This window comes from Peromyscus californicus, unplaced genomic scaffold (genome assembly GCF_007827085.1).
Source record: "Peromyscus californicus insignis strain IS unplaced genomic scaffold, ASM782708v3 Scaffold_12__1_contigs__length_115047231, whole genome shotgun sequence".
NCBI lineage: Eukaryota > Metazoa > Chordata > Mammalia > Rodentia > Cricetidae > Peromyscus > Peromyscus californicus.
In genome coordinates, this window is record NW_026294413.1 from 47,865,513 (window position 1) to 48,153,870 (window position 288,358).

The window sequence follows — 288,358 nt, forward strand, 5'->3', positions numbered from 1 at the left end:
TCTGCTCTGGACAAATGTCTAGGAAAGAAAACTAAATCAGTTCTTGTTGACATGTATTTATTGAGCCTACACAATGTGCAAAACACTGATCTGAGAATACAAAAATAAGATATGACCTTCAACTCCACAGTCCAGTGGGACAGACAATGTGCAGAAACAGCCAGAATGCTGTGTGGTGAGCACGTGTCAGAGGCATGTACGTGTACTGACTGCGATCACAAGGGTTGCCTGGGCACGAGCTGAGAAGAAAGGGCCACAGTGGATGCCAGTGGGTGCTGTTGGGGGTGTAGGCACACCGAGGAGTGAAAGAGACCAGCTGGAAAGGAAGGTCCAGTGCAGGGGGACAGCCTGCAGAGCTGAGTGATGGCGAACAAGCTGGAGTCAGCAATGATGCAGAGGAGCCAGCCCGGACTAGGAAAAGGAGGCCCGGCAAGCCGGCTCTTTGAGTAAAGTGCCTGTTAGTTAAGCATTCAAACCTGAGTTTGAAGGGCAGGGATACACATCTGTAACCCAGCCCCGGGAGTAAGATGGAGACTGGCAGATCCTAGAGCAGCGGTTCTCCACCTGTGGGTCACGATCCCTTTGGGGGTCACATATCAGATATCCTGCATATCAGATATTTACCTTATGATTCGTAACAGTAAAAAAATTACAGGTACGAAACAAAATAATTTTGTGGTTGGGGGTCATCACAACATGAGGAACTGTATTAAATGGTCACAGCATTAGGAAGGTTGAGACCCACTGCTATGAGGCTTTCTGGGTAGCCAGCCAGCATATGGTGAGCTCTAGGCTCTGAGAGACCCTGTCTTAAAAACATAAGGTTGGGGCTGGAGAGACGGCTCAGCAGTTAAGAGCACTTGCTGCACGCCGGTCATAGTGGCGTATGCCTTTAATCCCAGCACTCGGGAGGCAGAGGCAGGCAGATCTCTGTGAGTTCGAGGCCAGCCTGGGCTACCAAGTGAGTTCCAGCATAGGCTCCAAAGCTACATAGAGAAACCCTGTCTCGAGTCTCGAAAAACCATTAAAAAAAAAAAAAGCACTTGCTGCTTTTACAGAGGACTTGCGGTTGGTTCCCAGCACTGAAATTAGACAGCTCATGACCACCTTACCTGTAAGTCCAACTGCTGGGGTTCTGACCCACATGGGGGTGGCAGAAGAAAAATGCCTGTGAGGGCATGTGCAGTGTAAATTCCAGGCTAGGCAGGGAAGAGGAGGCCTAGAGGGGACAACAGACTAGGAGAGACACTACCTAGGAGAGCTAATCTTTTTAATTGTTTTAATTACCATATATTAATCGTATACAGTGATGAATTTCATTATGACAGTTTCATCCATGTATATAATACAATTTGATCCTCACCCCTTCCCCCTCTCGCCCCCGCCACAGCTCCTTCCTGTTGACCTATTTCCTCTTCCCAACCAGGCACCTCCACTTTTTTTTTCTTTTTGGTGACATGATATCTGATATTCGACCCCTGTGAAAGGGTCATTCTACCCCCAAAGGGGTTGAGAACCACTGCATTAGTGGCTGATGGTATGAGATAGAAAATAGGGCCTAGTTTCTACTAGGAAGTAGGTCACTGGAGAGGTATTTTTAGGAGAGAGGTGCTAAGTCATACCCTAACTTCTTCCTGTATTCCTCCCTCTGTGCTTCCTGTCCTTCACGAGGTGAGAAGTGCCTTGGTCATGTGCTTTCACCATGAGGCTCAGGCCAAGAGCATGGGGCGACTGACCAACGACTGAGGCCTGAAGCCACGAGTCAAATCAGTCTCCGCTTCTTTAGCTTGTTTCTGTCGGGGTGCTTTGTCGGCACACAAGTTCATCACGTTAGACAGGGGGAAAAAATTGAAAAGTTCTGATCACGCATTTCCTTGCTCAGACAGACAAGCCGATGCTCTTTGGACCTGTCACTAATGGCTGACCCCACCTTGTGGTGATATTTTATTTGTACTGAAATGTGATATTACATTTGTATGTTAATAAATAAAGTTTGCCTGAAGATCAGAGGTCATAGTCAGCCATAAACAGAAGTCAGGCGATGGTAGCACGCGCCCTTAATCCAATCACATGGCAGGCAGAGTCCCTGTGTGTTCAAGGACACCGCCAAGCATGGTGACACACATCTTTAATTCCAGTACCAACCATAGAGACCTGGAGGTCTGTATAGACAGGCAGTGATGAGGAAGAGATGTGGCTGGGCTTAGAGCCAATGAGAAGGCAGAACAGGAAGGCAATAAAAGCGCAGGTTAGACAGGAAGAGGAGCTCTTGGGAAGCTAAGGTTAGTTGGCGGCTATTGCTCTGGTCTCTATGGCTTTCACCCCTGTATTTGGCTCTGTGTTTCTTATTTAATAAGACTGTTTAGAAATTCATCTACACCATCACCTCCTCGTCTGTCCTTCACCAGTTGCTGCTCTCCCTCTGCATCTACGCATGCTCGAGTCTCTCCCATTTAAAAACCGAATGACAGCAACAGTGAACTCCTTCAAGGACAAGGTCAAGACAGAACTAAAGCTCATCTGTCACAGGAAGTTCCGAAACAGATGCAATACAAGGGCGGCATTTCAAATCCGTGGGAGGAGAAGCCATTTTCTCCATAAAGGGTGTCGGCGCTGCTCGATAGGCAGGTGGGGAAATAGGTTGATAGCTGTCTTGCAAAATAAATAAAAATAAATTCCAGGAATATTAAATATTTGTCATGTAGAAAGCAAAGCCATAGAAGTTCTGGAAGAAAAAAAAAAGAGAGATTTTTTTTCATTTTATGTACATACACTTTATATAAAATGAGGTGGTTTTGTTGTCATGGAGTTACAAGGATTTTCTAAGAATAGCATAATATCCAGAACTTCTAACTAAAAACTGATAAACTGGTCTAAGTGAATACTTACTACTCATAGCACAGACAAAAAGCTCAATTCCCTTTGAATAAGAATAAAATTATAAAAAAAAACATTAAAAAAATTTGACCAGAACAAAATTAACTATCCCTGGGTGACTGGGAAAAGAATACAAACACAAAACACATAGAAACAGAAGAATTCTTAAAAATATGAGAAGAAACAAATTTACTCATAAAGAAGAGAAGTGCAGATTAAATACACTTTGGAGCCAGGGGGATGGCACGTAACTGTGACTCTAGCACTCAGGAACCTGAGGCAGGAGGATCACCCCAAGCTTTAAGGTAGCCTGATCTGCATCATAAGTTCCAGGTCAGCCAGGACTGCATCGCCAGACCCTGTCTCAAAATGATAGTAATAGTAAAATAACAACTGTGAAGGTCTAGACTTGACTTTACAGGCTCCATCTTAGGGACGGGCCCACCATCTCAGACCACCTGCTGTACCCAGTTCCAGGAAGGACCTCAGGAATTGCCATGACAACTGATATAGAGCAGTATCCTCCAGCAGACATCCTGTCTGGTTTATGGCCCTTGAAGATATCTAGATAATCCTGCTGAGCAGTCCAGATAATCCTGTTCAGTGGGTTGTAGTTCCCTGCCAAAAGTCTAAACCAATGGTTTCAAATGTAGTTTCGTGCCCAAAGTCTAGACCAATAGTTTCAAAAAAATCACCTTGCCCCATATTTCTTCTACCCAATTCCAAGTTGCCAATTCCCGGCTTGTGGTTTTTCCCTGTAAAAACTCCCTACACCTGGGCTAGTTGCCACCGCCATATTTCTTTCCATCTGCTGTGCGGTGGCCCAGGTTGAACCTGAATAAAAGGAGCCTTATGTGCTTGCATCAGAAACTGGCTTCTTGGTGGTCTCTGGGGGTTTCACGAAATAAGTACAAGACAACAACAACAGCAATAACAATAATAACAACAGCAACAGGATTCAGGACCCTGCTCCTGGAAAGGCAGACACAGCACAGTGCTTCTGTAGTAGCCTTGTGCTCTGCCTTACTCGGCTCCTTGGGCTGACACTGCCCTGCCTTCCTTCCTGCTCCCATCAGCCTCCAGCCAGTGGTCCTCGCTGAGTACCAACACCTTAAGTTGCAGAATTCTGATGGAGAAATATTTGCAGTCAGTGTAGAAATCGCAAAACAATCTGTGACCGTTGAGTTCTTGTTGGAAGATCATCTGAGAAGGATGATAAAGGAAAGGTCACTCCAGGGTGTGCTGGTCACTAGGATGGCCCTCCTGACTCCTCCCAAGGAGAGTGAGGGCAAAGGACTCAAAGTGGACTAAGGACACTTTCCAGCTTGTTCCGGCTGCAAACAACTTAGACACCAAAGGGTGACTTCGTGTTCCAAGACTTCCCTCTACAGTGAAGGAGGAAATTCTTGAGGAGACTCACAGAACATTCAGTGTCAAAAAAAAATGTCTGCTGTGGGGCCATCGAAATGACTCAGCAGGTAAAAGTATTTGCTGTCCCAGCCTGATGACCTGGGTTTGATGCCCAGAACCCACAAAATGGAAGGAGAGGACCAACTCCCAAAATTTGTCATCTGACCTTCAGGTACACAGTGGCACAAGCAGCCCCACACACTACTTAATTAATTTAAAATGTGTGAAAATATCATATAAGAAATTAAACATCATATTGAAAAATGCGTGTGCATTCATAAGTGCACATGTGTGTATGTATGTATGTATGTATGTATACTTATTTATACACACATTCTCAAGAGGACAAAGACCTGGTAGTCAAAAGGAAGCAGTAGGCTGAAAAGCAGTGTGGCCTCGAACTCAGCACAGTAGCAGTGTAAAAACTGTTCCCATTGTTAGCAGCACTGCCCTGTGGGTACCTGTGGAGATCAGACAGGCATAGACAGATGCAACCAGCCTTTGCATTAGCATAGCGCTGTCCTCTTTACATAAGCAGTTTGAGTGCATTCCAAGACACACCAGCTTGCTTCAGGGATTCCATCTCTGCCTCTAGCGTGCTGGGCTGGGGTGACAGGTGGGCCACCATGTACACCCAGTTCAGGTCCTATCACCTACATAAACCCTGGATGGACATGGTGACCCAGCTGTAACCCAAGCACTCTACAGGCAGAGATGGGATCTCTGAAGCAAGCCAGCTACCTAGACTAGCCAAATTGATGAACCCTCAATTCAAGTGAAGATCTTGCCTAAATATATAAGGTAGAGAGTGGCTAAGGAAAGCACCCACATACACGTGTATCCACATACATGTAAGCATGCATAACGTGCACACACCACACACACCTACGAAAGATGCCCGCACAAAAGAAATCCCTAAACTGTTAGCTGATGAAGACTGTAGTTTCATAAGACTTTAATAATGTTAAAATAAAACCAGACCTGCTTCCGTGTGCACCCCGATGGTGCTAATAAAATAGCCGCCATTAAGGATTTCAGTGAGCTTTGAGAGGCTGAATCAGCATCGCACAGCTCACTACAGTGTGCTTGGAACGTGCGTCCCTTCCTGAAGCTCCCATTCTCTCAATTTGCTCCCTCTTCCCTAGCTTCGTGTCTGTAGGATGATGTTTTTGGTAGCAAGAGGCAAGATGCCCAGTCAAAAGAGAAAAGGCTATTGGAGAACCCTGGATTGTGTCAGAGGTTGCAGAGAGTGTGTGAGCCCCAGAGCTGAGGAAGGCAAGGCTTTATCTGGGTGTCTGGAGCCACTGGAGCAGTCTGGAGACCCCTTTATCCTACCTCTGAATCCCTCTGAGCGGCCACTGGTCTCACTCCCCGCAGGCTGACCTACTCTACTTGGTAGGAAACTGGGCCGTTAACTCTGAGCTTTGCGTCCTTTTTGTCAGCCACACCGAGAAGACTGGCCATTCTTGCTCTTTCAGTCTGGAAACTCTTAAGGCTACAGCGGGGCCTCAGTTCTCTTTCTGTTAGCAGGCCGTGTCAGAACCTCATAACCCACCCTGCATCTCTGGTTCATGGCACCCTCTACTCGATGAAGTGTGGGTGCTCTGGGGAGTCCTTGGAAAGCATGGCGGGTAAGTGTGTCCTGAAGTTACCTCCACACACCTCCTGTTCTAGCTTCCCAGGGTCTTTGAACTGAACCTGCTTGGCAACAATACCTATAAAAACAGACCCCAGAGGCACGTTGAAACTGGTGTAAGAGGGCTAGATGGCTGCTGTAGGAGACACAAAATCCATCTCCCGGGGCTCACTTACACAGCCACCTGACAGGCCAAGAAGGACTTCGTGTTTTGTGGGTGAACAGACAACAAGAACAAAGGTGTACCTTTCTGGGAGCAAGTGAAGTGAGATTCTAGAAGTAGGACTCCACAGGTGACTGGATCCCGAGATGTTGGGCACTAACTGTACCCCTTCAGAGGGTCTATGGAATACTCCTTTCTTGAGGACAGAGCAATCAAAACATTCCCCTCCCTGACCCCCAGGCCAAAATGAGTGCTGCAGCTATGTACTACAATGAAGAAGTCTAATCGCCTCATAATGTCAATACTAACTCCCCAGGAAGACTCGGGCTCTGCTGAGGTCAGCCACCCACCCATTCCTGGACAATCCAACTGAGGGAGTAGAGGAGGCATTTTAGTTCTTGTTGGTGTCTGGGTCCCAGCAGGCTGGTCTGAGGGAGGCTGCCACTCTTACCAGGGACTGGGTGATGGATGCCAGATGCTCAGTAAAGTTATAGTAAGGAAGAAGGCAAGGATGGACAATGGAGGAAGACCATTTTCCCCGCTCAGTCCTGTCGGTTTTCAGGAGTCCTTCTCTAGATGAGGGAAAGCTGGAAGTGTTAGAGTTACCACAAGGGGGCTCTTGGATTCCACGTAGGCTATCTGTACCAAGAAGAGCCAAATCCAACTCTGAATCTTTACCTGGGCTGCTACCTTCAAACAGATGCTTGCTTGAGTGAGCCAAGGGAGCTGATTTGAAATGGAGATGATGGGAGAGATGAGTGCAAGCAGGCAGCCACACTGTTCAGCACAGAGATGGATGGTGACTTTGGAGGAAATCTGATCAGAGTCCAGCTCCGGACAGCATCCCAGCCCTGCCCCACAGCCACACATCCAAACAACGATGTATCGGTCCCTCACTGCAGACAGCCTTCTCCTCTAGTTAGTTCAGCAAAATACCCAGGCTCATAACACCGGGTTATCAGTCCACCTGCAGTATTGTTCCCCTCTGAGTCTGCTGCTCTTTCTAGGTAGACTCAGCTGTCATAAATATTATTACCATCTCTCCCCCCCGCCCGCCGCCCGCCCCCCCCTCCCCGCCCCCTGCTCCTGCCAAGAGGTCGCTAAAACTTTCATCCCAGACCTTTGGACCCTAGATATCTGTGTAGGCAGGCAAGGAAGAAAAAAAAAAAACCCTTTTAAATTTCAAATACGTGTCTAACTCCTGTGAGGGACCAGGAAACGTAACCATGGAAACAGGAGCATGAGGGTAACCATGGAAACCCATTTAAACCAGCTGGGCCATTACCGTCTAGAATCTGGTGGGCTCTGGATGCTTTAAGGACAACTAGCCGTGGTTAAGATGGTCAAGTGATATCAATTGTTCATGTCAGTGCTTTGTAGGCACATATTATAAGTACTGTCTGGATGCTGCCAGTATTTTAAAATGTTAGGAAGAAAACCTTTCATAGAACTTCCTCTGCTTTATCAATTCCTTCCTTCCTTCCTTTCTTTCTTCCTTCCTCCCTCCTCTCTCCATCCCTCCCTCCCTCCCCCCTCTCTCTCTCTCTCTGTCTCTCTCTCTGTCTGTCTCTCTCTCTCTCTGTCTCTCTGTCTCTCTGTCTCTCTCTCTCTCTCTCTCTCTCTCTCTCTCGTGTGTGCGTGCGTGCATGCGTGTGTGTGTGTGTGTGTGTGTGTGTGTGTGTGTGTGTGTGTGTGTGTGTTTTGAGGGTCTCACATAGCCCAGCCTGGCTTTGAATTTGCTGTGTAGCCAAGGATCTCCTTGAGCTCCTGATCCTACTGCCGATGCCTCCTGAGGCTGAAATTGCAGACCTGTGCCACCACACCACACCCAGATTGCTACACTGCTTGTTTTATTTTATTGAGAAAAGAGTCCCACTAACGTATCCCTGACTGGCCTGGAACTCACTGTATAGACCAGGCTGGCCTGGAACTCACAGATATCTCCCTGCCTTTGCCTACCAAATACTAGGATTATATGTGTGCACCATCACACCTGGCTGGTTTTTTGTTTTGTTTTAGACAGGGTCTCCTGTATCCCAGACTGACTTGCAATTTACTGTCTCACTATGTAGCCCAGGAAGACATTTAACTTCTGATTCTTCTGCTTTTAGCTCCCAAATGCTGGGATTACAGTCATGGGCAACCACACCAGTTTATGTAGTGCTGGGGATCATGCTGACCACCATCTTGAGCCCTCTGCACCAATTTCTCTAAGATTCTTCAGTCCTTCTCCCCTGCCTTCTGGCCATCACTTTGTCATCCTTCATTCATTCAGTGGACACATGCCAATCACTTTATCCTGTTCAACACTCCATATTCGGGTCACAGATAATAAAGATTCTGTCTCACCAGGTTCATTGCGGAAGAGGCAGATCTTTCAAGAAAGGATTCATTTAGCAAAAGAGTTTGTCACCAGAATGACCGAATTTGGGTTTGTTCTTCCAGTAACTGACATACGCTTTGAACAAGGCTTTCCTGTGGTTTTGTTGATCTATTTTTGATGGTGTTTTGCAGTGTGTGTGGACATGCTGAACGTGGGTCCTTGCACATGGTAGACACATGTTATGACCATGGAGCCACACCCTCAGCTGCTTCCCCCGTTCCCATTTTGTGAAGGAAGTTTCACTCTCGCCTTGTCACAGCTGCACTTTGCAAAGCTGGATCCTTCCATACATCCCTCTCTTCCCTTTTCTTTGTGCATACAGTAAAGTACCCTTACCCCTGCCACAGCTTCAAAGGCCTGGTGGACGGTTTGGCTTGAGAACTGCTATGGGATGAGTTTTGTGCCTCAGTGGAGTTAAAAGGCAGAGTACAGAGTCAAAACGCTGCTGATTGCCGCTTCTCACTGTGCCCCTGAAGGCAGGTTACTGACCCTCTCTAAAGGGTCATTCTGCACATTTCCCCATGCCCCCACACCTACAAGGGGAACACAAAACCCATCTCTTTGGATTATTCAGGGCTAACTCCACACAGTGTGAAGATTTAGACTGCCACAGTTTGTCTCCACCCTTATCTGTACCTCAGCCATCCCCTTCCATGTCCTCAGCCCTCTCTCCCCTTTCATTTAACCCCTAGTCAAAGCTTCAGCCATGCTGCTAGAACCCTGTAGACGCACTGATAATGACTGAGATGGTTAATCTTGACCCAAATTGATAGGATTAGAATCACCATGGAAACAAACTTCTGGGTTTATCTGTGAGGGAGTATCTAGATTAGGTTAACTGAGGTGAGAAGACCCACCCTATGGAAGCTATCATCCTATCAGAAAGGAGTCCAGACTGAACAGAAAGAAAAAAGCAAGCCAAGCACCAGCATTCATCTGTCTCTGCTTCCTGACTGGATGTCTCTGCTTCCTGACTGGGTGTCTCTGCTTCCTGACTGGATGTCTCTGCTTCCTGACCGGACATCTCTGCTACCTGACCGGATGTCTCTGCTGCCTGACTAGATATCTCTGCTTCCTGACTGGGTGTCTCTGCTTCCTGACTGGGTGTCTCTGCTTCCTGACTGGATGTCTCTGCTACCTGACTGTGTGTCTCTGCTTCCTGACTGGGTGTCTCTGCTTCCTGACTGGATATCTCTGCTTCCTGACTGGATATCTCTGCTTCCTGACTGGGTGTCTCTGCTTCCTGACTGAGTGTCTCTGCTACCTGACCGGATATCTCTGCTTCCTGACCGGATGTCTCTGCTGCCCGACTAGATATCTCTGCTTCCAGACTTGGTGTCTCTGCTTCCTGACTGGGTGTCTCTGCTTCCTGACTGGATGTCTCTGCTTCCTGACTGGGTGTCTCTGCTTCCTGACTGGATGTCTCTGCTTCCTGACTGGGTGTCTCTGCTTCCTGACTGGGTGTCTCTGCTTCCTGACTGGGTGTCTCTGCTTCCTGACTGGATGTCTCTGCTTCCTGACTGGATGTCTCTGCTTCCTGACTGGATGTCTCTGCTTCCTGACTGGGTGTCTCTGCTTCCTGACTGGATGTCTCTGCTTCCTGACTGGATGCAATGTGACCAGCGGCCTAGTGCTCCTTCTGCCATGGACTGTGCCTTCCAACTTTGGACCCGACTAAAACATTCCTTCTTAAGTTCCTTTCCTCAGGCATTTGTCTCAGCAATGAGGGAAGTAACGAAGTGAATGGTGATGGGGAGGGTGTGCCAACCATACTTGTTGTGTAGGGCTTGTTCTACACCAGGCCGTGCCCTAACCATCTCACAGAATTCTCACCACAACTCAGTGAAGATGGTTATTATCTCCCCTGTATCATTGAGGAAATGAAAGTTCATCACCTTCGGGTAAACCACGGCCATAAACTACAGGACGGAAGGAAGAGAAACTGAGCCCCAGCCGTGTCTTCCAAGTCCACTGTCAACCACTGTGCACTTGTCACCTTCTTCCAAGCGACAACGTTCTTAGTTCACGACAAATACCACCCAATGACATGAACTATTATTCCAGGGTCTCCTGCTCAACTCCTACATCCACATAACACAGCCAGAGGTCGCCTTAGAAGAGAGTTTCAATCAAGCACTTGTACAGACGAGATTGGCTTGTGTAAATGACTGTGAAAGATAGTCTTGATTGCTAATTGATGCAGGAGGGACCAGCCCACTATGGGCAGCATCATTCCCTAGGCAGTTGGTCCTGAGCTGCCTTAGCTAAGCATGAGTTGGAGTGTGTGAGCCAGGAAGCAGCATTCTCCCCATGATTTCTGCTTCTAGTTGCTGCTCGAGTTCCTGCCCCAACTTCCCTCAATGTTGTACTATGACCTGGAAGTATAAAGCAATAAACTCTTCCATATTCTAAGTTGACTTTGGTGAGAGTGTTTTACTAAATGAAACTAGAGCAGTCTCTGCACAGAGAGGCAGAGAGGTCCAACACCAATACACAAGGGTGAGGGAAAGGACCACAAAGACTTGAGTTCAATCCTCAGAACCCATGTAAAAAGCCGAGCCTAGACCCTCTGGCTCTGGCATATAGTCCCAGTGTGGAGATAGGGAGACTCCCTAGGGCTCTCCAGTCAGCCAGCCTAACCTACTTGGCACATTCCAGGCCAATGAAAGACCTTGTCTGAAAAGTTAAGTGGATGGCATTCCTGAGGAACAACACCCAGGTTTGTCCTCTGGCCTCCACGCACATGCACACACTGCCTAGGACAGAAGGACATTTCAAAAGGCCAAGGGAAGTGTGTGGGTGGCTCTTAGAGAGGGTGAACAGAAGGGAGTGAGTTCCTCAGTCAATTTCCCAGTGGCAATGTTTGGTCTGGCTTTTGAGAGGACTAATGGGCTATTCAAGAGCAGAAGAGAGAGTTCCACAGCGAGGCAGCGGTATAAACAGAAGTACACAGGGCCTGAAGCGGAGCTACCTAGGAAACCATTGATTTTTATTTTTCCCCCAGGGCACAGATATCAACAGCTGAGCCACAGCCCAGCACTCCACCTGTGTGACTAAGGAATCCTGCTTCTGGCTAGTTGATGAGTGGCCCTGAATGGCTGGAGCCTGGGATGAGGGCTGGGAAGTGAAGGAGGCCGGTGACGAATGTCAACTAATGTCACTACTCAAATGAGAGGAGGAGAAAGCAGATTTCACTTAGTCTACCACAGCCGGCCCTCTCTGCCCTGCCCACACAACGGCCGAAGTAGCTGCCAGCTGCTACAGTCACTTACAACTGTCCATGAAGGTGATGGACACTCACATGCCTTGCTCAGGTAGCCCACCTTGCCCTTGGCTTCTCTTCCTAGGCTCGTGAGGATTACAATTTTCAGCAATTTATCCCCCCCCCCCCCAGAGTGCAGGAGTTCGAATCCAAGGCCTCACCCTTGGATTGGTCTGTTGCTGAACTACATCCAAGTGAAGATTGTGGTTTTTATAACATCCATGGGGACCATGAAGAATTGGGGTCCTTGTGAACCTGGTTAGTCCCTTCCCCTCACCTGCTTGTTCCCTGACATCAGCCTTAACCGGTTGGCCCCACCCAGTGTCACTCTCTGGGAGGTCTGTGACTCTGGATGAACCAACCTGAGGTCTCTTCCCAGTGCAGATTCTCCAGCACTACGGCCAGCTCTTCATCTAAGTGCTCGTTTTTCCTTGTACCTCACTAGTACCTGGGAAGGCTTTGAACCGCTAAACCTCAGAGACTCCCTCTGCCCAATCAAGATGAAATGATATAAACCGGAGTGACTGAAAGGCTAGGAGGCCACGGGCCACCGATTAGCACAGAGAGAAACCGGTCCTGTGAAGCATGACGGGCAGCCAAGTGTGACTGTGATGGCCCAGGGTGGCGCTGAGCGCAGCCTGATCCAGTTTCCCTCACATATTTATAGACTGCAAGACACAGCTCACAGCCGCTTCCTTCTTCTCTCCACCATTCCACGTTTGAGAGCATCTCCGTTGACACTCGTGGGTTCTAAATACACAGAAGCGGCTCTGTCGGAATTAAAGAATAAAGGAATTCATCAGAAGTGATGACAGGGTCAGGGGCAGAGTGGAGCCAGGGACACCCCCAGGCCCTGAGCTCCGCAGCCGGGAGTAGCCCATGACAAGCTCTTAGGAGCTCTACTGTTGCCATGGGCACCGGACCCAGGTTCTATCAACCTGACTCTGAAGGTGGCCACAGTCAAAGCCATCCCAAACACCCAAATAACATCCCAAATGGGCTCAGCACAGCGCTTGATTCTTCCAAACACCTGCTTGTGCTCACAGTCATGATTCGTGTGTGTGTGTGTGTGTGTGTGTGTGTGTGTATTGTATGCCCTTGCTTCTGTTCAAAGGTGGCCGTGAAAGCAAGGATCTTGGACTTTCTGTCTCTAGGATGACGACAGCAGACTGTGTTCAGACAGAGAAGATTCCAAGGTCACATGGTTAGGGCGAGGAGCATGCTCTCCCTCTGCCCGTGCCCAGATTGTTGTCTTACCCCAGTTGTCCCTCTGTGTCATCAGGCATTGGTTCCAGGATCCCCCTGGGGTTTCCCAGAGCCAGTGTCCATGTCACTTATATAAAATGATGTGTTGTTTACATATAATCTACATACAGCCTCCCATATACCTTAAACCATTTTAATTTTACTTATAATACCTAGTACCAGAAAAATGCTAGGTAAATACATGTCATACTGTAATGTTCAGAGAACATTGACACCGTAATTAACGTGTTTGGTACAGATGTGATTTTTTTTTTTTCTGAGCAATTTCTGCCTGAGGTATAAAGCATCTGTGGATATGAAATTCCTGTGTATAGTCAGGCAGGGGTGGTACATGCCTTTAATCCCGGCACCCAGGAGGCAGAGGCTAGTGGGATCCATGAGTTCGGGGCCAACCTGATCTACAGAATGAGCTTCAGGACAGCCAGGGCTACACAGAGAAACCGTTTCAAAAAAAACAACACACACACACACACACACACACACACACACACACACACACACACCACACACACACACACACACACACACACACACACACCACACACACACACACACACACACACACACACACACACACACACACACACACACACACGAGAGACAGACAGAGACAGAGGCAGAAACTCCTGTTAGGTCTCAAAGAAACCCAGGACAAATGGCGGAGGTGCCTATTAACATATCAAGCAGAAGCAGGCCTCCACTTCTCACTGCAAGACTAGTACCTGTTACAGAGTACTGGCTCCTCACAGCACTTCCCACCCCCATCCCCTACCCTAACCCTCTCCAGGCCCTCGGCTTCTCTTTTCCCTATATAACTCAGCCATTCTGGCAACGTGCTTTCTTGGTCCTCTCTTGGTTCTTGGTTCTCGGCTTTCTCTTGGTCCTCTTTCTAGTCTCTCTTCTCTTTCTCGCTCTCCCCCCCCTACCTCCTCTGCTGGCCATGTTCAATCTGGACTCTTCTAGCTGCCTCTGTCTGTTCTCTCCCTCGCATCTACAGTTAAAACCTTCTCAGCCACACCTAGGCTCCGTCATGTCCTCATCTTCACTCACTATGTATAAAGTGCCAACTGTGTATAGTGACACTTGCATAGTCATCCTAGCTTAGTGGTTAGATTACCAGAAAAAATAGAAGTGCAAAACACCAAGGTACAGTTGAATTTCAGATAAACAATGGTTTTTCAAAATATAAACATATCAATGCACTGTTGCAGCATACACAAAAAGTTATGTATTGTTTATTTAAAATTCAAATGTGATTCATTACCCTGTATCTTGTCTGAAAAATCCTCCATAAGGGTATGTGTGTGTGTATATATGTGTTTATTATTTTTATTTGTTTTGTCTCATGTAGCTCAGGCTGGCCTGGAACTCACTATGTAGCAGAGGATGACCTTGAACTCATCTTTCTGCCTCCACTGGGTGACAGGAGTTCTGGAGCTACAGGGGAGCAGAGCCATACCCAGCTTCCGTGTTGCTGGAGATCAAACCTAGAGCTTGACACATGTTAAGCAAGTACTCTACCAACTAAGCTCCATCCCAGGCCCATTATGGCCTTTCTCTCTTCTATACTTCCCTAGTGTACATTGTCCCGGGTCCTGTTTCCTGCACGTGTTAGAGATGTTCACATGCAAGATCTAGCTAGATTCCTGCTAGCAGCCAGGATCTCTGGTCCTGCGTTTGATGCCCTAACCTCAAGCTTATCCAGCCATTCCGTTTTCTCCCACACCACATTTCCATCTCCACCAGTCAGGAGCATGCCTAGAGCCATCCAAGGTAAAGGCTGTGTCCTCGAAAAAGCCAAGGAGAGCAGCACATTAAAATTTAAAAACCGATTATCCAGATGTGTTAGGAAAAGGGAGAGTAAGCAGCGCAAAAAGATTTGATGAATTTTTTTTTATACAGGGCTCTCCAAATTCTCCAGTTTGCTATGACTCACACTTCCCAGGGCTCGCACAGGAGATCAAACGACAAAGTAATGAGACTGATTTTCATGTGTGTTATATGGAAACGAGGCTCCGGTGACTCAAGAGTTTCTGCTGCTCTCGGCTCCAACATCCCAGGTCAGCTCCATTACCTGGTTGATTGCTGGTCTTTTCTTTGAGTGCAAAACAGCAAACAATTTACAAAGCGCCCATCTCGATATTTTATAGGCAAAAAGCGACAGGGCTGTTTCCTCGGGTTTTCTTACGATCGTAAATGACACAAAGGAGACACACAGTTATGCCAAGTCCTCATTACGTGACACACACAAAGACTTATTCACCCAAGCCTTACGTGAGGAATAATTAGGCCTTCCCAAACCAGCTTCAGCTTTCTCTTGGCTGCTGGAGAAACCGCAGTAGGATATTTCCAAGTCATAAAAAATAATTGGTGTCTTTCAGAGTTGGTGCACACGGTGGAATGGATTTCATTAGTCAGCCCCAAGTCTTTGGAAGGATTGTTGATGTAGATTTCTAACTTCTGAGGAGATTCCTCAGGCACACCCCTATCCCTCCCCTCTTGGGTCCTTTGAGCGCTGTTTTTCTTCCTTCATCTTGTCACTTCCCTCAGCTCAAAACTTTGCCCTCAAGAAAAAGTTAATTCTGTGAACCTTGACTACCCACCCTCCATAACCAGATTACGGGTCCTTCCTTCCTGCTCTGAGGGTGCATTCCATCATTCTTAGATTTATGAGGATGTGATTGTGGGGTTGGGTGACTGATGCCATCTATCTTTCCTCTTCCCTAACGATGGAAGTTTGATCTGGGTACATGACGAATCAGAGATCACATTTCCCAGCTTTCCTTGCAGTTAAATGATCCAGATGAGGCCCCATCCATAGCCAGAAGAGATCTCTTATGTTCTATGACATTTGCCTGAACCTGAGATAATAGACAAGAGGCTCATGGTGTTGAAAAGCCATGGTTATGGTGGTCCAGAGCTGGGTGATGAGGAGAGCCTGGGTTCCGATCAGCATTCCTTTAATACTGACTTCTTTGCTCAGCACAAATGCAGTACAATGGCTTAAACAAAAGTAGTATAATTCCTTTTGAAATTCACAGTCTGGATAATGAATAAGGGACAGTTTGGTGGCGGGAGGATGCTGCTCCCTTTTTCCCCTCTGCACTGCCATCCCTTCAGGAGTTTGTCCATTACATTTACTTTGCAGGATGCTGTGGGTGGGGGGGAATAGAAAAATGAGAAGGTATTTTCTTTGTGTGTGTGTGTGACGGAGTTTCTCTGTACAGTTCTGGCTATCTGAGAAATCACTCTGTAGACCAGGCTGGCCTCCAACTCGCAAAGATCTGCCTGCCTCTACCTCCTGAGTGCTAGAATTAAAGGCGTGGGCTATCATCGACAGGTTCCTTTTGGTCTAAGGACTACTCTCAGGGATTAAGCGTATTCCGTTGTCCAGATTCCAGTCAGAGGACACCATTTAGCTGCAAGGGAGGCTGGGAAACATGGTCTCTGATTGTTCTGCACCCAGCTTGAAATTGTGCTGTTGGAAAAGAAAGACAGGTAGACGTTGATAGACCATGACCAAGAGGCTCCATCCTTCCTGGAGATCAATCCTGCCAGGAATACGTGTCCAAGACAGTGCAAACAACAGAGCCTTGATCTGAAGAAGTGAGCTGGGTTTCGTTTTTGTTTTGGGGGGATTCTTTTTTTTTTCATTGTAAAGTTAATTATTTTTATTTAAAATAGTGTGTGGGGGGGTGTGCACGAGTGTGTGCACACATGTGGAATGTCTGTGCCAGTGGAGGCCAGAAGAGGGCATTGGATGCTCTGGAGCTAATGCTACCTGATGTGGGTACAAAGAACCAAATTCTGGTCCTCTGCAAGAGCAATATGCACTCTTAACCGTGGAGCCATCTCTCCAGCCCTTGTTTTTGGTTTTTTGGTTTTTTGGGTTTTTTTTTTTGGTTTTTCGAGACAGGGTTTCTCTGTGTAGCTTTGCGCCTTTCCTGGATCTCGCTCTGTAGACCAGGCTAGCCTCGAACTCACAAAGATCCTCCTGGCTCTGCCTCCCAAGTGCTGGGATTAAAGGCGTTTTTGTTTCTAACGTAACGTTTTAACATTGTTTTGGCAGCTGTGCTATAATCCAGTAGCAGAATCGAGTCTTTACACAATGGCGTGGATGGAACTCAGGACTTCAGGCATGCAAGGCAAGCGCTCTATGTTAGCTGAGATCATGTTATTTTACATGGATGCATGCCGTCTGCACTTGCTGTTGGGGTACAACACTTCCTGTTCCCCTTTTCCTTCATCTTCCTCCTGCCAGCAGCAGCCATCTCCCCACTAACCCCAATGAGTGGCACCAGCCAAGGGCTCTTTCAAGTTTTCCTCCATACTCACAAAATTATGTCTATGGGTTTGAAAGGTCGTTTAACCATTTTGGTTTTGGTGGTTTCTTGGCCTTTACAAAAGTGAAACATCATACACATTTAAATACATGTTCTCATGCCTTGCCTTTCTCACTTAATAATACTTCATGGAATGTTCTCCAAGTCAATTGGTTTCGATTTAATCTGTTCTTTTTAATGGATGGGTAATAATTTGTGGTGATGATGTATCACGAAGTATTCAGCCAGGGGCTTTGTTTCACAATGAACCCTGCCTTAAAAGCATCTATGTACATGTGTCTATGTGAATTAATGACTTTATTTCCTGGGGACAGATTCCCAGGAGTAAGTTTGCTGGGACGAAAGTCACATGAATTTTTAATTTTAATAAATATTATCCCTGAAGCTATCCATTTTTCTCTCTTTCCTACCACATCTTTTCCCTATTTCAGTTGCTGTAATTAAAAGGCTAAAATGTTTTAGATCAAATTTCATGAGCTTTTGTTGATCTGTAAAAACATGATAAATTATCACGTTGTAAGAAGTTGGCGTTGTTTTCAAAGGCTCAGCTGGAAGAAGCCCTTTCTGCAAGTGACCAAATAAAGATTATAACCGCAGGTGTGAAAGATGACACAGATTTTCCCAGTTTCTGACTTTAATCAAGATGTATGTTTTAAAAACACCCCAGAACTCTAGCAACTGAATATCAGCAGCAGCAAGTTACATAACCCTCTGCCAATGTTTCCCAGGCAAGTCATTACATGAGATCCTGCATTTCTTGGGCATACTCTGTCCCAAAATCCCATGCTGAGGACACTTCACTCATTTTACAATGTCTCTAAAGCCACTGCCATTGGTAGGTACTGCACTGGATGGTGAGCAGAAGGCCAGTGAATAAGATCTACAAGGTCCCTCTCACAGAGCTGGCCTTCTGGATGAAGGGGAAAATATTAAACAGCTAATTACACATGTATTTGCATGATACTTGTTTATTGTGCTGGAAATCGAACTCAGGGCCTTGGACACATGCTCTTCTATTAAGGTATACCTCCATCCCACAATCATATATTTTTGTTGTGCTAACCTATTCATAACATAACAGCTACTTTCTTTGCGGTTTTATGTACATAATGCTGATAAACCCGAGGACACTGTGCTAAGTGAAATAAGCTAGTTACAACAGCAAATGTTGTAAGATTCCATTTATATGTTACCTAGAGGGCTTGAATTCAGAGACAGAAAGCAAAATGGTACTTGCCAAGAGGTAAGTAAGGAGGGAGGACTGGAGAGTTTTATTATGGGTATGGATGTTCAGTTTTGTAGACCAGAAAAGTCTGGAGATGGAGAAATAGACCGTGGTGGTGGTTTCACAGTGTGCTGGCTAGTTTTATGTCAACTTGACATGAGCTAAAGTCATCAAAGAGGAGGGAACCTCAATTGAGAAAATGCCTCCATAAGACTGGACTGTAGGCAAGCCTGTAGGGCATTTTCTTGATTAGTGATTGATGGGGGAGGGACTAAACATTGTGCAACGGGGCACCTCTAGGGTGGTGGTCCTGGGTACAACCAGGCTGAGCAAGCCACGCTCAATAAGAAAGCAGGCTGAGCAAGCCATGAGAAGCAAACCTGTAAGCAGTACTCCTTCAAGGCCTCTGTATCAGCTCCTGCCTCCAGGTTCCTGCCCTGTTTGAGTTCCTGTCCTGACTTCCTTCAACAATGAACAGTGCTGTGGAAGTGTAAGCCAAATAAACACTTTCTTCCCCAAGTTGCTTTTGATCATGGTGTCTCATCACCGAAATAGTAACCCTAACTAAGACACACTAATAATATGAATGTCCTGGATGCCATTGAACTATTCACATAAAAATGTTGAAGAAGAGGCTGGGGAGATGGTTCAGTGGTTAGGAGCATTTGTTGCTCTTTCAGAGGACCTGGGTTCAATTCTCAGCATCCAAATGGCACCTCACAACCATCTCTAACTCCAGTTCCAGGATATCTGATACACTCTTCTGGCCTCCATGGGGGCTGCACAGATGTACCTGCATGCAAAACACCAATACACATAGGATTAAAAAAAATCTTTTTTAATCTTATAGAAGAAGGAACAACAGCCATGTCTCATTTGTAATATTTCTAGCCCCTGATAATTCTATGTCTTCTCCCAAAATTTTTCTCACCATTGTTTCACCACTTGAAAAACTTGCCTATCCAATCCTGCAGGAACCCTAGGTTCCCAATCATTAACATTGTTGCGATGCTCAAAGGTCCTTGTGGAGACATTGTTTTTTTCTTGGTACTTTGTATTAAGAACCACTGGATCACTGAACTTGATGTTGTATTTACTTATCTATATCTGTATAAAATAATGATTATAAATGTTTGTTTAAAAAGGTGAAGTGCTGGCCGGGCGGTGGTGGCACACGCCTTTAATCCCAGCACTTGGGTGGCAGAGGCCGGCGGATCTCTGTGAGTTCGAGGCCAGCCTGGGCTACCAAGTGAGTTCCAGGAAAGGTGCAAAGCTACACAGAGAAACCCTGTCTCGAAAAACCAAAAAAAAAAAAAAAAAAAAAAAAAGGTGAAGTGCAAAATGTGAATTTAACAAGAAGTTGTAGATTTTCAACACTGTTCACAAAGTCCTTTGTTACAAATAAATATTAATGCTTCAAAAAAAAGAACCACTGAATTATTTATCCTTTAACATTTCCCATACATTATGCCTTTGGATGATTGTATTCCTTTCTTAAAAACATGGCTTACCCTGTTGAAATACACAACGTGGCCCTCAGATTCTGGTTATTTACACATTTTAAGAATACTTTAAGACATCATCTTTTTTTCTTTAAGAAATTTTTTATTCATTCCACATACCAACCACAGATTCCCCCCATCCCTCCTCCCACTTCCCCTCCAGCCTTCCCCCCCAGCTCACCTCCCATCCCTCCTCAGCTGTAAGACATCATCTTGATGTCTGCAGCGTATTTGCTAACCCTCTGAGCATTATCCACAGACATGTCAACTTATAAACCTTTATCTTTCATAATGATCATAATCAGCCCTAACACTCCATCTTTCTCCATAAAAATCTATTGTGTTTCAAGAAAAATAAAAAAAGGAAAATGTTTACTCACATCACTGATTACCCCATTTTTACCCAGGACAAGCACTTGCTCTATTTTTTTCCATTTGGACCAGCAACTCTGACTTCCAGATGGGACTCCTGGGGGTTCTAAGAGCATTTGTCACTAAAACGGGCTTTGTGCTTTTACAAGAAAAATAAGTCTCAATTAAAGGCACAAATTTCCCCCAGTTACAACAGGCAAGAAATTTAGTGATTAATTTTTCAGTTCTTACTAATGATTTTTTTCAGTTGTTGTAATTATAGTAAATTTTTATTGAAGTACGAGTAAATTCTAATTTAACTATTTGACATCTAGTTTCTGAGCCTCAGACTTCTGTGTTTGATTACCTGCTGATATTGCCTGAAAACATAGCTTGTTACAAGTGTCTTAAAGTTGCCCAAAACTGAATTCTTGGTGCATATATTTCTAGGAACTGAATCTCCCAGACTTGGAATTTCTAGACCCAAACTGAATTCTGTTGTTGTTGTTGTATGAAACATGGTTTCACTCTGTGTCCCACGGTAGCCTCAAACTCACAGCAATCCTCCTGGCTCAGCCTCCTAAGTGCTAGGATTGTAGGTGGGAGGCATCTTACCTGGCTCCAAAATGGAATTCATGATCTTTTTCTGTAAATCTGCTTTACCATCTCCCATATACATAAATACCCACCCAAACACACACACCACACACGCACATATGTACACACAAATACACACTTATACACACACAGATACACACTCGTATACACACACATACATACTCATACACACATATACACACAAATACATACACACACACAAACTAACACTTGTTGTGTTACCATTTGCCGATAGTCGGCTCTCATCGTCTCTCTCATCATCATGGACAGAAAATGAACAATTATTTAACATTGTCAAATACTCAACGTTCAGATTTTATCAACAGAATCTGAATCATAAAGTCTAGATTTTAAAGTATTTTAACAGACAGATTCTCAAATAACACTCTCTTTATTACTCAATACTATTTATTTATTAGAAAACTGAATTATTTATCCTTTAACATTTCCCATATATTATGCCTTTGGATGATTGTATTCCTTTCTTAAAAATATGGCTTACCCTGTTGAAATACACAACGTGGCCCTCAGATTCTGGTTATTTACACATTATTTCAGGACCTCATGTCTGCAAATAACAAGAGCAAACTGAAACCAGCTGTCTTAGTTTGAGTTTCTATAAAAACAAATTACTATAGTCTGGGTGGTTTAAATAAGACACATCTATTCTCACCGTTTGGGAGTCTTGGAAGTCCATAACCAAGGCCCTGACAGATTACTACCTAGTGAGGACACTTCCTCGTTTGTAGAGAAGAGAAAGCAAGCCTTGCCCTGCCTCTTTCATGAGGGGACTAATCCTCCATGACCCCTCCAAAGGATCCTACTAATACTACCACGTCTACAAGTGCCATCACCACATGAATCTAGGGACAGAAGTGTTCCGTGCACAACACCAGCCTCCACAGGAAGATGGTCCTTTTGAAGGCGGCCTCATGGAGTGGATTCACTTTAACCTACGTGGCAGAGTTCAGACACTCGGTGTGGTCTCTCCGTGCTAAGACTGCATAAAATTGAGTTGTGTAAGAATGTAACCGGCTGGATTATTTTGCAGTAAACATTTTAATATGTAAGCAAAATTGTGAACTCAAACAATGATAAAAAGTGTCATGGTGGGATGCTTAGTCTTCATTGACATCTTGACTGGATTTAGAAGCACCATGGGCACACATCTCTGTGTGTGAAAGAATTTCCAAAAATGTTGAAGCTAAGAGTGAAGACGTACCTTGAATGTGACCAGCAACACCCAGAGGGGTCTATCCTGAATGAAAAGGAGGAGGCAAGCTGAGCACCGGTCTCCATCCTTCTCTGCTTTCTGATTATAGACAGTGAGCACCTGCATCTGCCTCCCTTTCTACGCCATGATGGACTGCTCATACCAGCATTCCCACAGACACATTCATAATATGCTTTGCTGCACAATGAAAGTTAAGGTGTAATTTTGTTTTTCCTTTTCTTTTCTTTTCCGTTTTGTTTTGGGGGTATTTTTGTTTGTTTGTTTGTTTGTTTTGTTTTGTTTTTTGAGACAGGGTTTCTCTGTATAGCTTTGGATGCTTTCTTGGAACTCACTCTGTAGCCCAGGCTGGCCTCGAACTCACAGAGATCCTCCTGGCTCTGCCTCCCGAGTTCTGGGACTAAAGGCGTGCGCCACCACTGCCCGGATTAAGTTTTTCTTTTCTTTTCTTTTTTTCTTTTTTTTTTTGGTATTTCAAGACAGGGTTTCTATGTGTAACAGCCCTGACTGTCCTAGAACTTGCTTTGTAGACCAGACTGGCCTGGAACTCATAGAGAACTGCCTGCCTTTGCCTCCCAAATTCTGGGATTAAAGGTGTGTGCCACCACTACCAGCTATAACTTGGTTTTTAATTCCATTATGACAGTTAAAATGTCACTAGGTTTGTCAGGTCCGTTACAGTTTTTAGTCTTTATTTTCTGAGACAGAGTCCTATGTAGCCCAGGCTGGCCTTGAACTCATACCATGTAGCCAAGGATGACTTTGAGCTCCTGTCCTGCCTCTATCTTTTAACTCCTAGGATTACAGGGATATACCATGACATCCAGTTTCAATTTCATCATAGTTTTATGGAGCCTTGGTATAGGTGGTCCTTGTGCGGCACGTGATCAGATAGGAAGTATCAAAGGACAGAGTCATAGGGAGAGACAGATGAGTCAACAAACATTTCTGGAGTGTGTGTGTGTGTGTGTGTGTGTGTGTGTGCAGTAACTCAACCCAAGGCTTCATGTATAACAAACAAGCACACTACCACTGAACGACACTCCCAGACCTATTTTTGGGTATTTTAAAGACATCTCTAGAAACTGATACAACATATAAGCAAAAACAAAGTAAGATTATTTAAAAATGTATTGAACTCACGTTGTCTGTAGATGCTTTCTAGACATTCAGCACATCGCAGTGAATGGAACAGGTGGGATCCCTATTGGGAACTAAGGTTGTAACTCAGTAGGAAAATGTTCTCTCTCATCTGTGAAGTCTTGGGTTTGACCCCTAGCCCTGGAGAAAGACACCTTATTTTCCAAACATGTAGAGACAGAAGCAGGTTTGAGGTTTCATAGGATTGGAGTCTAACAGAAATTAACGGTACAGAAGCACAGGGGTTGTTTGGGGGGATGATGAAAATTTCTAAATACGATCAAAATTGAGCAATTCTTCTCCTTTACCAAAATTAAAAGAGCCCACATTTTAATGGGGGGAATAAGCAATAAACATTAAGCGAAATGCATGCTATGGACAATAAATAATGCTACAGAGGAAACCCGTCAGGGTGGAGCAGGCAGGAAAGCTGGGCTGAGGAGGTGTCATTTGAAGGACATTTGGAAGCAACCGAGTGAGCTTCATGGAGCTGTCTCAGGGAGAGTGTTCTAAGCAGAAAAATCAGAAAACAAACAAACAGGCTAAAACCTAGCACTGAGAACAAATGAGCTTAGGACATCACAAAACAAATAGGCCAAGAAAGAAACCAATAAAAAATAAAGGCAGAAATTAAACAGAACACTGACAATAATTACACATTAGGGACTTAGCAATGAAACCACAGCTTTAACAAAAATCTTTTCATTTTAAAGATCTGGCAAAACAAATCAAGAATACAATAGACCGAAAGGGACAAGGGCAAGGAGCAAAGGAACAGAGGAGCAGGAAAGAAAAGGGGCAGCCACAGCGGGGCTTCAGGGTGGGGACTAAGCAACAGTGTGACAAGCTACATAAACACACACACACATATACACACACACAAACACATACACACACACACACACACACACTCCTGAGTTAAGACTTCTAAGCAATGAGAGCTGAGGTTGCACAGCCTCCACACACATCTGCGCGCACAGCCACACAAATATTGTGCCTGCACACATACACAGGAACATGCACACATGTTCACACACAAAGACTCTCGGTTTATCCAGGTGCATTGACTGGGAAGTCTACACAGGAAAAGTGACAGGGCTAGAAAAAAGGATAAAAATGAGCATCATAAATGCGAAGGCTGCCGCCTTGGTGAGCCACTGCGCTGTGCGTACTGAGATCCCCAAACGGAGGGGTTGACAGGGTCAGAGGGGGAAAGGATTTCTATGCCAGACCTCTGAACTTCATTATGAAAATAAGGTTTGAAAACGGAGCATTCTGGACCCAGGAGTTGTCACAAAACCATGCATGGTTTAGACAACTCAGCCCTTCAGCAATGTGGAGAAAACTCCGGTGCTGTCAATCATGTCAAACTCCGGAACCAGTAGCACTTGATGATGGAAATTGTTTTTGAATTTATTGTACTCTCCAATTTCATTTGGATTTATTGGCAAACGTTTCTTGGAGAAATGAGAGAAGTTGTTGAGCAATCATTGCCCTTGGCTAGTAAATGTGCAGCTGAGTCCCAGAATCCCCCTGGCCACCTACCGCACAGAAGGTAAACAATGCTCCTTGGACTCTCAGCATACCAAAGGCATCATAAATAGAGTCTACAGAGAAGGCTCAATGCACCTCCTGGGGAGTCAGCCCATTGCCAGTCCAATGCCATTGGTCACCCATGGTGAACAGTTACGAACAAGCCAAGCTCCAAGCAAGAAGGTCTAAGGAAGCTGTACTCACCTGTAAATGCCAGGAATTCATGCTGATTGGTTTATCAAAGTCTCTCACTTGCTCATCTCTATGCACTTACATCATCTACCAATACCTGCTTTCAGGAATCGACTTTTGATGAGCCGGTAACACACACTCAGTACTTACTATGCTCAGGAGAACTCCTCTTAGGCCCGATTCAACTTTAGCTAAGGCAACAATTCACTGCAGACCATTGTTGGAGCAGAATTTCATTTAAGTAAATGAAGCACAGTGAAATGAAGCTTGTGAAAGAAAAAATAACCAGAGCAAGAACAGCACGTTCACGGTAGATATTAAGAATTGAGTAATTCGGGGGCAAGTTCACAAGGCCTCAACCTAGACAAAGAACCACAGGCAGCTAAGGAATGTCGAGAGCAAGAGAAAGAGTCTTCTCAAGGGAAGAGCACACCAATTCGGTTATCCAACACAAAATAGTCAGACCTCAAAATGTACATATGTAACATTACAAAGACTGAGCAGGTTGTATTGAGGAATACACACACACACACACACACACACACACACACACACACGCATGTAAAAACAATTAATGAAAAAAGAAACCAAGAATTTAAAGGGAGGTTCAATGGAAGGTTTGGAGGGAGGAAGGGGGGGGGGGATGGAAAATAATGTAATTTCATTATAATCTCAAAACTAAAAACATTATTTTAAAAAAATATTAGGCAGTTATCTGGCTGGAGGTTGTAGCTCAGTGGTACAGAGTTTCCCAGTGTGCAAGGCTTCAGCCCCCAGCATCACCCTCCCTAAATGATAAGGAGGCAGTTCCGATCCTTTGTGTCCAGCTTTGGCCTTCCTGCACATGGAAGACCAGAGCACACCTCTTCCGCTCCCTATCCTGTGCTGTGTCCTCCCATCGTAGGCAGAAGGGCAGTTTATGTCCCGTTATATAGTGAGGAGTGTAGAAGACTGAACAATGTAATAAACTGTGGCTTCTCTGCTTTCCTCGCTGTTTAAAGACCCAATGAGAAGCATTTGGAATCCACGTCTAAACTGTAGAGAGAAGGCCGCTTCTACCACAGCCTTGCCTAAAGCCCGCTGCTCGCCCTAGGATTTAGGGGGAAGCCCAGAGTTTGTGGGTACCTTACAGAGGCTCCCAGGTATGTCGCACGCTGAGGTGTGTCTGTCTCTCAGCCACTTCTCCTTCAGCTCCAGCCTCCGCTGTTCTGGATTACCCACAGCCACCAGCTTTCACTCATGCATGTCTCTCTACTTGCCCCTGACTTCCCCACTTCCTGTCACGCTTATCTAACACCTCACCCTCAAAGCCTCCTGGGCAACTCATTGTGGTGGTATTGTGTTCCCCAAAATATTGTGTACCCTAATAAACGTATCTGGGGTCAAAGAACAGAACAGCCACTAGATACAGAGGCTAGAAAATGGTGGCACTCACACCTTTAATCCTAGCATTCCAGAGGCAGAAATCCCTCTGGATCTCTGTGAGTTCAAGGCCACACTGGAAACAGCCAGGCATGGTGACTCATGCCTTTAGTCCCAGGGAGTGATGGCAGAAAGCAGAAAGGTATATAAGCATGAAAACCAGGAACTAGAAGCTTTTGGCTAGTCAAGCAGTCAGGCTTCCGAGCAGCAGTTCAGCTGAGATCCATTTGGATGAGGACTCAGAAGCTTCCAGTCGGAGGAAACAGGATCAGCTGAGGAACTGGCGAGGCGAGGTTGGATGTGGCTTGTTCTGCTTCTCTGATCTTTCAGCGTTCACCCCAATACCTGGCTCTGGGTTTGATTTTATTAATAAGACCCTTTAAGATTCGTGCATGCTTCACCTAGGATGGTGAAGCAGCAGCGCATCTTGGATATTCTGGAAAGGATAGTCCTATTGTGACTAGTTGTTGTATTATGTTGTTGATGTTACATTTGCATCACTGGCCAAAATAACTTCGGGAAAGCTGCCTTCAACTGAGAGTCTCAGAGGGACTCTTGTCAGAAAAGGCAGGCTGAGGACCAGGACCAGGGCATGAGTAATCCTCCAAGCTTGCTCCTAGTGACCCAGTTCCTCTAACCAGACCCCACCTGCCGGAAGGGCTTCTCAGCCTTCCAAATAGTACCATCAGCTGGGGACTCAACTTAAAACATGCCCGCGGGACATTTCTAAGTAGAACCATTGACAGTTGCCCTGTACAATGTATAGAGTCTACTGGAATTAGTGGCCACCAACCACTAGATAAATGTCTCCAGTCACTGCCCTCAGTTCCCCTGGAAGCAGAACTGTACCACCTGAGAAGTGGTACTCTAAGGTACACCGAGAATGGTACTCTAAGGTACCATTCACAGTGGGGCCAGTTGCGTTCCATGTGCGGTCAGGTGCTCACAAACCACAGAATAAGGCGAAGCAGTTTTATTTGCTAATATGGGGGCTGGTCTTGCTTTCAACCTACCAATCACATCGCACGAGAAAATGCTGCATCTGGCCCCTGAGAATTGTCTCATTCTCTCTGCTTTCAAATCGCTCATTGCATGAAATCTGAAGAATGTCCTCTAAAATTTCGTTTCCTCGTGTTCGTTCCTGACTCGAACCTGCTCTCGAAAGCTGTTCCCTTTTGAGTAAATACGGGTTGGCTTCTGAGCACAAACGTATCTGCAGGGGCTGTTTTGGTTGGCATCTCAGGGGAAGTGGGGACTTAACGAAGCTGTATATTTATAAGGTTGCAGATTCAAATCCTGGGCAGTGGGCCAGGAGGAGGACGACGTATTCCTGACTATCTCGATTCTTTTTAGCTTACTGTCAAAGCAGTGGGTATTGTCTGTGTATTGTTTTTGATTCAATACCTTTCAAAGGGCATTTGAAAATTTCCCCGAATATTTATCCAAAGAACCCAGCAACAATAATGCCTGGACAACAGCCTCCCAAAACTTTTTTGGGGCTTTTCTTTGGGGGTGGGGTTCAAGACAGGGTTTCACTGTGTAGCCTTGGCTGTCCCAGAACTAGTGTGTTTATGGACCAGGCTGGCTTCGAGCTCACAGAGATCTGCTTGTCTCTGCCTCCCAAGTTCTGGGATTAAAGGTGTGCACTACCACCACCCAGCCCTTTTCTGGCTTTTCAAATTTCTCCTCTTTGCCCAGATTTGGAGCTGAAAAGAGCTGGGGAGACGAGCCTAGATGGGCTTCCCTCCACCTCCTTCTCTGCCTCTTGTTAGACTCTCATGGGCTTGGCTTCCCTTTACTTGCTTTCCTGGAAGGGACTCCCCTGTATATGACCTCTGAACCCTCCAGAGTACAGTCTCTGTTACTCTTCCCAAAGCCACTGGGAAAGGAGGCTTCAGAGAAAGGTCCAGGCTTGTTGATGCGATGCCATTTGTTTTAAGGTTTATTTAGAGTGTTCTGCCTACCTGGATGCCTGCAGGCTAGAAGAGGGCACCAGATCTCATTACGGATGGTTGCTGGGAATTGAACCCAGGTCCTCTGGAAAAGCAGTCAGCGCTCTTAACCTCTGAGCCATCTCTCCAACCCCGAGATGTCATTTTTATCAGCTAACATTTAGTCATCTTTTTTCCTTGTTTGAGTCCCTAGGACAGGACTGTGCTTGCCTTTTGGATCCGACACCCACAGCACTTGGCAAGTTGAGGCATCCTGAATTACCAGGAGTGCGGCAGTTTGGAATAACAGACACCTACTCTGTTACCGTTTTCATGGAGTCCAGGCATGGCAACACAGGGTCCTCTGCCCAGACCTCACAGATCTGTAATCAAGGGGACAAGCCAAAGAACAGGGACTTATTTGAGGCCCAAGTTGCTTACAAGGTTGTTGACAGAATTCTTTTTTTTTTTTCCTCCTCCAGATAAAAGAGCTTGCTTCAAGGCCAGCAGGAGAACTGATGCTTCCAAAACTCTCATTGGTTGGCATATTCAATCTGCATTCCAGGATAGCTGTGATAACACATTTGTAGATCACAAGATATCACAATGTCAACAACATGTCACCTTTGAATGAATTTCTACCGAGTATCATTTCCCTTTGATAAACTCAAAGCTCAACTGATTGAAGCTACTGAACCTTTCCTGTGATAGCCAACCTAATCACAGAAATGGCACCCACAGTTTTATACTTCCTGCCCACATCCAAAGGGCCATAGGTGAGCTTACAAAGGTCTGAGTCACTGGGGGTCATCTTAGAGTTCTGCCTACTGCTAGTATGGTGCACTCACTCAATGCACACCCACATGCATGCGCGCGCGCGCACACACACACACACACACACACACACACACACACACACACACACACATACACCTTTGTTCAATGTGTCTGTGAACTGGGACATTTGTATTACACTCTCTACCACCAGGCTCAGGGAACATCATAGAACTGTAAGGGCCTGAGGTCAGGGAGGATTGGGGTGAAACAGTGTCTCCTGGACAGGACAAGACACTACACTCCTGAGCTCACAGGAGCTGTTGGTGCCTGCACAGACCTGCACAAGACCAAGTCAGCCAACATTCCAGCATGGGTTTGGAAGGAGCACATAAGCCCTCACTCGTAGCTAAGGGGCTATTAACAGTTGACAGCTGCTAGAGGGAAGGAGCATAGATTTTCTTTAGGGATGTTTTCTGGTAGGTTGGCTATGCCCCACAACCATAAGTATATGGGTAACACTGATTGGACTCAGTGGGTTATGAAAAAAAAAAAAAAGGACATGAAGTTTGGAAGGGGTTGGGTAGAATCCAGGAGAACTTGGAGGAGAGAAGTGGAGAGTGAATATGATCAAAATAAAACTTTTATATGCATGTGTAAAATAATCAGAGAATAAATTAAAATATTCAATCATGTTTGTTCAATGATTAAGTGAGAACCAGGATGAAAAATATGCATCTCATCTGTCCCCACAGGGCCTCTGTGGCATAGGTGGTATCATTTTAATTAACAGAGAGAGACATTCAATCTCAGAACAGAAATTAATTCTCCTTTGTTCAAAGAGATAGAGACTGTAGGATGATGCTCCAGATGCAGTCCTCAGCCCTTTATCCAAGAAGATGCTCCTTCTTAAAACTCAGTCTGCCAAGGCAGCCTGTAAGTGCCATAATAGCTTCAGCCACTCGGCTTCCCAGCCAAGCTACAGGCAGCTGTGAGATGGAGGAGGAGCCCACAGCCTGCTCCCTTTCTGTCCTTCCTTGGTGGGACTCCTGGGTGCTGGGCTGTCCCACAGGACTCTGGGACCAGTCCTGGGTATGTACCTCAGGCTTCTGTGCCCTGAGCACTGAGGGAGTGCAAGGATTGTGGTGCTCCTGGCCAGGGCTTTTGCCTTACAGCCCACCCCTAGAGCAGTTCTGCTATGGTTGAATTGTGTGGGAGGCAGTGATAATAATTCACAAGTATTAAAAAGTAAAAATCTCAGCAATCCTTATGTGAGGTTTCAGGGACCATTTAGACAGTAGTTTTGCACGTGTGAAAAAATAATTTGTGGGAGGAAAAAGCAGCAGACTGATGCTGGGGTCCTTGTGAAGTCCCATGAAACACCACCAGCCGTGTATGCAATCAACAAGAGCGTTTATTTAAAATATCGTATTGGGGTCTAACCATCTGACAGAGTGGCAAATGGTGACCCTGAGAGAAACTCGCAGGTGCCTTTTAAACAGGGTTAGGGACATCCCAGGGAGGAGAGCTTAGTCTGGGGGCTGATTGGTGGGTTTAAACAAGAAGTCCTAGTAGGTGGCTGTAGTGGTGGTTAGGGACTTTCCAGAAGCAGGGTAGGGAAAGCTATCTTGAGCCAGAAGAAGGCTGTGGGGCACCTGCTGATTGGTTGCCCCTGATTGTGGATCCCTCCAACACCCCCCCCCCAACCCCAGAACTGCTTGCTCAGCTCCAGTCAACTCCAGTAAACCAAAACTAAGGCCTGGTCCCTGGCAGGGCTACTAGGAACCTGTCATGGCCCTGGTCTGGCTCCCAGGCCCTCTCAACTGGGCTGCTTCTGTCTGTTTTCCGCCTACGTTTCCCCACGCCCCGGCTCCATCTTCAATGTGTCTGGCACACAGTGGCTGCCTTGTCCTCTCTGTCTCCTGACCTCTCCTAGTTACTCCTAATCTTTAAAAGGCAATACTCTGCTCATCTGCCTTTGTGTTGACATTTAGATTTTTATTCCTTTTTACTTTTTTATTGGTGTTTTGCCTGTATGTATGTCTGTGTGAGGGTGTTGGATCCTGGAGTTACAGACAGTTGTGAGCTGCCATGTGGGTACTGGCGAATTGAGCCTGGGTCCTCTGGAAGAGCAGTCAGTGCTCTTAACCACTGAGCCATCTCTCCAGCCCCGACAATTTGATTTTTTTTAAAGGTTTACTTTTATTTTCATTTGTGTGTGTGTGTGTGTGTGTGTGTGTGTGTGTGTGTGTGTGTGTGTACCACATGTGTGCAGGTACCAGAGGAGACCATAAGAAGATGCCAGATCCCTTGGAGCTGGAGTTACAGGTGGCTATGAGCCTCCAGATGTAGATTCTGGGAATTGAACTTGGAACCTCTGGAAGCACAGTACATGCTCTGAACCTCTGAGCCATCGCTCCAGCGACGTTTTGATTTTTATCACTCCAAATTATCTATTAAAGTCCCCTCCATTATAGCATAATATGCATAATGTCAGTCATCTCCTCCACAGCTTCACAGCGTGCTAGGCATAAATCCAAGGTGGGAGATATTTGTTTGTCTATGTTCATAACCCACTTTAGGCCTTAATTGCAGTGAAGCAATAAGAGAAAAATATGAACACATTCATCTTGTGGCTGGTGTCTTCGTCATCTGCTCCATGTCGACTTTCCCCGTTGAAATGAAGTCATTTCTCCTCATCCCCTGCTGTTCCTCTGTCTTCCGAGAGAATCCAAAACAAGTTGTCTGGAACCTTATGAATATACAGCTCATTCTGTCCCAATTCCATCCGTCTCTTGAGCCGTGGGACAACAAAATCATTGAGCTATTTTTGCGCCAAGAGACATAAAATTTTCAGAGGAACTTTTGATACATCCTACAAAGAAACCTAACTGCTTTTAGAATAAGATCAGGTCGAATGGCAGAGTTCTCCAGCGTTTATCTAAATTGCCCCCAAAGAAGCTGGTACTCACTAACAACATTTGGCAAAAGAGCATGTACTATCCACCCCACTCCCACCCTCACTCCTCCTCCACCACCACCACCAGCACCACCCCGTTGTATGATATTTTGCGTGTGTTCTGACGAATAAAGCTTGCTGGGAGATCAGCGAGCGGAGCTAGCCACTAGTTAACCACAGAGGTCAGGCGGTGGTGGCACACACCGTTGATCCCAACACATGGGAGGCTCAAGCCTTGAATCCCAGCACCGTCGGGAGGTGGAGACAGGAATATAAAGTGGGTGGAGACAGGCTGTCACGCCCATTCAGTTTGAGGATTCATAGAGACAGGATTGCCCATTCAGGCTGAGATTTCCTAGAGGTAAGAAGTCTCTCATGGCTGGCTGTCCTGCTTCTCAGATTCTTCAGCTTTCACCATAATATCTGACTCTGGGTTTTTATTGTTAGACTCATTAGAATTGTGTTTCACAGCCCCCCCCCCCCACACACACACTCCACCCTCAGCAATCACTGCATCCCATGAACCTCTCTTCCAGGACATAATGATTAGTACTAAACCAGGGAGGAGCCAGTGAAATGGTTCAGTGGTTAAAGACACTTGCTGCCAAGCCAAAAATCTGGGTTCAATTCCTGGGACCCAAATCCTGCAAGTTGTCCTCTGACCTCCACGCTTGTGCCGATTTATGCACACGTTCGCTCCCCACATGAATAATTATGGTAATATTTTTAAAAATTAGTAAATAAAAAAGTACAACTAAAATCGTAGCACTGGCCCTCTCCTTCAAATCTCCTTCCATCCCCTGATCCTTGCTTACAGGATGATGTGAGGTTAAAAAAAGATTCAGGTTTGCTCCCTACACAGGACCCAGAGCGGGACTTCCAATGAGACTCCTTACTCATCAGTGGCAGCTCCTTCCCCTTCCTGGCTCTCCCGACTCATCTTCACACTGTTGGAACAGCTCATGAAGGCTGTACAGCTGCCTTCCTGGGAGGAAGGCCAGGATTCATCATCTCACGGAACCTCTAATCAGAGGTTAAGTTAAATACACACGGGAGGCATGGCTGACACACAGACTGGAATTCCACAAACGGTAGAAAACAGTGCGTTCCTTCTGGATCCTCTTCCTTCAGCTGTGACTGGGATCCCTCTAGGCTCAGTGGCCTCAGCTCCCAGAGCTTTCCTGCTAGAGTCCCTACTCCACCTTCCAACTCCTGCTTCTCCGTTCTGTCCCAGGACTTACCCAGTGAAATAACAACCCTGTCCTTCCTGGGCTATTCTGGTGTGGAGGGCTTATCCCAACAAAGCTGGCACTGATGGCAGGTGCGGGAACCTTTAGGAAGTGAGAACTCCTTTGTGGGAAGTTGTTAGCTCATTGAACGTCATGTTTCTGAAGGGAATAGTAAGACCCTGGCCACGTCCTCTTCTCTTTGCTTCCCAGCTAATGGGAAGTCAGCAACTTCCTCCACCACATGTCACTCACTTCCACCAAGACCAGAACAATGGATCTTCGATAAAGGCCCCAAAGCAACAGGCCAAACTGACCAAAGATTGAAACTTCCCAAACTGTAGTAGGCCCCCCAGACCTTAGCACAACCAATGTCACGAGAGTATTATTCAGGCCATAAAACTCAACACATAGACAGCACCACCTGCCAAAACAAGACAAAGACCTAATCCAGCAAAGTCCATGATTCTGGGAAAGTCTCTAAATGTACCAACCTTGCTTTTTGGCTTCTACAGTTCCTCTTCTGGCTAACTGTTTTTTGTTAACTAAAGTATGTCAATCCATGGTATAGACTTTGTGCTTAAAAGCTTATCCTGAGAAAGGTGTGGGGCTATATTGGGATCCAGAACACCCAGTGTGGTCCTCGGCCAGCTAATAAGGACTTTTTGTTGGTTTAAACCCATGTCTGAGTAGTCTTCTCTCATTGATACCCTGCAACAAAACTGTACACCTAAAGAAACCTTTCCTCTTTTTAAGTTGGTTGACTCAAGTATTTTGTTCCAGCAATGAAAGGCTAGCATGTCTAACCCTTTCCAGGTGGTAATTACCCCTAGCCCAAGCTGCTCACCCATGGATTTCACTGAAAAATGGTTCTTGAATTGATAAGTCAAGGGAAAACACTTTTGTCCATCACCTGAAATAAATCAAAATTTTTATTTAAAAAATTGTTTTTTGTTTTTTGAGAGAGGGTCTTTTTTACGTAGCTCTGGCTGGCCTGGAATTCACTATATAGACCAGGCTGTCTTGGAACTCACAGAGATCTGCCTGCCTATGCCTCCCAAGTGCTGGGACTAAAGGTATGTGCCACCCTGCCCTGACATAAACATTTTTAAAATCACAAGACTGAGATGCTGCCTAACTGCTGATAGGCATATGTATCAGAACAATCTGTTAGAAAGGGGGTTTCTGAGTTTCTGTTAGCATTTAAATATGTTTCCTCTTAGACCTGGAAATCAGTCTAGGGAGACAGTTCCTGGAAAGATCTTCCCAAAGTGCTAACAGATATGCATACAAAGTGCTGGAGTGCTAGCAAAATACTGAGAGGTGACCGGCAATAAATCAGCACGTGGTTAGGTCATAACACACAAGAAACAGTGCAGGCCTTGCAAGGAATGCTGGGAAAATACACTGCCTGGCCGGACAGACTCTTGAGTGTCACCTGAAACCGAGTTCTAAGTTCTATCACCCCACAGTCAAACATATAAATAGCATAATATTCTACTGGAAGCCAGTGTAGACCTGACCTGATGAACTCCCATCACTTAAGATGATAAGGACAGAATTTTACCCCAAACCACAATCTTGACAGAATCCACTGATCTCAAAAACCATTTTATTTACTGAAGTAGAATAAGGTAGAAAAGACTGATTATTAGATACTGATTTATTGATTTCCTTAAAGCACTGTTTGTACCGCTTGTTGCCAAGCATGGCTTCACCTTACTACCTGGATCAGAAGACCTGGAGAAATAGCTGAAGCAATAAGTCGTTGCCCATAGCAACCTCATCACAAAAGCTTACACCTACCAACTGTAACACATACCTTTGAAAAACAAAAGCCCCCAAGCTAACTGCCAGGTATGCTTCTGGAAAAAGCCCTGCTGACTTGTTGTTCTTGCACCTTATGGTTTTAGAGTATGAAATGAGAGTGTGAAGTGGACGGGAGTTATCTTGGGTTCCGTCCACCTTTCCTCTCTTCCATGTTCACTGGTGTCAGAGTGCTGTTTCCAGAGAGATTCCCACAACATTACTCTCTGCTTGGTAACTGGGCAAACGTTCTAATTCCTCTCCAGAGAGCGTGCTGGATATAAAAGAAGGGGTGTGGTTTGGGAGAGAGCTTGGTACTGGGGAAGTGGAGTTTGGCCTCCTGACTGGACCTTGTGTGCAGGTTGATTCTGGAGTGTGTGGGTGTGCCATCCTAATCTCTTGTTACCACGCCCTAACCCATCTCATACACACTGCACTCTGAATGCAGCCCGAGCGATATTTCCAAAATTGCAAATCTAATCACATTTTTCCGTTTGTCTAGCAAACATCCAGAATGCTTTGCGTGTGGCTCCCCATCACATCCTGGACAACTGCACCGCCATCAGGGCACAGTCCTGCCCTGGGTTCCTTGAGTGGGGAAGGCTTTTAGACCCGACAAACACCTGTGTGCTCCTCCCTTTATTAATTACTATTATTTCTTCAGATCCAGCCCCCAGGGTCCTCTTGTGTTATCTCCTCAGTGTTTCCACTCTTCCAATCGTGACCACAACACTCTCTGGAAAGCCCCCATTCAGAGTTGGCAGGATGGCTCAATAGGTAAAGACTTTTGACACGAAGTCTTACGACCTCAGTGTAATCCTCGGGACCCGCATGGTAGAAGGAGAGAACCCATTCCCATGTGTTATCCTCAGTCGTCATACCTGTTTCGGGGCACATACATGGTGGCTCACAATACACTCTAAAGTAAATAAATGTGTGTAAAAAACAAAGCTTTTGGAGCTGGAAAGATGGCTCAGTCATTAGAAGTATTTACCGCTATTGCAGAGAACCCAGGTTCCAACCCCAGCACCTACAAGACAGCTCATACTCACCTATAACTCCATTCCAGGAGATCCGGGGCCCTCTTCCGACCTCTGTGGGCTCCTACATGCATGTAATGCACATTCATACATGCAGGCACACACACACACACACACACACACATACACACACGTATATAAAATAAATAATAATTTAAATATAAGCATAATAATTTAAATTGTGTAATTATTTTAATTCTTTAAATTACATAATTATAATTTAAATTACATTATAAATAAATATAAAATGATTTAAATATAAATATAATAATTTATGAAAAAGCCCTTACCCAATTGTAGGTTTAAGTGTCTTTGTGACACATATAATAGGGAAACAGACACTTGGCAAATATTAGTTTCTTTCTCCTTTTCAGCTAATCACTTAGGTTTAGATATCAGGCTAGCTGCTCCCTGAGGGAATGTTTGTTATCTTGCCAGCAATTTTCCACAGTGCAGTAATAACAATAATTTAAAATTCAAGTTGATAAAGCAGTTAGAAAATCTTGGCTAAAATGAGTCAGTGCCCCCAAAGCCTAGTCACATAAGATTGCAATGTTGTTATTGGTTTCGGGGGTGAGGGGAGGGGCTGCCAGGACAAATTGCCCTAAACTTAGGTGGCCAAAATAAATTATTCTCTTACAGTTCCAGAGGCCGTAAATCCTAAATCTCTGAAGTCTTTAAGAGAGGGTCCTTTCTTGCCTCCTCCTAACATCGGGGGGGGGGGGGGGGTGGAGGGGTGGAGGGCTGAAGGGGTGGGGGGGGTGGAGGGTGGGGGAGCTGTTGACAGTGTTCTGTGTTTCTCTTGCTCAAAGACACAGCACTACAATCTACTTCAGTATTGTGTCTAAGGTTCCCTCTTCTAAAAACACCAGTCTTGGGGCTGGAGAGAAGACTCAGCAGTTAAAAGCCCTGGCTCTCTTCCAGAGGACCCAGGTTCAATTCCCAGCACCCACATGGCAACTCATCACTATTTGTAACTCCAGTTCCAGGGGATCCAGTGCCCCCTTCTGGCCTCCTTAGGCACCAGGCACGTACATGTGGCACACAGACATACCTGCAGGCAAAGCACTCAGACACATAAAATGAAAAAAGGAATAAAAGACACCAGTCTTTGACTGAGGTTTCATCCCACCAGCCTGACATTATTTTAGCCTAACTAATGATGTAAAGTTCTTATTTCCAAAATAAGGTAATAGCCTGTCCTAGTCCCGCATGCTAAGGGCTCTGGCTCCTGCCATGAGAATGACCTCTGACCCACTGGGACCTCCATCAGATGTTTCTTCTTGACATAATTTCAATGTCAGTGTTGGACTGGTGATACCAGCCGCCTAATGTACTGTTTCTTTCCCTGCATCACAAATGACTCTTTGGGATAAACAGCCAGTTGCAAATTTCAGATTCTATGTCAAACCCTGGTTTGGAAAATTTAATTGGAAAAGAAAATATCTGGAACAATTAAAGAGATGGACTGTGGACTGAGTTTGGATCTAGAATGCCCCCAGAGGCCCATGTGTTAAAAGCTTGGTCCCTGTGGTGTGGCTATTCTAGGTTGTCCACTTGACTGCACCTGGAATTAACTAGAACCATTTGAAGTGGGAAGACCTGGTTTTAATCTGGATCTTTTGGGATAGGAAGATCCACCTTTAATCTCCACCACATCTTTTGGTGACAGAGACATACAGGACATGGAAGAAGGAATCTCTCTCTCTCTCTCTCTCTCTCTCTCTCTCTCTCTCTCTGCTTGCTCTCACTCTTGCTGGCAAGTCCATTGCTTCACTGGCATTAGAACCCACTTCTTTGGGATTCTGGCATACACTGAAGACCAGCTGAGACATCTAGCCTCATGGACTACACAACTACTGGATTCTTGGACCTTCCGTTGGTAGACAGCCATTGTTGGACTAGTTGGATCACAGCCTGTAAGCCACTCTAATAAATCTCCTTTCTATATCTATACATAGATTCATCCTGTCAGTTCTGTTCCTCTAGAGACCCTAATACAGTCCCTGAGGGTTGGCACTACTGTGAAGTGGTAAAACCTTTAGGAATGGTGCTTATGGGTAGTGTTCCCATCATTGGGGATATGCCCTTGACAGGATTGTGAAGCCCTGGTCCACTCCTCCTCTTTTGTTTCCTGGCCTTTCAGAGAGTGATTTAGCTCCACCATGCACCCACACCACAGGCTCAAAGCAATACATCACCAACCACAGGCTGAAACCTCTAAAACAATATACCCAAATAAACATTTTCTCAGTATAAATTGACTGCGGTTATTTGTTATAGTGACAGAAACTAATGAATACAGCATTAGAGAATTATTAACTTTAAGGTGATTACGTGCTGTGGAATAATGATTTTGTACACTGGTTTAATAAAACGCTGATTGGCCAGTAGCCAGGCAGGAGGTTTAGGTGGGATAAGCAGATAAGGAGAATTCTGGGAAGAGGAAGGCTGAGTCAGGAGATGACAGCACGCCATCTAGGGAGCAGCATATAATGGCACACAGGTAAAGCCACAGGACATGTAGCAACACATAGATCAACAGAAATGGGCTGAGTTTAAATGTAAGAGCTAGTCAGTGGTAGGCCTGAGCTAATGACTGAGCAGTTTTAATTAATATAAGCCTCTGTGTGTTTACTTGGGTCTGAGTGGCTGCAGACCGGGTGGGACATGGGAAAACTTCAGCTACAATTATGTCACTTTTTAAGATGATTATTTTAACCATTCAGGAAAAGGTTTAAAAATTTAGCAGGACAAGTACTGGAGAGATGGCTCAGTGGTTAAGAACACTGGCTGTTCTTCCAGAGATCCTGAGTTCAATTCCCAGCAACCACATGGGGGCTCACAATCATCTATAATAAGATCTGATGCCCTCTTCCAGCACACAGGTATACATGCAGAGCACTCATACATAAAATATAAATAAGTAAAATTAAAAAAAATTAGCAGGACAAACTAAAAAAAAGCAATATTTCTGAACAGTGTTTTCTAGTTCTGAAGATTCAAATTGTTAATAATTTTTTATGATGAAGGTGTTGGAAGACACAATATTTACCTATAAGTATGCCTGCTTCTCTATTGTTGGGATTCTTCACAAAAGAAGTGAAATACACATACTTCTGTTTTAATTTATCTTGTTTTTATTTTTGTGTAAGTGTGTGTGTGTGTGTGTGTGTGTGTGTGTGTGCGCGCGCGCGTGCATGCGCGGGCATGTGTATGTATGTGCACACAGGTGCCACTAGAGGCCAGAAGAGAGTCAGATCCCTGGGAGCTGGAGTTATAGCCACATGACATGGGCAATGGTAACTAAACCTGGGTCCTCTGCAAGAGCAGGAAGTGCTCTTAAACCCCATGTCACCTCTCGGGCCTGAAACACGCTTCTTCTGTACTACTTGATTTGATTATGTATCTACATATAGACATACTACATATATGTTTAAACTACATATGTATATATGTATATGTGTATATGTATTTACATAAGTGCTTGGACAGTTTACTGCTGATAGAGTATAGGTAGGTAGGTAGATAGATAGATATAGAGATAATAGAGAAATAGATTAATGGTAGATAGAGGATAAAGCAAGTGTGGTAAGATGTTAGCATTTGGAAACTACGGGCAAATAGCACATAATAGTTCCTTGTACTGTTACTGTAACTTCCCATTCAAAAAGCAGTTTCCTCTGACCCCAAAGCCCTTCCCCGTCCCCTGAAGAGATTAAGAAAGTGGTTTCCTCAGTTTGCAAAATGGAAATAAATAAAATGCCTGTCTCTAGGCCCTGTGGTGATCAAACAAGATCACGCAGGGAAAGGGCTCACAATGTTACAAGATAAAAACTATGTTGGCCAGGTTGTACATTATTGAAAGTCACTAGTTTAAGTAGGAGGTCATCTATTAGAGACCATAAGGAATTCACAGATCTGCATGGCAAAGACATGCCTCAAAATCTGCACTCACAAACAAAACCAAACTGTGCCAACTAAGGAAGGGACCTACAAAATAGCAGCTCTCTGTGCTGCGCTGCTGTGGCCAGGCTGCTTCTCCCCTCCTCTGCAGCCTCTTTCCACAGTCCTCATGTCAAACCAAAGTTCCACATGAGTTCGTCTAAGAAGGGAAGCTTAATGTGCCTCTCACACCCAAACAGGGAGTAGGCTTTGGCCAGGGGAAGTGGTTGGATGGTGATGGAGTCATAGCCCACAGTTTCTAAGTCATAGCCCAGTTTCTAAGCTGCTTCTCAGACTTAAATTCCAAACAGAAAAAAAAATCTCTACTTGATATAAAACAAATGTCTTCTGTAGGAACAACAACTATCCCCATCTCCCTAAAATGGAAAGCCCAAAGTCACAGGAGTCCCTGTGTCCGTGCCTGCGTCTGGTGGCTGTTTATTCCTCTTCTAGATTAGTCATATCTTATCTTGACATCTTGCAACCTGTGGCCTAAATTAAAATCTAGCCAAAAGCTACCACATAAAACATGTGGAGGTGGGAGTGGGAGGGAAGGAGGGTAGAGAGAGGGGAGAAATATATACCCAACAGATGGAAGCGACAGATGAAGATATTGGTGGAATGTTTATCAGCCAAGAGTCAGAGCAATGCTTTGACAGAGGCAAGGTCAAAGCTACACATTAACAGCATAGACTTTCTAGAATGTAACAATGAATCAGAAGTGTTACAAAATGCTTCAGTTATAATCAACTTTGGCTGTGGATTTAACAGTTACAGTTCTGAACAGCCTTGGCTCCCGAGTCGGCCTGTGGTCATCCTAACTGCAAGTTAATGTTACTAAACTACTCAATTGTCACTATTCAGTGCAAAGGAGCAGCAAGAGCCAGTGGCGAGGCTGTCACCGCCGAAGCATTGAGCTTTCCTTTTCCAACTGTAGAAGACTCAAGCAAAGGTTTGTTTCCAGCTCCCGGTCTTGAAAGCCAGTAGATCATGATAATGCAATTTCACCAAAGCCGTCTCACAAATGGAAGTGCTGTGAACTGCCTGTAAGTGCGTTCTGCATAGTTCCAGAAGCTGACTCGAGGCTCTTACAGTGATTTGTGCTCCTCTGTTTCTAACAAATTACTATGCACTTGCAGCTTCCCATACTCAGTTGACAAAACTTTGTCTTTAAGTCTTAGACAAATAAATCTTGGGGCAGTACAATCAACCCATTTGATTAGTAAGAGGGAAAATGTTTTGGATATTTCTTGTTTTCTCTACCATGTTCCGTTCTTCATATATTTCCTGTCCTCTATAACACAGGAGTCATAAATGATGCCTGTGCTCCATGTGACTTGGGAGGGTTGTCTTTTCTCTCTCTCACTCAGAAAGGTTTGAATAACCGTGTGGCAGGACAGCGTGACCTTGCAGCAAAGACTGGAGAGAGAGCACCTTGAGAGTTGGGGCTTCACAGAGGAGTCTGCACAGAGTGAACAGGAGCAGAAGTCAGGCCCAAGCTCCCCACAAACACCATTTGTTCTTGGATTCTTCCCCCTAGTTGCCTTTCATCCTGCCCCAAATAAATCGTTCTCTACAGCCGCCAATGCTGTCATCATTTTCTGGGGTTCTTTCTTTTGTGCATGCGTGTGCATGGTGTGTGTGTGTGTGTGTGTGTGTGTGTGTGTGTGTGTGTGTGTGTGTGTGTATGTATGTGTGTGTCTATGTGTGTGTATGTATGCTTGTGTCTATGTGTGTGTGTCTATGTGTGTGTGTGTCTATGTGTACATGTGTGTTGGGAGTGGGAGTGGTGTGGGGGTGTCTTTGTTTTCTGAACCCATGTTTTCCCCTTATTTGTGTGTTACTAGACAATTTTGGAGCAAATTCTCCAAAACCTTCCTGGGAAAGTGTGCTTATGAGGTAGATTTTGAAGATCTTATGTGGTTGAAACATAATTTCATCACTAAATCATCATTGATAATAAGGGTGGAGCTAGATTTCCAGGTGGGAAGCTGTGTCTACAGAATATTGAAAGCAATGGTCTGTTATTTTCTGCCTCCAATGCAGTTGTTACAAACTAAAATAACATTTTTTTAAAACTCATCCTTTATTTGTGGCCTGTTCCTCGGCCCTTGCCCTTCCCCAGAATCTCAGCATTTACTCGCAGTAGATTTCTTTCTGTATTTATTGTGCTAGGAAAACTGACAAGAGTAATAAAGCTGCCCAGAGCTGTCTCTTGAATCCCCTCTGTTCTGTTTGTTTAGGTCTCTATCTTCACGCAGGAAGCCCGAGTCAACTGCACAGCAATCCTCAGTTGTCCAGGCACACCACGGAGTGAGTCAATAGAAGCCTCGGTGGCTTCTTCTGCTGGCAATAAAAAGATGTAACAGTGATCAGATTTTCCCTTCCACCAAAACAAACACAACCCAGAGGAACAACAAAACCAGAGACAGCTGTGAAAGGATGGTGTTTAGACCTTCAGCGAGGGGAGCACTAGACAATCCCTGAGCACAGGGACAAATGAGAGATGCTCTACCAATGGGCCAGCTGGCTGGGGTTGGTACTGGTTGCAGGGCACACACTCAATACTAAAAAAAAAAAATCACTTTATTCATACAAGCTGCAATCAGCATAAGAAATAAGTGTCAAAGTATATTCAAGACCTTTATATCAAAAAAATGGAAAGAGAGGGGCCGGGCGGTGGTGGCGCACGCCTTTAATCCCAGCACTCCGGGAGGCAGAGCCAGGCGGATCTCTGTGAGTTCGAGGCCAGCCTGGGCTACCAAGTGAGTTCCAGGAAAGGCACAAAACTACACAGAGAAACCTTGTCTCGAAAAACCAAAAAAAAAAAAAAAAAAATGGAAAGAGAAAGGCACAAATAAGTAAAAAGATACATTCTGTTCATTGCTTGGAATGCTCAGTATTATCAGGAAAGCAATTCCTTAAAAATTAGTGCATAACAGGCACCAAAACTACACAGAGAAACCATGTCTCGAAAAATCAAAAAAAAAAATTAATGCATAAAGTCGATGTAACTCTAATCTAAAATCTAAGCAGGGTGGGGTTTTTTGTATTTTTGTTTGTGTTTTTGCAGAAATTAACAAGCTATTTCTAAGAGTCATATGAACTATGAAGAATCTAAATTGTTAGAAATAATTTTACAAGAGAGTAAAGTTGGGAGACATTCATTGATCTTAAGCCTTATACTAGTTATCTTATAATGAGAAAAAAGTAAACATGTTTGTCAATGGGACAGACAGGTGGTATATTGGCTATATACGTCATATGTGAGTTTTGGATACTCACTTGTAGAATTATTTTAAGATGTGTTATATTTGTTCATGCTGTGGAACATTTGCTTTAATGATGCAAAGTTGTGTTACATTCTTTTATGTTGCATTTGTTTAACTCTGTGAAGCTGTGATACTTTGCCTATCTAAAACACCTGATAGTCTAATAAAGAACTGAACGGCCAATAGTGAGACAGGAGAAAGGACAGTTGGTGCTGGCAGACAGAGAGGATAAATAGAAGAAGAAATCTGGGAGGAAAAGAAGGAGCAAGAGAACAAGGAGAGGAGGATGCTAGGGGCCAGCCACCCAGCCACCCAGCCACCCAGCCACCCAGCCATCCAGCCATCCAGCCATCCAGCTACATTGCCAGCCATGGAGTAAGAGTGAAAGTAAGATATACAGATGTAAGAAAAGGAAAAAGCCCAGAGGCAAAAGGTGGATGGGGTCGGGCGGTGGTGGCACACGCCTTTAATCCCAGTACTCGGGAGGCAGAGCCAGGCAGATCTCTGTGAGTTCGAGGCCAGCCTGGGCTACCAAGTGAGTTCCAGGAAAGGCGCAAAGCTACACAGAGAAACCCTGTCTCGAAAAACCAAAAAAAAAAAAAAAAAAAAAAAAAAAAGGTGGATGGGATAAAATTTTAAGAAAAGCTGGCAAGAAACAAGCCAAGCTAAAGCCAGGCATTTATAATTAAGAATAAGCCTCCATGTGTGATTTATTTGGGAGCTGGGTAGCGCCCCCCCCCAAAAGAGTAAAGAGCAAAAACAACCAACAACACTCACTCACTTCTGCCCCTTGTAGAATCAGATGTCCCAAATGAAGAGCTTCTCCTCCATAAAGGAAGGGAGGGAAACAAAGCTGAGCTGGCAGGGCAGGTTGGGACACAAGGTAGTTACCTTTGTGGTCACTAGGTGGTTTGGTGACAGATTTGTTTGTATGCTTGTTTTTTTTTTTTTTTTTTTTTTTTTAATTTCAGGCCTGTGGAGATGGCTTGGTTGGTAAACTCTTTACCTTCAAAGCATAAGGACAGAACTCAGTCTCCAGAATCCATGTCAAAAAACATGGGCTTGTGTGCTTGTAATCCTAGCACTGGGGAGGCAGACATAGGTGGATCTTGGGACTCACCAACCAGCATCTCCTACCTGGAAAGCTCCAGGTTCAATGAGAGGCCATGTTTCAAAAAAAGGTGTGTGTGTGTGTGTGTGTGTGTGTGTGTGTGTGTGTGTGTGTGTGTGTGTGAGAGAGAGAGAGAGAGAGAGAGAGAGAGACAGAGAGAGAGAGAGAGAGAGAGAGAGAGAGAGAGAGAGAGAGAGAGAGAGAACAGACAGCACATAAGGAGGACACACAAGGTTGTCCTCTGGCCTCCACATACATGTTGACAATGCTCACATACGCCACAAACATGCAAACACACACACACTCTCACAGTTGCAAGATATTCCAGCCTGCTCACCTCTGCACCCCACCTTCCTCCATAACTTATTTCTAGCAAATCACTTACCTTCTGTGGGTCTCTGTGGCCACAACTGTCAGATACTTACCCATAAACTGCTACCTTATTTCATGTTAACTGAACATTGGTTATCTTTAAGAGAGTTGGGTGCTCAGGCTTAAGTATGGTACCCACTGTTGCAGTCACAAGAGATCACATGACTATTTCTGTTCCCTGAGGTGTAAGCAAAGTCTGCTGGAGACCTCTAGATACATGCTTATTTTCCCAATAAGGATACGACAAGTGAGCTGGGGCAGAACTCAGTTAGACAAGCTCTTGCCTAGGATGCTTGGGACTGGGTTTGATCTCTATCACAGCATACATTGGACACAGTAGTGCATGCTTGAAATTCCAATTCTTAAGAGGAAACAGAAGGATTGGAAGGTCAAGAACATGCTTGACTAAATAGTGAGTTTGTAGCTGGCTTAGAGTACATGAGAGCCTGTCGCCCAAAAAAAAAAAAAAAAAAAAAAGAAAAGAAAAGAAGAGAGACTGCACAGGCTTCCCTTTCACTTACTGCTTCTTCAATGCAGATGCAATATATGGTACAGAGATCCACTTGTGACCATATCTGAAAAGGGGTCAAGACCCACATGTAAGGGAACAACTTCTGAGTAGAAAGACAGTCTTGTGCATATCTGAACTAATGTCATAGATCATGTTCTACTGCAGCCAAAGCAGTGCATACTGAAGCCTCTGCTTGTTCTATTGCATTATTTGCAGTTGAAGACATCTCTAATTGATGCAGGCCTCCTTCTGCACGCACTGAAACTGTCCCCAATCCTTTCTCTGCTCTCTGCTTCCCAGCCACCATGACAGCCTCTGCCACAGGCTTTTCCTGCCAGGGGGGTATGGCTCCATCACAGGCCCAGGGTCTGTGAAGCCTGGGACTCTGGGCTGAGAGTTCTGAAACTGTGAACCAAGATAAACAATCCCTCTCAGTTGGTTATGTCAGGTATCCCATTACGGTGATGAGAAAAGTCAGACAATATCCCAGGCTATAAAGTGAGATTGGGTTTCAAAAGAAAGATAACCACCAACAGAAAGCAGAGGAAATGGACGTGGACTCTGCAGTTTTGGGTGCAGTTTCAAAGGCATGACCCCTATGACCTACTTCTTCCAGCTAAGCTTCTGATGTTTCTACCAACTCCCAAAGTAGCATCAATAGGCAGGGAGCAAAGGTTCAACATAGGTGCCCATGGAGGACATTTTGTGTTCAAACCATAACACCTAAGATGGTCTCAGACTCATGTGCAAGACTCCAGCTCGACACCCAAGATCTGAGAACTTTGGACATGTGTCCCCATACCCAACCAGGCTTATCCTCTTCCATAACCAGCTTCTAAAATGACACTGGACTCTTTCTTCGCATGCCATTTCCTCTGCTATCCTCTTTGTGTCTCTCTATATATGTGGAACCCTTCCAGTGGGGATTTGGAAGAAGAAAAAGAAATAAATATGCACATTTAACTGGCAATCCTTCAATTGTCTCCCTGTTTCTAGTCTGGGCTACCTGGTCCCCTTTTAAGTGTACAGAACGTTTGTAAAGTGCACATTACCATGGTGCTCCTCCCCTTAAATGTGATTTTGTTACAAAAGGGGAACAGCACGGACTCCCCAGGAATTGAAAGAGATCTTCTTTCCATGGGATGGATGTGATCAAGGAAAGAAGAGCTAATTACCTCACCACTCACCATGTCCCTGGGGATTCCGTGGTGCAGGGGTCATCAAGGCTAACACGTGTGTACTGTAGTGTAATGAGTCTTGCTCTGTCCCACCAGTCAGCTCCCAAATAACGACACAGAGACTTTTTATTAATTATGAAAGCTTGGCCTTACCTTAGGCTTGTTTCTAACTGGCTCTTATAACTTAAATTAACCCATTTCTATTCATCTATGTGCTGCCAAGAGGCTCCTGGCTTTTACCTCTCCTCCTGCATGTCCTGCTTCCTCTGTGTCTGGCTGGTGACTCACCCTTTCTTCTTCCCTGCATCCTCTCTCTTCCCAGAAGTCCTGCCTAGCTATTGGCCGTTCAGATTTTTATTACACCAATCACAGCACTACATCTCCACAGTGTACAGATACCCCACAACAGTGTGGCTCTGTGTATCCTGCCTGTGAAAGGAGAATTAACAAGTGTTGTTTGAGGCTGGAGAGATGGCTCAATAGGACCCGAGTTCAGGACCCCAGCACCCATGTAGAAGCCAGCCTTGGAGGCATGGATCTATGAACTAGGTAGAGAGGCAGGGACCAGGACAGAGACGGATCCCAGGAACTTGCTGGCCAGGCAGCTTAGACCAAAAAGAGTTCAGTGAGAGAGACTGTCTCAAAAAATGAAATGAAGTTATTGAGGAAGACAGCCAGATGCCAACCTCTGGCCTCCCGTGCATCTATATAGGTATACACACACACACACACACACACACACACACACACACACACACACACACACACACACACAGCAGGGGCAGTGGGTATCAGTGTGTCCTCTCCCTAGCTGGCAGGTAGCTGCCTTCTCAGGGTGCCTTCTAGGAAAGACCTAAAGCAAGGCTCCTTCCTCTCCTTATGAAAACACTAGTCTCAGCTGGGCGGTGGTGGCACGCACGCCTTTAATTCCAGCACTCGGGAGGCAGAGGCAGGCGGATCTCCGTGAGTTTAAGGCCAGCCTGGTCTACAAAGTGAGTTCCAGGAAAGGTTCAAAGCTACACAGAGAAACCCTGTCTCAAAGAGAAAAGAAGAAGAAGAAGAAGAAGAAGAAGAAGAAGAAGAAGAAGAAGAAGAAGAAGAAGAAGAAGAAGAAGAAGAAGAAGAAGGAAGAAGAAGAAGAAGAAGAAGAAGAAGAAGAAGAAGAAGAAGAAGAAGAAGAAGAAGAAGAAGAAGAAGAAGAAAGAAAGAAAACACTAGTTTCATCTCTCGTCATGGTCTCACCCTCATGACCTCATCATCTAAATCTACTTCCCGCAGTCTCACCTCCAAACACGTTCTACTGGAGTATATGGAACCTCAACATACGGATTATGGGGTTGGTTGGACACCAACATTCAGTGGTAACTGCTAGAAGGGTCTATAGACAATAGACAACAGAAGGGACAGTCTGCCGTTCACAGGGAGGTTGGCTGGGGCTCTTGTATTCATTCACAGATCCATTTCTCTCCCTACTCATCCACCTTCCTTCTCAATCCTTCCAGGAGGGCTGATCCTCGGAGACCCTTTAACAAGTGTACCAGTTGCTAGATTCCTTAAAGTCTGTCCCCTGGAGGAGTCAGATCAGAAACAATGCCAGCCACCACCTTGCAGCTTAGAAGTCGCTTTTGACAGCTGCTTTCATTATCTTATTTAATCCTGTGAGCACCATGGGAAGGCACTGCTATTTTTTGCTTTTAGGATAAGAAAACAGGATTTGAGAGGATGTTTGCTCAGAGCCGTTCAGCTTGTTAGATGTAGTGATGTCATATTATGAAAGCATCTCTTGCATTCAAAGAGACTGGAACTTTTGCTGAACCTCACAGTCAGAGTTAGTAACACCTTGAGGTCAAAGGTCATGCTAGCCCACTCTCTGCCTGTTCATTTAATCTGCCTTTAAGAGAACAATGCCTAACAGAGAGAGAGAGAGAGAGAGAGAGAGAGAGAGAGAGAGAGAGAGAGAGAGAGATGGAGGGAGGGAGGGAGGGAGGGAGGGAGGGAGGGAGGGAGAGAGAGAGAGAGAGAGAGAGAGAGAGAGAGAGAACGATGCAACCATGTTACTTGCCCAGGTTTTCCCATGTAATCAACATTTAGAACCTAAGCTAATGCTTTTTGTGGGGTGTCCACTAGAGAAGACTACTCCGACTTGGGTTTAAACCAATAGAAAGTCTTTATTAGCTGGCTGGTGACTACTCTGGATATTCAGAATCCCAATGTAACTCCGAGCCTTTCTCAGGGTAAGCTTTTAAGCATAAAGACCACATCCTGCAGTGACATACTTCAATTAACAAGAACAGTTAGCCAGAAGTGGAACTACAGAAGCCCCAAAGAAAGTACATTTAGAGACTTTCCCAGAACTCCAGACTTGGATGAATTAGGTTTCTGTTCTTGTTTTGCCAGGTGGTGCTGTCTCCACGCTGATTTTTATGGCCTGAATGGTACTTCCATCATGGCCTCAGTTGTGCTAAGGTCTGGGACCTCCTAGTTAGAATGCACAGCAGCATTCTGAAGTTACAGACTTTCTATGCCCCGAGTACTTACGTATGAGTAACGCATGTGTTTGTATGTTGTGATAATCATTTACTGAAAACAGAAAATTAAACAAAGGCAACCTTATACAATTAATGTCCTCTAGCTGTGTGGTAGCACATCCCTTTAATCAGAGCACTTAAGAGGCAGAGACAGGCAGATCTCTGAGTTTGAGGCCAGCTTGGTCCACAGAGCGAGTTCTAGGACAGCCAGGGCAGAGAAATTCTGCCTTGAAAAATAACAAAAACAACAACAACAACAAAAACAATGTTGGATGTAACATATGGATACTGTTTGATGCTTGATAGCATTATATGGTTTGTTATCTGGGTCGGTTGGAGTCAATGACTTCATCCTTTGTTAAACTCTGTTCAAGATTCCTATAAGTATTTCTTATTCCTTCCCCAGGTGATGTTTCTGTGTTGTTCAATAAAAGAGAGGACAAAGCTCTTTGTCAGAGACACACATGGACACAGAGAGACACAGACACAGGGACAGATTCACAAGACAGATTTCAGGCAGGCACAGGTTTAGACTCATACAACAGACCGAAAGGCACAACAAAAGACGGAGAGGCAGAAGTAGAGAATTCAAATCTGGGCTCACTCTTGGTTAACGACACCAAGGAGAAGTGCTTTTTCATTTATTTTCTTCATGTGACACCAGAACATTGTTGATGGCTCTGCTAGAAAGAAGGCAGAGGTGGGATCTTGGTCTGGATTCTGAGTGTTAGGAGGTGGGGTTCTCTGAACAAAACAAAACAGAGATGCAAATGACACAGTAGGCTTGTGACAAAAACTCCAGGTCAGGGACTCTGGTCCCCGGAGTTTGGTCCACTATGTATTCTCTAACGAAGCCACACTCTCAGTTCTGAAAGCACACCCATTTAGATGTCAATATGCTCACGAGTTACACTCCAAGGCCGGCAGCACTCGAAACAATAAAGAGACCAGTGGAATCTCAAAATGTTGGCTTCCCGAAGGAGTTTTCAGGTTTTTCTCTCTGGGAGAGTAGCCGATGCTGCTGCTGTAATTCTTTCCAAGCAATGGGGCACACAGGACACTGAGATGCCAATAGTCTCCTTAGCAACCATCCACAATCGAGTTGCTTCTAAGATAAAATCCTGATCTCTATTCATGCAGCAGATCACATGGGGTCAGGTACTGTTTATCTCTCTGGCAGAAAGCACCAGGCACTGGGATTTTAATTGCATCCTTATGATCAGAAGGAAAAAAAAAAGAAAAGAAGAAAAAAAAAGGAGACAAACAGGAGAAATGAGAGCAATTACTAATGAGCACGAAGGGAACATAAAACATTTAGCTAGCTTCTTTGAAGCATGTACTTCTGTATTGTGTGCTTCAGAAGTCATCACACACACACACACACCCTTTAGGGCTTCAGACGCCGGCTGCTCTTCATTAGAATTCGAAACTCACTAACCAAGCTCATTATGTGAACGTTGGTTTGGTTCAGGAGGACTTTTAAGCCGCACAGTCATTTGACAATTACAGGTTTGCTGCCCCCAGCACTGCTTTTGAACAATCTTGACTCAGAAAGACTGTAATACTGAGCAATCCTGGAAGCAAATGAAACTAAGGCTGTAAATCAATGCTCGCCCTTTTCGTTAGAACAGCCGTGCTGGGAGAGCAGGTGGTGCCTGGTCATATAACCAACTGCTGAGTCCTGGACAGATGGGGGGGGCGTCTAAATGATATTTTCTGAACATTATTTCATTTATTAATTTGATAAATATTTATTGATATGTTTGTGATATTTATTCATGGCAGGCACTCATTAAGACTTAAAAGCACTGATACACAGTGGTGTATAATTCATTAATAAAATTTCTCTACCAATAAATAGTCTGACTATATTGTTGAACCACATCTGTGTGCATTTATAAGATTACAGAGAATACTGTAGGATAGCACCCCCTTTCTCATATGCATGAAGAGCAACAAACACTATTCTCAATGGTCAATAAAGGAACGATTTTATAAAATCGACAAAGTATCTTGTCTTACAAATCAATCTTTCCTCCAGCCTCTGAAAAGAGTTGTTTTGAAAATCTGCCCTCTGAGAAAGGAAACATTTTGACATTTTTAAGTAATAGCTTGGGCTGGGGCAATGGCTCAGTGGGTAAAGGTGCATGTTCTGTGAGCATGGAGACCTGAGTTTGAATCCTCAGCACCCACGTAAAATTAGAGCATGTCCACATGTACCTGTAACCCCAGCATTAGGGGTTAGGAGACAGAGAAATCTCCAGAGCTCCCTAGCCAGTCAGCCAGCCTAGCCAAAATGGTAAACTTCTGGTTCAGTGAGAGACCCTGTCTCAAGGGAATAAGGTGGAGGACAATAGAGGAATACTCTTGATATCCTTTGCTGTGGTCTCCACATTCACATATACACTTATTGGCATGCACACCTGAACACTCATAGGCATACATCCCACATGTATTACACACACACACACACACACACACACACACACACACACACACACACACTAAATAATGAGAGCTTTAGCTTTCCTTTTACTGGTTGCTAAATGAAGCTCTCAGTAGAGACAGGCATCCAGACATAACTAGCTCACCGACAAAGAATGGGGTTAGTCGTGATGGTAATGCTCTTTCTCCCCTCTTGCCTTTTCCCCTTCTGTCCTTTTCTTCTTCCCGCTTTCTCTCTTCCTGCCCAAGGGCCTATTAGTGGAACTTACAAGATGAAAAGACTCTGGCTCCATGGCTGGTGGCAAATGGCAGTGAGTTTTGACTTAATCATCATAACTGGACCTCTGCCATTTTCCCCAGCATGCCTCAAGGGTTCCTGTCAGAGGCATAACTGGGAAGATGCACAGTCAATGCTTGACAAGCTGTCATCAGAGCTCACTGTTTCTAAAATGGTGTGAAATTTCCCAGGGGTTGCGGAGTGGTTTTGAGAGTCGAGTCAGAGCCGCAGGATCATCATGGAGCGGATGTGCAGCAGGCTGTCAGTGCCAGCAGTGGGTGTGTGATCATGTGGACGTTCTTCTACTCCAGTTTTGAGTAACTAGGCTCCTGATCGTGAGATAATGTTTCCCCTACTCCCTCTGGCATCTCTCTTTCTGTGCAAAGTTGCAGGATACCATACCTGTGATTGTGGGAAGGTGGAGAAAACCTCAGTGGAAACAGTTCTACCTGTTGAAACATCGGATTAAAAAAACAAAAACTGTTAAGAGTAGTGGAGAATTAAAAACTTGGTTTGTTTGCTTCCCTGCCCTACAAACAAATGGATGTTTCATCAAAATGAATCGGGCAAATGGATGTATGAACGAACTGTCCACTATCTCCCATGGAAAAATGAACCCGAAGGACAAATGCCAGCCTGAAGTTTCACAGAAGTGGAGTTAGGAAAGAGACTGGCCTCTTTAACGTCCATGGGTACAGGATTCACCTGGGGGTGTTGCTTAGCTGCAGATTCTGATTCCAAAGCCAGGCTAGGCTCTAAATTGTACATTTCAGGCAAATCCTTGAGGTAACATGGTATTGTTAGTCCAAGAATTATGCTTTGGTTTGGTTTGTCCATTATTATTAATATTGTCATACTTTGATAGCTATTACTGTTGTAATATGTATGTAATATTGTCATGCTTTGATACTATTTCCATGACCAAATGCAATTTGGGGAGCAAAGGGTTTCTTTGGCTTATATGTTCCAACGACAGTCAATCATTGAGAGAAGTCACAGCAGGAACTCAAGCAGGAACAGCGGCAGGACCCAAGGAGAACACTGCTTAGTATCTTCCTCCCGTTGACTTTTTAAATACACCTCAAGACCAACTGTCCAGGGTTGGCACTGCCCACAGTGGGCGGCGTCCTCCCACATCAATCATCAATTAAAACACATCCAATGGCCAATCTAAGGGAGGCAATTCTTCAGTCAAGGTACTCTCTTTGCAGGTATGTCAAGTTGACAACCAAATTTAGCCATTGTAATCAGTATTTATTCATCATACAAAAGAATGGGTTTCATTATGACATTTGCATGCATGTATAGAACATTCTTTGATCATATTTGCCCTCTCTGCCATTCCCTTCTCTGATCTCCCTCTCACCTCAGCTGGTTCTCTTCTTCCCAAACAGTCTTCCTCGTACGTTCACTTCCTCCTCCTCCTCCTCCTCCTCCTCCTCCTCCTCCTCCTCCTCCTCCTCCTCCTCCTATTCTTCTTAAAAGATCTTGTTTTGTTTTCTTGAAACAAGGTTTTCCTGTGTAGCCCTGGCTATCCTGAAACTCTCTCTGTAGACCAGGCTGGCCTCAAACTCCTCACAAAGATCTGCCTACGTCTTCCTCCTAAGTGCTGGGATTAAAGGTGCCACCACCAGCACCCATAGATTGTGTGTGTGTGTGTGTGTGTGTGTGTGTGTGTGTGTGTGTGTGTGTGTGTGTGTTTGTCTGTCTGTGTGTGTCTTCATGTGGGTAAGTGCATGTGAGTACAGTGCACACAGTGGTCAATAGGGGGCGTCAGATGGTTGTGAGCATCTGAATTCCGGTCTTCATAGAACATAGCAAGCACTGTTTACCACTGAGTCAGCTCTCCAGCTGAGTTATGTGTTTTTAATATGAAAATCTATGAAGAGTTTGAAATGTCTGGGTTAGAATCTTGGAATTAAAGGTGTGGTCCCTGAAAAAAGGAGCCCATCAAGACAGTTAGAGGGAATGTAAATTATTCCAGCTGCTATGGAAATCAGCGTGGAGTCTCCTCAAAAAAAAAAAAAACCACAAAACATTAAAACTACCAGGTTTATCACTCAAGGGTATACACCTGGGAGAATCTAAGTGGAGACACCTGCTTATTGTGTTTATCATGGCACTTTTCACAAGAGCCGATTTCTAACAACATGCATAGGAATAGAAAATGTGGCTTGTATAGACTATGGAGTTTTATTCAGCCATAAAGATGAACAAAATTATATCTTTGTCAGGAAAATAGATGAAACTGGAGGTCATCAGGTAAACATTTTATATTTTCCCTCAAATATGTGTGGAGTCTTGATTTAAAATGAAGAGGGCCAGAGGGGTGGCTAAGTGATTGAGAGCATGTACTGCTCTTGCAGAGAAGCCAGGTTCAGATGCCAGCGCCACATAACAAGCTGGGTGTTTTGCACAACCCTGTAACCCCAGCACTGAAGAGGATGGAGACGGGGGATCACGGGGGATTCTTGGCTTCTATCTTAGCTGAAAAAAAAAATATAAAAGATCCAGGTTCAGGGAGAGACCCTGCCATACAGGAATAAGTGGAATAAGTGTGGTAGAGGACCCCCGATGCCCTGCTATGACCTCCACCCAGGTGTATGCACCTACACACATGTGCACATCACCACACACAGACACACAAATTCTTCAATATTATACATACTGAATGTTCCTATGGTAGTAGCTATCTTGTTTTATTATATCAGGGATTATTGCATTACAATGATTTGAGGACTTTATACTAAATGATCTGACTTATTTAGCTATTAAAAGGCTCTGTTAAAAAAGGAGTCTTAATCTGTTTCCATTTATCAATATGTCATTTTTTTCATGCTCAGCCAAACTTTGGCTGATTCAGGTCCCTCTGGCCAGACAGTCCTGGAGTGAGAACATTTATTTTCTTAGATGCAGCTGTTTCCAGGCAACAATTGTTCCAGTCCCAGGTTTCCAGGCAACAATCATTCCCATTCCAGATTTGTAGGCAGCTTGGCTGGAAAGGGATCCTGGCAGTTCGGAGCCAAGGAATACTATAAAGTCACTATAAGCATAGCAGCTTACAGTCCTGCTCCAGGGAACGGTTTCCCCGATATAACAACTCTGCTTTGGCCGGGGAGGATTTCCCCATGGAAGTTATTACAGGTCTTCTCCCCATCAAGCCATTACAGGTCTTCTCAGGTGTCCCCCAGAGTGTAACAACTCTGCTCCGCTGGGGGAAGATGTCCCCAGGGAAAGTGTTACACTTCTGCTTGCTCCCGTGTGAAAGTGGTTACTTCTCTGCACCACTCCAGAGAAAAGTCCCACCTAAACCTCACTCAAGAGATTTTTGGGATGGGAGGAATCCAGGAGGATGGCTGCCTCTGTCAGGGTGGGAAAAGGCAGCGCCCAACTGGTACAGGGCTCATATAGGGCTTCTTAGGGGTGGAGTTTTTCCAGATGAAGATTTTCAGGGTGGGAATTGCTCAGATTTCAACCCCTGAGCTTGGACAAGCTCAGAGATTGGCTGCATTTCGTGCTCAGGGATTGGTTGGTTTTCATGCTGAGTTTGGTCAGGGACAGAATGTGTTTCTTTGGCTCTGGTTTCAGGGCAGGGTGTGCTTGTTTCATTCTCTGGCCCTTTTACCCTACACCCCGTTACCCTGGTGAGGTGTTCCTAACGGCCTTTAACCCCAGGTCCAGAGGATCTGACACTCTTCTGGCCTCCACAGATCCCTGAATACACACACACACCATACCCAACACACTATACTTAGTGAAAAATAGAAATAGCTTGAAACAAAAATATTGAGTGAGAAAAGTTCAAGAAGCCATGTCTTAAAGGCAGGATAGCTCACACTTATAATTCCAGCACTTGTAGGGGAGGGCTCAGGTGGGAGAATTGCCATGAATTCAAGGTCAGCCTGGGCTACATGGTCGGTTCCAGGTCAGCCCGGGCTACATGGTCAGTTCCAGGTCAACCTGGGCTACCTGTTCAGTTCCAGGTCAGCCCGGGCTACATGGTCAGTTCCAGGTCAACCTGGGCTACCTGTTCAGTTCCAGGTCAGCCCGGGCTACATGGTCATTTCCAGGTCAGCCTGGGCTACCTGGTCATTTCCAGGTCAGTCTAGGGTACAGAGTGAAACCCTGTCTCATGAAACCAAACCAAATCTCACAAAGCCTTGCCTTATCTGAGCTGGCGTTTCTCTTTGCTCCTGCAGATGGAACACTTTCATTTAGTACTGAAGGCTGTGTCTGTGTCTCTCTGGCTGCCACGCTGTATGTTTTATGGTTGTTTTTAAATAAAGGCTCCCTATGTCATACATTTTTTCCTAGTGAACTTGTTTACAGTTGCTGATTGCTGGCAGTCTCTGCTCTGGGCCTCAGTGGGAGGACTCTAAGCCTGATGGATGAAATCTTCTGAGGGCTTGACTTGAGATACAAGGAGCCACTTACAAAGTTGTTTACTCACATAGCTGACTCCTGAGAGGTAAAAAGAGTGAGCTCCTTTCCACTGGATCTCTTTTCTTTTCTCTTCTTTTCTTTTCTCTTTCTTTCTTTCTTTCTTTCTTTCTTTTTTTCCTGGTTTTTGGTTTTTCCAGACAGGGTTTCTCTGTATAGCCCTGGCCATTCTCGGACTCAGTCTGTGAACCAGGCTGGCCTCCAACTCAGATCTGCCTGCCTCTGCCTCCGGAGCGCTGGGATCAAAGGTGTGCCCCACCATGCCCAGCTTTCCACTGGGTTTCTTAAACAAGTGCACTCCTAGTAAGGATGTGTCAGGCAGTGGGGGTGGCAGCATGGTGGTCGGCTTCTCCGGGGGTGTGCCTTGAGGAGAAACAGACCTTCCTCCTGCAGCTAAAGCTGCTAACAAGGCAGACCCCACCAACTCCTTGATTTTCATGTGGTGATTGATGAGTTACAAACTAGTACTATCTGTCCTCTTGGAATAAGCCAATCACAGAGACAAACCTTTCCTCCTCAGAGCTGGCAAACATAACCTCAAACTCTCAATCTTTCTATCTGTAGTCTGTTTATCCATCAAGAAAAAGTCCAAGATCAAACCACCCTACAGAGACACACCTGTCTTCAGAGCTGGGCTCTTCTTCCCACTGTAACAGCCGGAAGAAAATGACCTGAGAGAGAAATCTGGTAGAAAGCCACCCTTCTGTGACCTATTCACGGAAGCCACATGACATCACTTTCACTACATTCTGTTTGAAGTGAATCGCTAGGCCTGCTTCCCATCCAGGCAGAGGGCACCGGGCTTCCTATTTTGAAGAAAAGGCTTGAGACATATTTTAAAACTACCTAATGGCCTGCAGATGTAACTCAGTTGGCAGAGGGCTTACCTAGCATGCAGGAAGCCCTGACTTAGCCCTCCAGCACCATATGAAGCAGACTCAGGAAGCCGCAATCGCAGCATTCAGGAAGCGGAGGCAGGGGAATCAGGGGAGTTCAAGGTCACCCTCAGCTATGTATTGAGTTGGAGGCCAGCCTGGGCTACTCTCAAAAAATAAAAATTTCATGATCATCAAGCCACCCAGAACATCAGGAGTCGCCTGGAAAATACACGATAACTGGAGGGTCTAATTATGCATGTCCCATGTTCTCCAGCACAAATACAGTTTTGTAGTCTTCAGTTTTTCTTGCTTGGTGGAATTAAAAATAACATCTAGAGAGGTTCATCTCAAACAGTGCTATAGCAGGTACACCCTATTTGCTCTGTCTGCCTCCTCGCCTGAGAAGGTCCTACATAAATCCGTCCGGATAGAGACGGGAATTTTGATCTTCACGGTAGTCTCTCCAGCACATACCAACCTCTGCACAGAGCCATCAGGCTTCTTTGGAAAAGCCTCACTGACTTACCCCTTATGTTGAAAGGAGGGTGAAAGGGAGGGAGATGTGTTTTAACTTCTCAGAGATTCTGGGAAGGAAGCTTCAAGTCCACAGTGATAATGAATAAGCTGAGTCTACATAGTCACAGCAATTATTTCCTTCAGGACATGTTAAGAGATGAGAAAAAAAATCGATTGAAAGCAAATTTGCATTAGAGTTAAATGTTTAAAAAGCTCAATTAGACCTCTTGTAAGCCTGGCTGTCAATTCTTCCTCTGGGTTTTCAGTGGCTACTGGATTCGTGGTTTGTGAGGAAGATGCTTGACCCAGGGGAAAGCAATTAGCGTCGCTCTCACAGCTCAGTGTTGGTTGCTCAAGGGCTGGGAGGACTGGGAGAATTGTAAAAGACTTACTGAAACAAAATCGATTTCCAAATGTGATGTGTGTATGCTCTCTGGACTTAGGCAACTTGGGAGTATCTTATTAGCAGAACAGAAGAACAAAAGAATATAAAGTGCTAACTGCTAAGGGCTTTTGCTCCTGCCATAGTTGAATCTAAGCCTCAACACCAGAAATAATAAATTGCAGTGGAGCAGAAATATTACTAATTGCTTTTCTTCTCAGGAGTCCTCCATCGTGATCATTTCAGTCCCCCAAGAGTAATGTGAATGTCCTGTTTCTGAGAGACTACAGGGATGTGTCCAGATGGGCAATGAATTACAGAACAGAGACCTTTAGCCCAACCCAGTTAGTTACTGGCCACCAGTGAGCTGTCTGTGTCCACGGGATTAATGGTATATTCTGACTGCCTGTATCTGGCATTCCATTGTCTCTGTTTAGCAGTCCCAGAAGGAAGATGATCCCGTCCCATCCAGAGGCTTGCCAGGCGAACACCATAGAAATCCATTGTCTCTAGGCATAAAGACAATTTGGCAATCAACCAAATGAGGTTTCTGGGGATTCAATTTCAGTGGGTTTGGGAGACTTTTCCTGGTGGATGATCAAGAGATGTTGTGGGGAAAAATATATTAAAAATATAAAATAAACCAAAAAGACTAGTCTTGTGATGGAGAGATAAAGAAGGTCTCAGGAGTCAGAGATTCAATCACATTGGACCTCCTGTGGTTCTCTCTAGCACTCAGCTGTGTGTGTGTGTGTGTGTGTGTGTGTGTGTGTGTGTGTGTGTGTGTGTGTGTGTGGTATGTTTTAAAAGTGTTTTAGCATATATTAATCACTCAGATTAATGGTTTCCATTATGCCACGTTCAAAGGTATTTCAATCAGTTGTCCCCACCCCCATTACCCTCCCCTGTCCCTTCTGATTTCCATTGATCAAGATGCATTTAAAAAATATTTATTTTGGGCTGCAGAGATGGCTCAGTGATTAAGAGCACTGACTGTTCTTCCAGAGGACCCAGGTTCAATTCCCAGTACCCATATGGTGGCTCACAACTGTAACTTCAGTTCTAGGGGACCTGAAACCCTCACAAAGACATACATGCAGGCAAAACATCAATGCACATAAAATAAAAATTTTTATTTTAAATTTTTAAATGTGTATAGGTGTTTTACTTGTGTGTATGTGTGTGCACCATATACATGCCTGGTGCTTACAGAGGCCAGAGGCTTAGGATCCCCTTGGACTAGAATTACAGGTGGTTGTGAGCTATCATATGGATGCTGGGAATTGAACCTGGGTTCTCTGGAAGAGCAACAAGTACTTTTAACCACTGGGCTGCCTCTCTAGCCTCTCAGGATTTTGTGTGTGAGTGTGTGTGTGTGTATGTGTGTGTGTGTGTGTGTGTGTGTGTGTGTGTGTGTGTGTGTGTACATGAGGATACAACTTTCAAATCCAAGTGCCCATTGGCCAACCACCCACTTGATGATCAAAAATCTCTCGTTGCCTCTCCTTAGATTCTCATTCTACATCTCACAAGAATGAGAAGGAAGGTTTCTCTATAGAAATAATATCAAAATTAGGATACAACAACTTGGCAATTCCTGACTAATTACTGGGTCTACTCAACACTCGTCAATGGCTGCGATATTATTAATGGTTACTTTTGTGTTGCTGTGATCCATACACCTGACAGAAACACTGGAGGAAAGGTTTATTTTGGTTCCTGGTTTCATTTTTTCAAAAATACAAAAACCGCGATACCCTAGAGATACAACTGGGAAAATCCAGAATATAGAAAATTACATGAAACAAGTAACCAGACAAGAGCAATGACCGTGAAGAAGAGGAGAATGGGGTAGAGAGGGGAAGAGGAATGGAGGTGGGGAAGACGGGAGAAGAAGAGATCCTACCCTGGAATTTGTTTAGAACACAAACAGACCATAAAAATAATGGTTTTTAGGGATGGAGAGATTGCTCAGTGGTTAAGAGCATTTGCTGCACAATCACCAAGACTGGAGTTCACACACCAACATACACACCGATGTGTCCTAGGCCCCAGTGGCAGGAGGAGAAAGGAGGATTGCTGGAGCTTGTTGGCCCCCAGCCTAGCTCGGGAAATATGAAGTCCAAGTTTAGGGAGAGATACTGCCTCAAAGAAATAACAGAGTATGGGAGAGGACCCTGGATGCCATCTCCTGGCTTCCCTATGCATGTGGTAGGCATGTCTGCACACATGTGAGGTGAGCAGGCACACATACACCAATACACACGTAAATACATCTCTAAAAAACTGTTTTAGAGCTTTGACCAAAGTGATGAATGATCCTTTTCTCCTTTACGTTTTCCTGCTGGCTGGAAAATGCAGACATTGGTGATCTACCATGCAGCCAGGACAGGACCCCAGGGCTGGTATAACAAGAAGTTGGAAGTTCCCCAGGCCTTCAACAGCCTCTGTAGCAGAGTCACCATGGCAGCTCAGTTGTTTACAGCAGAGAGGTGTGAATGCTATGAATGCAGAGTGATGGCAAGGGCTCTTCTCAAAAGGGCCAGGAGCAGACTGGACATCATTCATTCATCTCTGTCCAGCACCTTCACCTGGATGGAACCCTCTCCTACCCCTGTTTGTGCATTCGGTGGGAAGTTTGGGCTTTGAAAATGGGAAGCCTTAGTTTTTGCTCTTAGGGAAATGTGGACAGGATTCCTCATTGATATTCAGCATGCATGGCTTCCCCGGCTTGGAAAACTGAACGTCAGTGAGGCTCCATCTGTTTAATATGGTATTTTAGGGCTTACTGTTATTTGTAATTTTTATCTGGACACTTTGATCAAGTGTTTGAGTACTGTTTCCTAGCTCTAATTTCATTTTATATAGAAAGTATGATTTAAATGTTTTGATAAATTATATAAAGAAATAAATCGTATTTTATTACAGCAGTGACAAATTAAATTTTCTCATGCTTTATTTAACACTGTATTCCCACAGTAATCCCTAACGGGCAATTAAATTGACTTGCTGAGAAGGGCGGCTTCTTGCAGGGCACAGTGGCCATATGTTACATCAGACACAAGGCATTTACCAGGAGTAATCAAATGGACTCGTGTCATTCATCAGGCAAAATACATGCAGCGTCCTGTTTGATCTTCCAGAAGGAGCTGGTTTCAATTTGTTTTTTTTGTACTGAGTTATCACTTGGTAGATGATCTTATTTTGCTGCACAGCTAAGAATCACAAAGCCATAATCCATTTTGCCCCCAAGTCTCTCTCTGCTTTGTTTTGGACTCATCTATTTCTCTTATTCACCACTATTATTTTCTTAGTCCAAGCTATTACCCTTTCCCACTTATTTCAGTACAATGGTGTCCCCCGGGCTGGTCTGACAGCTTAGTGGGTAAAGGCATTTGCTGACAACTCTGAAGACCCAAATTCAATCCCCAGAATCTACACGGTGGAAGGCCAGAACCTACCTGCTAGTTGTCTTCTGACTTCCACCCATGTTCCATGGCACGAGTAATACACACACACACACACACACACACACACACACACACACACACACACCATGAACACACCCACAAACATAAAGCATGGATGGTGCTGCCACTGGGGCCATGCTGCCATCCAGAGAACATGATGACATCAGGTCTGGGTTGCTGCCGGGGCCATGTTTAGGGCCATGCCCCTACAGCAGCCGGGGTTGAAGTCCAAGACTTCATTAACCACTGAAAGTCTTGCAGATGACTGGGTTTGGGTCAAACACCTGAGTCCATGTTGGTCTCTGAGGGCCATGCTTCTGCTGGAGCCCTGGGAACCTGGAGGGCCTGTGCTGCCACCCGGAGCCTCAGTGATATCCAAACCTGGGCTGAGGCTAGGGGCCATGTCTGGGTCCGTGGCCCCACCTACCACAGCCAGGGTGGGTCTGAGTCAATGTCCATGGCTCCTGATACCATCGAAGGCCAAGGGGAAGCCAGGGGTCTGGGCTGCCACCTGGGTCCATGTTGGTGTCCAAGGGCTATTCTGTTGTGGGGGCCATGCTGATCTGTGTGGGTTGTGCTGCTACCCCGGGGCCATGGTGGCATCTGAGCTTAGGCTGCTGCCTGGTGTCCAAAGGCTGTGCTGTCACTGGGGCCATGGTGGTGTCTGGGCCAGGGCTGCTGTCAAGGACCATGTCTGTGTCCATGGCACTACCACAGCCAGGGTCTGTGTTGATGTTCGTAGCTTCTGATAACATCAAAGGCAATGCCAGGGCCAGGGGTCTGGGCTGCCACCTGTGACCACGTTGGTGTGTCCAAGGGCTCCACTACCACAGTGGTCAGGCCAATCTGAGTGCCTGCCCTGTGAAGCCACATGGGGCTGGGCCCAGGCTGCTGCTGTAGGCCTTTGTAGGGCCTAGAGTAGTTTGGCTACATTGTTGCCATGACAGATTCAATGGAGACCAGTCAGAGATTAGGCCCAAGTTTTAGTTTACTCTAAGACAACACCCACTTCCAGGAAAAACCACAAACTGACACCACCCAGGAGTGGACCAATCAGTATTGAGGGGAAAAATACCTAACACTCTAACCATTATAGATAAGATCACCAGATGCACATATCCCCTTTTGCCAAGATACCTCTAGACAAATATCAGCCAATCAGGGCCCTGAAACTTGGAAATCTCCTCACCCCAACTTCTGCTATGATAAAAACCCTACCCTGACCAGGTTTGGGTCTCTTCCAATGGTACTGCTGCATCGGCTAGGTGGAGGGTCCAAGCTTGAGCTTGAATAAAGACTCTTGGCTTTTGCATACAGAATCAGACTCCTTGGTGGTCTCTGGGGGACTCTTCGACTTGGGCATACCAGCCATGTGTGGGTCTGTGGTCCAACAGCAGCCAGGGTCTGGGCTGATGTCCATGTCTCTTGTTGCCACAGGGGGTCATAGGAACCAAACGTGTTGAAATCCAAGAGTCATGCAGAGCCAACCCTGTCCCTCATTGGCCCAGGATGGCTGGCCCCGCCCCTCGCTGGACACTATAGCAGGAGAGTTGGTGCCATCCCCCCCATAGGAGAGCTGACCCCAGCACTCAGGAGAGATAGCCCTACCCCACCCCACAGGCTTTGGAGAGCTGGCTCTGCCCCTCGCCTGAGGGGGTGGTCTCAATGATCCAGACTGATCATCTCGACTACCACCCAGACCCACATCCTGGGCCTTGGGTTGGCCCACTCTAACAGCTGCCCCATCTTTGACCTGCAGAATGATAACCGCAGAATCTCCATAAATGGGGCAATGACAGGATATCCGAGAGGAGTTTTTTTTTTTTTCGAGACAGGGTTTCTCTGTGTAGCTTTGCGCCTTTCCTGGGACTCGCTTGGTAGCCCAGGCTGGCCTCAAACTCACAGAGATCCGCCTGGCTCTGCCTCCCGAGTGCTGGGATTAAAGGCGTGCGCCACCACCGCCCGGCCCGAGAGGAGTTTTGATGAAGGCCAACCCCAGTGATGATAGTGTATCAGAAATCAGAAGCCTTGAACCAGACCAATGACTCATGGCAATAAACATTTTGCAGTTGGGGCTGATTGGACAAAAGGGATGTACTGCGTGACACACGGCAGCTCCCAGTCCCACCCGGATGAATGAAAAGGTAATGGAAAGATGGAGGAGTGAGATCCGTTTTGTTTTGGTTTGGTTTGGGTTTTTTTTTTTTGGTTGTTTGTTTTGTTTTTTAATTAATTTGAGGGGGTATACTGCAGGGGTGAGGGGTGGATATGGAGGGACTGGGAGGTGAGCGGGATTGGGGTGCATGATGTGAAATTTCCAAAGAATCAATAAAGAATGTTAAATTTTTTTTTTAAAAAAGAAGGGTTTAGCAGGGCTAGTCTTTAATCACAGAGTTCAGGACGTGGAGGCAAGCAGATCTCTGTGAGTTCCAGGCAAGCCTGGTATATATAAAATGAGTTTCAGGCCAGCCAAGGTTACATAGACCCTGTCTTGTAAAAGCCTAATTAAGCCGGGCAGTGGTGGCGCATGCCTTTAATCCCAGCACTCGGGAGGCAGAGCCAGGCGGATCTCTGTGAGTTCGAGGCCAGCCTGGGCTACCAAGTGAGTTCCAGGAGAGGCGCAAAGCTACACAGAGAAACCCTGTCTCGAAAAACCAAGAAAAAAAAAAGCCTAATTAAAAAAATACTTTACAGTGGACTTCTGAAGGAGGGGGGGAGGCAGAGATGCGAATTTTCCTCTAAGTGACAGTCCTTGAGCTAGAATGTACTTGAGTGAGTGTGAACAAAGAACACTTCCGACCTGGAGTGGCATCAGAACTGTGGGTGAGAGTCAAGGACATAACTTGAGAGTGGGTTCAGCCACCTGTTAATGGCAATCTGATTCCCTCAACTCACTTGTTACATCTTTATTAAAGGCTTTGCTACCTGACAGAACTGTACTGGTCTGAATTTACAAGGCCCAGGGGGAACTCCAGCTATATGTCAAACAACAAAGAGGAAAAGTCCTGGTGCTTTCTGTCGTGCCTCAGACCTTGCACCCTGCCCCAGCTCTAATGAATTCTCACAGTGTGGGATTAGAAGAATTATTCTTGGTAATGCAAGCTTGCTAAAATGTCAAGTTTCCAGACTCGTCCCTGGAAATTCTGGATTTGCTCATCCCAGCTGTTGGGATTTTCAGGATGTTCCTCGAGGAATCCTGCTGCAGTGTGTCCAAGCACTGACCATTGAGAGCCCTCATTTGAATGAAGCATGCTTGGTAGTGGATGTGGTGGTTGGGATTTTTTTTCCTGCTCCATCTCATCTGGAAGAATCAGGGAAGATTGTAATTCTCCCTTTTAAGCAGGTAGGATTGCCTGAGGTCTGAACCAGAACTAAGCCTTTCAGGATGTCTCTAACACTTGGGCCTTATTCACTTAGACGCTATGAATCTGCGCCAATACAAAATTGTAAATTCACGTAAGACATCATGAGGATTTTTTTTTTTCTGTAAATTGGCTGTGAGGTCCTGAAGTGTGAACTTTGTAGATGACAATGTCATGTTGCAATGTCAAAGACTGGGCATGCTTGACTGGGTCACAGCTTAGTGTAAGTACTCTAAGAGTTCTTGGAAGAATTGTAGCCAGAGTGAGTCTCGGGTCTTGCTTCCTGTGGTCATATTTTCATCTTAAAAGATTTGATAAGAATTTCACTGTCAATAACCTGGGAGAAATAAAGAATTTTGGAGTTACCTATTTTTGTTACTGCCCTTTGTATTTTAATGCTTTTTTTGGGGGGGGGGCGTCATAACTGGGACACGGTGTCAGCTCTTAGAAGTTTAGACTAATGATTGTGGAGTCAGCAAAAAATAACAGCACCACTGAAGTAAATTCTCGTGAGGATTCAGAAGGACTATCTACACAAGAACCTGGCCAAGCGTCTGGCGTGTTAGCTCGGTGAAGGCTCTGGCTGCCATGACTGTCACTTTGAGATCTCCAGGGAAAAACAGTAAGAAAGAGGTGCTGAATAATTTGTTCCATTTTCCCCATATAATCATTTTCAAATCTTTATTTTCTTCTTCAGTTGCATTTTCTTTAGCCATTTATCATCTCCTAATATCTTTAAACACACACACACACACACACAAATTTATCTACAGTGACCCACAAATCAAAGCTAAGTTCCTAATCTTTTTATTTTCAACTTTTAATTGAATTTATTGTATGCTGAATTTATTTCCATGTCATAAGTGGTTTTTTTTGTTTTTGTTTTTTCAGTTTCTTCTAGGATGTCTTTTTCTTCTGTGCAACATCCTCTTCTGGCTTAGGAACAATTTGTTCCTTCTCAGCAAGGTTCATCTCAGTGTGGCTGGGAGAGCCCATGTATAGATTAAAATCCAATGCATCAGTTACTTTTCTTTTCTTTTTCTTTTTCTTTTTCTTTTTTTTTTTTTTGGTTTTTCAAGACAGGGTTTCTCTGTGTAGCTTTGGAGCCTGTCCTGGAACTCACTCTGTAGCCCAGGCTGGCCTTGAACTCACAGAGATCTGCCTGCCTCTGCCTCCCGAGTGCTGGGATTAAAGGCATGCACCACCGCCGCCCGGCACATCAGTTATTTTTCTGTTGCTGTGATAGAACACCACGGCCAAGGCAATTTATAGAAGGAGGAATTTGTTGTTTGTTTTTGTTTTTTTGGGGAGCCTACCACCCAGCACCCAAATAAATCATACATGGAGGCTTATTCTTAATTATGAATGCCCGGCCTTAGCTTTGCTTGTTTCTTACCAGCTTTTCTTAACTTATCAGGTCTACTTTTTGCCTCTGGGCTTTTCCTTTTCTATTCCTGTGTGCCTTTCTTTCTTACTCCGATGCTGGTTGTGTAGCTGGGTAGCGGCCCCTGATGTTCTCTTCCTTCTCTGGCTCCTCCTTTTCAATCCTCTTTTTCATCTGGCTCCTCCCTACCACTTTCTGTCAGCTAGTTGCTGACTCAGCCTCCTTACCGGAGGTGAATTTTATTTAATAAAACATATCTTTGCATCATTAAACAAACAGGACAGCCACAATATTAAACAGGGAGGATAGGCAGTGGTAGCACATGCCTTTAATCCTAGTATTCCAGAGGCAGAAATCCCTCTGGATCTCTGTGAGTTCAAGGCCACACTGGAAACAGTCAGGCATGGTGACACACCTTTAATCCCAAGAAGTAAGCCTTTAATCCCAGGGAGTGATGGCAGAAAGCAGAAAGATATATAAGGCGTGAAGACCAGAAACTAGAAGCATTTTGGCTGGTTAAGCTTTTAGGTTTTTGAGCAGCACAGTTAAGCTGAGAGGCATCCAGTCTGAGGAAACAGGATCAGCTGAGGAATTGGCAAGGTGAGGTAGCTGTGGCTTGTTCTGCATCTCTGATCTTCCAGTATTCATCCCAATACCTGGCTCAGGTTTGATCTTATTAATAAGAACTTTTTAAGATTCCTGCTACCTGGAGGTCTCCTGTTGCAAATCACCCTCTGGAACGATGGGAGGATCTTTCTACTAGCACTTGAAGGAGTTCCGATCTGGTGTTGGTGTAGGCCCAGGGTTCTGTTTATGTCTTTCCTCAGGACAATGAGGTTCCTCTTTGGATTCCTGAGTGCTGTGTTCGCCCTGTGACTGCTGCTGAAACCCAACATAACAGAGACCTATTGGGCCTTAATGAAAAACTCTCCACTTCCGATGCCAATGGGGATTGAAAGCCCAATATGGCCAGCTTTGGCAAGCATTAACATAAGCCTAGGAACTGTAGCCATGCTTTTGGATTCTCCAGAAGAGCTGCCAGCCTAAGTCGTGCTGGGATCAAGAAAAATGGGCCTTGGCGGTTCGTGTTCCTGGAGTTGTATCCATGCCAGTGGATGTCCACACGCTCCAGAAGAGAATTTGACATTGCTGCTGCTGTTGTTGCTGTTATAGCAGTGGCGGCCACCGCTGCTACTATTTCTGGGATTACCATTTCATAATTGCTTACTACAGCTAGCACAGTGGAGACCCTGGCAGCAAAAGTAGCTACAACAGTTAGTTAATCTTTCATTCTATTGGGCATGATAAATTTAATTCAATAGTTATATACATTTTGATTGGCTTTGAAAATTATAAATTTATAAACTCAAGTTTCATTTGATTTTGGGATACCATCTTACAAGGACTCCAATTTGCAGTAAGGCTCGTTAAGGAAGGGAATGGCTCAGTTGCCTTTAGCCTACTGGCTATGGGTGGGATAGGACCTCTGTTGGTCTTTTCTGTGTCGAACACACAGGTTGCAAGCCCAGTGCCACTTTGAGATCTTTGGTAACAGTTAACTGCAGCTCACACTCGATTGAGCCTGTATGATAATGAGTATTCAGAGACGGGTAATACCTGGGGGGCGCTCACCAACCTAAGACAGAGCACCTGTGTGGCCTGGGCAGGCATCTTCATGACGGGTAAGGTGACCTGCTGACTTCCCACGAAACCCAAGTCAGAAGCTCATTTTTTAGTAAAAGGGGGACCTGTAGGGCTCTAGCTCCCATTTTGGGTAACTGTTGCCTTGCTTGCTGACGTTGACCTTGATATTCTCCCTATGCTAATTCCCTGCTGGGTTCCACCCTCCTGAATGCTTAAGGGTAGTTCCTTGTCTGTGTATCCTGCATAATGGGCATTAACAGCTTAGATGCAAGATTGTAAAACATCGGTAGCAAACTTCTGCCCTCTGGGGTTCTCCCACTGTGCTGTAAGCCTGTATTTAAGACCTCTTCCCTCCTTCAATAAACAGCATTCGGCATTAAAAAAAAAATTCCTGCTACATCTACAACAGGAGTTTATTTGGGGTTCATGTTTCCAAGGGATAAAAGTCCATCATCAGCACAATGGAGACGGGGTGGCAGTAGTCAGGCATAACCAAGAGCTCACATCCACAAGCAGGAAACAGAGTGAACTAGAAATGGCTGTTGCTTTAAACTCTGTCTTCCAAGCACCCATTAGGATGGACCTTTAAGCACTGCTTACAGCACTCAACTGCTTTTCTTTTTTTTTTTTTTTTTTTTTTTTTTTTTTTTTTTTTTTTTTTGGTTTTTCGAGACAGGGTTTCTCTGTGTAGCTTTGCGCCTTTCCTGGAACTCACTTGGTAGCCCAGGCTGGCCTCGAACTCACAGAGATCCGCCTGGCTCTGCCTCCCGAGTGCTGGGATTAAAGGAGTGCGCCACCACCGCCCGGCTTCAACTGTTTTTCTAGTCCACAGTCCCAAAGTCTCCCACAGTCCTCCAAAAACCAGCATGATCAGGTTTTTCAGGGCAATTAACTCATTCCCTGGTACCAACTGTGTATTAGGTACTTTCCCATTGCTTTGATAAAACACAATCATCAAAGAAACTTGCTGAAGAAAGAATTTATTTTGGGCTTACAGTTCCAGAAGGTTAGAGTCCATAATGGTGGGGACAGCAGGTGGTAGGCATGCTGACTGGAGCTGGCAGTTGGGAGCTGAGGGCTCACATCTCAAGCTGCAGGCAGCGTGTTAAAAGAGTGCACTCAAAATGCTGTGAGTCTTTTGAAACCTCGAAATCTGCCCCAGTGACATACTTACTAAGCCACACTTTCTAAGCCTCTCCAAACAGCCACCACTGGGAACCAAGTATTCAAATGCCTGGTCTATGAGGGGGCATCTCATTCAAACCACCATATCTCACTGTGAGCTCTGTAAGTTGGACAGTACATCATAGATGCTTCATTTAACCTGCATATGATCAATGCAAGTACCTAATCTTTGAAGCCCATTCCTGGGGCATGCCAGGCTCCTTTGCTTTCCTTCTCTCACAGTCTAATTTGTTTCTTCTACTTGAACTAAGCCTAAAGCAGTTCTCATATGCTTGCCTTTTGTGCACTTTAGGCCTGTTTTCCAAGCTGTTATAAGAGAATGCAACCTTCCTTTTCAGCGCGTGCCTGGTCTTTCCCATCACGTTAGTTTTGCCAGCAGATCTCAGAGACCTGACAGTTTTCCCAGACCTTCTGCTGCACAGATACAGACTTTCTGCAATTTTGTGCATAGCTCTGGTGTGTGATTCAATAAATTACTTGTCATTCTTCCCATACCTTACTGTTTGTTTCTCTTCAGCAAATGTTCATTCAACCAAAGCCTACTGACATCCCAGAGTATGTTAAACACTGTGCTGGATGTTATGCACATAAAATGAATAAAGCACTATTTCGTATTCTTCCATTGTGCGTCAGTAAATCTGGGGGGAAAGCAATATTTTTGTCTAGGAGCAGTTCAGTTAGTAGTCTAGAAAACAAAGGTAGGCATCTCATGGTACAGTGTTAAGTATCACACGCTGTGAAATTGAGAAAATAGAACTTCCTCTGGGGGAGTTTCTCAGGAAGTAACATTTCCATTAGTCTTTGTTCATAAGCAGAAGTTTGCCAACCAAAGGACAGGGCCAGAGTAAAGTAAAGGGAAAATAGGGTATCTAAGGCACAGGAATTGGTTTCAAAGAGGCTCTGAAATGGCATGAGGAAGGTCCTGGGGTCTTCAAGTATGTAGACCAGATTGGTGTGGTGGGTGTATGGAATACTGGGTACAGAAGTTCAAACTGAGAGGACTCAGTTGAAGCAGAGGGTGGAATTTATTCCAAAGGCAAGAGGGAGAGGAAACTGTTTAAGCAGGGCAGTTAAATAACCAGATTTGGGCCGGGCTGGTTAAGCTTTTAGGTTTCGAGTAGCAGTTCAGCTGAGAGCCATTGGGATGAGGACACAGAAGCTTCCAGTCAGAGGAAACGGGATCAGCTGAGAAGTTGGCCAGGTGAGGTTAGCTGTGGCTTGTTCCGTCTCTCTGATCATCCAGTGTTCACCCCAATACCTGGCTCCAGGATTGATTTTATTAATAAGAACTGTTAAGACTCCTGTAACAGTAAATACACACAGCTTTTGTCTACCTAAACCATAGCTCCTCTGTACTTTTTCTTCAGTTATTCAGGGCTCGTCTTTCAAGGCACTGCTCAGGATTTGGCTCTTTGTTTCCCCGCACTTCCACCACTGGGAATCAATCCCACAGCCAGAAGTCACACCCAGAAGTCACACCCACCTAAGAAGTTCCCGAAGCCGGAGATTTGTCCCTTGCGGCGCGCCGTCCCGACGTTGCCCGTGCGCAGGCGCAGTTCCTGGCCCCGCGGCGTGCTCTTTTCCTCAAGTTCCTGGTATCCCGGCCGGTGAGCGCCGCCGGCTTTTCGCGGTCTCCCTGCTGCAGCGGCTGCCTCCGGTCCCGTCGCTCTCCGTCCTTCAGCTCGGAGCCACTGCTCGTGCGCGCACGCCGCCGCCGCACGCGACAAACTCATGGCGGAGCGCGGGGAACTCGATCTGACGGGCGCCAAACAGAACACGGGCGTGTGGCTGGTCAAGGTGAGACGCGAGCCCCGCGGGGCGCTTCCGCCCGCCCCTGCCCGGTCTCCCAAAGTTCTGGGTCCACCGGCCCCGGGCCACCCCTGTCCTGAGAAGCCGGTCGCTGTCGCGTCCGTGTACAGGTTAGAGAAGTTACTTTAGGGACGCGGGGCGTCTTTGAATTCCCTCCGCCCGGCGTGGAGCTCCCCTTACCGCCTAGACCTGGCCTTCCGGGGGGTCCTGCCCTGACGTTCGCAGAGGGAGCCGTACATTTTACCCCAGGCCGGACTTTCGGTGAAGCTGACTTTAGTCACGGATCTGTATAAATTAGTGGAGTAGATATGCCGTACAGTTTACTGGACCACAAAGTGGAATTGGCCCCAGTGTACTTTTTTTTTTTTTTAACTGGAAACTGGATCTCACTCGCGATGTAGCCGGGCCGGCCTGGAACTCACAGATCTGCCTGCTTCTTTCTCCCGAGTGCTGGGATTAAAGGCGTGTGCCACCACCGCCCGGCGGACTTAGTGTTTTTAAAGAGCGGGTTTAGGTCTCATGAAACTAAACATCAGTAAATATGGTCATGGCAGGCTTTGTTCGCCGTAGTGGGCATCATTTATTTGGGTTACTTTTGCACACGGTGAGGGGGTACTCTTTTGGGGAATTTCATTTTAAAAAGCCATTTTTAAGTGGAGTCGTGAAAGTTTCCCAAAGTCACAGGAACTTTTGGTTTATGAATGTTTTATCTTTATAATGAATGTCAGTGTTTCAGTTACATGGCTGAGTTCTCACTACGTCAAAGTGTTCCTTTCTGTCCACTTCTCTGAAACCACTCATCATTTTGCCAGCACCTCAGACTGTGTTAAATTCTTCATAGCACCTAACACAGTTTGTGGTGATCGTTGTACCTGTATCCACTGTTGATTGGCACCCCCACCGTCCGGAAAGTCACGATGAATTGAAGAGCTCTCACTCTCCAGCCTGCTCTCATCTGTTTTATGTCACAGCTATGTAGACATGACTTGGAAACTTGGAGCAAATGGACTTTTCTGTCTTCAGCTGTTGGTTAAAATGGAGATCTCCCTGCTACACAGAAGGGAAGCGCTCGCAGCAGTGTTGGGACTTGAAATATGCCTTTGTATTTGGAGTATGGCAAATACTCAATAAATGTTTGCCTTGCAGGGTTTGGGTGGGTGTACAGTAGTATGACAGTGGGAACAGAAATACCAGTTTGAAAATGCATGCAACATTGTGAGTCCTGGAAAGTGAACAGGAGACCCTCGAGCAAAGGGTGGAATAAATAAAGGTTGAGGTCAGTGTTTGAGATTGTCATTTCATGAAATGAAAACGTCCTGCGGTTTTAGTTTAAGGTAGGGTTGCAAAACTATCAGAAAAATAGTAAAGTTTGGTCTCCTGCAGAATGACTTAGAGGAAATGGTAACTGGAGTCAGAAACAAGATGTTCTTGCAGGATCATAAGTATGTGCTGTTGAAGCCTGAAGAATTAGGGAAATTTGTTCTGTAAAAGTTACAAGAATTTTGGTGGCAGACACCTCTCTCTTCCTGTCACCTTCCTCTGTAAATGGTGCCTGCTGTTTGTTAGAGGAGGTGGGAATCATCCTTTGGGCATTGGATGCCCTTCATTCAGCTGTCACCAAGCTCAGCCTTTTTCACAGACGAGCAAGGACTTGGGTAGTGATATCTAAAACATAAAAAATCACAAAGGCTGTATGTCAGAGAAACACAAACTCTAATGGGTGGGAGTTAGTCTTGTGGTTTCATTGGATTAAGAGCCTGAGAGATTAGCGAAACACACCTTCAGGTGTGTTTGTGGTGCTGTTTATGGAGACAAGTAAGTCATGAGGGCTGTGATTTAATTAATGGATTAATTTACTCCTTTAGTGGATTCATAATATAGCTTTCCTGGGAACTGGTGAAATGTAGTGAAGTGCATAGTTGGAAGAAGTAGATGCTGGCAGTATGTTCTTAGGGGCTGGGTCTTGTCCCGGCCCTTTCTATATCCTCTGTATCTTGGTCATCATGGTGTGAGCTGCAGTGCTCTCCCTTGCTTTTCCCACCACAATTGACAGTGCAAAAATAACTTTTTTTTTCCTTTTTTTTTTTTTCTCGAGACAGGGTTTCTCTGTGTAGTTTTGGTGCCTGTCCTGGATCTTACTCTGTAGACCAGGCTGGCCTTGAACTCACAGAGATCCACCTGGCTCTACCTCCTGAGTGCTGGGATTAAAGGCGTGCACCCACCCACCCCCACCCCCCCCCACCCCCGCCTGGAGCAAAAATAACTCTTAAATTGTTTCTTTCATGTATTTGGTCACAGTAACCAAAAGTCTGATTAATGCAGACAACACAGCAAAAGTCTTGTAAGGAACAGGAGAAAAGAAAACCTATTCTTTTCTTCCTTCCTTTCCTCCTTTTATCCTTTCCTCCCTTCACCTCTCCCTCCCTCTCTTCCCTTTCTACCTGGAACTCACTGTGTAGCGCAAGGTGGCCTTAAACTCATGGTAATCCTTCAGCCTCAGTGTGAGCTAGAACACTTGTGCTTCTTGTATATTTGTTATAAAGCAAAGATACTACTATGGTGGTGCACACCTTTAATCCAAGACCTTGCGAGGCCAACCTTGTTCACATAGTGAGTTCCAGGCTAGTCAGGAACATAGTAAGACCCAGAGGCCAGAAGAGGGCATTGGATCCCCTGGTTCTACCGTTGTAGATTGCCATGTAGGTGCTGGGAATTGAACCCAGGACCTTTGAAGGGGAACCAGTGCTTTTAACACTGAGTCTTCTCTCCAGTCCCTATCAAACTTTAGTAGCAGAAACATTAAGAATCCATACAGTTTTTGAGATACACTGTACACAGTCTGATCTGGCTTTGTTGCTGAATTGTATCACTAGCCCTAGGGAATCACTAGTCAGTTTTCACATCTGTAGACTAGGGAGAGTGACTGAGGATGATGGGTGTAGAATTTCTAGTGTGGTGACTGACAGAGTTGTCTTCTCGCCTTCATCATTTCCAGCCTTAGGCATATTATCTAGCATATATTTGTAGTTCAGTAAGTTAATGTGATGAGCTTACACAGAATTGAATAAACACAATCAGTCTTTCTACCCCTTTGTTTTTTAACTTTAACTGTAGTCAATGTACTGTCCCCCATAATCAAATCTTGCTAGACTTTAACCCCCTTCCAGCCCTGATGCCTATATCTTAATTGTGCATTCCTTTGTGTTCATGATAGTATTCCAAGATTACTATGAGAAATAATGATGACAACTGATACTCATTGAGTATTTACTCCACACAGCATATGATGCTTCATACTATATTTGTAGTCTTCTGTTGCTTCTTATAACAAGATAACCTTAACGATATGTGCTGATTTCATGAAGAAAAGAGACAAGTTATATATTAGAGAATTAATATATTATTCCATTTTTTCTTAGAATTTAGCCGTTGGTGACTTTTGTGTCTGGTTTTAGACACAGTATTTGTATGGTTGAGAGCATAGTCCCTGGCACATAGACTCTGGAGATGGTTTGGCCTTGAATCCTAGCTTTATCATATACTAATTGTATAACCTTGGGGTATATGAGCCCTGGGTACTCATAATCATCTGTAAAATATTTTGCTTCATTTTAGGTTCCTAAATACTTGTCCCAGCAATGGGCTAAAGCTCCTGGAAGAGGTGAAGTTGGGAAACTGAGGATTGCGAAGTAAGTTATTTATGTATGTACATAGTGAATATACTATAACAATTTAAAAGCTTTTGTTTTTGAAAATGTTTATAATTGCTTTTGAATGTGATTATATTCTTAGAGAATTTATTTAGAGAGTGAGAGTTACTGGGCATATTAAAGCGGGATGTGGGATAGTTATATATTCTGTGAGGAGATGAGCTTGTATGTGTGTGATAGTGTGAATATAAAGTTAAATTTATTGGTGAAACTTGCAGTGAAAGAGCAGATGACGCCATCTCCCCAGCTCTCCTTCTGTTCATAGTGTGCAGAGGTGTGCTCGAGTTAGACATACCTAGAAAGTACTTCTGATGGAAGGACTTTGCTACTGACATCGTGCCTGGCTGTAGAGCTCTGGAAAGAGATAGAGAGCATCTAGTAAACACTGTCACAGAGAAGCCTCAAAAGCTGAGTTGGTGTCACCTGAGGCTTTGTGTTCCATTTTTTCCATTCATTTGTATTTGTCACCCCTCTTCTATAAGGTAGTTGAATCCAGGTCCTCCATGTTAGAAAACATTTCATCATCCCCAGCCCTGTTCATCCTTTCTTTCTATCTATCCATCCATCCATCCATCTTGTTTTTTTTTTAAGACAGGGTTTCTCTGTGTAGCCCTGGATGTCCTGCAACTTGCTCTGTAGACCGGGCTGGCCCTGAACTCAGAGATCTGCCTGCCTCTGCCTCCTGAGTGCTGGGATAAAAGGCATGCACCACTGTGCCTGACTTCATCCATTCATTAAATAAATATTATTTTATAAATATGTGTCTTTTGCCTATATGTATGTCTATGCACTGTATTCTTGCCCGGTGCTTGAAAAGGCCAGAAGAGGGCATCTGATCCCTTGGAACTGGAGTTACAGTCAGTTAGTTGTAAACCACCATGAGGATGCTGGAAATTGAACCCTGTTCCTCTGGAAGAGTAGCCAGTGCTCTTAACTGCTAAACCATCTCCAGCCACTCATCCATTCACTTTTAATCCAACTCCAGTGAGAGTCCCATGCCTACCTCATTGAAACAGCTCTCATCTGTTACTAATGTCCCAGTCTTTATCGTTGGCTTTTGTTTCATAACAGAACTTTTACAGATTTTATTTGTTCACAGTTCTCTGGATTTGTTCTGGTTGGGTCTAACCTGCCAGTCCTCTCTGATTGGACTGGCCATGTTAGTATCAGGTGGCTTGGTATCAGCTGAGCAGTGGCCATCTGTTTCACCTCCAGCATGTTCTTTCATGTGGTGGGGAGAGTTCTCAGTAGCAAAAGGAAAGAGGGTCTACAGTACAAGCAGTTTGCAAGCCCGAGCTTGTATCTGTTTGCTAAAGCCCCATTGACCAAAACCAAATTCAAGGGTCTGCAGCAGAGTCCGACACCAAAGAGTTTATTGCTGTGAACTTTTATTCCACATCAACATTCCCAACTCTTCTGACTCAAGTGGCAGCTATCTTGATTGCCCCTCATCAGAATTTGACATGGAGCTGGGCGGTGGTGATGCATGCCTTTAATCCCAGAATTTGACATGGTTGATCACTTTTCTTAAAACTATTATCCAGGGCCGTTGTGGTGGCACACGCCTTTAATCCCAGCACTTGAAGGCAGAGCCAGGCAGATCTCTGAGTTCAAGGCCAGCCTGGTCTACAGAGTGAGATCCAGGACAGGGACTAAAACTATACAGAGAAACCCTGTCTCGACCCTCCCCCCCCCCAAAAAAAAGCTGTTATCCATCACACCAGGACAGCACTCTGCAGCCCCTTCCTTCATTATCTTCTCCTTTTGGATCTTTGCTAGGTTCTCCCACCCCCATCTCAGTCCTTAGTTTACATGACCCCTCTTCTCAGTCATCAGTTCTTCTCTTTTCGTTCTCTTTTAAGTGGTCTCATCTCTTCTCCTAGCTTTAGATGCAAATGTTTTTTTAGATGTATAGCTCAAGTCTAGCCCTCCCCCAAACTCTAGGCTGGCAACTGGCCATTTCTTCAATATTCCCATGTGGATGTCTCAAGTGCATCTCAGGCTTAGTAATTGCTACCTGCTTCTGTCAGAAGTGGCTTCCTCTAGTGGCCCCACGACTTGTTCCCACACCCTTTTAGGTCCCCATTGACCACACACATAAAACAGCACACTATTCCTTCTACCTCCTCCTCCTTTTTTCTTGTGTCTTTTCTTTCTTGTAGTTGATTTTTTTTCATTTACTGCTCTTCTCATCTTACCTACTGTTTGTTTATTTGTATGGTATCTTCTCTGTTGTACTATATGTGCTACAAGGTCAGGACTTCTTTTTTTTTTTTTTTTTTTTTCTTGGTAATTGCCATATTTCTGGTGTTTAGAACAGTGCTTGGCATGGGACACACTGAACTGAGTTTTGTTGAATCAGTCAGTGAAAACTTCTAAAACAAGTTCAGTAAAAAGAGCTGTTTTATTCTGTATTTCTTTATACAGTAGGTCCAAAACTGACAGCTAGTAAACAAGAGTGAACATTTTAGAGCTGAAATTTTTCTGCTTGCTCTACTGAAGTATGGAATTTATGTCCCCTACCCCCTAAATACCCAGTATCTGTGAGAATTCAACTTCATGGGCCATTTTAAAGCTTCCTCAAGAAAGACACATCACTCTGGGGTTAGATTTGTTAGCTTTCTTCTGGGTTTTGCTCTTTGTTATGACTTGTCTTGAAGAAACTTAATACTTCTTTGTCTTTCTCATTTTGTCTCTTAGTTCCTTGTTTCTTGTGTGTGCCTGTACACATGTGTATATGCATGTTTAAGTGTGTTCAGATGAGTGTGTGTGTGCGAGTGAGTGCGTGCGTGCGTGTGTGCGTGCGTGCTTGCTTGCGTGCGTAGAGGCTAGAGGTCAAGCTCAGGTGTTCCCCAGGAGCTGTCTACCTTGGTTTGGTTTTGTATTGAGGCAGGGTTTGTTACCTAGGCTTAGGTCTCACCAGTTATGCTAGGCTGGTTGACCAGAGAGCCCCAGGTATCCATCCACTCCCCAGCAAGCCACCATGCCTGGCTTTTTATCTAGTTGCTGGGGTCAGGTTCTCATGCTTTGGTGACAGGCACTTTACTGACTGGGCTATCACCCAGTCCCAAGTTCCTCCTATTATAAAAAAATATATTGATTGAAAGCAGGTTAGAGTTGTAAAGCTAGGTAGGACAAGCAACATCATCTCTTTTTCTTGGGCAATGATCATATCTGATAATTTTTATATATGTTATGTGGGGGAACCCAGGCCATCACATATGTTGACATACTTTACCGCCAACTCCCTTGCTTTTACTCCGGATATTTAATTAATGAACTAGGTTTGATTTCAGGCTGTTGAGTGGTATGAAAACTCCAACTGGTTCCACTTCCATTTGGATTTCTAGACCTTGCACAGGTCACTGAATCTTTCTGAAGTTAGGTCTCTTGTCTTGAAGTTGTCTCTTCAGGGCTAGTGTGGTAGCTAAGGAAGGGCCTTGTTGCCAAGCCTGACAGCTTGAACTCAGTCCCTGGGACCTATGTGATGGAAGACATATCAGAAGACAACCCCACAGGTTGTCCTCTAAGCTCTATAGGCTCTCAACGCCCCCCAACTATAAATACATTAGTTAAAAAAAATTAAGTTGCCTGCCTGTTTTGTGGTGCTTTCATAGGAATCCAGTGAGATGATGTGGAAATAGTCACTTATATAAATAAGCATAGTATGAGCATATTCTTTGAAAGTTGTAAATAACATTTTCCTGAGTCATCATACATTGATTGGTTTTGGAGTGCTGAGGGTGGGACTCACAGGTGGTAGGAAAAGTACTCCACCACTGAAATGCTGCAGTACCAGCCAAGCTTGCTGACAGAAGCAAAGAATGTACACCTTCAGTTAAACTTGCAGTGACTGTTTCTTGTCAGGTGGGATCCTTTGTAATGCAGACAATTATCTACATTTTTAAAAGCACTCACTTAAAATTTTTGTTTTTTCAAGACAGGGTTTCTCTGTGTAGTTTTGGTGCCTGTTCTGGAACTCACTTTGTAGACCAGGCTGGCCTCGGACTCAGAGAGATCCGTCTGCCTCTGCCTCCTGAGTGCTGGAATTGAAGTCATGCACCACCACTGTCTGGCTAAAAATTTTTTGAGATTAAATATAATTATATCATTACCCCCTTCCATTACCCAAGCCCTCCCATGTACTCCACCCTTTCTGATTCATTACCTCTTTTTCTTTAATTGTTGCAGAGAGAGAGAGAGAGAGAGAGAGAGAGAGAGAGAGAGAGAGAGTTTGTGTGTGTGTGTGTGTGTGTGTGTGTGTGTGTGTGTGTGTGTGTGTGTGTGTGTAAAATTCCTAAATATGCACATACAACTTGCTTAGTCCATACTTGTTTGTATGTTTTCAGGGCTGACCTTTTGGTTTTAAATAAGCAGTTGGTGTGCTGTTCCCTGGGGCCGACTATTTCCTTCATCTCAACATTCCTTCATTGCCTGTTAGTTCTTTTTTAGGGTAGCGACTTTATGAGAGTTCTCTTGTCTATGTTAGCATGTCTATTGGTGGTGTCTTTCGTTGTGGAAGAGGGTGTGGAAAGAGTATAAGAGCCAGAGGAACAGAGAGTTTGCTCTGAAATTGTGTCTTCTAGAAATGCCAGAAGGACTTAATAATTTTTTATGTTAGGTTTTACTGAAATAGGAGCCCATACCAAGATGAAAGCTGAGACGTGTGTGTCATTGAAGAAAGTCAAGGCAAAGGCAAAAGGCTTCATTTATACACTGAACCCCTTGTCATGTGGTGTGTGTGACTTTACTAGACTCAGGCAGGGCCTGGCTTCTCCTCCTGAATAGTTGTACATAGTTGTTGGTTTTGGGAATTACTCTTCTGTAGCTGGAGAATTTCTCTCCAGCTCCCACCAAGTCCCGCCAGTCCCGGAGCCCACTTATAAAATAAACACACAGACTCTTACATTATTTAAACTGCTTGGTCATTAGCTCAGGCCTATCATTGTCTAGCTCTTACTCTTATATTTAGTCCATTTCTATTAATCTATACTTTGCCACATGGCTTATGGGTACCTTACATCTTCCTTGTCCTGGCGGTGGCCCCACGCAGTCTCCTCCTCTGCCTTCCTGTTCCTTCAATTCTCCTCTCTGTTAGTCCCGCCTATACTTCCTGTCTGGCTACTGGCCAATCAGTGTTTATTTATACAGAGCAATATCCACAGCATTCTTCTAAGCATTAGTGTCCTTGTTTGTGAAGTGTGAATATTAATATTAATGCCTCCAACCCACAGGACAGTGTTTATATGACAGTAGAAGCTTAGCGTTTGTTAAATGGCTTTGTAAACTCAGATGTGACCTTACTGTGAACATTACATTCCTGTAAACCTGCACAAAGACCATGCTTATTAGAGGAATGTCAGATCTCTCTTGGTGTGAGAGACTGAGACTTAATAGGAATGAGCTTGAGGGAAGTCATGCAGACCCTAAGTACTGAAGTAAGAAGTTAAAGATGTTGTTCAGATGAGCAGTGATTGCTGTGCTTGGTGTCTTCATTGATGTAAGCACCAGTGCTTGCTTACCAAGCCAGGGTTACCCAATTAGGGTTGAAGGGGATGTCATTCAGGCAGGGTCAGAGGGTTCTCAGCAAGACTGAGGCTGAGACAAGTTTATGTCAAGTAATCAGACTTTTTATACACGTTTCAAAACAAAATATAATGGTGGTTGCCAGAATACAATACAAGCTAGATGTGGTACACAAGATTAATGTCTAAGACTAATTGTTCAGCCAAGCTTCCACCCTTGAGGGTCGAACGACCCCTTCACAGGGGTCCCCTAAGACTATCAGAAAACACATTTATATTACAGTTCATAACAAGAGCAAAATTACAGTTATGGAGGAATAATGAAAATAATTTTATGGTTGGGGTCATCACAACATAAGGTATTGTATTAAAGTGTTGCAGCATTAGGAAGGTTGAGAAACCCTGTTCTATATGCTCTATTTCTAGGGAATGCAAGGATACACAGGTGGCTTGAATCCTTCACTGCCTGAGGGAGTGCCTCAGTTTCTCAGGAACTGAAAGGCGCACAGTGTCCCAGGAGCCAGGGACTCTAACTTTAAAAACCTGTGACACATGCCTCTCAAGGTAGCTAGACCAGGCCAACTCTATGATTGCCTGCACATTGGTAGGAAATTTCAAGCTCCCTTTCCCTTTGTTTTAAATCAAATGGCTTACATAGTTGCATCTAGTATTCATAGGTGATCATACTTACAGGTTTGCTTGGCTCAGTCCCAGTTGATAGGTTCAAGTGTCCAGTTTCATTCCCCTGAGTATCCTAGTTTTGACAATAAACGATAGTTACTTAAATGTTTTCGTATATGTGTTGTGCATTACCAGACCTAGTTTTTATTTATAAAATGGTATCGTTGACCCTTGACCACCCAAAATCCCATAGAAATACTGTGTATATGTGTTTGATTATATAAGGAATACATTCCTTTTTAAATTTTTTTTAATCACCTTTATACAAACTAAAGTCATCTGTATTTCCCATTCACTCCTTGGAGGTGGTGACAGTTTGGTGTGTAAGCCTCTAAACTGCATCCTGATTATTTTGGATGTGTAACATATGGATGCAGTTTTAAAGCATCTTTGTTTATTCCACTGAATCCTCAGACTCCTTTAGGCTCAGTGTTGCTAATTTCAGAACATAGCACAGAATTCTGGTTGTGTTCTCGTTGTCATTCACTGTTGTATGGGGGCTTAGGCTTTAGTTTATAGATTGTTCTGTTTTCCTTTATCTCCTCCTAGGGTGCATGGCTAACCCCTGTCCCTTGGGTCTTTTTAGAAAGAAAATCCTTAGTAGAAGAGACTTGAAATTAATCAATTACAGAGAAGAAAAAGTAAACATGCCAGAATTTCCTTAAAAAACATGTGATCTTGTGGTTGTGAGGAGTAGTTTCTATGCCACTGTACAATATAAAGAGCAGATAATGTGTGTGTGTGTGTGTGTGTGTGTGTGTGTGTGTGTGTGTGTGCTATCTGTCTACCCAAAATGACACAGTCTTGCCTTCCAGAAAATCTGACTTCTTTAATAATAGCATGCCCATAATAAATATTTCCCTGAGATTGTGGAGAGATGCTTGAAAACAGCTTGTTCCTATTAGGTCTTTGGCTGCATCTCCTGTGTGTCTTGTTCACACTCCTAATTGACTGAGTTTTCACTGCTATTGCTGAAGTACTAAGTCACTATGGGTAAATGTAGACTGTGTAAGGAATGGCTTAGCGCAGTACCTCTGACAGAATTACCAGAATTTATGGCTGTAAACTGAACTCTCTGTTAATAGATGTTTGTTTAAATGAAGTGCAGTAATGGTCTCACTCTTCTTTTTGCCAGTTACCTCACAGTGCAGGCATATGTTCTATTCTTAATGTTGTTCTTAGAGGTGAGCTCTTAGAGAGAAGTGGATGGGATCAAGGAATGGTGAGGAGAGTTTTTCAGTCGATGCCTTATGAAGAGCATGGGACATTTGAAGGATTTAGGACTGTAGAGAGAATTAGGGCACACTACAGGTAAACTGCTTTTCAAATATTTTTGTGACTAAAGGATACATGATCAGTTATTGATTCTTAAGAGGAAAAGTAGCCAGTTTATAGTTGTCTATGTGTATGTGTTTGGAAGGGGGTGTTGTATTGAGTTTAAAAAAGAATTGAAGGGATTAGAAAGTCAGTGTGGTACACTAATTAGGTGTATGGACCCAGAAGTCAGGTTAGAGGTTCAATCCTGACCGCCCAACTAGCTGTGTATTTTGAGATAAATTATTTACCCTCAGTTTTCTCATCTGTTAAAAGGGCATGTATTAATACCTCATGTTGACTGTATGTGTATAAAGTACTTAGTGTAAGTCATAGCACACATCACATACAGTAGGCACCATGAGGTGTAGGTAGACTTCCCGCCCTATACCAGATCTCCCAAGGTCAAGGAGAGTACGCTGCACAGCATAGGCCAGAAGCTAGGAAGATCTGCACAGTGTGCTGGTTTATCCCTGCACAGGGCTGTGGGGTGGAGAGGCAGAGAGGCAGAGGGGAGGAAAGAAATCTGTAGCTGGGGAAGCAGCCGTCCTCACACTTGGTTCCATTTAATGTCTGCGAAACTGAGAGCCTGGTTGTGAGTGTGACCCCTGAGAGCAACGCCCTATTTAGACAGTTGGAAATTTGGCCGTTTATGTAAATCAGTTTATCAGATGTCCTGAGCCTCTGTACTCTGATTATTTTGTGACTTTGGGCATCCAACATGTATCACACCTGAATTTCTACTGCTTTAGCTTCTTCAATTTACATTACCATCCTGCCTTAGAGCACTTCAGTTTTCTGTGTTTGGTTTGTGCTGCATTTTACCTTCAATCTTGAGTACCATTTCATTTTACTTATTTGTTTGTTTGTTTGTTTATTGAGTCTTTTTCAGAGACACTAGATTTCTAGTTTTATTGCTTAATAGATTTAACATCCTATGTCATTTGGGGCCCATCAATAATAAAAGTCTGCAAATAAGAAATCAATGAAATAAAACTGAATGAATCCATAACAAGTTTACACTACTGACAAGCATTTATTTTAGCACAAACTGTTTGAAAGACAATGTATATGTGTATCTATACATCTAGCAATATGTAAGTACACACATTATACAGTATTGCTGCTCACAACAAAATGGAGTTGTAAAGCACTATTCCCTGGTAGGTACTTTCTAGCTTAGGCACTGTTATTAGTTCTTGTTCCTGTCGCAGACACAGACAGAGGCATAGGCACACACAGACAGACAGACAGACACTGATTCAGCCGAGCATTGCAATGATGAGAGTGAAAGATGAATAACAAAATACTCTTTCCTTGACCCCAGCAGTCTCACCAACTTCTAGGAATTTACCCCATGGACCAAGTCAGTGATGCAAAGATTGATAAGCAAGAATGAGTTTCATTTCTTAGCAGGGATTACTTAAATATGCTGGGCACAGTTTTTAATTATTGGATGCTTTTATTTTAAAACAGTCTTAAGGTTGGGGCTGTAGCTCAGTTGGTAGAATGTTTGCCTAGCATGTACAAATCCCTGGTTCAGTCGCCAGCACTGAATGTGGTGGTGCATGCCTGTAATTCTAGCACTCATGAGGTAGAAGCCAGATCAGAAGTTCAGGCTTATTCTCAGCTATGTAGTGAATTCATGGCCAGCCTGGGCTACATAGGACTGTCTCAAGTTTTTCTTAAGCTACAGGACAGTTAGAAGAATTCTGAAAAGTACTTTTCCCTTGAGCCATTTAAGACCACAGTGCTGAAATATCCCTGGTCACTCTGAACTACTCTTAATGTATGTTTCCTTCAAAGATGTCCTCTGTGTAGTCACATAGACCTCCACACTAGCAGGTTAACGCCCAGTAGTACTACCCTCATGCTTAGACTTCATTCAGGTTTTCCAGTCATCTCAGTAGTATTTTTATAACACAATGATCCATCCAGTTTAGAATCTTAGATCGCTTTGTCCTTCATTCAATCTAGAGCACCCTGAACTCTTCCCTGGATCTTTCTAATGTGTAAGCTTTGATATTGCAGTTATTTTACTGGATGTGCATCTGTCTGATGGTTCTTCATGGTGATGAGATTTGAACTATTTATCTTTGGCAAGAGTATAACAAAACACAGCCGAGCATTTTCTGACATTCTAGAAGGATTTGCATGCTTGCATTTTGTCCTGTTTCATGTGGTAATAACTCGACCATTTGATCACAGGTTGTCTTTCTACTTTCTTGATTCTAAAGTTATCTTTTACTTTTTTGTAGTAACACATCCTGTGGGGTGATACTGTATAAATTATCTGTACTTCATCAAATTTTTAGTTGATTCATTTATTTTAGTATGATCTTACAGATTCTGGTTTGTTGACTGAATCCCAATTTTCTGCTCTTATCCTTTGTTCTGATGTGCCTTCTCACCCTGTGTTGGCTTATTTCCCTCAGTGGGCTGCATTTGCTCTGCTTTCAGGGATACTGTCCTCACTCTATTAGGTTTCCTCCAGGGAGATGCCTTCTTGCACTGCTAGGAGTGTAGCAGTGTGTTTCAGGTGCCTTCCTGTCTAGATGTCTGTACTTCTGTACAAGTGCAGCCAAGCCATTCCTTTATGGAGAAGCCCTTCTTTATCTACCTTTGCTTTGACAGCTTGTGCGTCATCCTCACTCCATTTGGACTGTGACTTTACTAGCCTGCCTACCTCAGATAGATATCTCATTTGGTATTGCCTAATGGCTTTTGAGCTTAATTGTTCAGGCAGCAGAAACCCTTCAACGTAGTTGATGATTTCATATTATTTGGTTAGTTTTCTTAACTAGGAAGAGAAGTTTATCATCTATCAGTGATAATAAGATCTGTGACTTTTTGGTGTCAGATCTAAGAAATACTTAAAAAGTGAAGGACAAAGACATGCTTTTTGTTTTTTGTTTGTTTGTTTGTTAAAGCAAGAGGAGTGAGTGGATCGTGAAGAAGTGCTGTGGGTGTTGAGAAGTGGCTCAGAGTAGTGATGAGGAAATACAGAACATTTTGATAAACTCTGATGGATGGGCCAGATGTTTACCTCATTGCTTTCTAGAGATATTGTTTAGAAAACTAGTTGGTGTTGGCCATTTTGGCCACAGATCATTAGACAAAAGAAATGTGATAGTTTTAATGTGGAACAATAAAGTCTTGTGTACTTCATACACTGACACACACCAACGCAAAAGTATATGTATCCATCTTTTTTAAAAAGGTTACAGTTTTTCAAAGACAAGCTTTGTTTCCTATGAAGTTAACCTGTCAGAGCTCATTAATCTGTCCTCATTCCAGCTAAGTTGCTGCTGTGATTATGTAAAAAGGAAGTTACCCTCCCCTCCTGTGTTCCCTAATTGCATCTGCATGATTTTCTAGTTATCCAGACTGGAAATGTCAATGTGATCTTTAATTCATCCTTTTTCATTTGCTGCCCACTTCCAGCCATTTCCTCTTCTGTCGGTTCTGACAGCTCAGCAATCCACTGTGACCTTCTTCCTGCATTTCACCACCACCTGATTCAAACCTTCATTCCTTTTTCTGTGACTTTTGTGTTCACCTCCATTCAGTCCATTAACATTGTAGCATAGTCTTCTGCAGCTCGGCCCTTCTGTCTGCATCTCTGTGTCTTAAAGGTAGCTGAACCACACACCTCAAGAAAGAAGTTCAGAAGTGATGGAAAGGGACTATGGCCAGTTCAGTGCCCAACCCAAACTCGTGTAGGGTTGTTGTCAAGTACAATTTGAGGCCATTGTTACCAAATCTTCAAGTGTTGTAAAAGAAGATGGAAATTCATTTCTTTTGTGGGAAATCTTAAGGTTTTCTCTCATTTTCATGTATTTTCCCAATACGTAAAGAAAAGCTGAAAAATCAGTAATAATCTATTTTAAGAATTTAGACTATTAGGGACTGGAGAGATGACTACCAGTTAAGAGCACGGGCTGCTCTTCCATAGAACCTAGATTCAATTCCCAGCACCTACATGGCAATTCACAACTGTCTGTAACTTCTGTTCCAGGCGATCCAACACCCTCTCTGGCCTCTAAGGGCCCTGCACACATGTGGTATACTTACATGCACATGGCAAAATACCCATACACATAAAATAAATAATTTAGACTCCTTACTTTGATGAAAAGCCTCTTTACTCCTTAATTCTAGGCTGCTCTTCCAGGGTTAGAGGATGTATGAGATACTTTCTCATTTTGATGTCTATTAGTCTATAGCTTGAAATTCTTCCATTTTATTGACCCCCATCTTTTATTCATTTCCTCTTTTCTGGCTTTCTAGTCTGCACTGTATTGTGTGTGGATGTCTGTAAACACCAGGGCCAGCAGAGTAATGATCTGCATGAGGTAAGAAGAAAATCTGGTTCAGCATGACACAGTAGCCAGTGTTGGTTCAAACTTCTAGAGTGTGACACTGGACAGTTTATTTTAGGCATCTTTTAAGTACAGTACAGTTTTGGAAAAAAGTTTCCTGATAACAACTCAATCCTGTGTGCATAATAGCACTTAAGGTGTGACTACATTGAAACTCTTTTGCAAAGTACATGTGACCTCTTTTTCATAAACATGGATTCTATAAACTGAGAGCCTAGGGAAGGATCTGATGTGGTTTAGGTTATACAGATAGCACAGAAGGCACCAAATTATAAAGTATGAAGGCACCAAGCTATAAAGCACATGCGACATATAAAGATGTTGTCATAGTTAGTTTCTATTGCTGTGAAAAAACACCATGACCACAGCAACTCTTAAAGGAAAACATTTAATTGGGACTGGCTTACAGTTTCAGAGGTTTAGTCCATTGTCATCATGGTGGGAAGCAAGGCAGCATGCAGGCAGACATGGTGCTGGAGAGGTAGTTGAGAGTTCTACATCTTGATCCTCAGGCAACAGGAAATGAACTGTGTCCGACACTGGGAGTAGCTTGAGCATATGAGACCTCAGCCCACCCCCACAATGACACATTTCTTCCAAGGCCACACCTACTCCACACCTCCTAATAGAGCCATTCCCTACATGCCAAGCATTTAAATGCATGAGTCTATGGGGACCATACCTATTCATACTGCCATAGGGCCAACCTAGGATCAGTCAGCCAGATGATGGAAAACAGAGAAAGCCCTAAATGTCCTTCTTCAAAGCTGAGCAATGTGTGCGAGCCTGGTCCTCAGGATGAAAAGACTCTTGTTTCATGAAAGGTATAATTCTCCAGTAGAAAGGGTTGAGGTAGTAGAATAAACCACAAATGTCCTCATCTGGATGCACACATATTGGTAAAATGTTAGGACTCCAAATGCGCATGTGTACACACACACACACACACACACACACACACACACACACACAAAACCTAAACGTTTTCATGACAGAAAAACAGGTTATTTATCAATCAATAAATAACTAATCAGATTGGTGTCTGACAAACAATATTGGATACAGTAAGCAACTAGAAGTTAGAAAACTTCCATTAAAAATCTGAAGGAAGCCGGGCGGTGGTGGCGCACGCCTTTAATCCCAGCACTCGGGAGGCAGAGGCAGGCGGATCTCTGTGAGTTCGAGGCCAGCCTGGGCTATCAAGTGAGTTCCAGGAAAAGGCGCAAAGCTACACAGAGAAACCCTGTCTCGAAAAACCAAAAAAAAAAAAAAATCTGAAGGAAAATGAAACAAAAAGTTGGAACTCAAACTTAATTACTTGAAGTAAGCTGCAGTAAACTAGAAAACTAGTGCTGAGTTGAAAGATAAAGCAACAAGGGCAAAGAGGAGGAGGAGGGGCAGGAGGAGGGTCAGGAGGAGGAGAAGGGGCAGAAGGAAGAAAAGGAGGATCGGGGAAGAAGAAGAAAAGAACGAAAGGAAAGGGCCATTAAGAAGGAAACATTAAGACTCAGCTAGTAAATGTTTATGCAAATTGTAACACGCAAAAGGGACTGCTGGTGTATGCCTTTCCCATGGGGAGGCAGAGGCAGGCAGATTTCTGAGTTCAAGGTCAGCCTGGTCTATATGTCGAGTTCCAGGACAGCTAGGACTACACAGAGAAACCCTGTCTCAAAAACCAACCAACCAACCAACCAAATAACAGATTAGCCTTAAACTAAAATCTCAGGAGTACACCAGAAGAGATCAGGATGAAAAGCTGAAGGGGATGGATGGATATGGCAACTGAGTAAACACTAAGGAAAGATAACCAGCAAGGCAGTGGGTAGAGTAAGTGCAGACTGTAATCCCAGCATGCCAGAGATGGAAGCAGGAGGACCAGCCTCAGCCACATAGTGGGTTTGAGGCAAGCCAGGACTACAAGAGACCCTTGTCAAAAAACAAAACAAAAAAACAAATGAAACATATAAAAGACAACAGGAAAAAAAGTAACAATAAAACCCAGCTAAATCACCAATAAAATAAGAAAAAGCAGTACCCAACCAATCTATGAAAACGATGGAATCAAATCATGATCTTTCCAGCTACTGTGGTGTGAGTCAGAGCCTCTCAGCCTTGCATAGGCTGACAGGAAACGGTTGTAGGAACCAGAGCAGAGGCCAGGGCCTTTGGAGACCTAGCTGCAGATCCACTTGAACCTATGACTTTGAAAAAGATAAGGGCTTCTGGGGTACTGGAAGCCTTAAGAACAGCCTACCACATGTTCTCCTATATGTCCTAGGGACCAGCAAGTGCCAAGGTCAAGGCTGTGGTTATCCCACATCATCAGAAGGCACTGAAGAGACTGGCCAAGAAGCACAGTGCCCTTTGGCCCTGGTGTGTGAAATGAAGCCACTCTCACAAACCTGGGTGTAGGCCCACAGAAGGCTGCACACACAGTGGACACATGCAGCCAAGCATGTGGTTGGGCCATAACCAGAAAATAGTATTTCACAGCCCTTCTCTGTCTTCTGGCTCTTAAATTCTTTCTGCTTCCTCTTCCTCCCTGTTTCCGGAGTCTCAGAGGCAGTGGTATAAATGTCCTGTTTAGGGATGAGCACTCAGCCATCACTTTTCTCAGCCCCCTGAGCAGCCATAGGCCTCTGCCTTCACCACTGACACTGCAGAAAGAGACTTCTTTGATTAAGGCTGGGAGTAGTATCTCTTTATGAGTATGAACATATATTTAGAAGGCAGCTTGGCACCATGACCTTTTAACTAAATAACAGTATTAAGTTCACTGCTCTGCTATAGTTTATTTTTTTTTATGTGTATGATTATTTTGCCTACATGTATATTACAACAACAGAAGAGGGTTTTTGGATCACCTGGAACTAGAGATAGGATGTTTGTGAGCCACTCTGTGGATGCTAGGATATACACATGGGTCCTCTGCAAGAGTAACAAGTGCTCTTAACCCCTGAGCCATCTCTCTAGCTCCATCAGCCATGGGTTTTTGACCAGGTTTACAGTATCAGGTATGAATTCCCCTCTTGGGGAGCAGGCATCAAATCTAGTCAAAGAGCAGTTGCTATCCCATAGCAGACAAGCCACCGTTACACCAGTGGGCACATCTTACTTGGCGGGTGGATGTTGCAGGCTGCTCTGGGACTTTTTAGGACAAGGACTTGTGTTTCTTCTCAGTGCCTGTTGGCTCTAGAAGATTGTAATGACAGCATGAATGAGGGACTTAATGAAGGCAGGTTAGACAAAGCTGAGTGTTGAGGGGAAACAGAAGTTTCCGTGTGGCCTTTGCACCTCAGTCTTCTTTAGTCCGTTTATATATTTCATGCTGCAAGTCAAGTGTGCTGGATCGTCTTTGAACTTGTTTTTGTTCTTTCTCTTTGTTCAGATAGTATCTGCAGATCTTCATTGCCTAAAGAATAAAGTCTATGCTTTGGGCTGTGATGTTTAAGGTCTTCCACAGTTGAGCCTTAACTCTCCTTATTAGTAATTTGCTCCCTTCTTCCTTCCCTCCTTCCTCCCTCCATCTTTTCATTCCTCCCCCCCTTTTTTTTTTTTTTTTTTTTTTAAAGATTTATTTATTTATTATGTATACAGCATGTATGACTGCAGGCCAGAAGAGGGCACCAGATCTCATTACAAGTGGTTGTGAGCCACCATGTGGTTGCTGGGAATTGAACTCAGGACCTCTGGAAGAGCAGTCAGTGCTCTTAACCTCTGAGCCATCTCTCCAGCCCCCCCTTTTTGTTTTGGAGAGGAGCTCCTAGGGTTGAACCCAGTGCTCTTACCCAGAGCCCGCCGACTCTTCCCTTACTTTGCTTTCTTCTTGCCCCCAGATCTGATCATCCACTTGTGCGGATTTTCAGATTTGCTTAGGTAGGAGCAGTTCAGAGGCTTTGACCCAGGTTTGGTTCCCAGCACCCATATGGTGATTCACAATTGTCTTTAACTCCATTTCCAAGAGATTTGACACCCTTTTCTGGTCTCGCCGGGCACTAGGCATGTATGCATTGCACATACTTACATGTAAGCAAGACACTCATCTACCTAAATTCAGTCTTTAAAAAACAAGATTTGGTTAGATAAATATATTTTTTTTTCAGATAGACGAAGTAGTAAGCTGCTAAAGGCTAAAAATTCTTAGAAATAATAAGAACTAGATCATTATTTAGTTAATATAATTAGGAGAGGTTAGAGTAGTAGTATATGATACAAGTTCATAACTAAACATGTGGGGTTCCTCTGACTATCTTTTCTTACAGGATTACAAATAGGAGCAAAACATAAACATTAGTTGAAATAAATTTAATGTTTTATGCAACAAGAATGAGCATGTCTTTAGACTTTTACTTAAATTCGAAAGTAATTTGTAATCTAAGTAATTGTAATTTTTTTGTTTCTCTTTTTAGGAATCAAGGAAGGACTGAGGTGAGATTTATATGAAAATTTTATTGAAATTATCAGCTGGGCGTGGTGGTGCATTCCTGTAATTCCAGCACTTGGGAGGAAGGGGTGGGTGGATCAGGAGTAGTTCCAGGCCAGCCTGGGCTACCTCAGATCCTGTTTCACAAAGATCAGCAACAACGGCAAACCACAGTGAGAATATTTAATTGTTAGTAATAGTTGTTGCATTCTGGAAAACTCTTAACTGAAATGAATGTCTGATGGTCAGGAATATGTAAAGGTATAAATGTTACTTGGATGGATGAATGGACTCTTCTAGTTCAGTCTGAGCATTTTTCTTTGCCCTAACTATCCCTCTTAGCATTGTGAAACAATATGGCTTTAGTAATACTTTAGCATTACTTCTGTGGGACAAAGACATTTGATGTGAATTTTGAGGATGTTAGATTTGAAACTATCAAGTCTTAATTCATATTGTGTATATGGTTCCTATCATAATAATAACTGTATAGTTAATAATTCATGATCTTCCTGTCTAGTTGGAAAACCAGTGATTTTATAAATTATTTAAACATAAAATAGTACCATATATTCATGCAAGAGTTTTTAAGCTCTTTAGAGTAGATAGCTTGCTTCTTACCCTTTTCAGATACAGTTGATTTCTCAGCATTAAAATACTCATTCAACAAATGTTGTTTTCCTTCTATGTGCCAAGCATGTGCTAGGTCTTAGGGAATGTGTCAGTAAAAAAGTAACTTCAGTTTTTTTTCTGGAAAGACTGCTTCAGCCACAGACCAGAGAAAACATTGGTAGGCAAGCTCCATCATCTGACACATGGGGATAAATATTCTGTTTATGGCTTAGAAATAAAGGATTTCATGGTGACATTTAAGAAATAAATGTTTAAAAGACTCACATCTTTAAAAAGTTTTTTTAAAAATAATTTATAATCAAAATGTCTGTATAGGTACTTTGAATATAATGTCTATTTTAGTAAGCTTTGTTTTTTTTTTTTTTTTGTCCACTAGGTATCTTTTACTTTGAATGAGGATCTTGCAAATATTCATGATATCGGTGGGAAACCAGCTTCAGTCAGTGCTCCTAGAGAACATCCATTTGTCTTGCAAAGTGTTGGAGGACAGACATTAACAGTGTTTACTGAGAGCTCCTCAGGTAAGGGGGAATAGAATTATGTACTACGATTTCAGTACATGTGTGATTTTCTGTCTCATCCTGCACACCTGTTTGCTTTGTTTAAGGTCATTACCACCTATTGTTTTGTCTGCTTGTCTGTCATATCATGCAGTCTTTCTGCCCTTGTATTTTTCTTGTGATGAATGAAATTTTGACCATTACCTGAGAAGAGCTGAATACCCATGTGGGGATGAACTTTCAGAACAAAACGGATGGGAGACTGTAGTGGTGAGCTGCTCTCCTAAGATTCTGGGCTTGCCAAGCTAAGGCAGCCCTTGCTTGCTTGGCTAAGTTGATCCAGAGCAAAGTTATGCTCTGTACAGTGCTTCCTATTAGGAAATGTTTTAGCTTGCATTTCTGTGCCTATGTGCTTTGTGTTTTGGAAAGTCTTTATAGTTTATAAGGATTAACTTTTATTGTCATTAGCTTCCAGAATGAATGAAGTATAGTTTTTAAATTGTGTGTGACAGCAATGTGACATTGGTTCAGTTTGTGAATTAAATGTGGAGGAAAGCTTGCTGGCTTGTTTTCATTAGTCTTTTACTGTTACCTTTCACTGAATTCAGAACATTGCTGTTCAAGCAGCACTCCCTCTCCATTCAGTAGAATTAATTTTCTCCTAATTTAAAGTTACTGGTTATGAAAAGAAAAAATTAATTTTGTTGTATTTCAAGCATTTTAAAGCAAACTGTAAGATATTATGTATGCCAAGAATGCGGTTGCTTTAAAAAAGCCTCATGAAGCATTTTTGTCATAGTTTGGATTTTAGTAACTGTATGAACTGATCTAATAGATTTCCAGTAGCTTTATAAACTGATCTAGTCTTTTCTTTTTTCCCTTTGATGGAGAATCTAAAACAATGCTGAGTATAACTTTAGGGACATGAAGCCAGAGCTACAGGATTAATTTTACTTTTATTATTATTATTATTGGTTTTTCGAGACAGGGTTTCTCGTGTAGCTTTGCGCCTTTTCTGGATCTCGCTCTGTAGACCAGACTTGCCTCAAACTCACAAGAGATCCACCTGCCTCTGCCTCCCAAGAGCTGGGATTAAAGACATGTGCCATCACTGCCCAGCTTTTTTACTTTTATTCTTTTTTTTGTTTTTTTTGTTTTTTTTTAATTTATTTTGCAATACAATTCAGTTCTACATATCAGCCACGGATTCCCTTGTTCTCCCCCCCTCCCGTCCCCCTCACCTTCCCCCCAACCCCCCCCCCCCCCCCATTCCCATCTCCTCCAGGGCAAAGCCTTCCCCACAGACTGAGGTCAACCTGGTAGACTCAGTCCAGGTAGGTCTAGTCCCCTCCTCCCAGGCCGAGCCAAACAATCCTGCATAGGCCCCAGGTTTCAAACAGCCAACTCATGCAATGAGCACAAGATCTGGTCCCACTGCCTGGATGCCTCCCAAACAGATCAAGCCAATCAACTGTCTCACCCATTCAGAGGGCCTGATCCAGTGGGGACCCCTCAGCCATTGGTTCATAGTTCATGTGTTTCCATTCATTTGGCTATTTGTCCCTGTGCTTTATCCAACCTTGGTCTCAACAATTCTCGCTCATATAAACCCTCCTCATTCTTGCTAATTGGACTCCCAGAGATCCACCCGGGGCCTAGTCATGGATCTCTGCATCCAGATCCCTCAGTAGTTGGATGAGGTTTCTAGCACAACAATTAGGGTGTTTGGCCATCCCATCACCAGAGTAGGTCAGTTCGGGCTGTCTCTCGACCATTGCCAGCAGTCTGTTGTGTGGGTATCTTTGTGGATTTCTGTGGGCCTCTCTAGCACTTTGCTTCTTCCTATTCTCATGTGGTCTTCATTTACCATGGTCTCCTATTCCTTGTTCTCCCTCTCTGTTGTTGATCCAGCTGGGATCTCCCGCTCCCCCAAGCTCTCTTTCCCTCAACCCTCGCCTTTCATTACCCCCACTCATGTCCAGGCTGTTCATGTAGATCTCATTCCATTTCTCTGTCATTGGGCGATCCCTGTGTCTTTCTTGGGGTCCTGTTTTCCAGGTAGCCTCCCTGGTGATGTGAGTAGCAGACAAGTCATCCTTGTTTCATGTCTAGTATCCTGCTATGAGTGAGTACATACCATGTTTGTCTTTCTGAGTCTGGGTTACCTCACTCAGGATGATTTTTTCTAGATCCATCCATTTGTCTGCAAACCTCATGATGCCATTGTTTTTCTCTGCTGAGTAGTATTCCATTGTGTATATGTACCACATTTTGTTTATCCATTCTTCAGTTGAAAGGGCATCTGGGTTGTTTCCATGTTCTGGCTATTACAAACAATGCTGATATGAACATAGCTGAACAAGTGCTCTTATGGTGTGGTTGAGCATTTCTTGGGTATATGCCCAAGAGTGGTATAGCTGGATCTTGGGGGAGATTGATTCCCAATTTTCTAAGAAAGCGCCATATTGATTTCCAAAGTGGTTGTACAAGCTTGCATTCCCACCAGCAGTGGAGGAGAGTTCCCCTAGCTCCACATCCTCTCCAGCATAAGGTGTCTTCAGTGTTTTTGATCTTAGCCATTCTGACAGGCGTAAGGTGGTATCTCAGAGTTGTTTTGATTTGCATTTCCCTGATGACTAGGGATGTTGAGCAGTTCCTTAAATGTCTTTCGGCCATTTGAGTTTCCTCTGTTGAGAATTCTCTGTTTAGTTCTATAGCCCATTTCTTTTTTTTTTTTTTGGTTTTTCGAGACAGGGTTTCTCTGTGTAGCTTTGCGCCTTTCCTGGAACTCACTTGGTAGCCCAGGCTGGCCTCGACCTCACAGAGATCCGCCTGGCTCTGCCTCCCGAGTGCTGGGATTAAAGGCGTGCGCCACCACCGCCCGGCTCTATAGCCCATTTCTTAATTGGACTGTTGGGCATTTTGATGTCTAATTTCTTGAATTCCTTATATATTCTGGATATCAGTCCTCTGTCAGATGTGGGGTTGGTGAAGATCTTTTCCCATTCTGTAGGCTGTCGCTTTGCCTTGTTGACCGTATCCTTTGCTCTACAAAAGCTTCTCAGTTTCAAGAGGTCCCATTGATTGATTGTTTCTCTCAGAGTCTGTGCTACTGGTGTTCTATTTAGGAAGTAGTCTCCTATGCCAATGCGTTCAAGACTACTTCCTACTTTCTCTTCTAGCAGGTTCAGAGTAGCTGGATTTATGTTGAGGTCCTTGATCCACTTGGACTTAAGTTTTGTGCACGGTGATAGATGTGGATCTATTTGCAGCCTTCTACATGTTGTTATCCAGTTTTGCCAGCACCATTTGTTGAAGATGCTTTCTTTTTTCCATTGTGCACTTTTGGCTTCTTTGTCAAAAATTATATGTTCATAGGTGTGCGGATTAATGTCAGGGTCTTCAATTCGATTCCATTGGTCCACATGTCGGTTTTTATGCCAGTACCAAGCTGTTTTTATTACTGTAGCTCTATAGTAGAGCTTGAAGTCAGGGATTGTGATGCCTCCAGAAGTTGTGTTATTGTACAGGATTCCTTTGGCTACCCTGGGTTTTTTGTTTTTCCATATGAAGTTGAGTATTATTTTTTCCAGGTCTGTGAAGAATTGTGTTGGTATTTTGATGGGGATTGCATTGAATCTGTAGATTGCTTTTGGTAAGATTGCCATTTTTACTATGTTAGTCCTGCCTATCCATGAGCATGGGAGATCTTTCCATTTTCTGACATCTTCTTCAATTTCTTTTTTCAGGGACTTAAAGTTCTTGTCATATAGGTCCTTCACTTGCTTGGTTAGTGTTACCCCAAGGTATTTTATGTCATTTGTGGCTATAGTAAAGGGTGATGTATCTCTGATTTCCTTCTCCGCTTCTTTGTCCATTATATATAGGAGGGCTACTGATTTTTTTGAGTTGATCTTGTATCCTGCTATGTTGCTGAAGGTGTTTATAAGCTGTATCAGTTCCTTGGTGGAATCTTTGGGGTCGCTCAAGTATACTATCATGTCATCTGCAAATAGGGAAAGCTTGACTTCTTCCTTTCCAATTTGTATCCCCTTAATCTCCTTATGTTGTCTTATTGCTCTGGCTAGAACTTCAAGTACTATATTGAATAAGTATGGGGAGAGTGGACAGCCTTGCCTCGTTCCTGATTTTAGTGGAATTGCTTTGAGTTTCTCTCCATTTAATTTGATGTTGGCTGTTGGCTTGCTGTAAATTGCCTTTATTATGTTTAGGTATGTTCCCTGTATTCCTGATCGCTCCAATACCTTTATCATGAAGGGGTGTTGGATTTTGTCAAATGCCTTTTCTGCATCCAGTGAGATGATCATATGGTTTTTTTCTTTGAAGTTGTTTATATGGTGTATTACATTGACGGACTTTCGTATGTTGAACCACCCTTGCATCCCTGGAATGAATCCTACTTGATCATGGTGGATAATTGTTTTGATGTGTTCTTGGAGTCTGTTTGCCAGTATTTTATTGAGTATTTTTGCATCAATGTTCATGAGGGAGATCGGTCTGTAGTTCTCTTTCTTTGTTGTATCCTTGTTTGGTTTAGGAATTAGGGTAATTGTAGCCTCGTAGAAGGAGTTTGGTAATGTTCCTTCTGTTTCTATTGTGTGGAACAATTTAGAGAGTATTGGTATTAACTCTTCTTTGAAGATCTGGTAGAATTCTGCGCTGAAACCATCTGGTCCTGGGCTTTTTTTGGTTGGGAGACTTTTAATGACTGTTTCTATTTCGTTAGGGGTTATTGGACTATTTAAATAGTTTATCTGGTCTTGATTTAACTTAGGTATGTGGTACCTATCCAGAAAGTTATCCATTTCTTTTAGGTTTTCCAGTTTTGTCGAATAGAGGTTTTTGAAGTATGACCTGATGATTCTCTGGATTTCCTCAATGTCTGTTGTTATGTCCCCCTTTTCATTTCTGATTTTGTTGATTTGGATGCTCTCTCTCTGTCTTTTGGTTAGTTTGGATAAGGGCTTGTCTATCTTGTTGATTTTCTCAAAGAACCAACTCTTTGTTTCATTAATTTTTTGTATTGTTCTCTTTGTTTCTATTTTATTGATTTCAGCTCTCACTTTGATAATTTCCTGGCGTCTATTTTTCCTGGGAGAGTGTGCTTCTTCTTGTTCTAGAGCTTTCAGGTATGCTGTTAAGTCTCTAGTGTGAGATTTCTCCAACTTATTTATGTGGGCATTTAGTGCTATGAATTTCCCTCTTAGTACTGCTTTCATAGTGTCCCATAAATTTGGATATGTGGTGTCTTCATTTTCATTGATCTCTAGGAAGTCTTTAATTTCTTTCTTTATTTCTTCCTTAACCCATTGGTGATTCAGTTGGGTATTATTCAGTTTCCATGAGATTGCAGGTTTTCTGTAGTTTTTGTTGTTGTTGAAATCCAACTTTAGACCATGGTGGTCTGATAGAACACAGGAGGTTATTCCAATTGTTTTGTATCTGTTTAGATTTGTTATGTGGCCAAGTATGTGGTCAATTTTAGAGAAGGTTCCATGGGGTGCTGAGAAGAAGGTATATTCTTTTTTGTTAGGATGGAATGTTCTGTAGATATCGATTAAGTCCATTTGAGTCATGACATCAGTTAAGTCCTTTATTTCTCTGTTTTGTTTCAATTTGGGAGATCTGTCCAGTGGTGAAAGTGGGGTATTGAGGTCTCCCACTATTAATGTGTGGGGTTTTATATGTGATTTAAGCTTTAGTAATGTTTCTTTTACATATGTGGGTGCCCTTGTGTTTGGGGCATAAATATTCAGAATTGAGACTTCATCTTGGTGGATCTTTCCTGTGATGAGTATGTAACGTCCTTCTTGATCTCTTTTGATTGATTTTAGTTTGAAGTCTATTTTGCTGGATATCAGGATGGCTACACCCGCTTGTTTCTTAAGACCGTTTGATTGGAAAGTCTTTTCCCAGCCTTTTATTTTTAGGTAGTGTCTATCTTTGAATTTGAGATGTGTTTCTTGTATGCAGCAGAAAGATGGGTCCTGCTTTCGTATCCATTCTGTAAGCCTATGTCTTTTTATAGGTGAATTAAGTCCATTGATATTGAGGGAAATTAATGACCAGTGATTGTTCATTCCTGTTATTTTTTGGTGGTGATGTGTGGGTACTTCTATATGTTGGGGTTTACTGCTGTGGGTTTATCTGTTGCCTGTGTTTTCGAGGGTGTATCTGACTTCCTTAGGTTGGAATTTTCCTTCTAGTGCTTTCTGTAGGGCTGGGTTTGTGGATAAGTATTGTTTAAATCTGGCTTTGTCATGGAATGTCTTGTTCACTCCATCTATGGTGATTGAAAGTTTTGCTGGGTATATTAGTCTAGGCTGACATCCATGGTCTCTTAGTGTCTGCATTACATCTGTCCAGGTTCTTCTGGCTTTCAAAGTCTCCATTGAGAAATCGGGTGTTATTCTGATGGGTTTGCCTTTATATGTCACTTGGCCTTTTTCCTTTGCTGCTCTTAATATTCTTTCTTTATTCTGTACGTTTAGTTGTTTAACTATTATGTGGCGAGGGGACTTTTTTTGGGGGTCTAGTCTGTTTGGAGTTCTATAAGCTTCTTGTATCTTCATAGGCATTTCCTTCTTTAAGTTGGGAAAGTTTTCTTCTATGATCTTGTTGAATATATTTTCTGTGCCCTTGAGTTGGTATTCTTCTCCTTCTTCTACCCCTATTATTCTTAGGTTTGGTCTTTTCATGGTGTCCCAAATTTCTTGGACATTTTGGTTCATGACTTTGTTGGCTTTAGTGTTTTCTTTGACTGATGAATGTATTTCTTCTACTGTATCTTCAACGCTAGAGATCCTCTCTTCCATCTCTTGCATTCTGTTGATTATACTTGCATCTGAAGTTCCCAATCGTTTTCTCAGATTTTCTATTTCCAGCATTCCCTCTGTTTGTGTCTTCTTCATTTTTTCTATTTCCCTTTTCAGGTCTTGGACTGTTTCCTTCATTTGTTTCATTGATTTTTCTTGATTTTCTCTCAGTATTTTATTGTTTTCTTCCAGGACTTTATTGATTTCTTCTAATTTGTTTGCCCTTTCCTCTAGTTGTTTACAGCGTTCTTCACATTTTTTTGTCTTTTCCTCTACACAAGCCTCTAGCTTCTTCATGATGTCATTCATAAGGCTGTTTTCTTCTGCTTCTTCCAATTTCTGATGTTCAGGTCTAGGTGTTGGAGGAGGGCTAGGGCCTGGTGATGCTGTATTGCTATTCATATTGTTGTATATGTTTCTGCCTTGACGTCTGCCCATCTCCTTGTGGTTCGTTCTTGGCCTTATCCGCACACTTGGTTCAGACAGACCAGTGTTCCAAAAGGGAAGTCAGTGTTCCAAAAGGGAAGTCCGGAGCAAGATGGGAGCTGGGGGCCGGCCTCTAAGTCTCAGGAAGAGGCTTGGGGCTCAGGCGGATGGGCGTGGGGGCAGGGCGTGGAGACTGCAGGGTCTGCCAGGGGTCTTGGAGAAGGGGATCCTTCCCGGTGGGACTAGTAGGGAACCTGCCCGGTGGCCAGAACCTGGGGCCAAGTTGGGCAGGTCTTCCCTGGAGTGGCTGGTGCCCAGGGATGGGGTCTGGGGCAAGGAAGGGTACTCACCAGTGTTCCAAAAGGGAAGTCAGTGTTCCAAAAGGGCTACTTTTATTCTTTTGATGCTATATTAATTTGTTGTATCGTGTTCAGGGAAGTAGAAAATACACTTTATGTTGGGGAAAATTCAGCCAATCAATAGCCACTTATAATATGTTCTATTGTTCAGGGCACAGTGCATGTACAAACAGGCAGGCTGTGCTTAGTCTTTGGAATGAAGATGTTGAATCTGTGAGGCCTCTCGCTTTCTGTGATGAGCCATCAGAGGCAGAGGCTTGGAGAGGCTCTAACTTGCCTAGCAGAAAAAGTATCTTGTTTCTATTTTTTTGTAACTATGCGACTAGTGTTTCCAAAGAATGCTTTGGCTCTGATTGTGATTCAGAAAACTAACATGTGTTGTCCTCAAAATTGTTCTTTAGTTTTCATCTTTTAAATTCTTCCTGAACATTTTGTGTTCCCGTTTTGGTAGCAAGTGTGCTCCCAGTGGTGTGGTTTCAGGCTTATCTTGGCACAGGGTATGGAAAAGGATGCAGATTGTCCTCGTCCTGTTTCGTCTGCCTGTCTGTCTCATATGATGCAGTCTTTCTGCTCTTGTGTTTTTCTTGTGGTGAATGAAAATTTGACCATTACCTGAGAAGAACATAATTCCCATTTGGGTATGAACTTACAGAACAAAACAGATGGGAGACTGTTTGGGCAGTGTGTTTGCTTTATAGAACGGAAGGAGCTTTTTGTAGCACAGAAAACTTACTTTGTAGATGGGAATTTTTTTTGTAAGTCATTGCCCTTGACTTTCTTTGGACCTTTCTGTCCTTTAAGTTCTTCCTTTGTGAAATCTGGGTAATTCCTTACACTTACATTATAGTGTACTCAAATGCTTAGACCAGTGCCTAGCACCACTGGAGAGACAGGTAGATCCTTGGAGCGTGCTGGCAAACCAGTTCAGCTGGATCTGTGAGCTCCAGGTCTGATGAGAGACCTGTCTCAAAAAATAAGCTGTAAGGTGATTAACAGAGATGCCTCAATCGACCTCTGGTCTCCACATACATGCATACATGTGCCTATGCACATGGAACCACATGCATATACACCATACACACAAATACGGTGGAAAAGTAATTGAGGAAGATAGCCCATGTTGACCTCTGCCCTCCAAACCCATATCCACATACATGTATGCAAACACATGCACAGATAAATGTTTAAAAATAAATATTTTTAAGCTCTATTTTAGGTAATATGCCAGTCTATAAAATGTAGACTTTTATAAGAAAATTAGTGTTAAGTTCAGTATGTATAGAGTTTTAGTTTTAATAACTTTATGCCTTTTGTTAATATGATTTTGTTGGTTTTGAGAGACTTTCTTTGAGCCATCTTTGAGTTTTATATATTTGAATGTCTGTGGGAGATGGAATTAGAGGGGACTAATAGTGTACTTTATAATGCTGTCCCTTAATCAAAACTGTCTTCATATCATTAACATTTTATCAACCAAATTAATTTGTTCCTGGTTGGATGGTCAGCTTGTTATGGGTTAGCTCCTCTACTTCTGCATTTCTACTCCTACTGTATCAGCTCAAACTTTTCACAACTGAGCTTCTCTGCTTTTCTTGAACTGGGACTCTCTTCTGGATAGATTAGGCAAGAAGAGAGCAGAGATCGTGCTGACAGTCTCTGGGGATGGGAGGGGATGGGAGCCTAACAGGTTAGAGTGCTTTCCAGGGTCTGGGCATGAGCATCCGGATGGGTGGTAAAACTGAGTTAGAAGATACTGAAAGTGGCAGGCAGGGCTCCTTCCTCCCTTCCTCCCTTCCTCCCTTCCTTCCTTCCTTCCTTCCTTCCTTCCTTCCTTCCTTCCTTCCTTCCTTCCTTCTCTCTTGGTATCAGTTCATTAATTCAGCAGGTTGATGTTGCTGCTTACTTTGTGCTTGTCCTCTTCTAGGCTTAGGGAATTTAAGTGAGCAGTCTCATCCTTTGTGGTGCTTGCTCCCTCTGGTAGAGGAGACAGCAATGAATAGTAAACTATCTCAGACTACAGGTTGTCTGGGGAGATGGGATGAGGTGTATACACTGGTTGGTTTTTGTCAACTTGACATAAACTGTAGTCACCTGGCAAGAGGGAACCTTCAGTTGTGGCTTTGTCTTCACCAGATTGGCCTCTGGGCATGTCTGTGGGCCTTTTTCTTGATAAATGCGTGGTGTGTGCAGGCCCAGTCCACTGGACAGTCCTCCCTTGGGCAGGTGGTCCTTGGTTGCAGAAAGAAGCAAGCCGAGCAGAACCAGGAAGGAAGCCAGTAAGGAGTACGTCTCTATGGATCCTTCTTTGACTTCTCCGTGACAGACTGGGGTTGTGAAGTGTAAGTCAGTTAAATCTTCTCCTCCCTAACTTGCTTTCTGGTCATGGTGTTGATCACAGAAACAAAGCAAACTAGAAGCAGAGACTGGGGCATTGCTGTGATGCACAGGACCATCTTTTGGGAGAGTGTGAAGGTGTTAAGAACTTGGGGCTGGAGTGCCTTTAGAGTTTAAAGAGCAGGTAGGGAGCTTTGAAGGCAAGAATGTTGAGAGTAGTGTACATGATGGAGGCCTGGCTTGTGCAGTTTCAGAGGGAAGAGAAGACTATCAGGCCATTTATGTGATAACTTTACATTAAGAGTCCGGAAATGAAACCTTTGCTTAACTGGGGCTGAAGAATCAGCTGTGATTAATAAGAGACTAGCATCATTGAGTGAAATCTTCTGGGAAGTGTTTCCTCAGGGTCAGCACAAAGATGCTGTGGTCTAGAGAGGGCCAAGGCTGTACATCAAGCAGGCAGCAGAACTTGGTAATGTGAGAGCGTCTCCCATGTGCTTCTGGTTTTAGAGGCATGAAAGCTGCAAGATTGAAGCAATTACGAGAGGAGCTGAAGGCAACACCACCAATCCGCTGTTAGCAGCCAGATGCTTTCAGGGTGGAGAAGAACATTTAACCTAAATGTTTAACTTAAATGTCCTAGGGTAAGAGCCAGCCTGCCATGTCCAGGCAGTAGCAGGAAGGTCAGGAGTGGACAAGTCTAAGGGAAGAGTCTAAGTGGGTTCTCAGGTTCAGAAGCCCCTGTGAAGATCTTGGGGTGTATTTAATGAAATGAGAAGATGCATTTAATGAAATGTGAGATGCATCAGGTGAGTCTGTTTACCTTGTTAAGGCTCCTTCTGACTGGCTTGAGAAGAGCCCCATGCAAGCAAGGCTAGAAGCAGGAGGCCATGACAGGCTTGGTCCAGTGTGGCAGCAGTGACAGAAGTCTAGTCTCGTACCTAATGTCCAGCCCTGTATCAGTAAATCTCACAATCATGTAAATCACCTAAGTCCAGAAGACAGGGAACAAATTCACTTTTTTATTCCATATTCTCTATAAATTCAAGCTCTTTATTCTCTTGGCCACATTAGTTATTAGATTGCTTCCTATTGTGCTTAGCCACAATCCTCACCTGGTCATTTCTTGTAGGAATCACACATGAACATGTGTGACAACCTCTTCAGACTTTGCTGTGTCTCCACTCTCAGCTGCTCCCTGCTGCTAAGTCCCTTTTCTTTCTAACAGCTATCTGCAGAGCAGCCTCTGCTTGTCCTCTTGTTTGTCCTGTCAGGTGTGTGTGGTGCCTTCTGGAGACATGGCCTTTGTGGAGCTAGCTTTTATTTGTAACCCTTACTGTTGTGATGTGAAGGAGAACGGCTGCCAGAGGCTCTTACATTTGAACACTTGGTCTCCAGTTGATGGAACTGCCTGGGAAGGATTGGGTGTGGCCTTGTTGGAGGAGGTGTGTCCCTGGGAGTGGGCTTTGAGGTTTCAAAAGATTCTCAACATCCCTAGTATGTCTTTCTGCCTCCTACTTGTGGATCAAGATGTGAGCTCTCAGCTCTTAGGACTTTGTTTCACCACCATGAACTCTAACCCTCAGATTGTAAGCCAAATTAAATGCTTTCTTTTATAAGTTGTTTTGATCAGGGTGTTTTGTCAAAGCAATAGAAAAGTAATTACCTCACTTAGATTCACTTGGCAGTAAGATTTCCATAACTTACTTTGTCCCATATTTAAACTTTTTAGACTGAGGCTAGGTCTCAGGTTATACCCACAGTACCCAGTAGAATAGAATTCAACAGAGTGAATGTAGTGAAATATTTGGTGCCTGCTAAGAATCACTCATGCTCCAGAGATACTTTTCAGTGCTTTAGAATGAGACAGCTTATTAGCCACTTGCATAGACTGCCTTTCTCCTTTGGAAGTTAACAGCTTGGCTGAAGATACTTGAGGTTCAGGACTGAATATAAAGTAATCTTGTTGCATTTGTTTATTGTAGTTTTGGATATACACCCCCCCACACTTTCTTTTTGCTAATCAACCTAGTTCAGCATTGTGTGCACTGAGGCTTGGTTAGCTCTTCTACATATTTTCAAAAACCTACTCCCCAGATAAAGTAGCAGCCAAGATAGTTGGCCCTGAAACATTTACTTTGATACTGTATGGCAGCCCAGTATGGCTTAGACTACAAGTTTGAAGAAAATATTTAGAATGAAAATTCTCCTTGAGGATGCTGAATTACTGTTCGCTTGAAATTTAAACTGACACTGAGGAATTTTGAATCTGCTGTGGATGGTTCTGCCTTGCAAGGTAGTAAGCAAAGCTTGAAGTATGGTGTGCCTCTGTTTTAAATTGAAGTTTTGAGTGCTTATGGAGAACATTACTGCTGCATTTTACCCCATTGTGAAGAATGGGATATCTGATACTTGATTTTGAGAGGTTTGAATTCCAGCTCTTTATATATGCATGTGAGCCTGTTAACACTCAAAATCTCATTAGATTGCTTTTCCACTGCTTTGAAACATGATCTCTGCTGTTCACTAAAGCTATAGATGTATATTACTAATTGCCCCAGAGACTTTTACTTAGCTTTGTTCTAAAAAGTTAGCAGAAGCTGGGAAACAGACATACTGCTGGACTTTTTTTTTCTTTTTCTTTCTTTTTTTTTCCCGAGACAGGATTTCTCTGTAACAGCCCTGGCTGTTCAGGAACTTGCTCTGTACATCAGGCTGGCCTTGAATTCATAGAGATCTACCTGCCTCTGCCTCACGAGTGCTAGGATTAAAAGTGTGTGCCACCACTGCCCAGCTCTGGCTCAAATTTTTGAATTTTTGACAGATTAGAATCCTTATCAAAGGCCAAGTGTGGTGGTCCTTGTCTATAATCCCAGGAGAAGGAGGAGAGTTCAAGGCCAGCCTGGTCTTCATAGGGAGTTCCAGGATAGCTAGGGCTGCATAGAGAGGTCCTGTCTCAACCCCCTCTCCTCCCAAATTCAACAGCCACAAATGCAGACAAACAAATTCAGTGTCTGTGTTCCTCTTGGGCCAATCTTTCCCTCGAGGCTGGGTTCTGGAGCAGCGTGTGTCCCTTAGCAGGAAACTTCCTTCCTGGACTTGAACTGTTCTTTGCAGTGCCACCTGTGTGGTTAGGAGAGTACTTGTGTTCATTAGCAGCACTGTTGAGTTTCTCAGATGAGAATTTTAGTATTTGAAAGCTGCTGAGCTTAAAAGACACTGGGCACAAGCTCTTCAGACGTAATGTTCTCGAGAAGCTGTGTTTGTTAAGTACAGTTGAGGTGTTGTCTTTGAAGGGACGAGTGTTTTTCATTCAATTTTGAAAAAAATACTGCCCAGATACTGGAGTGTGTGACTGGTTTATCAGTCAGTTGATTTGCTTTTTCAAACTAACTGAAAACAAGTGGGCAGACTTACTCACACCCGGTGTGTCCATCCGCTCAGGCAGCCATATTACCCAGGAGCAGCAGAAGTGCTTTGTGTGTGTCTTGCATTTGCCTTTACAGAATGTTAAAGTCTGTATACTTGAGAGAGACATTCTGACAGGAAACCAACTTTAAAACAAACAAACAACAAAACCCCCAGAGCCTGGAGTATGCGGTGGTGAAGCAGACTGACGTGCAGATTGTTGTCACTGCCTTGATTTGTGGTGGCACCACCGCTTTCATCCACTGTTGCTAAGAGCAGTGAAAAGGCAAGTCCATATTTTAATAAAGTAGTTCGGACCTGGTGGATACCCAGAAGCTCTTGAGGATCCCCTAGTGGTCGTTGGCCCCAGTTCTGAGGAATGCTAGCTTAGTGTGCTTTAAATAAGCAGCCCTTCGGTGTTACATTTATAGAGGTATTGCTCCTTCCTACACTAGTGCAGCACATCGGTAGCAATCTTAGAGCAATAACATGCCTGTTTCAGTGTGTGTGAGAGGTTGCTGTGGATGGTGGTGGCGCACGCCTTTAATTCTAGCGCTCAGGAGGCAGGGCAGGTGGATCTCTGAGTTCGAGACCAGTCTGGTCTACAGAGTGAGTTCCAGGACAGCCAGTGCTGCACAAAGAAACCCTGTCAAAAAAAAACAAAACAAAACAAAACAAAACCCCAAAAACTGAAAATAAGGAGTACAGTGCATATTTTTACACTGGACCTGATTCATAGTCAATTTCCTTTAAGTATAATATTTCTCCTGACATTTGACTTGCCTGTCTATGTACTGTGAGTTTAATTCTCCCTAAAACCCTGTGGGGAGGGGGCTGGAGAGATGGCCCAGATGTTAAGAGCACTGGCTGCTCTTCCAGAGGTCCTGAGTTCAATTCCCAGCAACCACATGGTGGCTCACAACCACCTGTAATGAGATCTGGTGCCCTCTTCTGACCTGCAGGTGTATATGCAGGCAGAACACTGTATACACAATAAATAAATAAATCTTAAAAAACAAAACAAAACAAAACCCTGTGGGGAGGAACCTCAGGGGCTCCACAATGCAGATGAGAACTAAAGTTCTTAGGCATTCTGTGATTAGCCTTCTTAGTTGCTTCTGCTGAAATATTTGTTTAAAGCATCTCCCTGTGATTAAGAGATGGCTCTTTTGGTAAATTGCTTTCCAACTGTGAGGACCTGAGTTCAGATCCCCAGTGCCCCTGTAAAAAGTCAGGCATGGCAGCAGGTCTGTAATCACAGCACTGGGTTGGCTGAGCCAAATGGATTCCTAAAGCTTGATGGCTGTCTTAGTTAGGGCTCACTCCTTCCTTTTTTCCTTCCTTTTTTTTCTTTCTCTTTCTCTCTCTCTCCCTTTCCTTCCCTCCCCCTCCCCCCTCTTTCATTTATCAAGACAGGGTTTCTTTTGCTTATCGAGACAGGGTTTCTCTGTATCTCTGGCTGTCCTGGAACCAGCTCTGTAGACCAGGCTGGCCTTGAACTCACAGAGATCGCCTGCCCCTGCCTCACAAGTGCTGGGTTTAAAGGTGTACACTACCACCGCCAGGCTTAGTTAATGTTTCCCTTGCTGCGAAGAGACAACATGACCATGGCAACTCTTATAAAGGAAGACATTTAATTGGCTTACAGTTCAGAGGTTTAGTCTATTATTATCATGGAGGGAAGCGTGGCAGTGTGCTGGCCGAAGTGGTGCTGGAGAAGGAGCTGAGAATTCTACATCCTGATTGGCAGGCAGCAGGAAAAGACTGGCTTGAGCTTCTGAGACCTCACAGCTCACCCCCTAGTGACACACTTCCTCCAACAAGCCCACACCTCCTAATATTGCCACTCTCTATGGACCAAGTCTTCAAACATGAGTCTATAGGTGTCATTCCTGCTCAAATTATCACAATGGCTAATCAACTTAGTTAGGTGAGCTGCTGGTTTGATGGAAGATCCTAACAAAAAGTAAGGTAACAGAACTTCTGCTGCATCCTTGCTTCTGAGCCCCATGGACATTCTCTTTTGTCTCTCTGCTGTGTCCTTGCACAGCCCAGAGACCCACCTGGGGCAGTAAAGTAATGAAGAAAAGACCAACATAAGGTCACACAGAAAAGCTGGAATTGGGTAGCCTGGACGCCGATGGAGAAGCCTCAGCACCTAGGAAGCTCAGCATGTTTAATCTATACAGTTGAATGGAGAGGCAGAGTTATTGCATACAGGAGAATCAAGGAGGCGGGGTTTATGGTATACAGCTGAATGAGGAGGTAAGTTTAGCTAATCTTGGTGGGATCAAGCAGTCTTCATAGAGAAGCAGCCTTCTGGGATGGACATTTTCTGCACACAGTATTATCATCTGTAGTGGACCAGAGGGAGGCTTTGCCATCTCTCCAAGCCTCATCCTGGTGAAAGTCTGGATCTAAGGCTGTGGTCCTTAACATGGCCGTGGCCATGTCAACAACACACACCACTCAGGCCTTCCTCACTCCCCACATCCCTTCTTCTGCATGTCACTTCTCAGTCAGCTCCAAGCCTTGTCTACCTTAGCAACTGTGCTGGGCTTTCTTGTTTCCCAGGTGACTAAGTGACAAGGCTCCCACAGGAGGAGGGAAGACCGGCTGCCTACTTCTTCCTCTGCTGACTCCTTCCCAGTCAGAGCAGTCTCAGCACATGTGAGGGGAACAAAGTGAGGGGAAATTATGGCTTCGTGTTAGGTAGATTTCCTGAGCTGCCCCCGAGGTTCGTGGTTGTCTGCTGTGGATTGATTGCCAGCTGCCTGAACTGTGTCTACTGTGGAACACTGAGCCTAATAGTAGAACTGTTCCTTTATTCAGTGGTTGAAAGAGAGTAAAAGGGATGTCTGTGCAGTCCATACTCAAGCATGTGTTTAGAAATTCAGAGCTGGTTTATGTGGTATCTGTAAACCAAGGACAGACTAAAAGAACGAACCTGGAAACTAGAATAATGTTAAATAATATTGGGAATGACAAATTCATTAAAATTTAATGACTTACTCATGTTTTTATGTATTTTATTTATCAAAAATTGCTTTTTTTCATGCAATATATTCTGATATGGTTTCCCCTCCCTCATCTCCTCCCAGATCCTCCCCACCTCCACAGCCATCCAACTCCATGCCTTCTTTTTCTCTCTCTTTAGAAAATAAACAAGCAAAAAGAAAACAAAACCAGAATATAACAAAATAAACAGAAAAGCACATACACACTCACATAGAAAACCCATAAAAACACTGATTGAAAAGCATAATATATAAGCAAAAAAAAAAAAAAGAGAGAGAAAGGATTAAGACACAAAAAAATCTTGGAAATACCATTGAGTTTGTTTTCCCTTGACCGTCTACTGCTAGCATGGGTATGTATACAAACCCTTGAGTGTGGTTTGCGTACACAGTAAGACTTCATTGGAGAAAACTCATTTTTCTTTTGTGAATAATTGTCAGTTGGAGATGGCTTGTAGATCAAGGATGTGGGCTTGTGTCCACTTCACTCTCAGCACTGGGACCCCATCTGGTTTGGACCTTTGTATGCTGTGAGTTCATATATTCATCAGTCCTGCGGTATCTGGGAGGCCTTACTTCCTTGGTGTCCTCCATACCCACTGGCTCTTACAATCTTTCTACTTCCTGTTCCACAGGGTTCCCTGAGCTCTGAGGGGTGGGATTTGATGGAGACATCCCTTTTAGGACTGGGCGTTCCAAGGTCTCTTCACTCTGCACTTTATCCACTTGTGGGTATTTGTTCCCATCTACTGCAGGAGGAAGTTTCTCTGATGAAAGCTGAGCAAGACACTGATCTGCTTCCCAGGCCAGCAGAGCCAACCCTCCATTTTTATGGTGTAGTAGTTTAAACTTTTAGGAAAGTTAGAGACCAGTTTATAATGTCTTCTAATTGTTGTGTTTTGTAAGTACTATAATATAGTCTGTTTTCAAGACTATAGAGGATTTTAGATACACTGATTCCCATCTTTGTCTTCCTGGTCCCAGCCCCACAGCTGCTTCTCTAGAGGACTCTTGCTCTGGAGTTGCTGTATGAGCATGACTCAGTGTGCTTCTTTATATGTCTTTACAGTGTAACCAGAGAAAACCAGTACAGTTTTTGGAGCTGATTAAGTAGTGTCCTTTATATATCTAGCAATGATGGAAGTTCAGTGCTTAGATACGAGAGCTATTTTAGAAGTGTAGAGTGTGTACTCACAAGATTAGTTTTTCTGTTTTTTTTTTTTTTAAGAATTTAAAACTGTAATTTGGTAGACATTTATGATGTAAGTTACACCAATGAGAAACTTAACAGTCCAGTGTTCCCGGTGAAACTGTGACTACTCAGCAGAGTAGGAGAGAAGATACTTACATTCTGTTTAGCCATGACAGCCGTGCGTTTTTTGTAATTTGGTAATGTGCCTCCTCTTCATCATCTGTATTGTCATGATCCTACTGACAATGTTTTCATTGTGCATCAGTTAACATTTAGAATACTGTTCCTCAGAAGGCTCCATCTATCATTTCTGGCCCATTTTATTTTCCTAGTTAAATAAAAAGATTGCTTTATTTTGTTTTTATGTGTATGAATGTTTTGCCTTCATGTATGTTTTTGCACTATGTGTATGCCTGGTGCTGAAGGAAGCCAGAGAGGGCATTGGATCTTCTGGAACTGGAGTTAACTAGGAACTTAAGTCAAAAAGCATTAACACATCTTTACTTTTATTGTATGTCATACTTACCTATTCTTTTTAAAAAAAGATTTATTTTTTATTATAGTATGTATAGGTGAGTATGTACATATGAATCTAGGTGCCTTGGGGGCAGGAGGCATTGGATTCAGACAGTTGTGAGTCATCCAACAGGGGTGCTAAGAACTGAACTTAGGTCTTCTGGAAGAGCAGCAAGTACTCTTAAATGCTGAGTCATCTCTCTAGCCTCATAGTTACCTTTTCTTGAAATACTTTGATACCTACCTTTGACCAAACCTGGCCATTTCCAGTTTGGTAAAACAGTCCTGAAACATTTAGAAAACTTGTCACACCCAGAGAGAATGGCAGGGGATACAAAGATGCTTGTCTTCTCTCCTGTTCGTTTTCTGTAACTTCCAGTTCATGAAGTTGCTTCTTTGTTTAGGCTCCTGTATACCCAAGTTCTCAGGGAGAACTTAGCATCTTTACAGACCAAGTCAGCATGGACAAACTGGTTTCAAAAGAGAAGTTATTTCTTGGAGGTTTTGAAACTAAGTCGTTGACTATTTAATTTTAAAACATTTTCATTTTTTTAAAAACATAGTTCTTTATTGATTCTTTGGGAGTTTCACATCATACACCCCAATCCTGCTCACCTCCCAGTCCCTCCATATCTACCACTCACCCCTGCAGCATGCCTCCCTGAAAGAACCTCCCCAAATTAATTGAAAACAACAACAACAACAAAGCCCACCTCTCTCCTCCATCTTTCCAACACTGTTCATTCATTCTAGTCACATCAGGAGCTGTGGTGTTTAAACATTTCATTTTAATTTTTCTGCTTTTACAGTTGTCTTTGTGCCTTTTAGTTTTAATTTTACTTTATCTATATGAGTTTTTTGCCTGCATGTATGTGCAATGTGTGTGCAGTGTTGGAGCAGGCCAGAAGAGGGCTTCAGATCCCCTGGGACTGGAGTTACAGATGGTTGTTAACTGCCAAGTGAGTGCTGGGGATTAAACCCAGGTCCTCTGCAAAGAGCAGCCAGTGCTTTTAACTATTGAGCCATCTCTCCAGCCCTAGTTTCTTATTTTTAAAGCCTCCCTTGGGGGTGGTATTCAAATTGTGTTGTTGGTATTTACGTTACAGGCAGGATTCTTCCCCAGTTCTTTGAATAGCTGTGGTTTCTTTTATTGCTTTTCCGCCTTTTGAGGTAGAGTCTCACTCTGTAACCCAGGCTGTCCTGGAACTCTCTATGTAGTTCAGGCTAGCCTCAAACTTATGGCAGTCTTCATGCTTGAGCCCACTTACCTTACAGATGAGCCAACATACCGTACTTTCTGTGCCTCATCGTCTTTATTGTTCTTTTGCAGAAAGAGTCTCATGTAGTCCAGGCTGTCCTCCAGTTGTGTAGTGGAGAGTGATCTTCTGATGTCCTCTCTTCACCTTCCAAGGGCTGGATGACAGGCCTGTGCTGTTGCCCCTACTCTCCCCCTGCATTCTTAGAAAATACCACGTGGCGAACTTTCCTTGCTCTGTATTTGTATTACAAAGAAAAGATGGTCTGTTTGGTTTCCTTCGTACTGTTATTTTTTTAGAGCTGTCTTCTGACACTGTTGGTATAGTAATTCCCTTGAAAGAAAAGTAAGACTCTACTATTGGCTTATTATTTTAAAACATGACACATACTGTTTATTTAATTTAAGAGCCTACATAGAATGTTGAGAGCCAAGTAAATAAATAAAAATAAAAAAAGTTGCAGCCCCTTGTGCCCACTGGTTGCACATTTTAGGTGGCCAGTGCTGGTCAGAGGCGGTGTGTAAGAAAGTCACAGTGCAGCAGGCTTGGAAGGGAGGCTGTGCTTGCCTGCTCGTAACTGCAGTAGCTGTGCATTTCATCTTCTCTTAGCTACTTGAAAAAAATCGAAGGGGTTTTTATTGTGGCATATGATTAAGTACTTAATTTATTATTAAACAATAGCCTATGAATAGAAAAAATAGATAACCTGTTAAGGTCTTAGTTTGTTTAAGGTAGTGGATGTACACGAACTGTTGCATTTACTCAGTTCAATAAATACCACCATACAGTATGTTATTTTATTGATGAGAGAGATGATTTTACACAGTTGATCCAGATCATGTAGCCTGTAGGCCTGAACATTTAATAATGATATAAGTAGATTTTAGGGTGGATGTAAAGTCAGTTTTATGGAAAAGAGATAACGTTTTAAAAAAGAGAAATGCATGGGAAGTTTAACTTTTGTTTTAGACCATTTTACGTATATTCTAAAACAAACAGTCCAACCCTGGTATCCCTGTTGAGCTCCAGGAATTTATGATAGATTTTTTAATGTGGCTTAGGTAATGATAAACAAATTAATTTGGCTTGATTTCCTTCTTTCTTCCTTTTTTTTTTTTTTTTAAATAGATTCTTATCCTATAGCCCAAGCCAGCCTCAAACTTGGTATTCTTCTGCCTTGGCTTTATAGACATGTGCCACCATGTCCAGTTGAGTTAATCAATTTTGGAAAGATGTTTAATTACACCTTTTATATTTGTGCCATTTCTTCATCATTGCTCTGGTAAATTGTACTGCCTAACACTGTGTGTGGCTCTATGTATCACTTCAATGCTACGCTTTTTGATGGACAAGCTATTGGCTGTAACTCCTTGAGGGCACAAAGGTTATATAGTGGGTAATGTGTTGAAGGAGCCAAGAGAAGTGATTGAACCCATTCACTCTCTTGGCGATTAATTCTTGTAGGGTTTCTAATGCTGTGAAGAGACACCATGACTAGGGCAACTCTTAAAAGGAAAAGATTTAATTGTGGTGGCTCACTTACAGTTTCAGAGGTTTAGTCCGTTATCATCATAGTGGGAAGCATGGTGGTGTGCAGGCAGACATGATGCTGGAGAAGGAGCTGAGAGTCCTACATCTGGATCAGCAGGCAGCTGGAAGTGAATGTCACACTGGACGGCTTGAGCATTTGAGACCTCAAAGCCTGCCCCCTAGTGACACACTTCCACCAACAAGGCCACACCTACTCCAGCAAGGCCACTCCTCCTAATAGTGCCACTCTCTGTGGGCCTATTGGGGCCATTTTTTTTTCATATTACCACAGCCATTGTGAATGCTCTTGTTTCTCTGTCCCAGCTCTCTGCAGTCTTTATCTTGTCTCTTTTGTTATATAGAAGTTTTTATGCTTTTAGGAGGCTACTCTTGAGGTTTTATCCTTATGTTGATATTTTAAAGCATCTACCCTAAGTACCCTTTTTTTCATAGTTATTTTTCTGAGCTTATTCTTTTAAAACAACATGGGGGTGTTTACCATGACATAAAGCATACTTCTGTTAATTCATAGCAGCCTTCACTAAAGAAAACAATACACAGGGTATTTTAAATGTGGCTTTTTACTGCTTTTGAAGAAAGTTCTTCCAGCTGGAAAGATGTCTTTTGTGCTCTGGTCCATGTTCACTCAGGCTCAGAGACTCAGGTATAGCAAAGGGAAACATGCAAACAAATTGAAGTGTGGCTAGCTTCTCACTTGTATTTTTCAGAGGATTATTTTATAGGATTTTTCAAGGGAAAAAAATAAGATTGGATTTTCCACCCTCTAACCCCACTTTTTGAGTTTTTATTATGGTGAATTTTTTTGAAGACATAAAAGCAGAGAAATTGTATGGAGAACGGCTGCCTCCTTTGTCATGGAACTTGAAGGGTGTCAGGTCCCAAATGGCTGTGGTGCCTATTTAGTATACCAAAGTGTCTTCTTGGCCTCAGACTCACTCACTACCTGTGGTTCCTCTCAGCATTTCTCATCCCACCCCCTACCCTAAACCCCTCCAGTCCAGGGGCTTCCCTTCCCCCAGCTTCTGATTTCTATATAATCCAGCCACTTCAGCCATGTGCTCTCTTGGTTCTCAGCTCTCTCTTGGTTCTCTCTATCACTCTCCCCTTCCCACTCTTCTCTCATGGCCTGGTTCAGTCTGGACCTTTTAGATGCCTCTGCTGTTCTCTCCCTCATAGCCACAATAGAAACCTCAGCCATACTAGGAGCAGTCATGTTCTCATTTTCAGTCAAGATCAGGTATGGCTAGTGTTATAATGGTGTAGCAAGGCCACTACCCTTTCACCTAGCAGAGTTATGTTAATGACTTCATTTCACCCTTAGCTTTCTCAGTGCTCGTCTCTGTATGGATTCCTTGTTTAAAAATGCACAACTGCAAACCACTGGGATAGGTGCAGAAAAAACATAAATCCCAAAATGTCTTCATAGGTATAGTTAGTGGGAGCTGTTAATGTTCAAATTCCAGTGGCTTCTTTAGTTTTTACAACTTTATCTGAAATAATCATGGTTCATATTGCATGGCATCACTTTGAGAAGATGCAGTTCATCGAGTCTTTCTTACTGCTTTGGTGGCATGATCGTTCTACAGACTGAAGAAATTTGTATGATGAAAATGCTTAAGAGTAGAAAATGGTTTCTAGGGCAACCAAGGCACTGGTGTCGCGTTTTGAGATCATGCTGAGGGGGCTGCTGTTCACTGAATATTGGATTGTTTTTACTTTGTCAGAGTAAAGTTAACAACAGAGGGGTTGGTGGTGGCCCACGCCTTTAAGCCCAGTACTCGGGAGGCAGAGGCAGGTGGATATCTCTGAGTTCGAGATGAGCCTGGTCTACAGAGTGAGTTCCAGGACAGGCTCCAAAACTACACTGAGAAACCTTGTCTCGAAAAAACAAAAACAAACAAAGTTACTAACAGATATGTTTGGAAATGCAAAGTATTGCTAATCTAGTATGACTGAAATCTAAGAAGCAGAAGGCTTTCGAAGTAGAGGTTAACAACCAAGTAAAGGATTCTGTGAGACTTTGTAGAATGAGTGTGTGTCTCAAGGAGGGGCAGTGTTTATAACTTTAGCAAACTTTTACAATATCAGTTTATTACTTGGAATATGAAAGGTAATTGATCAAAAGAAGAGAGAGACCAATTTCTCTAAGTTTAAATTTAAAATAAATTTCTTTGGTCATTTTATATTCCATTATACAAAAATACTCAGTAAGCAGCTTAAGGTTCTGAAATGTAACCACAGTCTTGTCTTTCCCTACCATCTAGTGGAGTGGAGAGCTGTGTGTGGCCTGGCCAGGGAGAAACGTTAGTGGTGAGCCAGGGGATAATGAAAGCCTGCTGTGTTTGAAGAGAACTGCAGCTGAGGTCTGTTCTGGTTGGCGTTTTAAAAGCACATGTGTATCAGTGCTTGCCTGGATCCTTTCTTACAGATATACTCACTAGCTGTTCCAACAGATGCATGCTGGTATCTTCTTCAACCCTTCCTTCTGAAGCCTTTCTTGAGAATGTTTTAGGGATGGAAGGAAGTACAGTCATCTCTTTTGATAGACGAAAACCTTTCCCACCCAGGGTAGTTTTACAGCTTCGGTATCTTACATATGACCCTAGGATTTAATGGCTGTGGTGATGTAGTAGATTTTTCCTTACTGTGTAACTTGTTCCATACTGTAATTTGACCATTTATTCAGATGAATACCTATACTGTTGAACAAAGGGAAAACGTGGTTTAGAGCAGTTTTCACTGCTTTCTCTGCTGTGTCTTGGTGAACACTGATGTTTCTTGTATGCACAAAAGGACAGGCTCCTGTGGTTTGGGACTGGCATAAATGATGTCTGTGCCCACCCTTGCATGTCCCTTGGTTCTAGTATTTCTATGTACCTGGGCCAATTTCTACATTGTGGCATCTCTGTCTCTGCCTGAGAGAGCTGTTTCTTCTGCCAGCCAGCCTGCCCACAGGGAGGGATGGACAGAGTGCAAAACTACTATAACTCTTAACCCTATGGACAGCCTGTCAGTCTAACCTGCAAAGAATTAGTGGGAGTAAATGCTATTCCATTAACCCCAAGTTGGGATACTCTGAGAGTGTATCTTATGCTGCCTTCCAGAGTTCTGCCGCTGGATTAAGCAACAGTTTCTACAGTGGGTTCAGCTAGCACTGATTTTCTAGACTAGTCTCTCCATTGACTTCTTTTGTTCCTTTTCCCCAGTCTCTCCAGTGTTTTGGGACAGTCACCTGTAGCTAGAGTTTTCCTGCCTGGCCCACAGTCAGGACAAATCTCTGTCACCCACCAGTCCCACAGCCGCTCAGACCCAACCAAGTAAACACAGAGACTTATATTGCTTACAAACTGTATGGCCGTACCAGGCTTCTTGCTAACTGTTCTTATAGCTTAAATTAATCCATTTCTATAAATCTATACCTTGCCACATGGCTCGTGGCTTACTGGCATCTTCACATGCTGTTTGTCATGGTGGCGGCTGGCAATGTCTCTTCCCACCTTCCTGTTCTCTCAGTTCTCCTCTCTGTTAGTCCTGCCTATACTTCCTGCCTGGCCACTCGCCAATCAGTGTTTTATTTTTTGACCAATCAGAGCATTTAACATATAGACTATTCCACAGCAGTCACCTCCACCTCCCTCACAAGTACACTGCCCAACATTTCAAACTGTGTTACAGTTGGCTTCTGGAGGGATCAAGACAAGACTTGGAGCATGTGTGTATGCGTTGGCTGGTTCTCTTTCTCTCCCCTCTCCTCACTTCCCCCTTCTTCCCGTGTGTGTGTGGGGGGGGGAGAGTCAGAAGACAACTTGTTAGAGAGCCACTTCTCCCCTTCTGCATGTGGGTTCTTGGGATGGAACTGGGTCACCAGGTGATGAGTGCCTTCCTGGCTAAGCCATCTCCAGCACTACTTTGATGAGCTGGCCTCAAGTCCACAGGGATCCTCCTGCCTCTGCCTCCCAAGTGCTGGGATTAAAGATGTGTGCCACCTCACCCAACTTCTACTTTGAGTTTTAATTCATAGGTCCACCATTGCATTTTCTAGACTCATACTTTACATATCTCTAGAAACTTTGTCTCCCCTCTAATGTACACTACTTTTCACATTTTTAAGCACGGGTTTTACGTAGATACAGGTATTGTCTAGAAATAGTATAATACTTCAGCTTCAGAAACACTGTGTATTAAGACAGACCAGAGAGTGCTAACAACATATATTTTCCTTTTCTTTTTAAGTAAATAAGAAATGAGTTAGTTCTTTGAGATACATAGGCTGGTAAATTTATCATTTAATTTGGGGCTCCAATTAATTTTTCTTTCTCTAACTTAAAACTTTTAATATTTTTCTTCTGACATGACTTAGTAAGTGAAAGCACTTGTGAAAGTGAATGTCAGTTGAATCAGTGATGCAGGTAATTTATTTGAATTACTTTTGAGGAGTTTTTTTCTTCTTGAAATGAAATCATTTCCACCAAATGACATTTTTCTACGCTAATGAGGTGCTTTGTACATGGGATATTTCCCCCTTGCAACTGCCTTTTTGAGTGAATTATATTCTAATAGATTCTGTAGCTTTGAAGTTGTTATTTCAGAAGGCTGCGGAATATAGAGAGAGATTCTAAATACATGACAGCCTGGAGTTGGTATTCCCAAACTCATCTGAGAGACTCGTTTTGAGACTAGAATGACAGCTTATGGGAGAAAAATAAAAAGGTGAGAATAAAGGGATTGGCTAGCCTGAAAACTAAGTATTTTGAAGAGACCTGACTCCTGTTGTCCAGGGGTTTGACTATAGAAGATGATGGGAAAGGAAGTTTAGTGGAAGCAAAAGAGAAGGGAACAAACCAACCAACCAACCCAGCAGAGTTCTATTGGGTGAAGGAGAAAAGTGTCTGTGAGCGTCCAGCACCTCAGTGCTTCACACCAGCAAGTAAAGCCTCTTGCATACTGAAGTGGCATTTCCAACGGGTGAGAGCGTGAGGAACTTGACCATGCCAGAGTGAAGGATATGTAAGGAGGATGAGATGGAGGGCTAGAGGTCACATCCAGGAGTTAGTCGAGCTGCTCTGCCTCCTAAGGAAAATGGTGCTTCTGAAGACTGTGAAGTCTCTGAAAAGGCATGGGGAGTGCAGAAGATTGGTGCTTTACAGTTAGGAGGTTGGTGCTCTGGTCTCAACATCTCCAAATACTGAGACGTGCTACTGGAGTAAAGGTTGGGGAGAAGAGAGAAACAACATTCAGCACTTGATTCCACCATGGTTTGGGGCTACCACTTTCATATAAAAGACCATTCCAGTGTCATTCTGAAGTTAATTGTTACACAGCTACAGATATCATCCTGTATAATATATAGTTCATCTTGTTTCTTCTGAAGATTGAGGAATGTTTCTCACATTTGTGGGAAAAGTGTCTGTCCAAAGGCAACCATTGTCTTTGTTCATTCTAATGGATAGTCTGTTTTACAGGATTCTGTCTTGGCTTCTATCAGGCAGTGCACAGTACCTCAGTTACCTTATCTCTGGATATTTGTGATTCTAAAATTGTTTTAAATGCTTTTGTAAAAATGTCTACATTTATGATGATTGTTTCTAGTTACTCTTCAGTGGAAACAATAGCTTTATTAATAACTCAGTTTAGGTCCTTCCAGTTGTAATTACTTGTCTTCATTGGAGCTAATTTTAGTTGGTATGTTGAGATTTTGTCTGACTGACTACTGATTAGGCTTACTTGGCTCTAGGGATAGTTTATAAATAGTTTATAAGAGAGAGTGCCTGAGCTGACCTACTCTGGTGATCGGATGGCCGAACACCCTAACTGTCATGACTGAACCCTCATCCAGTGACTGATGGAAGCAGAGGCAGAGATCCATGGCCAGGCCCCAGGTGGAACTCCAGGAGTCCAATCGACGAGAGAGAGTAGGGATCATATGATCAAGAGATATCGAGACCATGATTGGAAAAAGTACAGAGACAACTAGCCAAACTAGCGGGAACACATGAACTGTGAACCAATAGCTGAGGACCCCCCAACTGGACCAGGCCTTCTGGATAAGTGAGACAGTTGTTTAGCTTGAACTGTTTGGGAGGCCCCCAGGCAATGAGACCAGGGCCTGTCCTTAGTGCATGAGCCGGCTTTTTGGAACCTAGGGCCTATGCTGAGACACTTTGCTCAGCCTTGGTGCTTGGAGGAGGGGCTTGGATCTGCCTCAACTGAATGTGCCAGGCTCTGCTGACTCCCCAGGTGAGACCTTGTTTTGGAGGAGGTGGGAATGGGGGGTGGGTTGGGGTGGGTGGGAGGAGGGAGGACAGGGGAATCCGTGACTGATATGTAAAACGATAGAAAATCTCTTAATAAAAAGAAAAGAAAAAAAATAAGTAGTAAGAATCATTTTCGATGAGCTTCATGTCGAACCAGATCATATATAAGTGGTAAGACTTTCATTCTAAAGAACTCTGCTTTGTTGTGATGGCTACTGAAGTGCTATGTAAGCTTTTCAGCAGTCAGATTTATGTGAAAATCGTTGTCTATATCATTTCTGTAGAAACATAGGTATCTTTCTTGTAAAACTAGTTTCATAGTACTGTTAATATTTTGTAAGCTTGCCACGTGTGGTTATATTTTTTTACATAGAAAATTTAAATACAGAATAGAGGATATTTATAAACTCTCCATATTCTGCCATTACCTTTACACACTAATGATAAATGGCTCATTCATTGTTAATGGTTTACCTCTTTCATATCTGCCTTATCTGGATTTTGTGAGAGCAAATCTGGGTTCTATCTCTCACCTTGTAGTAATCACTCTAGTTTCGGGTTCTCAGGGATTCTCCTCCCCAAGCCATTCCAAAGAGTGATATTTAGGGATAATTAGCTCTAGAGTGAAAGCTTCCTGACTTTGAATTTCTCAGTTTTTCATAATCCCAATCTTACCTATAGGTCAGTTTGACATTATTTAGTGGTTATAAAGAAAAGGTATATTTGCATTGTGTTACTTTTTCTAGTGTAATTTTATTGAACAGTTGTAGCTGGAGTTATCTCCAGTCCCGCCCTGGCTGGCAGTCACTCAGACCCAAATAAACACACAGATGCTTATATTATTTAAACTGTTTGGCCTAATGGCTCAGGCTTCTCGCTATCTAGATCTTACATCTTAAGTTAACCCATTTCTTATTAATCTATAAGTTGCCACATGGCTCGTGGCTTACCGGTATCTTAACATCTTCTTATGGTGGTGGCTGGCAGTATCTCTTTGACTCAACCTTCCACTTCCCAGCATTCTCCTCCTCTTTGTCCCACCTACACTATCCTTCCTGCCTGACTACTGGCCAATCAGTGTTTTATTTATCAATCAATCATAGCAATGTATATTTATAACGTACAGGACATCCCACAGCAAACAGTAATTCACATTTCACTCTTACAGGGTACAATTTGCTAGTTTTCGTGTATTTACAGTGGTACACCTGTCACAACATCCCATTTTGGACCATTTTCATCTTATTAAAAACAATATCATTAGCAGTCACCCCTTAACTGTCTGTACTGAAGTTATCCACTCTGGAAACTTTGTACAGGTAGAATCACAGTATTTGGTCTTTTGTGATTGGCACTGTGTTAATTACTCTTTTGTTGCTGTGATAGAATACCATGACCAAAAGCAACTTAAGGAAGTGTTCATTTTGGCTTATGGTCCCAGAGGAAAAGAATCCTTCACTAGCTCCTGGACATGGAAAGCTTTTGGGATTTATCTTTGATACCTTACAGTTTCAATAGGGTAGTTTTTGTATGTGAATAGATTGCTCCTCTAAGCTGCCCCGTAGGAATCATTGAGCGTCGTGCCTGTTGATTGCTGTTTTTCTTCAATCACAAGACATTTTCAGACATCGCTTTAAGTGTCGTCTCTGCTCTCTACTTTTCATTGTCCCTCTGAAATCCTGACGGAACAAATGTCTTAAACATATGCTCAGTTGTTTCATTATGTCTTCTGCATATCCTAATTTTTTTTTTTTTGCTTTTCCCCCATGCTATATACTCAGCAAAATTTATTGTTTCATATTCTAGCTTTACTGAATGATTTTTTTAACTTACGTCTAGCCAGGTATTAAACATATCCAATGATGTTTAAATTCTGTCTATTGTGTTTTTAGAGTTTCTAGATGTCTTAGCTGATTACTACTGTGTTCCTCACAACATAGTTATTTCATAGTCTGTATTTGAGAATTCTAATCTCTGACATCAGAGTTCTTTCCTCCAGACAGGACTTGCCTTACTTCCACCAGCCACTTGAGATCATTACCAGTTCTTATCACCGTTTCAGCAGTTTATTGTTGGGTAAGAAAACACACCAAAATGGAGCTTAAAATAAATGATGTAACATTCCCATGGATGTGTGGGTATCTGATTAGGCTGGGAGGTCTGTGAGTTGGTCACACATCTGCACCCAGCTGTGAGTTGGCTACAGTGCTGCTTTTGACTTCCTCACTCACAGTCAGGTTCAGTGTTGCAGGGGTACCTTGGTCCTCCTCCGTGCTCTGCAGTACTTTCTCAGTGTTGAGTGTCTAACCCAACATCTGTGTCTGGCATCATAGGGTGGGTAGGGTTTTTCAGCTGCAGTTGATTAGTTTCATCTAGTCACAGGGCCAGCCCAATTCCAGAAGGAAATAATCCCCCACTTCTTTCTCTCACTTTCTTCCTTTCTGGGTTTTCCCCTTTTGTGTGTGGCTGCAGATTATTTATTGTAATCCCGTCTCATTTTTATTATTCAAAACCCTGGGAAATTCAACAACTAATTGTCCTGTTGTCTTAGTGCCTGTGAATTTGGGGAGTAGAGCAGAGCAGTTGTACTTGGAATTCGCAGGCATTTTCCTGGGAAATTATATCTAAGTTGTATCACGCATAGAATGTGTTGAATTTAGTCCAGTATAGGTTTGGTGCACATAAGTGTTTATTATTCTGTGTTTTTCTGAAGTTTAAAATTTTAAAACTAAAACAGAGGAAAATGCTCTAAGGGAATTCATTAAATTATTTTGTTTAGCAAATAATTATTTTCTAAATTCATACCAAATTGATTTTTTAATCCAGGCCCTTCAAGAAGCAGGCATTAAGCAAGATGAGATTCATTGTGCAGGAATTTCTTAGGAAAGTGGATTGACCTCACTTTTTTTTCTTGCTTTACATTTGTTTGTTTGTTTATTTGGTGTGTGTGTGTGTGTGTGTGTGTGTGTGTGTGTGTGTGTGTGTGTGTGAATTCATGTGTGTGGATGTGGGGGTGGAGCTGTGTATGTGTGCACGTGGAGACCAGAGGTCAATACTGGGTGTCTTCCTTATACCTGTCCTCCTCGGTTTTTAAAGACAAGGTCTCTCACTGAGCTGAGAACTGGCCAGTTCCACAGGGATTTCTCTGCCTTGCCATCCCTGGCCTTACACGGGCATGCTGCTGGGTATGGCTTGGTACATGTGTCCTGCAGACTTGAACTTAGGTTCTAATGCTTGCTATCCCCACTGAGCTGTCTCTTCAGCCCTGGAAGGAATTATTATTTTGACCATAATCTTCAGAGACAGCCTACCACAGGCACCTGCAGCCACACAAAGAAGCTTAACCATTCTTTGTTATGCCATAAAATTGAAGCTAGGTAAGCATTCATATTACTGTGAGACTTGACATCCACATAGTTGAATGCGCACACACACACACACACACACATACATACACACACACACACACACACACACACACACACACACACACACACACACCTTTTGCTCTGCAAGCAGAATTACAGCTGGTCATAAATATTTTTTCCCAAGCTGTCTGTTTGTTGAAGAATTGCCTGGCTTACTGAACCATACTGATTTTTTTCTTTTCTCATACTTACTTTTTTTAAAAATTTATTTATTTATTTATTGCTGTTAAAATCCAGTTTTAAATATGTATATTTTTTTCTTAGTTATGAGCTCTGATCTAATTTGGTCTGTATTATTTAGAACATATAAAATGATTGTTTTTATTTTCTCAAGTTTCGTTTCAAATGGACTGTACCGTTAATTATTTCTACAGGTTTCTTATACTTGGCAGCTCTCATAAATTATTCTGTTGCTTTAATTAATTTTTGTCTCTTAGTGCTTTCTTTAGGAGTTGATTTGAAGGAGTCTTGATTTTTTTTTTTTTTGCTGCATACTACATAGAGAGAAAGAGAGAATATGAATGAATGAATGAGTCAATGAATTGTCAGACTGCTTGTCCTTATCACACATAGCCATCAAACCCCAAGGTCATAAACCATGGAATCTGTTGTCTTCACACATCTCCTTCTCTCCTCACTGGCTGCCCTAATGAAGGGAGAGTTACTTATTTCAGCTAGTGGCAGCTTGAAATTTATTGGCCTATTCACAGTAGCTTTCTTAGTTTCTATTCTTATAGGTGTGACAAAATAGTCTTAACAAAATCAATTTAAAGAAGAAAGGATTTATTTTAGTTGATAGTTCACTGTGGATACTCCATCATAGTGAGGAAGTCAAGACAGCAAAAGCCTGAGCAGCTGGTTACATCAAATCCACAGTCAGGAACCAGAGAGTGATAAATGCATGCTGCTGCTCTGTTACCTTTCTCCATTTGCACAGTCCAGGACCCCAGCCAGGAAATGATGCCACCCACGGTGGCCAGTTCTTCCCACCTCAATACAATGAAAATAATGCTCTGCAGGTACAGCCAGGGACCCATCTCTCAGATGATTTTAGATTCTGTCAAGTGGACAATAAACACTAACCATCAGACAATAAATCAGAGTGAAAAAACTTAGTTAAGAATTTTTGACTTGGGGATTGTCTGAATGAATAATAATGCTTCAAATGTGTCTATTACTCATATGTGGCCATTTTTTCCCTAATGCTCTTAAAAACAATTATTAGGTGGACTGCTTTACTTCTGAATTATATTGCAGGTAAATACTGTTTCAGAAATGGAGTTGGGGTGGAGGTAAGAAACAGCATTCTACTTTTTAAAGGGGAGGGAGAGAATGTAGGTAGGGAGAGTGTCTATTGTAGAGAGTGGGCTGTAGAGAGAGAGAAGCTGACTGCTGCATCAGAACTTCGTTACTCACTGGCATCTGCATTGGCTTGCTCTTTGCTAGACTTCAGTTTCACCATCTGTAAACTGAAGGTAGAATTAGCAAGTATTAACCAAAGTGCATGGTAGGAGTTCATGAAGAGTAGATGTAAGTAGCATTTTCTCCTACTTTTCAGAATTCTTTTGTTTTCATATTTATCACCGTACGTTATTCTTCTACATATGTAATAGTAGCCCATGGTGATGTAGGCTAGAATTTTCGACAGGCAAGAGCCTTGGGCTGTGAAGACAATTTTAAATAAGTGTCTATTGTAGCTGTTTTTAAAACATGGGCCTAAAAAATGAATTTCTGCTGGACGGTGGTGGCACACACCTTTAATCCCAGCACTCAGGAGGCAGAGGCAGGCGGATCTCTGTGAGTTCGAGGCCAGCCTGGTCTACAGAGCCAGATCCAGGACAGGCACCAAAGCTACACAGAGAAACCCTTAAAAAATTTTTTTTCTTTGGAACGTTTTAAATTACAACAAAATGTAATAGTGATCTACTGTTATTTGTAAGGGAAGGGTGTGTGATCAGTTGGCACTGTCATTGTCCTGAGATTGATCAGAACGAGCCTGCTAAGTCTCCCCCTTGAGCCCTTCAGAATGACAGCATTGTTCAGTCTTTATTGTGCCTTGGTTATTAATAATTCAAGGTGACTAGAAACGAAAGGTGCCCAGGTCTAGGCCATACCCCAGCTTTTATTGGTCTTTGCTCCTGCCTTCCATTTCTTAGTTTTCCTAATTTTAAGATGCTTTCTGTTTCTAGTTGTCTCTTTACATGCATTTTTCTATTTGGGCCTTCAAATGATTTAAAGATACTTGTCTTTTGGGTGGCTTTAAAATAAGGCTTTTAAAATAACAATAGTTTTATTTATAAATAATGACTGTATGTTTAGGAGTAACTTAACAGAATCCACTAACCTGTAGATGAGTGGGTGATTCCTTTAATGCATTAAGTCTTAAACCCATTCCAACCATTGTTTTTTAGATAACCCCTCTACCCCCATCCTCTGCCCCTTTCCCCTCACCTTTTCCCCTTCCCTCCCCTACTCCCTTTCTCTCCTTTGCCTGCATTTTGAAAAACACTGCCTGGTTGCAGTCAAGTCAAATTCAGCTTCCATCCTTTTATGGTGGGAGCTGACCCAGAAGGCTGTCACAGCAAAGCTCTGCTGCTCATGGTCCCTGTGTCCTCTGCACTGGGACCTAGGGATAAGGTTGGCTGCAGACAAAACAAAGCACTACCTGGTGCCAGCAAGATGGCTGCCAAGCCTAAAGATCTGAGTTCAGTCCCCGGGACCTACATGATAGAAGGACTGACTCATATACACATGCACTCATATGCAAATAAAAATGAATTAATTAAAAAGCCTATGTAGATTTTAGCATCAGTGCCCTTGTATTTTATATGTGCAAAATCTAGATGTCTCTGTTCTTGATGTTTCTGTTGACATGTTATTGGATGCCTAATTGTTTGAATCACTTACTACAATTGATTGATTTGGAAAACTGGAGCTAACCGCGCAGGCCGCTAGGGACCGCATGGATGCCCCACTGTGCTGCCCCTTGGCACCTTGTCTGTAGAGGCAGCCCTCAGTGCAGCTTTTTCTGTGCCTTCTGTGCTGTTTCTCGCCCTTACTAGTTCAGTGTTTGCATTCAGTATTCTTTATTCTTTACGGAGTGCTGTGAAACTGCATTCAAAGTGCTTTATGAAGGATTTTTTAAAAATCCTTGATACTGTAAGGATACAGAATTGTATCCCCTTTCCTCTACCTCAGTAATTCTCCTCTACCACAAAATGGAGGCATTACATGAAATTTACTGTATCTCCGATCTGTAGTAGTGCTCTTGGCTTTACTTGGCACATACCTTTTCCTCCCTTTGATGAAAGGTATTCTTCTCACATTCCGTGAAGGAATTTTTAATTGAGTTTTAATTAAGTTGTTTCTTCTCAACTTAATCCAGAGATGATTCTGTGTATAAATGGAAAAATTTGCCTGCCTTGCAATGGTTTCTTTCCTTTCGTGGCTAGACTTACTATTTTCAGAGGTTTTTGTTTTTAAGATTTATTAATGAATTTCTTGCTTGCATATATGTCTGTGTGCCACATGCACACTTGGTGCCTGCCAAGGTCAGAAGAGGATATTAGATCCCTTGGAACTAGAGTTATAGATGATTGTGAGCCACCATGTGGGTGGTGGGAATTGAACCCATAATCTTCTGCAAGAGCATCATGTACTCTTAACCACTTAGCCATCTCTCCAGCCTTTTAAGGTTTTGTTGTTGTTGTTGTGCGTGCTTGCGTGCGTGTGTTTGTGCGAGCGCCCATGGAGGTCAGAAGAGAAGAGAAGGCTAAATTCCCTGGAGCTGGAATTACATGTGGTTGGAAGATACCTGCTGTGAGTACTGGGAGTTGAACTCTGGTCCTGTGCAGGAGTAGCAAAGCACTGTGACTGCTGAGCCATCTCTCCAACCCCTGGTTAGACTTCTCATCCTGCCTAGTCTCTCTTCCTTCTGCAGTCGTGGCCCCAATCGGAAGTGGATTCTTTGCCTTCATTTGTCTTTCAGGATACTTACCAAGGCAAACTGAATTCCTATTATAAAAGCTAAGGCCTGACCTGATCTAGTGAACAGAGGTCCTGACCTTCCTCCAGTGTTGTCTTGACATTTGCAAGCCTCGTGTTCTTGGTCAGGTTTCTCACGCAGTTCTTCGTGACTAGTCTGAAGGCAGTATTGTGGAGTGACTAAGAACTTGGTGCTTAAAGGTTGCTTGCCAGCTGTAGGACTGGACAAGTTGTCTTCGTCTATGGGTCTCTGTTTCTTCTGTAAAATAAGAGTGCTGAAGCCTTTGACTACTTCAGATTGAATGGACTGACCAGCATCTCAAGGCATCAGTGACTTCCGATACATTTCCCCACTCTGATGGATGGAATTCTAAGATGACAAGTCCTCTCTCCCCTGCTTCGGTCATCAGCTGCCTCTTGCGATTGTTGGCTTGTAGCTTCTGTTCTCATGGTTTCTAGCATGAGTGCTGTACTTAACCATCATGTCTGACTCTTGTTAGTAAAATAGAGGCAAGAGGAAGAAGGCAGAGGACTCAGCAGCCTTTCTCCTCTTTAAGGAGCATATTGCAAGTCATCTATGCCTATATGCCATCAGTAAAAACATGAGGCCATGGCCAACCTATAGAGCCTCCCAACCCTAGAGCAGCAGGAAATATAGGTTTAACCTAGTTCAGTTAGATTCCTAGCAGAGGACGAGAAGATGGTTCTGGGAAGTAATGAGCAGTCTCTTCCTTAGCTTTGGAGACTGTCATGTTCAGTACTTTGAAAAACACAATGCTTATGTGAAAAAATGGAAAAGGAAGTTTGGTTGTTTGGGACAGAAAGTTGCAGCATGTTTAATACACTTTAAAATCCTTTGTACATGGTGATTCTTATGGGAGTTTTAATTTTTGACATTAGTATGCACATTTTAGGAAGACTATTAACACATACTTGTCAGTTTTTGTAAGGCTTATTATTTATTTGTTTGTTTATGTAGATGAATACTTTATTTGTAATACAGAATAAGGCATCAGAACCCATAATAGGTTGTTGTGAGCCCCATGTGGGTGCTGGGAATTGAACTCGGTCCCTCTGGGAGAGCAGCCAGTGTTCTTAACCCCTGAGCTTATCTCTCCAGCCCCATATTTGTCAGTTTTAAGGAATAAAAACTTATGCTCTTAAGTGATTATACATATTTGTCTTTTAAGGAAAAGTTGGTATTTACTGTCTTTTATAAAGAATCAAATTATAATGACATATATTGCAAAAGGGGTATATGAAAAATTATTCAATTCCAGTGGAATTGCAAGGTTGCATTTCTTTTGAATTAAAATTACTTTTATTATTATATTTTTTAAAATAAACACAAACATAAATATTAACAATTTTTGTCACATTAATAAGCTAAATATTTTTCTGAAATTGTTTTGTCTGCAAAACAGCTCTTTAACCTCTTTGCTTTTTTTTTTTTTTTTTTTTCTAAAAAGTGCTGGAAAAGTATAGTTTAATATGTTACCCACTTGCTAAAGAATACCAAAAAAAAAAAATGCTTGCCTTGGGAGCAAAAAAGACAATGCTTAAATATTTACTGCTGTGCCTAATACTGCACCTCCTACTTTTCCTGACTTGTTTGGATTAATTCACATGCTTTCCCCAGAAGAGCGATCTTTTATAATGTAATGTGCTCTGTACCCCATACTGCCATGATACTTGAAACAACCAGACATGACCTCTGCAGGAGTGAGTGAGGTGGTCATGGTTCTCTTGTTGGAAAACCATTAGCTTCTGAGGGGTTTTAACTTTTTGCAGGATTGGTAATTCCTACTTGGGTTTTGAAATCCTCAACTCCCTTTTCTACCTTGAACTTATCATGAAAAAGCTGCTGTTTAATATACTTATTTTAACAAAATAAGAGTCTAGAGAGGTGATGCAGGAGTTAAGAACACTTGTTGTTGGTTGTTTTTCACTCTTTTACTCTTTGCTCTTTTGGAGGACCTGCCACCCAACTCCCAGCTAAATCACACAGAGGCTTGGCTTATTGCTAGCCAGCTTTTCCTAACTTAAATTATCCCATCTACCTTTTGCCTCTGGGCTTTTACCTTTCTCTATTTCTGTATATCCTTCTTATTCCGTGTCTGGCTGTGGCTGGGTGGCTGGGTAGCTGTCCCCTTCGTTTCTTGTTCCTTGATCTTTTCTTGCTTCCTGATCTTCCTCCTATTTATTCTCTCTGCCTGCCAGCCCCACCTATCCTTTCTCCTAGGCAGGAGCCATTCAGCTCTTTATTAGACCGATCAGGTATTTTAGACAAACAAAGTATCACAGCTTCACAGAGTTAAACAAATGCAACATAAAAGAATGCAACAGGTCTTTGCATCATTAAAACAAATGTTCCCTAGCATAAACAAATGTAACACATCTTAAAATTCTACAACAAACACTTCCTTCCAGAGGAATCCAAGTCAGGGAGCCCACAACCACCTGTGACTGTAGCTCCAGAGGATTTGACATGCCTTTCTGGCTTCTGTCGGTGCATGCATACACACACATACACACACACACTCAGCATTCACTCTCACTGACACATGTACATATAAGTAAAACTATAATACAACTTTTAAAAATAAAATGAATTAAAAGTAATTGTGCTTGAGTTTTTAAAATTCTGTCCTGTGGTTGAAGAGACAGTGTGGTACCAAACAGTTAGTTGGTGTTGGTAGCATAGTGATAAGTGTACATTTCTTCCAGAATGAACATTAGGAATGACTTTATTTCATACATAAATAGCCTTTGAGTTTGACAATACATAGTAGCCATTGTCTACTGCCAAAGCTGTACATAGCAGTTTGCTGTTTCAACACCAACTCTTAGTGACTTTTATTTCTTTTATACACACTAATGCTTTTGTTCTGCAAGCAGTATAGTAGAATCTCCCTTTTCTTACTCATTAAGTACATTCTGCCAACACTCAGGTCATCTTATACTCAGATTCCAGAATTTTTATTGAGACTCAAAGGGGGAAGGAAATACAACTGGAGACCAAAATGACATTTTAATGTGTCCTGGTTTTCAAGGTCACTGAATTTTATATACTAATCTCAGTGTGGTGTTTTCAGGTTGTATTGTAACAGGCACACATTTCATAAATTCCTGTGGTTGTGTTTTCTGTTTTGTTGTTTTGTAAGCTATCCCTACTAACTTTTTAAACTACTTTACAGCATGTTAACTATAATTAATAATGTACACTTTAAAGTGTTTTCACAACAAAAAGATATGTGAGGCAGTATATATATTAATTAGTTCCATTAGCCATTCCACAGTTCTCACATACTTCAATACACTGTGTTATATACCATATATATTTTTTGTCCACTAAAAATATAAGAATTCATTTCAAAATATTCACATATATATGTAAAAAATACAGAGAAAATCAAAATGGGTTTGTCAAAATGTAAGATCACAGTATCTTCAGTCATAACTTAATTTTTAAAAGAGTCATTAAATGACATACCTAAAGTGAATGCAAAATCATTTAGTTATTTGTAAAACTAAATTAAATGATGAAAGATTCAAATTCAAGGAAGTATTGAAATTAAAATTAGTTATTCAGCATTTCTTAAGAATTCTAAAAAAAGAGTTAATGAACATCTGTTATAAGGAAGCAAAATCAATGGAGTGTAATTAAGAATAAATCAGTAGGCTAGCTCAATTTCATACTTTAATATAGAAGAATTTGTGCTTAGTATCCTAGAGGATATTAATCAAAATTACTTGTATAAAGTTGAACCTAGCATCAAAAAGAAATTTTAAGAAACTAAGTAGATTTTTGTAGGTAATTATTAAAATTGTTTTGATATGTGACCAGATGTACTAGGGTCCTGCACTGGAAAAATCTGTCATGGTGTTGTAAAAGAATACAGTAGAGTTGCCTCATTCTTTGATATCTAATAGACTTCCCTTTTTGTTTTTGCCATTCTTTAATGTCTAATTCAGTACTTCACATACATAATGCCTCAGTTACACACACACACACACACACACACACACACACACACACACACACACACACACACACACACACACACCCTACAGTCAGTGCTGGAGATCAAACCCAGGGCCTTGCTTATGCTAGGCAAGCCCTCTGCCAGAGTCATCCTCAGCCCAAGATATACACATTTAACGTGGCAGAGGAGTTTAGTTAAATATAGATAACATAATAGTATGCAAGATACATTTAATTGACTTGTTTGATAGAAACACTTTAACCAATTATGTGTTTTTGTCAAGAAAAGATGAATATTGTTACCTCTCACAGATTATTTCAGGTAAATTCAGATTTTATCTTAGATGTATCTGTGCCCACAAGTACTTATTTATTACTTTCCCCTTGTGTTTGTTGACATAGCAAATGGATTTTAATAATAGCTTTAACAAAATATGATTAGGAAGCCAGCTACAGAAGAAGTCGTGTGTTTCGGAGCTGTACACATACATTCTCTGAGTTACAAGCTGTGTTGGATGGTCCGTGTTACATCTCTGCTTACGAGCATGATCGTTATGACTCAGACACTAATTTTAACCTCAGCCAATACCTTTGCATTGTGAGGTATTTGCTCATAACTCATTAAATAGGCATAGCTTTTAGATTGCTTTATCATCTGCATTGTTCCCACTGAATTTAAAAATGTTAATAAGATAATGCTAACTTCTTTTGTTGTAAATTTTTATATAGGGCTAGAAAGATAGTCTGAAGGAAAAAATTTTTTTTTAATTCTTCTGTTTATTTTACATCCCGGCCACAGCCTCTCTCCCATCCTCTCCTCCCAGTTCCTCTTCCCCATCTCCTCCCACCCCCAATCCCCCTCCTCTTCCGTCTTCATCCAGGAATCGTGTGTGTTTTTAATAATAAAATGAAGTCTCTTTTTCCTATATTTTTGTCTTAATATATTTCACTTCTTTGCATAAGCAAACATACGTTTATTAATAAAGTTCTGTGTTCCATTTATGTCTGAATAGAAAGCCTAACTTAGCAACTCTGCCTTCTCCATGGCTGATATTTGTGATTAGGAAGATGCCCTTGCACTGGCTAAGATTATAAGTGCTTTGCCTGGAAGTCCGTGAAGTAGAGGCATTTACACAGCTTACCATTGAAACTTCATCGCGAGGACAGTAAAAGTTTGAAAGGAGTAAGGATGGACTTACTCTCCTCTAAAATAGTTTGTAGAAGTTAATAGAATATGATTCCAGAACTCTGGAGGATTTCATTTTAGCATATTTTGCTCACAACGTAAGAAAAATATTTTTCATAATACAGTTAATGTGGGTTCTAAAACTAACCTTTTTAGCAAACCTGATATGTAAAAAATTTAGATTCATAAATAGACAATTTTTGGGTATTCTTTAGTCTTATGAGATGAATGATTCACCTCATGTTCTTTAAATGACATGACATGACATTAAAAATGTTATTTGCTGTTCCAAAATTCAATTTTTCACTTAACATTTTACAAGAATACTTGTATTGTGAACGTGTACAAGTAAGACTGTATCTGATATTCTGTATTCACATTGAGTTTGTAAATGTCTGTTTTGTGCTAGGTTCCTGGTTAGGTACTGGAGACCTGAGTGGCCTTGTTCACATGTGCATTCTGTGCTGCATCTGGAGCCACTAAATTTGGGCTGTGGACTTCAGCTCTTGATAACTGTGTTTGAAGTAGGATGGGATTCTTAACCCTTCTTTCTCTGTCATCTGTGAGAAGTAAAGAGTGACTGTCCGTTTGTGTGAGGATTAATTGAGATACATAGCGTGATATTTGCATATAGTAAAACACATCAAGGCAGTCCTGGTCACTCATACCAGCTCTAGGAAGCTCGAGGCAGGAGGGTCTTCAGGAGTCTGAGGCCAGCCTAGGGTACAGGGTAAGTCCCTGTCTCAAAACAAAAACCAGACAACAAGAACTTAATTGAATGTTACCTTTTTGTTAGTAGTGCCTCAAAAGTAGCACTTAAAACTATACCAGAAACACCGCAACAGGTTTATTCAGTATTTTCGTCATTAGGCTGGGCCAGTAAGTCATCGACTTTGTGTCATTTGAAGTCTTGTGTTTCATTTATTCTTCATGCTGCACAGATACTTTAAAACACAGCAGAAAGCCATAAGTACATTTTTGTTTGTCATAATTTAAAGTTGGGTGCTAGAATCACTGTGTGGGCTCGTTCCAAATAACAGGAGAACGTATGTGTCGGTCCTGGTAACTGCAGTAAATGCCCTTTCCCACCTTCCTTTACAAAGACAAAGGTGCTTATCAGTTCTTAGTAAGGTTTGCTTTTAAGAGAGAACTTCCACACTCGTTGAAACAAAACTGTCGGGAAAGCTTTGCTCTCAGGAGGATACCTTGAGTGAAGATCCTTGTAAATGTTACTAGAAAACTAAAATTTAAAACTAGATACTTTTACCCACAGCACAACATTTAAACACTTGCATCAATATACAGTTCATTTTGAATTTGCAAAGGTACATTTCTAAAGAAGTGTAAGGGTAACCAATGTAGTTTTGTTTTCTTGTGCACTATTGATTGATGTAATTACTGTTATGCCTTAAAGTTAGAGGACTTAAATCCAGATATGAATATTCATCTAAAGAGATACATAAACATGTGCCTGATTCCTTTGGTGGTTCATAACAGCAGCAGTAACTTCGTTATGAAAGGTAAATTCTCTCATGAAGTCATGGGAAGCCTTTGCAGTTCTGAGACTTGTTCAGCCGCATCTCCTCTAACAGATTGTCAGTGTGTCTTTATTATCTGGAGTGAGATCTTGATAGAGAAAACCTGACTCAGACATGAAATCACTACCAGTTTTTTTCATTACCAATCCAAATGGCAAGGAAAAGTCAACTCAGAGTCTGAGGAGGTATGTAAACAGCTAAGTAGTAGCCACTGGCAAATCATAGTTTGTTTGTTTGTTCCTGTTTTAATAATCCCTTTAAGTCCTGATTAAGCCATTTATAGTTTATTATGAAAATTTGGTACTTTAGGAAAAGCATTTTTTTCTTAGTGTAACATCAGAGAATGTTGTAGTTTACATTGAGTGTTTTTGAAGGACTGTGTTTGCACAGTAGCTTTTAAGGGGTTCTTTTATAGTCTGTACGGGCAACTTTTATATTACCTTAGATCTTGTAAGTCAGAGTCAGTTATAGTTAATAATCATTAATTAATATTGAACTTTATTCTAAATTATATATGTAATCAAGATGTTGGAATATATGCTAAACTACGTAAGCTCAGCCAAGATAACAGTTTTTGTTGGTTTATTATAATTAAGGTTGAATTATAGTTATTTTAAAGGTTGCTTCCCCACCCCTTTTTCTTTTCTTTTTTTTTTTTCCTCTGTCTTTTTTGAGAGAGTCTCACCTAGGATCCCTGGCTAGCCTCAAACTTGTGGTAATCCTCCTGCCTCAGCCTCCCAATTGCCGGGATTCAAGGATAAGTCACCACTCCCAACTTGTTTATTTTAAATTTAAGACAGTTTGTTCTTAGAAACCATAGGAGTGATGTGGTGAAACCACAGGAGTGGTGAAGGTGCCTTGTGCAGAGTAGGTAGGCAAGGTGTGCACTCACATGTAGAGGAGAGCTGGAAGATGAGTCCTCAAATAGTCATTCATAAAGGCAGGTTTGAAATTTGCTTAAATATTAGCCCGAAATAGAAACAAATCAGCACAACTCTGTGACTTTGATTTTTAGCATCAGAACGGGTGTTTTTTAGTATGACATAACAGAAATTGAGTAGTAGTTGGTGTTGACTTTGTTGGGTTTTGAGATTCTGAAGGTCTTTTTACATAATAGATTTTTAAAGGACCAGTAAAGCTGTTTTGTAAGAGTTTTGTTGATTTAACATTCATTTAATATTTTGAGCTTGAAAACTGAGCAGATAGAGTGATTGTGAAAATGGATTCTTCCATTCTGACACCGTGTACTCAGCTGGGACCATGCTACCCAGGCCGTGCTGGAGCGCAGTGTGCCGGGAAGTACAGTCATTAATTTCTGTCCCTTGCCGGACGAGTAAAGTGCTATAGACAGTTGATTGCATCAGTGCAGAGTATCATGCACAATCATCAAGTGGCACTATTTGTTTTTAAAGTGACACATGTAACTTTTATTATAATCATTAATACAAGCAAAGAAGCTAGCAGTGATTTTTATTATTTTTTATTGTTATCAAGCCGTTTCCTAGGAATTTTCAGCAAAATATCAATTTAGCCATAATTCTAGTATGAAATACAGGAGCTGTAATAAAGCTTTTGTGCCTGCTATTTAAAAAGTCAAATCAGCAGCTCAAATATATTTTACAATCCCATTTTGATTCACTGTCACTCTGCTTTAAGTAGCTCTGTACATTTATTTTGCTCTCCATGTTTATTTACCAGTTCAGCTTCTTTGTAGATTTTTTCTATAAGTAGAAAGGATTTTTGAACTGTATGTTGTTAACATTTGCTATAGTGAATGATAGATGCAAGTACCCAAGACATTCTCATTGAAAGACAGCTTAAGGGACAAAAAATAAATAGCAAAAGCATTGTCTTTATTTACAGTGTAGAAGACCACAGCTTCACTGTAGGTGGAAGTGTGATGGCAGAACACCCCAGAGAAGGACATCTTTAGTGATAGATTTACATACCGTTAGCTCACAGTACTTGATTAGCAGCCGGGCTCTGGGACAAGCTGCTGGGCACGTTGTTTGGGGCGCCTTTGATTCTGTGGCTTCTGAAGCTTGCTGGCTGCATGCTTGTTGCCTTTGTTCGTGAGACAGGTAATTACTTGATAAAATGAAGTGCATCACTGTGAACAATTGACCCTTTGGAGCAGTCCAGGCTGGTCAGCAGTCTAAAACCACACTTTAAAGCCATCATTATGGCTTCAAACTTAAGAGTTTCCAAGGTGCAGACAAAGGTGTTGTCTTCCTTTAGTACGAGTCGAGTGCCGTTCTCAGACTTGATGAAGTATTTAAATTGGATGATATTTGACGACACAGAAAACTCTTCTGGAAACCCATCCAGCCTGCTTTTGGACACCAGGACAATGCGAGATTTTATTTTTGATATGAAATCAGGAGCATTACAGAAGATTCTCAATCCTTGTGAACGATCGTGGTTATCTGTTATTTCCAAGAAAGTAGTCTCTCGAGGTGTCAGCTGTTCTTTCTCCCACCTGGATTTCACTTCCTCTGCCAGCCCCTTGAGCTGGAAGAATTCTGCTTCCTGAGCAAGAAGTTGATTTTCTCGAAACCCTTCGGGCAATAGAAGTTCTCCATTTCGTAGGAAGTTTAGGACATGCCTGAAGAGGAGCCCGTCCCTGTCTATGAAGTAATGGCCATCAGCATCAAAAGGACAGAGGATTTTCCCATTGACAATACCTTCAAGGAAAGTGTCTGGGTACTTGGTCAGGGTTTGCTTTTGAGTAATGTATAAATATCCACCAACGTTGAGGGTCATCAGTGTGGATTTGCAGTTCTTGCCTTGCTCAGCGTCTTCCAGGCTGTTGTGCCTGCCTTCATACTCCCTTTCTTTTTCTCTTCTGATGAGTTTACGCTCCATTTTCAAGATCCTATTTCAGCCTGTTCTTCTTGGCTTGGAGATTTTGTCTTTGCTTTTAAAAAGGAAACACTAGCAGGGAAGCACGCCTTTCTCCGTCCCAGGATGCGATGAAATGCTGGCAGCAGCAGCGCTGCGCTGGCAGCTGGCTTTGCAGTAGGTGGCGCCGTGTCAGCTCTGCGTGCAGGGGCTTCTGGAGTAAGAGGAGGAGAGGATTTGCATTTAACTGTGTCGGGGAGGGATTTCTGTGTCTGTTCTCAGAGGAAGGAAGACGTGATAATCAGGGTAAATTCGCTTTCCTCTGCCAGGTACATCGCAGTTCTGCTTTCATTTCCAAGTAAATGGGGATTGCTCTCCATTTCTAGAGGTCTAAGTCACAGCTTAGTCAGGCAAGGCTAATACTGAGTAATATTGCCACCTTTTGGAAAGTGCCATGTGTTGGAACCCGAGGTGAAAGAAACTGCCCATATAGAATTTTCTCCTATGAATGTCCACTGTTTTCAGTGATGGAGACCCAGACAAAAATATTTAAGCTCACTGTTGTGACACTGCATTTGAATTTGTGTGTTTTGGATTTGGGTCTCTTTGTTAAATGAGAAAAAATTAGCATAACTTCCTTTCACAAAAGGTTGTTTTTTAAAATTAGCATAGCTTCTTTTCACAGAAGGTTATTTTTTATTTATTTTTTACTTCAAAATTTTAAAAAATCATGTAGGCTGTCTCTGTAGTATTCATTCACATTTCGTTGGTTAAGATTTCCTATGGGAAATCCATGAGCTTGTTTCCCCTTACGCCTTCGTCAGTGCTCAACAGTCTTGGGCTGCTACAGAGGATACTGCAGCCGGAGCATGCACTTGTGTTGGGAAAATGGAGAAATGGAGATTCTAAATACCTCCTCCGTAGGAGTGTCATAGGCCAGTTAAGTTTTGTCTGTTCTTTCACAGAGTGATAGAATAGTTAGTGGAATGCCTCCCTGTCCCTCTATCCCTAAAATTGCCTTCCAGAACATTTCATGATTCTGAGTTTATACTCCTGAAATCAAGGGCCCAAAGTCTGGGTGTTTCCCAGCGTTTATTAGTTGAGCAGCCTGTCTACTAAATTACCCTGAGGAACTCTGTTGTTCTTAGAGTAAGACTTTGGCTTTAATATGAAAGTCACTTATATTTCCATGCATTAGTGGTTATTTTTAAATTATGTGTGTCTTGTTAAAGGTATTAGAATAGGTTCTCCTTTAAAAATGTCCAACTTTTACTTTCTGTAAACAGGGTTAATTTTTTTATTAGATATTTTTGAAAATTGTATCTCCTAGTAGATAATGAATTTAACATTTAATACCAAGGTTATCAAAAGCTAATTGAAATTGGGCTAGAAATTTAAGGCATAATCACTTTTTAGCTGATGATGAAATTCACCTTCTCTGTTCTACTGAAGATAAAATTGCATTCGAGATCTTTTAGTTTTTTCCTGGGATTTTGCACCTTGCTTTGATGAAAGCCATAAACTAACGTGTCCTTCTCAGCCCTGCAGCATTTAAGAAGAGTGTGCTCTTACAATCTGACAGCGGGTACATGCATAATGTGTGCGTGCGTGCGTGCGTGCGTGCGTGCGTGCGTGCGTGCGTGCGTGTGTGTGTGTGTGTGAAAGGGGGGGAAGGAGAGAGAGAGTGTGTTTTAGAATCAAATCTTTTCTATGGTTTGACTTATTTTAACAACTGAATAGTTGGGTGTAGGGTACAAATTTGGAAATCATGGAGTTTTTATTATTACAAGTGAATAACATCAACAAGAGATGTACAATCCATTTTTTGTGAACTAACAACAGGACACCAGAATCAATACAGTATGGTCATATTTTAGGGCTAGGTTTCCTGGTGTAGCTGTACTTCCTTAGCCTGTCTGTAGACGCCTTTACTGGACAGCCTTGCTACTGTTTCTGCTAGAAAATGGGCTTCCATGGGGTGGTGAGCAGGTGGGAGCACAGGCAGGTCTGCTGTCTTCTACCTGAAAGTTCACATGTGGTTTCTGCTGCGAGAATTTCACCACCACTCATGAGCACTGTTTCTTCCATCTTGCCTTCTGTGTTGTGTTATTTAATTTTTTGTTTTTGCGACAGTCTCACTCTAACTTACCCAGTCCTCAGAGTCTTGGTAGTCCCCCTTCTTCTGCCTCTTCAGTGCTGGCATTGCAGCTATGATACCTGGCTTCCAGGTTTGTGGGGATACAGTCCATGGACTCATCTACCATGTGCCTCTTACCCAGAACACTTCCTCACTTCACTGTGGTGGCATGGTGTGTTTGCCAGCGGGCCTGCCACTAGTATTGTGACTGAAGCCCTCTGGTGGTATATGAATCCACAGAACTTTCCTTTTGTGTCTTATCTGCCATCTTGCATCTTTAAAAAAGAAACTGGTATCCAGTAGATGCCGCCTTATCCATATGACTGCCATTTCAGCCAGATGATTACAGTCATGGAATTACAGCTTCCTTTGGTCTTTGCTGCCTGTGGTGCACTTGCCAGCTTGGCTTCTCTTGTGGACTCTTGTCATTGTATTATCTGTGATAGATACCTGTTGTAGGTAGTCAGTCAGCTCTAAAACTATAACATTGTACTTGTGTAACAGTATCAGAGATAGTCCCTATTTATGTGACTTATTTCTCTGCCTCACTACAGCTACAAAGTGGAATTAGTCAGTCTAGTGATTCTGTTAGGAGAGACTAAACCATACATGAAGATTGGCTCCTAGGTGCCTCTGACCACCAGCTAACTCCATAGGCAGGAAGCATCATTGTGAAGAGTAGAGCCCCCTCTTTTGTTACAACCTGAGTTCTTTATAAGAGTTGGATTGGATCACACATGGTGGTACATGCCCTTATTTATCCCTAGCACTCAGAAGCTGAGGCCAGAAGATCCTGAGTTCAAGGCCAGCCTAGGCTACATAGTAAGGTCCTATCTCAAAATTTAAAAAGAAAGAAAGAAAGCAAAGAAGGAAGGAAGGAAGAAAGAAACAATATAGAGAGATAACCTCTTCAACACTGTAATCATGAATCTTACAAAAAGAAACGTGCCGGGCGGTGGTGGCGCACGCCTTTAATCCCAGCACTCAGGAGGCAGAGCCAGGCGGATCTCTGTGAGTTCGAGGCCAGCCTGGGCTACCAAGTGAGTTCCAGGAAAGGCGCAAAGCTACACAGAGAAACCCTGTCTCGAAAAACCAAAAAAAAAAAAAAAAAAAAAAACATTGAGCAACTTCAAGAATTTAAATGGATTGTTGGTTTAAGCATTTCCTATAGTGAAATAGGCCCAATGCCTAACCAGATTTTAGCAAGACTTCCCATTTGAGGTAATACTCATCTACATCTGTCTATAGAAGACAGAATTTATTCTAGGCTAATAATGGGAGGAATTCACCTCTTTTCTACCAACTTTTAATGGGAGTGATTAACACCGGACATGGTTATAATACTTGCATGCTCTATTTGTATGTTGATTGACAAGATACAAGGAGAGGCCAGTGCCCCCAGACTCAGCAATTCCCTCTTCCATGAGATCCAGACACTGCATTTCAGGAAGTTGCAGTGGTCTTAGGAGCTTCCATTAATAGAAAGACACCCCGCCCCCACATTCTGCACCCCTGCCAGATCTTTTGGTTATTTTTGCACATTTGCTTGTGTTCCTTGTTCTTTGAGATGGTGAGTTCCCGTGAGCTTAGAAAGAGAAGGGAAAGTAACCGTGGCTGTCAGTTTGTACTTGATCTCCTTGGTACCTCGCTGACTGTGACTCCACTCTGTTTCCAGTTTGTTGATGTGTGCTTTGACTGTGCTCTCCCTCACAAGCCGAGTTTCTCGTTTTGACATGTGGCTTGTTTCTGCATAGCCTCCTGTTAAAGCATTGGCTGTGAGAGGCATTCATGCTGCTATTCCCTATGAATATTTTATATTAGCCCTTTCGTGTATTAAAAAATAAAACACCACTGAATCAAGGTTTTTTTCCATGTGAGTCTAGTTCTGTTTGCATGTCAAAGTTTAGTTGCATTTTGAAATATAAAATTCATCTGAATTGTGTGTATCTGGAACTCATCTTACTAATGCAAGGACAGTGTCAGCTAACGGGCCACAGCATCACACAAGCCATGCTGAAGACCAGAACCTTCTAGAACTCACTGAACATAATCTCTGGCCAGAAGAGCATGTGGATGTGTCATGCTTGCCTCATGAACACTCACACATGATTTTTGCAGTACTCTTCTCCACAGAAGCCAAAGGGGTGTGTGGCTACTTGGGCAAATTTTTTAGCCTTCTTTTAAGAGTACAGAAAACAGGAGTGTTTTATCAAAAGAACAAATAAAAATGACAGACTAGCTGAGAAGATAGGGTAAAATTCCATTCCACATTTTTGCTTTTTGCTTACAGAAACAATCTTGACAGCTTTTAAGTCTTATTTATTCTACTGTGTATACTTTGTAGATGAATTGTTCAATAAAACTTAGGTTTTATAAGTAGAATTTAAACTTTAAAATTATTTTTAATGAAGAGTTTGTTTTGTTTTAGTATTTATTTGGTATGTAATGTGTGTGGGCATACAGGCCACAGCACTCAGAGGACAATTATGAGAGTTGGCTGTCTCCTTCCTCAGGATCCTATGGATCCTGGGACTTGAACTCAGCTCATCAAGCTTAGTAGCAAACACCATTACCTGATGAGCCAGCTCACCAGCTCCTTGTTTCTAAGTGTGGCCACTTGAAGTTTTATCCCGACTGGCAAAACATTTTTGTCAGTCATCAGCTTGGCTCTAAAGTTAGAACGTTGTACAAACCTCATCTTTGTGGTTCTCTGTGGCAAAGTCAAGTTTTACGGTTTCTTTGAGAAGTAGTTATTTTGTGTTAATAACCACATCTACTATCTCTAAGTGAATTGTGATTTTGAACACTTTCATAAAGTTTGTGTGTAGTGGATTAGGGATGGAGAAGTCTCACTAACATTTTTTTTTTTCACATTTAACATTTCTAAAATTGTCTTAAAGTCATTGGCTTGCCAAAAATTAATGCTAGCATTTGTTTCCTTAGTGGCACATTACATAATGATGACTATTGAAATTGATGTCATTTTTAAGCAACTCTGAGACACTCCTTTCATATCTCAGGAAAATCAAGACAGGAGACTATTTAGGGGATGAAATGAAAGACAACGAGCAGAGAGACACTGAACGAAGGAAGGCTGGCTGCTGTACTAAACTATGAACTAGCAAGTGCCCTGAGAGTACCACCTCCCTCCCTCCCTTCCTTCCTACAGCACAGCTGAAGCAGGGCGTGGGAGGGAGTCCAGCACACTTGAAAAACTCCCCAGGGGCAAGCTGATATCAACCAGAAGAACCAGCAGTTAAGGAAATGGTGCTCTGAGGAGGTGTCTTATCTATTGTTTGTTTCCAGGTAGGGTTTCTCTGTGTAGTCAGCCCTAGCTGTCCTGGAATCAGGCTGGTCTTGAACAGAGGGATCTGCTGGGATTAAAGGCAAGTGCCACCACTCCCTGCCTAAGAAGGGGTTTTAACTTAAAGTAGGTTGGGTTTTTGTTATTTGTCTTGGGTTTTATTTGCTTGGTTGTTAAGAAAGGAGAGAATTCTTTTTGCTCACAGTTGCAGGGGTTTCAGCCTGTGCTTGGCTAGCTCTGCTGCTTTGGGCCAAGATGAGGCTGAAAGCATGGCACTTACCTCATGGTAGCCAAGAATCAGGGCTCTCAAAGGAGATCTAACCCCTGTAGTTGGAAGAACTAACTCTTCATACTTAATATTATCTTGAAAATCAGAGAACTCAACTACTGTTGCTAATTACACATGGTAAAGAGAGCAAGAGTTATTTGGGGCTAGTGAGATGGCTCAGCAGTTTCGAGTGCTGGCTGTACTTCCAGAGGGGCCAAGTTCGATTCCCAGTGCCCGCATGATGGGTAACAACTGACCATAACTCCAGTCCCAGGGAATTCAGTACCCTCTAATTTCAAATATAGCTGCTATAGCTAGATAGTTTCCTTTAATCAGGGCCTAATACAAACCATAGGTTGAGTGTTTGTGAAACTTAAAATCTGAAATCCAAAGTGGGTTTTGAAGTTTTGTATTGTGGATTTCTGAATTTGGAGTGCTCAACTGGTAAAACTTATGCATATTTCAAATCCATAGAAGTCCAAACTTCTGTCCCCATGTATTTTGAGTATAGATATTCAGCCTGTCCTGCATTACAGTGACTTTCCTGCCCCCGTGTTACTACAACAAAGTATTCCTGCATATAAAAACAGCATTTATTTTTTAAGTCTGTTTTGTTCCTAGATTTTATTTGCTTTATTTTGTATGTGTGTGGTGTGAGCACAAAGGTATTTACATGTATGGGTATGTGTGTGTGTGTGTACGTGCATATGAATAACTGAGATTGGTGTTGGGTCTTTCTGCCTCACTCTACTTTGTTTACTGAGGCACTGAACCTGAGCTTACCATTTGGGCTAGGCTAGCTAGCTGCTGATTTCTCCTGTCTGTGCCTCTTGAGTGCTGAGACTACAGGCAGGCTGCTCTGCCTATCTGGCTTGGATTCTTACCCCTGGATGCATGTGCTTGTGTGTGTGTGTGTGTGTGTGTGTGTGTGTGTGTGTGTGTGTATGTGTACTAGTGCCTGTATGTGTCGGGGCTCACATACCATGGATCATATGTGGAGCACAGAGGACCACCTCAGATGTTGGTCCTTGCTTTTTACCTTGTTTTAAATAGTTTCTTTTCTTGTTCACCACTATGTGCAACAAGCTAGTGATGGGATTCTCCTGTCACTGCCTCCCATCTTGCCTTGGGATTATATACATGGACTACCTCATCTAGTTTATATAGGCCTGTTGAAACTTGGCTCTTCATGCTCGCATGGCGCCAGTGCTTTCCCACTGAACCACCTCCCCAGCCTCTTTTACATTTTTGAAAGCAATTTTGGGAGTGGAAATTGTCTCTGTAGCATTATGTCCACATCTTTGTTTAAGACATTTTTGTGTTGACTTAGTCATTTATTGTCTCAAGTCTAGTGGGACGATTACTTGCGAACTTAGTTTTATAGAAGAAATTAAAATAATGCAAATGTGGGAGTTTTACAACATTGGTTGTAAACATTTTACAAAAAATAACATTTTACAACATGTTATTCTTTGAAAAAAAAAATCTGTTTATGACAGGACTGTCGAAACTTCTTCACACATTTGATACCAATTTTCATACCCTTAACCAACCACTTTCCTTTCTGCTCCTACACACCAGCCCATCACTGGCAGGTACTCTTAGGCAGGGTACCAGCATCTGTGTGCATGCCTGTGCCTCCCATCCCTCTTTCTCTCCGTCCATGAAGAAAAAGAGCAATATGTGTCAGTGAGGAAGTTGAGTTCTTCATTAGATCCTGAGCCTAGTTCTCAATTGTAGTTTTAGGTTTTTATTTTAAATTGGGAATTCTTAACACGTTGATTTGAATGGTATTATAAGAAATCATGTATTATCTCAAATTCTGAAGGTCAGGTAAGATCAAAATATCAACTCACAAATTAATGATGAATAATACCTTTCACCTTTTAATAAAAAGAGGGGATACTGAATTCACTTAAATGGTTTGTTAAGGTGCCAAGTGGCCCCACCCAGATATCCCCAGGGGGAACAACTGCTAGGAAAATGTACTAAATGAAGAGAGAGGATACTACTGGAAATATTAGAAATCGTTTACCTTTCAGGTGCATGTGATTGGTAGAAGTTCTTTTGTTCTCTTCAAAGATGGTAGTTTCAGGAGTGATTTGTGAGAGTCACTTCAGAAGTCTAGAAGATCAGCTCCAAGTCTAGTAACTAGCTTACTGAACTGTGTTGTAGCTGGAGTTGGAAGTGTCCTCAAAGATGTCCACATGCAGATGGATCCCGAGTAGTCTTGTGGAAATGAATAGCCAACTTCTGGATGCCTGAGGACTTCCTAACCTAGCTGATCTCATTGCTCACGTGCCAGTGCTCACACAAACCCTTCCTGCTTACTTAGTAATCCAGCTTGCTCAAGCTAGAGGTAGCTTTAACTATTCACTTCCCCTCCAGTCTTCAAAGTGGTACTGGGAGGCTACAAATCTGTGTTTGGGGTATGTTTTGTTTATTTACTCTTAATTTTCTTTCTGCTCCCATTATATTTATTAGAGTCTTTTGGCTATAAAATAAGAACAGAAATGGATAAACCAATCTGACCAAAGAGTTGGACAGGTTAGAAAAGATCTAGGTGTTTGTCTTTTGAGACAAGGTTTCTCTGTGTAACCACCCTGGCTGTCCTCGAACTCACTTTGTAGACCGGGCTGGCCTTGACTCACAGAACTCCGCCTGCCTCTGCTTTCCTGAGTGCTGGGATTAAGGCATGTGCCATCATGCCGGCTGAGTGGTACTTTACTCCTATCATCCACAGAAAAGTTGAACAAATGCCCAGACCTAGGGAAGGAAAGGGAAGGACTGAGTGATTCAGGCTCTTGGTAGAATGAGTTTGTGTGTCCTCTTTGCAGACTGCAAACATGACCGTGTAGTCTTAGGCATTGGTGGTTTGCGTTTCTGAGCTGAAAATTCCAAGTACAAAAGAGTGTCTAGGCTTATCAAAAACTACTGCCATGGCTGTTCCAGCCACCTCCAATTCCCTTATCATCCCTACCGTCTCTGACTCTTCCCAGTTGTCAGGGTTTCCAGCAAAGCTCTTTGTGATCCTCCAGTTGGACATAATTTCTCTCTGTATTGAACTTAGTACTGTGTGTCAGCCGTGTAGCACTTGTGGTCTTACTTAGTATAGTCACGTTGTATGATAGAATCCCATAGGTGATATGGGAGGTCCATGGTCAGTTAAATTAGATGGTAGGAAATTATTTCATTAGCAAGTTTCAGTGCTACACAGAGAGTCCTATCTCAAAACAAACACACCATGATTAATATGTATTCCTGTGTTGTATCTTAGGATTTTAAAGTGTTTAGCTGCTTGTTTAGGAATGTAAGATAAAACTGCTTTGATTGTAGGGTGGATGCCAGTTGACCATCTGCTTTTGCCTTCTTGTGGAAATTAAGCGTGTAATTTAAACGATCAGTTTTGGTTTCTTCAGTCACAAAGCAAGAACTTAGATACTGCAGTAACACTAATCAATTTGTATAGATAGATGCTTATCATCTGTCTCCAGGTTCATAGCAAATTTGAAAGTATGTTTTAAAAGCAGTTCACCTTTACAAGTCTTTAAACAGCCCCAGGTGCCACACCCCTTCTCTTAATTTAATAAGTTGATCTGATCCATAATCAAATTATATAATTACTTAAACTAGCGTCAACAAGTTTGAGCAGAAGTATGTGGGAGTACTTGAGATTAACCTACTACCCACTAGTGTATGGCGAGCTGTGGGCATCTGTCACTGTATTTAATAATGGGTAAATGAGCGCCTGTATTAATCTGGAAATAAAGAAGTATGTTCAATGCTTCCATTATATTGAATTTGCTTGTATACCCTTTTTTCCCCATCCTACTAAACCTGAATATGGAGAGAGGTGTGTGAGCTCAGCTCTTTTCCTCACATTCTCCAAAAATTTCTTGTTTCCAGTGTTTTACATATCCATAAATAAGTCACATCAAGGCCTAGAGTGCTGGCCTGGCAGGAAAGAACACTGATACTCTTCCAGAGGACCGGAGTTCATATCTCAGCACCACATCTGGTACCCATGACCACCTAGAACTTAGCTCCAAGGCATCAGACTTCCTCTTCTGGCCTCTCTGGGCACTTGGACACATGTGTCATGTACATACACATACACAGTTTTCAAGTTACTCTCCCAGAAGTCCAGTGTTCTGTTCCCAGCCTCAGTGTCAGGAGGCTCACAACCACCTGTAGCTCCTGCCCCAGAGGAGCTGAGGCCTCTGACCTCTGTGAGCACCTGCACACACAGTCACGTACTCACATAGGCATACGCAGATATATGAATAGGAATTCAATTTAAGTTAAGTAAAAGAAATTACTTGGGGATTTCTATATTTCTTTTTCATTTAAAACAAAGCAGCGTTTTGTAATCCCAATACTTAGGAGACAGAAATAGGTGGCTTTCTGTAAGTTCTAGGTCAGTCATGGCAACATAGATGACCTTGTCTCAAAAACAAAACAAAAGGCAATGTAAATGCATTCAGTTATTAATTTTTTTGTAAATTCACAAATAAACTAATTTGTTTTGGGTATGTTGTGTGTTGTGTGTACACACACACACACACACACACACACACACACGTATCATGGAATGTCGAAATCATGCTGCTTCTATACTTTTTTTTTTTTAAAGATTTATTTATTATGTATACAGTGTTCTGTCTGCACATATCCCTACAGGCCAGAAGAGGGCACCAGATCTCATTACAACCATCTGTAATGGGAATTGAACTCAGGACCTTTGGAAGAACAAGCAGTGCTCTTAACCTCTGAGCCATCTCTCCAGCCCTGCTTCTATACTTTTAAGAACGTCCAGCACAGAACAAACATTTGAGAATGAGTGCACTTGTCTCTGCATTCCCTGACCACATCTGTATCTGATGTGCTTTGCATGACATCTTGGGCAATAGGCACTTGATAAATATGTATTAAGTGTATAAGAGTAAAAAGGATTATTTTTCAAATATTCACTTTCTTTCAAATTGGTCCAAAAGGTAGTTTTAAATAAAGATTCCTGTGTTGATGTATACAGTTTGTAATTACCAGCCATGATGTACAAGTGAGTGCTATAAGCTAGAATTTCATGTTTAATATCTTCCCCTTGAACTGTAAAGAAAAGATGCATGGTTCAATGGGGAAAATACAAGAGCATGTTCCCATGAGAGTTTGAGAAGTACATGTTAGCATTAAACAATGAGCAGGCAAGTCATGTTTGGGGGGCCATACCCAAAATAAGTTGGCCTTTTAAATTTAAGAGAGGGAATAAGGGAAGCAGAGCGTTCACTAACACCAGCCAGTTGATGGGAAAATTCATTGCTAATGATTAAGACTTTCCCTAGCTTGAGAAGCATTTGAAAGCAGTTTTAGGTCTGAAAGGATGGTATGCTAAACAGAAAAGGATGGTCTAGGGAAGGGATTGTTACTGCCCTGTGTGAGTAACCTTGACTGAAGAATAGAAAGTATCGGTCAAGTTGAAGTGAGCAGGGGCCTTCAACTTCTTCCCACCCTTTAAGAATTAGATTCAGTGTATCCTCTTGGAGTAGGTACTGCTAAATAGGTGGGGAGCATTAACAAATGGTATTAAAAGTAGCCATTTTAGCATTCAACATTAGTAAATACTTGGATTTGTGGTTGATGTATTATCAAGATTCTATCCTAGACTTACTTTGTTTTAGAAAAGCATCTTTTACTGTGTAGTGTTGGACTTTTCCTCATACACTCAGGATACAGAATACATCAGAATTTTCCAGATTTTATTATTGTGAGACTGGATCGGGTTCTTGTTTTGGACTCTCAGTTTCATCCGAGAGATCAGCTTGGATATAAGATTTGTGTTTGCTTTGAGATAATTCAAAGTTTAGTCCTACTAACTCCACTCGTGACAGGGACTTCTTTTCAGGCTTAAAATGTAAAGGATTGTGACTTGTATAGTATTTCTTTCCTGGCACATTGTAGTGTGAAATATGTGTGGGTCTTGTCATTGTGCTTTCCAGCACTTCTTAGCCGACACTAAAGATTTTTTTGTTTTGAGGTATTCTGGGAATATTTAATTCAGATGGTATGTTTCATAATTAGTATTTAAGACCACAGGATATAACTCCTTGAATTTTGGAGACAAAAATCTAGGAAAGTCATGGGAAGATTTTCCAGTATGATCTGTGTAATGTGGTTCCGTGTGAGTCTGCGTTTTATTTGATGTGTCACTGTTTGTATAGCAAACGGGTGCTGCTTGAAGACAGTGCTGTATCTTAATCATCTTTGATTCTCCAATGCCCACATGGTGCCTTTGTGTGGTAGTCATTTACATTAATGGAATGAATGAAGTAAGTCACCTTGAAGAGATGAATCAGTGCATTCCTGGTTAGTCAGAGGATTTTCTTAGTCCCTTCTCAGAGTTCAGGTGAATTCTCATGGAAATGACTGACCAGGAGCTGTTTCTAACCACAGTCTTAGATTTTCAGGTTGTCCTACTGCTGTCTGTGAGAGGCAGTCATATGCCTCTTACATAGTAGGCCATGCCCATCAGCTTCACTCTGCCATGGTGCCTGATGCCAGTGGGCTTGCAAGGTCCGGGCTTTTATTTCCTTTTCTATTTCTCCTGGTTTTAAGTCAGGGTCACTATAAGAAAGAAAATTGCATTTCTGTTTAAACAGATAGTCATAGTAGATTCACTGTTTGCTTATAATAGTCTTGCTGTGTAGCCCAGGCTGGCCCAAAATGTATATCCTCTTTATCTTTCTCCCCAGTGCTATGACTACAAACATGCTCATTCCTCAGCTTACAGATTCACGTTGACACACTCTTTATCATTTAGGATCCAGAGTACACAGTATAACCTAGATAATGAGCTGCCCAGTTCACAGTATTTTCTTAGCTGGCTGTTCTCCCCACAAGGTGTTCTAGGACATCATTTGTGTGTTTGTACGGATCTTTGATTTACTGTATTTCTAGAAGTTACTTGTGTTACAGATGGAATCTTCCACCTTTTTATTTGGTTGTATGCCCTTTTACTCTGAGTGTGTTTGAAAGCTGTTGTTGACAAGGGGCAGTGCAGCTCAAGGAACAAGCCAGAAAGTCTCCAGTTTGCAGCTTAAGAATGAGGTTTCTCTATTCTGATAAGTGATGTTGCTATCAACTTAATACTATCCTTTTGTTTCCTGGTATTCTGTGAATTATGTTTTAGTTATATGTCAAAATGCCATCTTAGAAATGATGAATGTTATCTCTGAATACAGTTTTTCTCTTCTCATTCAAGATAAACTGTCATTGGAAGGAATAGTGGTACAGAGAGCCGAATGCCGACCTGCTGCCAGTGAAAACTACATGAGATTAAAGAGGTTGGTGTTTTGTAACTTTAAACTGATACTTGATATTTTTCTTGGGGTTTAGGATACTTACATTAGATTGCTTATTGGCTGCATGCAAACCATGGTTTTGTTTGTAATGTTTGCTTTCTGCTCTTTGGGGTTCAAAACCAAGTAGTAAATGCGGCATAATGACACACACTTTTAATCCCAACAGATCTCTGTGAGTGAGGCTAGCTGGTCTACATAGTGAGTTCCAGGCCATCCAGGGCTAGAGTGAGACCCTGTCTCAAAAACAAAACAGAAGCAAGTAGTAAGAGTGTCTTCAGAGAACTGTCAGAACCCGGCTATTGGAGTTACCTTAACCTACTGTATTATTGCATTCTGAAATCAAAGTTGATATTTTTTCCTAGGTGTACTTATGTTGTGTAAGCTGGGGTCCATGCACTCATGCATGCGTGTGCACATTTGGTTATATGAGTGTGGTGTGTGGGTCAAAGGTCATCCTTGAATGGTGTCCTCAGGTACTTTCCACCTTATCTTGTTTGTTTTGTGGTGGTGGCTTGATTTGGTTTGGTTTTAGAGACCTTGTCTTTTGAGACAGGGCTCTCTTGCCATAGAGCTTGCTGCCTTAACTGAGCTGGCTGGCCTGCAGTTGGGGATTTGTCTCCACCTCTCAGCACTGGGAGAGTATTGAACCCTTGCTTGAGTTCTGAAGAGCAAACTCAAGTCCTCAAACTTGGCAGATGCTTTTCTGAGGAAGCCATTCTCCCCACCCATGAATCTTGATTCTCTAATGGCATGTTTCAGAGGTCTTCAATTTTCCTACAGTGAATATTTATCAGACTACTGTCTGAAGAAGCGAGTATGGTTGTCAGAGTATCATCTTGCTTTTGATCTATTCAGAATTTTATAAAGTTATGTATTGTTAATGAGATTGTTACTTCATCCCCCAACTCTAATTTGCCATTAACATTTTGTAATTACTATTTAAAGACAATGACTTTGAGTCAGCATTTTTCCCCAAACTTTGAAGAAATGCTTTTTATACCAGTTTCATGATTAGTATTTAATAGATTTCAGCACCATGAGATTAGAATTGCTCATCCACCCATCCATCTACCCGTTCATTCATTCTGCACTGTCTGCCAGGTGCGTTTTTAGGTACCAGAGAAACAGTCGTGCATGGGATAGTCACTGTTGCTAAGCAACTTCCCCGAGGGCTGGTTGTAACCACACAGTGCTGCTCCTTGAGAAAGTGCTGTGTTCAAGAAGTGGCCGCCTAGTGTCCAGCATTCTTACCTGGGAGACTGTAGTTGAACTTAGCATCTCTAAGGTCATATTTCCTCCCTTTTCTTGATTGCATTAGATGCTGTTGCCTACAAGTGGCACAAACATGCTAGATGCTCTTTTGTTCTTTTGTCTAATCATTCCCCTAACTTAAATGCCTCCCCGGGGCAAGCAAAAGAATGACAGTCAAAATGAAAATTAGCTTTGTAAAACTGTCAAAAGATATTTCACTCCTTGTTTGCAGCCTATAAAGTTTATGCTATAATACAAGCCTTTTTGAAAAATGATCTTCAGATAACTGCAAATGTTGAAAAGTACAAAATTAGGTGTTGGACCACTTGTTGAGATCTCTTTTTTGTGGTCTTGATTTTCCTTAAAGGACTTATCTGAGGATGAGAGCAGGTGGGCCACCTGCTGTGTTTATAAAATATCTGCCTTATTTTTGCCAAAATGAAAATTATGTAGCTTTAAAAATATGCCATGCGTCCAAGTATTCATATTTTAGCCTTAAGTGACTGAAGGCAAAGAGCACAGTGATTCAGGAAGTGCTGATCATGTGTATCACAGAGTAGCCTGGTGTCCAGTTTGAAGGCTAATAGTATTTTAACTAAGTAGAAAAAGATGAAGGTGGGAAGAACCTTCAGAATAGAAGTCATAAAGACACGAGGATTGTATGGTGTGTAAGCCTAGATGTGGGAATTGTGTAAGATGACAGGTGCCTTTCTGTCATGAACTTTATATACACTCATACATTATATACTATTTGTCCAGTGTGTCAGAAACAACTCCAGATCTCTGCCTCAGAACCTATCACCAGCATTCTTTTAGCTCAGGTAATGCCACACCCACCTCACTGTCTTTCCTTGGTCCAAAAACCTTCCACCCCACGGCCAATGTCTCAGAAAATCTTGCAGATTGTTCCTTAAAATCCTTGTTTCTGTATTCCAAACTTGCCTTAAACAAGCCACAGAAGTGGCCTTGCTTTCTCATCTCGACTATTGCAGTTGCTGTCCGCTAGAGTCCTGCTTCCCACCCTAGTCTCTTAGCACAGTAGCCAGCTCTGTAGCAAGTCTTTTAAACTCTGAGTCATGCCATTCCTTTGCTCCTGGTGTCTCAAGTGTTTCCTGTCTTGCTCAGAATAAAATTCAAGTTTTTGCAATGGTCAGTGGAGGCCTCCACAGTCACTCTGTACTCTGTGTGCCTCCTCTTCATCCTTGGCTCTTCTCCCTCTCTCCACCCATTTTGCATCAACTGCCCCAATCCCTAACAGTCTGTGAGAACTCTTGCCTTGCTCTCATCCCGGGCCTTTGGGCTGTGGTTTTCAGCCTCCAGCAGCCTTTCTTCTTTTTCAAGTGTCTGCTCCAGTACACCTTTTCATTAAGGCCTGCCTTGACCACCCTACCTCATTCTTTACTATGTTTTCTTCATTGCATCTCTTCATTCCTCTCTCTCCTCCGAAACTGTAACGTTTTACCTAGCTTTTCTTCTACCTTCTCCCTCCTGCAATCAAACCTCTCACAAGAACGGGGGTTTTCTAGTTTTTTGACTTTAGATTTGCTGTATATCTGTTTAATTCTTTCTCACACACATTTAAAATATTTCACATACATAATAATCAATCGGTAAATACTTGGTAAGTGAAAAGAATGGCAGAAGAATGGGCTTGAAAATTAAGAGCTTCACATGCCATGTAGGAAGGTACTGAAGTTTTTTACTGGGTAGAATATGAAGAGATTTGTGTCTAACTGAATCATTCTGACCATAGGCTAAAGATGAGACAAAGGGAATGACGCTAGAGACTAGATACCCAGATATAGAGCATCTGCTTCAGAAGGGAGGTGAGACGCTGTGTTTGCGGTATTATTCTGAGCAGAGTCCGGGACTAAGAGAACTCAAACTTGAGTGCTTATGAGATGACTGATTTCTCTAGCTGGCCTGGATGTATGTCCTACCATGACTATGCCAGATTGGCTCCATTCCATCCTGTGTATCACACAGGAAGGAGTATACCCATGAAAGAAGAGCAACTGGAGGGTTTTTGTAATTTCCATACCCATCTTAATGTAAATTCTAGCTGACAGCTTACCAAGAAGACTTAAAACAGAAAGTACTTAGCATTACAAGGGCAGTACCAGGGACTAAACTAGCAAAATAGCTAGAGTGTGAGTCGTAAGATGTGTCTCTTATACTTCACTTGCAGTTATTTAGTGTTGAGTGTATGCTTTGATCCCTGAGGCAAAGCTCAGTGTGCTCCAGAGAGTTTACAGTCTTTGAACCTGAAAAAACACACATGCACCTGCTTCTGTAAGTAAGAATATGGTTATTGCCATTGTAGCAGGGAGAAGAGAAGTGTGCTGGTGCTGTTGAAGGAGAAATGGAAAGGCAGATGTAGGTGACATTAAACAGAAGTGATTTGGCAAGTGGGATATCCCACAGCTCAGTATCACACATATGATCGGGTTTCCTCAGACACCCTTATGAGTACTCTCTCCTTAGTGCCATTCACGTGTTCTGATAATCTGGCTCTTGTCTCACTTTCTGGCTTCATTTTTAACTGCTCCTCTATAGACATGCTTAGATCACACTTCAAGGTGCTATTCCAGATATGCCTGGGGTTTTCCCATCACATGCCTTTATTACATATATGCCACATTCTCTACCTTCAGTGTCTTTGCCTCTGCATCTTTACATGCAACCCATGTGTTGCACCCTTCAGCAAAATCTCTTCACAGTTCCCATCCCCACCCAACTTGGGATCTGCCATTCTTCTTTTGAACATTGCCATGTCCTTATTCTTTAATGGTGTGTGTAAGTGTCCATGCCTTGTTTTCTGTTGTGCTTGGAGGACTCATTATCTATCACATTCTGATCATCATGATAGCAAGGACTGCATTATCTTTCCTTCCCTTCCTCCTTTTCTTTTTGGTTATTGTATTTGTGGTTTGTTGAATAGTGTATTCTGAATAACAAATAGTCAAAAATATATGTAAGAGTGAAGTGGATTAAAGTGGAAAAGAATTGTCAAAATGACATACAGGAACATGGAAATTATAGACAACCAGCTTCTGTATTTCTTTTACTCAGCACCATTCTCAAAGCCTGGACTTTTTCAGTTTCGTACATATGTATATATATATATATATATATGTATGTATAACTGTGTGCATGCACACACACACATACACCTTTGAACAGGAGAATGTGATTGCAAAAATTAGATAAACACTTTGAGAACTTTATTTTAGTAATAAGTTCTTATAACTCTTAAATTTTGGTTAATAAATTTTCCAGTTGTGAAGATTACATATCTATAAATTGTAAGTTAATAAGATTCTGTTGTTTCTTTAGATAAAGGTAAAGTTCAATACGTAATGCTTGAAAATAAAGATGGGCAGAAGAGATGCCTCGGTGGTTCAGAGTGCATACTGCTCCCCCAGAGGACTGAGCTTGGCTCCAGCACCCACAGTGAGGGGCTCACAACTGGGTATAACTGCAGCTCTGGCAGACCTGAAGCCTCTTGCCTCTGTGAACACCTGCACTCATGTGCACACACCCCCACATGTGCCCGTATTTTTAAATAAATAAATAAAGTCAAGGTTTATAAATAAAAAGACAGCGTTAGAGTATGTACTTGGCATGTGAGACCTTGTTTTTACTCCCTAGCGCTACTGTGTGCACATGTAGTTAAAAAAAAAAAAAGACAGTTTTCCATGTGTAGAAAACACGCCCCTCACATGCCCATGGTTTTTTTTTTTTTTTTTTTTTTTTTTTTGGTTTTTCGAGACAGGGTTTCTCTGTGTAGCTTTGCGCCTTTCCTGGAACTCACTTGGTAGTCCAGGCTGGCCTCGAACTCACAGAGATCCGCCTGGCTCTGCCTCCCGAGTGCTGGGATTAAAGGCGTGCGCCACCACCGCCCGGCAATGCCCATGGTTTTTTGAGGCAGGATCTTGATGCTTATCTCAGGCAAACTGAAAAGCCAGCCTTGAGGACAGAAGCCAAAAGATGGGAGTCAAGTATTGAAATTTATACTAAAATACTAGATGAGAGCTAAACCAGTCCAGGTGAGCTATGAATGCTTTCATTTGCGTGTTGGGAAACCCAATACAAACTGGTTTTAAAAAATAAAGTACATTGACTGGCATAACAGTACAATGTATGGTGGGCTTCTGCATTGCCTTCATTTGGAGGTTCAGAGTATGATCAGCATGCCAGCTCCAATTCTAATTTTGAGAATCTTTCTCCAGATTGAGAGCTTTCTTGGGTCTGTCCTCAGGTTCTCTTTTCTTCTAGTAGTCAGATAGCTGCCATTTGGTTCCTGCCTTTTTGTTCATATGGGGCACCTGAAGTTGAAATTATACTATATATATATAGCATAACACAATATTATATAATGTGTATATGTGTTTCATGTGTGTGACTGTGGAGGCCTGAAGTTGACATCCAGTGCATTCCAAAATCACCTCTCTATTTATTGAGATAGGATCTCTAAGTGAACCCACAGCTCATCAGTTCACTTGTCTAGCTAGTCAGACAGCTTGCTCTGGAAAAATAGTCATTCCTCAAAGAAGTAATCAAGAGTATGGACTGTCAGCCAGGTGGTGGTGCACGCCTTTAATCCCAACACAAATGAGGCAGAGGCAGGTGGATCTCTTGAGTTTAAGGCCAGCCTGGTCTACAGAGTGAGTTCCAGGATGGCCAAGGCCATCAGAGAAATCCTGTCTGAAAAAAATCATGGGAGGGTTGGGGGGAGAGTATGGCTGAGTAGAATGAATGTTCTACCAGAAAGCATGTCAGTAATAGGGAACATTCATTCCACTGAGGTAGTCATACTTTTGATTACTTCCCTTGGGGAAGGAACATTTTATTCTAAGTATGATCAAGACTTCCATTAGAAAATCATTCTGGGACTGGAGAGATGGTTCAGTGGTTAAGAGCACTGACTCCTCTTCCAGAGATGCTAGGATTGATTCCCAGCACCCACATGGTGGCTTACAACCATTTCTGACTTCAGTCCCATGGGATCCAACACTCTCTTCTGGTCTCTGCAAGCACCATGTGTGTGCATGAAACATACATACATACATACATACATACATACATACATACATACATACATACATGCAGGCAAAATACCCATACACATGAATAGATAGAAAAGAACTCTGGACTTTTTGGTGTCTTGATAATTAAACAGATAGTTAGAGTTCAAGCTCTGGGGTCAGACTGCATACTCTGAGACCAGCTCCCTACCTACTGATCTCAACAGTGCACCTGGCCTGTTTCCTTGTTGTTGTTGTTGTTGGTTTTGTTTGTTTTAATCTGTAAAAAGGACAGTGGCATTTTTCTCAGTGTGAATACTTTACAATTGCAAATGTTCACTGTTAACGTTATGGCCTTTAACCGTGCAAGAATGGCTACCCTAGCTCGGAAAGTTGCCCTGACCCCATCTGTTGTTGTGGGTTTTTACTCTTTTGGGGGCCCACTACCCAGCTCCCAAATAAATCACACACAGAAGCTTATACTTAATTATAAATGTCTGGCCTTATCTTGGCTTGTTGATAGCCCCCTTTACTTAACTAGTTATCTGGTCTAACTTTTGCCTTTGGGCTTTTACCTTTCTCTATTTCTATTTCTGTATACTTTTCATTATTTCTTACTCTGTGGCTTGCTATGTAGCTGTATAGCTGGCCCCTGGTGTCCTCCTTCTTTGGCTACTTCCTTCTCATTCTCTCCTCCCAGCTTTCTCCTTCTATATATTTTCTCTAACTGCCAGACCCACCTACTTCTCTCTCCTGCCTCTCCATTAGCCATTCAGCTCTTTATTAGACTATCAGGTGTTTTAGACAGGCACAGTAGTAAAGCTTCACAGAGTTAAACAAATGCAATATAAACAAAAGTAACACACCTTAAAATAATATTCCCAAAAACCCGTCCAGTTTGTCTCATGATAGAGGATGTAAAGGGGTGCTTTTTAAGTTGTTTTGTATGCATGGGTGTTTTTCATGCATGAATGTCTGTTCACCACATGTGTGCCTGGTGCCCATAGAGACCAGAAGAGGACATCAAATTCCCTGCAACTAGAGTTACAGATGGTTGTGAGCCACCATCTGGCTGCTAGGAACTGAACCCAGGTCTTCTGGAAAAGTAGCCCATGCTCATACCACTGAGCTATCTCTCAGCCCCAACTTTTTAACTATTAAGTATGCTAGTGCAGTCAAGTTGACCTTAGTATATAAAGAGAATAAGTGCTAACAGAGTGTCTTAGGGTTTTTATTGCTGTGAAAAGACACCATGACCTCAGCAACTTTTATAAAAAGAAAACATTTAATAGGGGCTTGCTTACAGTTTCAGAGGTTTAGTCCATTATCATAATAGGGAGCATGCCAGGAGACATGATGCTTCCGGGGCAGCTGAGAGTTCTACATCTAGATCAGCAGAAGGAGACTGTGTGCCACACTGGGCATAGCTTGAGCATATGAGACCTCAAAGCCTACCCCTACAATGGCACACTTCCTCCAACAAGGCCACACCTCCTAATAGTGCCACTCCTTATGGGCCAAGCATTCAGACACATAAGTCTATGGGGCCATTCCTATTCAATCCAGCACAGAGAAAATCTGAAGATTTTGCAGTGGAGTTCTAAGGTAGTAATCCTCTCTTCAAAAGAGAAATTCAAATGACAGAACTGCCTGGATAGTTTCCAGTTGATTCTGGAGCTGAGTTAACTCTATCATCTCATCACCCTGTTCTCTCTATCCAAGGATTTCTTGTTGCTGTTACTGTTACTGCATATGGGTAGATACCAGACAACTAGGGGGTTTTGAACACACAGTCTTGCTGATAGATGCTTAGAAGGTCTCTCAGAAGTCTAAAGAAGTCTTGATGGTTTCCTGAGTCATGTTTAAAAATGGTCTTGTCATTCTCCAGGCAGTGATAAAGTGCCCAAGTGTGTAATTTTTTAAATATGTAGCTATAAATCTCTATGGTTAAAGATTTTTTTAAGGCTGGGAACTCTGTCCTTCTGAAGCACTAATGGAGAATAAAGGCAGCTAAGTCTTTTCTGCCATAAGGGTGCTTCTTTCTGTTCCTGCATCCTCTTCCCCTAAACTGCTGCTTTTTAATTGTCTGTTTGCAAATGAAGAACAGTGTGAAGAAGCTGGTTTGAGGTTATAACATAATTACATTATTTACCCCTTAAAACACTAGAACAGCCAGGTATGTGGTACACGTCTTTAATCCAAGCATGGGTGGCAAAGGCAAGTGAATCTCTGTGAGTTCAAGTCCAGCCTGTCTACATGGTGAGTTCCTAGACAGCCAGAGCTAAAGAGAGAGAGTCTGTCTCACCGCCCCCCCCTTCCCCCAGAGAAGGACTAAATTATGCTGTTTAGGGCAGGAAAGATACCTAGGAGATCTTGAGGGCGGCGCTCGGCCCTTTTTCAGCTCTCAGGGAACAGACCATGGCAGTGTCCACAAGTTCACTGCTGCAGACTGCTCCAGGGGGTTTGCTTCTCTTAGGAGATGACGGTTTCCAAGTGAGTGCGGACACTTTTAGGAAAACATATTCAAACAGGAGCTCATGGCTTAAACAACAACCTGAGGATTTATGTAAGTGATTATCTTCTTTCAGGTCATCCAGTGTCTTTCAGCGTGTAAGCGCTGTTTCACCCTGAGCATCTCTGGTCTTTCAAACTCCCACGCTCAGCTTGTTCTTTTTGTTTCTCTGCTGGTACCAAATGTGATTCCTCTCTTGTAGAACCCAGATGTGTGGTTTTTGGTTTGGGGTTTTGTTTTTGTTGTTGTTTAATGTGGGAGTATAAATCCTTTAAAATCAAATGTTTTTTTAAAGGCCAGAGAACAGAAAGAGCCTCTGTGTTCTGGCCCCATATTGCTGCCAAGTGTGCGCTGGATCAAGACCAGTTACTTTCTGCCCCCACATGCATTGTATGCTCTCCTGACCTGCTCTCCAGGGTCTTCATCTGTTTTCTACTTGCCAGACTCCATTCCTTCCCATGCAGCCCAGATGTCAGAAGTTCCTTGACAGCTGCCCCACTCAAGGCAGACACCACCTCCCCAGTTCTTGGTGCATGTCCCCTAATTAACACTAGCCACATTTGCTTTTCATATTATTTCTGTTACTGTCGTCTCTCTCTTGATTGTGAGTTCTTTGAGTTTAGGAACTGGTTCTCATTCGTCCAATGAAAACTAGCAAAGGTTAATATTTGAACAGATTTAAGGTTTATAGTTCTACATTGACTGGTGAATATACAGAATGGTATGTTTAAAGGCATTTGTCCGCGTTTACAAGTGAAAGTGTTAAGTTCGGGGCAACATTATTGCCATGTGGTAGTTTCCCAGAGCCCACAGCTTTGCAGAATGAAAATACCTCAGTATAAGTCTGTCTTTGTTCACTCACAGCTGAAAGTCAACAGGACTAACCTGAGGCAAAACTCGATAGAATGATTGTCTTTATTTGGCCGTCTCCTTTTTCACCTTCCTTCTTGCAATGTCTATATTTAGACATTGACTTTTTATCTCATTCTGATCTTTTTATTCTGTCAATTCTGAATGCATCCAGTCAAACTGAGCACTTGATTTTAAACCTCCAATTACTGAGTGTTGAAATCGCTGCTCAAGGTATTTGAGTGGGCAGTTTTCCATGGGAGGAGAGAAGTCGCTGGATTTTGACCATTTATAGATTGGCCCCAGACAAAACCTAATCGGTTTGGTTTACTGGAAGGTTTGTCACCAGGACAACCATCTCTGCCTCTGGCAGGTGAGCAGTGCTGGCCCTGATGTGTTTATTGGAAATCTGTTCTAAAGACTTAAAACTATCTATTGAAGGTGGCCTCTACAGGTGACCATGTTCCCATAGGTGGAACCAAGACCATTTCTGGCTAATCCATCTGGTATCATTACAGATCAGAATAAGGAGTTTATCCCTCAGATGTTTTTATTTTTATGTTAGAAAATTGTGGTAATTTACAAGTGTAGTTAAGGAAGACGTTACTACCATATGCCAGGAAATGGTCACAATAAGAAGTGTGAATCATTGCTGTCTTAGATGTGAATATGGCTTCCATGTGGCACCACCACTGCAAAATGGGCACACTTGGGAGGGAACTGTACTCACTCCCCAGTGTTGCAGACCTATGTATGTGTGCTGCTTTCTTTGTGGAACACATAAAGGGTGATGTGCTTCTCCTGGCCCTTAGAGGCACTAAGGTTTTCATCCTTTAGACAATGATTCCCTGAAGCTTTTCAGACTAGGAAAAGATGTCATAGGCTCCCTTGTTAATTAGTGTGGATCCTATTCAGTACATTGAGTCAGTAAGCTACTCAGTGCCTGGGACCACCAAATATTGTCAGTCAAGTCTTTAACTTACCAGTGGGGTGAACTTAATTTATACTTTGAGATGGTCAGAACTCAGTCTTTGCATTTTGTTATCCCCAAAGTGCAAGCTGTGACTCTAATGTAGTTGTCATGAGGTGTTGTGAAGAGAACTTTTAAAGCAGTTACTCAGTTTGTAAGTAGAGAAAAAGATTGATTTTTTAAAAATGACTGATTAGTGGAAATGACTTTTGAGCAGGTCAACCTGCGTGGCAGACTTCTCTTAAATGGCTTCATGTCGCCTGAATCCATTCTTTTCATTTACTGTCCTCTTAGAAAAACTTATTTCCACTTTCCCAAGTGAGAAAATTGAGTTGTGGAAAAATTAAATGATTCTCTTAGGCTCATATTTTGTAAATGGCAAAGCTGGAATTTGAACCAATATCAGTGGAATCCAGGACACTATTGACTGACAGGTTACCTCTTCCAGGTCTAGTGGTTTCAAAATACTGTCTAGTGTGCTAGGAAAAAAGAAGGAAGCTTGCACATTCCTTTCTCTCTTAGATGACTCTTGCTCTAAAGTCCTCAGAATTTAAACCAATATTATTAGTACCATGACTGTTGGATTACCAAGTAAATATAGTAAAAACAGTAATGTAAGATATGTAATTATTTCTATTTGGAATTTTTACCCAGTTTCTGATCTTACAAATTTAAATGAAGTTTGATATCATAACTGAAGTTAGAGCTACATATATTGGCAGGAGAGAAGTAGAATAGAACAGCAAATAACTTTGTCTATGTGATTTTCTTTCTTTTTTTTTTTTTTTTGTCTATGTCAAATCTGGAATGCTTTAGTAATTTTGATGAAATAGTTGTGTCATTTTGAAGTTACTCATTGATCCATTTCTAGTAAAGATAGTCATTCGAAATGTGTCTGACAGCTAATAGGTCTAAAGTATTTTCTGAATAAAAGAAGGAATAAAAGTTATAAGGCTGGGGCTTAACCAATTAGAGTCTCCTGGGCTTCCGAGGACTTTGGTCATTATGAGTCTTTCCTTTTTAAGTTATGGCATGTCACATTGACTAACATACTTCCATTCCTTCCCCCATATTTCATAGCTCCCAAGCATTATTTATTACTCATTGGTCAACAGATTTTTTGCTAAGTATCTAAGCATATTAAGCCATGGAACATTAAAAAACCAACCAGAGATACTGCTTTTGGAAAATAGATTAAGCTGGTGTAGTACCCTGTTTTATGCAGTGTAAGAGATTGGCATAGGCAGTAAATAGTAGACTTCATAAGTCCACTGATACAGTAAAGTCAGGTGGAGGGTCTAGACATGTGGGGGGAGTCCAGGCTGGAACAGCAGAGCACAGATGTAGATGTAACAGTCTTATTAAATAAGAAACACAGAGCCAAATGCAGAGTTAAAAGCCCAAGAGGTCAGAGCAGTAGCTAAGAGCTGATACTAAAACCCTTTCTTACCCTTCGCTGCCGTTGCTATCCTTCCCCTGAGAAAGAGGCCTGCTTCCTGTGTATCTGTCTTTTTATTGACTTTCTGTTCTGCCTTCTTACTGGTTGTAAACTCAACCACATGACCTCCTCATCACTGCCTGTCTATACAGACCTCTAGGTCTCTGTGGTTGGTATTGAGATTAAAGGCGTGTGTCTCCATGCTGGCTGTATCCTTGAACACAGAGATCTGCCTGTCATGTGATCAGGATTAAGGGCATGTGCTACCACTGCCAGACTTCTGCTATGGCTTGCTATTAGCTCTGACCCCCAGGTAACTTTATTTATTAACATACAAATAAAATCACATTTCAGTACAAATAAAATATCACCATACAGCCGGGCGGTGGTGGCGCACGCCTTTAATCCCAGCACTCGGGAGGCAGAGGCAGGCGGATCTCTGTGAGTTCGAGGCCAGCCTGGTCTACAGCGCAAGATCCAGGAAAGGCGCAAAGCTACACAGAGAAACCCTGTCTCGAAAAAACAAAAAAAAAGAAAAAGGAAAAAAAAAAAAAAAGAAATCACCATACACAGGCAAAGCAGTAGGAATGGTACTTTGTAAACCATCATGAGTAAATAGATGAAGGAACACGTTAAGGCAGCAGCCTGTGAGTAAAGCTGGCAGTAGAGTATGTCGGTGCTAGGCTGAAGGCTAGTCTCCATCTGCTGGTAGTCCCTGGTGAGTGTCCTTTACTATATAGGAATTTCCTAGGTCTCTAGGGCTTTATCCTTGACACACCCTCCTCATTCAGTAACTAACTTAAATCTTTTTAAATATATATTTTTATGTGTTTTGCCTTCGTGTATATGTGTATTATGTATGTATGTGCACCATGTGTGCCTGGTGCCTATGGAGACCAGAAGAGAACATTGGATCTCGTGGAACTGGGGATGGTTGTGAGTTACCATGAGTGCTGGAAATTGAACTCAGGTGCTCTGTAAGAGCAACCAGTGCTCTTAATCAAAATATTTTCTTTTTTTAAGATTTATTTTTGGCTGGAGAGATGGCTCAGGTTGAGAGCACTAGCTGGTCTTCCAGAGGTCCTGAGTTCAATTCCCAGCAACCACATGGTGGCTCACAACCATCTGTAATGAGATCTGGTGCCCTCTTCTGGCCTGCAGGGACATTACAGGCATAACACTGTATGCATAACAAATAAATATATATTTAAAAAACTGCTTCATTTAAAAAAAATTTATTTTTATTTAATGTGCTTGCATGCAGTGCCCTTGGAGGCCAGAAGAGGACATCAGATCCCCTGGAACTGTAGTTACAGACAGTTGTGACTTACCATATGGGTGCTAGGAATAGGACCCCAGTCCTCTGGAAGGGAAGCCAGTGTTCTTAACCATGGAGCTATTTCTGTAGTCTTCCTTTAGGTGCACTTATCTCTGTAACTCTTTGCACCCTACATTTTATCCATTTAAAATACATCAGTATAGATACATATCTATATATGTATGTATTCATGTGTGTAGTGTGTGCATGTGTGGAAACTCTAACATGTGTGTGTCCTCCTGAGACCCAATCTCCCGAGTTTCATATTCGCGTGTGTAGCATTCCCCTTGACCAGAGGTTATCAACTTGTGGGTTGAAGGGGTTGCATATCAGATATTCGTATTATTACAATTCATAACAGTAACAAAATTACAGTTATGAAGTAGCAATGAAATAATTGTATTATTAGGGGGTCACCACAACATGAGGAACTGCATTAAAGGGTCGCAAGCGTTAGGAAGGTTGAGAACCACTGCCCTTGACTGTCATACTTGGATGGCTGTCATTTTAACGTACCTAAACCCACTCTAGAATCCTATTGTAACACTAAGTAAGCTGTGGTTTTTGTTTCTCAATATAGATTAATTGTGACAGCAGTACATCAGATCAAGCACTGGGCTCTTGCAGGTAGAAGCCTGTAGTGGGTAGCCATTCCAGCCTTGATCTGGAAGTTCCAAACCCCATTGAGGCTTCAGTAACTGTCACGCCTACAAGGCGGGGCCAAGAGAGGACCCTGAAGACCCGATATCCCGATGTGCTGGCTCTCTTGGTTCCTGGACCCTGGACGCTGGAGGTAGACCGAGCAGAGTTCTCCAGACCCTCAGGACTTTGTGGTTGGATCTTGAGACTTCTTCAGCCTCCTCTCATTCATTGGCAGCAGCCCAGGAGACCACCTTCTGCCTACCAAACAGAACAGTCTCATCTCCAGTTTCTTCTGCATGTGAACAAGCCTTTTGCCAGATCTTCAAGTGGCAGCCTCCTCCTTATCGTGCAGTTCCTCAGTTCACGTTGCCCTCCCTGGCCCTCTAGGCTGAAATAATGTAGCCTTCCTCTCAGTGCAACTTCCTAGTTCCTTGCTGTCTTAGTCACTGTTCTGTTGCTGTGAAGAGACACCATGACCAAGGCAACTCTTCTAAAAGAAAGCATTTAACTGGGGGCCTTTCTACAATTTTAGAGCCTTAGTTCATTATCATCATGGCAGAGAGTGTTTATTAGCATGCACAATATTTGGGGGAATACAATACCACATTTCCTCTCTTTTTGTCTAAAATTTAAAAATACATAACTAATACAAGAAAAAATATATCCAGTAAGTATATACAATATACACAGTCAAGATTACATTAACGATGTCTAGTCCATTAACATTTGACAGATTCAGATAAAAAATTCCATTATATATATTAACAATGTCCAGTCCAGTAACATCTGATAAACTCAGACCAAAAAATTTTCATTACTTATCTTATTTAAAACAAGCAGTAGAGAGGGCGGGGGAGATATTGCTGGGTCTGGTGTGGGCTTTGAAACCTCAAAGTCCACACACACACACACACACACACACACACACACACACACACACACGACACACTTCCTCCAGCAAGGCCACATCTAATCCTTGTCAAATAATGCTACTCCCTGATGGCTAAGCATTCAAATATATGAGCCTGTGGGGGCCATTCTCATTCAGAGCACCACACCTGCCATGTTACTTCTCAGTTTTATTCTTAACACTTAAACTACCTTTGTTAGTTATGACTAATGCTTTGTCTGTGTGCTCATCAACTTCAGGGTCCTCTCTTGGTCCCGCCTTGTAGGCATGACAGTTACTGAAGCCTCAATGGGGGTTGGAACTTCCAGATCAAGGTTGGAATGAAAAATACTTGTTACATGAATACATGTTGCTTATGATCTTGTTTTTAAATGGTGTGTTTGTCTTGTCTGTTTTGTGATTATGTGAATATGTGTGCAGAGGTCAAAGTTCTATCCCCTGGAGCTGGAATTGAGGCACTTGAGATGTGTGAGCCACTTGAGATGCGTGCCAGGAATTGAACTCTGGTTCCCTAGAAGAATGGTGCATGCTCTTAACTACTGAGCCATCTTCATCCCCTTAATTTTCTTAAGATTTTTCTTTTTCTCATGTATGGGGGTATGCTCCATGTATAGGGTGCTTGTGGAGGGTCAGACCCCTCAGAGCTGGAGTGACGGGTGATTGTGAGCTGCCCGTTATAGCACGTGGATCCTCTAGAAGTGCAGCAAGCTGTGAACTACTGCGCTGTCTCTCCAGCCTCTTTATAATTTAAAGTTTGTAGTCTTCGGTTTGCTATTTTAGGTTTCTGTATGTCCCAGCCTAGCTTTCACTTGAGATTCTCCTGCCTTAGTCACTTCAGTGTTGGGATTATTACAGATGTACCACCATGTCCAACTTAGTCTGATTTGATAATCAAGTTACAGGCTTTTCTTCTTTTGTTAAATCCTAATGGTTTTACCCTGCTGAGCCATCTCTCTACCCCTCCTCCAAAGTTAATTCTTCAATCTTAGTAAGAATGTATTTTCATCATAACATTTAACCAGGCGCTGGTGGCGCACGCCTTTAACCCCAGCACTTGGGAGGCAGAGGTAAGTGGATCTCTGTGAGTTCAAGGCTAGCCTGGGCTACAGAGTGAGTTCCAGGAAAGGCACAAAGTTACTCAGAGAAACTCTGTCTCAAAAAAACAAAACAAAACAAAAACAAAAATCTATCTATATATATATATATATTTGGTGTGGCATATTATTTGATATATACATGTGCTGTCATTCTGTGGTTGTAATCTTAAGTGTCCCCCAAAGATTTGTGTCTGAGGTTTGATTCCCCAGAGGTGTATTGTGAGGTAGGGAAACTTAAGTGCAGCCTCGTGAAAGGTAGGGCTTTTGCCAAGAACATGTGGCCTCAAAAAAGAAATTAGGGTACCAGCTGTTCTTCCTCCCCTCTTTTGCATTGCAGCCATAAAGTGAGTGGTTCTGCCCTTCACTCACTCCTTATAATGATGTACAAGCTAATCTTGGACTAAACCTCTAGAAGTATGACTCAGAACTTTTCTCTTTGTAAGTTGAATGTGCCATGTATTTCTTATAATAATGGAAAACAAGCACAGTTTGACAAGAAATTAAAGATGTCCATACCTGTTGAAACCAAAGTTAATACTACACAGAGCAGAATCCCACCCCCCCACCCCCGAATCAGTATTTTATATTGTTGATAATATAGAGCAGAGTTTTTGCCCCATTAGTTGTCAGTATTCTGTACCATAAAATGAATGGTGTCCATAGCCAAGCTTCACAAGTTCATGCAGTAATCCTCAAAGTAAGTTTTGAGCATTTATTATGTGGCAGCAGTCAGGGATGAACAGATGAGGAAGACACTCATCTTAGAGTTGCTCACTATAGATAATTGTATCTGATATTCAGTGTTCCACATAATTAAATATATTTGTATAGTCCATCTACTTCATGGACTACAGTTACACCATTAGCCTTTAAAACTTCATTTCGCAGTCCAGAATGACGCAGGTGTATAGAGAAAACTTGCTGCACACATGTGCATACACACACCCCTCAGAAGGCTAACGTGACAAGAAGTACTTTAATTTGTGAGTCTGTTGTTTACCACAACTGTCTGCTATACTCATCAGTTTGGGAGGAGGTGGGTGTGGTGATGGACGGACAAATGCTATTGTTCACAGAATTTTCGGTTCTTATTATATAATTACATTGGGTGCCATCTGGCTTTTTCCTGTAGCGCGTTAATTACTCGTGGTTCTTCTGTTTCTGTTATTAGTGCACTTTGGCTTAGCTGCTTTTTAAGTACAAACTTTAAGTGTTTGTTTTTTTCATCATAAAATGTTATCCTTTGGGGTGAAATTCATGGAATCCAGCCCATGTAGGCTCTAAATGGTGGTACAGTGTACTTATTCAGATATATATATATAAAATAACTACTGGTAATCATGTTAAAGAAATAATTTATTTTTGTTTGTTTGTTTGTTTGTTTGTTTTTCGAGACAGGGTTTCTCCGTGTAGCTTTGCGCCTTTCCTGGAACTCACTTGGTAGCCCAGGCTGGCCTCAAACTCACAGAGATCCGCCTGCCTCTGCCTCCCAAATAATTTACTTTTTCATGAATATTTTGTTCTAAAAATTATCTCTTGGTTTTTCTCTGTTACTATGTTTTTCTTTCTTGAATTTTATAGGAATAAGTTGTTTATATTAGTTTATATTTGTCTTTTTAACTTTGGAAGATTGAAGGTATTTGTCCAGTAAGATATACAGTTAATAAGCTCAAAGAGCTGGCAAGAAAAACACAAATAAGGATAATTACCATTCCGTTGTGGATATTTGAGAAAGGGACTCATATTATAGACCCAATTGGCCTGAAATTTACTGTGTAGCCCACGCTGGCCTCAAGTTCATGGCAATTCTCTCTTCACTTATTAGCTATTGCTGTCTCCAGCAAAGGTTTCCTGTATACTTCTTAACTGATCTAATGAAAATAACTGTAATGGGTCTTTGTAAACAGTGTTACATAGTACATCTGTGCACACCTTATATACAGACTTCATTGAGAACCAAGCCTAGCCTGCCTTCTCTTTAGCTCACGTTTTCATATGAATGAGCACCTGTGTTTGAACTGCGCTCTGGGTGCTTCCGAGTACCGTCAAGAATAGCATATGGTCTTTCCAAGTGGGTCCTGGGTATTACAGTTCGCATGTTCTTTTCCTTGTCTTCTGCAGTTCATCCGTTTTCTCCCAGAGCTGCCATTTTATCATGTTAGCAGTCTCTTGCAGCCCTCTCCTTTTTGGGGAGATATGAGTGGAGACAGAGTTTTTCTGTGTAGTCCTGGCTGTCCTGGAACTTACTCTGTAGACCAGGCTGGCCTCGAACTCAGAGATCAGCCTATCTCTGCCTCCCAAGTGCTGGGATTAAAGGCGTGAGCCACCAATGCTGGCTCTTCTTTTCTGATTTACTGTTTTTAATTCCTGGGAGCTAGGAATCCAGTGTGTGTTAAAGAGGGCTGCGTAAGTTCTGACTTGAGTGCTCAGAGCTGCCATACTAAGCTTTGTGACATCTATTTTGATTGCTGAGATGGTTTCTGAAATTCTTTTTGGTTCTGGTGAAGGCGCATGTCATTCATAGTATCTAATAAGTCACAAAATGAAAGAAGGTTGTCTCAACTTAAGACCCTTCATTAAGGTAACTTGGACTTTGTGATAATGATACACTTGTGCCATCTTTCTGTAACTTGGCTATATAATAAAGTATTGCTAATTAAATATTCTGACGTCTTTCCCAGTGCTTGGCTAGGAAACTGAACCGTGCAAACAAACAAGCTCTTACTATTAAGCTGCTGATTTCCAGAGTCGATTTCTCTGCTGATCATTAAAATTTCTATCATGGCCAAAGTAGGCAGCTTCAAAGTCTAGTTTTGTTTTGACTAGTGGCCAAACCCTGTGCTTCCTGTGTGACACAGGCGATGCTCAACTGTTGCTTTGCACTGCTGTCCCCATATCAGGGTATTTTATAGTTGGTCCGATGAACATTCCTTAACTCTCCAGCTGCATTGTGAGCCACCTTCTTTTGTAGGCACTGTCAGTGACTGTATCTATAAAACACAAGAAAGATAAGATTTCTCTTTTAAAGGTTTGCCAAGTACAGGCTCTTTCAAGCTTTTGTGTGAGGATGCAAATCAGCTCAGGTCTGTACCTGGAATGTAGATTCCAGAACCAGCAGCAGAAGTCTGAGCTGGAAGTAGACACAGTAGTTCACAGACAATCTGAAGAGTGTGGTGTAGGTGGCCCTTAGAGTGTGTAAGAGCTACTGACATATAAAGTCTAAAATGTAAAGACTTCTTAACAGGTGGTATACTTTCAAATAATATGCAGACAAGAATAAAACAATGCTCTATTTAACCCAAATTCTATTTCCTCTGCAAGCTAAACTGTAGTCATATGCTACAGAATTTTTTTTACAAGAGACCATAAAATTATCATCATCCCTTAAAATTATCACTTCATTAAATTGTAGCTCTCTTAGTTGGTGAAGTACACTGATGTTCACACAATGACAAAGTGAGCTGATAATATATTTCTCAGAAGTGTCCAGGCTGTTCTTGAAGTCATCCTCCTGCCTAAGGCTTCAAAATGTTTGGAGTGTAGGTGCCCACCCTCTTGCCCAGCCCAGAAGTTTGTTTATTTGTTTGTTTGTTGGTTGGTTGGTTGGTTTTTTGAGGCAGGGTTTCTCTGTGTGGTTTTGGAGCCTGTCCTGGATCTCGCTCTGTAGACCAGGCTGGCCCCGAACTCACAGAGATCCTCCTGGCTCTGCCTCCTGAGTGCTGGGATTAAAGGTGTGCACCACTGCCACCTGGTCCAGAAGTTTAACTACCTCACCACAGTTAATCTTTGCCCTAAAAAACAGCATTGGTCTCTTAACATGCTTCCTCCCAAAGACAGTAGTGAGTAGAAGGTTAGAGCAAAGACAGGAACATTCAGGGACTTTTTAAATGCAGTGTCAAAGAATGTATAGTGAAAGGTACACTGCCAGAAGTTGTATTACTATTTTCTTCCACAGAGAGGATTCTAGGTAGCTAGCGGAGACTTAGTTGTATTATGGATCTTTTTGTACATTACAAATTCTATTCCAAGTGGTTGGGTTACCCATCCAAAACTACGTGTGGGACCATAGAGCATGTCGCAGGGGTGGAGGTTTCCTCCTTGTAGGTGCTTGGTTTGAGCAGCCCTCCCTTCAGAAGCTGATGCCATTCCTATACATAGTGAGGCCTGTTTCCTAGTCATCTTTGCTTCTCCGTCACTCTGGTTTCCTATCAGAAAGAGTAGCATTTTGCTTCTTGCAGCTTAATACATATTAATATTATCTAATATAGGTTAATGTCTAGAATATTACAGTTCCCAGTGTTACTCATTTTCTCAGTTTTTATTACTTGTTTGATCTTCCATGTCAAATTAAAGACAATTTTTACCAAATTAATAAAGCTCCAGTAAAAACTTTTATTTTCAAGCCAGGATATTGAAATGAATGTGCTGTTTGACTATTTCATCTTAACCATGTAGAAATATGGTTAATCATGTAGAAATACAGCTGCCAGATCCAAGCTTTCTTTTGAGTCTTCCTGTAGTGCAAATCCTTGGTAGAAAGTTGAGCATTTTTGCTAAGAATTGGCCTATTGTAATTGCTTTCCTTTTAATAAATATGGCACAGCTGAAATACAGAAAAACTACTTGGGATACTTACACTATTGGCATGTAATGCTTTTTCCAGTTGTTTCTCTCTTTCCTTAAGGTATATCACTATTAACCTATAAATGTGTATTGACGTTTTTTTAAAAATCTCACTAGCATATGAAACCTAGAAGGGTATATAATCATTTGACATAAAATATGTTCTCATAGTTATTTAAATAAAAATGTAAAATAAAGTGGACTATTGATCAGATATAGACAAGAACTTGATTTTGAGTTTCAGTTTATTGATTTCTTTACCCTAAGAAAAACAAGATTGAGCACTACGGAACTGCAACTGTACGGACTGGTTTTCTAAAACAGACCCATGGTGCATACGTGTGTGAACACTTACCTAGCCACGAACTTTCAGCACATGACAGTGACGCTTCACTACAAACATGTGGTAAAACCTTTGTGTGCAGAGAGCATGCAGTGGGCTTCCTCTCTAGTGCCCCTGCCTTGTCTGCTTTCACTGAAGAGTTCTCTGGAAGTTTTATTAATGCACTTTAAACAGATTGTAGAGCAGTAGTTAATGTCTGTTACCTGATGGCTTCTGGACTCTGAATGTATTAAGTAGAGTGTAACTGAATAACATGGTGGATTGTTGACGTTTATGCTCACTTTGTAAGTAGCTGGGGACCACTGCTGCAGTAGAGAGATGAATAAAGTACTTGGGGAAATAGGACGCTGTGGATCGAGGGACAGCTTCCCTGGGGACGTGCAGCCCAAGAAGGCATTGCCATGAGAGATGAGGACCAGGACTAACAAAAGGCTTCCTGAGTGAACAGCCTTAGAAGCTCCAGAAGGTTTCTTTGGGAGCTGTTCTGCCTTGCCTTCCCTTCTGTATCATGTCAAGGCTTTTGCTGCAGGCTTCTGCGATGCACTGCCCAGGTAGTACTGGGCCCCAGCCCTTTGGAAGTTAGTGTCGCATGTCTGCTCACTACACTCACAGCCCATTCTTCCGTTAGCTAGCTCTGGAGCATTTGTTTCTTGTTCACTTGTCCTAGCTCATTCTCCTTACTCTTCCTGCTGGACATGATGTGCAGTTTAAAACGAGTCCTTTGCTACAGCCCCTCCAGTTTAATAGCCGGCTCCCAATAGCTTAGCTGGGCATACGGGACTTCTTCAGTCTCACTTCCGTCCTTCTGTCTGTTCCTCTCCTGCTTTCTTCCTTTCTCACACTCTCTTGTTCTCTTTTCTTACTTTCTCTCTCTTAGAACTTCTGAGATTTCCTCAGCTTTCATGGAATTGGTCACCTTCTCCTGTGACCCTATTCTCCTCCCTTTTGCACAGTAAATGCCTACTGAGGACATCCTCCTCCTAAAGCAAGCCTTGCCTTAGTCCTCCAGACAATCACTCCACCTTCTCTGTGGGTGTGTTCACTTCCTATTGCAGCTCTCCTCCATGGTCTTGTTTGGCTCTCTGGACTGGCCTGTGACAGTCTGTTGGGAGATGGTAGATGTGTGGAGTTAGTTTGCAAAGGGGCTTTTATTAGAAGAGGAGCGTGACTGGTAAGAAGGAAGCACGAATACATATTTCAGAGAAATTGCGGAGTATTGATAGATAGAATGCATTGTGGTTCGAGTGCTGGAGTGTGGGAGAGAGGCAGCTCCAGTGTATGTATTGGGAAATGCGGATGGTTGATGAGGTCCTGTTCTGGAAAAGTGAGAGGTGGGAGGATGAGAGGAGAATTTCTAACGGGGCAGTGTGCGCCAGTCTGGGATAAGTAGCATAGGGTTTACAAGACCTAACAAAGAAATTTAGAAGGATAAATCAAAGAACTAAAATAACCTAAAGGAACTTATAAGCTGACACACTTTACCAAAGATGAGACAAAAATGCCGGGTGGTGCCGGTGGCAGCGCACGCCTTTAATCCCAGCATTTGGGAGGCAAAGCCAGGCGGAGCTCTGTACCAGCCTGGTCTGCAGAGCAAGATCCAGGACAGGCACCAAAACTACACAGAGAAACCCTGTCTTGAAAAACAAACAAACAAACAAAACCAAGAATAACATTGCCTTATATTTGTGCAAGTCAGTAAATTTTGTTTATTGCCAGTCTCCATAGTTCCGGTGGTTTTGGGGGAAATCTAACTAAAGCAAGTCCTAGTAATGTGTCTGTCTGGTATGAGGTGCTGTAGTTCTTAGCGATACATTCCATGTAATTAAGACAATGCTTCACTTAGAGCTAGAATTTTGTAGTGTTACAGCATCAAAAGATCACAATATAACATTGAATGAAATAGCAGCTTTTGTTACTTAGAAGGAGTCCGTGAAGAATGACAATATAAAATCATAAGAAATGGCAAAAAGCCTTTTGGATTTTCTTAGTTTGCAACTTTTGTATGGGACGAATTATTTGGCATGGAAATTTAACTGCTTCAGGTCAAATCCAAATCTAGCATTTGCCTTTTGAAACTGTTTCTCAGGTGTTTATCTCCAGCTTTTATTTTTACTGTTTAAAGTTTACTTTCTTCTAATAAGAAAAACATGTGCACAAAGCCTCCTTTTACCCTCCTATGTATCCCCTCAATGAAGAGAGAGCCAGAGACCATATGGCTGAAGGCTGTGGGGGCCCTTTGCCTATTCGCAGTCCTGTTTGGCAATCTTGGAGGTTTTCCCCATGTAATATCAATATCAGTGCCTCAGCAGCTGGTCCTAAATAGAGCTCTCTCCCTTGAAAGCTACCTCCTTCTCTAATTTTTTTCTTCCTGGCTTGATTAGTCTTTAGTTAGCACGAAAATCTCTTTTAATTTTTTAGACAGCATGCTAAAATTTGCATTTTCTTTTCAAAAACTCTTTATGAATCTCAGCCCACATTAGTGGCTATACACTGCCAGATATTTCCCATCTACTCCAGCATTTATATTTTCATGGAGTCACTAATGAATTAGCCTCTTGCTATATTTGCTTAGTCACCATAGCAACAGCCCTTGGTTAGTATACACCTGGGTAACTTCCTGCAGTTTGACATGATGCACAGCCAACAATTCTGATTTCCACTTATAGGCAACTGGAATTTTGTAGATGGTACTTTTTAATTTACTGAAGAGAAGTTGTTTGATTCTACTGCTGTATTGTGTTGGTACGCATCACATAGTCAAAGAGTGTAGAAATTTTAATTTAGAAAAATGATTCAGACTTGTGTAGCTACCTAGAGAAATAGTACTTCTCTCATTGTAAACACCTTATTTGATCTCTAGCCTTAACATTTTTAAGAGTCAGAGAAATTAGGTGTTACAAATTGAGGTTGCTTAATAGCCTAGGTATTTAACTTTAAAAACTTCAAATAATTCTGGTTATAAGCCTTTCGGTGTCTTTGTTTTGTTTTTTTGAGACAAAGTCTCATTCTATAGCCCAGGCAGTGTTCACACTCACTATATGATCCAAGTTAGCCTTGAATTCTCAGTCCTTTGCCTGGGCACACACAAAAAGCCTTCAGGTTTTTTTGTTTTATTTTATGTGTATGAGTATTTTGCCTGCATATATGTATGTGTGTGCCCATGTAGACCAGAAGAAGGCATCAGACCCCCTGGAAATGGAGTCAGTAGATGTTTCTGAGCCACCCTATGGGTGCTCAGAATTGAATCTTGGTCCTATGCAAGAGCATCAAGTGCTCTTAACCACTGAGCCATCTCTTCAGCCCCCAAGCCTTCAGTTTTTAATATAATAAAAGATGAAAACTGAAGATACTTCTCATCACAGTAATGTGTTGTGGGATGTTCTCTGTGCTGTGAATGTATTGCTATGATTGATTGATAAATAAAATACTGATTGGCCAGTAGCCAGGCAGGAAGTATAGGCGGGACTAGCAGAGAGGAGAATTCTGGGAACAAGAAGACTGAGTCAAAGAGACGCTGGCAGCCACCATGATGAGAAGCAGATGTTAAGATACCAGTAAGCCACGAGCCACGTGGCAACTTATAGGTTAATAGAAATGGGTTAATTTAAGATATAAGAACAGTTAGCAAGAAGCCTGCCACGGCCATACAGTTTGTAAATAATATAAGTCTCTGTGTGTTTACTTGGTTGAGTTTGAGCAACTGCGGGACTGGCGGGTGAGAGAGATTTGTCCTGACCGTGGGCCAGGCAGGACCAGAAAAACTCTAGCTACAGTAATGTTTTCCATCTCCCTGCTGTCACATTTGTGTTAGATCAGCCTCTTTGAATCTCATTTTACGTCCTTTCTTACACTTCTCAGTCTTGCTATACGGCCCTAGTTGGCCTGGAACCCAAAGAGGTCCAACTGCCTCTGTCTCTGAAGTGCTGGGATTACAGGCTTTGTGCCGGCATACCTGGTAGCCTGCTTAATTAAGCCCACACTTCTCCTGAGTCTGTTTCCACTATGTAAATGTGATGCCTTCAGATTACATGTAGTGCAAATATGTCCTTCAGAAAACACACGTTCTCTAATAGACATTTTTGGGGAGAGAAGATAGTATGTTATTCATGGTAGCATTTATAATTTGAAGAGTCTAGTCTATCTTAAATGACATAAAGAATATCAGTGTGCCATCTGCTGTGAAATCTCCAAAGGCTCATTTTATTTAAACCTTCGTGCTCCTTTCATATATAAATTGCTCTTTTAAACATTCTCTATACTTTTAAGCCACACAGTTCATATGAATTATTTCCATAAAAGTCCACATTCTTTTAATATTCTCATTTTGACCCTTACTGATTTCCTTCATGGCTTTAAATAAAAAGAGAAAAAATAGGCACGTTTTAGACTGTTCAGTCACGTGTGTTCTTGTACTTTGTATCTTTTCATTTGTTCCTGCCTAACTTGGTTATTGGGTAGATTGTACCAGGAATCCAGGGTTTTAGCTGTGGTTGTTACTAGAACTGTATCCTGTTCTATGGACACGGACTTTGCCCTTGCCTTCAGACAGCATGAAAGCCTTGAGTCAGTTGTAGAGGGATCTAGAGAAAGGAACTTGGTATAAAAATGTTGCAAGGTGACTAATTTGGCAAAAGTTGCAAGAGCTTTTACCTTCCTACTTTCCTCCTGGAAATCAACCTGAGTTGATTTTCCTGAGTCAGCCAACCTCATTAATCAGTTTTCTGCCCCCCACCCCATAATAGGTTTCTCCATTGACACAGTAAGCCAGATCAAGCCAAACTGAAAACTTACAATAACAGGTTTATTTGAGCAAAGCAACTCCGGAACCGGTTCTCCAGTCCTAGAGATCAAGGCTGGAGAAGCCACATGCCCAAACTAAAGCAGGGAGATTATATGGTTATAGGCAAGGAGGTGATGATGTGTCTACCACAAGCTGGGTTTGTGCCCCAGTTTGGTCAAAAGCTGAGCACTCTGGGGGGGGTGGGGGTGGGGGGACTTGGGCAAGCAGCTAGCAGCTTGAGGGGAGGAAGCTGCAATGGCTGCCAGGAATGCAGAACTAAGCTTTTTGATGTCTCCGCTTTGTTGGGAGATTCTCAGAGTGGTATGGGTTTGGAAAGATAGGAGTGGGCTTTCTGGATTATGTAGGGGTGAGCTGGAGGTTCCAACTGAACACTCATGTTGGTCACATACACAGTTGTATACCAAAGCAGCATTTGCAAAGTTCTGCATAAGTGACCCAGGTCACTATGCCAGCAACTCAGAAAAGCAGGCTATTGCTCATCACTTCGTGGCTTGCCTCATGGCTCCGTGTAGCTATATTGTAATTTTTACTGTCTGTATCTTGTTGCTGCAGAAAACTTTGCATTTAGCACAAACAGGATGAACCATTTCTACAGTGCTTTCCTGCTTCTACTATTAGCATGAAAAATATTATTTAGTTGGACCCATGCAGTTTCTAGCTCTATGAAGAAAATTATGTAGTCTTCATGGATCATGTTTTAATATGGGGGAAATGTTTTAGACTAATTGTTGGTCAAAGTAATCTGTATGTTTCAGGATCTTCCACTCAAATATATATGTTTACTTTCATTAAATTCAGACACATTCTAGTCACTACTGGTTGAAAATCATATGAGACTTGACTTGAGTGTCCCAAAGGATTGGATGTTTAAAGTATATCAAATATATCCAGACTCCAGTGAGCCAGTCATGGTTGTATATGCCTGTAATCCCAACATTGATGGGGCTGATATAGGATTACCAGCCTGGACTCAAGTGAAACTAAGTGTCTAAAAAAGCTTTAAAAAAAAAGTGAAATAACAGTTAAAAAAGTGGTATTTTAAAAAAAATTATGTATGGTTACTCTATACCGTCAGCTATCAAATTTTATGTCTTTTGGTGCAAATGTAAATTGTAATGATTATTAAAGATTTATTATGTATACAGTTGTATATCTGCATATATGTCTGCATGCCAGAAGATGGCATCATCTCATTATAGATGGTTGTGAGCTACCATGTGGTTGCTGGGAATTAACTCAGGACCTCTGGAAGAGTAGCCAATGCTCTTAACTTCTGAGCCTTCTCTCTAGTCCCTGATGGACATTTTTAATCTAATGTAACGAAACACCACCATTAAAATAATAATAAATGAACACAGGTTTCCTAAGTCGTATTTCTAAAATCTAGTGTATAAACCAAGTAATAATTAAAAGATATGTGCTTCTTGAGGTAATTCCTATACATATTGGTGCAATATGGGTCCTTCAGTAGCAACAAGTACAATAAAGTATACTAATAGTATGCCAACATTCTTCTCCTCCTGTTCCCTTCCCTCCTCCTCTTGCTCTCCCTCCCCTTCTTTTCTTTTCCTCCCCCACTCCTCCCCTCCCCCTCTTACTCCTTTTTCTGTTTTTCCCCACCCTCATTCCTGAGGCTGAGCCTAGGTTCTCAAGCACTACTGAACTGTGTGTCCTCAGACCTCGTTAAGGGCTTTACAATTATTTCATTATTTATGTGTGCGTGTGTGAGTTTATGTGTTACCATATGTGTGCATGTGTGCCCACAGGTACCCTCAAAGGTCAGAGAGCTTTGAATCCCCTGGAACTAGGGTTCCCAGTGGTTGTGAGCCACCTACTGTGGTTGCTGGGAACTGAAGATGGATCCTTTGGGAGACCCATAATCCCTCTTAACCACTGAGCCATCTCTTCAACCCTCTATTTCATTTTCCTTGATAGCATTTTTCTTTGGTACCAAGATCTTAGGAAAACTGACTAATTTAACCGCCATTACACCCATGCTGAACTGAAACTGGAAGCCCGGGTGTGTGTGTGCTAGCCCTTCCATGTGGTGTGGTTCACTTTTGTACTCTGATGTACATTGTTTTTAAGAAGATCGTTTGTGCCAGAAATTTACTCTGTGTGTGTGTGTGTGTGTGTGTGTGTGTGTGTGTGTGTGTGTGTGTGTGTGTGTGTGATGTGATGTGATGTGATGTTTGCAGGTGTACTCATCTTTAAGTGTATGGGAAATTATGCCTGGCCTGAACTAAGAAAATAAGTACTGCAATGGATAAGTTGAAAGCTACCAAATTTCTATTACTTGAACAAAATCTTGAGTCAGTGTGAAGATGAGATACCCGGTTGCTCCCAAAGTGTGACACCTTCTCCTTGACCCCTCCCCAGCTGAGCAGATGTTCTTACTGCTTGCAGCCAGGGTGCTGGGTACCCTGCTTAGAGGAATCCTGTCCACTGAACATACCTTGATGCTAAAGAAGATTCAGTTAGAAAAGAAAAGGAAATCATAACCAGGCATGGTAGTTCATGCCTTGGATCCCAGGACTTGGGAGGCAGAGGCAGGCGGATCTCTGTGAGTTCGAGGCCAGCCTGGTCTACAGAGTGAGATCCAGGAAAGGCGCAAAGCTACACAGAGAAACCCTGTCTCGAAAAACCAAAAAAAAAACCAAAACAAAAAAATGAGTTCCAGGACAGCCAGGGCTACACAGAGAAGCCCTGCCTTGAAAAACAAAGAAATTAAAAAAAAAAAAAAAAAGTGCGGGGGGGGGGGGGGGGGGGGGGGGGGGGGGGGGACACGGGATCATGGAAGATGGTGAAATGTTGAGACAGTGAGTTAAGGTATTTGTATTTTGGAGTGTTTAGTGGAGATTTCTACTGTTTAACTAATAGGTAAATAGAGACTATTGCCTACTCTTGTATATTCTCCCTGGAGAAGTAAGAATTAGTTAAGTGACTGACTGTGTTGTACTATTTCAGGTAAAAACAGAAGCTAGGCAGTAGTTCTTTTAAAGACATTTAGAAAGTCTTTATTACGCTAAATGTCATTTATTTCACCTTACTCTGCCTGTACTGAAAACTGTGGGTGGATGTTGTTTCGAACAGAAATCTAGAGAAAACAAAGTCCAATGTGATTCATCATTTCCAAATGATTCTGGGCCCCTCCTCAACACCTGGCTAGCTGATATAATAGATCCATTTGGGATATGATATTTTCTTTAAAAGCTGTGAATATTTAAAATGGAGATAGTGTGTTTATCAAACTTGAAAACCATCTCAGTTTATTTATAATTGATTGTGATATGGATGATTAGTTCTGCACAAGGAATCCTGATTGGTTGTATTTTGAGATGGAGTCTTATTTTGTTACATAGACTCTCCTCAAACCCCTGGACTCAAACATCCCTACCTTACCTCCCTGTCTAGTATCTACAACTGCAGTGTGTGCCTCTGTGGTCATCGACAGTCTAGGTTGCCCTGGATCTGGAGACTTGAGTTACTTTATTTTTATGCAGAACTCCTTTTGGTCTCGTTTTTTGCATTAAGAAGGAGCTAATGATTGAATCATGTGATAAGTTGCTGGTTTTAGAATCCAAAAATGATCACATTTCTGTGTTCTATAGAGTGAAGTTTGATTTTTGTTTTGTTTGTTTTCCCTAGCCTGACTACAGCTGTAATGTACTCCCCTAAGAACAATCTAGATGAATCCTTCAGCCAGGTCCTGGATTCTCCATGGCAGAATTGTGTGGAAGGAATTACTGTTCCTTTGGAATTAATAGCTTGGTATAGATAGTATATGTGAGGTTATTTCTGTTTGGGGTTGTTATTTTCAAGGCTTTTTTTTTTTTAATTTTGGGGGGTTTTTTGTTGTTGTTGTTTTGTTTTTGTTTTTTTTGTTGTTGTTTTGTTTTTTTGTTTTTTTGAGACAGGGTTTCTCTCTGTAGCTTTGGAGTCTGTCCTGGACTAGCTCTGTAGACCAAGCTGGCCTTGAACTCACAGAGATCCACCTGCCTCTGCCTCCTGAGTGCTGGGATTACAGGCATGCGCCACCACCACCCAGGCTCAAGGTTTTTTTTGTTTTGTTTTGTTGGTTTTGGGTAAGATGGGTGGGTTTTGTTTGTTTGTTTGGTTGGTTGGTTGGTTTTCAACTGAACTAGTTTGGCAACATTTGCTAAGTGATATCTTAAGGGTTTTGTTTTTGTTTTGGTTGTTGTTGTTTTGTTTTGTTTTGTTTTTTTGACACTTAGACCTGAAAACACCATCACTACATTCCTTAGAGTCAGCTGGAGTGGAGGACTGTCAGTCCCTGGCGGGGAGCACATTCTCTTTTTGGTTCACCATTTACCTCGCAGGGCCCTGCAATTCATAATGTAAACACCATTGCAGCATTTATTTATCTTTTGTGCTACAGCTGTATCTGATTCCAATTCATGTTATTCTTCAAATGACAAGCTTTACAAAGGACTGCCTACTTTCATAAGACTCAGATACCAGGCAAAACAGACAGATTTCTCTCTTCTGGCTTTGGCCAAAACTGTAACTAAATTGATTTTTCCATTTCAGCATACATGTAAGTGAGTTGTTGAACGCAGGGAGCTAGGCCTTGGTGGCTGTCTTAGTCAGTGTTCTATTGCTGAGAAGAGACACTATGACCATGGCAGCACTTGTAAAGGAAAACATTTAATTGGGGACTGGCTTACAGTTCAGAGGTTTAGTCCCTTTTCATCGTGGAGGGAAGCATGGTGGAGCACATGCATACATGGTGCTGGACAGGGTCTCAGAGTTCTACATCTGAATCCTGGGGCAGCAGGAAGGAAGAGAGACATATTAAGCATCTAAAACCTCAAGGCCACATCTACTCCAGCAAGGCCACACCTCCTAATAGTGCCACTCCCTATAAGCCTATGGGGGCCATTTTCATTCAGACTACCACAATGGCCAAGAACTGGAATGATAACACTGTTGTGTGAATAGCAGTCAAAGAAACAGGTTTTGTTGTTGTTATTTGGATTTTTGTTTTGAATTAGGTGTAAGTATCTTTATGTGTACATGTTAGTACAGGTGTCAGTGGAGGCCAGAGGAAAGTTTCAGATTCACTAGAGTCGGCAGTACAGGTGGTTATTAACTGCCTATGGACGCTAGTAAGCAAAGTTGGGTTCTCTGCAAGCAGAGTATGCACTCTGTGTGCTCAGTATGTGCTAAGCCATCTCTCCAGCCCCTAGAGCACGGTTTTTAAAGCACATTTTTGTTTACTGCTTTGCTTTAAATTTCTGATTTTCTAGGCTGGAGAGATTGCTCCACTTTTTTTTTTTTTTTTTTTAAGATTTATTTATTTATTATGAATACAGCATGTATGACTGCCCGCCAGAAGAGGGCACCAGATCTCATTACAGATGGTTGTGAGCCACCATGTGGTTGCTGGGAATTGAACTCAGGACCTCTGGAAGAGCAGTCAGTGCTCTTAACCTCTGAGCCATCTCTCCAGCCCCGAGATTGCTCCACTTTTAACAGAACATACTACTCTTCCAAAAGACCAGAGGTCATTTCCCAGTATCCACTTGAGGCAGCCTAGACTTGCCTATAACATCAGCTCCAGGGGACCCGACACCCTTTTCTGGCCTCTACCCACACACAGACACACATACATAGTTATAAATTTAAAATTAAAAGTTTGACTACATAAAAGTCATATACTGTGACAAACAAGTGTGATTCAAAACTACCATAGCATTATAAACATGTTTTCAAACACTTTTCTTTGTGAGTAGAGAATATTAAAAACCTACAGTTTCTCCTAACCTTTTAATGTGCAGATTTTTCTGAATCAGTTGTCCTATAGTGGTATTAGGAATTCATGCCAAATATCTGTTAAGTGGTTTATAAAACAAAGGTGATCAATAATACCATATTTCTTATGCCAAGCATGATGGTACACACCTTGAATCCCTGCTCTTGAGAGGCAAAATCAAGTGGATCTATGTGAGTTTGAGGCCAGGCAGGTTTGCCTGGTGAGAAAACAAACAAAATGAAGAATATTATATTCCTTATTACAGTTTCTTGGAAATAACACTGTACTTTTTAGTGTTCTGAAAAAGATAAGACTTAATCTTAGATATAGTCAGGACACAGAAGCATTTAGCTTTCTCCTCATTCAACCTAGCACTTCTGTCTGTAGTTGGCTACTCTGCTTTATGAACTGAATATTTTCAAATTACATTGTATTGAAAAACCCAGATAATCCTTGTTTTGATGTTGAAAGTGTGGTAAAGCCAGCAGTGTTTAATTTAGAGCATTGTTAGTAATAAAATAGAGTTGCAAATTGTCCTGGCACATCATGAGATAATGTTAAATGAATTATTTAGTGTTAAATAAAAAAGCCTGCTAAGCTATTTTAAACTATTCATGGTTAATGAAAATATTTTAAGATTAAGTTCTTCTGAAATGTGTTGTATTTTCAGTCCATAGATTAACCTTTTGAATTTTGAGTCATAGGATGTCCTCTTTTAATTAAAACAAAACTGTGAGAATTGACTTTTTTTAATGTATAATAGAAAGGTTAAATTTTTGTATGAGCTCTTTATTTAAAAGAAAACAACAATGTGTTCCTTTATTTAAAATATTTGATGCCTTGATAATAAATGTGACACAACTCTGATGATGAAATTGACTTTTAGAATTGAAAGGAAAGTGTGCCTCGTGAACATGAATCAGAGTGCAGAGGCTACAGATAAATCCAGGGTACAGGTATGGCGAGACTAAGCTGCCATTTGTAAAGAGCGCTTGCCTAAACACACTGGAACTCAGGACTTCAGATGTGGGGTAATGGGAGTGATTGATTTGGAAAGAAGGGGCTGGTGCTGCCTCCTCCTTGATGTCTCCAGAAGAATCATAGAGGGAGGTGCTTGAAGCAAGGGAGGTCATCTGATTGGCAGCGTAAGGATTTCCACATGGAGAGGTGAGCGGAGTGCCTGCGGGCAGGGAGGGCCCAGTCACAACACAACAGACTGCCGCTTTATTGTGCCAAGGAGCTACCGATGCCTAGTTCCTACACTTGGTGAACATGTCTTGTCTGTCTCCATCACTCTCCTCCCTCCCCTCCCCTCCTGAGGGTCTCCCCAAATCCCTTCAAGACTGCTTCACTTAGAAGTGTCGCTGTATCCTTTTTGCCTTCCCTAGGACCCTGAGCAGCTCTGTACCAGCTAACCCTCGTACATTTTGTAGTCACCTTTCCTCCCTATCACTGTTAGCTGACTGAATGCCACCTGCCCTGTCCCCAGGACTGCTGTTAACTGACTACAACATTTGGTTAGTGTCTAGGTTCAGCCTTTTCGTTATATCCCTTACCTCTAACCAAATGGGGGTGTTTTCTTTTAATTTATCTTCTCATTATACAAGTCATAGGTGTTTATTGTAGAGATTTGAGAAGACTCAATGAAAAAAATCTTAAAATGTATAATTTTGATCTCTTCCCATCTTTCATGTACTTCCACATTTAAAAAAAAATTAATAACTGAGGCTGGACAAAAGGTGCAGCAGTCACAAGTACATACTGCTCTTCCAGAGCATCTGAGTTCAGCTCCCAATACCCATATTGTACTGCTCACAACCACCTAAAACCCCAGTCCCATGCAATCCAACACCGTCATTTGGTCTCCTTGAGCCCCCACATACATGTGACACACGGGGGGGGGGGGGGGGAGAGAGAGAAACAGGCATACACAAAAATAAAAAAAATAGGGGTTGGGGATTTAGCTCAGTGGTAGAGTGCTTGAAGACATAGGGGTTGGGGATTTAGCTCAGTGGTAGAGTGCTTGAAGACCCTGGGTTCGGTCCTCAGCTCCAGAAAAAAATAAAAAATAAAATAAATAAATAAAAATTAAAAAATTTAAAAAATAAAAGTAAAAATAAACAACCTACAACAGTAGCCAAGCTGTTTTCTAGCCTGGTTCTCGGTTCTCCATTGCATCCATTAATTCCTTAAAGGCTTCACTGCATTCCATTCTTGAGTGGGTCTCAGTGAGATTCAGAAGGGATAAGCCCAGGTATTTTTCCAAAAATACTTTTATTTCATGCTTATTCTTCAATTATAAATTAGCCAGATATGGTAGGCAATTTTCTAAAGTATGTTACATTTTGTATTCTGATACCCTGCTGATGAAAAGTCTAAAGGTACAATGAATGATACCTTTGTGTCTTTAAAAATAGTCACTTTTGTGAGCTGTACTTTTCCCCTCTTAAAACAGATTTTTGGATTTACTGTGCTTATAAACCAAATGGATTAAGAAGCAGATTTCATATATAAATGAGGACTCAATAAAAATCCCAAAGTCACTGCATTTATAGGGTAGTGTCCTCATGGCATACATGGAATTGTGTGTTTATGGTTGTTTTTCTGAAGGCAGGTTTCTGTTGTTTTTTTTTTTTTTTAACGCATCTTTATTTCTTGTCAGGATAGTGGAAGCTTTGGATTAATCACGATGAATTTTAGACAATAAAGACAATTTGTTTTGCTTGAAGAGTTTGGTTTACCCATGCAACATAGTTTCAGAACTACTTTCAGGACTGTAGTGACATAACTTGTATGTTTAGCTTATGGGGCTAGTTTTTACATTGTCGTTTTTCTGTGTTTCTAAGTATTATGGTAAAGCTACTGTGATATTCTGAGCTTACTTGCTTACATGTTATTAGTAATTTCATAACTCTACAGGATCCACTCTACTAAGCAGTATATTAACAATGCCTTCTGTTTTTCAGATTGCAAATAGAAGAGTCTTCCAAACCTGTAAGGCTGTCACAGCAGCTAGACAAAGTTGTAACGACCAATTACAAGCCTGTCGCTAACCATCAGTACAATGTAAGTCTTCTGTGGGGCTTCATCAGTGTCACAGATCCTTAAGCTCTGGACCTTCGCAGTCATGCAGCTTCCTGTGACCTGTGCTAAGCATAGAAAGGTGCTTGCTCTTTATCTGGAGCTACATGTGGAAGGGAGCCACTGTCCAAATTGTTCTGATCGGGTCTTACAGATAGATAATACCACTTTATTCTCAATGTTTCTAATCACAACAGACTTTATAAACATAAATTTACTAATTTTATTTGTTTTCTGTATCTGTATGGTTTACCATACCAGTTTTAATGTGCTGACAGATTTTCAAATATCATACAGAAATATGTACAACTCTGTGTCATTATTTGAAAATCTTAAGGGTTCTGGAACAGTGGTGGTTGTCCTTGTTGATTATTAAGATTGCTTTGTTTCATTTCAGGTGTCACAGGCATTTTTATGGTCCTTCATTCGTATGCAAAGTGAGGACTGCCAGTGTTCTTAAACCTTTCTATTGAAGTATATGGCTAGGACAATGTATGATAGAGATGTAAATTGTCTTCTTGAGTATCCTAGCGCATTATTATGTCCGTTACTTTTTTGAGGGTCTCTAGACTGAACCTGCAGGTCACTGATTCAGCTAGACTAGCTGGCCAACAAGCCCCAGATTTTGGAATTCAGTTCCTCTTTTTTTAGAATAATTCATGATTTTATTTAATCTATTTTAATTGTGTGTACAACTCATAATATCCATATATTAATATAGGATGATAATATATTATATATTATTAAGATATACCTGAGTGATTCGTTCTTTAAATTTTTTGCTTGTAGAGATGTTAATCAAAAAGTATAATCAGGCCAGGTGTGGTGTCACACACTTTTAATCCTAGCACTCACTCTTGAGGCAGATGGGTCTCTGAGTTCCAGTCCAACCTGTTCTACATAGTGAGTTCCAGGCCAGCCAGGGCTACATAGTGAGACCCTGTCTTAAAAATAAAGAAATAGGGCTGGAGAGATGGTTCAGAGGTTAAGAGCACTGACTGCTCTTCCAGAGGTCCTGAGTTCAATTCCCAGCACCCACATGGTGGCTCACAACCATCTGTAATGAGATCTGGTGCCCTCTTCTGGCCTGCAGACATACATGTAGGCAGAACATTGTACACATAATAAATAAATCTTAAAAAAAAAATAAATAAAAATAAAGAAGTATAATTAGGGGCTATATATATAAATATATATATATATATATATATATATCCATCCTTTGGTAAGGTGTTTGTCTGGCAAACAGGAAGCCCTGAATTTGAACCCCAGCACTGCATACAATTGATCATGGTTGTATATGCTTGTAATCCCAGCATGCTTGATGAAAGCAAAAGGATCTGAAGTTCAAAGGTTAGCCTCAGCTGGAGCAAGTTTGAAGCCAGCTTAGACTATATGAAACCCTGTTGAAAAATACACTTGATCAAAATTAGCTAATATGTAAGATTCCTGCCAACTCTCCATCTCGGAGTCAAAGTAACGATGCCACTGTCTGGTGGACTTGTCATCATCCGCCCCTGTGACTCTCACAGGTACTCTGTGGTCTCATAAAGAACTGTCCTCTGCTGTCTCTGTGGTGGTTCTTAGTGTGACTCATATGCTAGAATCACCCAGAAGGATCTTTCCTAAAGAGGGGAAATGCCTCCAGAAATTAACTCAGTTCATCGAATGTGGATTGTGTTTTAAGCTCCTGGGTTATTTTGGTTTGCAGCTACCAATCCGAAGACAGGAACTTTTTATAGTTGTCTGCCATCTGTTGAGAAGGGAATGGGGTTCTAAAGGCACCAGGAGACGGTCTTCTAACTGAAGATGTGTCTTCTCACCTTTGTTACCATCCCTGCCCTCTTGTTCTGAGTTTAATAAAGGACTCTGTGTCTAGCTTTTGGTGCTAGAGGAGCTAGGATAAGCTAACTGGAAAGCACTGAGGGAAATAATAGAGTTGTTACATAAAACCTTCCGGTGACAGCCTCCTCCCAGGAACTAGGCAGGCGTTTTATGTTTATGCGTAGTCCTTTCCCTTCCGTGAGACAGCCAGCTGCTGGTCTCAAGAACTAAGGTTGTTGAACTTTGAGCTTTTCAAAGTTAGGTGCCTAAGAATACTACATGCCTTGTCCTTTTGAATTTGCTTACCAAGGATTGACCTGCTCTGAAGAATTACTACCTCCTAAGAGATAATGACATACTAATCAGAAATGGAAGCATTGACTGAGGGAGAGGGAAGTAATCTTTCACAAAGATTTAAAATACAAAGCCATGATAGTCAAGGCTGTCACAGTCACTTCAGAAGTTGGAATAAAAGCCTCACAAAGACTGCCTTGACAAAGCAATCAGAGTATTTCTGCAAACAACAGTCTAGAATTTACAGACATCTGAATTATAATATTTTAATTGGTAGTGGGCGGCATTTATAATTTTAGTCAGTGATTAAGGTTTCAGCAATAACGATTGAGCATGTCTATATCACATCCACAGTCAATTTTCAACATGCAGTTATGTTTTAATCTTGAATAATTTGTTCTCTTGAGAAAATAAAATTAATTTCATCTGATAAGTTTGGGGAATATAAAACATAACTGGAGACTTAGCTTAAAGTGCTTTCTGAGTTAACATTTCTCTCTAACAGTTGGTTCCACAGTGATGTGGTCAGTGGAGGCGGGTGAAATACCAGTAAGTAGAATTCACATGACATAACAATTACTTCTGTGCCAGTAACATCTTAGTAATTTATACATTGCCCTGGCTGCTGATGAGCTGGCTGGCTGGCTGCTGGCTCTACATATCGTTCCCTTGCAGTTCCAGTGGGCATCAGTGAGAAGCGAAATACCCAACGGGGAAAGAAGCAACACTGGCTCAAAATAATCTTCTGGGTACAGTGGTTCATTGTGTTCAGAGTTTATTTGTATGGCCTCGTTTGTAGTGTTCAGTTGAGTACAGTACGAGGGGCACCGTTTTTATACTATGTAGTATAAAAAAAACAACAGTTACTTCAAGGCCTTAGCTTTGTCCTAAGTACAACATTAGGTTTTAGATGGCTTAGCACTTCAGAGCACTGGCTGCTCTTCCAGAGGACTTGGATTTGATTCCCAGCACCCCTGTGGTGGGCTCATAACCCCCTAGAACTCCAGTCCCAGGGGATCCATTGCCCTCTTCTGGCCTTTATGGGTACCAGGCACACACTTGATGCACAGACATACATGCATAGAGAACACCTGTGTACATAAAGGGAAAACAACAGCATTAGGTACTAATAGCTTGATGCATCTAAGTCTCTTTTAAGAGGATGTGAACACTGGGCCTACTTGGCTGATGATACCACAGATGAGAATTTAGATTATGAACCTGTCTTAGACATTGCCAAGGCAAATTTAACCAATTTATTTTAAAGCAGTTTTTTTCTATAAGTTATCGATAGTATGGACTCTAAGAACACTAAGTGTATGTTCCAATACGGAAAAGCTCTCTAATGAGGACTGATAGCTCCATTTTCATCGTTGCTGTTTTAGACACCTGGGTTTTCAGGTTACACTTGGTTTGGTGGTTGGGGTTTTTTATTTTGCTTTAGGCATGTAGTCCATGGCTAGCCTTAATCCTCTGTCGCTGAGGATGACCTTGATCTCTTGCTGGGGTGAGTGCACCACCCTGCCCTGTGTGCGTTTTCTCTTCGGTTAAAGAAGGAAAACACCAGAACCTGTGCAGCAGTCACTGTATTTGGGGTGAGAACATACCAACCAGGAATCTTGTTAATCTAGGTAGTATTTGGTTGTTTTCTTACTAATTAACATTTACTAATTATAATTTGAGCTTGTTTGTAATTTATTCTAAAAATCTTACCTTTGAGTCAAGCCTTACTGGCTCTAGATTTGGGGGTTGGAAAAAAAACAAAACACATAAATGTCTCACCATTGCAGAGTAGAATGTGTGCCTTCTCTAAGTGAGCCATCCTGCTTTACTGGTAAGATTACGATATCATTTTCCTACTGACCAGCCAGTTTCTTCAGTCATTTCAAACAAAGAAGACCTTGCTAATATGCCATCCATCACTCCTCCCGTTCCTGAGCTCAAGCCCTCCTATATTCTTCCAGCATAAATTAAAGCTGGGAGGGTAGCATGTTGTGATACTTGGTTTCGTGGGTTTGGTTCTGGTCACTCATGCTTTCTTGATTCCCCAGGATGATCATTCTCTTAATTCCATCTTTGGAACCCAGAGAAATCTTCTAAATCTTTTATAGCTGCACATAGGTATGCTATTTTATGTTATTTTCAAGATACCTCTCCTCCATTTTTGGATGCTTTTTTTTTTTTTTTTTTTTTTTTTTTTTGCTACTTAGGCAAGCATTCTACCACTGATCTCTATCCCTGGCCTTTTGTTTTGTTTTCTAATTTGAGATAGTCTTGCCAAGTTGCCTGGGGTAGCCTTGAATTCCCTCTGTAGCCCATGCAGCCTTGAACTTTTGGTCTTTTCTCAGCCTCCAAAGTAGCTGGAATCACAGGCCTGCACTAATAGGCCTGCCTCACTGAGAGAATCTTGAAACTGGCTTGGGCTTTATTCTACAGCATGCATTGGAGATTTTTCCTCTGTTACGATCTTGTCCTAGGAAGTTCAGTGATGTCCTACCACTGCATTTAAAATATAGAGTATAAGCTTAAGTGACTCAGAGTTGTTATCTCTGAGTGCTTGGGCTGTTCTGAAGCTGGTCCCCAGCTAGAGCCAGATTACTACAGTAATCTCAGTATGCAGGGTCTCCTCTCTGCTGGCCTCTTCCAGCCCACCAGAGCTTTAGTTACCCAGGGAGCTTCCTGACTGGCCTTTCAGCAGCACATTACTCTGCCTTGTGGTGAAGAAGAAGCTAAGCTTAACCAACTGGCCTAAATAAATAAATAAAGCTGGATATTCTGTGTGTGTGTGTGTGTGTGTGTGTGTACACACATGCAAGCACATAAAAGCTTTTTTTTCTTCTTTTTCCTCTTCTTTTGAGACGAGGTTTCTCAGTGGCTCAGAACTCTTCCAGAACCTCAGGTATCTGGAAGATGTCTATCTCTGCCTCCCCAGCACTAGGATTACAAGTACTTACCAGTATGCCTTGCTTTTTACCTGCATTCTTAGAATGGAACTCAGCTTTTACTAACTGAACTATCTTCCCAACAGATTATTTTTAATGCAAAGATGATTTTCTGCAAATGATTAGTACTGGGATAATAACAATGGGAGAGAACTACTTTTTAACTTTATTGACATTCACACAATTGTACAAAATACTGGATTTCATTATATTTCATACTTGTCTATAATACATTTTGATCATTTTCAAGCCCCTGCTATCATATCCTGCTCCCTCTCTCACTGCTCCCCTTTCTCTACCTTCAAGCTCTCCTGCTTTCATGTATTATCTCTATAGTTTTCATCATCATCAGTAGTACATGTTGTCTTAGGGTCACTATTGCCACTATGAAACACCATGACCAAAGTAGTTGTGGAAGAAAGGGTTTATTTGGCTTAACATTTCTATATTGCAGCCCATCATTGAAGGAAGTCAGGGCAGGAACTCAAGCAGGGCAGGAACCTGGAGGTAGGAGCTGATGCAGAGGCCATGGAAGGGTACTGCTTACTGGCTTGCTCCTCATGATTTGCTCAGTCTGCTTCCTTGTAGAACACAGGACCACGACCTCTCCCATCAATAACTAATTGCCTTATAGCCAGATCTTACAGATACATTTTCTCAATTGAAGTTCCCTTTCAGATAACTCTTATGTCAAGTTGACATAAAACTACGTGTGTGTGTGTGTGTGTGCGCGCGCGCGCGCGCACGCACGCGCGCGCACGCACGCGAGCGTACATGCATATTATATATACATACATACATACATATTCATACATACTTACAAATAATCTGCTGGTTCATTTAGCGTTGCTCATATATACTTTTTTTTCATGTGTATACAGTAACCAGTTAGGGGCTCATCCCTGGAGAAGACTTGATTCTCCTCTCAGCAGTCACCAGTTACTTGTGGCTTTTCATTTAGGGGTGGGACTTTCTGAGATTTCCCCGTTCAAGTTGCATGTCAACTGGTGTCATTATTCGGGTCCTATTTAGGTGACCATAGTGTTGCGATCCTATGGGTGCAGCTTCTCTGTCTGGTACAGAAAATACTGTCTCACCACAGATAGTCTGGTCCTCTGGCTTTTAATACTCTTTCTACTCCCTCTTCCAGTATGTTCCCTGAGTTATATTGTAGATAGATCTGTTGGCAGTGAGCACCCCAAGGTCAGTTGTTCTCTGCTTTTGACCATTTGTCGTTTTTTGTAATGGTCTCCATCTGCTGCAGAGAGATGCTTGTTTGATGAGGGGCGAGAGCTGCGTCCAGTGCTGGTGTGTGTGAAGATGTACAACACAGTGGGGTACATAACGATGGTCCTAGTGTCTTGGTTTTATTTGAATAAGGACAGCTGATAGCAGATAAAGGAAGATTCAGAAAAATGGTCTGCTGGTGTCGGTGCTGAGGGTATTACCTTTCTTGTTGTCACACCTCAGTGTGTAGAAGTAAAGCACAGCTGGGGTCAGAGGGAAGAATCCTTTCTTCCTAGTGCTTCCCTTCCCTGGTGCTAGAATACCTGCCCTGTAATGAGCCTGTGCCCGCCCGCCAACTCTGAGAGCCATGAAATCATCTTACTGTATTTTGATTAGTCAAAAACAAAGGAACTGCAAGTTAGTTTCTGGCTAGTCCAGGCTAACCAGGAAGAAAACCTCCTTGTGGGGAAATAAAGCGTCAAGGGAGACTGAAAATGGTTTAGAGCGGTGTTGTAACTGTCCTAGAGCCTGAAAGGTACTGAGAGTCCTGGGGCAACAAGACCCTGACTTTGAATCCCTGCCGGAGGCCTGATACCTTGAAACTTTCAATGTAGTTCTCAGATGACTAGGACTGAAATGCCTGTTTCCAAATGGTTCTGTTACATTGATACCTTTCTTCTGTGTTTGCCTATAGATTGAATATGAAAGGAAGAAGAAGGAAGACGGAAAGCGAGCTCGGGCAGACAAACAACACGTCCTAGACATGCTGTTTTCAGCCTTTGAGAAACATCAATACTATAATCTTAAGGACTTAGTGGACATCACAAAGCAGCCTGTGGTATGTATGTGTTTCTGCTGATCCTTAAGCATACCCTACTTCGTTAACATAGTATTAGTGAGGAGAAGCATGATTACGTTCACATCCACTCTTCTAATGACAGTTTATGTTGACACTCAGAAAACAAGTCTTCATTAATGCAGCTATGTCTTTCCAACATCCACCTCAGTACTTGAAATTTAAGATACATTTAAGGGCCACTGAAATGGCTCACTCTATAAAGGCATTCATGCACATGCCTGATGATCCCTGAACCCACTTCAGAAGGAGAGAACCCCCCTCCTGAAAGTTGTCTTCTGACCGTTACACACACACACACACCAAGACCCTCATGTGTGCAAGCGTGTGTGCACACACAATAATAAAATGTTAGGGCCAGAGAGATAGCTCGGTGATTAAGAGATTGGCTGCTCTTCTAAAGACTCGGGTTTGACTCATTGCCCCCACATGGCTTATAACCATCTATATCTCCAGGTCAGGAGATCTGACACCTCTCCAGCCTCTGCAGGCACCCAGGCATTCATGTGGTGCATGACATACATGCAGGCAGAACACCCTACACATACAATTAATAGTGGTGGTAAGGTCATAGACACATTTAATGGAAGTAATTTTGTATGAAGAAAAGGAACCTGTATTTTTAATATTAATCTGAGATCTGCTAAATGGTTCACATTCTTTTTAATTTCTGTTAAAGTGTTCCTGCTAGCTACACTGTTAGCAGCTCAGCGAATGCTTTCTTTCCCTTCGGCTTCACAGCCTGGGAAACAGCACTCAAACTAGATTAAAATATTTTTAAAGGAATAATTTATTAGCAAGCTGTGTTTCTTCTGGTTTTAATGACGTTTATCTTTTTACTTTTATATGTAAATATGTCTACATGAAAAGGCTGTTCAGACACTGACAGCAGATAAGCTCTTCCTGCAGAATAAAACATTCCCATAGTTAGACATGAGGAAATAAGCCAAGTGCAGGGGCATTCTAGTGATGCTAGGGAAAGGAAGTTCCTGTCCTTACCGTGGGGGTTAGGTTTGTTCATTTTGCCTGTACAGAAGGGAATTATTAGAATTTCTGTCTAGGGTAGATGTAGTGATGCATCTTTGTAATCTTAGTACTCAGAGGCTGGAAGATCCCAAGCTCAAGGATAATACACAATACATGTGTACCCTGTTTCCACAAACTCTTTCATCAGTTCAGTTTGGGGGTTTTTGTTTGTTTGTTTGTTTTTGTGGGTTTTTTGTTTTGTTTTGTTTTCATTTCACTCTTTGTGTATGAGTGTTTTGCCTTCATGTATGTCTGTGCCTGGGGAGACCAGAAAAGGGCATTGGATGCTGGGAATTGAACCCAGGTCCTCTGAAAGAGCAGCCAGTGCTCTTAACCACTGAGCCAGCTCTTCTGCCGTGGTCAGATAGTTGTTCTCTCTCACACGTGCTTGCTCGTCCTCTCTCTCTCTCTCTCCCCCTCCCTCCTCTCTTTTTCTCTCTCCCTCGTCCCCCGTCACACACACATACACACACAACCCTCCTGCCTTTCCCCTCTCCTCTCCATCTCTCATGTCCCATCCCCCACCTCCACCCCACTTTTACTTGCTGCCTGGCTACCTCACTTATATAACCTAGACTGACCTCAGACTCAAAATCCTCCTGCCTCAGTTACTATAGTTCTGGGATTAAAAGCACATGCCCCCATATTTACCTCTAGTTTTTTCTTTTCTCTTATTTTTTCTTCCTAAAACCCTTCATTTCTACAAGCAGACTTACTCATCACAGAAAGGGTAAGGTAGTCTTTATGTCATTCACTAGTATGTAGCTTATATAGGCAACCAAAGCAATAGAACCTTCTCAAAGACAGCCAGTTTGAAAAGACCAAGCTTTGGTACCTGATACAAAGTCAGCATATGATACCTATTTAACGGAATGTTTGTATGTGATTGAGCTTTTAGCTTTTTCTTCTCTCTCTATAATATGAAACATTGAGAGATGTTCAGTGGTTAGAGCATTGGCTGTTCTTCCAGAGGACCAAGATTTGATTCCCAGCACCATATGACAATGCATAACTGTCCAGAATATAAGGGATCCAGTGCCCTCATCTGGATTCCGTGGGAACCGGTATACATGTAGTGCACAGACAGGCAAAACACTCACACATGAAATAAAATGAAAATAACTTAAACATATTTAATAATAAAAATAAAATATGAAATAGAGGAAACCTGTTATTTCTCCCCAGCTCTTGGTGATCTTTAACATTTGCTCTGTTTTGTCTGGTCTTCCTCCATGTTTTATCGATAAACTAGAAGCACACATAACATTGCCTTTAAAAACACAAGCCATTGAAAAGTTTAGTTGTGCCCTTTGAAACATGAAGCTGCCGATAGCACTCTGAGACCTGACACCCTGCTTCCAGCATCTCCTCTTTACCCATGTGCATCTGTAGTAATGCCGTAGAGGCCGCTCCGATTATAACTGAGCCTTGTCATTTCCTTGCACTCGGTCCTCCCGGTGTGTTTATTATTTTGTAGGTGTGGGTGTACATGTAGAAGTCAGAGGATAGCTTGAGAGAATCAGTTCTGTCTCCCACGTAGGTTCCACAGATGAAACTCAGGTCATCGGGCTTGGCTACAGGTACCTCTACCTCTGAACCATCTCACCAGCCCCCAAGTGCACCACCTTTTAATTCAAAATGGATAGTTGAATAATCGACATGCTTCTAATAGAGTAGGTTTGAGTCACAAGAAAAGTGCAACTTGGTGCCCATACTCACACAATCCTGCCTAACAGTCGCTTCTCTGCATGGCAGGTATTCCATAAGTAAAGCAGTTATGGTGCTGTATCAGCAGTCAGGTGGGATTAGCCTGGGACTCAGAAGCTATTTCCAGATAGGCCTAAGTAAAGATCTAAATAAATAGTAAAGATCTGGAGAAATGACTCAGCAGTTAAGAGCACTGATTGTTCTTCCAGAGGACCCAACCGTCTGTAACTTCAGGCCCTGGGGATCCAATGCCCTCAGGAGCACCAGGCATGCATGTGATGTACATACGCACATGCAGGCAAATACACACATAAAATAAAAATAAGTAAACTTGGGGCTGGAGAGATAGCCCCATGAGTAACAAACAGCAAGAGACCTAGGTTTGATTCCCAGGACCCATGTGGTGGCTCATAGTGTCTGTAACTCCAGTTCTAGGGAATCCAACAGGCATATTACAGGCTAAATACCCATACACATAAAATAAAATAATCTTTTAAAAAGGATTAGAATAAAAGTAGTTTAAGCAAAATTTGGAGTCGAAGATTGTGTGATGTTTCTCCAAGGATAAAGTAGCTAGAGAATTTGAAATCGAGTGCATCTTTCCCATGAGACCTGGAGACTTTCAAGCATATCCTACTGGGGTCTGTGATTGGTGATGATTCCCAGTTACAAGGGACAGAAAGCAACTAGAACTAGTGTCCACAAAACTAGGAGGTATCCCTCATGTAGCTGTAAAGTTCCAGGCCATGGCTTTAGAGGCAGCTCGAACTTGCTTCTCATGTTATTTACTTTAGACTGTTCCTTCCCCTCTTTCCATCTTCCTTGTTTGTTGTCTTTATTGTAAGCAGATGCTTGCCCGTTAGAGTAGCCAAAATGGCCTCCTCCCAGCTAGCAGCCACTCAGAAGACCTATCCTGGTTATTCCTGTAAAAGACCCAGGGTGGGTTCCGATAAGTTCAATAGGAGTTGAGTGTCTGTTTCTGTTTTTGTTTTCGTTTTGTCTTGTTTTTCGAGACAGGGTTTCTCTGTGTAGCTTTGAGCCTTTCCTGGATCTCGCTCTGTAGACCAGGCTGGCCTCGAACTCACAGAGATACGCCTGGCTCTGCCTCCCAAGTGCTGGGATTAAAGGCGTGCGCCACCGCCGCCCGGCTGAGTGTCTGTTTCTGGACTAGGAGGTCAGGTCAGGAAATGCTCTAGCATATTAATTCCAGATACAATGTAGTCAAAGCACAGCTTAGGAGGGGAGCTGCACATGCAGTTTATGCATATGCATGTGGACACGGGTCACCATTGGGTGTCAGTCCTCAGGTGCCTCCTGCTGTTGTCCTTTGTCTCACTGTTGTTGTTGCTGGCTCACTGGCCTGAGCCTTCTCATTAGCCTTGGGTGGTGGGCCAGCGAGCCCCAGGGGCCTGCCTGTCTCCTCCTTAGTGCTGTGATTACAAGCACACCTTCCATGCCCAGCTTTTTCACAAGGGCTCTAGGGCTCACCCTTAGGACATGCTTGCTTGGCAGGAACTTTACTGACCAAGCCACCCCTCAGAACAGAACTTGATTTCCATACCTTACCAAGCATTTAGTAAGTAATGCTGACACCCAGGTTGCTCAAGCCAGACAGAAATTCCTATTCTTCATGCTGTGGACTACAAATCCTGGCCTGTGGGCTTCCTACTTGGGTCCTTAAAGTAAAAGGTAGCATAGAGACTGATTTTCTTTTCTTAAGATTTATTTTTATTTTATGTGCATAGGTGTTATTGGACCTAAATCTTAACAACTCAGCCATCTCTCCAGCGCCAAGACTGATTTTTCTACCTAACAGGTCCAGGGCAGGGCTGAGGCTTGGACACAGTTGTCCTGACTTCAGCTGAGGAATGTCATTATTGTGTCCTCTGAGATTTATTCCAGCACATATATAGATCTGTGGACAAGCAAGGAAAATTTTCCTGACAGCCTTTTTAATGAGGAGGGAAATGTGTTTTCCTCACAATAAGGTTCCTTTCTGCTTTTCATGTAGTATACAACCAGTGGAAACCCAGAGAAGACACAGGATGGGGGTGGGGTGGCTAGTGAGGTGAAAAGGAGAAACCCGCAGGCCCCAGCACCACCTTCCTCTCCTGTTCACAGTTTAGTCTGTCTGAAGTAGTGGGAGCATCTGTTGCCTTTCTTCGCTGTTTACTCCTAATGTGTCCTTCGTTTCTTCATGAGCAGTTCTGTGCCTTGAAGTCACTAACAGCCTCATCACCGGTCCTATGTTCTGTTGACATCTCTGACAGGAGTCACTTACTCACGCAGAAAATTCTGTTTATGACACCCTTCCTCCTGTGGTACCCTGTTACATGACACACAATCCCCATGTGCCACCTGGGGCACACAGATCTGCATATTGGGCACTTGATCTACACTTGTGGGGCCAGTTTTGTGACTAGAAGCCAAACAGCATCTATGATTAACTTACTGAAAGCATTAGTAGCTGTAATCTGCTCTATGACAGAGCTGTTCATTCATAATCAAGTTCAGTTGATTTATTATTATGTAAATAATGCTTATCACTGAAATGCTTAATAAAATGAAATGCAGATCAGTCCTCTGAGGTTGGCAGAGCTGGAGAAGGAAAGAACTGGGTGGGTGACGTGGCAGGAAGCAGAGAGGAAACCATGGGTTGCTTGCAGCTCGTCCTAGGCTGGAGGAGGGCAAGTGTGGAAGTCCATTGGCCGATTCTGACTTGTTACTCACCGGTCGTGTCCTGAACACAAACACAAAGCCCATCCTGATCCTCTGGCCCTGTGCTCAGGTATGCTTTGCTGCTTCCTTCCCGGAACCTGTGGCACTGTGTCCCCCTTTGCTCTGCTCCGCTCGCTGTTGCTTCCCTCCCACACATCCCTTTGATGAGCGCCAAGGCTGAGCCAGTGTCTGAATGACGTGCTGCATTGTGGCCCACACTAATGAGAAACATCCTAGTCCCATGTGACTCGAAGCTCTGCCGGTTGCTGGCGTCCTTTCTGAAAGGCAGGCATTGAGGTGGGAAAGTAAGTTGGATGGCTGCTCAGTTTTTAAGTATGTGCTTCTCTCTGCACAGAATTACTGTCGGTTGAAATGATCAAGTACCCATCCTCAGAGAACTTAAGAGCTTCACAGGCAGGGGCAGCGGCCCGGCCCTTCTCAGTGCTCCTACAGCACGCTGTGTATGTGACTGTCCTGTGCTTGCCTAGGTACACCATGTCTCCACCCGATCCGGTCTGCAGGGAAGCCTGAGGTTCTGTCTCACTTGAGTGGCATGTCGTCGGTGCCGGAGTAAATACTGGAGTGGATAACTGAGGGAGTGAGATTAGCAGTGGTCAGTCCACGTACAAATTTTAACATTTCGTCTCTCTCTCCAGCATTATTATGTGGTCTGGTATGCTTTCCTGCATACAGCTACAGCACAGCTTTTCATAATGAACATTCAAATTCAGGTAGTGCAGTTCACTCAGTTTTGCTCCTCAAACTGTCACTGCCTGTTCCAGAAGTAAGACTCCAAAAAGTATAAGTAACAAGAATTGGAGTTCATGAAGCTCATCTCTACAGACCTTCTTAGCAGCTCCCCAGTCACTCTGCTACCTAGTCAGTTGCTCAAGCACCCCTACTCACTCAAATAGTACCCGGCCGGCATCAGTGATGTACAGGGAGGCCTGGCAGGGGCACATAATTTAAGAGGAGAAAGACATGTAAAGAAATAAAGCCCTGAAGACAGTCTAAGCACAGAGAGCCAAAACTGGGTTATCACAGTGGCAGGGTGGGCAGTGTGGAATGCAGTTGTATGGGTTGAGATGAGTGCTGAAGAAAAAAACTGGGTTATCACAGTGGCAGGGTGGGCAGTGTGGAATGCAGTTGTATGGGTTGAGGTGAGTGCTGAAGAAAATTTCTCTGCACAAGTGACATAAGCCAAGTGTAAAGGATAAAAGGTTGAGCTATGAGGGCAGGGTAAGCATTACAGGGAGGAGGCACCTAGCATGGCGAACTCAGAAGCACAGAGAATGGCAAGTGGGACCCAGGACAAGCCAGCCAGAGTAGATGCCCCTGAAGGAACCTGAGATGAGACTTACAAGCCAGGAGACATCTTTGAAACACCTCACTGTTGTCTGTTATGCTGACTAGTTTTAAATCAACTTGACACAAGCTAGAGTAATCTGAAAGGAGGGAATCTCAATTGAGAAAGTTTCTGTAAGATCTGGCTCTGTGGCATTTTCTTAATTAGTGATTGATGTGTATAGGCAGAGTTATTTGTCAGGACTGCCGGCTCCTCAATAAACACACAGAGACTTAATAAATTATAATGCTCGGCCAGCTCTTAGAACTTAAATTAACCCATATTTCTTATCTAAGTTCTACCACATGGTTCATGACTTGTTACCTCATTTTTTATACATCCTGCTTCCTCTGTTGGGCTCACAACTCCTCTGACTCCGCCCTTCTTCATCCCAGCGTTTTCTCTGCCTTGAAAATCCTGCCTAGCCATCAGCCAGTCAGCTTTGTATTAATAATGAGAGCAATACATATTTACAGTGTACAAAGGTTGTTCCACAGCAGTTAGGGGAGGGCCCAGATCATTGTGGGTGGTGCCATCCCTGGGCTGGTAGTTCTGGGTTCTATAAGGAAGACCTCTTCCTCCCGTTAGGGATTTTTCTGAACATGTTTTACCCTGTAGCTACTACTTCTTTCTCGCACACGCTGTGCCTACCCCCCTTGCCAAGGCCTTTTATTTTGTTGGAGTACAATGTCTTGTGATTTGAAACATCCTAAAGGCAGAGGAAACTTAAAAGCACCACCCTGCAGGGTTATAGCCGGGGTAAGTGTTTTTCTGATTCTGTTTTGTTACTTGACCGGGTCAGTAGGCAGTGATTATCCCCTTCTTACTGTTGCGATAAGTTCGTGTACTGCATGGGAAACAGCCAGCTTGTAGAGTGAAGACTTTGTCTTTGTGGTTGTGAGCCTAGCCCCTGCCAGCTGAGCCATCTCTCCATCCCTGTGCAGACACTCTCACTGTTTCATGGTGAACACTTCTGGCCTTCCATCTTCTTGGCCTAGATTATAGGTAGGCACACAGCTGGAAATCAGGAGAGCTCTCTTCTCTGGGCTGCTGAAATGCTCCTGGTGGTGGCTGTTTGCGTGTAGCCCCACTCTGGTGCATCTACAGCCACGTGATTGTTCGTGCACCAGCATCTTAGCAGCCGCACAATAGACCATTCTTCTGGAATTCTACAAAGATGTCATTCTTGGCACCTAAACTGAGATCATTTGTGCCTGACCCATCATTTTCCATTTATGAATCCAGTTTAATTAGAAAGTAGTTTATGAACAGTGTCCCATTTTTCAAGTGTAATTTGAAATAGCAGATGGCAGACGTGCACATTACCTGCATGCCCAAGCCTCTGCTTACTCATTCACACTCATTCCTTCAGCAAAGCTGACTATAGAAGGTGTGGGAGGCTGGGAGGCAGGCAAGCCGCCTGGGAACCCAGGACTCACTGTTCATTGCTGCCACCTGCTGGGGCCTGTTTGCTGGGCTGGGAAGGCTGGCCAGGAGACCAGGGACCTTCACAAGCTCTAGTTTTCAGCTGTTAAATTCCCAAATGGCGGCCTACCCTGGCTGAATGGATTGTGCTGTATTATTCCAAATCAGCCTGGGTAGGAATTTGACTATTGGGTAACTTGCGGTGTCCTGCCCTGGTTCAGAGAACAAAGGATATGTATCAAGGGCTCACTGATCCTGGAGTGTCAGAGCTTCAACAGCCTTAAAGCAGATACGGTGGAACTTCAGAGTAGTTGAACAAATCAGCTAGGGACTTGGCCAAAGGCAGACTTCCTCTTGCCTGGCATGGTGAAGCATGTCCCTAATACCAGTACTCTCAGGGAAACAGAGGAAGGAAGAATTCAGGCTTGAGGATCAGCCTAGACAGCTTCATGAGATCTTGTCTCAAAAAACAAGGACAAGTCTGCATATGGTGGCACTCCGGAGGCTGAGAAAGGCAGATCTCTACTAGTTTAGGGCCAGCCTGGTCTACATAGAGAGTTGCAGGCCCTGTTTTTATGGGAAGGGGGCATAGTGGCATACACCTTTAATCCCAGTACTCTAAAAGCAGAAGCGGGTGGATTTCTGTGAGTTTGAAGCTAGCTGGGCATATGCACGCACTGGAGCTTGCTAAAGATCCACACACACTGTGGTTTGGGTAGTAATGCGCGCAGTGCAAATGCTATCTGGGCAGTGGCTCCTCCACCATTAGTGCCTCTCCTGAGTGAATTAGCTCTCCTCCTGCAATGAGAGCAGCCATCTTAATATTGGGACGATTCTTTGAAGCACATAGTCAAATTAGGTTGATTGGGTTTTCTGTGGCAGAACACATCATTTGTGAATAATTAACTTCTTTCTCTTAGAAGCTACTATAATTTGTATTGGTCAGTTTATAGTGGGTGCTTCAGTGAGCTTTGGCAAGTAGGCAGGGTTTTGTAGTACATTAACTGGTGTGCTCATTATTAGTTCTTAGTCCTCTCCCGTGTTTGGCAGGCTCGGGCAGCACCAAGATGATACCTTTCCTTATTCTACAGGAAGGGAGTATTCTGAAACTCAAAGTTGGAAGAGCCGTGTTAGTCGGATGGAGTGTGGCTCTCAGTTTTAGTCCCAGCACTCGGGAAGTGGAGGCTCATGGAACACTGGAAGTTGAGGCCTCTCTGGCTTACATCCGTGGTCTAGACCAGCCGAGACTGCGTGATGAGATCCTGTCTGTAAAAGAGGAAACCTCATCTTGGCATTGGGAATTCTAGATACTTGTTCTGTGCTTGCTTCTTGACGTTTACTTCCCGTCCCTGTGGTTGTGTGTCATTTGTGTGTGTGCTCGGAAACTGCTGACTGCAGCCTGTGGACCAAGTCCATTAAGCCACTGAAGTCAAGAGCGGATAGCCCTCCGTATAGTTCGGTGAACATTCAGCAGCCATCCCTAAAGCGTGTTCTCCTAGCCCTTGATACACATAGTTGAGTGTTTAGTGGGGTGTGCTGGTCAACCTCTTCTTGAAAACCCCACTTGGGTTTAAGAAACATTGGCTTTGTTACTTGTGAATAATTAGTGTATTTCAAGTGTTATTTTCTGCCTTAATAATCTCCTGTGGTGTTTTTGTTTGTTTATTTGTTTGTTTTGTTTTGTTTTGTTTTTTAGGGATACCTGAAAGAAATCTTGAAAGAAATTGGCATTCAGAATGTAAAGGGGATTCACAAAAATACCTGGGAGCTGAAGCCGGAGTACAGGCATTACCAAGCCGAAGAGAAGAGTGACTGAGAAGCATGCGGGTGCTGAGCAGTGAGAGGGCGCCGTCAGCCAGCGGCTCACACCGCACTGACCGCCTGCGGGACAGCACAGACAGCAGGTCGGCAGGTCCTCTCAGGAACCTGTTAAAGCTGGCGTTCCTTCCATAAAGTTTCTCAAGTGCTTTTTAAAGAGAAAGGTGTTATTTATAGACTAAACTTGGGTTAAATAAACCATAGCATTCAGCTGGGCATGCTAGCGCATGCCACATGTCCAACACTCTGGAGGACGAGGCAGGAAGATGCCAGTTTGAGGCCAGCTGGAACACACAGCAAGACCCTCCCTCACAAAAGTAAAAAATGTTTTCTTGGTATGGATAGGGGGTTGAGAATTAAAACTGCTTTTGTTTTTAAGGGTTAACTTTTCAAGTATAAGTAGGATATTTCCTAAATGAAAATTGTCTATATTGCTGAGAAACTAATGAGAGAGGGTCATCAACTACAGAAACTGTTAAGACAACACAGTCCAAGTTCCTTTTTCTGAAACTGAAGAGGGAACTCGTCTCCACAGAGGTCATGTTCACCTTCAAGCTTACATCAATAAAGGGACCTGTTCACTTTGTACTAAACAGCAGCTTTCATCATTGGTCTATTTTACCCTTATGATACGATAAGAGAAACAGTCCAAACTGTGGGTGTTAGTGTTCCTTTTTGTTTACTTTTAAAATAAGAAAATCAGGGCTAGAGAGTGGGTGCAGGTTATGGGCATACATTGCTCTTGCAGAAGATATGAGTTTAGTTCCCAGCATTCACTTAGAATGGCTCACAGCTGCCTATAGCTCCAGCTCCAAGGGACCCATACCCTCTTCAGGTCTGCTTAGGCAGCCACACATACATTCACACAGACACATACATGAGAATGTTTTTTTAAATCTCTTAATAATCATTGAAAATTAAGAACCTTTGCATTTCAAGATAAATCTCCTCTAACCAGATATAAGTTCTTTGGAGCCTGGCTCTGGCCTGAGAATTTCACTTCCCACTCTGCAGGCAAGAGCTGACCTTTGACTATCAGATCCCATTGCCAGCTGAGTCGGGGCTGTAGGGTGGTGCAGCTGAGGTAGAAAAGGCTGGCACTGTTTCCTAGAGCATCCAAATACCCTTTTCTTGTCATCTTTAATTGATTGTGGATGGAAGCAGTCCATGCACACCATGAGTTTCTTCTAGACAAAATGCCACGTGTTAAAGCAGTCCTAAATCACACCTGCCATGCAAAAGATCCTTCAACAAAGTAGGCACATGGAAAAGTTGCTTAGAGCTCATTTGCATTTTATTCTTTACTCTGGATGCCTGCAGCCAAGCTGTACAAATGCCGGAAATGTAAGAAAATGTTGTATAATTAAAGCAAGGAAATAATTTTTCATTAAGAGAAGGACCTTAGCCAGTGGTGGAGGTGCACATCTTTAATCCCAGTGCTCAGGAGGCAGAAGCAGGTGGATCTCTGACTGACTTCCAGGACAGCCAGTGCTACACAGAGAAACCCTGTCTCAAAGGAAAAAGAAAAGGGAAAGGGAGAAGGAACTTACACCATTATTTGCTTTAGTGGCATATCACCAGAATGCTGAGGGTAAGTGCCGCTGTTGTAAGAACAGTGTTGTTTTGTCCTCCCTGTAAGACACAAACCTACTAAGGAAGGTAGTCTCGGTCCTCACCCACCCTCCTGATATAGGAGCCAAGTATGCTCTGCCCCTTGGCTCCACTTTTTAAAAACCTTGTATTCTCTGACAATTTCATGCACGTATCCGTTGATCACATCCACTCCAACTTCCATTCCCCCCACTTGTGCATAACTAGAAGCCTAACGTCCAGAAGCCTGTGCTGGTGTCATGGTAACTGCAGAACTTAGTGTGTGGGTAAATTTTACAGTATGTGCCATCCCACAGGACTTGCCATCAACACAAGGATGCCCTCTCTGCTCAGTTTGTTTTTGTAGATGTCGGTAATACCACCATCTCCTTAATAGAACACCAAGTTGGAAATTATACTGGACGGCTCTCTTGAGTCTTCCTCTGGTTACCATTTCAGTTTTTCTGTATCAGCCACAGCCTGTTAGCTGCTTTGCCTTTCATCCAGTGAGATATTCAGAGGCCTGACTGGCCTTCCCAGAGACAGCACAGCCCTGATGAGGGAACAGAGTCAGGCTCATAGCAGACAGGAAACGGATGAGCAGAGCCCTTCCTTGCAGGGCTGTTGAGTATGCTCCTGAGGAGTCTTTGGTAACTCGATGGAAGGAAGAAAGACGAGTTCCAGTAGGACACACACAGAAGATACAACAGCAGCAGACTACCATGCAGGTCCTTTAAGACCGTCTGCTGCCCACTTGACATCTTCTAGACCACCGGTGATGCACTCCCAGGACTCAGCTGTGACATTAGTAAGCACTCAGCTGGATGTTCAAAGGCGTCTGTCACATGTGGACCTCCAAAGAGACAGTGCTGTGCCTTGAACTTCAAAAGTGAATACTGTTCTTTCCACAGTGACGCTAAAGGGGAGAATTCAGTCATGTGTCACCAATATGTTCAGCATACAGAAAAGTTGGCATCACAACTCTGAAAAGATCTCTCAGAACCAGTAACAAAACAAACTACATGGTTTTAAATTGGCAATAAATGTAAACATAACGTTTCTTATAGGGTTGGATCAGTAGCACATGAAAAGCTGCCCAACAATCAGTGGTAACTAGAGAAATGAAATTAAGACCATAAAAATATGCCACTTGCCTGCTGGGTAGGTAAAACCTGTCTATAGAAACTTGGCAGTATCAGGGGCTAGTGCCCAAGGAAAGCGGCCAGAACTCACAGACACTGTCCATGGTCCTGCAGAATGACGCAGCTCTTGAAAAAAATTTTAGAAGCTTCTTAGAGTTAAGCATGCAACTCTGCAGTCCTGCTACCAGGAGATGAAGATGCACATGTTTAGAAACCTGTAGCTTCAGCCGGGCGGTGGTGTTGCACGCCTTTAATCCCAGCACTCGGGAGGCAGAGCCAGGAGGATCTCTGTGAGTTCGAGGCCAGCCTGGTCTACAGAGCGAGATCTAGGACAGGCACCAAAGCTACACAGAGAAACCCTGTCTGGAAAAACCAAAAAACAAACTTGTGGCTTCAATTTCAATCACCAAATCCTGGAAAGCACTCAGATGTGCACCAGATAGATCAGACTTTGGTATAGTCTTGTATTGGGTCTCTTCCCATACTGAAGATGAGGGACTCCTGATACACGCAGTTGGATAGATCTCTGGTACATTTGATGTGGCCACCTACTGTGTGCTTCCATCCAGCATCTGCAAGAGCAGAACAGGGGGAAAAATGTAGGCCAGTATTTGTATGGGGTATACTTAGGAGATACTATAAAGACAAGGGAACTTCGGACAATGAAAAAGCTGATTGCTTCTGTGATTATATGATATGAATGAAAATTTGATGTGCATGTTTAAAAGGTGCCTTACTGCAGATAAGTCTTGTCAGGTGTGGTGGCATATGCCTGTAATCCTAGCAGAGGGTAAACTGAGGCAAGAGGACTGCACTTCCAGCCCAGGCCACATAGCAGGACCCTGCCAACAGATAGTTTTAAAGGAGAGAGGGACATGTTTTCAGACTACTTAAATTTGGCGGGGGGGCAGACTAGGGAGTTAGCCTTGGGCCTGTGCATACTAGTTGTGTTCTCCACAAAGCACTTAGTATCCCAGACAGGCCTGGAGCTTTGGATCCTCTTACCTTAGCCTCCTGAGTAGCCGGGGTTGTAGGCCTGTACCACAAGGCCCTGGTCAAACTGACTTTTTCAAAATAGAGTGAAAACGAGAACAAATGTCCATTAACAGGGAAGGTTAAGTAACTGGTCTATGTAATGGAATGTCTACAACAGTTTAAAAGAATGTGGTATGCTGTGGTGAACTGACAGTTTCCTGCGCTTCAGTATCAACGTGTTTCAGAACAATGCTAAGGGCTAGAGAGATGGCTCGGTCGTTAAGAGCACATGTTGCTCTTGCAGAGGACCGAGTTTTGGATCCCAGCTCCTACAGTGATTCACAGCTAACTAACTACAACCCCAATTCCAGAGGCTCTGACCACCAGACACTTGGTACACATGCATGTGTGGCAAAAAGGCAAAACAGTCATACACATGAACTAAGTAAATCCGAAAAGTTAGCAAATGTTAATTGTGGGTGTTTGAAATTCTGCATAATGTAAGCAGGATAAACTTTTAAGAACACTTTTTGTAAGATGCTGGTTACAGTAATAAAAATAAAACTAGCTATTTTTTGAGAGCATACATGTTTGTAAACACATAAGAAAATGCCAGGGGAGCATACCTAACTTAGAGTACTACCTGTGGGGGGTAGGAACATAGGGCAAAACAAGGTGTTTCTCTCTCTGAGTCTGTACGTTGAAACTGTATTCATTATGTGGTATGTGCATGTGTCTCCAAGCTCAAAGGGAAAGTGTGCCTCTAACAGAGTTCATTAGCTAAAGACTATTCCAACAAATACATGGGATTCCATCTCCCCCCACTTGGCCCACTTGGGCTTTACAGTTTGAAGATCCCTCAACCCCTACCATGGAGCAAGAACACCCTCCAGAGGACTAAGTGGAGGTGACGAGAAAAGACATGGTTCACCAGACACTTAGTAAGTTTCACACACGTGTCCTGAGCTCACATAAGCCAGGTCCCTACAAATGGAGTCTCTACGGTGTTAGCACTCTGAACTGGTTTGCCTGTTGCCTTGGTGTGTTTTCCTAGGGTTAGTATTGATAAATCCCACCCTTTCCAAAGGGAAAACCATACCTGAAGTAAGAGATGAACACTGAGACACTGGAGTGTGGGTTGATTTAAAAAAAAAAAAAGGGGGGGGGCTGTTTCTAAGCAATGCACAGTAAAACAATGTCTTGCCAAGCATGGTGATGTATGCCTTTAATCACAGCCCTCAGGATGCAGAAGCAGTGGATCTCTGATTTGGAGGCCAGCCTGGTCTATATAGCAAGTTTCAGGCTAGCCAGGTCTGCATAATAAGATCCAATCTCAAAAAGGGTAGGGGTGGGGCCGACATGGGCAGCAATGTCTTAGTCATGGAGCTGAAAGGCTAAAGCTTGAACTCAAGTCAAAGCTTTTTGCCAGCCCACACCATTCCCATTCGTGTTTCTGGCCTGTGGAACCTAGGAGGGTGGGACCAACTCATCCATGCTGCATGAAGTTGGTTTTGCGAGCAAAGTTGTCTCCATTGAAGGAAAGACGGGTGGCTAAAGGCCCCAGCGTGGCTCCCAGAGGTCTTTCCTGTTACGGTGTAGCTGTGGAGGGAGGGAGGGAGGGAGGGAGGGAGGCATTACTCACCAGGCTTTCTCTCCTGTTCAAAAGGAAAGCTGCAGTCCTCTCAGACAGCGTCACACAGCCAGCTCTGAGATCACATTCTGTTAACCACCTACGCAGATCCGTCGGAAAGCCGAGCGAGCCTTGGCTTGCAAGCTTAATAAGTTGAAATGAAACACTCGCACATGTGAGTTCAAGTTGTTGCACATGCTTGTGTTGCAGATGGCTGCCAGGGAGTCGACTGGGCAGGGACAGCCAAGAAAACCGCGATAGTTTGATAGTTTCGTTTGCTCTTTGACACAAAGTATGCCTGCACTGCCTAGGTAGCCCTAAATTCCTGGGCTCATGTCCAACTCCTGCCTCAACCTCCAGGACTACAGTTGGGAGTATTTGGAATTGAACCTAGGGCTCACATATGCTAAATGTGCATTCTACCACTGGTCTACATTCCCTGCCCGCAGGACCACATTAAATAATAGTTTAATAATAAATAATAAACGGCTCTTTTCAGTTGCTTTTGGTTGAATCCTCCTGAGGGAAAGTGCACGTGTTGATCAAGGTTAGGGTATCATGTACACGAGAAAAGAAGCCAGGACATTACAGCGAATGTTTCACGTGCTCGAAGCAAACATCCATCTGTACCAAGTTTTTCCCGTGTCACTGTTGCCAGTCACAGAAGATGGAGAGGCTCTGGTTTGAGGGGAGTGGTTGGGTGGAGGCTGGTAAAGGTTACCTTTGTGCTATGTGTCTCAGTCACTATTGTATTGCTGTGAAGAGACACCATGACCAAGGCAACTCTTATCAAGAGAGCTTTTAGTTGGGGTCTTGCTTACAGTTTGAGAGGTTTACTTGATTATCATGGCGGAAGCATGGCAGCACTCATTGTGCTGAGAGCTACATCCTGATCTGTCTGCCGAGTGAGAGGGAACTGGGCCTGGCAGGGGCTTTTGAAATTTCAAAGCTCCTCCCAGTGACAAACTTCCTCCAACAAGGCCACATCTCCAAATCCATCTCATAGTTCCACTCCCTGGTGACCAAGAATTCAAATATGTGAACCTGTGGGGGCCATTCCTACTCAACCCACCACAGGGAGGTTAATGAAGTTAACTTCTGATGGCCTAGTGTTAGGACTGGCTCGAGCCTGGTCTAGAGAAGGCTTTGCGGTATGCTCTCAACCAAAGACGACACATGGCAGAGGCCCTGCTCCAACACATGGGGTGAGTTTCCCCGTATCTGCATCTCACTGAGATCAGAAGGCAGGAGCTGGACAGGCACGTGAGTTCTAGGGAATGACCGTCCCCCACGTGACTTTGTAGCATCACTTGTCCCCTCTTAAAAATAGTCATCACACACCGGGCGGTGGTGGTGCATGCCTTTAATCCCAGCACTCGGGAGGCAGAGCCAGGCGAATCTCTGTGAGTTCGAGGCCAGCCTGGTCTTCAAAGCGAGTTCCAGGAAAGGCGCAAAGCTACACAGAGAAACCCTGTCTCGAAAAATCAAAAAAAAAAAAAAAAAAATAGTCATCACAGAAGCTGGGTGTGGTGGTGTGTGCCTTTAATCCCAATGCTCAGTAAGCAGAGAGATGTGGATCTCTTTGAGTTACAGGACAGCCAGAGCTACATAGTGAGACCCTGTCTCACTTAAAAAAAAATTTTTTTTACAGTCCTGGGCACTGGCCACCATCTCAGGCCACATGGTCTTTGCTGTTTCTGCTTCTGTGGATACTCTGCTCCATCCTGCTCTCTGCAGATTGGCCTCCTTGACAACGCACGACCTGTGTTCTGGCAGAAATGAATGCTCAGGGTTCCAATTTTTTGGGGTAATATTTTATTTTGTATATGGGGATTTTGCCAGCGTGTATGTATATGTACCACTTGTGAACAGGCCCATACAGTCCAGAAGATGGTGTCAGAGCACCTGGAGTTAACAGATGGTTGTGAGCAATGGAAACTGAACCCGATTCCTCTAGAAGAGCACCAAGTGTTCCTCAACACTGGGCCCTCTCTCCAGCTCCAACTCCCCCCCCCCCTTTTTTGGGGGGGGTTGGTTTTTTTCTTAATGCTTAAATCAAACCTTTACATATTCTAATCACACACTCTAGCTTTACATGGCTGTCAGGCCAACCCATTGCCCCCTGTTTCTAGATCAGTGGTTCTGAGGTCTGAGTTGCACAACTAAAGAGGACAGTGAGGAATGATTAGCCAATAATGGTGGACTTTTGAAGAAAACGACCATTCCAGTTCTAGAATCCCTGTGACTCCTTTGTGCAGAGAACAGAATACGCAGTCTAGAGAACAGTAGCTTACGTGGTAAGCTGTATGAAGGACTTAACTGCTTGTGTGTGTAATGAGGAAAGAAGCCGAGCATGGTGGTGCAGGCCTGTAGTCCCAGCAATCAGGAGGGCAAAGGCAAGAGATGAGAAGTGCATGAGTGGGGCTAGCCTGAGCTACATAGACTGTCTCTAAACACAACCAAAAAAAAAAAAAAAAAAAAAAAACCCTAAATTGCACCAGGTAGTGGATTTGCACACCTTTAATCCCAGCAAATCTGTGAGTTCGAGGCCCGCCTGGTCTACAGAGCAAGTTCCAGGACAGCCAGGCTACACAGAGAAACCTTGTCTCGAAAGGACCTTAAATTGCAGTTGGAGCAGCAATTATCCACCAGTGACACAGTTGTTAGCCACAATTTAGAAGTTCCTGACCTCATTTCTGGCAGGTCGCCCTTGAACTCACATATTGCTAGTGTGCACTAATAAGGCATTGTCAGCAGGTCAGAAATGTGACAGCCTTTCTGCAGACACAGGAGCAGGAAAAGCATTCACACGTGTCTTTTTAGTGGAACACAGGCCTCATACACCTGGTACCATGGCCCCCTTCAGTCCCTGGATTCTCTGATACACCTGCTCACCAGAATCCTGGTGGGAGATCAGGGCAAATACAGGCTACTAGCCCCTACTGAGACACATCCCTCGGAAGGAGCCCCCACATCCTTATTCTCACAAGGTTCCAATCACTGCTAATGGCCAGCCAAGACTCAAAACAACTCAGTTTGTCATCCACTGTCAACTAGACAACTAAGCGTCATTTGGTGGAGGTTTTCCTGGTCATGGACAGCTCATAGGAAACTTCAAGGCTTTCCTGAAGAAACTCAGTGACACCCCAACTACTACACATCCCTGCACCCCCTACCCTGGGAACTCAAAAGGGAACCCACACTGACAGAGCGAACCTTGACATAAGCCTCTATTCTCTCCTGGAACCACAGATAAAAGGACACATCCTTGGTCTAGCACTAGAGAGGCAGAGGCAGGTGGATCTCCGAGTTCAAGGTCAGCCTCGTCTACAGAGCAAGTTCCAGGAGACCCAGGGCTACACAGAGAAACCCTGTGTTGAAAAACCAAACCAAACCAAAAAAGAAAGGAGACAAGTGTTCTTGGGCTACACCATAAAGTTGCATCCTGATGAGCCTGTCACAATTTGCAAATTGCTTTAATTCAGCCCAGCCTAGCAACACTGTTCACTATGGAATGTGTTGTTTACCTTGTGCTGGGGTAGCTGCCTGGATGCTGCCATACCATATCAAATTGCATGTCACTGCCCAGGGAACAGATCCAAATTCAAAACTCAGAGTACAGTTTCTGCAGAGTGTGAAGCGCTTTCACACCCTCCTAGCATCCAACCATTGAGTTGGGCCTCTTCTCAACAGTGCCAGAAGGGGAGAGAAGGATATGGAGCAGCTTGGCTCAGTGCCTGCCACAGAGCAGACGAACGGCCAGTAAATGTTCAGTGTGGAATCTGCTTTCCGAGCTGGGTAGCCTGCAGTTCACGGTTCACTTTTAGCCACTTCACAGGAAATGATTGAAAATCCATTAATAGATGAAAGAGACCAAGGAAACCTGGTACTGGTGTGTGTGTGTGTGTGTGTGTGTGTGTGTGTGTGTGTGTGTGTGTGTGTGTGTGTGTGTGTGTAGTGATTATCAAACAGACCTAATAGTAACTCCAATTTGGGATGAAACAAATACTTAAAAGGCTTGAAGCCCCAGGTCACTCTTCTAGAGCCCTGTGAGTTAGGTGCCTCTGTGATTGGGTCCTCCCTGCCCCACACCCAATGCCACCAGAGCCACCAAACACATCCTCTCAGCCTCTACTAGCCAGCCCTGAAGTTCCCACCTCTTGCCTGTCACTTTCCGGAATTGTAGTGGTTCTGGAGGTGATTTCCCATGGAGGAAAAAAATGGAGGGTTTCCCCAGGTTGGTCAGGTTACAGATCTCATGGTTCCTTCTCCGACCGCATCTACTCCAGTCTGTTCAACCTCCAAGGTCTGATGTTTCCCAGACAAGAGCACTGGGAGATGACAGAAGGTCTCTTCTCACTCCTGAGAAGGCACTTCAGTCCCTGCCAGGCCCGAGGCACACTGGGATACATCCGGTCCAAAGGTAGATTTGGGTGGGGCCCATGAGATGGCTCAGTGGGTAAAGCCGGGAGCCTGATGACCTGAGTTTGAACCTCAGGACCCACATGGTGGAGGGAAAATACCAACTCCCACAGGTGGTTCTGTGACCTCCATCATGTGCCGTGGCTCAGGTATGAACATACACACACATAAAATGTAATTGTTTTAAAAAATAGAAGTGTGTGTTTGATGCCAAGTCCTTACCACGTATGCACCTTGGTGTCCATAGCAAACAATGAGAGGCCCCTGACCTGGTGAGACCTACAAGGAACTGGAGACTTTTTTTCTTTCCTGCAATTGATATTCTGGTCCACTCAGCCTTTATGACAAACCACCATACAATGAGTGGCCTACAAGCAGCAGAAATCTGGGCTTGTGGCATGGCTTGTCAGGGAAAGGCATTCACCACCAAGCCTGAGAACTTTAGTTCTCTCTCAGGGCCCCCAAGGTGGAAGGAGAGGACCAACTCCCAAAAGTTTGTGGTCCGACCTGCCCGCATGCGCCGTGACCTGCAGCCACCCACACACACACACAAATAAATACTTAAGTAAATGGATGTAATTTAACATGGAGGCCTGAAGTCCGTGACCAGGGCTCCCCTGTCATAGGTTCTGGTGAGGGTCTTCTGGTGTGCAGCCTAAACACTTGCTGTCATTACTTAGTGGAAAGAAGGCAAGAAAGTTAGCTGGAGTCCAGTTCATGAAGGGCACTAACCCTGATGCTGAGGACCGCAGCCCCATGACGTCATCTTCCAAAGCCCCTCCTAACATCACCTTTCAGGAGAGAACTTCAACATGAGTTCCAGGGCTACCTAGACATTCGCTCCATCAGTCAGTCATACACCAGGAAGAAGTTTCACATGTGATTCCATAACTTGTTCTTTTGAAAGATGAATAAACCTTATTTTGAAAACAACTGTTTGCTGCCTTCAATCCTCAGCTGAAATGACTGCACAGCTCTGTTCATTTTTTTTTTTTTTTCAAAGTAGAGGCTACACCTACACAGGATCTACTTTTGGGCTTGGAAGAGGGTGGTTAATGCCACAGCTCATGAAGACTAACTTGCCAGTTTAAATTGGGTTGAATAGCAATCCTAGCGTGAGAGCTAAAACACGTATACTGCCCTTGAGCTTGGATGGTAAAATAATAGCGTCATGCAGTTGAGCAAGCTGTAGGGTAGGCTGGGGGCTACCTTTCTAAGGACATCCTGAGGTTGTGTCCGCCTGACCCACGGCAGCTTCATCTGGGTCTCCTGCCTCTGTCTCCTTCAGCAAATCCTACAGGCATGCACCACCACAACCAACTGAGTGTAGCTCGGGCCTAAGCTGGGGCCCACAAGGCCACAGGCAAGTAGCTTTTTCTCGAATTCATACCAAGAACGTTGGGCGCCAGATGTAGCACAAATCTTAACAGGTCTTATTAATAAAAACAAACCTGAGGTCAGAGAATCAGAACAAACCACAGCCACCTCACCTTGCCAGTTCCTCAGCTGATCCTGTTTTCTCAGACTGGAAGCCTCTGAGTCCTCATCCAGAATGAATCTCAGATGAACTGTTGCTCAAAAACCTAAAAGCTTAACCAGGCTCTAGTTCCTGGTTTTCACGCCTTATATACCTTTCTGCTTTCTGCCATCACTTCCTGGGATTAAAGGCGTGAGTCACCATGCCTGGCTGTTTCCAGTGTGGCTTTGAACTCAGAGAGATTGGGATGTATCTCTGCCTCATAGGATTAAAGGCATGTGTGCCACCATTTTCTGGCCTCTGTATCTAGTGGCTGTTCTGTTCTCTGACTCCAGATAAGTTTATTAGGGTGCACAATATTTTGAGGAACACAATATCACCACATACGATTCTTTTTTTAAATAGAATGCATTGGGGCTGGAGAGACGGCTCAGTGGTTAAGAGCTCTGGCTGTTCTTGCAGAGGACCTGGGTTCAGTTCCCAACACATGACATCTCACCACCTGTAACTGGAGTTGCAGGGAATCGAATGCTCCAGGGCACCAGGCATGCATGTGGTGCACATACATACACACAGGCAAGACCCTCATAACAAAAATAAATGCTAAAAATACTTTTAAAAGCATGTGTATCCACTTTGGAGGCAGAGGTAAGCAGATCTCTGTGAGTTCGAGACCAGCCTGGTCTACAAAGCGAGTTCCAGGACAGGCTCCAAAGCTACACAGAGAAACCCTGTCTCAAAACAAACAAACAGAAAAAAAGCATGTGTATCTTTGTGGATGTGGTGGCTCACACCTTTAAATCCCAGTACTTGGGAAGCAGGCAGAGGCAGATGGATCTCTGTGAGTTCATGGTCAGTCTGGTCAACATTGTGAGTTCCAGGGTAGCCAGGACTATGTAGAGAGACCATGTCTAAAAGGGGGGGAAATGTGTATCTTGAAAGTAGAAGGGGTAGTTTTGGGTAGAGAGACCACGGAGAGGGGAGAATTAGTGGTGGTGGAGGGTAGCAGTGGGCAAATATAAGCAATGTACAATGATGTGCATACATTAAAATGCCATAGAAAATGGTTCGAAAAAAGTAAGCCTGTAATCTCAGCATCTCAGAAAGCTGAGTCAGAAGGAATAAAGGGCAGCCTGGGCTAAACAGCAAGGCTGGGATGTAGCTCAGTCGGCAGAGTGCTTGCCTAACATGTAAGAAGTCCTGCATTTGATCTCAAGGACTACATAAAACATGGCGGTCCATGCCTGTAATCCTATCACTTGGGATGTGGTGGGTGGAGGATCAGCCCAGGCATCCTCGGTATTTGAGGGTTCAAGGTCGGGCCAGGTTACATGGGACTCTGTCTCAAAGGAAGAGGGAGGTGGTGTGTATCTATTTTAGTCCTTTTTTTTTTTTTTTTTTTTTGGTTTTTCAAGACAGGGTTTCTCTGTGTAGTTTTGGTGCCTTTCCTGAATCTCACTCTGTAGCCCAGGCTGGCCTCGAACCCACAGAGATCCGCCTGGCTCTGCCTCCTGGGTGCTGGGATTAAAGGCGTGTGCCACCACCGCCCGGTGGCCGCAGAGTTTTAATTGTGCTGGGATCAATGGCTCTTTAATTCGTAAGCAACGCCTCAGCTGTTGACCAAAGTTAAGGCTCTTCACTGAGTGACCGTCAGGGCCCTCTCTCTGCTTTTTACTATCTTCCAGATTCACTCAGGTTAGGACTCCGAGTTCATAGCCGGTCTCCAGTGCTAGGATGGCTTAAACCCTTTGCCTTGGTCCCCTGAGAAAAAAATAATATAAGAAATTACCCCAGCTACCCTTCAAGGTGGCCAGCGTCAGGTCATGCAAGGAAAGACCTGGGTTGTTCATTATACAGAGAAGTGACTCAGCAGCTGACCTCTAGTGATTTTTATTGCGCAATATAACTCACTGTGTGCTAGAAGAATCAGCTGGCAGAAAGAAGAGACATGTTCCCAAGCAGACGTAGGTGACTTGTTCCCCTTAACACGCTGTGATTGTGAGGGATAGATGATGATGACGATGATGATGATGATGATCATGATCATGATAACAATGTGTGTTCTGCTAAAGACAGGACATCACAGGACTGTAAAGAGTGCTTGCTATTCTTGCAGAGGACCCGAGTTTAATTCCCAGCACCCACATGGTGACTCACAACCATCTGTAACTCCAGTTCTAGGGTATCTGATGCCTCCTTCTGACCTCCAAGGCCACCAGGCATGCATGTGGTACACAACATATATGCAGGCAAGACACACATAAAATAATTTTAAAAAAAGATAGGCCATGCCCCTCCCACACACACACACACACACACACACACACATCAAGAGATTGCTTGCTAATGAGTAATTGCACTCCTAAGAACTAAGTCTCTGGGACGCTTTTTTCTCTTTTCTCTTTCTGTTTTGTTCTGTGTTCTTTAGAATTCACCCTGTAGCCCAGGCTGACCTCAAACTCCCGCAATCCTGCTTCAGCTTCCCAAGAGCTGAGATTTTCCTGGAAGCGGCTGCTCCAGCCCAGACAGTCCGATGATTGCAGAAGCGGCTGTGCTTCCCTGAACCCTCCTGAAAGGGAAATCCGGGCTGACACCCTTGGCTGACACCACCCTGGCTCGTGACCTACAAAACTTCAAGATGATGCTTGTTGTCTTAAAACGAGGGTTATTTTGTAACACTAGTATATAATTAATACAGTGAGTCATGGTAAACAAGATGCAAGCAATTAGCATATATTTCAAAATAAAAGCTGCCTACTTTGAATTCTTTTTACATTGGGGTTGCAGTTGCCATGGTGTGTGTGTGTGTGTGTGTGTGTGTGTGTGTGTGTGTGTGTAGGTCAAAGACAACGTTCAATTTTCAGAATCAGTTCTCTCCCTGTGGGTTCAGAATGCCAAACTAAAGTTGTCAGACTTGGTGGCAAGTACCTTTACCTTTTTCTGACCTCACCAGCCCCAGAATCCATATATATGTAGTGAGTGTGTGTGTGTGTGTGTGTGTGTGTGTGTGTGTGTGTGTGTGTGTGTGTGTGTATGCACATAAGACAGGGCACAGGTGTGGAGGTCAGGGGCCAACTCTCTGGCATTCTCTCCTGTCATTTCATGGATCCAAGTATGAAACTCAGGTAGGCAGGCCTGTATGCTAGCCTATATCACCGGCCGTCTTTCTGCCTCTATTCAGGATTTTTTTTTTACCTTACAACACGTGATTAATAGGGGCTTAGTTCACTCACAACCCTCCTCTATGGATGTACATGCCGCCACCCATATTCCTCTGTTCATTCATGATTCCGTGGGTTGTAACTGGCCATTGCTTAAGAACCCCCCAGGGAGTAGGACAAATTGAGAGGGTGGGCTGAGCACTTCGTTACTTACTAAGCAATAGCAAACTACACCTAAAAACAAAGTCAAGAATCTGGAATCCAGCAGTGAGCGCTGGGCCTGCCTTGCTCCAGTTCCTACCAGCGAACCTCCGGTTCTCAGTCCCGTGTCCCGTCCCCGTGTCCACCCCCATCCCCCACTCCCTTACCCCCCCCCCCCCCCCGCCCCACTCCCGTCTCATGGTCCTTTCCAGGCACCAGACCCCCAAGAAATCCTGCGGTCCACCTTTTGTACTTCAATGTACCTTGGCTTCTTCAGGCAGCAAACTTGAGCTCCCTCTGCTGGCCTTCTCATGAAGCGCATCACCCTTTTAAACAGGCGAGGCACGTACAGAGTTAATGGGATGAACCGGTTTTCCTGACACACGCGGTACGTGCAGAAGCTGGAAGTATGGTATCCAAAAGGGGGGGGGGGGGACCCAGCCACCTATGAGCTGTTTTACTCAGTTACAGATTTCTCATTCCTTGCCACATTTATCTAGATGTCGATAGAGTGCAAATAGGTTATTATTGACTGTTCTAATTTTAATAAGATTACAGTCTCATTGCCCAGTTTAATTCCCCCGGGAAGGCTCAGAAAATAGATTGCAAAGTTTGTTTTTAAAAAAAATTCTTTTTTGAGAGCTAGGATGCCGGAACTTATTCATTTCTCAGGTTTGCTCTTGTCAGCCCCCCTGGGATGTGATTTCAGGTAGCAAGTCTCTATTTGTTCACCCTCTCTCTCATCTAGAACCCCCAACATTTCATCACGGCTGCCTTTCCCCTTCCTTTGGGGTAGGAGAGGGCAGCAACGATTGAAACGGTCAAACAGCCCCGGGAGTCACTTTCCACACATTGCAGATGTGTGTACAAGGCGTTTCAGACGAAGGGAATTCTGGGATGGCGCCTGTATGATTCACAGCGTGAGTTCTTAAGTCTCTACAGAGAATGCACTCATGGGAAACCCATCCTAACCACTTTGACTATCTCGAATACCTACACAATAAATTAGTAACAGACTTGGACCAAACGTAAACGTCCCAACAGATCCACTTCTCTTCCCGGGGGAATGTTTGGTACCCTTCTGCGTTTGGGAGCGAGACTACGTTCCCCTCCACTTAGCCACGAACCATTTCAACAACGATGCTCAGTAGAATCCCTTTTCTTTGTACCACCTGCCTTCGACTGCAAATTTTCACCTGGATGGATTTTAGCAACATCGAGTTACATGGCTAAGCAACGAGCCAGGCCTGGGCTCCTCCAGTGGGTCGGGCTCCTGCCTCACAAGGAAACGTCACTGGACCAAGAAAAAGCTCCTTCGCCTTCCCTTGGCCTCTTCTTTCCCTGCGCCTCTCCCAATGTGGACCCGCTGACACCTTCCTCCGTCTCAGGGCCACTCGGCGCAACAGGCGCCCCCTGCAGGCGACTCTCCATCACTGACCACCCGGAGAGGCCAGAAGAAGGGTTTTAAAGCCCTGAGTGCCGCGAACCACAAATCGTCTTTTAGGGTCCATTTCTCTCCACCAGGCCAAAGGCAGCTTGTTTATGAAACAGCTGCTACCGCAGTGGCCCACACTCTGTCATCAGGCAGTACCGCTGGAGGAGGAGGAGGAGGAGGAGGAGGAGGAGGAGGAGGAGGAGGAGGAGGAGGAGGAGGAGGAGGAGGAGACAGATAAAGTCACAGCGATGAGTTGCCTCCCCGCCCACCCCCCGGCTCATGTGAGCGCCTCCTTAGGGAAAAGAAGCTAAAAGGATGGAGGGGGCTCCCGTTTGCCTTGGTTGTTTTTTAAAGCCACATATAGCTCTGTCTCCAGGACAAGGCAGGGCACCGGAGCCACCTCCCGGTGTGCCCCTGCTGCGGGCCTGACCCACTACTCTACACAGCTGGGCCGAGTTCCTGAAAACCAGACACTCGGAGTCAGGAGCACCGAGGACCCATACAATAACCTCCTTTCTCCCGCTAGCCCCCTGGGTGTGAGGCTAGTGATGATGATCTGAGATTTCTCTAGATCAGCCAGACCACTAGGCGCTTCCTATCCCAGGGGTGTTCAGCGTGTTTCCTAGCAGATGGGACACTGGGCCAAAAAGCAGACTGGGGATAGCTTTAGAGTTAGAACTCTGGTTCGTTCCAATTATCTTTAACAACTGCTGTGATCAACACCATAATCAACTTGTGGGGAAGGGGTTTCTTTTATCTTACAGCTCTCAGTGACATCATCATCACTGAAGGAGAGGCCGGCACTGAGGCAGAGACGTGGAAGCGTGTTGTTTACTGACTTGTTCAGTCTGATTTTTATTTTTACAGCACTCCGGACCACCTGCTCAGCATCCACAGTGGGACGACCCTTCCACATCAATCATCAATCAAGACAATGCCCCCACAGACTTGCTTACGGGCCAATCTCAGGGAGGCATTTTCTCAGCTGAGGTTCCCTCTTCCCAGATGACCCTGGTTTGTGTCACAACGACAAAAAACTAACCAGCATGGGGGGAAGTGGTGGCCCTTTTAGGGGGGCTGGTTTAATTGGAGAGTTAAGTCTTGGGTGGGTGTCCTCGAAGGGGATGTTGGTACCCTAACTCCTCCTCTTCCTCTTTGCTTCCTTGACACCATGAAGTAGGCATCTTCTTCTGCTCCCACGTGCTCTTGCTCTGTTACAGGCCCCCAAACAGTAAGTCAGGCATGAGCAAAGACCTCCAGAGCTGTGACCCAGAATAACCCTTTCCTCTCCATAAGCTGGTTCTCTCGGGCAATTTGTCACAGTGACGGGAAGCTGAGCAACATGTCTGATGTTTCCTCTCAGTCATTTTCAGTCCACAGACCCTTATCCTGCTCCTCAACGACACACTGCCAGCTCCCTCTCTTGTATTGGGAGCTGGCACAATCCCTGCTCCTCTGATACAACACTCCACTGCAGCAGTCCCCTCATGGCAATGGAGGACTTGCTGGCTCAAGTCCGCCTTCCCGTTCCAAGAAAGAGACACGGGTAAGCTTTCTTCAGCACATCTCCCACCCATTTCCCCCATCACTGTTGGCGACAGACGTTCAGCCTCTCTCCCTCCCCTGGCGACCCCCTCCCCAGCCTCTTCTTCCTCTACTCACACCTGCTCTGCCCCTGAGTATCCATGTGACTACCTTCTCCATTCCTCCTCAGTTCTGTTTGGAATCGAACACAGAACTCTTTACTCCTGGGCCACTGTCTTTTACAAGAGGTCTTTCCCAACCAACCACAGAAAATTGCAACTCCGTTCTTTGTCTAACATGCCAGCCCCTCCTGAGAGGATGTGTATGAGCCTGCTGTTGTAGTCCACCGCCTCTGGGCACCGATTTAAAATGTGTAAATTCCACAGGTTGGAGGGGTAGCTTTGTGTTGGAGTGCTTACCTAGCATGTAGGAGGCCCTAGGTTCGATCTCCAGCTCTCTAAACCAAAACAAAGAAAGCACAGCTAAGTTTTGTGAGAGCATTAGCTTCTGCGCCTAGACTACAGTTCAAGGCGTTTCCTTCGAGGCGCTTCACAAACAGCTGCTCAGCCCGAGAGCAGGCCCGTGGTGCTCACAGAAGGGTTGCTGTGGGGTCTCAGTGCTCACATGCTGGGTGGCTCAATGTGTCTTTGTGGAAAGATACCAAACATCACAAACGTACACACTGCACACAGGAGTGACAGGAGTGACGGCCGGCCATTTTGTCACTAATGGACGCTCTGTGGCCTGGATATTTCGAATGTAAGTAGCACTCTTCGTCCCGTTAATGTCTCAGTGGTTACTGGGTCTGCCATAGCTCTTCTTATTTAACATAACACACATTTGGATCTTAAATATTATAATAGTATTTCGACATAATTGACATATTTTTAAAATCCTTAGTTTACACATCTTGGGTATTTGTTTGTTTGTTTGATTGTTTCTTTGTTTATTTGAGACAGGGTCTCTCTCTGTAGTCCTAGCTCTCCTGGAGCTTGCTATGTAGCCCAGGCTGGCCTTGAACTCATAGAGCTCCGCCTGCCTCGGCCTCCTGAGTGCTGGGATTAAAGGCATGCCCTACCACGCCTGGCTATTTTATGAGTCTTATGGAATATTTTTGGGACTGGAGAGATGGTTCAGTAGTTATGAATGCCAGTTGCAGAGTTCACTTCCCAACACTCACATCGGGCAGCTCAGAGCCACCTGTAACTCTGACTCCGGGCGACCCGACCTCTTCTTCCATCCTTTGTGGCACCCACACTCATATATTTCATAAAGTTAAAAAGAAAATAGGAGACATTCATGACTCAGGGGGAAAAAATAAAGCCATTTCGTTTTGTCTCACACCTGTAATCTCAGCCCTAGAAAGATTGAGGCAGGAGGATCGCCACAAGTTCAAGCCCAGCCAGTATTTCAATTTAAGATTCTGTCTTAGAAAACTAAGCCTATGAAAACCACAGGCAGTGAGCAGAGTCAGCCTGAGAATAAACCATACGGGCTGCAGCTGGCAACATCGGCCCCAAACGCTAGATACGGAACTACAGAATTTAATGTGTGCCTTGGGGGCATGTGTCTCGCTCTCAACCCATTTGTGCTGGTTAGTGTTTTCTGTCAACGTGACACAAACTAGGGTCATCTGGGAAGAGAACCTCAGCGGAGAGACTGTCTCCATCAGTCTGTAGGCATGTCCGAGCCATTTTCTTGGCTGATGATGGATGTGGGAGGACCCGGCCCACTGTGGGCGGTGCCACCCCCCGGCACGTGGTCCTAAGGTGCATGAGGAAGCAGACTGGGCGAGCCACGGGGAACAAGCCAGTAAGCTGCTCTCCTCCTTGGGTCCACTTCAGTTCCTGCCTCCAGACTCCTTCCCTTCGTGATGGGCTCATACTGGGACTTGTAAGCCAAATAAACCCTCTCCTCTCTAAATTGTTTTCTGTCCTGGTGTCTTATCACAACCATGGCAACCAGACTGAGACACTGCTCCTCATTTCTGTCTCTGAACCCCATTCCTTCCTTTTAGAATAGAAAGTTTTAATTTGTGTAAATGTACGTTAGAAACACGTAGGTGGTGGCGCACGCCTTTAATCCCAGCACTCGGGAGGCAGAGACAAGCAGATCTCTGTGAGTTTGAGGCCAGCCTGGGCTACACAGCAAGTTCCAGGACAGCTCCAAAGCTACACAGAGGAACCCTGTCTCGAAAAGCAAAATAAAACAAAAACAAAAAGAAGAAAAAAGAAAGAAAGAGAGACAGAGAGGAAGGGAAGTAGGGAGGGAGGGAGGAAGGAAGGAAGGAATATGTACTTTAAAAAAAAATAAAAAATAAAAAAATATAAAACAGGCACACAGCCAAGAGTCTCAGAGGAGACGTTGAACTTGGATTTTTGAGCAATTTCGAACTGTTAAGATGTGGACCCTTACAGATGAATTGGATGCAGTTTGCATTGTAAAGTAGGTGTGAACTTCTTAGGGGAATGTTACGACTTAAGGAGATGTTTGGCTTTCTGTTTTACAAGAGATGGACACTGATGGTTAATCGTGATTATCAGTTTGATTGGATTAAGAGATGCCTCGAAGATTAGTGACATGCACATCCGGCTGTGCCTCTGAGGGCTCCCAGGAAAGACTAATTAAACTAAGGCAGTTAAGAAACACCCTCAGTGTGGGCTGTACTGTGTCTAAATACCACGACTCGAGGTGGAACAAGATGAAGGAGCCCGAAAGCAAGCATAGACACCCCTCATTCTCTGCTCGACCTCACCCTTCTACCACGAAGGACTAAAACCATGAGCCAAAATACATGTTTCTTCCCTCAACTTGTTTTGCTCAAATATTTTGTCACAGCAACACTAAGGTAACTAACACAAAGGTGAAAACTATTTGATTTAGAATTAGAAAGTAGATCACACCAAAAGAAGTTCAGGTTTTTAAAATCCTCACTGTGTTGTTGGTTTTCGTCAACTTGACACAAACCCAGACCTCAACCAAGAAGATGCCTCCATCAGATTGCCTCTAGGCAAGTCTGTAGGGCATTTGCATGATTAATTATGGATGTGGAAGGGTCCAGCCCACTGTGGGTAGCGCCGACCCTGGACAGAGGGTCCTGAGTTGTGTAATGAAAGCAAGGTAAACAATTCAGAAGGTGCAAGCCAATAGCAGCATTCTTTCATACTCTGTTTTAGTTCCTGCCTCCAGGTTCCTGCCTTGAGTTCCTCTGATGATGGATAGTGATGTGTAAACATAAGTCAAATCAATCCTTTCCTCCCCAAGTTGGTCATGTATGTTATCACAGTAATAGAAACCCTAACAAAGACACTGACATATTTTTTTAAAAAAACAACATAATCTTTTTATGAATTATTTACCATTATCTCAACATTTTCTCAATTAATTAAGTCATAAACTAATTCTTCATTCTCCAGATATTTAGAAAAGCATATAAACTGTGTAAGAGGAATTCTAGCTTCTCTCAAAAGTTGAAAAGATCTGCCAGTCCTGGATTTCCATCCTAGTATCCCAACAAAACAACTTTGCAGCACACTTTCATGTGGAACACTGCATTTTCTGCACATTGGCTTCTGGCCACATGTGCTTTATAACTTGTTTCCCACCATCTTTTGTGTGCTGCCTTTTCAGTTACAAGTCACAGCTCTGGGTGAATTGTCACAGTGAGCAGGAGAATTTTCTGGGAGTCATTTAATCAATCATGCAAATGACTGAAAACAATGGAACCAGGTTCCATTAAACACAGAGACTAGAGAGTTGGCTCAGCAGTTAAGAGTGCTTGTAGTTCTTCAGAGGACCAGACTTGGGTCTCCAGCACCCATGGGCTGGCTTGTAGCTCCAGGAAATCAGGCGCTCCCTTCTGGCCTCTGAGGGCAGTTGCACACATGTGCACATACACACACAGAGATACATAAATAAAAAGTAAGTTAAACAAAGCGTATCCCAACTCAACTGTCTTTTATTTGGATTCTAGGAATACCTGTAGCTACTTGGTGCCACCCGTCCCCAGATGGAAAATGACACTGTCAGAGAGGAAGTCAAAGTAAAAAAGATGCAGCGATTACCAGTGACAGATACAACGTTCTTTCTTTTGTAAAACAAACACAAACGTATGGCCTAAAAGGACCCAGGCAAGATTCTTGTCTTTTCCTGAAAAACCAGAAGAGCTCACGGTGTTGGGACTCCCTGCCCTCAGGACACAGTCCCCTGGAGCTGGGTCGGCATACCCTTCTGCCAGGGTGCTTGTCCTCCACTGTACCCAGAGCAGCGGGTTGGAAACCCTGCAGCCAAGCCAGACTGCAGGTGGCCTGCTTCTCTGGCCAAAGGACAGATTTTTGCCAGGGCTTTCGAGTGACAGCTGTCCATCTCTCGTGGAGATTAAAATGGAGAGAACTGTGTCGAGGTAGTCAGTTCATCTACCAAAATAGTCCGTCTTAATTGAAGTTGGAGAACCGCCCCTCAGACCACTCATTAAAATCCAACCCAGCCAGGGGAAGAACCGCTCAGCAAAGCTCCGCGGTGGGGGAGGCGGAGGGCGGGCTGTCGACTGAGGAGGATGCGGGGGCCCTCTAGTGGGAGCTGCTATTTCTCTGGCCCTTTCAAGATGAATTAGGTGGTTTGGAGAGGGGCTGCCTCTCAAAAGGTACAACGCCTGCCCGTAACTCGGGCAGAACGGCCAGAGGAGCAAGGAAAAATCTTCGGTGGCTGCATGGGTCAGTGGGGCTCTGTTGTAAGCTGCGGTGGTGAGAGGCGGGGTTCCCAGAGGGAGACCCTTCTCTCACGCACTGAAAACCAGCGAGGGCTGAAATATTAAGGACTAATTAGGTATGGCAACTCACTGGCAATGCGAACGATGTTTTAAGAAAGCTGCTTGGAACCTAGAAGTCGGCCCAAAGGCAGTCATTTTTATTTTATAATTATGGAAAACTTCAATACATAAAGTGCTCCCCTACGCCTTTAGCAGTTATCAGGGCAAAGCCAGTCTGCTATCCAGCATCCACCTCTCCCTTTGCATACTGTGGGAGAATGAGTCCTCTGAGAAAATGGTCTTTGAAAGACGGAGGCCACCGCCCGCCCCCAACTCCTCTGATGTTGGCGCCACCAGTTTATTGTATAGTTCGTTTCAATCATCAAGCATGTATGCTTTGCACTTTGCATGGCCCTTTGCACACCAGAAGAGGGCATTGGATCCCGTTATAGACGGTTATGAGCTGCCATGTAGATGCTGGGAATTGAACTCAGGACCCCTAAAAGAACAGCCAGTGCTCTTAACCACTGCACCATCTCACCAGTCCCTGTCTCTTTCTTTCTTTTTCTTTCTTTCTTTCTTTCTTTCTTTCTTTCTTTCTTTCTTTCTTTCTTTCTTTCTTTCTTTCTTCTTCTTCCTTTCTTTCCTTTCTTTCTTTCTTTTCTCTCTCTCTCTCTCTCTCTCTCTCTCTCTCTCTCTCTCTCTCTCTCTCTCTCCTTTCTTTTTTGTTGTTTGTTTGTTTGTTTTTAAGATGGGGTCTCTCTGTGCACCCTTGACTGGCCTGGAACTCACTCTGTAGACCAGGCTGGCCTTGAACTCACAGAGATCTGCCTGTTTCTGCCTCCAGGACAACCAGGATTGCTTCACAGAGAGATCCTGTCTCAAAAAAAAATAAAAATAAAAATAAAAAAAGTTTTTTAAAAATGTAGTTTTCCTCCATCCTTATTTTTTCTTTCATTTTCCCTTGGCCAAGTCGTTTGTCCTTTCAAAATCTCCAGTTCTTTAACGATTGTACGGAGATCAGAGAAAGCAGCCTCCCTCAGGAGTTGCTGTGATTCGCTATTTGAATGTTGCCTGGGTTCGAGCTCCGGTTTTTCTAGGTGACTTTCTAATCCAGTTGCCTAGTATCAAGAGCACAGGCGCACTGCTGCGGTTTCTTCCCCTGGTGGTTGAAGTTGTTATTTCAATGGAAAGCATTTCTTACATCTTTAAAAAGCCACACCCAGCATTTTGTGTGAACCTAAGTAACAATAAAAGTTTAGAACTTATTACTGTTTGTGACTTGTGTTAACTTGTAAACCTTCAAATCCAGTTCCTCTTATGGATTTTCTTTTCTTTTCTTTTCTTTTTTCTTTTCTGAGATGGGGTTTCTCACTATGTAGCCCCATCTGGCCCGGAACTCACTATGTAGACCAGGCTTGGCCTTGAACTCACAGAGATCTGCCTGCCTCTGCTGTGGATGATTGATTGATAAATAAAACACTGATTGGCCAGTAGCGAGGCAGGAAGTATAGGCGGGACTAGCAGAGAAGAGAATTGAGAGAACAGGAAGGCAGAGAGGAGGAGACACCAGCCTGCATCCAGGAAGCATCATGTAGAGGCAGCAGATAAAGCCACAGAATACGTGGCAAAGTATAGATTAATAGAAATGGGCTGAGTATAAGAGTAAGAACTAGACGCCGGGCGGTGGTGGCGCACGCCTTTAATCCCAGCACTCGGGAGGCAGAGCCAGGCGGATCTCTGTGAGTTCGAGGCCAGCCTGGGCTACCAAGTGAGTTCCAGGAAAAGGCGCAAAGCTACACAGAGAAACCCTGTCTCAAAAAACCAAAAAAAAAAAAAAAAAAGAGTAAGAACTAGACAATGGTAGGCCTGAGCTAATGGCCAAGCAGTTTAAATAATATAAGCATCTGTATGTTTATTTTATAAGTGGGCTACAGGACTGCTGGGGTTTGGCGGGACTCGGAGAGAAAAACTCTAGCTACATGCCTCTATGCTGGGATTACAGGTGTTGCCACCACATGCAACCTCAGTGCTCCTCCTGAATTGTCAGATCTGGTGCAGGATTTCCTGGGGTGGCAGAAAATGCTGTGGTGAGACAACCTTTAGACTCAGGTGCCACAGGGGTTAAGTGAGGAATTGGTCTCTCTGGTTCCTTGTGTTTTAAACCCTGTTGTCACTGCAGACTTGCCCCAGGCCACAGGGAGCTAAAGCAAGTGCCCAGTCCTAATCTCCAGACAGCTCAGCTGCAGCATCTTCAAACTAATCTTTAAAAAGCAAGTGGTGGGTTGGGGATTTAGCTCAGTGGTAGAGCGCTTGCCTAGCAAGTGCAAGGCCCTGGGTTCGGTCCTCAGCTCTGGAAAAAAAATAAAATAAAAAGCAAGTGGTGCAGAAGGATTTCGAAAGGCAGGCAAACGTTTTGCAAATTTTTGAAAAGGGAGGTGAAATGTTTGGGTCCAAGAGTCAAAAGTCAAAAAAGGCTAAAGGTCAGACCAGCGTTGACCAAAGCGAGTTCACAAGTTCACACGTAGTCCACAGTCCGGGGGCAGAGATGTGGGTAAGTGCTGAGAGATTCTAAAGACCGTTTAACAGAACTACAGTGCTCACTGACTCGGGAGGCAGAGACAGGCAGATTTCCATGAGTTCGAGGCCAGCCTAGTCTACAGAGCGAGTTCCAGGACAGGCTCCAAAGCTACAGAGAAGCCCCGTCTCCAAAAACAAACAAACAAATAAAATCAAATTGTCAAATACTAAATATTTCCAACTACATGTTGTACGTTTTAGTTTGCAAATAGCGTTTCCAAGGGCTCAGGCTGTATGTCACCTGGTAGAGTGACTGCCCACAGGCACAAATCTCTGCGTTTGACCCCTTCAGGGCATGAACCTGGATGGTGGCACTGGTCTGTAATCCCAACACTTCAAGAGAGGCGAAGGCAGGAGAATTAAAAGCTCCACGTCATCTTGGCTACAGTTGAGGTAAACCCGGGATACAGGCGATCCAGCCTCAAAAAACAAGCTAAATAGAAACAACCCTTCGAATAATGAATTGCTATTACATGTTGTATGTTTTATAGCCTATTATATATTTTATTATATGAGCTCAGTGGCTTAGAGAACTGCTGTGCGGCATGAGGGCCTGAGTTTGAATACTGAGCACCCAGGTAAAAAGGTGGGCGTGGCTACAGCCATGCCTATAACTCCAGCGCTGTGAGGGACAGAGACACCACCAGAGCTTGCTGGCTGCCAGCCTAGCTCCAGATTCAGCGAGAGACCCTATCTCAAGGGAATAAGCGAGGAGTGAAGGACTGCCCCCAATGGCCTCTGCCTTGCGCATTGGTGGCATTGGTGTGAGGGACAGGAGTGAGATAGATTCCCTGGTAGGCAGACAGGTACAGAGAGAGGGCCCTGACTAGGATAAAGGTGGTCCGTTTCCAAGATGGCCAGCTTCCTTCCTCGTCCTCCTGACCAGAGACAAAAGCCTGGCAGATTAAAACAAAGGCCTTGTGGGCTGTTTCACTGCCAGCAGGGCCCCTGCTGATGGACAGGCTCAACAGATTCAAGGGTGGATTAGCATATGATTGCACAACAGTTTCGGACCAATCAATCAGCCATCTTGTCTTTCTTCAAACTGACCAACCCCAAATCAGGGGAGGAAGACCCTTTAGAGACGTAAAATCCCCCTCCCTGGAGAGGAGACTGGACTTGCGGCTTCCTGAGTGCCCACTCTGCTTTTCCAAGGGCCCTTTCCTCTTTGTGTCTTCTGCACATGCGTGTGTTTCCTCAACCCTAATAAAAGACTCTCTTCAACTGCTGATTCTGTCTACTCCAGTCTGCTGGATCTGAGATTTCTCCACTGTTACAAATCACATAGATCTCTCCTGCCTTTTAACTCTTTTTTTTTTTTTTTTTTTTTTTTTTTTTGTTTTTCGAGACAGGGTTTCTCCGTGTAGCTTTGCGCCTTTCCTGGGACTCACTTGGTAGCCCAGGCTGGCCTCGAACTCACAGAGATCCGCCTGGCTCTGCCTCCCGAGTGCTGGGATTAAAGGCGTGCGCCACCACCGCCCGGCCCGCCTTTTAACTCTTTAACTGGCAGAGACAATGAACCCAATCAAGATTCCTAGATAGTAACAGATGCATGGGCCCTCACACTGCACATATACAAGTTCCTATATACCACACATGCACACATTATGCTAAACACACACACACACACACACACACACACACACACACACACACACACACACACAAAGTTACTAGTCCAAGAGAAATGGAGAATGCAGAGAAAACCATCCCTTCTCCCAGAGATACATTGGAAACCACTGGAGAAGTCACCGGATAAGTGAGAACAAGGCAAAGACAGCATTTTTATTTTATGTTTTAGGTAGGATTATTGGGAAGAGTGATGTTGTGGAATATTACTTTAACTGTGTAACGGTGTGTTACATTTGTTTATGCTGCATTTGTTTAACGATGTACTGATGTGTTACATTTGTTTAACGATGTAAGGATGTGTTGTTATATTTGTTTAACGATGTAAGAGTGTGTTACATTTGTTTGTGCTGCATTTGTTTAATTATGTAAAGATGTGTTGCATTTGTTTCACCTTGCCTGCCTAAGGCACCTGATTGGTCTAATAAAGAGCTGAATGGCCAATAGTTAGGTAGGAAAATGATAGGCAGGGCTGGTGGGCAGAGAGAATAAATAGGAGGAGAAATCTAGGCTCAAGAGGAAGAATGAGAGGAAGAAGAAGGAGGAGAGAACAAAGGAGACGTCCGGGGCCAGAAGCCAGGCAGACACCAGTCAGCAAACAGGAGAAGCAGTGAAAGTAAGATACACAGAAGTAAGAAAGGCAAAAAGCCCCGAGGCAGAAGGTAGATAAAGAGAGACAGGTTAATTTAAATTAAAGGAGCTGGCCAGAAATGTGCCTAAGCTAGGCCAAGAGTTCAAACCTGTTAAGTCTCTGTGTCATGATTTAAGAGATGGTTGGTGGCCCCAAAGAAAAGACCTGGTACAGAGTGTTGCTGGTGGCCCTGTCAGAGGAGCAGCAGTTGGCAATTGAAGTTCAAGGTGTCATCCCACCAGGAGGAAACTCCCTGATGGGTGAATCCTGGATAGGTAAGGCCCCGATACCACAGACCCCAGACTAGCTTTTGCTTCTGCTGTGTCTTTACATGTTTGCCCCCGCCATCTTTCTGTGGTATCTGGCATGGTGTAAATGGGTGTGGGGAGATCCCCACTGCCTGTAATGTAGTGTGTTTATCTCGTGGAGACAACCCATTCTACTGGGCATTTTTACCTGTGGATTGCTGCAGGCCGCAGGAATATATCATAAGAACTCAGCTGGTTATGGCAAAGTCACTACCTGGAGGAATCAGGGAATTCCTCCAGAGGAAGCCAAATCCCAAGGAGTTTTTGGTGTTACTTGGCTTGTTATATATCAGCTGTATTCTGTTATGAAAATCATGTGTGCCTTCATAGTTTTCCCCAATTGACTTTTCCCTAAGAAGGGCTAACAGTGTGGACTGATCACTCTCTGGACATACACATTCCAGGTATTTGGAGAACAGCCTCGGGAAAGGCTTTCTCTGGAATCAGATCTCTCCCTTGGCCACTTTCAAGGACTAGCAGTAATAACAGTCCACATGCAAGTCTCCTGATTTAAGGTAAATTCCACAAGGAGACACCACCTAGGTCAGGTGGACGTTAAGTAATAGCTTTACACAATTCAGCTCGGACCCCTCTTTCTTACAGCCTTACTAACTTTATAGACTGCTAACTCCTTACCTAACCACTTCTAGGAATATTTAGATAACCTCCTGCACTGACAGCTATGCTCAGCCAGAACCTCAGTTCAAGCCTCCCTGTAATTAATCATCATTAGCAGCATCCGGCCAGGTCCATCCCCAGATGGAGGAGAGTACTTTATCAGAGATACCTCTGTATTCTCTAAGAACAGACTTAACCATCCAGGCTACCTGTTTGAGAAGGCCTGGCGGATGTGCCAATTAAGCGTTACTTCCTCCTTTCCCAAACCTTACCTCCAGTTCCAGATCTCCCTTTAACTATCATCAGAGGCATCCAGCTGTACACAGGTTGCCTAGTGACTGAGCACACTTTCCCCCACCCTGCAGAAAAACGGCAGATGGCTTGGACAGATAGGAGCCACAGGAAAAAAGAAGACAGTTTTACTTTCTCCCATTGACCTAGCAACTTATAGATTCTTAACATGTTCTACCAATCACGTTTAAGATTATAGTTGAGCACATAAGAGCCCTCTTCTTAGATATTACCTGAATTCAGCCTTTAGTTAATTCATTTCCCCATTGGTCACTTCCCTTTGGGGTTGCAAATGATAATTAATGGTTATTGCCTCCCTATGTGATTCTTATCACCCTTCCATTTGACCCTGGAAGCCTGGCTTTATATACCAGGACTTCCAGGGCACAGGGGGTCGGAGAAGAGAAAAGAGAATGGAAGAACTAGACGGGTAAGAACTTGAGAGGAACAAACTGAGATGGAGAAGAACTAGATTGAAGGCTAGAAGAGAGTACTAGAGGAATGAGATGGAAGATGAGGATGAGCCAAATGGGGAACAACAAGATGAGGAAGAACGAGATGAGGAGAGAGAAAGAGATGGGAGAGAAGATGGTATGGGAAGGAACAAGATGGATGAGAACCTAGAAGGGGCAGAACAAGATGAAGGAATTAAGATAGAACCCAGAGGGGACCTTGGACAAGTGTAGAGAGAAATCAGGCAAGAAAAGACCTAAATATGAGAGCAGAATATAAGCTTGTAACTGACACAGAATAATAAAGTATATGGACTAAGGAGTTTCATGTACATAGATTCATTTCTCCTCACCAAAGATAAATTATCAGCTGGTTGTAGATTCTTCCCAGACCCTGGGAGGGGACTATGGAGGGGCTGGACCCCCTTAGTCCCGGATAGTGGATCATTATGAAGATGATTTCTTCCTAAGCTGTACTGTCTAAATGATAATAATAATGTTAGTTTAAATAGAGTTTTGATGATTAAAAATATAAACAAAGAAGTGTCACACTGCTACAACACGTGAGTTTCTATTGAGGAGTCATTTAGACTGTGGCTTAGGTTAATGACGAAGAAAATAATTGAGTCCCAGTTAGCCCAGCTAGCTTAAATTCTTTTAACCTTAATGCTGGTATGCACAGGTTTCAGAATGTGTCACAGCTGAAACAAAGCTTTGAAAATAACTTAAAGATGTTTTCATCAAATAGCTTTGAGGTGGAAAATCCAAGAAGATAATCTAAAGTCTTAGAAAGGCACATAGTTGAATGCAGAACTCTTTAAGGTCATGGAACAAGAACAAAGCAGCCCAATTATTTCTAGCTGATGCACTTTTCTTGCTAGGATTGGTTGATGACCAAAGGTGATAATTTCTTGAACCCATTTTTGCCCTTAATCTCCTGATATAAATAACTATTGATGAGTGGTATGCACTCTAAATATTTAAAGCAGAGCTGATTGATTCTTTTTCATATGTAAAAGTTTAGATTTGTGATTCCTTTATAAGATAAGTAATAAAGTAATTGGTCCTTTCTTTGTAACTGCAAAACTGCAACCTGCCAGTAAAAGACCTGACTAAGAAAAATATCTTGCTTGCCTACATGGTTAACGCATAACAAGTTGCTTGGGTATCATTGTACGTGGGTTCTTGGGATAATGTGTTTTTCACTTGTAATACGTAAAATGTTTGATCATGTAAGGGATAAGGAAAATATGCTGGTTTTTACTCTTTATTTTGTATTCAATGTAATCATTCACTGGAAAAACAGAATGTAACCACAGTGTAATTTTTATATTGCCTGAAAGATTTTGCTGGGGTATATAAGCTATAAGAAAAAGAATAAAGAAAGCATTAAAATTGGCTAGAAGGAAAACATCAAGAATGAGAGAAAGAAATCACCAGGAAAATAAAGAATAGAGAGTCAAAAGAAGAAGACTTAAAGAAAAGATCTGAAGGAAACCATTGAGAGAGTGTGAATGTCTTCTCCCTTAACCCCCTCAGACAGAAAAGCCTAGTATGCGCAGACACTGTGGATTCCCTTTGAGCCCTGTGCTGCTGGAGGCTGGTCCCCCCAGATGGCAATAGAGTGTACTGGTTAAAACTTAGCAATTAAGAACCTTGAGTATTGCCCACAGTGACAGTATGGAAGGAGTGTCAGCAGTCAGGGTAAGGGGCTCCAAGTGGCCCTGGAGTGACAGCATGGTGGGGTTGGGACCCCTGCAGGGCTTCAGAAGTTTGAACTACATTGGTTTGTTGATAGACAGCGAGGAACAAGCAATACAGAGGAAGTGAAGCTCCCTTCTTTCTGCAGATCCTGGAAGGAGAATGGCTTGCAGCTCTTTTAACAGGAGTTATTTACCCAAAAAGGAAATGCTTTAAAGGAATGTAAAAAGCAAGTCAAATGTTACAAACCAATTTGGGGAAATGTCACTGTGTGAGAATGAGGTGGGTGACAGGTGCCGGGCTCAGTGCCTGATAATGCCTCACGTTGTTACGTAATAACTAAAACTTATCCTGTGCCTCCTCACCACTGTGCACTGCATTATAGCTCCTAGGATGGTACAAAACACACTGAGAAAAAGGGATGCAGGCAAATTCTCAAGACAGTTCTCAAGATAGCCAGAAAGAAACAGTCTGTTAGCGTAGGGGCGGATTATCTTTTCTCAGCGGCCTGGGATAGAGTCTCCCCATCTCCTCTTCTACACTCTGATGCAATCAGGGATGCTGTTTAGAGATTTTGACTGACATGAGATAATGATGTCAAATAGTGTTTCAGTTTATGACACATGGCACAAACATGATGAAGCATTTCTGGGTTTTCTTCATCCCAGAAGATTTTCAGGGGTGAAAAGTTTCAGTGAATGATGGGGCTTCATTATTTTTATATTTTTCATTGTTCATTTTTCTTTTTTAATTTTTTAAAAATTATGCATATGTATGCCTGCAGGAATATGAGTGAATCATTCACGTTCAGGAGCCCTTGGAGGGCCAGAATGGGTGCCTGATTCCCTGGAACTGAGGATACAGGCTATTGTAAGCCAACATGCAGGTTCTGGGGACGGCACTCATGTCTCCTGCAAGAGCACTGAGCGCTCTTAGCTGGTGAGCCATCCCTCCAGCTCTGAGTGGTAGGACTCTAATCAGAACCCAGACCTGGAAACCTCACCTCTGCACTGTGCTGTTCTTCCACAATCTGAAATTATGACTTCTGTTTTCTTTTTTTTTTTTTTTTTTTTTTTTGGTTTTTCGAGACAGGGTTTCTCTGTGTAGCTTTGTGCCTTTCCTGGAACTCACTTGGTAGCCCAGGCTGGCCTCGAACTCACAAAGATCCACCTGCCTCTGCCTCCCGAGTGCTGGGATTAAAGGCGTGTGCCACCACCGCCCGGCTCTGTTTTCATTTTTTGAGACAAAGTTTCTCTGTGTAGCCCTGGTTGTCCTAAAACTTACTCTGTAGACCAGGCTGGCCTTGCACTCACAGACATCCACCTGCCTCTGCCCCCTGAGTGTTTTGATTAAAGGTGTGTGCCATCACTGCCCTCGAGCTGAAATTAAGACTTGAAATAAACAAAACAAAACAAACAAAAAACCCCAGGGTTTATAAAACTCAGGAGCCAGTGAGATGGATCAGTAAGTAGTGGCATTTCCCACCAAGCCTGGTGTCCTTAGCTCAGTCCCTAGTACCCATATGGGGGAGGGAAAACATCACCACCCACAAGCTGTCCTGACCTTTGCACACATGCCACACCATGTGCACCCTCAAATAAATAAATAAATAAATAAATAAATAAATAAATAAATAGAAATTTAAAGGGGGAGGTGGGTCAGAGGTTAAGTGAGCTAGCTGCTCTTACAGAGGACCAGAATTTGGTTCCCAGCACCCATGTCACATGGCTCACTCCCGCCTGTAACTCCAGCTTCAGGGATCCACCCTCTTCCGGCTTCTGGGGCAATGCCATCCATGCAGCACACACAGGCACACACATTAGAAAAAACCAAAACCAAAAACCTCTGCCTAAATAACACAAGAAGGTATTCTCTTTCTCTTACTTGATCTAAAATGGAATTCTAAAAAGAGAATTAAAAAGGGAAATATCTATAGCACAGATCTGATGCTGAAACATCTGGTGTGCAAAATGAGGAGGCATTACAGCGTGAGTTCCTGAGTGAGCCCTAATTCCAACAGCACCAGTGTGTGTGCAAGGCAGACCACACCTGCCCTGCGGAGCCAGAAGCGGCAAGAGAGAAGGGTGGGCTGATAGCAAGCCTGATACCCCACAAAAGCAAATATATACTCAGGCTACCTGAAGATAGTATTGTTTTAAGCCAGGTGTGTGGCATGTGCCTGTTTCCCAGGACTTGGAGGCTGAGGCAAAAGGATTCACAGCCAGCCTGGGCTACAAAGTGAATTTGAGGCTAGCCTAGACCTCATAATAAGACCCTCTCTCAAAATACCAGAAAAAAAAAGATTATTAAAATTAAAAATCAATACTGCTTTAATACATGTATAAAATGCAGCCAAGCTACACCTGGAGAAGCCACAATGGTTCCAGGCTCCTCGGTCAGGAGGATGTGAGTGGAGGGCCACGAGCATTCAGTCAAGGGTCCTCTGGCTTGTTACATTGTTTTCTTTCTAATGTTCGCATTGTTTTCAGCAGGAGGGAGGAAACAGGAGGCCAAGATATTGGCTGTTTTCTATACAACTATTTAACAGCTCATTTCCTTCCCCTGCCTCCTGTCAGAACAGTGATTTCTTTAATCCCCACAGTGCCCAGTCCTCAGAGGAGCTTTCAGAACTCTGGGCATTCTAACCCAGGTTTGATGATTGACACCAGAGGCTGAGACAGGAGGAGCTTGGAGCTCTGGAGTTTAGGGCCAGTCTGATCAGCATTATCAGACTACATCTCTTTAAAAGATGCTAGATATTCTGGTTCAGTAGATATGCTTATTGCTTGTCATTCCTGTGATCAAAATACATGATAGACTTCTTTTTTTTGAGACAGGGTCTGTCTGGCCTGGAACTTGCTCAGTAGACCAGGCTGACCTTGAACTCACAGAGATCCACCTGCCTCTGCCACTACAGTACTAGGACTAAAGATGTGCACCACTGATCTCAGCAACAGAAGCAACTTAAGGGAGAGTTTTATTTGGGTTCTGGGTTTCTGCAGCAGACAAGGCATCGTGGTCTGGCTCTCTACTGGAGGACACTGGTAGAAATCCTCATGGGTTAGTGAGACTCATGTGACGGTTGACATTGTCAGCTTGACAGGACCTAAAATCGCCTGGGGCACGGATATCTAGGCACGCCAGTGGAGGGAGTGTCTTTACTGCATTAATTGAGGTTGGAAGACCCACGCCCTGTGGAGACTACAAGCAGGTTCCGGCTATAACCCTCAGAGGTCTGCCCCCACGGACCTACCGCCAACAGCCTGGCTCCTCCCACAAGCTCCCCCCAAAAAAACGATGCTATCTCTGGAGATCAGATGTTCCAACACACAAGCCTGTGGAGGACATCTAAAATTCAAACCATAATTATAGGCGTGGTGTTCCTATGTTAATCACTATGGAGAAACACCTGAGATGATTAACTTACAAAGGGGAGCGATTTACTTTGACTCATGATTCTGAAGAATGCAGGTCACGATCAAGTGTCCTCATGGCCTTGGCCTCTGATGAAGCCATACATGGAGGTGAGAGTGCATGGCAGAACAAAGGCGATTGCCTTGTGACAAGAAGGAAGAAAAAAAAGAGAGCAGGAAAGACAGAGAACAGGTGTCCTGTCGGTCCCCCAACCCCCACCCCACCCCACCCCTGTGTAGCCCTGGCTATCCCAGAACTCACTCTGTAAACCAGGCTGACCTCGAACTCAAGTCCACCTGCCTCTGCTGGGACTCCAAGATTCCCTTTCAAGGACATGCCTCCAGTTATGGAAGGACCCCCGGCTAGGACCCAGCTGTTTCCCAACAGCGCCACCTTCAGGATCAAGCCTGCAGCACGAACGCCTTTGGGGGATACTTTCCAGCACTGTAGGGGATATGGTGAGACTCAGTATTTTGTTTCATTTGTTTATTTTTAGTTATTTTATTATTTATATGTGTTTTGCCTGCATATAAGTCTGTTCACCATATGGATGCTGGGAATCAAATCCTGGTCCTCTGGAAGAACAGCCAGTGCTCTCAGCCACTAAGACAGCCAGCCCTTCTTCCTCCTGGGACTCAGTTTTGTGGGGGATTTTGTTTGTTTGTTTGTTTGTTTTTGAGACAGGGTTTCTCTGTGTAGTTTTAGAGCCTGTCCTGGATCTTGCTCACAGAGATCCATCTTCCTCTGCCTCCCAAGTGCTGGGATTAAAGGCGTGTACCACCACCACCTGGCTTCAGTAGTTTTTAAAATGAGTTTATTTAACAAATAGCAAATGCACTCATGTCATTAAAAAATTCTAAAAGGTGCAGATGAGGACCATCAGGCTGTCTCAATGGGTAAAGATTTATGGGTAATAGGTTCCAGCTCTCAAGCTTGGCATCTGATCCCCAGGACCCACATGGTGGAAGGAGAGAACCAATTCCTGCAAGCTGTCCTTTGACCTCCACATACATGTAGTGGCATGCATGGACGGACACGGACACACACACACACACACACACACACACACACACACACACACACGATTGATAGATGGATGGATGGATGGATGGATGGATGGATGATAGACAGACAGATGTCTGGGGTTCCTAGTTCCTTCCCGGAATTACTCTGTTCTGATTTGTCTTTCTAAAGACAGCACATGCATAGTCTAGAGAGTGGGGTAGTGCTGGGAAGCTGCTTGACTTTTTAAAAAAACATACTACTTTGCTCCTTGATTTTTTTTTTCCACAAAAGACATTTTGGTGATGATTTCATTTGGCACAAAAAGAGTTTTTCATGCTATGGCCACATATTTTAACATACAAAATATTTTAATATCATAATTTACTCAAATAGTCCTCTGCAAATGAACACTTACCATCTGTCTTATGAATCCCAAACTATACAGTACATCAAAGAATACATTTTGGGCTGGAGAGATGGCTCAGCAGTTAAGAGCACTGGCTGCTCTTCCAGAGGTCCTGAGTTCAATTCCCAGCAGTCACATGGTGGCTCACAACCATTTATAATGGGATCTAATGTTCTCTTCTGGCATAAAGGCATACAAGCAGATAAAGCACTCATATACCATGGGAGCACGTTTTCAGGTTCTTCATGGCTATACCCAGCAGGTCCACGTAGAGAGGATGATTAGGACCATGGGCCTGAGGGCAGGTGTCTGAGATGGTCTGCACTTGGCTGTGCTGGAGGGAGGTCTTTTGCTCCACCCACTTGGCGTCTCTATAAATACCCTGGGGCAGAGACAGACAGGGCTCATTGGAATAGGTTCCAGGCCCTCTCCAGGCTATCCTTTATTTTCTATCTGTTTATCTCCAGAATCTAAATCCTTCTAATATTTCCTGCTGCTTGCACTCAAGAAAACTCTGGGGAACTGTGGGGCTGGTGGGTAAACGCACTGCAATATACATAAAGTAAACAAATCTTTTTAAAAAAGAAAAAAATACATTTCTATACATATACACATCAGTTCAGCCTCAGCGACACCTGTAGAATGAATCACCAGGAACAACGTGGGGCCAGAGGCTGTTTGTGCTTAAAATAGTTCTGCCTTCTACAAGACTCCCCTGCCCCTTGGCATTGTTATAAAAAGCCCTTCTGAATAAACAGAAGAGGCCGTTGGGTATTGACCCAGGTCCTCCTGTGTTTCTTCTGTCTTTCTCCTCTTCGCTATTTTTTTTTTTTTTTTTTTTGGTTTTTCGAGACAGAGTTTCTCTATATAGCTTTGGGCCTTTCCTGGGACTCACTCTGTAGCCCAGGCTGGCCTTGAACTCACAGAGATCCACCTGACTCTTATCTTTCTAGGATCAACTGGGAAGGGGGGGGGTCTCAATAAGGAATTATTTAGACCAGGTTGTGCGGTGGGCATGGGGGGTAGGAAGATCTGCCTCCTGCAGGTGGCACCATTCCCTAGGGAGAGGATCCTGAACTGGGTAAGAATGGAGAAAGCAAAGGAATGTGAGCATGCATGCATTCAACACTCTCTGCTTCTTGAGTATGGATGTAATGTCATGTTAGGAGTTCCCACCTCTCTGGTGTCCCCAAAAATGATGGGCTATAATCTGGAACTGTGAACCAAAAACCCTTTCTGGGGTTATGGAGACAATTCTGTGAATACTGCTCTTGCAGAGGACCTGAGTTTGGTTCCCAGCACCCAGAGTGAGTCACCCACCTGCCGCAAAATGTATTGTTATCTCTGCAATTTTATTTTATTTTTGAGACAGGGTGTCTTAGAGTTTCTATTGCTGTGAAGAGACACCATAACCACAGCAACTCCTATAAAGGAAAACATTTAATTGAGCTGGCTTCCAGTTTAGAGGTTTAGTCCATTGTCATCATGGTGGGGAGCATGGTGGTGTGCCAGCAGACATGATGCTGGAGAAGGAGCTGCTACATGTTGATATGCAGGCAACAGGAAATAGACTGTCACACTAGGCAGGATCTTGAGCACAGGAGACCTTAAAGCCCGCCCCCACAGTGACACACTTCCTCTTACAAGGCCACACCTACTTCAAAAGTCCATGCCTCCTAATAGTGCCACTCCCTATAAGATTATGGGGGGGGGGTCAATTACATTCCACACAGGGTTTCTCTATGTAACAGTCCTAGTTGTCCTAAAACTCTATAGACCAGCTGGCCTCGAACTCACAGAGATCCGCCTGCCTCTGAGTGCTGAGATTAAAGATGTGCGCCACCACTGCCTGGCATCTGCAATTTTATTTTGCATCTTTCTTTCCTTTGGTTTTCTTTCCTCGTCCCTGCTGGCCTGTTAGTGCCTTCTGAACATCTTAGCATAACTAACAGTCCTGGAAGCTAGTGCACCCTTCCGAAGAGGTTTGCAGATGGCCTCCCCAAAAGAAGTCAGTTGCCTTCCCCTGTCTCCTAGAGGTAAGTCCCCATTCATTCCAGGCTGATGTATCTGTTGGGACATCAGGGGACATCAGAGACAAAGGTGCAAACTGCCTTATAAATCCCAGCCTTCTGATTTGGGGGTGGCTCTTCTGTGGTGCACCCCTCTGCATATGCAGTAGCATCTGACCTTCCCATCACCGTGGAGGAACAGGGTGTGGGAACATTTTCCAGTTGCTGCTCCAGCTGCTACTTCTGCATCAGTGATAAGCTGTCTTTTACACATAAGTTTGGTGTCTCCTGTCAAAATATGTATGTGAAACCGTAGTAACGTGTTAGCTTGCAAATGGTAAAATCTCAGACCATTCACAGTCTGACAGAAACAGGCCAAGGGATTAAAAGAGAAGAACATTCAGCAAAATTACCAAAGAACTTGGTGGGAAAAGCTAAGCAATGTTTGGCAGGCTTTTTGTGCAGTTCACACGTCCCATGGAGCCAGCCTCCACGGTGTTCTTGGGATGTTAATGATGGGGTTAAAGGTCTGATACTCCAGAAGATGCCACCTTGGCATTGAGAAAATGGATGGCAGCAAGGCCACTCTCTTTTTCTCCTCACCCATTTCCCCTGAAGCAAATCACAGAACCTCTGTTTGAGAGAACGGCCCCCCTCAGAAGCACAGAGGAAGAGAACCCCCCCATCATTAGGACAGAGAATCGGAGTAAAATTTGGCTTTGCAAATTTCCCACAGTCCGTTACCATTCTATCAGCTCTCTTTGTGCAGTCTAGTTTTCCGTCCGCTTCTCTGAGAGGAGCCTCAACTGAGAAGATGCCTCCAGAAGATTGGCTGTAAGCACAGCACGTGGGCATGCAAGGCAGTTTCCCTTCCTCCCTCCTTCCTCCCCCCACTTCCTTCCTTCCTTCCTTCCTTCCTCCCTCCCTCTCTCTCTCTTTTTCTCTCTGTCTCTTTCTTTCTTTCTATATTTGTTTGTTTGCTTATTTATTTAGAGACAGAGTTTCTCTGTGTAGCCAGGCTGGCCTTAAACTCACAGATCCACCTGCCTCTGTATGTGCCATCAATGCTGGCCTGGTAGGGTATTTTCTTAATTAGTGATTGATGGGGGCGGGGAGAGCCCCGCCTATTGTGGGTGATGCTGCCCTGGGGCTGGTGGTGTCCTGGGTTCTATAAGAAAGCAGGCTCAGCAAGCCATGGAAAGCAAGCCAGTAAGCAACATTCCTCCATGGCCTCTGCATCAGCTCCTGCCTCTAGGTTCCTGCCTAGTTAGAGTTCCTGCCTTGCCTTTCTTCAGTGGACCCTTTCCTCCCCAAGTTGCTGGCCACGGTGCTTCATTACAGCAACAGGAACCCTGATGATCTTCATCCAGTCATCCTGCACACCTGTCCACTTCTCACCAAACCTAAGTCTGAAATGATTTACCTCTACCTGTTTCTTTTGGTCCTCATTTCCTTATGAAAGTTCCTGTGTCCTGTAAATTTTATATTAAAATATATACAGAGTGGGCTATCTAGAGATGGCTCACTGATTAAGAGCACTGGCTGCTTTTCCAGAGGACCTAGGTCCAATTCCTAGCACCCACATGCTGGCTAGCAACTGTCTGTGACTCTGTCTTGGGAGATCTGACACCCTTTTCTGGCCTCTGTGGGAACTAAGCACATTATAAACTAAAATGCATAGCCAGGTGCAGTAGTGGCACACACCTTTAATCCCAGCAGAAGCAGGCGGATCTCTGTGAGTTTGAAGCCAGCCTGGTCTACAGAGCGAGATCCAGGACAGGCTCCAAAACTACACAGAGAAACCCTGTCTTGAAAAAAAAAAAAAAAAAAAAAAAAAGAAAAGAAAAGAAAAAAACAAAAACAAAAAGCAAAAATAAAAAAAAAAGAGTAAATAAAATGCATACCTGTCAGCCCAGCACTTGGGCGGCAGAGAGGATTAAAAGTTTGAAGCTAGCCCGAGCTATGTAGTAAGACCATAGTGAAAAGAAAGGAAAAGAAGGTGGAAGAGAGGGGGTTATGGAGGCATGGGCACAAGGCTTTCTCTGGTGAACCCATCTTGGCCAGCAGGGCCTCAGCCACAATGTTTTTGTTTTGTTTTTTGAGACGGAGTTTCTCCATATAGTTTTGGTGCCTGTCCTGGATCTCACTCTGTAGACCAGGCTGGCCTCGAACTCACAGAGATTCCCCTGGCTCTGCCTCCCGAGTGCTGGGATTAAATGCGTGCGCCACTGCCACCCGGTTTCAGCCCCAGTTCTTATGATTGTGAAGAAAGCTATCACTCCTCCATCAAGCCCCTGCTGCTCCCACGCTCCCCCACCCTCCTCCCTGTCTGTGGAGCAGAAAGGAGCATGTTGCACATTGCTTAACCAAATTTCAGCGGCTTAGTCACTTTTCCTTTTAATAGACAGTGGCAGTTGGCGTTGCCGTTGTGCTCATATTACCCAGGGCAATCGCCCAGCACACGTCCCACCTGACTAAACCCATCACTTCCAGTTGCCCTCAGCATTGGAAGAATGGTGCACTGGGATGTGACAGAGGAAGATTATAATGCGCCACACCAAGGTTCAAACTGACCGAGTTTCTAGCTGATGCTCGTTCACTAGCTACTGACACGCAGTTTTACCTCCGGGAGCTAATAAAGGTATCCTTTTTTTAAATTTTATGTGCAGCAGTTTTCCTCTTTAACTGGCCAGTTTTCACCTTAGGTTAAACATTAGTTTGGCTGTTTTGCTTACACAACAGCTTAGGAGTTCTTCGGGAAAATTCTTGATGTGCTCAAGTGAAGTTGCATGCATTGCTGTTTTCAGGTGGGTGTCCAGAGAATACTAGCCTTTTCTGTGATTTTCCAAGTCCCTGCTGCTTTCTGCAAGAGGTAGGTTAGTTTTTTCACTGCTGTAACCAAATACCTGAGAGAAACAACTTAAATGAGAAAAGATTTTGTTGTTGTTGCTTTTCTTTTTTTTTCCTCTCTTTTTTTTTTTAATTTATTTATTTTAGATACACTGTTCTGCCTGCACATATCCCTGCAGGCCAGAAGAGGGCACCAGATCTCATTACAGATGGTTGTGAGCCACCACGTGGTTGCTGGGAATTGAACTCAGGACCTTTAGGAAGAACAAGCAGTGCTCTTAACCTCTGAGCCATCTCTGAGCCATCTCTCCAGCCCCTGTTGTTGCTTTTCAAGACAGGGTTTTTCTGTGTATCAGCCCTGACTGTCCTGGATCTCTCTGTAGACCAGGCTGGCCTCAAACTCACAGAGATCAGCTTGCTTCTGCCTCCCGAGTACTGGGATTAAAATCGTGCACCACCACCTCCCTGTGGGGAAATGATTTCTTTTGGCTCACCATTCAGTCTCTGGTACTGTGGACCTAAGGAGAAGCTGAACATACAGGTTTCTGTCCTATTTTGTTAGTAGCATGTTTGTATGCCAGGTGGTGGTGGTGCATGCTGTTAATCCCAGCACTCAGGAGGCAGAGGCAGGTGGATCTCTGATTTCCAAGACATCCAGGGCTACAGAGAGAAGCCCTGTCTCAAAAAAAAAAAAACAAAAAAAAAACAAAAAACTACAAAAAAACAAAACAAACAAACAAAAAAACCAGAACCTCAGGACTAAATGATGCCTAGTACCTCAACGGTATTATTAAAATATTTCACGCGGGGCTGGGGACGTTGCTCAGTGATTGATAATTGATTGGAATGATGCTGCCCAGGCTCAGTCCCCTGCACACATACAAAACCAACAAAACTCTGTGCCTTTTAACTGTTGACTAACAATTGTGACTTGTGTCCTCTCTGGGCCTTGCCCTTCAGTGAGTCACTGAGTACCTCAGTTTTCATTCGGTCTGTCACTTATGACTCACAGGCTGAAGTTCTGCAGAGGACCCTTCGGTGCACCCTGTATATGCAGAGAAGAACAATGCACTCATAAATGATTGGAAAAGTCTCTCAAGCTGGAGAAGGTAATTGAGGAAACACCATTGAGCAAGCTACTTTGGAAAGAATTCTCCTCTAGGTGCATAGTTGACATTTTTTCTAACTGAGGCATGTTGACCCGGACTAAACCACATCCTCTCCAGAGGTTCTCATGGCCCCGTGTGTGAGATTATTAAATGTCATTCTCCATTGTTTGGAACCATGTGTAGCAGCAGAAATCCACAATCTACAGGCTCTCTAAATAAACAAGATGGAATAGCCTAGAAGTTCAAAACATGCCCCCCCCCCCATGATAAGCTGATACTTATCATTGCTGCTATGATGTAACCAGTGGGTGGGGTTGGAGGGATTCCCTGGATAAACTGCCAACATTATGACCTGACCTGCTAATGGAGACAGCTACCCCAGCAGCTAGCTCAGCCAGTGGAAGGTGTGCAGCACCCTTTTCTTCTTGAGCATCTTTCTCAGGGATTTTTGTTTGAGATAATATAAATTACGTATACTACATATATGAATTTATACAATTATATATAATTTATATATTAATATAAATTAAAGGTCCTCAAAAGCATTACATTATGTTACACCCTTATTTATCCATTTGTTTGTTTGTTTGTTTTTTTCTTCGACAGGGTTTCTCTGTGTAGCTTTTGCGCCTGTCCTGGATCTCGCTCTGTAGACCAGGCTGGCCTCGAACTCACAGAGATCAGCCTGCCTCTGCCTCCCAAGTGCTGGGATTAAAGGCCTGTGCCACCACCGCCCGGCTCCTTTCTTTGGATTTTTGAGTTTCTCTGTTTATCCCTGGTTGTGCTGGAACTCAGAAATCAGCCTACCTCTGCCTTCTGAGTGCTGGGATCAAGGGTGTGCACCTTCACCGGCCGCAACATCCTAATTTCTTAAGGATATAGAATTACATAAATTATAATGCTGACACTCCTCTTCCAAAGCTTGTGGTCTACCAGGAAGATGCAGGCCTGACCTACAAGCTGCCAATCACTGCCATGTGGTGTCCTTGTTGGTTCAAATCCTCCTGGGTTAGGTTTCATGGAGAGTGTTCTGCCCCCCAGCCAGGGCCTCTCATTGCATGTGCTCACACAGGTCCTCAAAGGATGATGTGTTACAGTTCTTCAAGTTGCCTGAGATTTGTGGCTACTCTCCTTTACCATCAACCTCATTACCAGTTTAGTTTGCAGTAGTATTCTGAACTCTCTAGTTGACTTGCCTAAACTTGTGATGGTGGCACACACCTTTAATCCCAGCATTCGGGAGGCAGAGGCAGGTGGATCTCTGTGAGTTTGAGGCCAGCCTGGTCTACAGAGCAAGTTCCAGGACAGCCAGGATTGTTACACAGAGAAATGATGTCTCGAAAAGCAAAAAAAAAAAAAATCCTTACCATCCTTAAAGGCGGTGGTGGTGCACACTTTTGATGTCATCACTTGGGAGGCAGAGGTAGAAGGAACCCTGAGTTCGAGGCCAGCCTGGTCTACAGAGAGAGTTCCAGGACAGCCAGAGCTACACAGAGAAACCCTGTCTAGGAAAAAAAAAGAAAAAAAGAATTCCTGAGAAGCCCTAGGGAACATGTCACCTATAGATAATCATGCTTGCTAGGAGCTAGGAGAATGGAACTGAGGAGTCAGCATGAATGCACCCCAGGGCACCTCAATTTCTAACTCCGGGACTTTTTGGAGTTTGGGATAACACATTTGTCTCCAGGGTGTTGCACTGGGCTCACACCTTCAAAACACTAGGTGACTGGCTTCTATGGACAGCACCCAACCCCATGGATAAAGATGCTGCTGTCTCTAAAATGGTGGAAACCATGCATCACTGGGCGTCATCCACTGCAATCCATCAGTTTGTGGCTCAAGAGTGAAGGAAGCTTCCCATGTATTTCCCACTTGGAAAAGTGTCCAAGTACTGAAAAGTTTAAAAAGAAAATTTCTTTCCTTAGTACTGCCCTGCATGTGAGTAAGCAGGCCTGAAGAGAATTCACCAACTCAAGAAGGACCACCCGGGAGGCGACAAGGACACTGAAAACTGGTTAGTATCTAGCAGTTAGGGAAAGTGGGCCAGGGACTGAAAAGCGTGCATGTTCCTCCAGCACTCAGTGTCTTATTTAGGGATCCTATTGCTGTGTGTGATGGCTGTTCTTGGTTGTCAACTTGACTGCATCTGGAACGAACTACGATCCAGAAACGGAGGGCACACCGGTGAGAGGTTAGTTTTGCTTGGTTTGAAGTGGGTGAAACCGCTTCTAGTCTAGACCCTCTGAGGGGGGAAGACACAACTCTAATCTGGACCACATCTTCTTCTGGCAGCCTGTATAAGGACATGGAAGAAGAAAGGTTTTGTTCTTTGCCTGCTTGTCCTCACCTTGCTAGCACATCCATTCCTTCACTGGCATTGGAGCCTGCTTCTTTGTGATTCCAGCAAATACAGAAACCAGCTGAGACACTCAGCCTTGTGGAGCGAGTAACTACTAGATTCTTGAACTTTCTGTTCACAACTTGTTGGATTAGCTGGACTGCATGCAGCCTGTAAATCACCCCAATAAATCATATATGTATATATATATGGTCCTTAGGGCAAACTATACCACTTTAAAACAGGGGTCCACGATTTGACTCATTCACTGAGACCAGTGGGGAACGTAAAGGCATCAGATCTAGTAGGTCCCCAGACCTTAGCAAGGCTGACTCCATGATGAAAGTACCATTCAGGTTGGAAAACACAGCATGGAAGATGGCACCATCTGTCAAACTAAAAGACCTAATCCAGCAAAGCCCTTAGTTCTGGGAAAGTCTCTAACCTTGCTCTTTAGTTTCTGTCTCTACCTGTTGTTGTTAAATGAAGTTTTTGTGTTTGTGTGTAAAAGCTCACCCCGAGAAAGGCTCGGAGGCTACACTGGGATCCTGAACCTAGTCACCAGCTGGCTAATAAAGACATTTTAGATGATGAAGGCGGCTTGAATGGTCTGCTCCCAGACATCCACATGGCCACTCCTTCACATCCATGTTCAAATGGCACCCTGCACAGGCTTCCACAGCTGACACTGTAAGTCCTTTCTCCATCCCATCGTTCTCCACACATGCAACAAAACCCAGGGCCCATGGGTACTTGAAACCTGTCTGTACCAAACACAACGTTAGAAAGGTCAAGCGGTGCACACCCGACCTGTGCAGGAAGCTCGGGTGCTTGTTTTTCTTCTCCAAGTGGCTCCAGCACTAGCTAGAAAATCAATTAGGAAAAATGACTGAGAAAGCTGCCTTCTAAAGAAATTGGGAGCCTGGGATAGAAGTGCAAGCCTTATGTCCTAGCACTAAAAGGTTGGAGTTCGAGGCCCATCTCTACAGAGGCCCAAAAAACCCCACAATAAGCCCCAGGGGTTGAAGATGGAGCCAGTGTTGGTGGTGTGCTTGATAACTACATAAACCCTACATTCCATTTCCAGGACCCAATCTCCTCAACAGAGGCAGATGACTACAATCGTAGGCGGCAGAGGCAAGGTTATCCTCAGCTATTTGAAACCAGCCTGGGATGTAAAAAGCTGTCTCAAAAGCAAAACAAGTCTTACCACCAGGCAGTGGTGGTGCACGCCTTTAATCCCAGCACTTGGAGAGGCAGAGGCAAGCTGATCTCTTGAGTTCCAGGCCAGCCAGGTATACAGAGAAACCGTCTTAAAAAACCAACCATGGAGTTGAGGGTTTAGCTCAATGTTAGAGTGCTTGCCGAGCAAGTGCAAGGCCTGGTCCTCAGCTCCGAAGGAAAAACAGAAACTGTTACTCCATAAGCATCTGCATCATACACACGATTTCTAAAAATGTACTTTTAAAAGGACCCAAACTTTGTGCTTATTACTGACTTCTGGTTCTACCCTACAGAGCCTCTGGGCTATAATGTGTTGTTCACTTCTCTAGAGCTAGCACAACTAGGTTTTAGGTTTTCTCAAGGTATGTGTACTGGTTTTGACAGCAGTAACTGGCCTGAAACATTTTCAAAGTGGCTTCCTAGATCACAATGGCACATCCTCCCTTCATCAAAATATAATATCCAGCATATGGGCTTCCCATCCATCACAAAGGGGTATTAGTACCCCCTTAAATTTAGTGTACTTTTGTATTTTGATCCCTGGACAAACCTCAGATTGCAAATCATAAATCCGTTTTAGCTTTTGAAGATACATTATAAACAGGAAGGGACTCTATAGGGTTTCCCAGCACTTCACATAAATGCAAATTTTGTTGAAATAGACAACTCCTCAATCAGCCATGGACAAACCTACTTTACAGCAGACAGTATGCGGGTCTAGGTTTGTTGAGATCCATTTCACCCAGCCTTGTTCTCTTCATCCAACCTCACCCTATCAAGAAGGCTGTTAGCATTCCTTGTGAACAGTTTACCTTGGAGTTACTTGGCTCCTGGAGTGGGAAGTTATTAAGCAGTATCCAAACCAACTGGATCAACACATCTCGTATCCTATTCCATCAGCCATCCTAAGCCATTGTCCTCCATATATGGTGGCCCACGCCTTTAGTCCCAGCACTCAGAAGGGAGAGGTCTAGAGGCTGAACAGCCAGGGCTACATGGTGAAACCGTCTCCAAACGAAATAAAGCCAACCCCCTCCCCACCAAGTTTATACAAGTTTAAGGAGTCTGGCATTCACCCAGGAGACTTGGTTCTACTTCTGAATAAGCAGACAGTACTTTGTTTCCAACTAGCTGGTCTTTATGCTTTTGGCAAGTTCTTCCTGGAGGTGATGAAAGTGAGGGGTCCACTTCATGGCTTTCCCTTCACTGCAACTCAGATTCTTGCTTTGTAAGTAGTTCCCACCGCAGAAGTTATTTTCTGTTAACCACCAGGCTCTAGTTTCTTCTCACCACCGCTAAAGGACGGAGTCTGCACAATCACATTAAACTAAGAGGCATCTGTAAGTGAATTTAAATGCACTTTATTTTTAGACAACCTACATGACATGTTTTTTCTTTTTAAAAAAAAAAAAGAAAAAAAGAAAAAAACAATGTCTCCACTCCAAATAAATCATGGTCAAAATAAAAGCTCAAGATGATATCAGTCCCATTTGTCCTAAGTCCTGGTGTTGTATGGATGGTAAGCAGCAGCCGGTTATGGTGACAGGTGATAGATCCAATTTGTTACTGCAAAACAATGAGATTGCATTAAGAGCTACCCCCAGCTCAAAAGCACAACTGTCCTACCATACAAATGTACTCCCCAATTCAATCTGGACTGCCACAAAGACAGGCAGGAAGCGCAGGGAGCATTTTCTTTGGCATCCTAGTGCAAACCAGAAGAACCACAAACTGTTCTAGGTCTATCAGTGGATGCAGACTACCCTCACCAAGCCGCAGCACCTGCAATCTGTCTGCAGAGTCCATCCTCCACAAACGGCAGACACTGTCTGAATAGGAGCCCACCCCACCTGTCCCAGGGTGGGGGCCCACTTTGTGTTTCTTCAGGATAACTCTAAGCTCACCTTCCACCCAGCCAACTCAAAAGCCTCCAAAAATCTCCACGAGTTCCTTATAAACACTTGTGTATTCAATTTAGTCCACTCGGGAGCAATCCTGTGGTCCAATATGAAATGGACTTGAACCCACTGTGGGGCAAGGGGCACATAATCATTTACTCCAGGCTAGTGTCCAACTCTACTTGCCTACAGATGACCTTGAGAGCCTTCCTGCCCTCACCAGTTTCTCTGAGCACTCTATCAGAAGCTACTCTACCTCCAGGCTTTTATGTATGAGGCGTTATTCTCTTTAGATCCTACCACCTAGAGGGCTTCTGTAAAACCCATGCCTACCATCTGTAGATGGCAAAGATCACACCTGAAAGACCTGCTGGTTTTACACTATAATTTCAACATATACTTACACATTTTTCCATCTCTAAGCCATCCTTAAAGAAAATCATGAATGGAGTCACACCATCTTCACGGTAGTCCAGAAGAGCAACCATGCCGTCTGGATTCATGTTTTCACCAATAAAAAACTGAAGAAACAAGTTACAAACACCTAGAATCAGACTGTTATACTCACACAGATCAAAGTAAACAACAAACAAAAGGGTGATTCAGAACAGCTCTAAGCCAATTCCCTCGCCCCCTCCCCCCAAAACAGGGCTTCTCTGCGTAGCTTTGGAGCCCGTCCTGGGACTGGCTCTGTAGATCCCCCTGTCTCTGCCTCCAGAGTGCTGGGATTAAAGGTGTGTGCCACCACCGCCTGGCTCCAAGCCAACATTTTGCCAAGTAAAAACTCCAGATACTAGCCAAGTGTGCTGGCACACACCTTTAATCTCAGCACTCAGCAGGCAGAGACATTTGGACCTCTGGGTTCAAAGGCCTGCCTAGTCTACAGAGAAACCCTGTCTCAATGAAAAGTAAATGTTCATCAATTTAAATTATAGCTCCTAGTCTGGTGTGGTGGCATACACCTTTAATCTCAAGAGGCTGAGGTGGGTGGATCTCAGGGGGTTCAAAGCTAGCCTGGCTTACAGTGAGTTCCGCGACAGCCGGGGCCATGTACAGACGTAACAAACCAAAGCAGCCTCCTTTGTTCCCATGGTTAAGATTGTATCATTCTTTGACTTATTTACCTGGTAGTTATTGAAATTAGCAAGAATGTGCTTAATTTGCTCTGCAGCCCCAGTCATAAAAGGCTTTACTCTTTCTGGTTTCTGTTCTTCAAGTTTGCCTTTGAGTCTGAAACAGTAAATTTGTAACAGGTCACTAAAGTATTCAATTTTCAGCAAAATCAGTTTTTTTCATGAAGTAAAAAAAAAATACAAGCCCCAACCTAAAAACAAGTCTACTGGCTACAAGCTACTAGGTGACAGAGGAAACCATTCAAGAACTTTAATTCCAAGCAGCATTAACTTTTAAAAAGGAATTTTTTTCTATTCTTCAAAGTTAGAGCTGGCCCGCTTGCTCCAGTATGCTCCTATTAATGAAAAGCAACCATCCCTGTGTAACAAAAGGTCCTCCCTTCCCAAGTCCTTTATAACTAAGGAACTAAGCAGACACCAGTAAGTCTTCTAGGACCCTGACCACCAAAACAGGGTGCTTATCTCTCACTTACGATTTCATGTAATCTTTGATGTACTTTTTGTAGGCCTCTTTTGTGAAGCTGGTTTCTTGTAAGTGGTGGTTCATGACAATATCCACACCGGTGACTACTGTGCTTTCGGTACCTTCGCCCTCTGGGCCTTCGGCGGAAGCATTTCCACCAATGAGCGAGTCATCGATGTTACCCTCTGTTCTACTGACCATCTACATTAAGAAAAACAGTTTCGTTGCAAAAAAAAAAAAAAAAAAAACCCAGCTCCAACTTACCTTCTACACACTCCGGCAACGACCTGTCACCTCCCTGAAACACTTTAACCCAACAAAAATCGCTGCCCGGACCGAAAACCATGATCACTCTAACCAAGCGGAAGCCAGAAGTTGCCGGCTCTCGGACCGCCAGGGGTTAAGCGCGCACACACTTGCCAAGATATCCTAAACAGAGACAATATGTCCCCGAGCGCCCGGAAGGAGGATGGGCGCTGAGTTCGCGGACCTATTTCCAGGCTCGGCTCCGCCTCCACTTTTCTAGAAAAACCCAAGGCCGGAAAGAGCGTCTCCTCCGCCTGGAGGCGGCCGGGAGGATTGCACGAGCTCCGGCGGGCGAGCCGCAAACCCCAGCCCGCCCGGCCGGCCGCCCTCCCCGCGGCGCCCCGCTCACCTTGCCCTCCACCTCCAGGCACAGCCCGTCCGCGATCTCCCGGATCTTGTAGATGTCGGAGAACAGCTCGTCATCTGAAGGAGGACAGAGAGCCGCCCGTCACCCGGCGGAGGCCCGCCATGTCCCGCGCCGGCTGGGCGCACGCGGCGGCGGCGGCGGCGGCTCCCGGCCCCAAGCCCTGCGCTCGCGGCCCCAGGCCTCCCCGAGCCCACCCGCACCCAGGCCCGCGGGCGGCGGGGGACTCACGGCTGATGAGGTCCCGGTAGATGATCATGGTGGCGGCTGGGGACGGCGGCGCTAGCCTGACAGCGCGGAGCGAGCGCGGTGCAGCCGGAGCGGCGCTCGGGGGGAGGGGGGAGCGGGCGGAAAAGGCCGGCTCGGGCGCTCCCCAACCTCATATAGAGGGCACGTTCCCCTACGTCATCGCCCGCTGCGCCCCCGGAACTGCCGCAAGCGGTGACGTGGCACGCAGGGCAGCGCGGGGGCGTGGCCACGTCACGGCCCGGACCCGGGAGGGCGGCGGGCATCCGGGGACTTGGCCGGGAAACACAATGCGGCGTTCCCTTGGGTGCGCGCGGCGGGCGGGCGGGGCGGGGCGGGGTGCTGGGAATCGCGCGCCCGAGGCCTGCCGGGACCGGAAGGGAACTCGCGGCTGACTGACGGCCCCGCCGCTTGAGTCACCGCCCCTCGGGTGTGGCTCCGGGGTAGCTGCCCCCGCCTCCCGCCGCGCCGCGCAGCTCCAGTTCCCACCCCTTTCTCGGAAGGAAAGTGTCAGCAGAATTGGATGCCGGTTGCCGGGCGCGCCGCCGAGCCTGCGGGGACGACGGGGACAGCGCTGGGCTGGCGTCCCGGATCTCCGGCCTCTGGCCCGCGGCCGTCCACTGACTTCCCCTGGCAGGTGTCGCCGGCCCTGTGGTCTCTCCGCTGGGTTCCGGGTGTCAAAGCCTGCCGTGGATCTGGCAGGACAGGACAGGACAGGAGAGCTCTCGGCTCTTTTGGATTTGGTCTCGAATGACGTCCCTTGTTAGAACCAAGTTCTGTATTGTCACTTTTACCCCAGTTGCTTCAGCGTTAGACAGGCCAAAATGAGGCGCTTCCCACTTGCCCGGGTGACTCGAAGAGCTTTTAACATCCGTTTCGAAGTACAGCAAACAGAAATACAACTTTTCAGCCCGGTCGTTCAGGTAAACGTGTATGACAGGATGAAATCGCAAAGTTTTCTTCCATTCCAGATTTGGTTGCGGTCTGTTGTATTCCTAGTGTTGGCGAGTTTCTCGCGGGGCCCACGTAAGAACGGCACGGCCAGTCCTGCCTGTAGAAAGCTTCCTACTAGTATGTCAAAGGAGCAGGCTTACAGATTAACAAATTGTCCTACATACAGTAATAACGCATTCGGCAGTAAACTGGAAGGATGAAACCAAAACGGCCACTTAAATAGGATCCACTCAAGAAGATGGAGTGCTCTAACACTACACTAAAAGCCCCTGGAAATAAAAGGGGGTAAGAGGGATCAGAAAACATGGACACATAACGGGTGGTCAGTGAGTCTGCACTCTCAAAACACAGTTATTTCTGGGTTATGTGAATTCATAAGTAGACATTATCCCAGGCACTTAACGTTTTCAGATTATTCAAAAACACACATTGATACAGAACCTCAAACATTACTCTCTAGCTTTTTCTGTTATTTTCACTCTTATGCCCAAATAAAAGTATTTTTTTTTCACATCATTAAAAAAACAACGAGCCGGGCGGTGGTGGCGCACGCCTTTAATCCCAGCACTCGGGAGGCAGAGCCAGGCGGATCTCTGTGAGTTCGAGGCCAGCCTGGTCTCCAAAGCGAGTTCCAGGAAAGGCGCAAAGCTACACAGAGAAACCCTGTCTCGAAAAACCAAAAAAAAAAAAAAAAAAAAAAAAAAACAACGAAAAACCACCATGGTGGAAAAGATCTGAAGACTCCAAGCTTAACTAAGTTGAAATGTTGTTTCCGTTACCAGTTCTGTGATCTTGGGCAAGTCTACCTCTTTGAGCTTCAGTATAAAATGGAATTTCTGTGAGTGAAATGGGACAAACTGGTTGGCATGCTTAACAGGTCATAAATATAGATGGGATGTGTGTGTGATTCCCCAGTTTCATTTTACTTTTTTTCAAATTATCCCTGAAGTTGTTACTGTCAGGTTCAAAAGCCATTTGTTCCGAGTTTCTTCTGGACCTGACAGTTACCTCCCCTCTTACTGTCTGCATGTGTAGCCAAGCTGGCTTTGAATTGACCTTGTAGACCAGACAGGCCTGGAAATCAGGGTTCTCCTCCCTCAGCCTCCATAGGGCTAGGATTACAGGTGTGAGCCCACCATTATCTCAAATTATCATTTGTGATGAGAAAGAAATGCCTAACAGGCTGGTGTGGAGTAGAAAGTAGACACTCAGGATGTGGTCTGATGAATTAGAAGGTGGATGAGTTTGATTTGGAATACTCTTGTTTATTGGGTCAAAAAATGGATAAGAAGCCAGCCAAACTGGACTAGTCCTAGTAGTTTGAAAATCTTCACTTTGAAATAATGTCAATGATTTTTTTTTTTTTTTGACAAGGTCTTACCCGGTACCCTGTAGCCCTGGCTGGCCTGGAACTTGCTATACAGACCAGGCTGACCTTGAATTAACAGAGATCTGGGTCTTGGAATTAAAGGTGTACACAGTCCCTGATACCACAGTGCTTTTTAAATTAAGGGTTTCAAAAACAAATTTAATGAATAGTGAACAGTTTTATTTAAAAATGAATGAAATGGAGGGCTAGGTGTAGTGGCACCACAGATTTGTAATTCCAGGGATTGAGAGGTTGAAGACTGGAGGACCAGGGATATGAGGCCATCTTCAGATACACAAGTTCTGGACTACCTGAGAACTTGTCTCAGAAACAAAAACAAATGAACAAAAGAAACCCTCAACAACAAATAATGGAATAGTGGGATTCTGTGATCCTTTCTGCATTCTGAGAGGGGCCTGAGACTCTGTTCAAATAAACTCAAGGACGAAAATAATAGAAAATACAGTGAATCAAGCCAGGTGTGGTGACATACCTTTAATCCTAGTAGTCTGTAGACAGAGGCACAACACATCTCTGAGTTCAAGGCCAGTTTGGTCTACAAAGTGAGTTCCAGGACAACCAGAGCTGCACAGAGACACCCCGCCACCAAAAAGAAAATACAGTGAATCATAGTTAAAGTAAACATGGCTGGGAGGTAGCACACACCTTTAATCCCAGCACTTGGGAGGCAGAGGCAGGCGGATCTCTGTGAGTTCCGAGTTCAACCTGGTCTACATTGTGAGTTCCAGGACAGCAAAGGCTACACAGAGAAACCCTGTCTGGAAAAACAAAACAAAATGAAAAAGTAAACATTATGAATTACAGTGTTGGGGAAATGGCCTAGGGCTTTGCAGTGGCAAGTTCTAGGCAAAAAATTCATATCACCAGTGGTCAACAGGGCTAGGCTGTAGTCTAGTAGCCTGTGGAACTGTATGGTCTAATGGTCAGAGGGACTGTATAGTCTAATGGTCAATGGAACGGTATGGTCTAATGATCAGCTGAGCTCTAATAATATTGAGGGCTATTGCAGTCATATGGACAGTGAGGCTGTAGTCTAGAGGTCAGTAGAACCATTCCTCATTCCTGGATGTAGGGACTTGATATGATGCCAGACCTGCACACAAGATGAATAGAGCTTGAAATTTTAGGGGTGGGACCCAGGCATCTGAACTTTGTGTGTGTGTGTGTTTCCTTTTTTCGAGACAGAGTTTCTTTGCGTAGCTTTGGCGCCTTTCCTGGATCTCACTCTGTAGCCCAGGTTGGCCTCGAACTCATAGAGATCCTCCTGCCTCTGCCTCCCGCATGCTGGGATTAAAGGCGTGCGCCACCACCGCCTGGCGGTTCTGAACTTTTTTTTTTTTTTTTTGGTTCTGAACTTTTTTAATCTTTGGAGAATGCCAATGTGCAGCCAAGTTAAGAGACCACTAGTAAGAAGAGAACTTTTCAAAATAGTCAGTAGAAGGAGTTTGATACCCTTTAAAAGTGCAGTTGTGTCTGAAAGCCAGAGAGAAGCCCTCACGCCAGGATCTGCCTTTGTGTGGGGCTGGCAGATCACCTGCTGTTCCCTGAGCAGGAAGTTGCTCCATAGCCAACTCTTGGCAAGTGTGCCAGCTGAGAGAGTGTTGCTGGGGTGAGGAAGACAAGCTGAAAATACCTTCCTTAATTCTTTTCTCTCCCTTTAAAAAGGAAGCTTCGAAGCCAGGTGTGGTGGTGCATGCCTTTTATCCCAGCACTTGAGAGGCAGAGGCAGGAGGATCTCTGTGAGTTCAAGGCCAGCCTGATCTCCATAGCAAGCTCCAGGACAGCCAGGACTGCATAGAGAAAATAAAAAATAAAAAAGGAAGCTTCTAATTGGCTATGAAAATAAAAGGGGGAAATGTGTGTGGGGTCCCTACAAGTGCCACAGCCCTAAGAGTAATGACCCACGGGAGGCAAAAAGGAAATCTTCCCTGCCATTGAAGAGAAAAGTCTGCGAATTTAACCTTCCTGGTTTCTGTAGTGCTATCTGTGAACACTCTATGAGGGGGGAGGGGGAGAGAAAGAAAGAAAGAGAGAGAGAGGGAGGAAAGAGAAAAGTCAGGACTGGAAGGGCAGCTTAGCGGTGAAGTGCTTGCTGTGTGAGCACGAGGACCTGAGCACCCACGTAAAGCCAAGTGTGGCTGCACACGTCCAGCTCTGACGGTCGGCAGCAGGAGGAGGACTGGACTTCCAGCTAGTCTAGTTAAAACGGTGAGAGAATAAGGTGGAGAGAGAGAGAGAATACGCCTGTGTTGACCTCTGGCCTCTACAACTGCATGCACCAGTGAGTGCACCCCCAACGCCACACACACACACACACACACCCCAATCAAAGACATAAACTTGTCTTAAACTGTTACCTTCTCCATAGTCCATTTCTAAAATTACATCCTCTAGTAAAAAGAAAACAAGATTACAATCTGGCCTCCTCTTTCCTCTTTGCTCCTTTTCCTTCTGGTCTCCTCTTGGAATTCCCTATTCTTTTCTCCCTAACTTTGCCTTGGAGCTCATCATCAACATCCTGTTTTATGTGGTTTCCCCTTCAAGGTGGCAGACAAACCAGGGAGGCAGAGATTTGCTCACAGCCTGCCTGTCCCCTGTGCCTGGAACAGTGCCTAGTTAGGAAGCCAGTAAGTGACTTCACTGGATGCACTGGAGACCAAAACTAATAATAGCAAACAGCAGCAAACTCAAGCCATGTTCTAGTGCAGTCCCTGTCAGGTTGTTCTAGTGGAGAATCAGATTTTTTTCTGGATTCCTGTACAGTCAGAAACTTAGGTCACAGTGTAACTGATACCAGGAAAGCCTATGTCTTTGTCCCTTCATTTAACACACAGTTGGACATATGTACACAGTTGTACATAAAGAAAGCCAACATGTGGCTGCGTGTGGTGGTACACACACTGTTGCCGGTACTTGGGAGGCAGAGGCAGGTAGATCTGAGTCTGAGGCCAGCCTGGTCTACACAGTGTGTCCTATGCCAGCCAGGGCTGTAATAATGAGACTGTCTCAAAAGCAAACACATGGCTCTAAACATCCATGTATTTTTGCAGAGGTCCACCCTGAAGTCTGAAGGACGTGCATCAAGAAGATAACCATGGGTGACCAGGGGCGGCAGCTGGGCTGGGGAAAAGGAGATCTTCAATGCTGATTGCAGTGTCCGGGGGGTCAATTTATACACACTTATGTTCTTTCCCCCTAGACACCAAACAACAATGCAAACAAAGAATGGAGCACCGTGACCACTATGTGTAGACTATAAGAAAAAGTCACGCCGGGCGGTGGTGGCGCACGCCTTTAATCCCAGCACTCAGGAGGCAGAGGCAGGCGGATCTCTGTGAGTTTGAGGCCAGCCTGGGCTACAGAGTGAGTTCCAGGACAGGCTCCTAAAGCTACACAGAGAAACCCTGTCTCGAAAAAAAAAACAAAAACAAAAACAAACATGTCACTAAACAAGGACCATAGATACCTGAGAGGACTGAAGGAGTTTCCTATCCGAACTGTGTGGCTGAGAGGTAATGGGTGTTCTGATGCCTTCATAAGCATGGGGCATGTGAGGATAGTCCAGCCCTATTTTGATCTGGAAAATTAATTCAAATTATTGTGCTAAAAATGGCAACAGGTCCTTCCCGGGAGTAGTGAAGAATGGAGGCCTGAATGCTTGTAACCTCACTGCAAGAGGAAGATAACTTATCTTCTGTGCTCCGTTCTCTCCACTAAAGAGTATTCCAGTGTCAGACGTTCCTCTGTGCCTTGCTTGGTAGCAACTCTTGTTTCTATAAGTGCCACACTTCCTTAAAAAAAAAAATAGGCAATTGGTGTGAACCAAAAGTGCAAATGGGATAAGAAGCAGCCAGAAAAAGGTGTCAGTAAGTCTTTTTTTTTGTCTTTTTGTTTGCTTTTTTTTTTTTTTTTTTCTAGACAGGGTTTCTCTGTGTAGCCCTGGCTGCCCTGGAACTAGCTCTGTAGACCAGGCTGGCCTCACACTCAGATCTGCCTGCCTCTGCCTCCTGAGTGCTGGGATTAAAGGCCACCACTGCCCAGCAGGTGTCAGTAAATCTTAATAATCGGAGGTGGGCTCTAGATTATCAGAGTGGGAGTTTTTTAGCAACCAAAGAGAGGAATATAATTCATTATGAGTTGTTATCAGAAATGAGTTAGGTGGCACAGACCTGTAATCCCAGCTACAAAAGCTGAGGCAGGAGGATAATTTAGCAAGACCCTGCTTCTAAATTAAAAAAAAAAGTCATTTCTGAATAAAACCAAATATTCTAGAATAACTAGTTTTTAGTGTCTAATGAGATACATAAGGAGTTCTCCCCACATACCATTATGTGGTTAGGGTATTTGTTTGGAGACCAGGTTTCACTGAGTGGCCCTGCTCTGTAGACCAAATTGGCCTTGAACTCACAGAGATCCCCCTGCCTCTGCTTCCTGAGTGCTGGGATTAAAGGAGTGCAGTTCCACACTCAGCTCCACATGATTGGTCCTGACAAAACCCTAATTTAGTGAAGGGCTTTGTATGGAGGGTTCCTTATAGCTTCCTGCCATCTAGGCTGGCCTTCCAATTCAGTTCTGTGAAAAGAATTCTCCCAGTAGGAAGAACAAAGGAGTCCTGCCTCAGCCTTCAGATGTCTGGATGGATGCAAAGATAAAACTACTTTATGGTCCAGAATGTGAAGAATATTCTTTTAGACAATTGCCACAAGTACCATTACTGTGATGGGTGTCTGTTGGGATTGCCTGTCCCCATGAAATCCAGAGAAGACTGGCAACTATAAGTGCCCCCTTCTCCCTCTCTCCCTTCCTCTTCCTCTCACTCCCCCTCTCTTTTTCTTCCTCTTCGCCCCCCCTCTCTCTTTTTGGTTTTTTGAGACAGGGTTTCTCTGTGTAGTTTTGGTGGGTATCCTGGATCCTCGCTCTGTAGACCAGGCTGGCCTCGAATTCACAGAGATCTGCCTGCCTCTGCCTCCCGAGTGCTGGGATTAAAGGCGTGTGCCACCACTGCCCGGCTCCCCATTCTTTTAAAATATTTATTATTTTGTTTTGTTTTGTGATACAGGTTCCCACTGTCTAGCTCTGGCTGTCTTGGAGCTTTATACCAGGCTGGCCTCAAACTCACAGAAGCCTGCCTCTGCCTTCCAAGTGCGATGATTAAAGGGCACCACGCCCAGCTTATTTATTTAATTTTTATTTATTTTATGTTATATCTGTATGAGTGTAGGCTATATGTCTGTGGGTTCCCACAGAGGCCAGATGTCAGGCCCCCTGGAGCTGGAATCCGAGGCAGTTGTCAGCTGCCTCGTGTTAGTGCTGGAAACTGAACTCTGGTCCTCTAGAGGAGCAGCAAGTACTCTTAACCACTGGGCCATGTCTCCATCCCTCGGCTCCACTCTTCATCTTCCCTCATCAGTAGAAACAAAACAACACACACTCCCCCCCACACACAGACACACAAATCCACGTCATCTGTCATCTCGCGTACAGGCAGCTTAACCCTCTCGTGTTCCTGCCTTCAAGGCCTCTCACTTCAGTTAAAAGGTGACATTAAAATGTCTTCTCCAAAACAGTTCTTTCTACAAAGGAAAGCATTTTGAACAAGCACAGACTTCTGACAAAAACTGAGTGAAATTGTGGCTGAAGCCGTAGTTCAGTACCAGTATCCACAATGTGCTGAGTTCCACCCCAGCATCAAAAAAATAATAAGGTATTCCCATGTCCTCTACATACATGTTTATACCACAAGTAGAATTTTTTATTAAATAATTTAGAATGTATGTAGGCAGTAATTTCTATGTGCCAAGCTCTCTGTTACATGCTAAATGTACAACGTGATCAAGACAACCCTTGCCTGAAGGATGTGAATGGGACTTGAGGTTGGATATGCTCATGATGGCCCTGGCTAAGCTGTGTTACAGAGGAGGAGGCAGATGCTGTCCACTGACCTCATCAGACAGCAGCCAATTACTATAGTGTTTCATTCCTTGAAAGAGTGCTGGAAGTTTTCAGAGACAAGACTCTAAGCAAATGTTATAACTTCTGGACTTACATATATTTAGTTTTCATTGTTGTTTGTTTTTTGAGACAGGATCCCACTTTGTAGTCCAGGCTGACCAGAAACTTACAATATAGCCCAGGCAATATGGGGCAGTCCTCTTACTTCGGGTCCCAGAGTATTGGAATTATAAGTCTAAACCACAGCCTTTGGAATGCTGGAATTACAGGCATAAACAACCATGCCGGCTGTTTATTTGTTTGTTTTTTAGATAATCTCTCTGAGTTCCCCAGACTGGCCTTGAATGTGTGGTCCTCCTGCTTCACCTTGGCAGTAACTGGGACTCTGAGCATGCACCACCATTCCTGGCTAAGTGCTAATTTGTTCCATTTTTTTTTTTTTTGAGACTAATGTGTAGTGTACATTATGTAGGTAAATTGACATGTACTGCTTGAGCTCAGTGAGAATTGGCTCAGGAAATGGGGTTGCAGGACCTTGCTGTGGAACAATCTGAAGTTCCCTTCATAGCTTTGAAGGAGTCAGAGCCTGAGGGAACAGAATTCCCTCCAGGTACGGCCCTTGGGGCCTAACCACTGTTGGTAGCCCCTGAATTGTAGTTGCTGATTCGGACAGCCATGACTTAAAAGGCAGCAAAAATTAAAAAAGAGGACAACATGTGTTGCTATTTGTTCTTTTACTTGGAAGCCTAACCTGAGGGGACACTGTGTTCTGCCCGGAACTCCAGTAGACTGCCTCAATGGGGCTTTCTCAGTATCTGGATGCTTTGAGTACCTGGTTTGATAATTATCTAGCTGTCTGTCTATATCTATCTAATCTATCATCTATCACCCATATCCATCACTTGTTACTTATTCTTTTACTCTAGCTTGCTATATACTTAAAGCTCACTTGTTCAAACCTAAAACTGTGGATAATTGTAGATCATCCTCAGATGGTACAGGACAGTGTCTACCTGTGTAGCCAAGACTGGCCTTGACTTACAGCAATCTTATTGTCTCTACATCCTGACTGCTGACATTCCGGTGCCTGTCCTGGATCTTGCTCTGTAGACCAGGCTGGCCTCAAACTCGCAGAGATCTGCCTGTCTCTGCCTCCCGAGTGCTGGGATTAAAGGCGTGTGCCACCATGACCAGCTAGTAAGAATGTTTTGTTTCCTAATACTTCTTAATACATAACCACCACATGAGGCAGATGTGCCTTCAAACCTTCCTACACAGAAAGGAGAGAACAGAGACTACTGGGCCACGGCTTACAGGTGTCTACTTTGTCCTTACAAATTCACCAAATGAGAGAGACAAAGAGCCCCTGTCCCTTACAGAACCTAGTGGAAGGCATGTGAGATGCTCTGGGCTCAGTTTCCAGCCACAACAAGCAACAGGCAAAAAGAACAGAAAAGAAAGAAGAAATTCGACCCACCAACTGGTTTAATTTGGGTTTGAATCAGATTGCTGGTGGGAGGGGACTGGAGAGATGGGCCAGAGGTGTAGAGCAATTGTTGCTCCTTCAGATGACCCGGATTCACTCACCAGCACCCACAAAAGGTGGCTCGCAGCTCCCTGTAACTCCAGTTAAGCCTCCTTGGGTACCTGAACTTACCATAAACTCACAAGGCACATACACAAAAATGTAAATAAAAATCTAAGAAAAGAATGCATTGGAATAAATGAAAGTGGAGTTCTACTCTGGGCTGAAGAGAGCTCGCTGGTCCCTTTCCCGGGCCCATGGTCACAGAGGAGCAAGGGTAAATATGTGGCCTGTGCCATCCGTGGGGGAAGGCAAGCCATTTTTCTCTCTAGTCTGTCTGGGTGGCCAGGCAGCTGCCTGCTAGCTGAGATCTTGGATAGCAGAGTTGAGGATGAGTAGGTATTGCTGTTAACATTGGAACCCATGCTTTTGGGTCAGATCTGTGGTGACATTTCTTTCCTGACCCCTGTCTGTGGTCACAGTTACTCCTGGAGACCTGGCCTTGGCTGTGGAAGGAAATACTATGGGAATAGATACCTTTTGGCCATGATCACATGGTCTATAGATCAGCCGCCTACCAGCTGCATGGCTTAGTGAGCCAGTCTTAGTCATAGTGTCCTCATGTGGAGACAGTGTCATGTGCAGGGACATTGGGAGGAGTGATGGAGTCAGCATAGAAAAAAGAAGCAGATTTCTTGGAGATGATGAAAAAAAAAAAGGCTCTGGAAACGTGTGGTGGTAATGGCTGCCCAACACCCGTGATGTACTTAGTGGCATTAAATTGTGTATTAAGACGGTCAGTTTTATGGTACGTGCAATTTCCCACAATGACAAAAAGCAGCTCCCACAGAGTCTTACTCTGTATGTGACCATCAAATGCACCTTCCCTCCTTATCCCTGTGAGTGAATGTGCTCTTTGGAGTACCCAGTGTCTCTACTCAGAAAAGTAAGAATCAGCTGCAAGCTGCCTCCTTAAAACTCCTTTGTAAAGCAACAAGTCCTGAAGCGCAAAGAGGGCTACATTTCCACAGCGCCTTCCCTCTCCATGCCAGCACTGCCCATGCCTTCAAGAGAAAGATTTTCCAGAACACTGTACTGGAAGCACTGTGAAAAAATACTTCCTGGCTACACAATGCAGCACGTCCTGGAGATGCGGCTCAGGGGGTAAAGGCACTTGTCATCAGGGGTGAGGACCTGAGCTTGAAGCCCGCGTGGTAGGAGAGAACCACAAGGTGTCCCCTGACCTCTGCACCAATGTTGCCGCACATCCATGCCCATGCACATAGAAAGAAACAAATGTAGTGGAAAAAGAAAAGAACAGCAATACTTCACGTGAGCCGGGGAGTTCTGAGAAGGTATTTGACCAAGGGAAGACCTTTCAGATACCAGGCATTTCCAAAACATTTACTGGGTGATATAGTCTTTTCTGTCTTTCTTTCTTTTTTCTTTCTTTCATTTTTTTTTTTTTTTTTTTTTGGTTTTTCGAGACAGAGTTTCTCTGTGCAGCTTTGCGCCTTTCCTGGGACTCACTTGGTAGCCCAGGCTAGCCTCGAACTCACAGAGATCCGCCTGGCTCTGCCTCATTTTTTTTGTTTGTTTTTGGGACAGGGTTTCTCTGTGTAGCTCTGGCTGTCCTGACTCACTTTGTAGTGCAGGCTGGCCTCGACTCAGAGATCCATCTGGCTCTGCTGGGATTAAAGTATCACTGGGGTCAGACTCACTCAGCTGCCATGGTAACATAATTTTTTTCATTAGTCTGTGTTAATTATACAGAAGAATGAGGGGTTTTGTTGTTGTTGTTGTTGTTGTTTTTCCCCGAGACAGGGTTTCTCTGTGTAGCTTTGAAGCCTGTCCTGGAACTCAATCTGTAGACCAGACTGGCCTCGAACTCACAGAGATCCGCCTGACTCTGCCTCCCAAATGCTAGGACTAAAGGTGTGTGCCACCACCTCAGGCCCTAGGCTGATTTTTATTCTGTAGGGATACTGGAGCCTACAGCTGAGAGAGTATTATGATAGAGGATAGATGCTATTTTATTAACATCACAGTCTGGCTCCTTATTTCTTCAGACTGTGCCATTAGCGAGGTTTCGACTCCTGTCCTGGATCTGTTCACTGGGGTCAGACTCACTCAGCTGTCGTGGGTCCTGGTGAGTTCCACTGCAGGGGTGAAGGTCCTAAGTCCCTTCCAGGCCAGCACACAAACGACAGTCACCCTGTTGGCGTCACTCATCCAGTTGAGAGCAGGCAAGCCAATGAGTCAGGTCTAATTACATTTCATGCCTAATTTACAAGTGGAAAGGACTGAAATTCTAGTTTGACGAATCAATGTGCATCTGTCTACCTTAACAAGCATTAGATAGTACTCTGGCGTACAATCTGAACAGAATGGATATTTTTTTTAAAGTTTTAGACTTAAATGGATTTTTTTTTTAGATTTACTTTTTATGTATACAGTATTATGCCTGTACTATCCCTGCACACTAGAAGAGGGCACCACATCTCATTACAAATGATTATGAGCCATCTTGTGGTTGCTGGGAATTGAACTCAGGACCTCTGGAAGAGCAGCCAGTGTTATTAACCACTGAGCCATCTCTCCAGCCTTAAATAGATTTTTTCTAAGTTTTAAAAATTAAAACTTTCGCCGGGCGGTGGTGGCGCACGCCTTTAATCCCAGCACTCGGGAGGCAGAGCCAGGCGGATCGCTGTGAGTTCGAGGCCAGCCTGGGCTACCAAGTGAGTTCCAGGAAAGGCGCAAAGCTACACAGAGAAACCCTGTCTCAAAAAACCAAAAAAAAAAAAAAAAAAAAAAAATTAAAACTTTCTTTGCTGTTGTTATTGTTTTGTTTTGTTTTTGTTTTTTGTTTTTTTTTTTTGAGACAGATTTCTCTGCTTAGCTCTGGCTGTACTGGAGCTCACTCTATAGACCAGGCTGGCTTTTAACTCAGAGCTCTACCTGCCTCTGCCTCCTGAGTGCTGGGATTAAAAGGCGTGTGCCCCCACCCCATGCCAGACCAAATTAAAACTTTCTAAGCAAGCGGGGCTGTGGTGGCGCACGCCTTTAATCCCAGCACTGGGGAGGCAGAGGCAGGAGGATCTCTGTGAGTTACATGCCAGCCTGGTCTACAAAGCGAGTTCCAGAATAGCCAGAGCTGGGCTGTTACACAGAGAAATACTGTCTTAAAAAAACCAAAACCCAAACCCAAACCAAACCAAACAAAAACAAAAGAAACTGTTCTAAAAAAAAAAATTAAAGTAAAACATACATATGAAAGTATACATGTTTGAAGGGTACAGTCTAATAATTTTTCATAAACACAACTCAGGCAACCAGCACCTAGATTTATAGGTAATTACAAGCCCCCCAACCCCCCTTTTGCTCCTAGAACAGCTTTAAAGAGACACCTTATGCATTTATGTTAGGTAGGCTGTGCCTAAAGTGACTTGCATAGGCCGGCAGATACTCTCCATTCTAATTTAACTCATTATTTTTAAGTTAGCATCACAGTATTGGGTTTGATTATGGCACTCTGGTACACAATAGGTACACTTTGTTCTGCTCATTGGCTTCCCCCTCTACATCCCTCATCCCTCCATGCCCCTGTGAAGGTTAAACTTGTCTGTCAATATAATGGGATTTAGAATCACCATGGAAACAAACCTCTGGACAAGTCCGTGGGGATTTTGTAGAGGTGGTACATTGAGATATGAAGACACTGCTAAAGATATAATCAAAAGAAAAAATGGGGACACACAAAGAAGAAGAGAAGGAAGAAGAGGAAGAGGAGGAGAAGAAAAAGAAAAAGAAGAAAAAGGATGAGCGGAGAGCCTCATTAATGTTCTCAGAAACTGGGGACCACTGTCCTGGTAGGCAGCGGCAGGTGAATTGAACTTGGTCTCTGCTAAGACTTAAACTGTGCTGAGGTCTTTACTACTTTCTTCTTTGCTCACTAGGGGCCTCTGCTGGCCACATTTGGCTTTGCAGTATGCGTCTGGGCTGACTCTCACAGTCTCCCAAGGCTCTCTAGCTAGCTGCTGGGCCCGCGAGGGCTAAAGCAGCTGTCGCCGCACGCACCCCGCGGCTTTGGGGAAGAGGTAGAGCAACCGCAGCCGGTGCAGGGGCTTCTGAGCGCAGCTCACGCTGCCGAGGGATGCAGCTGTGGGTAGCAAGGAGCTCGCTGAAGTTTCAACTGTAACAGTTCCATAGCAGTGACGGCAGGCAGGTGGCTCTAGACTCTAAGCTAGAGGGAGACCGGACCCCACTGCTGCCCTCAGGCTCCACGGTTGTTCTCAGCTGGTGAGATCAGCTCCTAGCAACCCAGGACGAACTTCATTTTCCACTATACGCTCACTTCCCGATTCCCACCGACTTGCACTTCTGGGCTTGTTAGTGTCCCACCCTTCCGCTCCCCGGGGTTATGACAGGTTAAATTTGGGCTCCCTATCTTACGGCTGGGGTTGTTTCCCTGTTCTGTTCTCAGGCCCTGGAGCTCTGTTACAAACAATAGATCCTCTCTGTGGATGGCATCCGGTCTATGAGTCATACAGAGAATTCCTGTACACTGCTGACCTGTCACTGAGGCATCCTTGTCTCCCCAAACCTGACAACTAGTTTTGAGGCTTCTAAGTGTCGTGGGTTTTCCGTTAGGGAAGCCTCTCTTCGCCAGAACCGCCTGGTTTGCCTTTAGGAGCCATCTCCTGCCTTCCTGCGGGTGCTGGGGAGCCGCCTGACTGGAGTCACTTTGTCGTCTCTGTGCATCATGGGTCCTTTCTTGAGCCTCAGGTATCCTACCCACCACTGCTTTCGTGATTTTGTCTTTTGTTTTTAGGTTTCTCGAGACAAGGTGTCTCTGTGTATCAGCTCTGGCTGTCCTGGATCTCTCTCTGTAGACCAGGCTGGCCTCAAACTCACAGAGATCCACCTGCCACTGTCTCCTGAGTGCTGGGATTAAAGGCCTGAGCCACCACCGCCAGGCTGTGAATTTTTAATCTACAGATCTTCATTTCTTTCCCACTAATGCCCAAGTGAAAGAATGCAGATCATGTGACCTGTCTCTCCCCAGTCCGGATGTGTGTGGTTCATGCTCTTGTGTTCTGTGTGGATTTCCGGCAAGGGTTTGTTGCTAGATTCAGAAGTTCAAGAAGACTCAGATTTGGCTCTTGGATAGGTTGGATTTTTCCATTATGATGCCTGCGGTGTCTGGCTTTGGCTCTTCCTCGATTTTAAATTTCTGACAGCATCAAGTTAGGCCACATTGGGTTTAACCTCAAGTCTCACTTCTCTCCTTTAGACTAAAGCACCGTTTCCTGAAAGCTGGGATGGAGCTGAGCTGAGGACAGCTTCTCTAACCTCCCAGCTCCACCTCCCACTGTTTCTATGGCAGCATCTGCTCTTGGATTTCCTGGCTCTGCTTCCCTCCCCCTTACAGGACCTTCTCTTTCTTCTTAATTTTTTTCTAACATTGATTTCTTTGTGTGTGTGTGTGTGTGTGTGTGTGTGTGTGTGTGTGTGTGTGTGTGTGGGGGGTGCACACCAGCCATGGTGTTCATGTGGAGGTCGGAGGACAACTTGTAGGAGTCTGTTTCCTCTTTCTTTGGGGTTTCAAATGCTCAAGCCAGGCCCAGGGTCTCTCTCCTTATGGCTGCTGATAGAGAACCCCCAGCTTCCTCTTTAGTACCATGTCTGTCTGCACACCGCCATACTTCCCACCATGATGATAATGGACTAAACCTCTGAAACTGTAATCCAGCCCCAGTTAAATGTTAAATGTTTTCTTTTATAAGAGTTGCTGTGGTCATGGTGTCTCTTCACAGCAATATAACATTGACTAAGGCCAGGCATGGTGGTGCATGCCTTTCACTCGGGAGGCAAAGGCAGGCGGATCTTTGAGTTCGAGGCCAGTCTGGTCTATAGAAAGAGCTCCAGGATAGCCAGAACTACACAGAGAAACCCTGTCTTGGGGGAGAAAAACAGAACACTGACTAAGACAGTACTCAATTCAAGTAGTTTGTTATGGTAACAGACAAAACATGGACTAAGACAGTAAAATGCTTCTTGTCCCCCTTTTTCAGCTTAGACGATAACCCTCTACCATCTGGGCCTCTCAGAGGCTTGCTGTTCTAGTACTCAGTGTTCTTGTATTCAGTTGGTCATAGAGTTTTGCTTAACAAACCTCCGTGGTAGCCTTTAATCCCAGCACTCAGGGAAGCAGCGGCAGGCAGATCTCTGAGTTCCAGGCCAGCCTGGTCTACAGAGTGAATTCCAGGACAGCCAGAGCTTCACAGAGAAACACTGTTTTGAAACAAACAAACAGACAGACAGACAAACAAACAAACAAACTAAACACTTCCCAGCATGCCCCAAAGCTCTAGTTTGATCCTTAGTACCACAAACACAAAGCAAAACAAAACAATCAGGGCCTGAATTAGCTGAGGGTCTTCCTAAAAGGATGTGCGTCTCACAAGGGAGGAATTAAGGTGAGGAGGCCACAGAATGTAAACCACAATTCATCAGAAGTGACCGCCCTTCTGTTCTGTGTGCCCAGTGGGACACGCTTCTGGGAAGGTGCCCCTCCTGGAACTTGATTTTGCCAGTCCCGTATCACCTTAGAGAGTATGAAAAAAGATACAGACCTTTAAACACCGAATCCCCACACATTGGTGCACACACCGTTAAGTGCCTACGTGCTGACATGCATCCCTGAACCTAGTTGAAGAATTCCCGCATCAGCATGGTTATCAAAAGCACATGCTTCTCATCAATGACAGGACGTACAGGACAGAAAGTGAGAGGGCCATCTCTTGGGGTGTCATATTGACCCAAGTTTAAGACTGGAGCTCTAAGTCACACTGTAACAAAGAGCAGTCTCCTCTTCTGGCCTGGAAGGTCAAGCAGGAAGTGGGCACACAGGCTGGGCCTTACATCCACTCCAGGCTGTTTAACTCACTGATACATGGTGGTCTGTTTCTGACTGATGAGTAACAGGTGTGCCCCGCTTCCCTTTTGATTTTTCTGTCTAGTACTTTCAGATTTAGCTCCCCACCCCCACCCCCGTTCATGTGGATGCACATGTACACACTTGTGCTTGTGGAGGCCAGAGAACAACCTCAGATGTCATTCTTCACAAGCCATCTACCTAGGGTTCGTTTGTTTTGTTTTGTTTTGTTTTATCTATCTATCAATCAATCAATCAATCTATCAATCAATCTATCTATTAATCTATCTATCTATCAATCTATCTGTTGAGGTAGGGTCTCTCTATGTAGCCCTAGCTGTCCTGGAACTCTCTACATAGGCCAGGCTGGCCTTGAACTCACAGAGATCTGCCTGTCTCTTTGTTGGAGTGCTGGGATCAAAGGCGTTTGTCACCACCCTCAGCTTCAATCCTGTTTTTTTGAGGCAGCCTCTCTTGTTGGTCTGGAGATCAGAAGTGTCTAGGCTGGCTGGCTAGTGAGCCTCAGGGATCCTTCTGCCTGTCTTCCCAGCACTGGAATTACAAGCGCACACCACTGTGCCTGTTCTCTCTCTCTCTCTCTCTCTCTCTCTCTCTCTCTCTCTCTCTCTCTCTCTCTCCTTCCTTCCTTCCTTTTTTCTTACTTTTTTTTTTGGCTTTTTTTGAGACAGGGTTTCCCTGTGTAGCCCTGGCTCTCCTGGAACTCACTCGGTAGCCCAGGCTGGCCTCTAACTCACAGAGATCCACCTGCCTCTGCCTCCCGAGTGCTGGGATCAAAGGTGTGCACCACCACCGCCTGGCTTGTGCCTGCTTTTTCTATGCGGGGTTCTGGGACTTGAACTCAGGTCCTCACACTTGCACGGCGAGCACTTTATCTACTGACCTGTTTCCTTGCTCCTCAGAATCAGTTCTTAAAGGCGCCCTTTACCCTCTTCATTGTTTGTGCATGACGTTGGACTGCAAGGAGTCAGATTTGCACACAGATATTCCAGGTGTGGGTCTGTGCAAGACAGCTGTGTCCTAGGCCTTTGTGGGGGCCTGCGACTGACTGAACAACCGCTCCACAGGGCGAACACACCAAGTGGAACACCCTGTTTCCAGTTTGTCTGGAGTGTGTTCTACAAGACACGTTTCTGAGCCAGGTAGGGTATAGTGCCTCATGCCTGCAACCCTAGCACTTGGTATGCTGAGGCAGGAGGATTGCTATGAGTTTGAGGCCCAGCTTAGGTGATGTAGGGAGTTCCAACTCATGGTTCTCCTGCCTTCACATCCCTAGTGCTGGGATGGCAGGTGTGTGTATCACTATACCCTGTTTGCAGAACTTTTGAAGTATTTTTGTTTATATGTGTGTATGTGTGTGGCTTGTGTGCATGTGTGTATGTATGGGTGTTCACATGTGTGTGGGTTTTTGTGGAGACCCAAAGTTGATGTTGGGGGTGTTTTTCCCCTAGATCACACTCCACTTTGTTAGAGGGGCTCTCTATTACATAGTTTTGCCTTTCCTGTAGCCCACTATATAGACCAGGCTAGCCTCAAACTCACAGAGCCACGTGCCCCTGCCTCCTGAGTGCTGGGATTACAGGCAGTCATCATGCCTTCTTGGCTTTCAGCTGGATCCTGGGGATCTGAACTCTGGTCCACATGGCTGGGAGACCAGTGCTCTATCCACTGAGCCCTCTTCCCCCTCCCTGAATGACATCATCTTTAACCAGCTTTGAAACAAAACTCCTCGCTTCCTCTGGTGGGTCAACATAGATTCTGAGTTTGTGTCTTAACCAGTACATGCGGCAGGGAAGCTGGGACTGCATGGAGCTGCTGGACCCCCTCCTGTGACATAGCTCGCTCCATCCTGTCAGAAGCAGGCAGCAGCTGCTTCGAGAGGAGAGCTTTGCCAAGGGTGACTTTCTCAGTGAAGGCATTCAGGAATTTCTAGATGGTCTAAAGCTCACATACTATGTACAACTGTCAATTTCCCTCATTTCCCTTTGGTCTTCCTAGACCTGTTCGTTGAAATCTTCTAGCTCCTTAGTTCCAGGAAATTAATGTCTTCTCCGTCCTGAGTCCCTTCCTCGCATATTTCACCTGGATGTCAACACGCCTGTTTCTTTACTTCACGACTCCTACGTTCTTCGTATTCACTCCCTTTTTTTCTTCCTTCCCTTTCTTTCTGTGACAGTCTCACTATGTATCCCAGGCTAGAGTGGGACTTTCCATTTCCTGGCCTCAGTTTCCCAAGTTCTGGGATTACAGTTCTGCGCCACCCTTCCTTCCTTATAGTTTCAATACTTTTGTCTCTACTTTCTTTTCTACAACAACTTACCAGACCGGGAGCTGGGGAGGTGGCTTAGTTGCTATGTAATGTTTGCTATGTAAGAGGACTTGAGTACGGATGCCACATACCCATGATTAAAAAAAAAAAAAAAAAAAGCCAGGTGCATGCTTCACATGGTTATAATCCAGCACGTTAGAGCAGCTCCAGGCAGTTCCCTGTGAAGGGAGCAGGCAAAAGCACCTTGGCCTGAGTACTGCCGTTTTAACTTCAGACTCCATTTTACCTGCAGAGTGAAACAAAGTTCAGGTTCCCAAGCCCCAGGGGAGCTGAGAACTTTCGAATGGCTGATTAACCTCCCCCCTAAACCATAGAAATAACTTGTTATGCACCTTTAGTTCTCTAGAAACATTTACGGCTGTTCCTCACCACAGAAGGAACCAATGAATCTGATTGGTTGGACTGAAAGGCTTACATTAATATCAATTGACAATGATGGAACATTCAAGAAAGCCCCTAATCTCTAAATCCTGATTGGTGAGACCTGTAACTGTAACTTGGCAACAAATGTTTGTGAATTTTATGCTTATAATCCCTGATTCTGCCCCTGCTCGGGGCTGTCAGGAGAAACAAGGCTCCTGAGTCCTTGTCCCGAAGTCCTGATTGGTCAGTGACCCGATTATGTGGTGAATTACTAAAATCTTTGGAACCCATAAGTGTTTTCTCTCTCCTTCTTTGTGGCTCATGACAGGCTAAGTGTAACACCCTGGGGCTCACTGGCCAGCCAGGTTAGCCGAATTGGTGAGCCCCAGATTCAGTAAGAGACCTCGTCTCAAATAATAAGATGATACCTGATGTCAATCTCTGCTTCCACATGTACACCCTTGTAAATGAGCACCCCTGACACACATGTACACATGAACATGTACACACAACCATGGCACACACAATTCTCATTGATACTGATCATCTCAATATCTCTAGTTCTCTCTCTCTCCCCGGTCCGCCCCCCCCCCCCCCCCCCCCCCCGTTCTTTTGAGACAGAGTCTCTTTACATGACCCTGGCTGTCCTAGAACTCACTATGCAGACCAGGCTGGCCTCAAACTCAAAGAGACCTACATGCCTCTGCCTCCTGAGTGCTGAGGCTAAAGGCATTTGCCAGCAAGCCTGGATTTTCTAATTCTTTTAAAAATTTTTATTAATTAAACAAAATGTATAGAAATGAGTTTGTGTTTGTACAGATGGCACCTGAGGAGGCCAGCAAAGGACTTTGAATCCTTGTGTGCTAAATTGACAGTTGTGTGCTGCTTGACGTGGGTGCTGGGAACCAAACTCAGGTCCTCTGTAAGAGTAGCATGCACTCTTAACCGCCGAGCCATCTCTCCAGCCCCTTTTTCTTTTTGAGGCAAGGTCTCACTACGTAGTCTAGGCTGGCCTAGAATTTGCCTCTTGCCCCAGGATTGAGTGTTGCGTTCAGGCTTGTGCTACAGTGACCAGCTCTTGCTAATGCCTTTCTTGGCTGCATTCATTTTTTTTTTTTTTTTTTGGTTTTTCGAGACAGGGTTTCTCTGTGTAGCTTTGCGCCTTTCCTGGGACTCACTTGGTAGCCCAGGCTGGCCTCGAACTCACAGAGATCCGCCTGGCTCTGCCTCCCGAGTGCTGGGATTAAAGGCGTGCGCCACCACCGCCCGGCGGCTGCATTCATTTATTCCATGGATTTTGTTCTTTCTTTTTTGTTTTGTTTTGTTTGCTTGGTGGTTTTGTTTGTTTTTGTTTTTTGTTTTGATATTTTTAAGACAAGGTTTCTCTGTGTAGCCTTGACTGTCCTGGAGCTAGGATCAGTGGACCAGGCTGGCCTCGAACTCAAGAGATCCGCCTACCTCTGCCTTCTGAGCGCTGGGATTAAAGGAGTGCGCCACCGCCACTCTGCTTCTTTATTTCGTTGTTGTAGTTTTCATCCTCATCTTCCATTCAGTTCTGCTGTGTGTCCTCTGTGGTGTGAGGGCGGGGACAGGATGGGAATAGGAGGTGAGGGAAGGTAGGAATATCCTATGGTAGAAAATCCCACAACAGCCAGAAGAGGTGGTGCACGCCTCTAGTCCCAGTGCTGACAGAGAGGCAGGTGGATCTCTGTGAGTTTAAGGCCAACCTGGTCTACAGAGTGAGTTCCAGGACAGCCAGGGTTATATAGTGATATCCTGTCTCAAAAGAAAAAAAGAGCCCATAACACACCAAGAACTCACCTCTAAACAAGTTCAGGGCTTTCTTTCTCCTTCTGGGCAGAACACAGAGTAGTAGAAGGAAGTGTCCCTTGAATGACGGTTGTCCAGATATGGAGGTTGGAGGGGATAGCTCTGGTCAGTCCAGTCCATTTTCCCAGGACGCCCTCCACTGCAGCTGAGGCTCTGAAATGATGCTTCTCTTGGCCCGGAGGGCCCCAGGGTCCACCTCACCTCAGAAGGAGGCCAAGCCTCAGTTATACCAAATGGAGGAATTCAAAAGAAAAGCAGGTAGGGGATGATGAGAGGGTGGAGTAGTAGAGCCTCACCCCTACCCGTGTCTGCTCAGAGGAGCTTCCTTCTCCTGAAGATCTGTGGGTCCTGACGTCAGCCTGCTGGCCCTGTCCTCTTATCCCGGGAGGAATTAACAGGAAGTGTTGACCTTGACTTCACCTTTGACCCTTCAGTGTAGTCAAGGAAGAACTTTGATGAGTGAGCGGCCTCCTTTAGGCTGGTCTAGAGCTGGACACTGAGACTCGGTCTGGGCCTGCTCCTCCCACGGTCAGGATGCTGGAAGGAGGTGCCTCTTTGGCAGAAAACGGTATGTACCCAGTTCCAGACCACGCTTGTGAGTTCTTCCTTGCTGGCTCTGCTCAGACACTGCGCTCTCCATCTCCATCTCTCTCTACACCCAACCTCCCCATGGAGTTCCTTGAGCTTGGTCCTGGAAACTCTTCTCCTGGTGGACTGTTGTCACTTCTTTCTTTCTTTTCTTTTTTTTGGGGGGGTGGGCTGGGGTGGGGTTTTGGGACAGGGTTTCTCTGTGTAGTTGTGTAGTCTTGTCTGTCCTGGATCTCACTCTGTAGACCAGGCTGGCCTCGAACTCACAGAGATCCGCCTGGCTCTGCCTCCTGAGTACTGAGATTAAAGGCGTACCACTGCCTGGTCTTTCTTTCTTTCTTTCTTTCTTTCTTTCTTTCTTTCTTTCTTTCTTTCTTTCTTTCTTCCTTCCTTCCTTCCTTCCTCCCTCCCTCCCTCCCTCCCTCCCTCCCTCCCTCCCTCCCTCCCTTCCTTCCTTCCTTCCTTTCTTTTGAGACAGAATTGCACTGTGCATGTAGCCCAGGCTGGCTTTGGACTCAAGACCTTCCTGCCTTTGTCTCTTGAGTGTTGGGATTACAGAAGCATGTGGCCTTACCTGGCTTATTTCTGCGGTTTAAATAGCTCCTCTTGTTAAATGCAGCGTGGTGTCATTTCAGAGCTCGACGTCCCTGAACTTCAGGATGAGATAGACAAAGAGTTCGTTAAGTTGGCGATGGCAGTTATTTACCCAACAACCTGTTTCACTGAAATGAAGCTCAAACTTGGCGCAACATTGAATTCTACACTCTCCTAAACCGGATCCCCAAACATCTCAGCCAGTGGCCCCACTGGAACCCGGTGTTCTGAACCCGGGTGCCAGTCTCTGCCTCCCTCCCAAAGGCGTCACAGTGCATGTGGAACGAAGGCCAAACTTCTCAGCCAAGCCTAGAAACCAACACAGGAACAGTGGAGCATTGAACTTGGGGGTTGAAGCCGCACTGTTTGGGTGTGCTGCTGGTTTTGCTGGCCGCTCTCTATGCAACTCTGGGCAAAATCCCTAGTCTCTCTGTGCCTCACTCCAGTGACCTAGAAACTTCACAGAACCATGCTATTTTTTGGGGGGGGCGGGGGTTGGCTTACACTTTACATTGTAGTCCATCATTGAAGGAAGTCAGGACAGGACTTTAGGCAGGATCCTAGAGCCAAGAATTGATGCAGAGGCTGTGCAGGGGTGCTGCTTACTGGCTTGCTCAGCCTGCTTTCTTTCTTTCTTTTTTTGTTTTTCTTTCTTTTTTTAATTAATTAATTAATTAATTTTTCTATTATCAGCTTGATACAGTACAAATTCTTATCCTAATAGTGAAATGTTTGATTGAGGCTTGCCCAGTAATTGAGTAAAACCAAAACTTATTACAAGCCACAGTCATCCTAGGGTCCCCCTTGCTCTATAGCCTCCCTGGTTCTGTGGGTTGCAGTCTGATTCAGAACCACGCTATTATCTGCTTCTTAAGAAGGCCAGTGGTGCCTCCCGTGCTGTAGGTACTTGTAAACCACTGCCTCCTTAACTCCTGCTTGGCTTCCACTCCTCCTTCATGATGCTCCAGCCACACCGGCTCCCCCTGGGTGCCTCAAAGGAGCCTTCCCAGAGTCATCAGAAACGCCCCTCTGTGTCACATGGTTAATTCCTTAGCTTCAAGCCAGTTCCAGAAAGAAGCCATCATTGACCACCCTCCTAAAACAGGTCTTCAAAACCAAATTCTTTTCTTTTGTAACACTAGCCACCGTTTTTTTTTATAGCTTTTTTATTTTTTCTAGACAGGTAGTCCAGGCTGGCCTGAAATCACTATATAGCCTAGCTGGCTTTGAACTCTCAATCTTCTTGCCACTGAATCTCAGATAGCTAGTTAATCTGTTTAGTACCTCTTACCATCACTAGACCATAAATTCCACCAGGAAGGATTTCTTGCATTGGGTTTCGTCAGAGAGGCTTGGTGCTGGGTTGTAGCTCTCTAGAGCACGGGCCTCGGACTCGCAGACTGTAACAGGCCTTGGGTTTCATCCCCAGAACCACTAACACAACCACGGGTTTGGTATTCACTACATGTTAATACACACTTAAAAAAAAACTGAATGAGGAAATAAATAAACGGAGTTTAGGCAACTGTACCCTCCACCCACTGATGCTCCTAACATTCGAATAAACGACTATGTGCTTGCTTTCTTCTTCGAGTGTCTTGCTTATTATTGTTCTAATTAAAGTTGTTTTTTTTTTAAATGCTGGTGATTGAACCAAGGGACCCTTGTGCAGATGACATGCTACAAAGCTACACCCCAGCCAGAATTATACTTAGTTTATTTGTTTGAGTGTTCGTGTATTAATAGATTCGATCGCTAAGCACCCTCTCACAGCAGATCTGCAGTACTCGCCAGAGATCACTGTGGGAAAAGTTCTTTTCATTTTCTGTATTCCGAAGAGGTGGGAGAGCTTTGCTAGGCGGAAGTGCTTGTGGCCGAGGAGAGGGCTGCACTTGCAGTTTCGCGGTGTGTCCAGCGGAAGGCGATGTCGAGACGCGGCTGCCGTGGGCGCAGGCGCAGTGCAGGGGGGTGGGGCTGGGATCGCCAAAAGCGGTCCTCAAAGCTGGACGTGGAAGGGTGAGGACATCTGCGGGATGCTTTCCACCTGAGGGATGGAAAAGCCCAGCAGAACGCGAAGAAAGTGAGAAGGATTTGGAGAGGTTTTGAAAAAAAGGAAGAAAAAAAAAAAAAAAAGGGATTTCTGGCTGCGCCCCCAAAGGTCTGGCCCCGCGGGAATCAGGCGGTCCCTGGGCCCTCCTTTGAGGGTGCTCCCTCAAATTGAGATGTCGGGGACTCCTTGGCGGGAATTTCTGTGGCGGACTCAGCTGACAGCTGTGAGGAAGAGATGCATCGGGTTCCACTCAGAGCCTGTTCCTTAGCTGTGTGACCTTTCCGTGTGTCCCCGCCCCCAACACCACTGGCAAAACCCGCAGGTGAAGCTGTCCAAATTCGCTTCAAGGCTGAGAGGGTGTGGGGCTGCTGGCAGCGAGGGTTTAAGGATCGGCTACTCTGAATGCCAGGCAGGGGTGGCTGTTAGAGCGTTCTCTCTGTTCCGGTGGAGCGGAACGCCGTCCAATCTCGTGATTTGAGAACTGGCAATGATAGAAGTTGGCGCAGGGGGCGGGGCTGCTGTCTCTGCTTACACCGGGTGTTCTTTTCTTCCAGGAGGCAGGCATGAACAGTGGGGCAAGACTGGAGCTTCTCACGGAAGGGTTCTTACAGCATCTAGAGAGCCCAGAGTATTTCCTTAAAAGAAAAAAAAAAGCAACATTTTATTTTATTATTATTTTTTGTACGTGTGTAGGTGTTCTGCCTGCATGTATATCAGTGCACCACGTGTGTGCCTGGTGCTGGCAAAAATCAGAAGGTGTTGGAGTCTCCAGAACTGGAGTTGGAGTTACAGATGCTCATGGATGCTGGGAATCAAACCCCACCCCCCTAGAAAAGCAGCCAGTACTCCTAACTGCTGAGCCATCTTTCAAGCCTCACCCTCCACCCCCCAGTGTATTTCTTAAATAAAGGATATTGAATTCAGGAAGGTTGACTGACTTGCTTGCTCGAAGCTGGATCGAGGGTCTTGCCAGCACACACCACAGCCTTTGAAAGGTTTGGTGGTGAATGTTCCTAGATCGTGTTTTTGTAACCTAGAGGAAAATAAAGTGGCTTTCTTGGCTGGGGATGGGGAGGAATGATTCCTGCTCTCCTTCAGGGTCGTCATTACCATCTTATCCAATAGACAAGGAAAATGTTTAGTCGTAATGATTGATGCCATTGTTAAATTGCCTGGAATGTACCACATGTTCATGTAAGCCTTTCATCTTATTAAAAGGATTATTCAAGGTGGACATGATGGTGCATACCTTTAATCCCAGCAGGTGGGAGGCAGAGGCAGTTGGACAGAGTTCAAGGCCAGCCTGGTTTATAGAGTGAGTTCTAGGACAGTCAGGGCTGCAAAGAGAAACCCAGTCTTGAAAACAAACAAACAAACAAAAAGGTTATTCAATGGGTTCTCAGGATTGGGGGATTTGGGATACCACAGTGAGTAAAAAGCAATCTAGTGAGAGACTCCTGAACACGGTCACAAAAATGGGATAATTTTTTTTCATATTTGTCCCATGTATTGCTGTGTGTCATGGAGGGCCTCTCTAAGGAGGTGACATTGAGTAGAGACTTAGCTGGTTAGAGGCATCACCACACTGAGGTCTGGGAGGAGATCTTCTGGAGAGAGGAAAAGCAAGTCATCAAAAGGCCGAAGTTAGTGGCCTGGGGAGAACTGGGCAGAGGCAGATGCTGCTGGGGAAGGGGGGAGAGGCTGGACCTGGGAAGGGGCTGTGCAGGCGGAGCAGGAACTATGTCCGGGACGGCTGGAGAGGAGGTGTCTGAAGGGAGGACCTCAGGACTGGTCAAGCCTGCTTGTCCAGCTCTATCCTGACCTCACCCTGACACAGGAGCTGTTGTCCCTTCCCGTGGGAAAAGGTCACCAGTGCAGATGGGACTCTGAAGTAGTGATGGAAAGTTTTGGAAAACAGATGTGCACCCCTAAGGCTGGTATTATATAACTGGTTTTGTGCACTGGTTGCTGAGGCAAGGCAGACTGAATGGTGGCCTCTTTGGTTTCCTTCCAAACACACCCTTGCATTCCTGCATCCATCCCTGCCTTAAATCCGTCACTGTTCCTGCTCCTGCTGCAGTGCCCACCTAGGACTTTCCATTCTGCCCAGTTCTGCTCTCCCCTGATCCTCCTCCACCCACCTCCTCTCAGCAGCCTCCCAGCTCAGCAGGGAACTCTGCACAACTCTGCAGCAGCTCAGCCTGTGAGTTCTCAGGTTTCCAGTCCACATGAAATTAGAGCCCACTTTGGTTTTGTGGAAAGAGCTATCTCTAGCTCACACCTGGTGCCTCTTCCTTAACAGGACACGAACAGGGCTTTCCAGTCATGTTTGAGCCAGAGTTTCCCCTCAAAAGACTTCCCAGGACCAGAGAAGTGTCCTGAGCAGATATTCAGTGACACACGTAAATTAAGATTATATTTTATTTTGGGGAATAAATGTCTTTGACTTCAGTTCCAGAGAGAGCAGACTCTTCCCGTTGGGACTCAGTTGGATGACACTTGCCCTCACACATCCCCCTAGACACGGCCTGGAAGGAAATCTGGCCCAGCTTGCTCCTTTCCTTCATGTGTGTACATCAGCCCTGTGCTGGAGAGTTTTATGTCAACTGGACACAAGCTAACGTCGTCTGAGAGGAGGGAACTCAGTTAAAGAAATGCTTTCATAATATGGGGCTATAGGAAAGCCTGTAGGGCATTTTCTTAATTAGTGATTGATGGGGGAGGGCACAGCCCATTGTGAGTGGTCCCATCCCTGAGCTGGTGGTCCTGGGATCTATAAGAAGGTGGGTTGAATAAGCCATGAGGAGCAAGCCAGTAAGCAGCCCTCCTCTACGGCCTCTGCATCAGCTCCTGCCTCTAGGTCCCTGCCCTGCTTGAGTTCCTGTCCTGACTTCCCTCAGTGATGAGCAGTGATGTGGAAGTGTAAGCCGAACAAACCCTTTCCTCCCCGAGTTGCTGTGGCCATGGTGTTTCATCACAGCAGTAGTGACCCTGGGCACTGGCTGGAAGAGACTCTGGCCCAGTCCGCTCCTTTCATCTGGGTGCTTGCATCGGCGCCCCCCCCCCAGGGGGGCAAACACTGGGTCCTCAGTTAGGTCTTTGAACTTCAGGGAGTCACAGCAGCAGCAGTGTCAGACTCTATCAAGTCTTCCTGCCCGTGGACCTGTTTGATCACAACCTAGGGAGGCAGGTGGAATGGGTCAGGAGGCTAGGGGTCTCTGTGATGTGGCCCTCTTAGAAAAGGGAAGCGATGTGTCCTGGGTCCCACTGGGATGTTCAGGAAAACTGGGTCCAACCTAGGCCTTTTACCTCTGATTTTTTTTTTTTTTTTTGAGACAGGGTTTCTCTGTGTAGTTTTGGTGCCTGTCCTGGATCTTGCTCTGTAGACCAGGCTGGTCTTGAACTCACAGAGATCTGCCTGGCTCTGCCTCCTGAGTGTTGGGATTAAAGGCATGTGCCACCACCGCCCAGCTTACCTCTGATTTTATCCCTCTGGAATTTTAACTGGAATATAGAGCTTGGGCTGTCACTCCAAAAGCTAATGAGTAGAGACAGGGATTGAATCTTTAAGATGTGCTTTAGTCAGAGAGCCAGGAATCCAAGGGGGCAGCAGATTCCCCCTGCAACCTCTACCCCGTGTGTGTGTGTGTGTGTGTGTGTGTGTGTGTGTGTGTGTGTGTGTGTGTATCACCTCTTTCACTCTTCATCATTTCTCTGGATATTCGGACTTAAGCACTTCTTAAAGTGTCTTAGTCCTGTCTACCAGTATGAACCCTGTATTCCTCCTCTGGGCTAGGGTAAGTGTGAACATGGGCCAGGCATGGTGGTGCACACCTTTAATCCCAGCACTTGGGAGGCAGAGCAGATGGATCTCTATGAGTTCGAGGCCAGCCTGATCTACAGAGTGAGACTTTGTCTCTCCTCCCTCCCGAAAGAGTGAACTTGGAACACACCAATCAATAAACCAGTATCAAACTGCTAAGGGAACTCTACATGTATGCCTGTATACCATGTGCCTGTCTGGTACTGGTGGAGGCCAGAAGAGGATGTTGGATGCCCTGGGACTGGAGTTACAGACAACTGAACTACTGTGTGGGTAATGGGTCTTCTGGAAGAGCAGAATTTCATTTTTTCTGTCCACATCTGAAAGGAACGGCTCAGAGGTCTGCTGTCAATAGCCATGCTTCTGCAGAAAGCCGACAGACAAGGGCCATGTCACAAGGAGGATGTCGACAACTGTAGAGGTGGATTTTGTCAACCTGACACAATCTGGAGTCACCTGGGAAGAGTCCCAGAGAGGAATTGTTAGATCAGGCTGGCCAGGAGCATGCCTGTGAGGGACTGTCTTTGTTATGTGGTTGATGTGGGAACACCTGGCTTAAAGGTGGGCAGGGCTGCTCCTTAGGTTTGGGTCCTGAACTGTTGAAGAGCAGAGAAATTGAGGCAAGCATGACACATGCATGCATTCTCTCTGCTCTTGGCTGTGATGTGACTTCCCTTCAGTTACGGACTGTAACAGGGGTTGGGGGCTCAAATAAACCCTTTCCCCCCTACACTGCAGAAGTAGGACAATAGCCAACATGATCACAAACTGTCTTAACAGTTGAGCTGCTCTTCAGCCCCTTCGAACAAACTCTTAAGGGGACCCATTTCACAAGATCTACAGAGAAACTTACAGGTGCAAAGTATACAATGATCACCCCAAGTTCAAATTCCATACAGTGACACGAAAATAAATGAAGGACTCTGTTTAAACTGCGAGGTTCTCTTAATATTGGTCATCTTCTGGTCACATTAGCAAAAACTGGCTTAAAACAAAAAGCGTATGTTTCATTAAAATAATCACCCGTGTCTTCTGCAAAGCTTGCTGGGGTTTTAACTACTTAGGAAACTGAGTCTTAACAAAGTCTGAGTCTAAGCATCTGTGTCTGCTAACGCCTGGTTGCTCAGATTCCTGAAAACGTTTAGCAATGGCTGTGCTAAATCATTTGCCCATTTCTAAAGAGCTTTGCCCTCATCTTTTCCATTCTAGAAAAGTCTAGTCATTCTGTTTTAGTGGGGGAAAATCACATTTTGCCATATAAAGTTCTTTTCTCATAAAAAATTTCTTCTTCTTCTCCTTCTCTTCCTCCTTCTCCTTCATCTTCTCTACCAGGAATATCCCCTCATGCTCATATCAGTCTTTACGTTTCTCTCCTACTTGATGGATTGTTTTTCCAACTTGGATTTCTTTTTAAAGTTTCTTTCACATATCTTTTTTTCTTTTTGTTTCACCAAATTCCTTTATTCCCTCTTTCTCCTGATAGGTTGATTCCTGATTGATTTCTATGACATCATCATGTGTACCACCATGCCTGGGCAAGAAGCATTTTTTTTTAATAACTTATGACTGTGGTTTATGTACATTGGTGTTTTGCCTGCATATATGTCTGTGTGAGGGTGTAGGATCCCCTGGAACAGGAGTTACAGACAGTTGTGAGCTGCCATGGGGGTGCTGGGAATTGAACCCGGGTCCTCTGGAAGAGCAGCCACTGCTCTGAACCTCAGTCATCTCTCCAGCCCCAAGAGGCATTTTTAAAACAACATTTTCATATTAAGTGGAAATTAAAAACAATGACTTTCCCCCAACTCGTGGGAATGAGGACTGGTCAGCACCAGATGTCTAAGAGCCTCAAATCTACTTTCAAGCTCCCCAACAAATCCGTTGTCTTTCCTAGAGGGAATCAAAGACTGAAGCCTCACTTAACCTTTGGAAGAAACCCAGCTGGGAGTTTCACAAATGTTACAGAATGTTACATTCCATTAAGACAACAGAGCTTCGGTGACCTTGGATAGAAATTACCTTGTACAAGCAACAAAAGATGGGACAGAAAATGCACACGAGAGGCAAAAATGTGTGTTCCTCAGCAGCTGCTGCTTTGGATGGAAAGTTACCTGCTCCCTGAAGAACTGCGAGAGTTAGAAACAGTTATATATACATCTACATATATATATATGAAACAGTTAATAGATAATGAAAATAATTATATATGTTTAAGCACACTCAGAATTGTTTCCTAGAACATGTCTCAAGGGTCTGTCTTTGGAACCCAGAGCTCTAGACTGAACCCCAGAGGACGTAACCTGGGAAGAACAGCACAGAACAGCACTTTTTTTCATTTTTATTTCTTTATTTATTTTTCTATTATCAGCTTGATACAGTATAAATTCTTATCTTAATAGTGAAATGTTTCATTGAGGCTTACCCAGTAATTGAGTAAAATCAAAACTTATTATAAGCCACAGTCATCCTAGGGTCCCCCTGCTATGTAGCCTCCCTGGTTCTGTGGGTTGCAGTCTGATTGTTCTTTGCTTTATATCTAGTATCCACTTATGAGTAAGTACATACCATGTTTGTCCTTCTGGGTTTGGGTTACCTCACTCAGGATGATATTTTCTAGTTCCATCCATTTGCCTGCAAATTTCATGCTGTCATTGTTTTTCTCTGCTGAGTAGTACTCCATTGTGTATATGTACCACATTTTCTTAATCCATTCTTCAGTTGACGGGCATCTAGGTTGTTTCCAGGTTCTGGCTATTACGAATAGTGCTGCTATGAACATAGCTGAGCATGTATCTTTGTGGTATGATTGAGCATTCCTCAGGTATATACCCAAGAGTGGTATGGCTGGGACTTGAGGTAGATCGATTCCCAATTTTCTGAGAAACGGCCATACTGATTTCCACAGTGGTTGTACAAGTTTGCATTCCCACCAACAGTGGAGGAGTGTTCCCTTTGCTCCACATCCTCTCCAACATTGACTGTCATTAGTGTTTTGGATCATAGCCATTCTGACGGGTGTAAGGTGGTATCTCAGAGTCGTTTTGATTTGCATTTCTCTGATGATTAAGGATGCTGAGCATTTCTTTAATGTCTTTCAGCCATTTGAGATTCTTCTTTTGAGAATTCTCTGTTTAGCTCTTTAGCCCATTTTTTAAATTGGATTGTTCAGTATTTTGATGTCTAGTTTCTTGAGTTCTTTATATACTTTGGAGATCAGTCCTCTGTTGGATGTAGGGTTGGTGAAGATCTTTTTCCATTCTGTAGGCTGTCGTTTTGTCTTATTGACCGTGTCTTTTGCCCTACAAAAGCTTCTCAGCTTCAAGAGGTCCCATTTATTAATTGTTGTGCTCAGTGTCTGTGCTGCTGGTGTTATATTTAGAAAGTGATCTCCTGTGCCAATGCAAAACAGCACTTTAAACCAGAAGCCAAACCGGCTTTCACCTGAGAGCTAAGACAGTGCAGCATCTCAGTTACATGGACGTGACAGAGCCAGGAAAGGGAAATCCATGTTACATCCACACGGCATCCACACAGCTTCCCAGAAGCTCGAGTGAGGTCTCCAGGCAGCACTTGGGCATTTCAAGCCTGGGGCCCCCAGTCTGGGCAGCAGTTGTGACTCTTCATTAATCGAGTCATACCAGGGAGTCCCCACCTATCCTGGGAGAGTCCCTGGAATGTCATTGGGCTACCGAATCTTGGATGTCACCCCTACAAAGGCTAACAAGCAGAGACAGAAATTCAGTCTTTAAGTTGGGTTTATTCAGTGGCCATCTGAGAAGGCAGCAGATTAATATTTAAAAAACCCAACCCAACCCCAGTGTTCCATTTTATCTCCTGATAGAAAGCTTTATAGGGAATGGGGGGTGGGAATGTCTTGTCCTTCTGGCAGGTGATTGCCGCATTCCTGAGACTTGTAGTGCTGTGCCTTTTTGTTGTTGTTTGGTTGGTTGATTTGTTTGTTTGTTTGTTTTGAGATAGCCCTGGGTGTTTTCTACAGACCGCTCTGCTGACCTTGAACTCAGAGATCCACCTGCCTCTGCCTCCTGAGCACTGGGATTATTGCACCACCACCACTGGACACATAGACTCTGGATGACCCGGAAATCGAACTCAGTTCCTCTGGAACATCAGTCAGTGCTCTTAACCACTGAACCACCTCTCTCCTCTCTATCTGTGACTCTCTTGTCTTCCCACACTCTGAATGTCTTGGGGCTCTTCTAGAACTCTTTGTTTTGTTTTTTCAAGACAGGGTTTCTCTGTGTAGTTTGGGTGCCTGTCCTGGATCTAGACCAGGCTGGCCTTGAACTCACAGAGATCCGCCTGGCTCTGCCTCCCGAGTGCTGGAATTAAAGGCGTGTGCCACCACTGCCCAGCTTTTTCCTTTGGAAAAAAAAAGACTTATTTATTTATTATTTATACAGTGTTCTGCCTGCATGCCAGAAGAGGGCACCAGATCTCACTATAGGTGGTTGTAAGCCACCATGTGGTTGCTGGTAATTGAACTCAGGACCTCTGGAAGAGCAGCCAGTCCTCTTAACCTCTGAGCCATCTCTCCAGCCCCTTCTAGAAACTCTTATTCTAGCTATTGTCTGCTATTACTCTGGATGCATCTGGGCTGGGGGTAAGAGTTGACCCAACAAACAAAACATTAACAGTGTATACATACTGAGCATGTACAAGCATATTCCTTTTTATGATATGGAGCACAAATAAATTTTTATAATATAGAGTATTAATAAACATAGAAACAAAAGTTTCCTTATCTGTCCCCCTGTGCCCTATCATACAGTCCTACTCCTTTGGACTTTAAAATGGTGAATTTGAGATGGACTCGGTTAGCAAACTGATTCATTACTTTAGAAAACAAGATAGCCGTGACCTTGGCTATGACTTGGAATTTTGGGGGAAAGCATCCTGTTTCCTACTCACCAATGAACCTCTTGGGAGGGTAGCAGGGAATGCGGAGGAATGGATGGGGCACGACCAAATGGTCTGCTGTAGACACTCTGAGCAGGGGTCACTTCTAGTGACAGCCAAGTGACCTTCTGGCCCCCTGGTCTCCCATGGATATAACAACTCTAAGTCATCTTGGTGGCTTTTTGAGTTACATTTCTACTGCTGTGGTAAAACACCATGCCCAAGGCAACCTATAGAAGAAAGGGTTGATTTGGTTTATGGTTCCAGAGGCATCATGGTCCATAGTGGCAGAACAGAGATAACAGGCAGCAGGTGGATGGAGCTGCAGTTAGGAGCTCAACATCTCAAAATGCAAATAGGAAGCAGAGAGCACACACTGGAAATGGTGCATGGCTTTTGAAACCTCAAAGTCCACCCCCAATGACATACTTCTTCCACAAGGCCACACTTCTTCCACCCACCCAAACAGTGTCACCAATTGGGACCAAATATTCAGATGCCTTGTGGCAGGGTCCTGTGCTGTTCCCTTTGGGGGAGAGGGACAAGTAGGCGCAGAGTCAATGACACAGACTCTGGGAGGATGTCAAAGCAACAAGCTCAGTTTATTCAGGAAGAGGCAAGCCTTATGTACCCTTCATCCTGCCCTGGTGGAAGGTCTGATGAATATGCATCTGCTGGTGTGACATGGCTGCCTCTCATTGCTCCAAGTCATCACAGATTATGTCTCAGCTGCTGTTGCTAAGGCCCTTAGGCAGACCCAGGTTGGCTCTCAGAAAGTATCTAATTACTGGTTTGGGCTGGCTGGCCCTCAAGCCTGTTAGGGATGAGTCATCCCACAAAGCCTGAGAATATGGGGGACAACTCATCCAAACCACTGTTATGGTGGAGGTGGTGGGGTAGAAAAAGGACTCAAAGAGCACTGGGTGTGAAAAGAAAATCTGGAGAAATCCAAAACAGAGCTGACATTTGGAGAAAGGGAGGGCTTCCTGTTTTAAGAATTCTATTAGAAGGGCATATGACCAATGTGGTTATTAGGAGTCTTGGAAGTATGAAAAGACAGTTGAAAATGATGGCTGAAAAGATCCTCAATTTGATGAAAGGAGATTATAGATACAAGAAGCCAAGTGAGACAGCAGAACAAGATAGAGCATGCATGGTATGGCCTGGGGTTTGATGGCTTATCTTTAAGGTTCACATACTGCAAGTTTCTTTCTTGGGGAGTCCATGTTAAGAGGTAGCAGGTCCTTCAGGAGATGGGACAAAGAAGAAGCCATTAAATCACAAAACACCACCCTGGGAGGGGATTAAGGTGGCTTCTGTGGGACCCTGAATTAATTCTTGGAAGTGGGTTCTTATAAAAACAGCAAGACTAGCTGGGCAGTGGTAGCACACGCCTTTAATCTCAGCACTCGGGAGGCAGAGGCAGGTGGATCTCTATGAGATCCAGGCCATCCTGGTCTACAGTGTGACTTCTAGGACAGCCAGGGCTGTTCCACAGAGAAACCCTGTCTGGGGTGGCAGAGGGAGAAGAGGAGCAAGACTGGACCCACATGTTCTCCAGCTCCCAGTCTCTCCATGGGATTTGTTCCATATACATTGTGCCCTTAGGCCTTCATCAAACCCAAACTTGTGCCATATACCTGCACCTTCAGAACTCTCAGCTGAATGACCCTCTTTTTTTTTGTTTGTTTGTTTTGTTTTTGTTTTTGTTTTTTGAGACAGGGCTTCTCTGTGTAGCCCTGGCTGTCCTGGAACTCATTTTGTAGACCAGGCTGGCCTGGAACTCACTGAGATCCTCCTGCCTTTGCCTCCCAAGTGCTAGGATTAAAGGTATGCACCACCGCCACCCAGCAAATGACCCTCTTTTTAAAATGAAGTTTGCAGGTTGGAGATGTGGCTCAGTGGTGGAAGCTTCCTAGGCTGTGGGTTCAGTCCTCAGCACCACAGGAATAAGTCTGTGATGAGGCCATGCAGGTTATACATTGTCTCTTACCCCTCCCAGCCCAGTTTCTGGGTACTTGTGACTAGACATAGGGTAGAAGATGACAGAGAGGTTGGGAACAACTTGTTTATTCATTGAGAAAAAAGAACGACAGAAAAGACAAACATTATCATCTGTTAAGACTCTTCAAGAATTTAAGGGCTGAGAATTTAGCTCAGAGAGTAGGGTGCTTGTCTACATGCACTCATCTGTGGGTTCGATCCCCAGGCTGGCATAGAGCCTGGCTTGGCGGCACACAGCTATAATCCTAGTGCTTTTGAGGTAGAGTTAGGAGGCTCCTCCTCTGTGACACAGCAGCTTTGAGGTCATCCTGAGCTCCATGAGACCTTGTCTCAAAAAACATTCTTTTCAGCCAGGGCTGTTACACAGAGAAACCCTGTCTGGGAAAATCGAACAATAACAATAGCAGCAAAACAGAAACCATTCTTTTAAGTGAGTAAGAGAGGGCTGTACCCCTGTCTTATCTCAGGGACCAAGGCACATGATGTTCGATTTTTCTGTTGGTGCTTGAAGTAATGGCTGGCATTTGTGTGTATTCTTACGTTTTTATAGCTGCCGACTACAAAGGACCCTGTGGTAGCTAGGGGCAGTGAGGGGATATTTTGCCCAGCATGAGCAAGGTCCTGGGTTCTTTTCCAGCACTGTCCCAAACAAAATGAAACTCTGAAATCCCCAAGGCCTGTGACAAAGAGTACCATCCGAGTTTACATACACCACACCGAAAGCAGCAACAGCAAGCTGAGAGAATCCGAAAAGAAAGGTTAGGGTTCCCTCACCCCAAAGAAGTCTTAGAAGTAGCCTCCATAGCCAGGTGTGCTGGGTTACACCTGTCATCCCGGTACATGAGAGGCTGAGGCAGGTAGGCAGCTGCAAGTTCAATGTTTGCCTGGGCTACATAGTGAGTTCCAGTACCCTGAGCTACAGAGTGAAAGTCTGTGCTAACAACCCCCCCCCCCCCACACACACACACAGTAGAGGTAACCTTAGATGCAAAGCCGGTGTCTCCTGCCCTCCTATTTCTTGCTCCCCATTCTACCCCCAAGAAAGCCACTGAGACTAAATTCTTCCCCCAGAACAGGTCAAGCAAACCAAAATCATTTTTTTAAACCTAAAAATGTTGCCCTAACTTTCCTCAAGCTGTCCATAGAGAAAATTTCTTACCTACGTTTTTGACTATAGGTCACATGACACAGATCCTCCCCCATTTCAGAAGAACCCATCTTCTCATCAGGAGGAAGGTGTGTCACAGAGGCTGGAAAGAATTTGAACACTTGCTCTTGCTGTGGTGTTTACCTGCAGGTTTATTATTACTAGGTCTTTTTTTTTTCCCTGTTGTCCAAGGCTATCCATGTTTTAGCACCTAAATATAACATGGGATGGTGTACCTTGGCTGTTCCACGTCGTATAAAACTATAAGCAAATAAATTGGGCATGTCTTTTTCTTGATAGGCTGACTTTTGTTACAGTGGTGATGACTGTGACTCTTAGGGTGACAGAGAAAAGACCCCCTCTTTGATGCCGATACAAATAAGCATGTTCTGTAGAAACATGGACATGTTACAAAGAGGCGCTGAGTTTTCTTCTGTGGTTTGGAGGGTATGAAGTGGTTGCATCAGCATGGCATTTTACCTGGTTGGAAAGTTCTGGTAGGGGGGGAATATTCCAAGCCAAGGGGACAGTGTGAATGGGGTATGAAGGAGCATGCTTGGAAACCCACAAGGAATCCACAGAGTTGCACGGCTCTGCCTGCCCTGCTTACGCCTGGCACACAGCGATCGCTCACGGTGTGCCTGCCAACACTGTGCTCTGTTCGTGATCTTAGAGGGTACCATTCTCATGGGTACCATTCTCCCGATTTCAGAGACAAAGAGACCGAGCCTTGCAGATTAAAGTAATTTGCTTCTATTAGTGGACAAGGCAGACTTCATCGACAGAATCTCTCAGCTAAATCTCACCTGCTAACTTGCCTCCCAAAGCAAGAAAGCAAGCAAACAAACAAACAAAAAAGGTCTTGCAACTCAGTAAGCAACCCTCTTGGGCTCTTGCCCATCCTATTTGTTGGAATCACTGACTTAGAATATTCAAATATCAGATGCAACATGTTCTGAAGCAAACCAGCACTTCAGGATGGCCTGTGTGCTTCTTCTAATGCCCCTGGCTGAGATTTCCTGTGACAGTCCGATTACAGAGGGTCTACTCTGCTCTCTACTGTTTGGTACCATGGTGCTCCATTCTGATTTCCATCTGAGTCCTTTGCTGAAGCGCCTTCCGAAGAGACTTCTGCAAATGCCCATCTCCCAGGGACCAAGGCTTCCAAGGAGAAGTGGGTCCTGCTGTGCCCTGCGGCCATAAGACCCAGAGAAACTGCTACAGCCTTTCTGTGCTACCACTTAATTCGTGAAGACCCACAGCTGGGAGAAGCTCACTATGCTACGTGACCTGTTAGTTTATAGAGTGTTGCTGCAGCAGGTCTGGTGGTGGTGGTGGTGGGGGGGGGGTAGGGGGGTGTTGAGGTGCTGCAGGAAGCCTGGTACTGCTGGAAGGAACCCATAGTCTAAGACAGTAGCGCAGAGGCGACATCCATCCCATAATTCTGTGCATAGATTATGGCAAAGCAGGGAGATACAGAAGGAAACAAGATCCAC

The 288,358-nt window shown here is 43.8% G+C and overlaps 3 protein-coding genes, 2 long non-coding RNA genes and 2 other non-coding genes across 11 annotated transcripts; 4 read left to right on the plus strand and 3 right to left on the minus strand.

The window, feature by feature from the left end:
* Window positions 1-70,736: 70,736 nt before the first annotated feature.
* Gtf2f2 (general transcription factor IIF subunit 2) lies at window positions 70,737-205,455 on the plus strand. Of its 2 annotated transcripts, none has more exons than XM_052732717.1 (8): window positions 70,737-70,987; window positions 74,615-74,688; window positions 91,021-91,039; window positions 92,044-92,188; window positions 149,243-149,324; window positions 183,866-183,965; window positions 190,962-191,105; window positions 201,041-205,455. In XM_052732717.1, the coding sequence occupies exons 1-8, from the start codon at window positions 70,922-70,924 to the stop codon at window positions 201,158-201,160; spliced, it is 750 nt and encodes a 249-aa protein (XP_052588677.1). In that variant the 5' UTR covers window positions 70,737-70,921; the 3' UTR covers window positions 201,161-205,455. The 2 variants fall into 2 exon arrangements, with proteins under 2 accessions (XP_052588677.1, XP_052588678.1); XM_052732718.1 differs by lacking the exon at window positions 70,737-70,987 and adding an exon at window positions 86,520-86,584 and having other exon boundaries at window positions 74,620-74,688.
* On the plus strand, window positions 125,262-125,398 carry LOC128108089 (small nucleolar RNA SNORA5). Its single transcript, XR_008217305.1, has one exon. It is a non-coding gene; the product is annotated as a small nucleolar RNA SNORA5 (small nucleolar RNA).
* Kctd4 (potassium channel tetramerization domain containing 4) lies at window positions 134,902-136,486 on the minus strand. Its single transcript, XM_052732715.1, has one exon. The coding sequence runs from the start codon at window positions 136,300-136,302 to the stop codon at window positions 135,523-135,525; it is 780 nt and encodes a 259-aa protein (XP_052588675.1). The 5' UTR covers window positions 136,303-136,486; the 3' UTR covers window positions 134,902-135,522.
* A 35,543-nt stretch (window positions 205,456-240,998) lies between the features above and the next one.
* On the plus strand, window positions 240,999-245,402 carry LOC128107879 (uncharacterized). Of its 4 annotated transcripts, none has more exons than XR_008217233.1 (4): window positions 240,999-241,151; window positions 241,318-241,382; window positions 242,373-244,660; window positions 244,762-245,402. It is a non-coding gene; the product is annotated as an uncharacterized LOC128107879 (long non-coding RNA). The 4 variants fall into 4 exon arrangements; XR_008217234.1 differs by having other exon boundaries at window positions 242,373-242,469; window positions 244,395-245,402; XR_008217231.1 differs by having other exon boundaries at window positions 242,373-245,402.
* Window positions 245,403-247,372: 1,970 nt separating this feature from the next.
* Tpt1 (tumor protein, translationally-controlled 1) lies at window positions 247,373-250,569 on the minus strand. Its single transcript, XM_052732719.1, has 6 exons — window positions 250,427-250,569; window positions 250,181-250,254; window positions 249,536-249,726; window positions 249,054-249,159; window positions 248,334-248,450; window positions 247,373-247,597 (listed from the first exon to the last, which is right to left on the minus strand). Exons 1-6 carry the CDS (start codon window positions 250,452-250,454, stop codon window positions 247,595-247,597), a joined length of 519 nt encoding a protein of 172 aa, XP_052588679.1. The 5' UTR covers window positions 250,455-250,569; the 3' UTR covers window positions 247,373-247,594.
* On the minus strand, window positions 247,663-247,789 carry LOC128108086 (small nucleolar RNA SNORA31). The gene has a single exon (XR_008217301.1). It is a non-coding gene; the product is annotated as a small nucleolar RNA SNORA31 (small nucleolar RNA).
* Window positions 250,570-274,833: 24,264 nt separating the features above from the next.
* LOC128107880 (uncharacterized) lies at window positions 274,834-276,205 on the plus strand. Its single transcript, XR_008217235.1, has 2 exons — window positions 274,834-275,293; window positions 275,526-276,205. It is a non-coding gene; the product is annotated as an uncharacterized LOC128107880 (long non-coding RNA).
* Window positions 276,206-288,358: the final 12,153 nt, after the last annotated feature.

Bases quoted from the DNA above. Each gene is read 5' to 3' on its own strand.
- Kctd4 (XM_052732715.1), bottom strand. From the start codon at position 136,302: ATGGAGCGTAAACTCATCAGAAGAGAAAAAGAAAGGGAGTATGAAGGC.
- Gtf2f2 (XM_052732717.1), top strand. From the start codon at position 70,922: ATGGCGGAGCGCGGGGAACTCGATCTGACGGGCGCCAAACAGAACACG. The intron at 92,189-149,242 runs GTAAGGGGGAAT...TTCTCATTCAAG, and splicing joins GTTTACTGAGAGCTCCTCAG to ATAAACTGTCATTGGAAGGA. The intron at 191,106-201,040 runs GTATGTATGTGT...TTTGTTTTTTAG, and splicing joins ACATCACAAAGCAGCCTGTG to GGATACCTGAAAGAAATCTT.
- Tpt1 (XM_052732719.1), bottom strand. From the start codon at position 250,454: ATGATCATCTACCGGGACCTCATCAGCC. The intron at 249,727-250,180 runs GTGAGCGGGGCG...TTCTTAATGTAG, and splicing joins GCCTGGAGGTGGAGGGCAAG to ATGGTCAGTAGAACAGAGGG. The intron at 249,160-249,535 runs GTAAGTGAGAGA...TTACTGTTTCAG, and splicing joins ATCAAAGATTACATGAAATC to ACTCAAAGGCAAACTTGAAG.